The 288,358-nt window shown below is 44.5% G+C and overlaps 1 protein-coding gene across 1 annotated transcript; it reads right to left on the reverse strand.

Moving 5' to 3' along the window:
* Nucleotides 1-48,092: 48,092 nt before the first annotated feature.
* Nucleotides 48,093-232,866, reverse strand: slc8a1a (solute carrier family 8 member 1a; the record flags this gene model as incomplete). Its single annotated transcript, XM_084441361.1, has 9 exons — nucleotides 48,093-48,469; nucleotides 48,589-48,861; nucleotides 177,045-177,144; nucleotides 179,680-179,807; nucleotides 180,059-180,127; nucleotides 182,248-182,265; nucleotides 182,656-182,676; nucleotides 185,324-185,430; nucleotides 231,053-232,866. 9 exons carry the CDS (start codon nucleotides 232,864-232,866, stop codon nucleotides 48,093-48,095), a joined length of 2,907 nt encoding a protein of 968 aa, XP_084297487.1.
* Nucleotides 232,867-288,358: the final 55,492 nt, after the last annotated feature.

Here is a 288,358-nt window from a genome sequence, read left to right on the forward strand (position 1 = left end):
CTTTTTCCAAAATGCGCCTTTCAGCACTCTGAAACTGGGGAAATTGTGCAGAAGACAAAAAGTGTTCCTTTCATTCTGCAATCAAACAAATGAAGTAATAATGACACCATGGGGTGTTTTGAACTCAGCATGAGCCAGGGAATCCATTGTTACCATAATTTTGAAGATTGGACATACAGTTCAAAAGTTACTGGCATAAACGCAACTCCAACTTTGACACGCTGGTGGCGCTAGAGTGCACGAGATGTCAACATGAGGCTTGGTGACAGATGTCATGGGTATGTCCCGAATGAGTGTGCCAAATGTGGTTTTGATAGATTAAAACATTACTGAGATATGACCCCAGTTCCTGTTTTGCAACTTTTCTGCCAATTTTGATTGGCTGTCACATGCGAACACAATGGATAATCAAAAATCCCTGTACATCCTTTGTAGACATTGGTGTATAGATGACATCCACCGATGTTCATGCAAATTGGTGAAAGTTCCTAGGAGGAGATACATTTTAAGGGTTTTGCACATCATTCAAAATGGCGGAGAAGCCAAGATGGCCACAATGACGTCATAGAGTGCGTTGAATCCGGCTTGAGCCAAGGAATTGAAGGACACCTGAAGTTTGAAAATTGGACTTGCTGAAGAAAAGCTGCATGCATAAATGCACCTCCAACTTTGACACGTTGGTGGCGCTAGAGAGGGTGAGGTGTGGACATGAGACTTGGTGAGGAGGGTCAGGGCACTGTCCCGAATGAGTGTGCCATTTTTCATAACTTTCTACCATAAGCTTCTATGGGCTGCCATAGACTACAATGGCAGAGGAATAAAGAAGAAAGAGAAACGGTACAAACTTAATGGGTGCCTGCGCAGCTGCGCTGCTTGGCCCCCAATAATCCTTCGAGTTTCAATAGGGCCTCGCACCGCCAGTGCTCGGGCCCTAACTAGTGCTGCGAGCAGCAGTGAGCGGGCCCTCGCACCCCACGCGGGTCGGGGTGTGGTGCCGTTAAAGGGTGTGCTATTTCGGTGTCCAGTACTGACAGAAACTTCCTGTCACCAGTAGGTGGCGCTCTAAGCGTGACTCAATACCGACGCATAGATGTGTTCAGGACAGTACCTTGATGAAGCGTGAGAAATGTTGTGTAAATCGGACAAAGTATGTAGGAGTTATGAGGACTTCCTGTAAGCAGTAGGTGGCGCTGTAGGTATGACGCAATACTGACCTACAGATGTGTTCAAGATGCGACCTTCATCAAGCATGAGCAATTTGGAGTAAATCGGATAATGTATGTAGGAGTTATGAGTACTTCCTGTTTCACCAGTAGGTGGCGCTGTAAGTGTAACTCAATACCGACGCATAGATGTGTTCAGAAGGTGACCTTCATGAAGCGTCAGCAATTTGGTGCAAATCGGATGATGTATGCAGGAGTTATGAGGACTTCCTGTTTCACCACTAGGTGGCGCTATAAGTATGACGCAATACTGACACAAAGATGTGTTCAGGACAGAACCGTCATGAAGCGTGAGATATATCGGACAAATTGGATAATGTATGTAGGAGTTATGAGGACTTCCTGTTTCACCAATAGGTGGCGCTATAAGTATGATGCAATACTGACACAAAGATGTGTTCAGGACAGAACCGTCATGAAGCGTGAGATATATCGGACAAATTGGATAATGTATGTAGGAGTTATGAGGACTTCCTGTTTCACCAATAGGTGGCGCTATAAGTATGACGCAATACTGACACATAGATGTGTTCAGGACAGAACCGTCATGAAGCGTGAGATATATCGGACAAATTGGATAATGTATGTAGGAGTTATGAGGACTTCCTGTTTCACCAATAGGTGGCGCTATAAGTATGACGCAATACTGACACATAGATGTGTTCAGGACAGAACCTTCATGAAGCGTGAGATATATCGGACAAATCGGATAATGTATGGAGGAGTTATGAGGACTTCCTGTTTTACCAATAGGTGACGCTATAAGTATGACGCAATACTGACACATAGATGTGTTCAGAACAGAACCTTCATGAAGCGTGAGATATATCGGACGAATTGGATAATGTATGGAGGAGTTATGAGGACTTCCTGTTTCACAAATAGGTGGCGCTATAAGTATGACGCAATACTGACACATAGATGTGTTCAGGACAGAACCGTCATGAAGCGTGAGATATATCGGACAAATTGGATAATGTATGGAGGAGTTATGAGGACTTCCTATTTCACCAATAGGTGGCGCTATAAGTATGACGCAATACTGACACATAGATGTGTTCAGGACAGAACCGTCATGAAGCGTGAGATATATCGGACAAATCCGATGATGTATGCAGGAGTTATGAGGACTTTCTGTTTCACCAATAGGTGGCGCTATAAGTATGACGCAATACTGACACATAGATGTGTTCAGGACAGAACCGTCATGAAGCGTGAGATATATCGGACAAATCGGATAATGTATGGAGGAGTTATGAGGACTTCGTGTTTTATGGCGAAATGTCAAACTTTGGTGGGGCGCCACGGCAAGGGTGTTTGGTGAAAACTCAATTTTTTTGATAACTTTTGATCACAAAGGTCTAAAGATGAAGCTGACCGAATATCAAGTTGATCGGATGAAATCTGGAGGAGGAGTTCGTCGAAGTACGAGGCATGGAAATGGTCAAAACAAGGACAAAATGGCACATTAAAAGCAAAATGGCTGACTTCCTGTTCGATGTTGGGTATAGGTCCAAGAGACATTTTAGTGTGTCTTGATGAACTACTTATGCCCACCGATTTTCGTTCGCCTACATCAAACTGAAAGGTGGGGCTCGCCATTTTAATTTTTCCAGGGGGCGCTCTTGAGCCGTTTTGCCACGCCCATTTCGGTCACCCATGAATTATCAAATTTTTCACCGGGACTGACGTATCTGCAAAGTTTCATCCGTTTTCATCGATGTTTAGGCCGCCAAAAAGGCATTTGTTTTGGAAGAAGAATAATAATCCTTCGAAATACAATAGGGCCTCGCACCGCCAGTGCTCGGGCCCTAACTAGTGCTGCGAGCAGCAGTGAGCGGGCCCTCGCACCCCACGCGGGTCGGGGTGTGGCGCCGTTAAAGGGTGTGCTATTTCGGTGTCCAGTACTGACAGAAACTTCCTGTCACCAGTAGGTGGCGCTCTAAGCGTGACTCAATACCGACGCATAGATGTGTTCAGGACAGTACCTTGATGAAGTGTGAGAAATGTTGTGTAAATCGGACAAAGTATGTAGGAGTTATGAGGACTTCCTGTAAGCAGTAGGTGGCGCTGTAAGTATGACGCAATACTGACCTACAGATGTGTTCAAGATGCGACCTTCATCAAGCATGAGCAATTTGGAGTAAATCGGATAATGTATGTAGGAGTTATGAGTACTTCCTGTTTCACCAGTAGGTGGCGCTGTAAGTGTTACTCAATACCGACGCATAGATGTGTTCAGAAGGTGACCTTCATGAAGCATCAGCAATTTGGTGCAAATCGGATGATGTATGCAGGAGTTATGAGGACTTCCTGTTTCACCAATAGGTGGCGCTATAAGTATGACGCAATACTGACACATAGATGTGTTCAGGACAGAACCGTCATGAAGCGTGAGATAAATCGGACAAATCGGATAATGTATGGAGGAGTTATGAGGACTTCCTGTTTCACCAATAGGTGGCGCTATAAGTATGATGCAATACTGACACATAGATGTGTTCAGGACAGAACCGTCATGAAGCGTGAGATATATCGGACAAATCCGATAATGTATGGAGGAGTTATGGGGACTTCCTGTTTCACCAATAGGTGGCGCTATACGTATGACGCAATACTGACACATAGATGTGTTCAGGACAGAACCGTCATGAAGCGTGAGCTATATCGGACAAATTGGATAATGTATGGAGGAGTTATGAGGACTTCCTGTTTCACCAATAGGTGGCGCTATAAGTATGACGCAATACTGACACATAGATGTGTTCAGGACAGAACCGTCATGAAGCGTGAGATATATCGGACAAATCGGATAATGTATGGAGAAGTTATGAGGACATCGTGTTTTATGGCGAAATGTCAAACTTTGGCGGGGCGCCACGGCAAGGGTGTTTGGTGAAAACTCAATTTTCTTGATAACTTTTGATCACAAAGGGCTTAAGATGAAGCTGACCGAGTATGAAGTTGATCGGATGAAATCTGTAGGAGGAGTTCGTTGAAATACGAGGCATGGAAATGGTCAAAACAAGGACAAAATGGCACATTAAAAGCAAAATGGCGGCCTTCCTGTTGCATGTTGGGTACAGCTCTAAGAGACATTTTAGTGTGGCTCGATGAAATACATATGCCCTCCGAATTTCGTTCGCCTACATCAAACTGAAAGGTGGGGCTCGCCATTTTAAATTTTCCAGGGGGCGCTCTTGAGCCGTTTTGCCACGCCCATTTCCGTCACCCATGAATTATCAAATTTTTCACCGGGACTGACGTATCTGCAAAGTTTCATCCGTTTTCATCGATGTTTAGGCCGCCAAAAAGGCATTTGTTTTGGAAGAAGAAGGAGGAGAATAATCCTTCGAAATACAATAGGGCCTCGCACCGCCAGTGCTCGGGCCCTAACTAGTGCTGCGAGCAGCAGTGAGCGGGCCCTCGCACCCCACGCGTGTCGGGGTGCTGCGCCGTTAAAGGGTGTGCTATTTCGGTGTGCAGTACTGCGAGAAACTTCCTGTCACCAGTAGGTGGCGCTCTCGGCGTGACTCAATACCGAAGCATAGATGTGTTCAGGACGGTACCTTGATGAAGCGTGAGAAATGTTGAGTAAATCGGATAACGTATGTAGGAGTTATGAGGACTTCCTGTTTCACCAGTAGGTGGCACTTTAAGTTTGACTCAATACTGACACATAGATGCGTTCATAAGGTGACCTTCATGAAGCGTCAGCAATTTGGTGCAAATCGGATGATGTATGCAGGAGTTATGAGCACTTCCTGTTTCACCAATAGGTGGCGCTATAAGCATGACGCAATACTGACAGATAGATGTGTTCAGGACAGAACCGTCATGAAGCGTGAGATATATCGGACAAATCGGATAATGTATGGAGGAGTTTGAGGACTTCGTGTTTTATGGCGAAATGTCAAACTTTGGCGGGGCGCCACGGGAAGGGTGTATAGTGAAAACTCAATTTTTTGAGTTATCTTTTGATAACTTTTGATCACAAAGGTCTTAAGATGAAGCTGACCGAATATGAAGTTGATCGGATGAAATCTGTAGGAGGAGTTCGTTGAAGTACGAGACATGGAAATGGTAAAAACAAGGACAAAATGTCACATTAAAAGCAAAATGGCTGACTTCCTGTCGGATGTTGGGTATAGGTCAAAGAGACATTTTAGTGTGTCTCGATGAACTACATATGCCCACCGAATTTCGTTCGCCTACATCAAACTGAAAGGTGGGGCTCGCCATTTTAAATTTTCCAGGGGGCGCTCTTGAGCCGTTTTGCCACGCCCATTTCAGTCACCCATGAATTATCACATTTTTCACCGGTACTGACGTATCTTCAAAGTTTCATCCGTTTTCATCGATGTTTAGGCCGCCAAAAAGGCATTTGTTTTGGAAGAAGGAGAAGGAGAAGGAGAAGGGTGAATAATAACTAGGGCTGCGAGCAGCATTGAGCGGGCCCTCGCACCCCACGCGGGTCGGGGTGTGGCGCCGTTAAAGGGTGTGCTATTTCGGTGTCCAGTACTGACAGAAACTTCCTGTCACCAGTAGGTGGCGCTCTAAGCGTGACTCAATACCGAGGCATAGATGTGTTCAGGACAGTACCTTGATGAAGCGTAATAAATGTTGTGTAAATCGGACAAAGTATGTAGGAGTTATGAGGACTTCCTGTAAGCAGTAGGTGGCGCTGTAGGTATGACGCAATACTGACCTACAGATGTGTTCAAGATGCGACCTTCATCAAGCATGAGCAATTTGGAGTAAATCGGATAATGTATGTAGGAGTTATGAGTACTTCCTGTTTCACCAGTAGGTGGCGCTGTAAGTGTAACTCAATACCGACGCATAGATGTGTTCAGAAGGTGACCTTCATGAAGCGTCAGCAATTTGGTGCAAATCGGATGATGTATGCAGGAGTTATGAGGACTTCCTGTTTCACCAATAGGTGGCGCTATAAGTATGACGCAATACTGACACCTAGATGTGTTCAGGACAGAACCGTCATGAAGCGTGAGATAAATCGGACAAATCGGATAATGTATGGAGGAGTTATGAGGACTTCCTGTTTCACCAATAGGTGGCGCTATAAGTATGACGCAATACTGACACATAGATGTGTTCAGGTCAGAACCGTCATGAAGCGTGAGATATATCGGACAAATCGGATAATGTATGGAGGAGTTATGAGGACTTCCTGTTTTACCAATAGGTGGCGCTATAAGTATGACGCAATACTGACACATAGATGTGTTCAGGACAGAACCTTCATGAATCGTGAGATATATCGGACGAATTGGATAATGTATGGAGGAGTTATGAGGATTTCCTGTTTCACCAATAGGTGGCGCTATAAGTATGATGCAATACTGACACATAGATGTGTTCAGGACAGAACCGTCATGAAGCGTGAGATATATCGGACAAATTGGATAATGTATGGAGGAGTTATGAGGACTTCGTGTTTTATGGCGAAATGTCAAACTTTGGCGGGGCGCCACGGCAAGGGTGTTTGGTGAAAACTCAATTTTTTTGATAACTTTTGATCACAAAGGTCTTAAGATGAAGCTGACCCGATATGAAGTTGATCGGATGAAATCTGTAGGAGGAGTTCGTCGATGTACGAGGCATGGAAATGGTCAAAACAAGGACAAAATGGCACATTAAAAGCAAAATGGCGGACTTCCTGTTGCATGTTGGGTATAGCTCCAAGAGACATTTTAGTGCGTCTCGATGAACTACATATGCCCTCCGAATTTCGTTCGCCTACATCAAACTGAAAGGTGGGGCTCGCCATTTTAGATTTTCCAGGGGGCGCTCTTGAGCCGTTTTGCCACGCCCATTTCCGTCACCCATGAATTATCAAATTTTTCACCGGGACTGACGTATCTGCAAAGTTTAATCCGTTTTCATCGATGTTCAGGCCGCCTAAAAGGCATTTGTTTGGAGTAAAGGAGAAGGAGAAGGAGAAGGAGAAGGAGAAGGAGAAGAATAATAACTAGGGCTGCGAGCAGCAGTGAGCGGGCCCTCGCACCCCACGCGGGTCGGGGTGTGGCGCAGTTAAAGGGTGTGCTATTTCGGTGTCCAGTACTGACAGAAACTTCCTGTCACCAGTAGGTGGCGCTCTAAGCGTGACTCAATACCGACGCATAGATGTGTTCAGGACAGTACCTTGATGAAGCGTGAGAAATGTTGTGTAAATCGGACAAAGTATGTAGGAGTTATGAGGACTTCCTGTTTCACCAGTAGGTGGCGCTGTAAGTGTGACTCAATACCGACACATAGATGGGTTCAGAAGGCCACCTTCATGAAGCATCAGCAATTTGGTGCAAATCGGATGATGTATGCAGGAGTTATAAGGACTTCCTGTTTCACCAATAGGTGGCGCTATACGTATGACGCAATACTGACACATAGATGTGTTCAGGACAGAACCGTCATGAAGCGTGAGATATATCGGACAAATTGGATAATGTATGGAGGAGTTATGGGGACTTCCTGTTTCACCAATAGGTGGCGCTATTCGTATGACGCAATACTGACACATAGATGTGTTCAGGACAGAACCGTCATGAAGCGTGAGCTATATCGGACAAATTGGATAATGTATGGAGGAGTTATGAGGACTTCCTGTTTCACAGATAGGTGGCGCTATAAGTATGACGCAATACTGACACATAGATGTGTTCAGGACAGAACCGTCATGAAGCGTGAGATATATCGGACAAATCGGATAATGTATGGAGGAGTTATGAGGACTTCCTGTTTCACCAATAGGTGGCGCTATAAGTATGACGCAATCCTGACATATAGATGTGTTCAGGACAGAACCGTCATGAAGCGTGAGATAAATCGGACAAATCGGATAATGTATGGAGGAGTTATGAGGACTTTCTGTTTCACCAATAGGTGGCGCTATAAGTATGACGCAATACTGACACAGAGATGTGTTCAAGACAGAACCCTCATGAAGCGTGAGATATATCGGACGAATTGGATAATGTATGGAGGAGTTATGAGGACTTCCTGTTTCACCAATAGGTGGCGCTATAAGTATGACGCAATACTGACACATAGATGTGTTCAGGACAGAACCGTCATGAAGCGTGAGATATATCGGACAAATTGGATAATGTATGTAGGACTTATGAGGACTTCGTGTTTTATGGCGAAATGTCAAACTTTGGCGGGGCGCCACGGCAAGGGTGTTTGGTGAAAACTCAATTTTTTTGATAACTTTTGATCAAAAAGGTCTTAAGATGAAGCTGACCCGATATGAAGTTGATCGGATGAAATCTGTAGGAGGAGTTCGTCAAAGTACGAGGCATGGAAATGGTCAAAACAAGGACAAAATGGCACATTAAGAGCAAAATGGCGGACTTCCTGTTGCATGTTGGGTATAGCTCCAAGAGACATTTTAGTGTGGCTCGATGAAATACATATGCCCACCGAATTTCGTTCGCCTACATCAAACCGAAAGGTGGGGCTCACCATTTTAAATTTTCCAGGGGGCGCTCTTGAGCCGTTTTGCCACGCCCATTTCCCTCACCCATGAATTATCAAATTTTTCACCGGGACTGACGTATCTGCAAAGTTTTATCCGTTTTCATCGATGTTTAGGCCGCCAAAAAGGCATTTGTTTTGGAAGAAGGAGAAGGTAGAATAATAACTAGTGCTGCGAGCAGCAGTGAGCGGGCCCTCGCACCCCACGCGGGTCGGGGTGTGGCGCCGTTAAAGGGTGTGCTATTTCGGTGTCCAGTACTGACAGAAACTTCCTGTCACCAGTAGGTAGCGCTCTAAGCGTGACTCAATACCGACGCATAGATGTGTTCAGGACAGTACCTTGATGAAGCGTGAGAAATGTTGTGTAAATCGGACAAAGTATGTAGGAGTTATGAGGACTTCCTGTTTCACCAGTAGGTGGCGCTGTAAGTGTGACTCAATACCGACACATAGATGGGTTCAGAAGGCCACCTTCATGAAGCATCAGCAATTTGGTGCAAATCGGATGATGTATGCAGGAGTTATGAGGACTTCCTGTTTCACCAATAGGTGGCGCTATACGTATGACGCAATACTGACACATAGATGTGTTCAGGACAGAACCTTCATGAAGCGTGAGATATATCGGACAAATTGGATAATGTATGGAGGAGTTATGAGGACTTCCTGTTTCACCAATAGGTGGCGCTATAAGTATGACGCAATACTGACACATAGATGTGTTCAGGACAGAACCGTCATGAAGCGTGAGATATATCGGACAAATTGGATAATGTATGGAGGAGTTATGAGGACTTCCTGTTTCACCAATAGGTGGCGCTATAAGTATGACGCAATACTGACACATAGATGTGTTCAGGACAGAACCGTCATGAAGCGTGAGATATATCGGACAAATTGGATAATGTATGGAGGAGTTATGAGTACTTCCTGTTTCACCAATAGGTGGCGCTATAAGTATGACGCAATACTGACACATAGATGTGTTCAGGACAGAACCGTCATGAAGCGTGAGATATATCGGACAAATTGGATAATGTATGGAGGAGTTATGAGGACTTCCTGTTTCACCAATAGGTGGCGCTATAAGTATGACGCAATACTGACACATAGATGTGTTCAGGACAGAACCGTCATGAAGCGTGAGATATATCGGACAAATTGGATAATGTATGGAGGAGTTATGAGGACTTCCTGTTTCACCAATAGGTGGCGCTATAAGTATGACGCAATACTGACACATAGATGTGTTCAGGACAGAACCGTCATGAAGCGTGAGATATATCGGACAAATTGGATAATGTATGGAGGAGTTATGAGGACTTCGTGTTTTATGGCGAAATGTCAAACTTTGGCGGGGCGCCACGGCAAGGGTGTTTGGTGAAAACTCAATTTTTTTGATAACTTTTGATCACAAAGGTCTTAAGATGAAGCTGACCCGATATGAAGTTGATCGGATGAAATCTGTAGGAGGAGTTCGTCGAAGTACGAGGCATGGAAATGGTCAAAACAAGGACAAAATGGCACATTAAGAGCAAAATGGCGGACTTCCTGTTGCATGTTGGGTATAGCTCCAAGAGACATTTAAGTGTGGCTCGATGAAATACATATGCCCACCGAATTTCGTTAGCCTACATCAAACTGAAAGGTGGGGCTCGCCATTTTAAACTTTCCAGGGGGCGCTCTTGAGCCGTTTTGCCACGCCCATTTCCGTCACCCATGAATTATCAAATTTTTCACCGGGACTGACGTATCTGCAAAGTTTCATCCGTTTTCATCGATGTTCAGGCCGCCTAAAAGGCATTTGTTTGGAGTAAAGGAGAAGAAGAAGGAGAAGGAGAAGAATAATAATAATCCTTCGAGTTTCAATAGGGCCTCGCACCGCCAGTGCTCGGGCCCTAATAATAATAATAATAATAATCCTTCGAGTTTCAATAGGGCCTCGCACCGCCAGTGCTCGGGCCCTAATAAATCGGAAAAATCGGATAATGTATGGAGGACTTATGAGGACTTCCTGTTTCACCAATAGGTGGCGCTATAAGTATGACGCAATACTGACACATAGATGTGTTCAGGACAGAACCGTCATGAAGCGTGAGATATATCGGACAAATTGGATAATGTATGGAGGAGTTATGAGGACTTCCTGTTTCACCAATAGGTGGCGCTATAAGTATGACGCAATACTGACACATAGATGTGTTCAGGACAGAACCGTCATGAAGCGTGAGATATATCGGACAAATCGGATAATGTATGGAGAAGTTATGAGGACATCGTGTTTTATGGCGAAATGTCAAACTTTGGCGGGGCGCCACGGCAAGGGTGTTTGGTGAAAACTCAATTTTCTTGATAACTTTTGATCACAAAGGGCTTAAGATGAAGCTGACCGAGTATGAAGTTGATCGGATGAAATCTGTAGGAGGAGTTCGTTGAAATACGAGGCATGGAAATGGTCAAAACAAGGACAAAATGGCACATTAAAAGCAAAATGGCGGCCTTCCTGTTGCATGTTGGGTACAGCTCTAAGAGACATTTTAGTGTGGCTCGATGAAATACATATGCCCTCCGAATTTCGTTCGCCTACATCAAACTGAAAGGTGGGGCTCGCCATTAGAAACTTTCCAGGGGGCGCTCTTGAGCCGTTTTGCCACGCCCATTTCCGTCACCCATGAATTATCAAATTTTTCACCGGGACTGACGTATCTGCAAAGTTTCATCCGTTTTCATCGATGTTTAGGCCGCCAAAAAGGCATTTGTTTTGGAAGAAGGAGAAGGTAGAATAATAATAATAACTAGTGCTGCGAGCAGCAGTGAGCGGGCCCTCGCACCCCACGCGGGTCGGGGTGTGGCGCCGTTAAAGGGTGTGCTATTTCGGTGTCCTGTACTGACAGAAACTTCCTGTCACCAGTAGGTGGTGCTCTAAGCGTGACTCAATACCGATGCATAGATGTGTTCAGGACAGTACCTTGATGAAGCGTGAGAAATGTTGTGTAAATCGGACAAAGTATGTAGGAGTTATGAGGACTTCCTGTAAGCAGTAGGTGGCGCTGTAGGTATGACGCAATACTGACCTACAGATGTGTTCAAGATGCGACCTTCATCAAGCATGAGCAATTTGGAGTAAATCGGATAATGTATGTAGGAGTTATGAGTACTTCCTGTTTCACCAGTAGGTGGCGCTGTAAGTGTAACTCAATACCGACGCATAGATGTGTTCAGAAGGTGACCTTCATGAAGCGTCAGCAATTTGGTGCAAATCGGATGATGTATGCAGGAGTTATGAGGACTTCCTGTTTCACCAATAGGTGGCGCTATAAGTATGACGCAATACTGACACATAGATGTGTTCAGGACAGAACCGTCATGAAGCGTGAGCTATATCGGACAAATTGGATAATGTATGGAGGAGTTATGAGGACGTACTGTTTCACCAATAGGTGGCGCTATAAGTATGACGCAATACTGACACATAGATGTGTTCAGGAAAGAACCGTCATGAAGCGTGAGATATATCGGACGAATTGGATAATGTATGGAGGAGTTATGAGGACGTACTGTTTCACCAATAGGTGGCGCTATAAGTATGACGCAATACTGACATATAGATGTGTTCAGGACAGAACTGTCATGAAGCGTGAGACATATCGGACAAATCGGATAATGTATGGAGGAGTTATGAGGACGTACTGTTTCACCAATAGGTGGCGCTATAAGTATGACGCAATACTGACACATAGATGTGTTCAGGACAGAACCGTCATGAAGCGTGAGATATATCGGACAAATTGGATAATGTATGGAGGAGTTATGAGGACTTCGTGTTTTATGGCGAAATGTCAAACTTTAGCGGGGCGCCACGGCAAGGGTGTGTGGTGAAAACTCAATTTTTTTGATAACTTTTGATCACAAAGGTCTTAAGATGAAGCCGACCCGATATGAAGTTGATGGGATGAAATCTCTAGGAGGAGTTCGTCGAAGTACGAGGCATGGAAATGGTCAAAACAAGGACAAAATGGCACATTAAAAGCAAAATGGCGGACTTCCTGTTGCATGTTGGGTATAGCTCCAAGAGACATTTTAGTGTGGCTCGATGAAATACATATGCCCACCGAATTTCGTTCGCCTACATCAAACTGAAAGGTGGGGCTCGCCATTTTAAACTTTCCAGGGGGCGCTCTTGAGCCGTTTTGCCACGCCCATTTCCGTCACCCATGAAATATCCGATTTACACCGGGACTGATGTATCTGCAAAGTTTCATCCGTTTTCATCGATGTTTAGACCGCCAAAAAGGCATTTGTTTGGGGAGAAGAAGAAGGAGAAGGAGAAGGAGAATAATAATAATCCTTCGAAATACAATAGGGCCTCGCACCGCCAGTGCTCGGGCCCTAATAATAATCCTTCGAGTTTCAATAGGGCCTCGCACCGCCAGTGCTCGGGCCCTAATAACTAGGGCTGCGAGCAGCAGTGAGCGGGCCCTCGCACCCCATGCGTGTCGGGGTGCTGCGCCGTTAAAGGCTGTGCTATTTCGGTGTGCAGTACTGAGAGAAACTTCCTGTCACCAGTAGGTGGCGCTCTAGGCGTGACTCAATACCGAAGCATAGATGTGTTCAGGACGGTACCTTGATGAAGCGTGAGAAATGTTGAGTAAATCGGATAACGTATGTAGGAGTTATGAGGACTTCCTGTTTCACCAGTAGGTGGCGCTGTAAGTGTGACTCAATACCGACACATAGATGGGTTCAGAAGGCCACCTTCATGAAGCGTCAGCAATTTGGTGCAAATCGGATGATGTATGCAGGAGTTATGAGGACTTCCTGTTTCACAAATAGGTGGCGCTATTCGTATGACGCAATACTGACACATAGATGTGTTCAGGACAGAACCGTCATGAAGCGTGAGCTATATCGGACAAATTGGATAATGTATGGAGGAGTAATGAGGACTTCCTGTTTCACCAATAGGTGGCGCTATAAGTATGATGCAATACTGAAACATAGATGTGTTCAGGACAGAACCGTCATGAAGCGTGAGATATATCGGACAAATTGGATAATGTATGGAGGAGTTATGAGGACTTCCTGTTTCACCAATAGGTGGCGCTATAAGTATGACGCAATACTGACACATAGATGTGTTCAGGACAGAACCGTCATGAAGCGTGAGATATATCGGACAAATTGGATAATGTATGGAGGAGTTATGAGGACTTCCTGTTTCACCAATAGGTGGCGCTATAAGTATGACGCAATACTGACACATAGATGTGTTCAGGACAGAACCGTCATGAAGCGTGAGATATATCGGACAAATTGGATGATGTATGGACGAGTTATGAGGACTTCCTGTTTCACCAATAGGTGGCGCTATAAGTATGACGCAATACTGACACATAGATGTGTTCAGGACAGAACCGTCATGAAGCGTGAGATATATCGGACAAATTGGATAATGTATGGAGGAGTTATGAGGACTTCGTGTTTTATGGCGAAATGTCAAACTTTGGCAGGGCGCCACGGCAAGGGTGTTTGGTGAAAACTCAATTTTTTTGATAACTTTTGATCACAAAGGTCTTAAGATGAAGCTGACCCGATATGAAGTTGATCGGATGAAATCTGTAGGAGGAGTTCGTCGAGGTACGAGGCATGGAAATGGTCAAAACAAGGACAAAATGGCACATTAAGAGCAAAATGGCGGACTTCCTGTTGCATGTTGGGTATAGCTCCAAGAGACATTTAAGTGTGGCTCGATGAAATACATATGCCCACCGAATTTCGTTAGCCTACATCAAACTGAAAGGTGGGGCTCGCCATTTTAAACTTTCCAGGGGGCGCTCTTGAGCCGTTTTGCCACGCCCATTTCCGTCACCCATGAATTATCAAATTTTTCACCGGGACTGACGTATCTGCAAAGTTTCATCCGTTTTCATCGATGTTCAGGCCGCCTAAAAGGCATTTGTTTGGAGTAAAGGAGAAGAAGGAGAAGGAGAATAATAATCCTTCGAGTTTCAATAGGGCCTCGCACCGCCAGTGCTCGGGCCCTAATAATCCTTCGAGTTTCAATAGGGCCTCGCACAGCCAGTGCTCGGGCCCTAATAATAACTAGGGCTGCGAGCAGCAGTGAGCGGGCCCTCGCACCACACGCGTGTCGGGGTGTGGCACCGTTAAAGGGTGTGCTATTTCGGTGTGCAGTACTGAGAGAAACTTCCTGTCACTAGTAGGAGGCGCTCTAAGCGTGACTCAATACCGAAGCATAGATGTGTTCAGGACGGTACCTTGATGAAGCGTGAGACATGTTGATTAAATGGAATAACGTATGTAGGAGTTATGAGGACTTCCTGCTTGACCTGTAGGCGGCGCTGTAAGTGTGACTCAATACCGACGCAAAGATGTGTTCAGAAGGTGACCTTCACGAAGCGTCAGCAATTTGGTGCAAATCGGATGATGTATGCAGGAGTTATGAGGACTTCCTGTTTCACCAATAGGTGGCGCTATAAGTATGACACAATACGGACACATAGATCTGTTCAGGACCGAACCGTCATGAAGCGTGAGATATATCGGAAAAATTGGATAATGTATGGAGTAGTTATGAGGACTTCCTGTTTCACCAATAGGTGGCGCTATAAGTATGACGCAATACTGACACATAGATGTGTTCAGGACAGAACCATCATGAAGCGTGAGATAAATCGGACAAATCGGACAATGTATGGAGGAGTTATGAGGACTTCCTGTTTCACCAATAGGTGGCACTATAAGTATTACGCAATACTGAAACATAGATGTGTTCAGGACAGAACCGTCATGAAGCGTGAGAAATATCGGACAAATCGGATAATGTATGTAGGAGTTATGAGTACTTCCTGTTTCACCAGTAGGTGGCGCTGTAAGTGTGACTCAATACCGACACATAGATGGGTTCAGAAGGCGACCTTCATGAAGCGTCAGCAATTTGGTGCAAATCGGTTGATATAGACACAAAGATGTGTTCAGGACAGAACCGTCATGAAGCGTGAGATATATCGGACAAATTGGATAATGTATGTAGGAGTTATGAGGACTTCCTGTTTCACCAATAGGTGGCGCTATAAGAATGACGCAATACTGACACATAGATGTGTTCAGGACAGAACCTTCATGAAGCGTGAGATATATCGGACGAATTGGATGATGTATGTAGGAGTTATGAGGACTTCCTGTTTCACCAATAGGTGGCGCTATAAGTATGACGCAATACTGACACATAGATGTGTTCAGGACAGAACCTTCATGAAGCGTGAAATATATCGGACAATTTGGATAATGTATGGAGGAGTTATGAGGACTTCGTGTTTTATGGCGAAATGTCAAACTTTGGCGGGGCGCCACGGCAAGGGTGTTTGGTGAAAACTCAATTTTTTTGATAACTTTTGATCACAAAGGTCTTAAGATGAAGCTGACCCGATATGAAGTTGATCGGATGAAATCTGTAGGAGGAGTTTGTCGAAGTACGAGGCATGGAAATGGTCAAAACACGGACAAAATGGCACATTAAGAGCAAAATGGCGGACTTCCTGTTGCATGTTGGGTATAGCTCTAAGAGACATTTTAGTGTGTCTCGATGAACTACATTTGCCCACCGAATTTCGTTCGCCTACATCAAACTGGAAGGTGGGGCTCGCCATTTTAAATTTTCCAGGGGGCGCTCTTGAGCCGTTTTGCCACGCCCATTTCCGTCACCCATGAATTATCAAATTTTTCACCGGGACTGATGTATCTGCAAAGTTTCATCCGTTTTCATAGATGTTTAGGCCGCCAAAAAGGCATTTGTTTGGGGAGAAGAAGAAGGAGAAGGGAGAATAATAATAATCCTTCGAAATACAATAGGGCCTCGCACCGCCAGTGCTCGGGCCCTAATAATCCTTCGAAATACAATAGGGCCTCGCACCGCCAGTGCTCGGGCCCTAATAATCCTTCGAAATACAATAGGGCCTCGCACCGCCAGTGCTCGGGCCCTAAATATGAGAACGCAAATGTGTCAAGATGGAAACAGAGCAGGAAGGGAATAAGTGATAGATGAGTGCAGCCTGGCCTACTAACTCAGTAACACAGCAACCACAACACATCACACCAGCAGCGTTTTAGCGTGGACCTTACGGTTTGTGTGGCGCGCGGCTCGCTTCGACTGGCCAGCTCTCGGTGTAGTCTCGAAGACCACGTAACCAGTGTTGTTGGTTTGGTTGATGGGCGTCGTCCGCCGGCTCTTTGCATCGCAGTGTTGCTGTTGTTGGCGTTGTGAGTCGCAGCGACCCAGAGTTCAGGCTTAACACTCAGAGTTCACCGAGTAGTAGAGTCTATTCCTGTTTGGTGTACAGCCAACCGAAACGGTTAAGAATTAAAGTTGCAAAGTCTCACTGCTCCACTCTCGCTCTTGCCGAGAGGATGGATCCAAGAAACAGTTGTGGATTGGTTGCTTTTCAGTAGCTAAAGCGCGTCGATTCGCTCGTACCTACGGCTTGGTCTGTGACGTTTGGACAGATGAAACGAGATGGAAACAAGAGATCAAGAGTTGCCAACAAGAAACAAGAGGAAGAACAATGGCGGCTCACAGGTTAAATACCTGCAGCTTGCTGGGGGGTGGGTGCTTGTGCCTCAGTCCTGTGATTGGCCATTTGGGGACCAGGGGCCTCATTTATAAACGTTGAGTAAGTACAAAACCATGCGTAACCCATGCTGAGCAACTTTCTACGCAACTTTCGGTATTTATAAAAAACGAGCTTAACGATAAGTTGGCGGAAGGTGTGCGTAACTCTACGTACACTCCGACCCTATCGTAACTACAATAAGCACGTTTCTGGAGAAAGGGGAAAACGCGACTCCGATGGCAGAGGGATGAAACTTGGGAAAGTCTGCGAAACGCATGACATATTGAATAATAAATAGCCTACATCGATCGCTGCAAGAAACTCTCCAATTTGTCACACAGTTTAAACAGAATCAATCGCCACCGTAGCCTAATCACTAAATAATGTCTGCATTGCTTTGGATGTGTCTGTGAATTGACTCATTTGTGTCATAATATAATGTTATGTTGTAGGCAGGGCTGGACTGGCCATGTGGCGTACCGGGCAAATGCCCGGTGGGCCGGACCTACTTGTGGGCCGATCTAAAAAATATATTTATTTATTTTTCTTTGGGGGCTAACGAACGGCCCATAGAGCAGGGACAGCGGCCCATTGGTCCATTTTCTATACTGACACTGGGCTGGCCCAATCATATGTAGGCCCCACCCCTCCCTCTGTTAGTTTCAGGTGTCATTTGCGTGGGCCGTTAGAGAGCCAAAAGTCAGTGGATGGAGAAAGATGCATAAGGACAAGTATAGTAAACCAAAGCGCAAGGGGGGCGCAGAGAAATTACGAGCTAAAAAGATTAAAAGTATTGAGGCGGATGCTGCAACATGTGCAAAAATTACTGATATGTTTGCGCCAGGGGCTGCTTCAACGTCTACAGCCTCAGCCGACGTTGTGCAGCAACACCATGTTGAACACGAACTTGAAGGAGAGGTGGCTGGTGGCCATGGTGGCCGAGAGCAGGACAGGGAAGCCGAGGAGGGACAGAGACATGACAGGGCCGAGGAAGGACAGAGTGAGCAGGAGGAGTGTGCAGTTGAAACGGTAAGGAAATATAGCTGAAAGCTAAAAAAAGCTATAGCTAAATATGAATATGGGTGACGGCTATCTGCTGGCTAGCGCCAGCTAGCATTAGCTAGGTACAGCTAGCTAGCATTATCTAGCTACCCACCTCCTTGCCAGGCAAACCGGGTCGTAGCTAGCTTCGTTTGAGCTAGCTAGCGTTAACACTGTTTGTCTAGGCCAGCCAGATAACGTCAGTACTAGAAGTGCTAACATTAGCACGTTAGCTTGGCAATTAGCACTAGCGCTATTACTAACGTTATCTATTCTGGCCTAGCCTAGCAGTGTTGCTGCTGCTGGGCTACTTAACGTTATATCTTCGAAGAAAAAGAGGAGCAGGCTAACGTTAGCTGTGTGTGGCCATGGTCCAAAATTAACCCTAGCCATTTACTAGCCAATGGCTGGCTGCTAAATATCTATTGGTAATGGATAATTTACCAGCCAGTTGACTGGTAAGCCTAGCTCCTTTCAGGACTGTTACTAAGGGGCTAGGTTAAAAAAATATTTTTCATTCTCAACACTGAAATATATCAAAAGCAGACTGAGGAGCAGCCTGTCTGCCAGCAAATTGGAAGCCTTCATGTTGATGGCCACTGAAAAAGACGTCCTTGTTGCTTTGGACACAGACACTGTCATTGACAAAGTTTCAGAGAAGAGTGAGCTACTGTTAAGGGTCAGGAGGTGAACCCAAGAGCAGACACGACGGCAGGATAAGGGGGAGAAGCCAAGATGGCGCGTTTAATTGGTTCAAGGTACAGTCCAGGGTTGGGCAGAGAATAGTCAATAATCCAGGCAGGGTACGGTACACGGGCAGGGTAGTCAGGCAGGCTGGGTTTGTTACACAGGCAGGGTAGTCGGACAGGCTGGGTTTGGTAGACGGGCAGGGTAGTCAGGCAGGCTGGGTTCAGGCAATGGCGGGAGTCCTGGAAGGGTAAACCAAAAACAAGACAGGTAAATAAAAAGCTCAGGGGACAAAAACGGTGGTTACAGTAGCAAGGTCAAAAACAGGCAAGGTAAAGGGAGCTAGAGCCGTGAGGTTACCACATGGGAATTCAACGATCTGGCGCCGCATGCTGTGTGGAGTGGCTTCTTAACCTCCTGGGCTGATGGGCTGCAGGTGGTGGCTGGCCAGGATGGGGTGCAATCACCGGAATGACCGGCAGCTGCTCACGCCGACGAGCCCGCAGTTCCCTCTGCGCCCTCTGGGAGGTGCCAGGGGACTCGTTCTCGGAGATAGGGTTAGGGGCAGGCAGAGAGGCAGGGTTAGAGGCATGGGTTGTGACAGGACCCCCCCCCTCTACGGGCGACTCCCGGCGACCGACCAGGCAGGCCAGGGTGGGCCCGGTGGAAATCCCGGACAAGAGAGGGGTCCAGGATGTGCCTGCGGGGCACCCAGCTTTGCTCCTCAGGCCCATAACCCTCCCAATCGACAAGGTATTGCAGACCCCGGCCCCGGCGACGGACCCTCAGCAACCGCCGGACAGTCCAGGCCGGATGGTCGTCGATGAGGCGGACGGGGGGAGGAGCATCGCCTGGGGGGCAAAGGGGACTGACCTTCACAGGTTTGATCCTGGAGACGTGGAAGACCGGGTGGATCCTCATGGCGGGGGGCAACCTGAGCTTGACCGCCACAGGGTTGACCACGCTCTCAATAACGTAGGGGCCGAGGAAGCGGGGGACCAGCTTCCTGCAACCTGCCTGCAGCGGAACGTCCCTGGAGGAGAGCCAGACCTCCTGGCCAGGCACATAGTTGGGGTCCGGGGTCCGACGCTGGTCGGCATACCGCTGGCTTCTGCGGGTGGAGCGGAGCAGGGCCGAGCGGGCGGTCCTCCAGATCCTGCGGCAGCGGTCAATGTGGGCCTGGACTGACGGGACAGCCAGCTCCTCCTCCTGCTCAGGAAAAAGGGGCGGTTGGTAACCCAGGGAGCACTCAAACGGGGACTGACCTGAGGAGGCGTTGGGCAGGGTGTTGTGGGCGTACTCGACCCAGGAGATGCGCTCGCTCCAAGAGGCCGGGCTCCGGCCCGTGATGCACCGCAGGGCAGTGCCCAGGTACTGGTTGGCCCGTTCCGCCTGCCCGTTGGTCTGGGGGTGGAAGCCCGAGGACAGGCTGACAGTGGCCCCCATAGCCCGACAGAACTCCCTCCAGACCCGAGAGGTGAACTGCGGCCCCCTGTCTGACACAATGTCGAGGGGGATGCCATGGAGACGGACCACGTGAGTCACCAGCAGGTCCGCAGTCTCAGAGGCAGAGGGGAGCTTAGGCAGCGGCACGAAGTGGGCAGCCTTCGAGAAACGGTCAATGATGGTCAGGATCACCGTGTTTCCCTGGGATGGGGGGAGACCGGTGACGAAGTCCAACCCAATGTGGCTCCAGGGTCGGCCGGGAACAGGCAGGGGACGCAGAAGTCCTGAAGGGGGCTGGTGGGAGGACTTACTCCGGGCACACACCGTACAGGCCTGGACGTACTTGGTGGTGTCGACGGCCATGGTGGGCCACCAGAACCGGCGCCTAAGCAGGGTTAGCGTGCGGCTGGCTCCTGGGTGACAGGCGAACTGGGACGTGTGGGCCCACTGGAGGACCTGGGTACGGACCCGGTCAGGCACAAAGAGGCGGTTTGCCGGACCACCGCCTGGGTCTGGCTGAGTCCTCTGGGCCTCCCTCACGATCCCCTCTACCTCCCAAGTGAGAGCACCCACCACACAGGAGGAGGGCAGAATAGTGTCCAGCTCTGCACTCCGCTCCGGGGGCGAGAACTGGCGTGAGAGAGCATCTGGCTTCACATTGCGGGACCCTGGTCGGTAGGTCAGGGTGAAATTGAAGCGGCCGAAAAACAGAGCCCACCTGGCCTGCCCGGGATTCAGCCTCTTTGCGTCCCGGATGTAGATCAGGTTCTTGTGGTCAGTCCACACGATGATCGGCTGCTCCGTCCCCTCCAGCCAGTGCCTCCACTCCTGCAGTGCGAGTTGGACCGTGAGAAGCTCCCTGTTTCCTACGTCGTAGTTCCTCTCGGCCGGCTCCAAGCGGCGGGAGAAGAAGGCGCAGGGGTGGAGCTTGCCGTCCGTCACGGCCCTCTGGGACAGGACCGCCCCAACCCCCGTGTCGGAGGCGTCAACCTCCAGGATGAATTGGAGTGAGGGGTCCGGTTGGATGAGGACAGGTGCGGAGGTGAACAGGGCCTTGAGGGCCTTGAAGGCCACGTCCGCCGCAGGGGTCCAGGCGAAGGGGATGGCCGTGGATGTCAGTGCTGTCATGGGGCTCGCCACCCGGCTGTAGTTCCGGATAAACCTCCGGTAAAAGTTAGCGAACCCCAGGAACCGTTGGAGCTCCTTGCGGGTGGTGGGGACCGGCCACTCAACCACCGCCCTGATCTTCTCTGGGGAAGCCCTCACCCTCCCGGCCTCAATGACGAAACCCAGGAACTGGATCGTGGGCACGTGAAACTCGCATTTCTCCGCCTTGAGGTAGAGCCTGTTCTCCATGAGCCTCTGGAGGACCTGCCTGATGTGCCCGGTGTGCTCCTCCATGGTGCGCGAGAAGACGAGGATGTCATCCAGGTAGACGAAGACGGTGTGGTTGAGGAGGTCTCTGAGGACGTCGTTCACTAGGGCTTGGAACACGGCCGGGGCGTTGGTTAGGCCGAAGGGCATGACGCGGTACTCAAAGTGTCCGAGGGGGGTGTTAAAGGCCGTCTTCCACTCGTCTCCTTTCCTGATGCGCACTAGGTGGTAAGCGTTCCTGAGGTCGAGCTTGGAGAACACTGTGGCGCCCTGGAGCGGTTCGAAGGCGGAGGCGATGAGCGGCAGGGGGTAGCGGTTCTTGACTGTAATGTCGTTCAATCGCCGGTAGTCGATGCACGGGCGTAGGGTGCCGTCTTTCTTGCCCACGAAGAAGAAGCCCGCTCCTACGGGTGAGCTGGAGGGCTTGATGAGGCCGGCGTTCAGGGACTCGTGGATGTATTTCTCCATGGCCTCTCTCTCAGGACGAGACAAGTTGAACAGACGGCCGGAGGGCAGGGGCGCTCCTGAAAGCAGTTCAATGGCACAGTCGTAGGGGCGGTGAGGAGGCAGGGAGAGGGCCCTCTGTTTGCTGAACGCCTCTCCGAGGTCATGGTAGATGGAGGGAACCGTGGACAGGTCAGGTGGCTCCAGTGAGGCGCTGACGCCCTCTGTAGGCGGGGTGGCAGAGGTGAGACAGGTCCTGTGGCAGTGATGACTCCAGCCAATCACCCTGTTGGTCTCCCAGTCGATGTGGGGGTTGTGGCGCCGGAGCCAGGTCTGCCCCAGGACGAGGGGACTCTGGGGTGATGAGATCACCAGCAGGGAGAGGGTCTCGTGGTGGTTGCCAGACAGACGGATCTCCAAGGGCTTTGTGACCTGGGTGACCTCGGCCAGCAGTCTCCCGCTGAGGTCGTGAACGGCAAGGGGCGTGTCCCGGGGTTGTGTGGGGATGCCGGCCTGACGGACGAGCGTGGCATCGATGAAGCAGTCGTCCACGCCCGAGTCAATCAGAGCAGGTACGGGGAATGGCCGGTTGTTAGATGTGACCACGGCTTCCAAGTGCAGGCGCCCCTGGTGGCTGGGGGTGAGTACGCCGCCCATCAGTGACACCCCTCTCACCGACGGGCTGGAGCTTTTGGGCGGTTCGGGCAGGTGTTCCGGGTGTGTCCAGGGCCGCCACAATAGAAACAGAGCCCCTCTGTAACCCTCCGGAGGCGCTCCTCAGCGGTCAGATGAGCCCCGCCCAATACCATGGGCTCGTCCTCAGGGGATGGAGAGGCAGACAGAGCAGAGGAGCGCAGGGGGGGGGAGTCGGGGCGAGACGAGAAGGGGGCCGGCTGGCCTGGGGGACGGTGACTGGGGGGCCGGACAGAGCCAGAGGGACGGGTGGCTCTTTCTCTCCTGCGCTCCCGGAGCCTGTTGTCCATCTTCACGGCGAGCGAGATGAGGTTGTCCAGGGAGGTGGCATCTTCCCTGAGCGCCAGCTCATCCTTAATAGTCGCTGTGAGGCCTGAGCGGAAAGCGGTCTGGAGGGCGGCATCGTTCCACCCGCTCCCCGCAGCCAGGATGCGGAACTCCACAGAGAATTCTGCCACACTCCGGGTGCCCTGCTGGAGATGGAGCAGGCGTGAGGCGGAGTCGCGGCCGTGGGCTGGATGGTCGAAAACTTTTCTAAACTCCACACAGAAAGTCTCGAAGGACCCGAAACAGGCCGCCCCTGACTCCCAGACTGCTTCAAACCAGCGGAGGGGTTGGCCGGTCAACAGGTTGGAGACGAAGGCAATCCTCTCCGCGTCCCCAGAATACCGGCTAGGCTGGTGAGCGAAAATGAATTTGCACTGCATCAGGAAGGACCCGCACTCAGCCAGGTCGCCGTCGAATGGCCTGGGATTGGAGAGCTTGGGCTCTCTCCGGGGCAGAGCGGGGGAAGCGGCCTCGCCAGGAGCTGGAGCGGCGGGCTGGTCCTGGGGTGGTGCTGGGTCCTGGAGAGGGGTAAGGTGGGCGATCAGGTTCCGGAACTCCTGGGTGAGAGCCTGCAGGCCCTGGTCGGTTTGGGCTGCCTGGGTGGCGAGCGCGTTCACGCTGGTGGAGAGGCCCTGCATGGCACTGGCCGCATGTTGGAGGTCAGAGTCGTGTCTCCCAATCAGCGTACCTTGGCTGGCGATGGCAGTGCGTATGGCGTCGACGTCCGCTGGGTCCATGTCTTGGCCAGATCGTTCTGTTAAGGGTCAGGAGGTGAACCCAAGAGCAGACACGACGGCAGGATAAGGGGGAGAAGCCAAGATGGCGCGTTTAATTGGTTCAAGGTACAGTCCAGGGTTGGGCAGAGAATAGTCAATAATCCAGGCAGGGTACGGTACACGGGCAGGGTAGTCAGGCAGGCTGGGTTTGTTACACAGGCAGGGTAGTCGGACAGGCTGGGTTTGGTAGACGGGCAGGGTAGTCAGGCAGGCTGGGTTCAGGCAATGGCGGGAGTCCTGGAAGGGTAAACCAAAAACAAGACAGGTAAATAAAAAGCTCAGGGGACAAAAACGGTGGTTACAGTAGCAAGGTCAAAAACAGGCAAGGTAAAGGGAGCTAGAGCCGTGAGGTTACCACATGGGAATTCAACGATCTGGCGCCGCATGCTGTGTGGAGTGGCTTCTTAACCTCCTGGGCTGATGGGCTGCAGGTGGTGGCTGGCCAGGATGGGGTGCAATCACCGGAATGACCGGCAGCTGCTCACGCCGACGAGCCCGCAGTTCCCTCTGCGCCCTCTGGGAGGTGCCAGGGGACTCGTTCTCGGAGATAGGGTTAGGGGCAGGCAGAGAGGCAGGGTTAGAGGCATGGGTTGTGACAGCTACTGAGGAAACTTATAGTAAGTGGATATGAAATTGTTGTTATTATTATAAAATCATTCATAATAATGTAGCAGCTTTTTAGACTGAAGATAGTGTGATCATGTGACTCATTATTACCCCCCCTCCCCTGTCTCTCGAAGGATGCCCGGCCCTAACTTGTGTGGTTCATTGTCCATTGTTGATGAGGGTATTCAGAGGGCCATGCAGCCTTTTCCACTAAGTAAGTATACAATACATGCAACTATGTTTTTATATTTTCCAGAATCTGTCATTTAATCATTTATAATTTAAAAATGATCATTGATCATGTCTCATCTCTCTCTCACTCCCCCCCCCCCCCTCTCTCTCTGTCAGGATATTATTGTTGAGGGTATCCAGAGGGTCATGCAGCCTTTTCCAGTAAAGATAAAGGTATTATGATCATGTAATTACCAGTACTGTGATCAACTATCAACATAACTGATCATCAATTATAATGTCTCAGTCTCACCTTTCTCTCTGTCTCCCCTTTTCTCCCTCTCTCTCTATCAAAGGTTGCCCTCATTTGTTTGAAAAGAAGCACTTTGCTTTTAACTGGAGTGGACTTCACAGGCATCCTTTTTATGTAAGTAGTGAGTTTACAATCTATGCAACTGCTTACATTTTCTAGAAGATATTGTTACTATCTGAATCTATAGTTTATCTCACTTATCGTGTCTCATCTCTTTTCCTCCCTCTTTCTCACTCAGGATGCCATTGTTGATGAGGGTATTCAGAGGTCCATGCAGCCTTTTTCCAGTAAGTAAGTATACAATTCATGCAACTCTGATCATCTGAATCTGTCATTTAATCATGTATGACTTATCATTGATCATGTCTCATCTCTCCCTATCTCTCTCTATCTCTCTCTTTCTCTCTCTCTCTCTCTCAGGAGATGCCATTATTGTTGAGGGTATCCAGAGGGCCATGCAGCCTTTATTACTAAGTACGTATCAAATACATGCAACTATCTCTCTACATTGTTCTCAATTGAAGATACTGGACCAGTACTGTGATCATTTAACTCCATCAATTATCATTCTCACCTTTCTCTCTTTGTCTCTCCCTCTCACTCTTTTAAAGGTTGCCTTGTTTGAGGAGGAGATCTTTTCAGCCCAGTGGAGTTCACAGGCAACATTTTGAGTTACTTGTATACTTTGTACATATATTTCTATACTTACATTTGAATAATAATAATAATAATTTAATAAATAATTTGAAATTATACTTTGACTTCTATCAGAGCTTTTTCTTTGACAATTTCTTGTACTTCTACTGTAACTGTTACTTGAGTATGGAGATTGTGTACTCCACGGCCACGTCTGATCACCAGGGAGTCAAGAGTGAGTGAGTACACTCGTCCATTTGCACTGGTACACTTGTCCACTCATCTTTGTAGTGGTTTGGGGAAATAGTACGGTGGTATTGCATATTTAAAGGGAAATAGTACGGTGGTATTGCATATTTAAAGGGGCCGCAAGGATTTCGTACTGGTGGGTGGTGTCCGACCGATTGTGGTGGGCCGGTCTGGGCCAAAAATGCCAGGGCCGATTTTTTGTCCCAGTCCAGCCCTGGTTGTAGGCCTATTCATTCCATGAAGCATCACGGGCAGTAGCCTATGAATAAAAGCCACATTACGTTGATAACACAACACAAGCCTATAGGCTTATCATAGTAATGATTCCGTATGTCGATGGCCTACAACTATAATAAGGCCTATACCGCACCAAACAAATGTTGCATTCGGCATTGAAGTATATTTATTCAGTTAATCATTTATTTAGTTAATTATTCGTATGTTTAATTATCCACCTATTCATTCGTTAATGTATTTATAGCCTATATTTGATTAGGCTTTTATGTAAACCCGAATGACCACTGAGGCAAGCCGCAATTACAATGATGTTGAGCAACGGTGAATGGAAATGTCCTACTTGAGGCAACTGTAGGCTACATTAGGCTATATTGTACATCATCATATATCCTCATATTGCCATATGATTGTAATGTAGCAGGCATGCGAGGAATGTGGGCCTAAAAATGCATGTCATCCCAATGCTCACATGCCACTTTGGAAGAATTAGCTGTGCGCAAAACAGCGCATGGAGGTGATGCGTCTCCAAGTTGTGAGAACACAAGGGAGCAAGTTAGATTATTAATTGCCGAATCGTCATGTGTGCAGCTATAATTAAGCTTAATAGAATCACATGAAACCCATCCATGGACCCCATATATTTACAAGACCTCGATACAGGCACTGATAAAGCTGGATTATAGTAGGCCATAACGCACACGCAACATCCGTTCGAACACGCAACTTCTATAGGCCTACAGAATGTTTTGAGAAAGTATGTGAAATGCACGATATCACAGAAAATACACAAATTGGCTGCTGCAAAGAACCCTCAGATCTGTCGTACAGTTTAATTGGGGATAATTGCCTTAAGTAGTCACTATAGGCCTACATATTTGTGACCGCCGCTGGTAATTTGGTCCTCAACTAGGCATTTTCATTTTTCAGTTTTTTACAGATTATGAAAGTGCAGATTGTAAGCTTTCAAATGAGGTCTCATACATTGAAATCTGAACATATTTGAAGAAGATATGCTTATTTGAATGCTAGTACTGCCAAATCAACTTAGCTGAGAAATCTCCCTCCAAAGTTCTCCAACATTTTCACACCTCTGACTGCCAGGTAATGGGCGTGAACAATAGCCTGGTAACCGCACCCCCAGCCACTCCCCCACTGGACGATCTGTCATTATCTGTCAGAGTGGCTGTCAACTTGGGGTATTACCTGAGAGTGGCAGCCAAGTGGGGTGCTCTCTCACTGATGACCCCACACTCTTTGAGTCAGTATTAATCTTGTGTTGTGAATGCAGTTAAGAACAATATAAGATGAAGTTCAAATTTAACGTTCTTTATTGTCACATACATGATATAAAGTACAAGCATAAGTAGTTAAGTGTACAAAAAAAGGCAACAGTCTAAGTGTTAAAGTGTACAGTCAGTTGACGGTTTTATAGACAAGGTGCATAGTGTTCATTGTGATCAAGTGTACAACAAAGTAATAACAGTCCCCAGCTCAATACTCAAGGTAATCACAACAGTACTCAGCTCAGTATTCAATATTCTAACAATGCAGTCTGTGCAAGTGTGGGCAAGTCTGTGCAAGAGAACAAGCAACGCTTCAGTATACAAACAGGAAAACAGGAAAGGCTGTGGCCTTTCTCCTGCAGTGCTGTCCGTCCTGATGATCTTCAGTGAATCTACAAGCGGACAGTCTTGTTCTGAGCTGCTGTGGAGTGTAGTATATTTTTATACGGTATTACATCAATACATTTGTATTACTCTCATGTAGTAATCATTTTATTAAGAATAATGAATAAACTTCACTTCAGTAGGAACTTTGTAGACTTAAGTAGTTTAAAATGTAGATGACAACAGATGCCCTGTCCTGAGTAAGCATTCCTTTGTTCCTGAGTCAATAAAGATAACACCTCTGAAGTCTACAGTTGTAGCGTGATCTTAGGAGGACACAGGAAGAACCCAAGATTGCCCCCATGTCCGGAGGGGGGCAGAGCCCAGTGACCAATTACAAGACTAGTTGACCAGATCTGTGTTAAATGTACATCCCTTGTATGCAAATTTGTTTGTCATGTGATCTTGGCCTGAAGCCAAGTATATAAACTCGCTACCTCGTAAAGAATTTAGTACTGCCGATATTCTGACCTGTTTGGCGTGCTCAATAAATTTGGTTTAACTGCATTTTGCTCCTGAAGATTCTTTCACATTTTTCTGCCCAAAAGTCAAGACGAGAAGAAACGACATTTTGGCGACGGGGATGGGATGGCGTCTCTAGCTACGTTTGACAAGACCCTCGAAAGATAGCAAGATCAACTAACTCTCGTGTACCTAACGGCCAGAGGAGGACAAGAGTGAACGAGATTGCGAGTCTTGATCGAGGTAACCCGTCTTGCAAATTATTTTATGCTTACGCCATAAAGAACTTCCAATAAATAAGGAGAATAGAGTAAAATTGTGTACGCATAATTGCGCTGACTTGGTATGGGCCGGTCTTATAAAGACGCATACGAGAGCGCAGAGTTTAGATAAGACTTGAGCTTCAGAGTGGAGTTCGATGTCTATAAGAAAGCCGGTTAAATTAAATGCATGAAGATTGCATATTTGTGTAAAAGTGAGGTACCAGTATGTGAAGCAGGCTAAACCGGAGTCCTGTATGTCTCGTTTAAGTACGTTTAGCCGTCTGCTATTTGTCCGGTCTTTCGTTTCTTGTAATTGTTTATTGTCCATTGTATATTTGAGATTGGTTTAATGTAGATAATATTTGTTGATATTCTTATTTTTTGAATGAAAGTTGAGGGAAGGAAGGTCTTTTTTTGTTCTCTCTTCCACGTGGGTGTGTGTACTGTAGGCCTGTATGTGTGTGTGTGCCTGCATCCAGCAGCCTTTGATCTTTTGTGAGGAGACGGGCTGTGTGAGGTGTGAAAGGAGAGAGTGAAAGGAGAGAGTGAAAGGAGAGCGTGCGTTGTGGGTTTTGTGCTTTGAGGTTGTGTGTTTGTTGGTTGGATACATTGTAGGGTTGAAAGTTGAGTTAATGTAAATAATATTGGCTGATATTTTCTGTTTAATTGTCTTTTGTGGGTGAGGTTGCTCCCCGTACTCTGAGTTGTAAAAATTCCTAGCCCTCATAAAACCACAGCTGGCTGTGGGGGGAGGGGGGTCAGTGACACGCGGTCACTGGACAATAGGTTTTTTTTCAGCCTTAGGTGATGCGGGCAGTGACAATACTTTCTCTATCTTTTTCTTGTTCTTTCGATCTTTCTCTCTTATTTCTTTCTCTTTCCTGTTTTAGAAATTAGGGAACGATAATTCATCCAGTGGGTCGTGCGGTGTATGGGACGACTGGATTAGATTAGAATAGTTAATTTATAAATACATAAGTGGATGCTGAATCTGGGCCAGGTGGACACTGACCGAGACATCGGTTATTCAGCACTCAAACCCTAGCAGCAATCCACTAGTCAATCATACCCTTTTGTTACTTAAACCCTTCTCAATCCTTTAATAAATTGTGAATGGTATAGCGTAACTGAGGTGAGGGACAGTTCATATTTCATTCTCTCTTCTTTAATTCTGTTGTCCTATGCCTCCATCTAGTGGTCGTTTAATAGGTTGCAGTTCACGCTGGTCTATTGTATTGATTCAAGTGTATTAGGTGGTTTAATGCTGCCATCGTGTGGCCGTTGTTAGATATGACCGCTTTCTATATTTGTTTGATTATTCGTGTGTATTAGGAAAGTTTGATTTTTAGAATAATGGGTTGTTAATAGCAAATATATTTTTTAATTATCATTGCTTGGTGATTAATTGTTTTTTCCCCTTTGAGTAAATCTGTTTACAGTTATATCCGGAAAAGCTTTTGTCCATACCAGTCACCAATCCCAGACCATCCATCCATCCATCCATCCATCCATCCATCCATCCATCACCTGCTTGAAAAGTAAGCCTGAATTGCTGATTAATGCTCATTAATTGAACTAGACTGATCACCTGATTTAATTGTTTTGAGTGGTTGACCTGCATTTGAGGCTTGGTGTTTTATGATAAGGTGATTGATTGGTTTGGTTACTTGATTTGATATTAGGGATAAATGGTTAGTTTATTCATTGATTAATTCTTCAATATTTTATTGATTACTTGATTAATTATTTATAGTTATTCAACTTTTTATTATTATAAGTATTATATATATAATAATTCTACTTGATACTGGATATAAGTGGTTTTGAGGGTGTTTAGTTGTTAAATGGATGTAGATGGTTTGGTGTTGAGCTTTGGTTCTTGAGTGATTGGTGGTCTGTTGGATATCTGGTTTAGAGGTGTCTTGGTTTTTGATAGAATAAACATCAGTTTAAGCGTTGCTTTAGTAGAGCGATATAGACGTACATACATATATTACGCTTTGCATATTGTGTGTGTGGAGTGAAAGGACTGTGAGTGAACGGACAGTAGGACTCAACTTGCTGACAGGCAAAGTGGTGTGGACATTTCGATGTCTACGTCAAAATCTTTTTTATTTTGATTCATTATTTTTCTGGCATACAGCGGTTAATGAGGGGATTGTCCTCTGGTGCACAATACCCTAAGCTTGCGTCAAACCGGGCTTTGTGGTTTTTAATTTGAAAAAATTAAAAGTGCTTAAATGGGACCGATCGCTCCCTGTGCTGAAGACTAGGGTTGAGATTGAGCAGGATTATATCTGGATAGGAAGTTTAGGCAGAGCAAGAAGTGTCCTATGTCTGTGAGTGATTGAGTGTTCATTTCTTTATTAATTACATAATTGATAAAGCTTCATTTTTATAGTGTTAGATTCTTAATAGGTTTATTGATAGTTTGAATTGTTAACAGTTTATGAAGTTATGAGGATCTTAAATAGTCTTGACGCTGTTCAGTAAAGTGGGACGGATACAGAACACAGCATTGGAAGCAGTAATTATAGCTCCAACCGAAATAAAGGAAGTCAACAGCACAACGGACAAGCTGTTGAGTGAGTGATGCTCTGTTCTCCCACATGAATTAAGTTTTGACTTCGCATTCTTATGACATCAAGAGGGAATCTAATATGGCTTATACACAGTTACTTGTGCTAAATACTGAGGGAAGATATGTAATCAAAGATGATAATAATGACATTATGCAGAAGGGAAATGCCAGGACGACCGTTGTAACTCATCTTGATGTGAAGCGCAAAACCAAGAAAGTGGATAAGCATCCGTCACCAGCTGAAAAGAAGAAGAAGAAAAGCAAAAAGGGCAGACATGAAAGTGACAGTGACTCTTCTGTAGATGAAGGAGTGGATATTGGAGGATATGATGAAAGTATTAGAAAGATTATGACAGGTGCTGTATAGAAAGAAAGCGTTGCTAATGAAACAGACTAGTAGTAGTAGTGAAGAAGTGAATGAGGAGTCTGACTCGAAGGAAGATGATACAACATGGACCAAGGATGTACCAGTGGAAGAAGAATTGAAGGAAATTAGGAAGTAGTTGAAGGAGATTAGGAAGTAGTTGAAGGAAATTGCAAAGTAGTTGAAGGAACAAGATGCTGAGCTGAAGAGGAAACTCACTCAAAGTCAGTTATTGGATGGATAATGGAAAGTAATGGAGTAGAAACAAGCTGTGGTTTTGCAGAACAACAACGACAACAACAACCAATGATGTAATCTTCACTCCCGTTCCCTGTTTTCCAACAGCCTCAGACAGGGGGAGATTATTAATTCTGAAGAATTAAAAAAAAAAAAAAAAAAGGGGGGGGTGAAGAGGAAGTTGAACATGTCATTGGCTCGATGTCATCAGCGATTTACAATACAACAAGTATTTCTTACGTTTTTAGAATCAATTTTTTAGAAGGATGATAGCGGTGATAACCTACGTTGTCACCTCTGAGCCTGAGTTCATTATTGAAGTTGAAGTGATGAGGAATATTTTTATTACATCTGTGACATTTTGGAGAAACACTTGTCTCCAGAAGATTATTATAGAAGCAAACTAGTTGAATATGGACTCCAGAGTATGAACCATCTTTTTTGTTCAGAAAAACAAAAACAAAAAGTCATGTGTGTTGAATGGTTATTGATGATTTGATGCTAAATTCAGTTTATTACAGGATTTTATAATAGTAGGAGTATTCAGTTATGGTTTCATATAACATCAGTTTGGATAATTGGTTTACAAAGCTGTTTAGTCAATTCAAATAGGTTATGTTTCTCACTTTGATTTAGGAGTTTGTGTTTCAATAGTCAATGAATGGCCATAAGCTGTTCGTTTATGCATTCTACTGTATGAATTTCATTCACATAATGATGATGTGTTTGTGAGGAGTTGGCTTTAGGCCTTCCCCTCTGCTATTTGACCCCAGTCTGTGTTGAGTGTTATCTTTCAGGTGCTATGGACCCTGGGCGGCAGGTCTTTGAGGAGCCTGGATCGTGCCTTCCTGGGGACTGCCTGAAACCTGTTGTTTGTCTGTTGACTATTGTTTGTCTTGTCTATCTCTTTCTGATATGTGTTGGAACATGAGGTTACTTGATGTTTAGCATTATATGTCATTTCTGTTTAGGGTTTCTTGTTCAATCAAGCTTGAGGATGTCGCCTACATTTCACCTGTGTTTTTGATTCAGGTGTGTGTACACGTCTCCTTGGTTAGATTGTTCTGTTTTGTAAGTAGTAATTTAGGTTTAGTCTATGTCTATAGGATGTTCTGTGTTTTGTGTAGTTCTGTGTTGATGTTTTCAGACTATCCTGGAGTGCATTGTGTGGGCTATCAAGGAGTGGTTGCCCCTCACCAGCATGAAGCTATGAACTGTGTGGAGTCACGGATGACTTGAGGGTCATTCTTGGACATTCCTGGAGTGTTCTCCCTGTTTCGGACGGGGTGAGCTTACCATCTTGCTACGGACATTGTTCTCTGGGTGTCAGAGAGGATTGCGACACCTGGGGGTTTGATGTCTGAAGATTGCTCCAGCATGGGACGAGGAGATGAGACAGCGCTGAGGGCTGTTCTCTTTCGAAGGGGCTAAGTGCTAGTAACCTCTGGCCCCCGATTTGCTTTGTTGCTGTGTGATGATTTGGTTATTTGTATGTGTTTTGGGGATTGTTTGTTATGTTTAATGTTGTTTTGTGTCGAGGGGGGATATGTAGTATATTTTTATACGGTATTACATCAATACATTTGTATTACTCTCATGTAGTAATCATTTTATTAAGAATAATGAATAAACTTCACTTCAGTAGGAACTTTGTTAACTTAAGTAGTTTAACATGTAGATGACAACAGATGCCCTGTCCTGAGTAAGCATTCCTTTGTTCCTGAGTCAATAAAGATAACACCTCTGAAGTCTACAGTTGTAGCGTGATCTTAGGAGGACACAGGAAGAACCCAAGATTGCCCCCATGTCCGGAGGGGGGCAGAGCCCAGTGACCAATTACAAGACTAGTTGACCAGATCTGTGTTAAATGTACATCCCTTGTATGCAAATTTGTTTGTCATGTGATCTTGGCCTGAAGCCAAGTATATAAACTCGCTACCTCATAAAGAATTTAGTACTGCCGATATTCTGACCTGTTTGGCGTGCTCAATAAATTTGGTTTAACTGCATTTTGCTCCTGAAGATTCTTTCACATTTTTCTGCCCAAAAGTCAAGACGAGAAGAAACGACAGGAGTTTGGCGGGGGACATGTGACGTCTCGTCCCTCATCAGAACAGAACTCTCTGATCTTGTCAAAGAGATACGTCTGTCTGGCCATGTCCAGTCCGGGTGGGGCTTGCACAAGAAGACCTTCTCTGGGGGGCAGGACATCAGGCTTGCGCAGCAGCTGAAACTCGACTGCCGGTGCATCACGGTGTTCTCTGGCCACAACCATGCCAGGTCTCTCTGCATCAAAACTGCAATAGAATAGAAGGAAGAAAGTACATTAAACTATTGCCCACAGTACTGGCACTCCATATAGATAAAATAGTACCAGAATGTGTTGATTAAATAGACTAGCTAATGCATGATAGAATGAACGTATTCTCACCTGTTGAGCAAAATCAAAGCTGTAGTGCATAGTGATCTTCTTGCTGGCTGGTATGAAGGGAGAGCTGCAATTCCTTACAAGCTGGAGCTGGTTTTTGCTCATCCTGTAACCAAAACAAAGAAAAGGTGTCAGACTACCATAGCTCTCATGCTCTCTCATTCTGTTTCTCTCTATAATATAGCTACCTTGCTCGATATTAGCTGCCTCGCTGGCTAGTTTAGGAACAAAGGGCTAGCTCAGCTAACTAGCATGTTAGCTAACGTTAGCTAGCTAGCCTTTGTTAGTTAGTGCTAGTGCCTTTGTTATGCTAGCTAGACTGAGTCACTTGTTTAGAAAGGAGCTTCTGCTAAACGACTAACGTTGATGTAATGTAAACAGCACAGATAGTATAAAGATCAGCTTACCCCAAAGCAAAGCAGAATGCTTGGCGGTGGTGTGAATCTGGTACCTCGTTCGACGCAACTCTGCGCTTGGTAGCAACTTGCTTTGCTGATACAGTCATCTCTGTATCACAGGTCATCAAGAATAAAACTCCGTGTACGAACGAGTCCTGCTCTGCTGGAGTTTTAGCTGCTCTTAAAACTCCTTCCATGTTCTGGATGCCATCCCCGTCTTCTCTTTAGCAAAAGCTGTAGCATCCTGCAGGACTGAATGTAAACAAAGCCGGCGTGTTGGAGAAGGGTGGGGGCGGAGAACCCGGAAGCAATAGCCAATGAAACCAAATCATGCTAATCGATCTGCCCGCCCCCAAGCCCGGCTCGAAATCAGCTAAAAACGAGCTTAGTTTGCATGCTAATTATACGTATTTCGTGAACCTAAAACTGTTGTCTGTTATAGTAAGTGGGTTCTTCACAACTTCAACTTTGGTAATACACAAAAAAACAAATAACGAAAAAAAAACATTTTTTGATTTATTTTGCCCTCTAGCGCATTTCGGGGTTTGCCGAGTTGCGGACCAAATCACCAGCCGCTGTCACATTTGCATTGCTATGGATGTCATTGTAAATTGACCCATTTGTACGTTGATAAGTTAGGCCTTTTATTCATGGGCCACCCTGTGGAGCATTAGGCTACGTGCAATATAGATCCAAATCCCATTACCCATGCAACAACACTATAGGCATGATTATCAGTTTGGATATCAGCAGCCAACTAATAAGGCCTACTGCACTAAACGAATGCCAATATAGCCTGAATGATAGATAATTATTTATAATCTAATTGGGACCACTCAGTCGTGCACATGTGAAATCATCGTTCCGAAAAGAACCTTTTGGCGCGTCTCTGCCTCATTAACCAATACCTCCACCTCGCACTCAGTAAAATGTATCTTTCTCTTTCTGCCTTTTGCACTCGGCTCCATTCTCATTTCATATGTATTAGGGGCGTATCACTGACCATTTATAGGCAATTGCGGGCGTTAATTGAGGTGTGATCAGAACACGTGTTCACGTGCGCCAAGTTAAGTGTTGATTGTGATTTATAAAGGGCAGCTGGCGTTGGCGTAGCCTAAGTGAACATGGGTTGTGATACGCAGCGTTTTATAAACCGGAGATTTATTGTGCGTATATTTTCGTACTTACTTAGCTAAGCAAACTTAGTTACGTGGATTCTACGCAACGTTTATAAATGAGGCCCCAGTTGATTCGTGACCTCTCCTTTGGGGGTCGGAGAGACTGACAGTAATTTTCCAGGATATGTTTTAATTTGATCTCATTACCACCACATTGGAAGGACATTAATAAAAATGACATTATCATATTCAGGACATTGGCTGGAACATATAGAATCCAAACACTTGCATCTTAATCACACTCACACGTAGGATTCACAATTTTAATACTGCTCTGAGCCCGTTCGCTCCCCAAACCCCGTTTATTCACAGTTATGTCCCTCATTGAAGAATAAACACTGGCACTGGGCGGATGACTCGGTTTCATGGCTGGAAATGGCAGCTTTCTTATGAATGCAGGCTCTGGAATTCTCCAGACAATATCGTGTACTGCAGTTGATGAAAGAGAGAGAGTGAGAGGGTCGTAAAGTTAGGCCTGTCCTGGGCGAGTCCTTTGATGTGGTTCTTAGGACGGGGGTGTGAACGGCCCTGGCTCTCTCTGGTGTTTACACAGGCCCCCTTTAGTGTGAAAGGCCTTATCTGGGATCTGTGACCCCAGGAAGCAGGCCTGGATTACCTGCGCAATGGCTCCTCCACTACACGAGGATGTACAAATAGTCGACACATACAAATACCTGGGTACATTGTTCGACTCAAAACTCAAGTTTGACGCCAACACAGCAGACCTGCAAACTCCCGAGAGTGAAAAAGGTGACAGGTCCGAAACCAAGTTATGGTAACGCTTTTTGGAGCGTTTTGAAACTAGAATTTCTGTGTGCGAGTAGATGCATGGCTCTTGCGAGGCGCATAGTATATCCATCCCAATTACAACCCCAAATACAATTATGAAGATGTCCAGATTCACAGTTGAAACATTTTAATCAGAATTTCAATGTTTCTTTTTCCCTAAAAAGAGAGAACAGATATCTCATAAAAAGTTAGTTATTTACTTAAGCAACCAAACAATTATTTTTTTACACATTATTCTCCCTGTTGCGTCTCAAAAAAAGACAACCAATCTTCATTGCCTGAAATGCAGGAAAGAATGAGACAGGGAGACATGATAGCTTTTAGGGATGCTCCGATCTGATTTTTTTGGGCCGATACCGATCACCTATTATTTTCCTCAGGATCGGCCTATACCGATACCGATTTATAAAAAAACACACACAAAAAACGACTTCTCCTCTTAGAATGGTCTTACCCATATCATTGTATCGATATGATGACACTTCTTCATTGTATCGATATGATGACACTTCGTCTTTGTTTTCATATTTTTAGATTAAGGTTGCCCATTATTATCACTTATTAACTGATGAATAGGCCCTCCAAATATCATTCTGTATATATCAGATTCAGTAGACTTCATACTTCAGAGTACAGTACACCATTCGGACCAATGCCAAGTGAGTAAAAAAAAAAAAAAGTTGTGTTTTTTGTTGTGTAATAGTTTTCTGTGACTTTTATTTTGGAATTCCTTGAAAGAAAGCTACCGGACATAAGTTTCGTTTCTGCTTGAGGGGCAACTAGTAGTGTCCTCTATCCTAATTTTAAACCGCAAAAATATCCAAACTACAGCTGATCAGAGATTTTGTTAACAAGTGATTAGCAGCAGCAGCTTTGGAGATATTTGGGCTGTATGAAAAAACGCTGTATGAGGAGATCCTGGGAGAAAACTTGCGCAATTGGAATGGATGTTGGACGCTGTTGACGACGTTATTCAACTGGAGATCAAGCAACGTTACATCCAACAACAGGAACTGTATTTATACCCTCGTCTGCTGTGGTTAGTCACTATTTCACGTTCTGAATTGACCCACCACTCTTTAACATTTAGCTTGTAGCATCCAAGTTTGTACTTATATCTATGCCAAGCTAACCAGTTAGTATAATCCAATAAGGTTTATTCTAGCCTGAACATCAAACGCAGTCACTCTCCCCTCCCCTCACCCCCCCCCCCCTTTTGGAAAACCAATGAATGACCCAATTGACAAAAAAAAAACGGCGATTGTAGCCGAAAGGCGACTAGTTTGCAGGTATGCACAGACTCAATTGTTAAACGAGGGCAACAAAGAGTTCACTTGCTGAGAAAACTCAACTCCATCCATGTCTGTGGCACCATTCTATGTAGGTTCTATCAATCCTTTATTGAAAGCCTCTTGACATACTCCTTTATTTGCTGGTACAATGGTCTGTCCGTGAAAGACAAAAACAGTTTGAATCGGATAGTGAAGGTCTGCTCCAAGACCATCGGAGGCTGACCAGTGAGGCAGAGGGACTTGGGCTCTCTCTGGGAGAATCAGGTGGCCCAGAAGGCAAAAAGAATAATTGGCCAACCTGATCATGTGCTGGCTAATGCTTTTGCTTTAATGCCCTCAGGGCAGAGGTATGTGGCGCCTCCCAGGAGAACAAACCGCTATGCCAAGTCCTTCACTCCCTCGGCCATCAGCTTAGTAAACACTTACAGCAGCCGCTAGGGGTCCTGGAACTGTGTAGGCTACTGCTACTTATGTTGTTTGGACAATATGTCTTGCTGCTGCGCCCCCCCATACCCCCCCCCCCCCCCCTACGTGTACAATGCTGATCTGATTTTTTTAACATACATCTTAATTTCCTCTTATGTTTTTGATACAAATTATATTTTGTTTCTCGCTGTGTTCTATCTGTGGATGGTACAAGCCACAAATGAATTGCCCTCTGGGATCAATAAAGTTGTTTGAATTGAATTGAGTAAGTGCACTGTCGTACTGTCTAAAAGTTATCAGATTGTCTTTTTCTTTTTCTGGCTTCCTCCGTGATGTTTCGCTTCGGTTTTCTCACCTCTGCCATGATATCATTGCATGTTCTATTAATACATCCATGCATGATATCCATAGACGCCGGAATAGTTAGCTACTACTCTGTTGTTTAAGCATGACGTTGCGCATGCGCACTTTGACTGAATGCTTGCGTCCCAGGGGCGCGAGTTTTAAAAGGTAATAAATGTCAATGTATTATCTTTCTGAGTAGACTGTTTGGACGATTCAGCTTACTTTTAGTAAATCTAATTGGAGAATTAGCACCAGACATGTTTGTAAAGGTCCAAATATTGTGATATATTGCTTTAATTTATCAGACATTATATAATTATTATCATTTCAAATTCACAGCTATTTCAGTGGCATGACTAGCTTCCGTCCCACCAGTCCTGAACAGAAACAAGCCAGCCACGCACATAAGCCAGGCTGGACCTGGCCTGGTTAAATTATCTATTGCATGGAGCTCCAATTTGTAGTATGTACTACATGCAGCCCCTACCAGGAGAGGGTGCTAACCTTCCATTCATTGTCATAACCTAGTAGTGCTAGGCTTGTAGTACCCATACCACACCATTCACACTGAAAGAGCCTACTAGTGCTAGACTTATAGTAGCCATACCACACCATTCACACTGACCTGGTCCCACACTTTCTTGGAACAAGGTTTCAAAAACGTTTATTTTCAGTGACAGAAAACAAGCCATACCCAATCAGCACAGTTGTGTGTGTGTCCTTTCTACTTTTATGTGCTCCCCCCCAAAAAAAAAAAAATCAAGACATTAAAATATATTTTGACAGCAAATACATTGAAACCAAAAATCTGGATAAATAGAGTGACTTAAATAACATCTGTTGAATAGAATAGTCTTTCTGACTATTGACATGTTCATACAGTACAGTGCAGTACAAATACATAGAGGGTCTGTTTGGTGACAAACCGAAGGAGCCTAGATAATCTGATATAGCACTGTGTGTGACTTCACTCATGAGAACAAGACAACCGAGGGGTCCGTTGATGCTCTGACAAAAAAATTGCCACAAACTATGCTTCCGATCAGGTTTTATTTATCATTTAGCATATAACTATTTTCACGCACAATACATAAGTTTGTTAACTTCCACTTCAACTTTCGATCAGGTTTTATTTATCATTTAGCATAGAACTATTTTCACGCACAATACATAAGTTTGTTAACTTCCACTTCAACTTTGGGAGATCTTAGCTATGTACGAAATTGTTCACTCGTTCACTCACTCCCTATTCCCTATGTAGTGTGTTCCCTGTATAGTGAACTACATAGGGAACGATTAAACGGTTTTCGGACACTACATGAAATGTCATTTGGTATTCATCGACACGCAGACGTGCCCAGTATCACATAAACTTAGGGGAGAGCCGGGTCAAAAGTCGCGCGGGACAAAAGTCACGTTCCCATTTTCTCCAGAATGACTGGACCTGCAAATATGTGGTTATACATGCCTGCACATATTACCGTGTACGAGCTCCGTTCAAATTTTGGGCACGATCGCAGCATATTTGACAGAGATATCGATGGAAACCCACTTTTGCCCCATATATGTAAAATCATGGTCTCATAAGCATTTTTCGATTGTAAAATTGTGTTCGCTTGTTTTAGTTTGCAAACATATGCAATTTTCTTAGCATATCTACTGGCTACATGATAACATAGCTTTCAAGTTTCGTGCGAGCAAGTCGTGCCTGCAAGCCAGGGAGAAATGACAGGAGACCGTGGCGGGACAAAAGTCGCATCCCGTAGAGGGACAGAAGTCGCATTGTGATGGCTTAGAACCAGAGGGGTGCGCAAGTGACATTTGGGCAGAATGAACAGGTGAAATAAAAGCTCTCGAAGAGATCTTTCTAATGCTATTGGTCAGCTTTGTATGCAGTTTTAATGTGAAAGATACATCTTAAATGCAGTCAAGACAAATTATTTTGCCTCTTAACTTTTGTCAAACCCCCTGGTTCCAGTCAATTGGATTATATAGGCTACTTTAGTTTACAATGACGTTACCTTATGAACACAAAAAGCTTAACCTATAGGCCTACATAAACACAATAGCCTAAAACCATGTTTATTTACAATGTATTTTCTTTAATTGACAGCATGCCAAGAGTTAGGCTGAGGAAAACGATGCGCGGTCTCTTTAGCCCTGAGACCATCAGGCAGGCAGCTCAGGAGGTCATTGAAGGCTATATATTATTATGATATTATGTCTAATAATACATTCGTTGAAAGTAAAGAGAATTACATGCCAAAAAAACAAATAGGACACACTTTGCAGCAGTGCGACTTTTGCCCCTCTCCTATGAGACTTTTGTCCCGCTCGGCAGGGACAAAAGTCGCATTGCGCTCGGTCCGTTCTCGCCCTATTTATGTTAAGCTCTTATATCCTAGCACGAACATTACAGTTGATAATAGTGAAGGACATGTGCAAGTTGTGTGTCATAAAATGTGGAATCTCTATCTCTATTAATTTTGGAGTAAATGGAATCAAACCAAAAAGTGCGACTTTTGACCCGGTTCTCCCTGAGCACTGATGACAGCAGGTTGAAATGTACTCAGGTAGTATTCAGTTTCCATGTTCAGTTTTGAATGCTAAATCCCAAATAATTGTTGATATTCTAATGATGGGTTGATGATGCGCTGACATTCTGTGGTTTTGTCAAATATGGTGCTGTCTGCTAATAGCAAGCTGTAATGTTGCACAATAAGACCATGATGTCCAGTTAGCTCATGTAACGAAATGTATTATGATTCCCTTGCCATGAACAGGTTTTAGTAGTAGGGCCGCCCCTTCTTCTCACTTACATGCGCAAGCGTGCCCCTGTTCTGGTGCAGACAATATGTGATCTGACCAGGCTAGCCACGTTGCTGTGTGTGTGCTGGACCGTAGCCACGAGGGTCGCTAACAGCTAGACACTGCTGTTCTTCAGGTGTGAATAAATGGCCAGAGGTATGCCAACTGAGACGACCTGGCCAGCTTCTTTTTCAACAAGACACAACGCAACACTCACGAGTACTACTGTTACACTCACAAGCTCACAACAGCAGCTTCCATAACATTAACGGTAGCTGTCAGTTAGCTAACATTACGATGATTCCTGTAATTATTTTGATACTGTTGGTTCAACTTCTGTTTCTCAGGCATAAACGGAGGCAAACTCACACTCGCATTAGCAGCAAAACAGCTACAGGAATCATCGTAACTTTAGCTAACTGCTTTAACCACTGATAGCTGCCGTCTTCTTCTTCACGTCTTCTCCTTCGGTAAAACATGACAGCGTTGCATTGTGGTATACGGGAGAAATTGCAGGGTACATCTTCTGTTCACTAGAAATCAATGTGAATTGTGGGTATTTAGTACTGACTATATCGTGAATGAAATTAACATTTGAGATTTCAAACACTTCAAAAACATGGCGGACGCACTATATAGCGCACTATATAGGGAATAGGGAACAGTTTTGAACACAGCTCTTGACTGAGTTTGGAGGCTACCGTAGAAGAAGAAGAACCGCTTCCGTGTCACAGGTCCAGCGTGCGAATTGCTGTGGGGGGGGGGGGGGGGGGGGGGTTGATATCCCCTCCTCTGATCATTCATTTTTATTGCCGGTGGGGATACGTTTTTATCCCTGCTTCTGGTCAGACTGAATATAGCTACAATTCCTGTGCCCGAAAATAGATGGTGCAAATTAGAAAAACTACACTAGCTATTTCAAAAATATGATTTACAACAGCTAGTTCTAACCACGCGTTTGATTGTCATGGCAACTGTCAACCAAGGGCCTACTCTAACTACCAAGAATTAGCAATGAAACGGGGTCAACAAAGCATTTCGTCATTTTGTTGCGAGGATTTTGGAGGATGCCCAAAACGCCAGAGGTCCATCACCAAAGCACTCTTCTGCTAGTGCTAAACATCGGTAAGTGACAGGACGTATATTTTATTAGAATACAATTATTATTGTGGGTGATAAGTGGCCAATCGTCAGCATGTATTACTTTTGTTTTGCTATTCTCATCCTCGATATTAGGCGATAGCCAAGTCAGCGCAGCACATTGTCGTGGCCACCAATTTAGCCTCTTTTTCACGAAACCAATACCAATTTATATTTTATCTTGTGTTCCAGATTTTCTTTTCAGCCTTGCGGCCTGGCCTACCGGTGAAAGTGCGCGTGATTGTGGACCAAGATGGATCCATGCTGAATGTAATGGCGCGTTCCAGGCAACCCGTAACTCGTGTTTTTCCGACCTTCTACACGTGAAAATGCACTGGAATGGCAGTCAAACCTGTAACTTCCCACCCGTGAACTTGTACCAGATCGATGTACTCCCAGTTGCGCTCTCTGACGTCACACAGCCCTCTAAGCAAGATGGCAGCCCCCATGTGTATGGCGACAAAGATAACTTTAGGGCAACGTAAAGTAAATTTGTACGTTGTAATCAATCGATTATGCACTACAATCTGCTATGTGTATGTAATGATGTCCAAATATGTTGACAAGAGATAGCTAGTACTAGCTAGCTAACATTAAGGTAAACCTGAACGTGACCATGCAAACGGCGAAAAGTCGATGATGTCAATAAATACAATCTAACGTACGATTTCTTAGCATAGCGAAATTAGGCATACAATGTTTAGCTTGCCAGCTCTGACAATGTGCAAAATCTCAAGCTTTTACCATATCGGCTTGTTTACATTTATCCAGAATGCCACGCATTCAGACAGTTTGCCTGGAACGCTATGAAGTCGTGAGTCGTGACTTGAAGTCGTAACTTACGGGCTCAAAATCCTATCTGGAACACGGCATTAGCCTACAGATTTGTCGGGATAAATGGCTGGTGTTCAAATTTGCTTTCAAGGCACAGGCCTACTGTAACAGTGATTTGATGTAGCCTACAGTATAATGCACATAGTGCCTACCTTTAACTAGCCTACGCATATCACTTTTTTTTAATGAGGTCTAAAGGTCTATGATGAGGATGGGATAGCTCTACATTCATAGCAGTGTGATCAATAACCTAACATCGTATGGTTTGTCCTTTCGTTTAGCACTTTGTTGGGTGTATATATAAGAATACAATAAGAGCATACAGTCGTTTCCTTTGTTCTGATGTTTACATTTGTTCAATTTCTGGACATTACATTTTATTTGAAAATGTCCCCCTCTCTGTTTTTTTGTGTGTTTTTTTTACAAATCGCACCCTGTACAGGTCTACACAACAACAACAAGTTGAGAAGCCTAGGATTGCTTTGCAGCTGGTATTTCATTGATAGTGTTAGGTTGAAGTATTTGTTAATCAAAACAAATATGGGACGCGGATTAATCTAAACATCTCTGGCTTTGTTGTCAATACAAATCAGTGGATATAATATGATCAATAAAGCCTGATCGGAAGCATACTTTGTGGTGATTGTTTTGCCAGAACATCAACTCAGTGAGTTTCCTGACTTTTTTATGGTGTTTTTGAGGGATTTTGTCTATGTGCCTATGGATCCATTGAGTGTGTTAGCGGCGACGGGCTATATCTTTAGAGTGCACCGCTTGATGAAACTTTGATATCGGCTGTTGTATATGATCGTAAATAACCTTATAACATGGCTTTCATGTTAAATTCCGAACCTGTCCTTTAAAACAACAATATGTAACAATATGTATAAAATTTATTTTTGATCAAACGTTTTGCCCCATTGCCCAGAATAAGCTTTTTTTTCCCAAATGTGACTGACATTTCTGTAAGTACTTAGAGCACCCCAAAACCGTAGATGGCAGTGGCCTATCATAGGATTCAAGTAATGACTGCAGGTATCTGTATCAAACATCAGGGCAGCACTTCTAAAGTTACATTTTGTAGGTTTTATAGACAATTATGTTTTTTTCTGTCCAGATATAAGACAGACCCAGCATCCTAGATCTGTCCATATAAAAGACATACCCAGCATCCTATATCTGTCCAGATACTATATAAGACACACCCAGCATCCTAGATCTGTCCAGATACAGTATAAGACACACCCAGCATCCTAGATCTGTCCAGATATCAGACCGACCCAGCATCCTAGATCAGTTTGGTTGATGGATACCTTACAGGAATCTGCATTTAACCACCTCAAAAGTTCCCTTTCTGTGAAATTGGGAAAATAATGAAAAATATAAAGTACTTTTATGTATGGGGCATTTGGGAAGCTGTGACTGGAAAGCATGTTTTTTATAGCAGACATGCAGCTTGAGGTTGAAATGTGGTACAGTAGGGACAACTATATGAGTCTTTAGAATATATCATGGAATACAACATCATATTGTTAGTGAAATATACAATCATGGCAGTATGGTATATCATTTTGACCTTTAACAAAGTCATAATGGTGGTCATGACACCTCTGTGTATCTCTTGACTTTCTTGAATAATGTGGGTGTTATGTATGTAGAAGAAAAATGTTGACATACTAGTGAGGATTTCCTAATCAACTTACACAGTACACACTTACACAGTACAGACATAGAATCAGTCTATATCAGTCTGTCTCAAAAATCGAGGACATGGCCATCACAGCAGTGGAACCATAGTCATAAAATGAGTTATAGCCTGAAAATGTACATCAGTGACTAAGCATCCCTCATCCACATGCCTGCCATTTTTATTCAAACATCAACTCACATAATTTTGTAACCAGAAAATTGCGACATAAATCCGTCAATTTTCCTTAGAGCTGCACAGTAATCTTGGACACCAGCCAGAAGCACTTTTAGGGCCTGTTTTGAACTTCTGTACATCTAAAAAAGCACACTTTTTCCTCATACAAGATTACATTTTGGATACACAGCAGTGGAGGCTCGTCCATTGAGGCAGGGGAGGACAGTCCTTCTCAGTTTTTGGAGAGAAGAAAGGGATTAAAATATAAATATATGAATTTATTTATTCATAATTAATATTATCTCAGTTTTGTTCATAAAGCAGGTTTTCCCTATGGATAAAAACCCATTATTGAAATTCTAAAGCTCCAACAGTGACATCTATAACATGCAGCTGGAGGACCCATAGATATCTATGGAAGGCCTTAGGGCGGGTTCTTTTCTCTTAAATCAATGTAATGCCTTTTTTCTTGCTAATTTGTGATTGGCCAAAACGCTGAAAAATTACCGCAAGGGAGGACAGTACTCCGGCCCTGTCTGAACAGGATTCAGATATCGACACTGTGTTAGTCCAATCACATTCCAGATTCCATATTTACCACAGTGAAGGCCGATTGGGTCGGCGTTGATGTCTGTAGCCATGTTTCCATCCAATTGTCAATCGAATTGTGTGAGGATCGCTAAAAATATGAATGCGAATAAAGCCGGTGAACGTGCGTTTCCATCTAGAGCTTTAAATCGGATATAGCATTTATCACAAAAGCATTTATCGAACAAGAGAAAATCCGATGAGATCGACAGTACAAACTTTTTGTCGATTTTCATGATTTTTAATCGAATTTTACTGTTTCCATAAGGCATTTTTAATTCGATATAACTTAATTTGCATAAAACGTGTGGATGGAAACATGGCTTGTGTTTCTCTTCCCTGTGCCATTGGAGACTTTTTGTGTGTTCGTAGCTCCATAATATAATACATCCGAAAGTATTATTGGACATATTATACATCAAACTGTTCGTCTATTTGTCTTGATTCTAGCCATCTAAATATCTAAGCTGACATAAATACTTTTTGAGCTAGAGCCGTCTGAACACGACAGTTCCACTGGCTGGCTATAGCCGGTAACGTTAGCTATGAGGTGCACATCAGGCTACTGCATAGGCAGGCGCGCAGATTGGCTGGAGGCGCAAACTGTCGGCAACTCATCCAAAACATTTCTAGAGACTGGGTCGCAACACCAGATCAGAGAAATCCACAGCCTGGCTCCTGCTTGCGTGAGAATTGATCGCTTTGCGGTGCTTATTCCTCATCCAGTGATGGATGGGTGGATGGAAAACTTTCAACTGAATGTTCATATTGTTCTGATAATTGTAGGCTATAGCAACATAAAGGTGGCAGCTTTGATAGCAACCCAAATGAGCTAATGCTAATCCCATAGCTGTACCATTGCTAGCTAGCCATGAGCGAACTGTTGGATACTGCATTTGCTGTGCAACGTATTCCATTGTCCAGTTGTCAAATCTATTTGCCAACAAACTGTTTGAGAGCCAGCACACCTCAGTGTCCCCTAATCAAAAACATTTTTCATATATCACCTAACCTCTCCAGCACCTCACCAATATCAATTATTTGGGTTTGAGTACAATCCATTACAACAACTATTGCTTACAATGTTTTATTGTTGTTTTGTAATTTTATCATGAATATGATAAATAAATGCTGCATGTAGTTAAAGAAAGTGTTATTCAGTTTTTCATATGCTAAAATTGACTGTAAATCCACTTTAAAGCTGATATTTCAAATAATAACTGACTAAAGGAAAGTGCCCCCCAGCGCCCATGGGCGGTTCGCCTCTCTTCCTCCTGTCCTACTCAGTTTTTTGAATCACCAGCCGCCACTGATACACAGCCATAGGAGTCTAGTTCATAGCAGAGTCAACCCTAACCCTAACCTTAACCCGCCCCCTTAACCTTAACCCTACCCCTAACCTTAACCCTAATCAACCCGGGAGCCTCCATCTCAAATGAAAAGAGCTGCTGTTGGTGGGAGCAGAATGGAGGAGACAGAAACAGTAAACTACCATGAGGATGATCTTGTCTTCTTCTCTTCCTTCAACTTCTTTTTGCTTTGCTTTAATATTTTTTTTAGCCCTGGCCGTTTTGCATGTTAGGCTCAGTTGTCCACACCCATTTGCAGTCATGTAATACTTTAGATCAGGATAAGGCCGTAGAATTAAGTACCCATAAACTAGGATACTTTTCATGGAGATGTTGATGGCTTGGATCCAACCATGCAGATGTAAGCTATGAAGTTGGAAGTGTTTGTCTATGGCCTCCCCAAAAAAATGTTTAGGGTCAATACCTCAGAGGTCCTTGTATGTGACCACGATGATTTGTGATAAAAGGAATATGTTGATAGTACATGTCTCAATAGCCTTGAGTGAGAGCGAACACGATTCAAAGACCTTGGAGGTGTACACAATGAAGGGACAAATATCTTAGAGGTGGACCAGGTGGTCTTCATTGGTCTAGAGAACGTCAATGGCTCAGAGGCTTTTTTGGCTGGCATCCAAGATACCTTGGATGAGGTGATTTGTTCCTCCACTAGATGAGGCAGTGCCAGATCCCAAGCCTTTTGGATCTCTTTTCCTGAGGCTCTTCGACGCTGCTTCAGAAACCCTTGACATGGCAGTAGGCTTCCAGTGAGGAGAAGACAATATACATAAGCCACAGGCTGAAAAAGAGCATCGTGGTCAAGATCTTGGGGAGGCGGGGACCACCCAGCTCGCCGCCGATCTCTGGACGCCGCCGGTACATGAGCACGGCCACGCAGACGAAAGCGAAGATTGTGAAGAGGGTGACGGAGAAGGCCAAGCTGCCTGGGTCCACCCTGAACGGCTTGCCATGGTATGCGTGGTAGATGGCAGCGATGGACCAGGCCACGCCGATGCCCAGGAAGACATTGACGGCATTGCTGCCCGTCACGTTGCCGATGGAAGCATCAGCGTACTGGTCCTGGATGGCTGCCACCTTGCTGGCGAACGTGTCTAGAGGAGGAAGAAGGATGAGGGTAGAGAGTGACAGATACAGATACATGGCAACGAACTTCCCATCTATGCTATCCCGCGATCCTTTCATGAGCATAGCACAACAGGCAATGACTGACCTGGTACCGAGGTCCCCAACGCCACGAAGACCACAGCCGTCACCGAGTCCTTCAGTCCCACGGTGCAGCCAAAGTGGGACGCCAAGTCGCCGATGATGGCGGTGAGCATCCCAATCACGCCGATGGACACCACAAAGCAGGCCCAGCCGTTCCAGTAGTCGGTTGGTGGCACGAAGGCGAACAGGACCTTCCAGAAGATGGTGAGGAAGTGCATGACGTAGTCAAAGCCCGACGGGAGCTTCTCCTCACTGCATTCGTTGTCGTCATCATCACCTGGGAAAGAGAGGGAACACGTTCACTGGTGAGCATACAATACGTCAAACGCTACATTGTGTGTTATCGCAACTACAAGGAGTTTGACTTGTTATAAAACAGTCTCATTTTAATACTGATGCCTCTACATGACCTACATTAGCAAATGCGGCCATCAGCGAGAAGATTGGCTGTTTCTACTGTATGTAGATGATCTATAGATATCTGCTTGGCTATTTATTTACCTCATCACTAGTCATCCTGACAAATAAAAATCAACTAAAATCAGCTAAAATCAACACAAACGGAAAACTCCTTGCTGCTGCCCTGTAAGTAGGCTACAGTGCCAACATTCTGAATATTTATTGGATTTTCCCTATATTACTAGAAAGCGCAGTTTCTCAGTTTTCTGGAACTGTTGGAATGTTGGATTTTGTTCATGTTTTAATTAGATTTTTTTTTAAGGACTCTTTTTTAAAGATATTTTTACAATTTTGCCAGTAACCTGGTTGAATTCAAAGGGTTAAGGTCAAAATATAAACTGATATTTGGTGTGTATGAGTTGAAACCTTAAACCTAGAATGTGACATACAATCCATGATTTGTAAAGCTCTGATATGTGGCCCCCATTGCTAATCGTTATTACCTCTGCCCCAGCAACAGCACAGGGCGAGAGGTAATGTTTCCAGTGGTGTGTGTGTGTGTGCGTTTGTTTGTTTGTCTGTTAGCAGGATTACGCAAAAACTACTGGACCAATTTTCACAAAACGGGATGGATGGTCCAATTTAGAACCCATTAAAGGGTTGCGGTGCCGCCCAAACACAGTCGGACTGGCCATTCACCTCCATTCATTTTTATTACAATGATTAATCTCAGTAAAGTCTTGGTAAATTAAAGGTAAAATAAATTTAAAAAAGAAATATGATAATGCAAAAACTACCAAACCGATTTTTATGAAACTGGGTGTAGCATGGGTCATCTTAGAACCCATTAAATTTTGAAACAGATCTGAGTCACGAGCAGGATCCATAAATGAAAACAAAACCTCGGACGAAGCCAGATACCTGTGTGAGGGTGCTAGAGACACGGGGTTTGGACTAGGGTGTGCCCGGAGTGCACTGCACCACACTGGCTGTGACCCGAGGGGGGCACCACAGAGCCGACCAAATACAGCCACCCATTCACCAGTCATTTTTTGGACTAGGATTACAAAAAAAACGATCTTATTGCTTTTTATGAAACTTGTGGAGAAACATGGATTTGTTACTCTACTTGCACAAAGGTCATGTTTACTTGATAAAAGGGATCTGTTAACGCCATCTCTGAGGCAACAACGTCACGTTTTCCCTAAAAACTTAAATCTAATAAAAATAGACATTTGATAATAACAATGCAGCTTACGTTGTAGCTCAAAATGTCCTCTAAACAATTCTAAGCATTATGTCGGTTTTAAATTGGGTTGCTAGTTTTGACGATAGCACTGCAGTTTGGAATCCTCTGAGAGGGTATCTATTTACCAAGTGAAAATACCAACATGCACACTCTCACAATGTTGTGGTGCTGGGAGTAAATCTCCTTAAAAGTTTCAAATGAAAAATGACATACTCCCGCACACACTTTTTCTCTGCTTTTAATCTGACGTTTCGGTTAGACCTTCATCAGGACAGATTTTGTCAGGGTATTAACACCCCCGAATGTACAGTAACGGTTACAGTCATCGACATTAATGAATGGAATGCTCACGAATCGCCAAGCAAGATTTTCATGGTCAGATTTAACAGTGATGATTTTGAGGTCATTTTCATACAGCTATATATGCACATAAAAAGCTGAAAATATGAATTGAGACTCTATCCAAAAGCCAAGACCAGGAGACACGGAGAGGCAGCATTCAGTTTCTATGCCCCCAACCTCTGGAACACCTCGCCAGAGTACTTAAGAAGGGCTGAAACAATGGAAATTTTGAAGCGAGATCTTAAGACCTTTTCAGTCTAGCCTACAATCACTAGCCAGGGCCTAGACCAGTGGTGTCGTTAGGCCTGGGCTTTCGGGGCTAAAACCCCGGATGTTTTATGAATAGCCCCGGTTGAAAAATGTATATGTACACATTGTATATGTAGGCTACACAAATGTATATGTACAATATACATACAAAAAATAAATCCGGGGCTATATATATTCATCTGTGATTCCAATCATGCATTAAAGCCCTCAAAAATAATAATAATACGCCTACATTTTTAGGTCCTCTGTGTCATTCAAGAAAACTTGGCATGCGTGCATTGGCACGAGAGGAAGGGAGAGTGTAGACAACTCGACTTGGAGTTGGTAATGTTAGGTCAGCCTCTGAAAGATGGATTTTTTTTTTTTTTTAAGAGAATACCGGTACAAGCTCAAGTTGGTGAAGGCTCTTTTGCTAGCTAGCGTTAGCTAGTCTTTAGTCAGTGGTTCTTAAACATTTTTGTCACAACTCACAAGGGAACAGTAGGCTAAGATTTTGACTAGGTGCTTGCCATTTAATTAGGGCCTGAGCACTGGCGGCACGAGGCCCTATTGAAATTGTAAGGATTATTATTCTCCTCCTACATTCTACCTTCTACCTTCTTCTCCCCAAACAAATGCCTTTTTGGCAGCCTAAACATTGATGAAAACGAATTAAACTTTGCAGATACGTCAGTCCCGGTGAAAAATTTTATATTTCATGGGTGACGGAAATGGGCATGGCGAAACGGCTCAAGAGCGCCCCCTGGAAAATTTAAAATGGTGAGCCTCACCTCCACCTTGATGTAGGCGAACGAAATTCGGTGAGCATATGTAGTTAATCGAGACTAGTGTTGCATGGTGTATCCATACTAGGAAAGTACCGCGATACTCTCGTCAAAAATGGTACAATACCCACATTTAAAATATCCATACTTTAAGAAAGACAGTGTTTTAATAAGAGCCGTATATATTGAGTCACGTTCATGCGACAGTGAAGCCGTGTTTGTTTGTAGGCTATAGCGCTCTGCTTCTCTCTCCCAAGATCCCCGAGTCGCGGGGCAGTATGTGTGTGAGTGGGTGTGCGCGCGCTCTCTCTCTCTCCTTGCTCTCTCACTCTGCAGCGAGCAGCATAACAGTTTTCCCCCCTCATATGCACAAAGACCCCAGCATTCAAAATCTAAAGTGAAGCCCTAGTAATTTGGCTATTTCCGGTGACTTTTGTACTTGCGCAGTTGTCAAGGTCAAGGTCAAGGTCAACTTTATTTATAAAGCACGTTTAAAATCAACCGAAGTTGCACCAAAGTGCTGTACAATATATAAAATAAACTAAAACAAAAAACAGAATAAAGTGCACATAATCACAGAACAATAAAAGGACAGGACACAAAACAGGACAGGGGATGTAGGCTATCAGGCCTCAAAAGCCAGTGCAAACAAGTCTAGTCGAGTCTTAAGCTGAGACTTAAAGAGCCCTAGGTTCTGTGCGTGTCTAATGTGTGGAGGGAGGCTGTTCCAGAGCTTTGGGCCAGCCACCGCAAAAGCTCGGTCACCCTTGGTCTTAAGTCTCGATCTAGGGACTATTAAAAGAGTCTCGGAGGACCTCAGGGTTCTAGATGTCGCCGAATCAGTTCAGCCAGATAGTGGGGGGCCAAACCATGTAGAGCCTTAAAAATAAACATTAAGATTTTAAAATCAATCCTGAAGCGAACAGGAAGCCAGTGGAGGGAGGCCAGCACCGGTGTGATGTGGTCCCGCTTCTTGGTTCCAGTCATGAGGCGTGCAGCAGCATTCTGGACCAATTGCAGGCGCCTCAGTGACCGCTGGTCAAGGCCCACATACAAGGCATTACAGTAGTCCAATCTTGAAGAAATAAAAGCTTGGATGACTGTCTCCAGGTCCTTAGGAGAGAGGTACGGTTTCACTTTGGATAAGAGCCTCAGCTGGAAAAAAGAGCCTTTAACCACAGAGCCAATTTGTCGCTCAAAATTAAAACCAGTATCAAAAGTGACACCAAGACTTTTAATAAAAGAGCGATTCTTGGCAGCGAGGGGCCCTAGGTTGCTAACATGGCTGTCTTTATGACCAAACAAAATAACCTCGGTCTTCCCATCATTCAGACTAAGGAAGTTTAAGTCCATCCAGGTCTTGATGTCATTTAGCGCAGATGTTACAGGCTTAAAGGAATCCTTACAGTTCAATTTCAGGGGGAGGTACAGTTGGACATCGTCAGCATAACAGTGGAAAGACACATTGTGTTTCCGTAGAATGGAACCCAGGGGCAGCATATATAAAGAAAATAATAAAGGGCCTAAGATGGATCCTTGGGGGACACCGCAGGTGAGGGGGGCCACACTAGAGGAGAACTCACCCAGCTGGACAGAGAAGCTCCTATCAGTCAGGTAAGACTGTAGGAACATGAGAGCAGCACCTTTAATGCCAGCACACTGTTCAAGGCGGGTAAGAAGGGTCTTGTGGTCCACAGTGTCAAAGGCCGCGGTCAGATCTAGTGTAACCAGGATAGCAGCACACCCAGAGTCGACAGTAAGAATAATATCATTAAAGATCCTTAAGAGAGCCGTTTCAGTGCTATGAGCAATTCTAAAACCAGACTGGAACTTCTCATACACATCATTTATCGCTAAAAAAGAGTGCAACTGAATGGAAACAATCTTTTCCAGTACTTTGGACAAAAAAGGCAGTTTAGAGATGGGCCTAAAATTAGCGAGAACATTTGGGTCAAGACTAGGCTTTTTGATTAGTGGCTGCACTATAGCATGTTTAAAGGAGGCTGGAAAGACTCCAAAACTAAAACATGCATGGACCAGAGTAAGAATAAAAGAGCCCACTGAATCAAACGCATCTTTAAAAAGGCGAGAGGGAACACTGTCGGAGGGGCAGTTTGTAGGCCGCAGCTCGTGGACAACGTCAGACAGTGATGTCAGGGATATGAGTTTAAACTCATTGAGACTAGCTGGGCACGAGGATGAGGCAGAGGGATCAGGGGCAGCAATGGGTGGCGCGGACCGAAGAGACACGATTTTCTCAACAAAGTAATTAAGAAAATCATTACAGAGAGCAGATGACGGTACAACCGGGGCAGTATCCCGAGGGTTGACGAGAGAGTCCAGAGTGTCAAAGAGAACCTTGGGTCTCCCAATGTTATTGGAGACAAGGTTGGAAATGTACCCAGTTTTTGCTGCCTTCACAGCTCTCTGAAACTCCATTACACAGTCCTGCAGAATCCCGAACGAGACATGTAGCTTGTCCTTTTTCCACTTTCTCTCAGCACGCCTACAAGAGCGTCTGAGCGCACGGATAGAGTCAGTAATCCACGGTTCAGAGCGTGTCTTGGGACTTCTACTCCTCAAGGGGGCGACAGAGTCCAGTATAGAGGTGCAAGTGGAACTAAACAGCGCCACGAGCTCGTCCACACTGAGCCCACCAAGGCCATCCACATTCGCGAGGGTAGAGCCATCGACAGCTGCCGAGAAAAGCGCTGAGATGTCCGAGTTTATCACTCGAAAACGGCGCACAGGAGCACGTGAGGGGGCAACAGCGCATGGGACAACAGCAGTGAATAGAACAGGCATGTGATCAGAAATACAGGCGTTATCACAAATTTCATTTACACAGACAGTAAGGCCATGCGATAACACCAGGTCCAGCGTGTGGCCTTTATTATGCGTCGGTCCCGAGACCCACTGAGTGAGGCTGAAGGAATCAGTCAGAGCCAGGAAGTCTTTGGCCAGAGGACTGGATTCACAGCAGACATGGATGTTCATATCACCCGAAATCATAACATGATCATAATCCACCATGGTTCCAGACAGAAAACTCTCAAACTCCTGGATAAAATCCTTGTTGTATTTAGGTGGGCGATATACAATCGCACACAGCAGAGGGGGAGACGCGTTTAGTTCAAAGAGTTGCAGCTCAAAGCTCGTGTAAATGACAGATGGAATCTGCCGACAATGAAAGCTGGACTTGAAAACACACGCAAGCCCACCACCTTTCCCAGTGGTCCGAGGGGTGCTGAGATACGTACAGTCGGGAGGGAGGAGTTCGGAGAATGGTATAGACTCACCAACGTGTAACCAAGTCTCGGTCAGGAACATAAAATCAAGCCCACGGGAAGTGAAAAAGTCATTTAGTTGGAACGTCTTATTCGCCAATGACCTGGCATTAATCAAAGCCATGGACAAGATCAAGTTGGGAGTCAGCCTGGTCGCAGCCAATCTTACTGGGCGCAGGTTATTGGGGACAACCCCATCAGCACGGGCTCTCCCCTGCCCGGACAGCGGTCCTGTTGTTCGGCTACACCAGCCAGAGGCAGCCGGCCCAGCGCGGGGAGTGGGCGCTGTCATCAGCGGGCCAGGCCGCACCGTCAGTCCGAGGGCATTCAGGCTGTGCACGTCAATCCGCACCCATGGCCTCTTGATCTGCAGCGATCGCCTGACAGTAGAGGAATAACAATATCCCCCACGCATGAGTCGCGGATTATCCAGACAAGACGACGACGGGAGAGCCTTGACTTTCACCAGAACACCACTCCGCTTTCCCCGTCTCTTCCGGCGTTTGATCCGGGGAGAGGCACCAGGTGACCGGCGCAGGTAAGCAGGAATATCTGCTAAAAGGGGGGGGGCATTCTGATCTCGCATGTCAGCTCTAAAAAACATTTGCATCGAATCAGAAACTCGGATGCTTTGTAAAGTTTGACGATCGTAGGCAAATAGAGCCGAAACATCCCGACAGCAAACATTTAAAAACAGAGCAATGACAAACACAAAACTGAGTAGACGCGGCCGACGGCATGCCAAACATACTGGCGCCATCTTGGTACGTGTGTTGAGTTGTGCTTTTCTGTCCGACGCGCGTCCACGAACGTTTATGTGAAATGCAATGAAATGAAAACCGGCTTGCATATTAACCTGTTTTTGTCAAATATATCCATTGGAGACATTCTTTTTTTTATCCAGGCATCTTGGTTTTAACAAGTTAATTATAACTGAACATGTTTTGTTTGCTAGTAGATGGTATTCATTCCGTTCGCGATAACGTTATTGCAGACAAAAACAGGTTAATATGCAAGCCGGTTGTCATTGCTAAATCAAAGCGGGGAGAGCCGGGAACGTGCGTCTACATTTCGTGAACTTGTTCGTGGACGCGCGTAGGCCAGAAAAGCACAACTGCGCAAGTACAAAAGTCACCGGAAAGCCAGAAAAGCACAACTGTGCAAGTACAAAAGTCACCGGAAATAGTCAAATGACTACAAATTTGCCAAGATGGCGCGGTTCAATAGGGCTTCATTTGTGATAGCGCTCAGTGAATGGAGTGGCTGTATCCAGTTCTATTAATACATCCATGATATGCACACAGCATGCTCGAGAGGACGGTAGCTAACCTGAGATGGCTTCAAGTACAAATGTCGACCGTCCATAGCTTGTCGATAAAGCTGATGCTCGCAGTGAAATCTGGCATATTTTGCTTACAGAGCCGACAGTGAGGGCAAGCCCACGGACATTACAAAGCCCATCTGTAAACAATGCTACAAATCTATACAAACCAAGGGAGCCAATAAGCCTAGCTGCAAGCCTAGCTCTCTGCCTAGCGCACGTGACAAAAAAAAACAATACCTGCTCCGACCTCCTAGAGTGAGAGAACTGTTAACCGTGAGACCATTATCTCTTCTGATAATTAATACTAATAATAAGCTTTTCAAGTTCTTCTGATTATCTCACAGTTTGCAACAATTTATTGATTTCTCCCCACACAGACAAACAGATTCCAGCACAATCCCAAACCACCCAGTCGAGGCAGCCTTCCCTTCCAGCTGTGTTTGAAAGCTACAGGAAATATGATAAAGACTCAAAAGATGCAAAAAGACTGAACAGAGCACTAAAGGCAAACAATTTAAAGTTGTTATGATACCATGTTCTGTCATCTATTATTACATTACTTTTCCTTATGTTTTAGATGTTCACCATGGTATCGTTTCGGTATCGGTATCGAGATATTTTGGGCAGGTATCGTATCGAAGTCATAATTTTGGTATCGTGACAACACTAATCGAGACACACTAAAATGTATATTGGAGCTATACCCAACATCCAACAGGAAGTCAGCCATTTTGCTCTTAATGTGCCATTTTGTCCTTGTTTTTACCATTTCCATGCCTCGTACTTTAGCGAACTCCTCCTAAAGATTTCATCCGATCAACTTCATATTCGGTCAGCTTCATCTTAAGACCTTTGCGATCAAAAGTTATCAACTGAAATTAGTTTTCACCAAACACCCTTGCCGTTTGGTGTTTGACATTTCGCCATAAAACACAAAGTCCTCATAACTCCTCCATACATTGTCCAATTTGTCCGATATATCTCACGCTTCATGAAGGTTCTGTCCTGAACACATCTATGTGTCAGTTTTTGCGTCATACTTATAGCGCCACCTATTGGTGAAACAGGAAGTCCTCATAACTCCTACATACATTATCCGATTTGCACCAAATTGCTGACAATTCATGAAGGTCGCATTCTAAACACATCTATGCGTCGGTATTGAGTCACACTTACAGCGCCACCTACTGGTGAAACAGGAAGTACTCATAACTCCTACATACTTTATCCGATTTACTCCAAATTGCCCATGCTTGATGAAGGTCGCATCTTGAACAAATCCGTAAGTCAGTATTGCATCATACCTACAGCGCCACCTACTGGTGAAACAGGAAGTCCTCATAACTCCTACAAACATTATCCGATTTAAACCACATTGCTCAGGCTTGATGAAGGTCGCGTCCTGAACTCATCTGTAGGTCAGTATTGAGTCATACTTATAGCGCTGCCTAGAGGTCAAGCAGGAAGTCATCATAACTCCTACATACATTGGTCGATTTACACTACATTTCTCATGCTTCATCAAGTTACCGTCCTGAACACATCTATGCATCGGTATTGAGTCATGCTTAGAGGGCCACCTACTGGTGACAGAAAGTTTCTCTCAGTACTGGACACCGAAATAGCACAGCCTTCAATGGCGCCGCACCCCGACACGCGTGGTGTGCGAGGGCCCGCTCAATGCTGCTCGCAGCCCTAGTTAGGGCCCGAGCACTGGCAGTGCGAGGCCCTATTGAAACTCGAAGGATTATTGGGGGCCAAGCAGCGCAGCGCTGGCACCCATTGTTCTTGTACCTTTTCTTATTGGGGGCCAAGCAGCGAAGCTGCGAAGGCACCCATTGTTCTTGTACCTTTTCTTATTATTATTGGGGGCCAAGCAGCGAAGCGCTAAGCGCTGGCACCCATTGTTCTTGTACCTTTTCTTATTAGGGCCCGAGCACTGGCGGTGCGAGGCCCTATTGAATTTCGAAGGATTATTATTATTCTCCTTCTCCTTCTCCTTCTTCTTCTCCCCAAACAAATGCCTTTTTGGCGGCCTAAACATCGATGAAAACGGATGAAACTTTGCAGATACATCAGACCCGGTGAAAAACGGATATTTCATTGGTGACGGAAATGGGCGTGGCAAAACGGCTCAAGAGCGCCCCCTGGAAAGTTTAAAATGGCGAGCCCCACCTTTCAGTTTGATGTAGGCGAACGAAATTCGGTGGGCATATGTATTTGATCGAGCCACACTAAAATGTCTCTTGGAGCTATACCCAACATGCAACAGGAAGTCCGCCATTTTGCTCTTAATGTGCCATTTTGTCCTTGTTTTGACCATTTCCATGCCTCGTACTTCGACGAACTCCTCCTACAGATTTCATCCGATCAACTTCATATCGGGTCAGCTTCATCTTAAGACCTTTGTGATCAAAAGTTATCAAAAAAATTGAGTTTTCACCAAACACCCTTGCCGTGGCGCCCCGCCAAAATTTGACATTTCGCCATAAAACACGAAGTCCTCATAACTCCTCCATACATTATCCAATTTGTCCGATATATCTCACGCTTCATGACGGTTCTGTCCTGAACACATCTATGTGTCAGTATTGCGTCATACTTATAGCGCCACCTATTGGTGAAACAGGAAGTCCTCATAACTCCTCCATACATTATCCAATTTGTCCGATATATCTCACGCTTCATGACGGTTCTGTCCTGAACACATCTATGTGTCAGTATTGCGTCATACTTATAGCGCCACCTATTGGTGAAACAGGAAGTCCTCATAACTCCTACATACATTATCCAATTCGTCCGATATATCTCACGCTTCATGAAGGTTCTGTCCTGAACAGATCTATGTGTCAGTATTGCGTCATACTTATAGCGCCACCTATTGGTAAAACAGGAAGTCCTCATAACTCCTACATACATTATCCAATTTGTCCGATATATCTCACACTTCATGACGGTTCTGTCCTGAACACATCTATGTGTCAGTATTGCGTCATACTTATAGCGCCACCTATTGGTGAAACAGGAAGTCCTCATAACTCCTCCATACATTATCCAATTTGTCCGATATATCTCACGCTTCATGACGGTTCTGTCCTGAACACATCTATATGTCAGTATTGCGTCATACGTATAGCGCCACCTATTGGTGAAACAGGAAGTCCTCATAACTCCTGCATACATCATCCGATTTGCACCAAATTGCTGACGCTTCATGAAGGTGGCCTTCTGAACCCATCTATGTGTCGGTATTGAGTCACACTTACAGCGCCACCTACTGGTGAAACAGGAAGTCCTCATAACTCCTACATACGTTATCCGATTTACTCAACATTTCTCACGCTTCATCAAGGTACCGTCCTGAACACATCTATGCTTCGGTATTGAGTCACGCCTAGAGCGCCACCTACTGGTGACAGGAAGTTTCTCTCAGTACTGCACACCGGAATAGCACAGCCTTTAACGGCGCAGCACCCCGACACGCGTGGGGTGCGAGGGCCCGCTCACTGCTGCTCGCAGCACTAGTTATTATTATTCTTCTCCTTCTTTACTCCAAACAAATGCCTTTTAGGGGGCCTGAACATCGATGAAAACGGATGAAACTTTGCAGATACGTCAGTCCCGGTGAAAAATTTGATAATTCATGGGTGCCGGAAATAGGCGTGGCAAAACGGCTCAAGAGCGCCCCCTGGAAAATTTAAAATGGCGAGCCCCACCTTTCAGTTTGATGTAGGCGAACGAAATTCGGAGGGCATATGTATTTCATCGAGCCACACTTAAATGTCTCTTGGAGCTATACCCAACATGCAACAGGAAGTCCGCCATTTTGCTCTTAATGTGCCATTTTGTCCTTGTTTTGACCATTTCCATGCCTCGTACTTCGACGAACTCCTCCTACAGATTTCATCCGATCAACTTCATATCGGGTCAGCTTCATCTTAAGACCTTTGTGATCAAAAGTTATCAAAAAAATTGAGTTTTCACCAAACACCCTTGCCGTGGCGCCCCGCCAAAGTTTGACATTTCGCCATAAAACACGATGTCCTCATAACTCCGCCATACATTATCGGATTTGTCCGATATATCTCACGCTTCATGACGGTTCTGTCCTGAACACATCTATGTGTCAGTATTGCGTCATACTTATAGCGCCACCTATTGGTGAAACAGGAAGTCCTCATATCTCCTCCATACATAATCCAATTTGTCCGATATATCTCACGCTTCATGACGGTTCTGTCCTGAACACATCTATGTGTCAGTATTGCATCATACTTATAGCGCCACCTATTGCTGAAACAGGAAGTCCTCATAACTCCTCCATACATTATCGGATTTGTCCGATATATCTCACGCTTCATGACGGTTCTGTCCTGAACACATCTATGTGTCAGTATTGCATCATACTTATAGCGCCACCTATTGGTGAAACAGGAAGTCCTCATAACTCCTACATACATTATCCAATTTGTCCGATATATCTCACGCTTCATGACGGTTCTGTCCTGAACACATCTATGTGTCAGTATTGCGTCATACTTATAGCGCCACCTATTGGTGAAACAGGAAGTCCTCATAACTCCTCCATACATTATCCAATTTGTCCGATATAGCTCACGCTTCATGACGGTTCTGTCCTGAACACATCTATGTGTCAGTATTGCGTCATACTTATAGCGCCACCTATTGGTGAAACAGGAAGTCCCCATAACTCTTCCATACATTATCGGATTTGTCCGATATATCTCACGCTTCATGACGGTTCTGTCCTGAACACATCTGTGTCAGTATTGCGTCATACTTATAGCGCCACCTATTGGTGAAACAGGAAGTCCTCATAACTCCTGCATACATCATCCGATTTGCACCAAATTGCTGACGCTTCATGAAGGTCACCTTCTGAACACATCTATGCGTCGGTATTGAGTCACACTTACAGCGCCACCTACTGGTGAAACAGGAAGTCCTCATAACTCCTACATACGTTATCCAATTTACTCAACATTTCTCACGCTTCATCAAGGTACCGTCCTGAACACATCTATGCTTTGGTATTGAGTCACGCCTAGAGCGCCACCTACTGGTGACAGGAAGTTTCTCTCAGTACTGCACACCGAAATAGCACAGCCTTTAACGGCGCAGCACCCCGACACGCGTGGGGTGCGAGGGCCCGCTCACTGCTGCTCGCAGCACTAGTTAGGGCCCGAGCACTGGCGGTGCGAGGCCCTATTGTATTTCGAAGGATTATTATTATTATTCTTCTCCTTCTTCCAAAACAACTGCATTTTTGGCGACCTAAACATCGATGAAAACGGATGAAACTTTGCAGATACGTCAGTCCCGGTGAAAAATTTGATAATTCATGGGTGACGGAAATGGGCGTGGCAAAACGGCTCAAGAGCGCCCCCTGGAAAATTTAAAATGGCGAGCCCCACCTTTCAGTTTGATGTAGGGGAACGAAATTCGGAGGGCACATGTATTTCATCGAGACACACTAAAATGTCTCTTGGAGCTATACCCAACATGCAACAGGAAGTCCGCCATTTTGCTCTTAATGTGCCATTTTGTCCTTGTTTTGACCATTTCCATGCCTCGTACTTCGACGAACTCCTCCTACAGATTTCATCCGATCAACTTTATATCGGGTCAGCTTCATCTTAAGACCTTTGTGATCAAAAGTTATCAAAAAAATTGAGTTTTCACCAAACACCCTTGCCGTGGCGCCCCGCCAAAGTTTGACATTTCGCCATAAAACACGAAGTCCTCATAACTCCTCCATACATTATCCAATTTGTCCGATATATCTCACGCTTCATGACGGTTCTGTCCTGAACACATCTATGTGTCAGTATTGCATCATACTTATAGCGCCACCTATTGGTGAAACAGGAAGTCCTCATAACTCCTCCATACATTATCGGATTTGTCCGATATATCTCACGCTTCATGACGGTTCTGTCCTGAACACATCTATGTGTCAGTATTGCATCATACTTATAGCGCCACCTATTGGTGAAACAGGAAGTCCTCATAACTCCTCCATACATTATCGGATTTATCCGATATATCTCACGCTTCATGACGGTTCTGTTCTGAACACATCTATGTGTCAGTATTGCGTCATACTTATAGCGCCACCTATTGGTGAAACAGGAAGTCCTCATAACTCCTCCATACATTATCCAATTCGTCCGATATATCTCACGCTTCATGACGGTTCTGTCCTGAACACATCTATGTGTCAGTATTGCGTCATACATATAGCGCCACCTATTGGTGAAACAGGAAGTCCTCATAACTCCTCCATACATTATCCGATTTGTCCGATTTATCTCACGCTTCATGACGGTTCTGTCCTGAACACATCTATGTGTCAGTATTGCTTCATACTTATAGCGCCACCTATTGGTGAAACAGGAAGTCCTCATAACTCCTGCATACATCATCCGATTTGCACCAAATTGCTGACACTTCATGAAGGTCACCTTCTGAACACATCTATGCGTCGGTATTGAGTTACACTTACAGCGCCACCTACTGGTGAAACAGGAAGTACTCATAACTCCTACATACATTATCCAATTTACTCCAAATTGCTCATGCTTGATGAAGGTCGCATCTTGAACACATCTGTAGGTCAGTATTGCGTCATACCTACAGCGCCACCTACTGCTTACAGGAAGTCCTCATAACTCCTACATACTTTGTCCGATTTACACAACATTTCTCACGCTTCATCAAGGTACCGTCCTGAACACATCTATGCGTCGGTATTGAGTCACGCTTAGAGCGCCACCTACTGGTGACAGGAAGTTTCTGTCAGTACTGGACACCGAAATAGCACACCCTTTAACGGCGCCACACCCCGACCCGCGTGGGGTGCGAGGGCCCGCTCACTGCTGCTCGCAGCACTAGTTATTATTATTATTGGGGGCCAAGCAGCGAAGCGCTAAGCGCTGGCACCCATTGTTCTTGTACCTTTTCTTATTATTATTAGGGCCCGAGCACTGGCGGTGCGAGGCCCTATTGAAACTCGAAGGATTATTATTCTTCTCCTTCTCCTTCTCCTTCTCCTTCTCCTTCTTTACTCCAAACAAATGCCTTTTAGGCGGCCTGAACATCGATGAAAACGGATGAAACTTTGCAGATACGTCAGTCCCGGTGAAAAATTTGATAATTCATGGGTGACGGAAATGGGCGTGGCCAAACGGCTCAAGAGCGCCCCCTGGAAAATCTAAAATGGCGAGCCCCACCTTTCAGTTTGATGTAGGCGAACGAAATTCGGACGGCATATGTAGTTCATCGAGACGCACTAAAATGTCTCTTGGAGCTATACCCAACATGCAACAGGAAGGCCGCCATTTTGCTTTTAATGTGCCATTTTGTCCTTGTTTTGACCATTTCCATGCCTCGTACTTCGACGAACTCCTCCTACAGATTTCATCCGATCAACTTCATATCGGGTCAGCTTCATCTTAAGACCTTTGTGATCAAAAGTTAACAAAAAAATTGAGTTTTCACCAAACACCCTTGCCGTGGCGCCCCGCCAAAGTTTGACATTTCGCCATAAAACACGAAGTCCTCATAACTCCTACATACATTATCCAATTTGTCCGATATATCTCACGCTTCATGACGGTTCTGTCCTGAACACATCTATGTGTCAGTATTGCGTCATACTTATAGTGCCACCTATTGGTGAAACAGGAAGTCCTCATAACTCCTCCATACATTATCCAATTTGTCCGATATATCTCACGCTTCATGACGGTTCTGTCCTGAACACATCTATGTGTCAGTATTGCGTCATACTTATAGCGCCACCTATTGGTGAAACAGGAAGTCCTCATAACTCCTCAATACATTATCCAATTTGTCCGATATATCTCACGCTTCATGACGGTTCTGTCCTGAACACATCTATGTGTCAGTATTGCTTCATACTTATAGCGCCACCTATTGGTGAAACAGGAAGTCCTCATAACTCCTGCATACATCATCCGATTTGCACCAAATTGCTGACGCTTCATGAAGGTCACCTTCTGAACACATCTATGCGTCGGTATTGAGTCACACTTACAGTGCCACCTATTGGTGAAACAGGAAGTACTCATAACTCCTACATACGTCATCCCATTTACTCCAAATTGCTCATGCTTAATGAAGGTTGCATCTTGAACACTTCTGTAAGTCAGTATTGCGTCATTCCTACAGCGCCACCTACTGGTGAAACAGGAAGTCCTGATAACTCCTACATACGTTATCCGATTTACTCAACATTTCTCACACTTCATCAAGGTACCGTCCTGAACACATCTGTAGGACAGTATTGAGTCATACTTATAGCACCGCCAACAGGTCAAGCAGGAAGTCATCATAACTCCTACATACATTATCCCATTTACTCAACATTTCTCACGCTTCATCAAGGTACCGTCCTGAACACACCTATGCATCGATATTGAGTCACGCTTAGAGCGCCACCTACTGGTGACAGGAAGTTTCTCTCAGTACTGGACACCGAAATAGCACACCCTTTAACGGCGCCACACCCCGACCCGCGTGGGGTGCGAGGGCCCGCTCACTGCTGCTCGCAGCACTAGTTATTATTATTATTTATTCTTCTGCCATTGGAGTCTATGGCAGCCCATAGAACCGTATGGTAAAAAGTTGGGAAAATTGGCACACTCATTCATGACAGTCCCCAAAGTCTTCTCACCAAGACCCATGTCCACAGCTTGAACGCTCTAGCGCCACCAACGTGTCAAAGTTGGAGGTGCATTTGTGCATGCAACTTTTGACCTGTAAGCCTGATTTTCAAAAACGAGGCAGCGTTGGATTCCTTCGCTCAAGCCAAGTTCAACGCACCCTATGACATCATTTTCCACCATATTGGATTTCCCGCCATATTGGATTTAGTGTAAAACACTCAAAATGTATCTCCTCCTAGGTTTTTTCACCAATCTGCACCACACGCAGTATGCACAATCTATAGACCGATGTCCACAAAAGTCTTACAGGGATTTTTGATTGTCCATTGCATTCCCTCGTGACAGCCAATCAAAATTGGCCGAAAAGCTGCAAAACAGGAACTGGGGTCATATCTCAGTAATGTTTTAATCTATCAAAACCACATTTGGCACACTCATCCGGGACACACCCATGACATCTGTCACCAAGCCTTACGTTGACATCTCATGCACTCTAGCGCCACCAGCGTGTCAAAGTTGGAGTTGCGTTTATGCCAGTAACTTTTGAACTGTATGTCCAATCTTCAAAATGATGGTAGCAATGGATTCCCTGGCTCATGCCGAGTTCAAAACACCCCATGGTTTTATTATTACTTCATTTGTTTGATTGCAGAATGAAAGGAACACTTTTTGTCCTCTGCACAATTTCACCAGTTTCAGAGGTTTTTGGAAAAAGTCACACATTTTCTAAACTGCCATCCCTCTTCTAATTCTCACAGCTCATACACATTTTATATATCAAAACGTTCACACGACTCTTGGGATTCATAAAATCAAAAAAGCTAAGCTCTTCGATGTATATTTTTCACTCTGGGACAGTTAGAATAATGACTCCCCCCCCTCCATTGAAATCAATGGAGCCACGCTCTAGAAAATCTCTCTTCGCTCTAGATCAGGGGTGTCAAACATACGGCCCGCGGGCCGGAACCGGCCCCCAAGGAGGTTCGATCAGGCCCGCAGGATAATTTGAAAAATGCTGCTTGTTACGACGTTGTTAATACCTTGGTCTCTACCTCTCCGCTACACCCTCATTAGCCAAAATGTCGTTATCCAAACGGAGAAAAGTAGATAAGGAGTGTAGAATTTTCAAAGAAAAATGGACCACGTCCTATTTATTTACAGAGATGCACGGAAAACCTTCGTGCTTGGTGTGTTTGCAACAAGTTTCGGTATTGAAGGAATATAATATTCGACGCCACTACGAGACTCATCACAGCGAAAAATATGACGGCTTGCAAGGACAACTGAGAAGAGATAAGATTAACGAATTGCTGGCGGGTCTGAGGAAACAGCAGGCAACTTTCATCCAGAGCCGAGAAGTCAGTGAAGCAGCGGTAAAAGCCAGCTACCTAATTGCTAGCGAAATAGCATTAGCATCGAAGCCGTATTCCGACGGTGACTTTGTTAAACGATGCATGATGAAGGCGGCTGAACTTGTATGTCCCGAGAAGCGACAAGCTTTTGCCAATATTAGCCTGACGAGGAATACTATAGCAGAGAGGATTTCGGAACTATCGGCAGATTTAGACAGTCAATTGAAACAGAGAGTCAAGTCATTTATTGCATTTTCCGTGGCAATTGACGAGAGCACTGACATCACAGACGTGGCCCAACTGGCCATATTTATTCGAGGAGTTGATGAGACATTGACTGTTACTGAAGAGTTTCTTGAGTTGGTGCCAATGATGGACACCACAACAGCCGAGGACATTTTCGGCTCTGTCGTTGCTGCATTGGACAGAGTTGGAGTGGACTGGTCCCGCGCTGTCAGCCTGGCTACAGACGGCGCGCCATCCATGGTCGGAAGGAAAGCAGGTGTCGCGACAAAGTTCAAAGACAAAGTACAAGCCCTTAATGGAGGAGATCGTTTCTGGACATTTCACTGTATTTTGCACCAGGAGGCATTGTGTTGCAAGTCGCTGAAAATGGACCACGTCATGGAGGTGGTTGTTCGCACTGTAAATTTCATCCGGTCCAGAGGTCTGAACCATCGTCAGTTTGACAAACTTCTCAGCGACAGCAACATTACCCACAGCCTGCCATACCACACTGAAGTGAGATGGTTAAGCCGAGGCGCTGTGCTGAGGCATTTCTTTGATCTACGAGAGGAAATCGGACAGTTCATGGAGAAAAAAGGAAAACCGGTGTTGGAATTACAATCTCAGGAATGGCTACGGGACCTTGCATTCTTGGTTGATATTACTGAACACTTGAACAATCTGAACAAAATGTTGCAAGGCCGCAAAAAAGTTGTCACACAGTTTTCTGACAACATACATGCATTTAAGTTGAAGCTGACTTTGTGGGAGATGCAACTGGCAAATGGCAACCCTGCTCATTTCCCCTGTCTGAGAGATGTGTGTGTGACCAGACCTGATGCGGACATGAAACGGTACAAAGACAAAATTGCAGGACTACTGCGGGAGTTTGAGAAACGTTTTCAGGTATTTGGTGAACTTGAGACAGAATTTTCAGTTTTTCGCTCACCTTTCACAGTTAAAGCTTCTGATCTGCCGGTCGAAATTCAGCTAGAGATAATTGATTTGCAGTGTGATGCAGATTTGAAGGGCAAATTTGCCTCTGTAGGTCTGGACAGATTTTATCAGTATCTACTACCAGGGTACCCCAAATTAACAGCCCTGGCTGCTAAAATTTTGTGCATGTTTGGGACAACCTACCTTTGTGAACAAATTTTCTCAGTGATGAATATCAATAAAACAAAAATGCGTTCAAGGCTCACAAACAAGCACTTAAATGACATTCTGAAAGTGACAGCTAGTCAGGACATGACACCTGGTGTTGATGCACTTGTACAGGCCAAAAGATGCCAAGTTTCAGGAACAAATACAAGTCCAGACTAGACTAACACCTTTAAAATGCTGCCTTAGATACTGTTTGCATTGAAAGAATACAGCTCTGTGAAGATGAATCCTTACTGTGGTGATTTAAAAAATGTGCACTTTAATGTTAGTCAGCAGCTTCAAAACAAAAGTTGTGTGATGGAATTCTACTGTTCATACAACTCCATAAATTTTCAGTATGTATTGTATGTGTATGTATGTTTCATGTATGAAGTTTACAGATTTACAGGACAGGCGAACACTTTCTTCATTACACATTTAAAATCACTCTCCTTAGTTTGTAAGGTGTACGCAGGGATTACATTTAGATTTTATATGCGTATGTGTAAGTGGTTTAAAAATTCCTTTCTTTAAAAGTCTCATTTAATCTTAAAGTGCATTACTATATTTTTCAGTACCAATTAAAGTTTTGTGCCTTTGTACAATCAGTGGGATCAGTTGCAATGCATATTTGTGAATGATAAAAGTAAATTGCACATTTGTCTAAGGAAATATGAGGTGTTTCATGAAATGTTTTGTAAAAGGATAGTTCATTAAATTTCAATATTTTCCTAATGTTCTTGTGCTTCTTTACACCAAAACAAAGGAAAGACATGATATTTTGGTTATTTATAGCAGAGTATGGTATAATTTTAATGGTCCGGCCCACTTGACATCTCCCTAGGCCGTATGTGGCCCACGATGCGAAATGAGTTTGACACCCCTGCTCTAGATTCTCTAACTGTTTCTAACTCTTCACCTCTCCTACACTTCTGAAGACCGAAGGACATTTTATACATGGAAATGTTCGCGTGATTGTCTGGATTCTGAAGAAGTAAATAGTTGAGCTATGCTATGTATACTTTTCGCTGTGTGCCAATTTAAACAACGACACCCCCCCCTCTCACTCTACCGAGAGGAAGCAACCCTGCCAGGTGATATTAATTAAGTGCTCAGGACTCAGACTCACGGGGTTAGGGAAGGCTCACATGCCTTGTGGACTAGGGTGGTTCACTTTTGCAACATCCTGCGTGGCACAGTGGTTAGCGTGTCGGCCTTGCAAGCAGCAGGTACAGAGATCGAATCCTGTTCAACCATGTCTGACTTTTGACATTTTTTGCTTGTTGTCTTTGATGCGCTGGTCGTGCGTCCCGCTTGGCCCCCACAACGCTGCTTGCAGCTTTAATTGGGGGCCAAGCAGCGAAGCGCTAAGCGCTGGCACCCATTGTTCTTGTACCTTTTCTTATTATTATTTATTATTATTATTCTTCTGCCATTGGAGTCTATGGCAGCCCATAGAACCGTATGGTAAAAAGTTGGGAAAATTGGCACACTCATTCATGACAGTCCCCAAAGTCTTCTCACCAAGACCCATGTCCACAGCTTGAACGCTCTAGCGCCACCAACCTGTCAAAGTTGGAGGTGCATTTGTGCATGCAACTTTTGACCTGTAAGCCTGATTTTCAAAAACGAGGCAGCGTTGGATTCCTTCGCTCAAGCCAAGTTCAACGCACCCTATGACATCATTTTCCACCATATTTGATTTCCCGCCATATTGGATTTAGTGTAAAACACTCAAAATGTATCTCCTCCTAGGTTTTTTCACCAATCTGCACCACACGCAGTATACACAATCTATAGACCGATGTCCACAAAAGTCTTACAGATATCTTTGATTGTCCATTGCGTTCCCTCGTGACAGCCAATCAAAATTGGCCGAAAAGCTGCAAAACAGGAACTGGGGTCATATCTCAGTAATGTTTTAATCTATCAAAACCACATTTGGCACACTCATCCGGGACACACCCATGACATCTGTCACCAAGCCTTATGTTGACATCTCGTGCACTCTAGCGCCACCAGCGTGTCAAAGTTGGAGTTGCGTTTATGCCAGTAACTTTTGAACTGTATGTCCAATCTTCAAAATGATGGTAGCAATGGATTCCCTGGCTCATGCCGAGTTCAAAACACCCCATGGTTTCATTATTACTTCATTTGTTTGATTGCAGAATGAAAGAAACACTTTTTGTCCTCTGCACAATTTCACCAGTTTCAGAGGTTTTTGGAAAAAGTCACACATTTTCTAAACTGCCATCCCTCTTCTAATTCTCACAGCTCATACACATTTTATATATCAAAACGTTCACACGACTCTTGGGATTCATAAAATCAAAAAAGCTAAGCTCTTCGATGTATATTTTTCACTCTGGGACAGTTCGAATAATGACTCCCCCCCCTCCATTGAAATCAATGGAGCCACGCTCTAGAAAATCTCTCTTCGCTCTAGAATCTCTTACTGTTTCTAACTCTTCACCTCTCCTACACTTCTGAAGACCGAAGGACATTTTATACATGGAAATGTTCGCGTGATTGTCTGGATTCTGAAGAAGTAAATAGTTGAGCTATGCTATGTATACTTTTCGCTGTGTGCCAATTTAAACAACGACACCCCCCCCTCTCACTCTACCGAGAGGAAGCAACCCTGCCAGGTGATATTAATTAAGTGCTCAGGACTCAGACTCACGGGGTTAGGGAAGGCTCACATGCCTTGTGGACTAGGGTGGTTCACTTTCGCAACATCCTGCGTAGCACAGTGGTTAGCGTGTCGGCCTTGCAAGCAGCAGGTAAAGAGATCGAATCCTGTTCAACCATGTCTGGCTTTTGACATGTTTTGCTTGTTGTCTTTGATGCGCTGGTCGTGCGTCCCGCTTGGCCCCCACATCGCTGCTTGCAGCTATATTTATTATTATTATTCTTCTGCCATTGGAGTCTATGGCAGCCCATAGAACCGTATGGTAAAAAGTTGGGAAAATTGGCACACTCATTCATGACAGTCCCCAAAGTCTTCTCACCAAGACCCATGTCCACAGCTTGAACGCTCTAGCGCCACCAACCTGTCAAAGTTGGAGGTGCATTTGTGCATGCAACTTTTGACCTGTAAGCCTGATTTTCAAAAACGAGGCAGCGTTGGATTCCTTCGCTCAAGCCAAGTTCAACGCACCCTATGACATCATTTTCCACCATGTTGGATTTCCCACCATATTGGATTTAGTGTAAAACACTCAAAATGTATCTCCTCCTAGGTTTTTTCACCAATCTGCACCACACGCAGTATGCACAATCTATAGACCGATGTCCACAAAAGTCTTACAGGGATTTTTGATTGTCCATTGCGTTCTCTCGTGACAGCCAATCAAAATTGGCCGAAAAGCTGCAAAACAGGAACTGGGGTCATATCTCTGTAATGTTTTAATCTATCAAAACCACATTTGGCACACTCATCCGGGACACACCCATGACATCTGTCACCAAGCCTTACGTTGACATCTCGTGCACTCTAGCGCCACCAGCGTGTCAAAGTTGGAGTTGCGTTTATGCCAGTAACTTTTGAACTGTATGGCCAATCTTCAAAATGATGGTAGCAATGGATTCCCTGGCTCATGCCGAGTTCAAAACACCCCATGGTTTCATTATGACTTCATTTGTTTGATTGCAGAATGAAAGAAACACTTTTTGTCCTCTGCACAATTTCACCAGTTTCAGAGGTTTTTGGAAAAAGTCACACATTTTCTAAACTGCCATCCCTCTTCTAATTCTCACAGCTCATACACATTTTATATATCAAAACGTTCACACGACTCTTGGGATTCATAAAATCAAAAAAGCTAAGCTTTTCGATGTATATTTTTCACTCTGGGACAGTTCGAATAATGACTCCCCCCCCTCCATTGAAATCAATGGAGCCACGCTCTAGAAAATCTCTCTTCGCTCTAGAATCTCAAACTGTTTCTAACTCTTCACCTCTCCTACACTTCTGAAGACCGAAGGACATTTTATACATGGAAATGTTCGCGTGATTGTCTGGATTCTGAAGAAGTAAATAGTTGAGCTATGCTATGTATACTTTTCGCTGTGTGCCAATTTAAACAACGACACCCCCCCCTCTCACTCTACCAAGAGGAAGCAACCCTGCCAGGTGATATTAATTAAGTGCTCAGGACTCAGACTCACGGGGTTAGGGAAGGCTCACATGCCTTGTGGACTAGGGTGGTTCACTTTCGCAACATCCTGCGTAGCACAGTGGTTAGCGTGTCGGCCTTGCAAGCAGCAGGTACAGAGATCGAATCCTGTTCAACAATGTCTGGCTTTTGACATGTTTTGCTTGTTGTCTTTGATGCGCTGGTCGTGCGTCCCGCTTGGCCCCCACATCGCTGCTTGCAGCTATATTTTATTATTATTCTTCTGCCATTGGAGTCTATGGCAGCCCATAGAACCGTATGGTAAAAAGTTGGGAAAATTGGCACACTCATTCATGACAGTCCCCAAAGTCTTCTCACCAAGACCCATGTCCACAGCTTGAACGCTCTAGCGCCACCAACCTGTCAAAGTTGGAGGTGCATTTGTGCATGCAATTTTTGACCTGTAAGCCTGATTTTCAAAAACGAGGCAGCGTTGGATTCCTTCGCTCAAGCCAAGTTCAACGTACCCTATGACATCATTTTCCACCATATTGGATTTCCCGCCATATTGGATTTAGTGTAAAACACTCAAAATGTATCTCCTCCTAGGTTTTTTCACCAATCTGCACCAAACGCAGTATGCACAATCTATAGATGGATGTCCACAAAAGTCTTACAGGGATTTTTGATTGTCCATTGCGTTCCCTCGTGACAGCCAATCAAAATTGGCCGAAAAGCTGCAAAACAGGAACTGGGGTCATATCTCAGTAATGTTTTAATCTATCAAAACCACATTTGGCACACTCATCCGGGACACACCCATGACATCTGTCCCCAAGCCTTACGTTGACATCTCGTGTACTCTAGCGCCACCAGCGTGTCAAAGTTGGAGTTGCGTTTATGCCAGTAACTTTTGAACTGTATGTCCAATCTTCAAAATGATGGTAGCAATGGATTCCCTGGCTCATGCCGAGTTCAAAACACCCCATGGTTTCATTATTACTTCATTTGTTTGATTGCAGAATGAAAGAAACACTTTTTGTCCTCTTCACAATTTCACCAGTTTCAGAGGTTTTTGGAAAAAGTCACACATTTTCTAAACTGCCATCCCTCTTCTAATTCTCACAGCTCATACACATTTTATATATCAAAACGTTCACACGACTCTTGGGATTCATAAAATCAAAAAAGCTAAGCTTTTTGATGTATATTTTTCACTCTGGGACAGTTCGAATAATGACTCCCCCCCCTCCATTGAAATCAATGGAGCCACGCTCTAGAAAATCTCTCTTCGCTCTAGAATCTCTAACTGTTTCTAACTCTTCACCTCTCCTACACTTCTGAAGACCGAAGGACATTTTATACATGGAAATGTTCGCGTGATTGTCTGGATTCTGAAGAAGTAAATAGTTGAGCTATGCTATGTATACTTTTCGCTGTGTGACAATTTAAACAACGACACCCCCCCCCTCTCACTCTACCGAGAGGAAGCAACCCTGCCAGGTGATATTAATTAAAGTCCCAGTTAACCAAAATCAGAGATTTGCTTGAAAACACATTCTATGTGTTAGTGATGCATTGCTGATAACATGTAAAAATGGGATGAACCATGTGTAGTACTGAATTGTGAAGTTAGACCAGTTTTGTGTTTTTAACCAGTTTTGATTTCCGGATTTTCTGGGCGGGCTTAAAACGGGTACCGGATGACGTAGAGCGGTGTTCTTAGCATATCCCCGCCCTACACTATATAAAGCTAGAACGGATTTGAATCTCCGGTTTTCCTGCTCAATCTTGAGTCTAGAATTAGCTAGTTTTAACCAACAGTCTAGAATTAGCTAGTTTTTCTTAGTTAGCAATGCCTATGCATAAATCTAAACGAAAATGCATCCTTCCTGGATGCCAGCAGGAATGGGATGATAAGGTCTGCTTCTTTCACTCCCGAGTAAAGCTGAAATGAGAAGCAAATGGTTAGCATTTTTGAAGAGCCATGGTGTTACAGAGTCTGTCACCGCTAGCGCCCGCCTCTGCAGCAAACATTTCACTCCCGAAAGCTTCTGCAATTATAATATGAGGCTTTTGGGTTTCACGGACTCACGACTGGTCCTGGTGAATTCGGCGGAGCCAACCATCTCCCTCCCCAGCCTCCATTCTCCTGTCGCATCAACCTTTGGTGCCGACACCGCTGCCTTGTGTGCTTATAGCTTATTAACGTTATAACGTTAGCTAGGTAACGTAAGCAATAGGAAAATACACTGCTATTAATATACAAAATATGTCTTGACATGTATGTGGTAATGTCAGCTATGATGAATTATGTAATCTTAGGAGGAATTATAGCTAACATTAGCTATGTAGCTTGTTTCAGATGGGAGTGTGTATATAACCTTAGTCTAGCTAACAGCTAGCAGCACCGACCAGGCGACCACCCACCAAATAACGTTACGGATGATATATTATGACTATAAGCGTTAACTATACAGAAACTGCCTGCCATATTTGTGGCACCTGATGTGCGTATGGGTTCACCGGTAATGGTTACAGTATATTTCTCCAGCGGGAGACCGGGAGGTGGGAGCGAGGGGGATGTTTAGGAGACCGGGAGGTGGGAGCGAGGGGGATGGTTAGGAGACCGGGAGACCGGAGCGAGGGGGATGGTTAGGAGACCGGAGCGAGGGGGATGGTTAGGTAGACCAGCGGGAGACCGGGAGCGAGGGGGATGGTTAGGTAGACCAGCTGCAGCTGGAGAAAGACGCACCCTCTCCCAGCGAAGCGGTGCTCGGCGGCTACTGGCTGAACATTACAGTTCTGTTGGATATGTTGCGGGAAAGTTGAAGCCGAGTGCTCGTTATTCTCACACATAACATTGCCAACGAGAGTGGATGAGTCTGTCCCGATTATCAACTCCGGTAGTACGCTTCTTCGCGCTATCAGCGCTGTTCAAGCCAGTGACTAAAAGGTACATTTTAAACAACTTTTTCCATTGATCCCAAGGGACGACAGGATCGCCTGGGAGGGATAGGAATGGGTCCGGAGGTGGCAGGGAGAAAATAGGGACAGACTCATACATTCCTCGTTGCCTGTTTTTGTATTTTGCATCTAAGGGCAGTAACACTGGCGCGTTGGTATAGAGTAGCTACAGTTTTACCTGTGTTTGTCAGGAGGTAGGTTAGGAGGAAGCATCTGTGCGTTTGATTCATTAGACAAGTGTAATTTCAACTCCTCTCTCCTGTTTTCACAAAGCTGTGCCTTCCTACCACAAAAGAGACGGCGTGCCAGTGTGACTATGCAGACCAGAGAACGGTACTATTTGACAGGTTCTTCCCTCCTCACCCCCTCCCCACGCAATTGGGTGTGGCTTCGGTGCCTTCAGCAGACACGCCCCCACGGTCTCAGACCAGAGAATGCTGCTGATTTTTAACCGATTTTGAAGCCTTATTTTATATACTTAGCGACATTTTTAATCACTCAGATTTGGCTGGGTGGTTAATTACATGTTTTCCTGTGGTGTGTGAAGCTCATAACAAAAAATTGAACTGGGTTAACCTGGACTTTAAGTGCTCAGGACTCAGACTCACGGGGTTAGGGAAGGCTCACATGCCTTGTGGACTAGGGTGGTTTACTTTCGCAACATCCTGCGTAGCACAGTGGTTAGCGTGTCGGCCTTACAATCAGCAGGTACAGAGATCGAATCCTGTTCAACCATGTCTGGCTTTTGACATGTTTTGCTTGTTGTCTTTGATGCGCTGGTCGTGCGTCCCGCTTGGCCCCCACATCGCTGCTTGCAGCTATATTTGGGGGCCAAGCAGCGCAGCTGCGTAGGCCACCATTAAGTTTCTACCTTTTCATATTATTATTATTCTTCTGCCATTGGAGTCTATGGCAGCCCATAGAAGCATATGGTAGAAAGTTATGAAAATTGGCACACTCATTCAGGACAGTCCCCTGAGTCTCCTCACTAAGACTCATGTCCACAGCTCGAACCCTCTAGCGCCACCAACGTGTCAAAGTTGGCAATGCTTTTATGCATGCAACTTTTGACCTGTAAGTCTGATTTTGAAAAACGAGGTACATTTGGAATCCTTGGTTCAAGCCGAGTTCAACGCACCTCATGACGTCATTGTCTGCCATATTGGATTTCCCGCCATTTTGTACTTTGTGTAAAACACTTAAAATGTATCTCCTCCTAGGTTTTTTCACCAATCTGCACCAAACGCAGTATGCACAATCTATAGACCGATGTCCACAAAACTCTTACAGGGATTTTTGATTGTTTATTGCGTTCGCTCGTGACAGCCAATCAAAATTGGCAGAAAAGCTGCGAAACAGGAACTGGGGTCATATCTCAGTAATGTTTTAATCTATCAAAACCACATTTGGCACACTCATCCGGAACACACCCATGACATCTGTCACCAAGCCTTATGTTGACATCTCGTGCACTCTAGCGCCACCAGCATGTCAAAGTTGGAGTTGTGTTTATGCCTGTAACTTTTGAACTGTATGTCCAATCTTCAAAATTATGGTAGCATTGGATTCCCTGGCTCATGCTGAGTTCAAAACACCCCATGGTTTCATTATTACTTCATTGTTTTGATCGCAGAATGAAAGGAACACTTTTGGTCTTCTGCACAATTTCACCAGTTTCAGAGTGGATTCTAAACTGCCATCCCTCTTCTAATTCTCACAGCTCATACACATTTTATATATCTAAACGTTCACACGACTCTTGGGATTCATAAAATCAAAAAAGCTAAGCTCTTCGATGTATATTTTTCACTCTGTGACAGTTCGAATATTGACCCCCCCCCCTCCATTGAAATCAATGGAGCCACACTCTAGAAAATCTCTCTTCGCTCTAGAATCTCTAACTGTTTCTAACTCTTCACCTCTCCTACACTTCTGAAGACTAAGGACATTTTATACATGGAAATGTTCGCGTGATTGTCTGGATTCTGAAGAAGTAAATAGTTGAGCTATGCTATGTATACTTTTCGCTGTGTGCCAATTTAAACAACGACACCCCCCCCTCTCACTCTACCGAGAGGAAGCAACCCTACCAGGTGACATTAATTAAGTGCTCAGGACTCAGACTCACGGGGTTAGGGAAGGCTCACATGCCTTGTGGACTAGGGTGATTCACCCTCGCAACATCCTGCGTAGCACAGTGGTTAGCATGTCGGCCTTTGTTAAGCAGCAGGTACAGAGATCGAATCCTGTCCAACCATGTCTGACTTTTGACATGTTTTGCTTGTTGTCTTTAATGCGCTGGTCGTGCGTCCCGCTTGGCCCCCACATCGCTGCTTGCAGCTATATTTATTATTCTTCTCCTTCTCCTTCTCCTTCTCCTTTACTCCAAACAAATGCCTTTTAGGCGGCCTGAACATCGATGAAAACGGATGAAACTTTGCAGATACGTCAGTCCCGGTGAAAAATTTGATAATTCATGGGTGACGGAACTGGGCGTGGCAAAACGGCTCAAGAGCGCCCCCTGGAAAATCTAAAATGGCGAGCCCCACCTTTCAGTTTGATGTAGGCGAACGAAATTCGGAGGGCATATGTAGTTCATCGAGACGCACTAAAATGTCTCTTGGAGCTATACCCAACATGCAACAGGAAGGCCGCCATTTTGCTTTTAATGTGCCATTTTGTCCTTGTTTTGACCATTTCCATGCCTCGTACTTCGACGAACTCCTCCTACAGATTTCATCCGATCAACTTCATATCGGGTCAGCTTCATCTTAAGACCTTTGTGATCAAAAGTTATCAAAAAAATTGAGTTTTCACCAAACACCCTTGCCGTGGCGCCCCGCCAAAGTTTGACATTTCGCCATAAAACACGAGGTCCTCATAACTCCTCCATACATTATCCAATTTGTCCGATATGTCTCACGCTTCATGACGGTTCTGTCCTGAACACATCTATGTGTCAGTATTGCGTCATACTTATAGCGCCACCTATTGGTGAAACAGGAAGTCCTCATAACTCCTCCATACATTATCCAATTTGTCCGATATATCTCACGCTTCATGACGGTTCTGTCCTGAACACATCTATGTGTCAGTATTGCGTCATACTTATAGCGCCACCTATTGGTGAAACCGGAAGTCCTCATAACTCCTCCATACATTATCCAATTTGTCCGATATATCTCACGCTTCATGACGGTTCTGTCCTGAACACATCTATGTGTCAGTATTGCGTCATACTTATAGCGCCACCTATTGGTGAAACAGGAAGTCCTCATAACTCCTCCATACATTATCCAATTTTTCCGATATAGCTCACGCTTCATGACGGTTCGGTCCTGAACAGATCTATGTGTCCGTATTGTGTCATACTTAAAGCGCCACCTATTGGTGAAACAGGAAGTCCTCATAACTCCTGCATACATCATCCGATTTGCACCAAATTGCTGACGCTTCGTGAAGGTCACCTTCTGAACAGATCTTTGCGTCGGTATTGAGTCACACTTACAGCGCCGCCTACAGGTCAAGCAGGAAGTCCTCATAACTCCTACATACGTTATTCCATTTACTCAACATGTCTCACGCTTCATCAAGGTACCGTCCTGAACACATCTATGCTTCGGTATTGAGTCACGCTTAGAGCGCCACCTACTAGTGACAGGAAGTTTCTCTCAGTACTGCACACCGAAATAGCACACCCTTTAACGGCGCCACACCCCGACACGCGTGGGGTGCGAGGGCCCGCTCACTGCTGCTCGCAGCCCTAGTTAGGGCCCGAGCACTGGCGGTGCGAGGCCCTATTGAAACTCGAAGGATTATTAGGGCCCGAGCACTGGCGGTGCGAGGCCCTATTGTATTTCGAAGGATTATTATTATTCTCCCTTCTCCTTCTTCTTCTTCTCCCCAAACAAATGCCTTTTTGGCGGCCTAAACATCGATGAAAACGGATGAAACTTTGCAGGTACGTCAGACTCGGTGAAAAATTTGATAATTCATGGGTGATGGAAATAGGCGTGGCAAAACGGCTCAAGAGCGCCCCCTGGAAAGTTTAAAATGGCGAGCCCCACCTTTCAGTTTGATGGAGGCGAACGAAATTCGGTGGGCATATGTATTTCATCGAGCCACACTAAAATGTCTCTTGGAGCTATACCCAACATGCAACAGGAAGTCCGCCATTTTGCTTTTAATGTGCCATTTTGTCCTTGTTTTGACCATTTCCATGCCTCGTACTTCGACGAACTCCTCCTACAGATTTCATCCGATCAACTTCATATCGGGTCAACTTCATCTTAAGACCTTTGTGATCAAAAGTTATCAAAAAAATTGAGTTTTCACCAAACACCCTTGCCGTGGCGCCCCGCCAAAGTTTGACATTTCGCCATAAAACACGAAGTCCTCATAACTCCTCCATACATTATCCAATTTGTCCGATATATCTCACGCTTCATGACGGTTCTGTCCTGAACACATCTATGTGTCAGTATTGCGTCATACTTATAGCGCCACCTATTGGTGAAACCGGAAGTCCTCATAACTCCTCCATACATTATCCAATTTGTCCGATATATCTCACGCTTCATGACGGTTCTGTCCTGAACACATCTATGTGTCAGTATTGCGTCATACTTATAGCGCCACCTATTGGTGAAACAGGAAGTCCTCATAACTCCTCCATACATTATCCAATTTTTCCGATATAGCTCACGCTTCATGACGGTTCGGTCCTGAACAGATCTATGTGTCCGTATTGTGTCATACTTAAAGCGCCACCTATTGGTGAAACAGGAAGTCCTCATAACTCCTGCATACATCATCCGATTTGCACCAAATTGCTGACGCTTCGTGAAGGTCACCTTCTGAACAGATCTTTGCGTCGGTATTGAGTCACACTTACAGCGCCGCCTACAGGTCAAGCAGGAAGTCCTCATAACTCCTACATACGTTATTCCATTTACTCAACATGTCTCACGCTTCATCAAGGTACCGTCCTGAACACATCTATGCTTCGGTATTGAGTCACGCTTAGAGCGCCACCTACTAGTGACAGGAAGTTTCTCTCAGTACTGCACACCGAAATAGCACACCCTTTAACGGCGCCACACCCCGACACGCGTGGGGTGCGAGGGCCCGCTCACTGCTGCTCGCAGCCCTAGTTAGGGCCCGAGCACTGGCGGTGCGAGGCCCTATTGAAACTCGAAGGATTATTAGGGCCCGAGCACTGGCGGTGCGAGGCCCTATTGTATTTCGAAGGATTATTATTATTCTCCCTTCTCCTTCTTCTTCTTCTCCCCAAACAAATGCCTTTTTGGCGGCCTAAACATCGATGAAAACGGATGAAACTTTGCAGGTAAGTCAGACTCGGTGAAAAATTTGATAATTCATGGGTGATGGAAATAGGCGTGGCAAAACGGCTCAAGAGCGCCCCCTGGAAAGTTTAAAATGGCGAGCCCCACCTTTCAGTTTGATGGAGGCGAACGAAATTCGGTGGGCATATGTATTTCATCGAGCCACACTAAAATGTCTCTTGGAGCTATACCCAACATGCAACAGGAAGTCCGCCATTTTGCTTTTAATGTGCCATTTTGTCCTTGTTTTGACCATTTCCATGCCTCGTACTTCGACGAACTCCTCCTACAGATTTCATCCGATCAACTTCATATCGGGTCAACTTCATCTTAAGACCTTTGTGATCAAAAGTTATCAAAAAAATTGAGTTTTCACCAAACACCCTTGCCGTGGCGCCCCGCCAAAGTTTGACATTTCGCCATAAAACACGAAGTCCTCATAACTCCTCCATACATTATCCAATTTGTCCGATATATCTCACGCTTCATGACGGTTCTGTCCTGAACACATCTTTGTGTCAGTATTGCATTATACTTATAGCGCCACCTATTGGTGAAACAGGAAGTCCTCATAACTCCTCCATACATTATCCAATTTGTCCGATATATCTCACGCTTCATGACGGTTCTGTCCTGAACACATCTATGTGTCAGTATTGCGTCATACTTATAGCGCCACCTATTGGTGAAACAGGAAGTCCTCATAACTCCTACATACATTATCCAATTTGTCCGATATGTCTCACGCTTCATGACGGTTCTGTCATGAACACATCTATGTGTCAGTATTGCGTCATACTTATAGCGCCACCTATTGGTGAAAAAGGAAGTCCTCATAACTCCTCCATACATTATCCAATTTGTCCGATATAGCTCACGCTTCATGACGGTTCTGTCCTGAAAACATCTATGTGTCAGTATTGCGTCATACGTATAGCGCCACCTATTGGTGAAACAGGAAGTCCTCATAACTCCTCCATACATTATCCAATTTGTCCGATATATCTCACGCTTCATGACGGTTCTGTCCTGAACACATCTATGTGTCAGTATTACGTCATACTTATAGCGCCACCTATTGGTGAAACAGGAAGTACTCATAACTCCTCCATACATTATCCAATTTGTCCGATATATCTCACGCTTCATGACGGTTCTGTCCTGAACACATCTATGTGTCAGTATTGCGTCATACTTATAGCGCCACCTATTGGTAAAACAGGAAGTCCTCATAACTCCTCCATACATTATCCGATTTGTCCGATATATCTCACGCTTCATAACGGTTCTGTCCTGAACACATCTATGTGTCAGTATTGCGTCATACTTATAGCGCCACCTATTGGTGAAACAGGAAGTCCTCATAACTCCTCCATACATTATCCAATTTGTCCGATATATCTCACGCTTCATGACGGTTCTGTCCTGAACACATCTATGTTTCAGTATTGCGTCATACTTATAGCGCCACCTATTGGTGAAACAGGAAGTCCTCATAACTCCTCCATACATTATCCAATTTGTCCGATATAGCTCACGCTTCATGACGGTTCTGTCCTGAACACATCTATGTGTCAGTATTGCGTCATACGAATAGCGCCACCTATTGGTGAAACAGGAAGTCCTCATAACTCCTGCATACATCATCCGATTTGCACCAAATTGCTGACGGTTCATGAAGGTGGCCTTCTGAACCCATCTATGTGTCGGTATTGAGTCACACTTACAGCGCCACCTACTGGTGTAACAGGAAGTCCTCATAACTCCTACATACGTCATCCGATTTACTCAACATTTCTCACGCTTCATCAAGGTACCGTCCTGAACACATCTATGCTTCGGTATTGAGTCACGCCTAGAGCGCCACCTACTGGTGACAGGAAGTTTCTCTCAGTACTGCACACCGAAATAGCACAGCCTTTAACGGCGCAGCACCCCGACACGCATGGGGTGCGAGGGCCCGCTCACTGCTGCTCGCAGCCCTAGTTATTCTTGTTCTTCTTCTCCCCAAACAAATGCCTTTTTGGCGGCCTAAACATCGATGAAAACGGATGAAACTTTGCAGATACGTCAGTCCCGGTGAAAAATTTGATAATTCATGGGTGCCGGAAATAGGCGTGGCAAAACGGCTCAAGAGCGCCCCCTGGAAAATTTAAAATGGCGAGCCCCACCTTTCAGTTTGATGTAGGCGAACGAAATTCGGAGGGCATATGTATTTCATCGAGCCACACTTAAATGTCTCTTGGAGCTATACCCAACATGCAACAGGAAGTCCGCCATTTTGCTCTTAATGTGCCATTTTGTCCTTGTTTTGACCATTTCCATGCCTCGTACTTCGACGAACTCCTCCTACAGATTTCATCCGATCAACTTCATATCGGGTCAGCTTCATCTTAAGACCTTTGTGATCAAAAGTTATCAAAAAAATTGAGTTTTCACCAAACACCCTTGCCGTGGCGCCCCGCCAAAGTTTGACATTTCGCCATAAAACACGATGTCCTCATAACTCCTCCATACATTATCGGATTTGTCCGATATATCTCACGCTTCATGACAGTTCTGTCCTGAACACATCTATGTGTCAGTATTGCGTCATACGTATAGCGCCACCTATTGGTGAAACAGGAAGTCCTCATAACTCCTCCATACATTAACCAATTCGTCCGATATATCTCACGCTTCATGAAGGTTCTGTCCTGAACACATCTATGTGTCAGTATTGCGTCATACTTATAGCGCCACCTATTGGTAAAACAGGAAGTCCTCATAACTCCTCCATACATTAACCAATTCGTCCGATATATCTCACGCTTCATGAAGGTTCTGTCCTGAACACATCTATGTGTCAGTATTGCGTCATACTTATAGCGCCACCTATTGGTAAAACAGGAAGTCCTCATAACTCCTCCATACATTATCCGATTTGTCCGATATATCTCACGCTTCATGACGGTTCTGTCCTGAACACATCTATGTGTCAGTATTGCGTCATACTTATAGCGCCACCTATTGGTGAAACAGGAAGTCCTCATAACTCCTACATACATTATCCAATTCGTCCGATATATCTCACGCTTCATGACGGTTCTGTCCTGAACACATCTATGTGTCAGTATTGCATCATACTTATAGCGCCACCTATTGGTGAAACAGGAAGTCCCCATAACTCCTCCATACATTATCGGATTTGTCCGATATATCTCACGCTTCATGACGGTTCTGTCCTGAACACATCTATGTGTCAGTATTGCATCATACTTATAGCGCCACCTATTGGTGAAACAGGAAGTCCTCATAACTCCTCCATACATTAACCAATTCGTCCGATATATCTCACGCTTCATGAAGGTTCTGTCCTGAACACATCTATGTGTCAGTATTGCGTCATACTTATAGCGCCACCTATTGGTAAAACAGGAAGTCCTCATAACTCCTCCATACATTATCCGATTTGTCCGATATATCTCACGCTTCATGACGGTTCTGTCCTGAACACATCTATGTGTCAGTATTGCGTCATACTTATAGCGCCACCTATTGGTGAAACAGGAAGTCCTCATAACTCCTCCATACATTATCCGATTTGTCCGATTTATCTCACGCTTCATGACGGTTCTGTCCTGAACACATCTATGTGTCAGTATTGCGTCATACTTATAGCGCCACCTATTGGTGAAACAGGAAGTCCTCATACCTCCTGCATACATCATCCGATTTGCACCAAATTGCTGACGCTTCATGAAGGTCACCTTCTGAACACATCTATGCGTCGGTATTGAGTTACACTTACAGCGCCACCTACTGGTGAAACAGGAAGTACTCATAACTCCTACATACATTATCCGATTTACTCCAAATTGCTCATGCTTGATGAAGGTCGCATCTTGAACACATATGTAGGTCAGTATTGCGTCATACCTACAGCGCCACCTACTGCTTACAGGAAGTCCTCATAACTCCTACATACTTTGTCCGATTTACACAACATTTCTCACGCTTCATCAAGGTACTGTCCTGAACACATCTATGCGTCGGTATTGAGTCACGCTTAGAGCGCCACCTACTGGTGACAGGAAGTTTCTGTCAGTACTGGACACCGAAATAGCACAGCCTTTAACGGCGCCACACCCCGACCCGCGTGGGGTGCGAGGGCCCGCTCACTGCTGCTCGCAGCACTAGTTATTATTATTCTCCTTCTTTACTCCAAACAAATGCCTTTTAGGCGGCCTGAACATCGATGAAAACGGATGAAACTTTGCAGATACGTCAGTCCCAGTGAAAAATTTGATAATTCATGGGTGACGGAAATGGGCGTGGCAAAACGGCTCGAGAGCGCCCCCTGGAAAGTTTCAAATGGCGAGCCCCACCTTTCAGTTTGATGTAGGCAAACGAAATTCGGAGGGCATATGTATTTCTTCGAGCCACACTTAAATGTCTCTTGGAGCTATACCCAACATGCAACAGGAAGTCCGCCATTTTGCTCTTAATGTGCCATTTTGTCCTTGTTTTGACCATTTCCATGCCTCGTACTTCGACGAACTCCTCCTACAGATTTCATCCGATCAACTTCATATCGGGTCAGCTTCATCTTAAGACCTTTGTGATCAAAACATATCAAAAAAATTGAGTTTTCACCAAACACCCTTGCCGTGGCGCCCCGCCAAAGTTTGACATTTCGCCATAAAACACAAAGTCCTCATAACTCCTCCATACATTATCCAATTTGTCCGATATATCTCACGCTTCATGACGGTTCTGTCCTGAACACATCTATGTGTCAGTATTGCGTCATACTTATGGCGCCACCTATTGGTGAAACAGGAAGTCCTCATAACTCCTCCATACATTATCCAATTTGTCCGATATATCTCACGCTTCATGACGGTTCTGTCCTGAACACATCTATGTTTCAGTATTGCGTCATACTTATAGCGCCACCTATTGGTGAAACAGGAAGTCCTCATAACTCCTCCATACATTATCCAATTTGTCCGATATAGCTCACGCTTCATGACGGTTCTGTCCTGAACACATCTATGTGTCAGTATTGCGTCATACGAATAGCGCCACCTATTGGTGAAACAGGAAGTCCTCATAACTCCTGCATACATCATCCGATTTGCACCAAATTGCTGACGCTTCATGAAGGTGGCCTTCTGAACCCATCTATGTGTCGGTATTGAGTCACACTTACAGCGCCACCTACTGGTGAAACAGGAAGTCCTCATAACTCCTACATACGTTTTAAATCCTGAATAAAGTGCTGGAATCCGATTTCTTTGCTTCGACTGAAGATTTTATTTTCATACAAGAAGTATCACCATCTCTCTTGCCCAACAACAGGCAGCAGTATGAACTGAACTAAAATAGCACACCCCAACTCCAACCCACAATCAATTGACTCTCACAGGTGTGAAAACAATCATTCAATAATTCAATTAGCAATGGTGACACGCAGCCACAATGGCTCAAGAATGTAGGCTCACTGTGGGCTACTGCTTTCAAATTATAAACATAAATAATTCCATCAACATAAATCAAGACCATTTTCTGTAAGCCAAAAAACAAATTATACATAAATTTTCTATTTAACCAAAAATAGTCTCAACAAACTCCCCCCCGATGAACCATACTAAGGTTCATCATTTATTTCCAAAGGATATAGGAATTGCACTGGTCTTTTGAGTGTCAAGTCTTTGGGGAGTTTCAGTGCGCAAGAACGAATGTTCCCGTCTCGTCCCACGAACACTTGTTCAATGCGCCCCATACGCCACATGTGTCTGGGCTGTTTTTCTTCATACAACAGCGCCAGGTCACCCACTTTGAAGGTAGTGGGTTTGTTGGAGTTACCATGATGAGCTGATCTCAGTTCCATTAGGTAGTTCTTTCTCCAGCTATTCCAATAGCCAGTGATCAGCCTTTGTCGGTATAGCCACCTTTTTGTGATTCTGGCTGCGTCAGCGGTGACAGGTTTACCGTCCCGAGTAGGCTGTGTAGGCTGCGGAGGTAGAGTCGTGATTCGCTGTCCCACTAGAAAGTGGGCTGGGGTCAGTGGGGATGGCTCATTACAGTCTGTGTGAAGAAAGGTTAGAGGTCTGGAGTTTACGACAGCTTCTACTTCTGTAAGCAATGTCTGTAGCTCTTCAAAGGACAGGAACGCCTTCCCCATCACCTTCCGTAGACAGACCTTTACTGACCTTACTAGTCGTTCCCACATCCCGCCCTGCCAAGCGGCTCTCTCCACAATGTATCTCCATTTTATCCCTTTTCCGGAGAGGAAATCTTGTGTCTTTTTGTCCTTCATTAAAGTCCACATAGCTTGCAAATCTTTGTCGGCTCGTTTGAATGTCTTTGCGTTATCCGAGTATATAGTTGTGCAAATTCCCCGTCTGGCTATGAATCTCCTAAAAGCTAAGAGAAACGTATCTGTACTGAGGTCTGACACCAACTCTAAATGAACTGCCCGTGTCACTGCACATGTAAATAATGCAACATATGCTTTTCGATGGTGTGGTTTTACAAATAATGGGCCAGCGAAATCTACCCCTGTCACTTCAAACGGTTGGGCTTCCGTTATTCTCTCTCTGGGTAATGGTGCGGTGCATTGCTGGCCTGGCTTGACTCGGGTTTTACGACAAATTAGACAGCGTTGTATAGTCCCTTTGGTCACCTGCCTACCCTTCACTACCCAATATCTTTCTCGCACTTGCATAAGTGTGTCCTGTAATCCGGAGTGCAATACTTCATCGTGCGCTCTGGAGAGGACAAGTTGAGAGAATGCGTCTTTGCCACACAATATGACAGGGTGCTTTTGCGCATACGTCCAGTTGCTCTCTTGTAGTCTTCCTCCGACGCGTAAAACTCCTGATTCGTCAAGGAAAGGTTTCAAGCTCATCAATTTTGAATTTTTGTCTGCCTCCTTTTCGTTTCTCAAGGACTGGATTTCTTTTCCAAAGCTCTCATTTTGTGATGTCTGGATCCAGTACATTTCCGCGCAGTGGATTTCCTCTGAAATGAGCGGGCCCGTTCTCTTGTCACCAAGCTTTCTCACATTGTGTATAAACCGCATTATCCAGGCAGTGACGCGTAAGGCTCGTGTCAATTTGCTGAACCGGCTCAGTTCCATCAACGCAGGCTGGGTTGACAGTGTGTGTGTCTGCTGTGTGTGAACTGTTACCTCCTCACTTTCCTCCTCGTTCTCTTTTTCTAGCACACAGTGCGTTTGCTCCTCCGTGCCATCCTTATCGCGCAACCATGTAGGCCCTCTCCACCACAATGCATCATCTCCAAAGGCACGCATGCTGTTGCCACGGGTGCCACGGTCCGCTGGATTTTCGTTTCCTTTGCAATGCCTCCAGTTCTCAGGCAGAGTCAAATTCTGAATTTCTATAACTCTGTTCTGGACGAAAGGCTTCCACTGTTTTGCTCTGCTCTTTATCCAGTGGAGAGTGATCATGGAGTCAGTCCAGTAGAACGCATTGACATCAGTCATGTTCAGATTAGATAGCTTCCTAGTCTAGCTCCTATTAAAGCCCCCATTAATTCGAGTCTTGGTAAAGTCATTCTTTTCAGCGGTGCTACTTTAGTCTTTGCTGCGATCAGGCTTGTTGTGCTTTCTCCGCGCCCATCGGTCGTGCACATGTAGGCTACAGCACAGTACGCACGTTCACTTGAATCACAGAATATGTGCAATTGTTGCTTTGTGAGGGGTTCCTGTAATTCTGACGCATAAAACCTGTTAGTGGATATTGATTGCACATCAGGTAATTCCGCGCACCACTGTTGCCAATTTCTAGACAGTTCATCCGGGAGCTCTTCGTCCCATTCAAGGCCTTGTTCCCACATCAGCTGGAATAGGCATTTCACTCTGATACTGAATGGCGATAAGAAGCCAATTGGATCAAATATGCGTGCAGCTGACTGCAGTACTACTCTCTTAGTGCCCTTTTTATTTTTTACAAAATCCATCAACTCTGTCATATCAAAGACAAAATCATCTGGCTTGGTACGCCAGGTTAAACCTAAGACTTTCAGTGGCGTTTGGCTTTTGATGTTCACCGGTTCATTTGTCATTCCGTGTGTCCACTCCTTTCTCAATTCATCAGAGTTCGTTGTCCATTTACACAAGTCCATAGCTGCAGTGGACATGATTTCTTTAGCTGTCTGAGTCAAATCTAAAGCCTCTTTTACTGTTCGCGCGCCACTTATAAAATCATCTACATAAAGACACTCGTCTATTATTTTAGTCACTTCTGGATGTTGGCACTCAAATTTTTTAAGATGGTGTCTAATAGTCACGGCTAGTAGGAATGGACTAGAGGACACTCCAAAAGGAACTCTTGTCATCCTCAATATGCAAATGTCATTCATTGACACTGGGTTTTTCGTTGTCCAGAGAAATCTTAGCACATCTCTGTCATTTTCCTTTAGTGAGATTTGGAGAAATGCTTTACTGATGTCAGCCATTAGTGCTACTCTGTGCTGTCGGAATTTGACAAGAACACTCAACAGGTCGGGGTTCAGATTTGGGCCTGTAAGTAAGCACTCGTTTAACGAAAGGCTGTCCTTTACATGCGAAGACGCATCAAATACAACTCTAAGCTTAGTTGTGGTTCTTTGCTCTCTCACTATGGCATGATGAGGTAAATAGTAAATACGGTTGTCAGAAGATCTAGACTGCACTATTTCTACTATGCCCTCTGCCAAGTACTCTTGGATGACGTCATTATATCTGTGGTACAGTGTTGGATTGCTTTGCAATTTTCTTACCAACTGTGAGAATCTTTTTTCTGCTGTGCCATAGTTGTCTTCAATTGTCACTTGGTCGTTTTTCCATGGTAGGCGCACTTCATATCTGTCGTTGTCATATTTCACAGTCTCTTCAAACTTGCGCAGGGCCTCTGTGCTCTCTGCGCTCTGTTCCTTTTCCATTGTCACTCCAATAGATTCCGTTTCCCAGAACATGCGCAACTGGTGTGAGAGTTCTCCTATACTCACGTGCATTGTTCCAACTTCCAGAGGTTCAGTAACATTCATCAGTGTGGAAACAGTTCCTTGCACTAGCCAGCCAAACTTGCTCTCCAGCATTACCAGTGCGTCATTCAGTCTCTCCATGCGTCCTGTTACTATTTTCCAGTAATGATCACCTCCGATCAATATTCCAATGTCCTTCGTTTCCATTCCCATCACTGGGACATCAGCAAGTTGTAATCCCTTTTCATGCAGTGTTCTTCTCATGTTTTCATCCACTACTTTCAGGTTGGTTGCTGTGCTGACTTGTGGCGTCTCCAAGAACTCCAATTCCACAGTTTGGTTTGTTTTGAGATTACGCAGATCTGCTCTGACTCTTCTACAGGTTATTCTCTTAGGGGTTGCTGAACCGAATGTGTGCAGGTTTAGTTTCTCTTCACCCACTACTGGTAGGTTTAGAGCTTTGGAGATATCCTCTCTAATAAAACTTCGCTGGCTCCCTCCGTCTAACAAGCACCTCACAATCTGGCTTTGTTTGTGTGTCTCTATCCATACGGTAGCAGTCTGTAATAAAACGGTTGATCTGCTATTCTCAGAAGTATGCTGAGATATGGCTTGAACAGTATCGACTACAGGGGTTTTATTTTGGGTGGTTTTATATAACATCTGACTGCACACTGTTTTGTGGTGTTTGTTGCCACATTCATCGCAGGTTATTCCATGCGCTCTACAATTACGTGCGAGGTGTTTTGCCCCTAAACAAACATAACATCGGCCCATTCTCCTGAGTTTGTCTCGTCTTATCTCAACAGTGAACTGGACACAGTCTTTGGATTTGTGATCGTTTCTGTTGCAGAATATGCATGTCTTTTCTTCCGCGTTTGCGGTGTGGAACGCGGCTGTGGACGCGGTTGGGTTTGATGAGCGTCTGCTGCTACTGCGTCTTTCCCAGGCTTTGTCTCTGTGCTGAGTGGGCGTGGCCGGTGTTGTAGGCTCCTTTCTCTGGATCAGGTCCACTGTTCTTTCCCTACTCTCGACCTCCCGTTTCACATAGTCCATTAATTCCTTCACTTTCAGCACTGATCCTTCATCCATTTTACGCGTAAACTCAAGGGTTATTTCTTCGGGGATCATCTTCATGAGTATTGGGCAAAGTAAACTTCCATATGAGTCAGCAACTACCCCTATGGCATCTAAATTTCTCACATGTACCTCGCATTCATCGTATAGTTGTCTTAACGCGGAAACATCATTTGCTTTTCTAACGGGGTTCAGATTAAGCAGTTTATTCATGTGCGCATTAATTAACAAGTCCTCGCGACCAAATCTAGCCATCAACATGGTTATGGCATTGTCATAGTTCGCTGCCGACAGAGACAATCCCGCAACTGCATTTGCTGCTGTACCACTGAGCAATGATTTTAAATAATTAAATTTGTCCGGTATGCTCAGTTTTGGGTTATCATGTATAGCTGACTCATACTGGTTCCAAAAGCTTTGCCATGCACTTACATCTCCAGAGAAGCGTTCAATGACGAGTTTGGGAAGTTTAACGGAGTGGGCGTTTCCCCCTCCCCCCGTTCCACTCGCAGAGTGACTGGAATTGTTTGCTGCGTCAACTTTGTCCAGCATTCGTTTGGCCCGAGATTTCCTCTGTATGATTCCGTCCGTATATTCCATGGCAGCAGTCACCTCGTCCTCTAAATCCTCCTCCTCAGTCACAGCTTCAATGTCCCGGTCATGTTCCCTCAATGAGCTTTCCTTCAGGATCAGCTGTTCCATGCAGACCTCCAGGTCCTCCAGGGGTGGTGGGTCTGTCTGCATTAGTCCGTCCATCTTGGTCAGCAGCTTGGTTGTAGAGGTCCGGACTGCGCCTCTGATCCTCCTCAGTCTTGATGGATCCACTTTTTCCATCTTTCCAGCACTTGTTCTACTGCAATACAGTCCACAATATTCCAAACAATCCTATTCCCTTTTCCCTGGTTTCGGCACCACTTTTAAATCCTGAATAAAGTGCTGGAATCCGATTTCTTTGCTTCGACTGAAGATTTTATTTTCATACAAGAAGTATCACCATCTCTCTTGCCCAACAACAGGCAGCAGTATGAACTGAACTAAAATAGCACACCCCAACTCCAACCCACCATCAGTTGACTCTCACAGGTGTGAAAACAATCATTCAATAATTCAATTAGCAATGGTGACACGCAGCCACAATGGCTCAAGAATGTAGGCTCACTGTGGGCTACTGCTTTCAAATTATAAACATAAATAATTCCATCAACATAAATCAAGACCATTTTCTGTAAGCCAAAAAACAAATTATACATACATTTTCTATTTAACCAAAAATAGTCTCAACAATACGTTATCCGATTTACTCAACATTTCTCACGCTTCATCAAGGTACCGTCCTGAACACATCTATGCTTCGGTATTGAGTCACGCCTAGAGCGCCACCTACTGGTGACAGGAAGTTTCTCTCAGTACTGCACACCGAAATAGCACAGCCTTTAACGGCGCAGCACCCCGACACGCATGGGGTGCGAGGGCCCGCTCACTGCTGCTCGCAGCCCTAGTTATTAGGGCCCGAGCACTGGCGGTGCGAGGCCCTATTGAATTTCGAAGGATTATTAGTGTGAATGCTTTAGAGCATTCACACTATTGTTATCCAGTTCTTTATAGTTTATTCTTACTTCTTCTTCCGTACGTTTTTTGGCTCTCTGTAGCTCCTTCATACTTTGAGCTATTTAAACCATTCAAGTATCAAAATGTTCAGCTTGTTAAGGACATTATCGGAATCCTTTCAGATTTTTTATACCTTTTATACTTTTTAAAATATTCAACTTATTCAACAATTTTTTTGAATGGAAGTCAATGGGGGAGTTTTGAAATCTTCTTCAGCCTTCAACTCCTTCATACTTTGAGCTACAGAAACCATTCAACTATCAAAATGTTCAGCTTGTTAAGGTCTTTATGGGATATATTTCAGATTTTTAATAACTTTCATACTTTTTAAAATATTCAGCTTTTTTCAACATTTTTTTACAATGGAAGTCTATGGGCAGACCTTGAAACCCCTCATCAGCTTTGAAACCTATCTCCTCCTTCATTTTTTGTGCTAGAAACCTCCTTCAAAGTTTAAAATGTTCAGGACCTTTAGGTGAGTAAAGTAACCATTCAGATTTTTGAAATTCCTTTTAGTTTTTATGTAATTTAAGTTTGTTTGGGACCCTTTTTAACATTGAAGTTGATGTGTGGAATGTTCAGTTTTTACAGTGTAGCAGCTCGTATTTTGAAAACATCTACACGTTTTGTAAACTGCTGTCGCTCCTACAGTTTTAACAGCTCATACACATATTCTACATTAAAACGTTCACACAACTGTGCTGATTCGTACAATGTAAGTCTCTAAGCCATGTGACTTATAGTTTTGGCTGTATGACGATTTGTTCGGCAACTGCGCTCTCCATTGAAACGTATGGGCCCACCCTCTAACTTTTGAGCTGCTAATTTTGCATTTTTACACTTTTTCTAACTCGTCGCCATGCCTACAGTTTTTAAGCTACACGGACATATCATAGCCTGAAATGTTCAGCATTTTCTCAGGATTCCTAGGGTGTCAATATCTAGGCTGTGACCTTCATACTTTTTGAGGGAGAGCTGTCTGAAGCCGGCATGCCTTTCCATTGAAGTGAATGAGAGGATGCTCACAGTGTCAGTTGAGATTTGAATTTGGGGACACGCGCAGGCTCTCTGTACAGGCACCCTTTTATGACTATTGTGGCAGCATTCATATTCCTTTCTTCCATCCTTCCATCCTTCCTTCCATCCTTCCTTCCTTTCATCCATCCTTCTTTCCTTCCTTCCTTCCTTACTTATATTCAAAGAAATATTCAGAATGACACTTTTTCAGGCTGTAAACTCATATTAATATATTTTCTCCTCTTTCAGCTATTGAACTCAATAAAACTATGAGTTATGATGAGTGGTCTAATCCAATTTTGAGTGTAGTACTAGCAGTACTTATAACAAACACCTACTGCTTTTCACTACTACTGCTTCTAACCTCAACTTCCATACAACACCTCCACATCTACTGCTCGGCCCCGGAGTGGGCTATAGACACATGGTGGGATGAGGGATGAGGGGTGAGGGGTGCATGCACTATCCACGCCACCGTCCCAACATCTCAGACCCCGAGTTGGCTAAAGATGCAGTTTTCACGGTTGGGTGCATGTGGGTGGCCCGGGGAGCAGTACACTCTCCTCGACTAGCTCTGACCTGAGGGGGCGGAGTCTCGTCTCCACGCCACTATCCACGCCACTGTCCCCACATCTCAGCCCCTGAGTGAGCTACAGACACGGCTTCACTGTTGGGTGCATGGCAATTCCCCGGATGTCAGTGCATTGCCCCCGACCTGCTCTGACCAGAGGGGGCGGAGTCTCGCCATCACGCCACTATCCGCGCCACGGACCTCACAACACAGCCTCTGAGGTGGATAGAGACACACGGTCCTAACTGGTGAAGGCAGGTGGGTAGCCCGGCACGGCCTACACTGTCCACAACCAGCTCTGACCCAAGGGGGCGGAGTCTCGCCACCACGCCACTATCAACGCCACGCACCCCACAACTCAGACCCTGAGTGGGCTAAGGACACAGGGTCATTGCCGGTGGGGGCAGGTGGGAGGCCCAGAGCAGTGTACATTGTCCAAGACCGGCTCGGACCCAAGGGGGCGGAGTCTCGCCATCATGCCACTAATACGCCACGCACCTCACAACACAGCCTCTGAGGCAGCTAGAGACACACGGTCTTCATTGGTGAAGGCAGGTGGGTAACCCGGTGCGGTCTACACTGTCCACATCTGGCTCTGACCCGAGGGGGCGGAGTCTCGCCACCATGCCACTACCACGCCTCGGACCTCACAACACAGCCTCTGAGGTGGCTAGAGACACACGGTCTTCACTGGTGAAGGCAGGTGGGTAGTCCAGTGCGGCGTATACTGTCCACAACCGGCTCTGACCAGAGGGGGCGGAGTCTCACCACCACGCCACTACCATGCCTCGGACCTCACAACACAGCCTCTGAGGTGTCTAGAGACACACGGTCTTCACTGGTGAAGGCAGGTGAGTAGTCTTTCCACCACGCCACTATCCACGCCATGGACCACAGAACTCAGCCCATGTGGGCTATAGACACACGGTCTTCACCATCTGGTGCATAGAGATTGCCCAGAGATCACTGTACTGTCCCCGACAGGCTTCCAAGCTTTTAAGCTATACATTCCATCATTTATTCCATCTTTCAGCTTTGACAGTATTACTCTATTGCTCATATTTCAAGCTAAAGGCTCAGTTCAAAGCTTAAACTACTCAGGTTGAAAAGTTTAAAAGTATTTAAGTTCTTAGCTTCTTTAGGTAATGCAGTTCCAATTCTGCCAGTTTCACATGTCAGCTAAGCTTCCAGGTTTTCCAGCCTACTAGCTTTTTAGCAATACTTTCCGTAATTTATTCAGTTTCAGCTTTGACAGTATTACAGTTTATCTTCCAGCTTTTGTTGCAATGTATTTACGTTTTTAGCTTCTTTAGGCAATGCAGTTCAGATTCCAACTCTCCCAGTTTCATATTTCAGCTAAGCTTCCAGGTTTTCAGCTTCCAATCTTTTTATACATTCCATCATTATAGTATAAAAGTTTATCTTCAAGCTTTTGTAGCAATGTATTTATGTTTTTAGCTTCTTTAGGCAATGCAATTCAGCTTCCAATTCTGCCAGTTTCACAGTTCAGCTAAGCTTCAAGGTTTTTCAGCTTCCAATCTTTTCAGCAATACATTCCATCATTACAGTGTAACAGTTTATCTTCCAGCTTTTGTAGCAATGTATTTAAGTTCTTAGTTTCTTTATGTAATGCACTTCAGCTTCCAATGCTGCCAGTTTCACAGTTCAGCTAAGCTTCAAGGTTCTTCAGCTTCCAATCTTTTTAGCTATACATTCCATCATTACAGTGTAACAGTTTATCTTCCAGCTTTTGTAGCAATGCATTTAAGTTCTTAGCTTCTTTATTTAATGCACTTCAACTTCCAAATCTGCCAGTTTCACAGTTCAGCTAAGCTTCAAGGTTTTTCAGCTTCCAGGCATTTCAGCTTCCAGGATTTTCAACCATTCAGGTGTGATGCATTTGACATTTCAGATTTTTCACATTCATGCATTTTCAGCAATGCTTTTGCTATTCCGTTCAGCTGCTCAGCATTCACACGCATTTTCTGCAGGAAATGCAATTTTCTAGTTAGGGCCCGAGCACTGGCGGTGCGAGGCCCTATTGTATTTCGAAGGATTATTATTCTCCTACCTTCTTCTTCTCCCCAAACAAATGCCTTTTTGGCGGGCTAAACATCGATGAAAACGGATGAAACTTTGCAGATACATCAGTCCTGGTGAAAATCGGATATTTCATTGGTGACGGAAATGGGCGTTGCAAAACGGCTCAAGAGCGCCCCCTGGAAAGTTTAAAATGGCGAGCCCCACCTTTCAGTTGGATGTAGGCGAACGAAATTTGGTGGGCATATGTATTTCATCGAGCCACACTTAAATGTCTCTTGGAGCTATACCCAACATGCAACAGGAAGTCCGCCATTTTGCTCTTTATGTGCCATTTTGTCCTTGTTTTGACCATTTCCATGCCTCGTACTTCGACGAACTCCTCCTACAGATTTCATCCGATCAACTTCATATCGGGTCAGCTTCATCTTAAGACCTTTGTGATCAAAAGTTATCAAAAAAATTTAGTTTTCACCAAACACCCTTGCCGTGGCGCCCCGCCAAAGTTTGACATTTCGCCATAAAACACGAAGTCCTCATAACTCCTCCATACATTATCCAATTTGTCCGATATATCTCACGCTTCATGACGCTTCTGTCCTGAACACATCTATGTGTCAGTATTGCGTCATACTTATAGCGCCACCTATTGGTGAAACAGGAAGTCCTCATAACTCCTCCATACATTATCCAATTTGTCCGATATATCTCACGCTTCATGACGGTTCTGTCCTGAACACATCTTTGTGTCAGTATTGCATCATACTTATTGCGCCACCTATTGGTGAAACAGGAAGTCCTCATAACTCCTCCATACATTATCCAATTTGTCCGATATATCTCACGCTTCATGACGGTTCTGTCCTGAACACATCTATGTGTCAGTATTGCGTCATACTTATAGCGCCACCTATTGGTGAAACAGGAAGTCCTCATAACTCCTCCATACATTATCCAATTTGTCCGATATATCTCACGCTTCATGACGGTTCTGTCCTGAACACATCTTTGTGTCAGTATTGCGTCATACTTATTGCGCCACCTATTGGTGAAACAGGAAGTCCTCATAACTCCTCCATACATTATCCAATTTGTCCGATATATCTCACGCTTCATGACGGTTCTGTCCTGAACACATCTATGTGTCAGTATTGCGTCATACTTATAGCGCCACCTATTGGTGAAACAGGAAGTCCTCATAACTCCTCCATACATTATCCAATTTGTCCGATATATCTCACGCTTCATGACGGTTCTGTCCTGAACACATCTTTGTGTCAGTATTGCATCATACTTATTGCGCCACCTATTGGTGAAACAGGAAGTCCTCATAACTCCTACATACATTATCCAATTTGTCCGATATATCTCACGCTTCATGACGGTTCTGTCCTGAACACATTTATGTGTCAGTATTGCGTCATACTTATAGCGCCACCTATTGGTGAAACAGGAAGTCCTCATAACTCCTCCATACATTATCCAATTCGTCCGATATATCTCACGCTTCATGAAGGTTCTGTCCTGAACACATCTATGTGTCAGTATTGTGTCATACTTATAGCGCCACCTATTGGTGAAACAGTACGTCCTCATAACTCCTCCATACATTATCCAATTTGTCCGATATATCTCACGCTTCATGACGGTTCTGTCCTGAACACATCTATGTGTCAGTATTGCGTCATACTTATAGCGCCACCTATTGGTAAAACAGGAAGTCCTCATAACTCCTCCATACATTATCCGATTTGTCCGATATATCTCACGCTTCATGACGGTTGTGTCCTGAACACATCTATGGGTCAGTATTGCGTCATACTTATAGCGCCACCTATTGGTGAAACAGGAAGTCCTCATAACTCCTCCATACATTATCGGATTTGTCCGATATATCTCACGCTTCATGACGGTTGTGTCCTGAACACATCTATGGGTCAGTATTGCGTCATACTTATAGCGCCACCTATTGGTGAAACAGGAAGTCCTCATAACTCCTCCATACATTATCCGATTTGTCCGATATATCTCACGCTTCATGACGGTTCTGTCCTGAACACATCTATGTTTCAGTATTGCGTCATACTTATAGCGCCACCTATTGGTGAAACAGGAAGTCCTCATAACTCCTGGATACATCATCCGATTTGCACCAAATTGCTGACGCTTCATGAAGGTCACCTTCTGAACACATCTATGCGTCGGTATAGAGTTACACTTACAGCGCCACCTACTGGTGAAACAGGAAGTACTCATAACTCCTACATACATTATCCGATTTACTCCAAATTGCTCATGCTTGATGAAGGTCGCATCTTGAACACATCTGTAGGTCAGTATTGCGTCATACCTACAGCGCCACCTACTGCTTACAGGAAGTCCTCATAACTCCTACATACTTTGTCCGATTTACACAACATTTCTCACGCTTCATCAAGGTACTGTCCTGAACACATCTATGCATCGGTATTGAGTCACGCTTAGAGCGCCACCTACTGGTGACAGGAAGTTTCTGTCAGTACTGGACACCGAAATAGCACACCCTTTAACGGCGCCACAGCCCGACCCGCGTGGGGTGCGAGGGCCCGCTCACTGCTGCTCGCAGCACTAGTTAGGGCCCGAGCACTGGCGGTGCGAGGCCCTATTGTATTTCGAAGGATTATTATTATTAGGGCCCGAGCACTGGCGGTGCGAGGCCCTATTGTATTTCGAAGGATTATTAGGGCCCGAGCACTGGCGGTGCGAGGCCCTATTGAATTTCGAAGGATTATTAGGGCCCGAGCACTGGCGGTGCGAGGCCCTATTGTATTTCGAAGGATTATTATTATTAGGGCCCGAGCACTGGCGGTGCGAGGCCCTATTGTATTTCGAAGGATTATTATTATTCTCCCTTCTCCTTCTCCTTCTCCTTCTTCCAAAACAAATGCCTTTTTGGCGGCCTAAACATCGATGAAAACGGATGAAACTTTGAAGATACGTCAGTACCGGTGAAAAATTTGATAATTCATGGGTGACGGAAATGGGCGTGGCAAAACGGCTCAAGAGCGCCCCCTGGAAAATTTAAAATGGCGAGCCCCACCTTTCAGTTTGATGTAGGCGAACGAAATTCGGTGGGCATATGTAGTTCATCGAGACACACTAAAATGTCTCTTTGACCTATACCCAACATCCGACAGGAAGTCAGCCATTTTGCTTTTAATGTGACATTTTGTCCTTGTTTTTACCATTTCCATGTCTCGTACTTCAACGAACTCCTCCTACAGATTTCATCCGATCAACTTCATATTCGGTCAGCTTCATCTTAAGACCTTTGTGATCAAAAGTTATCAAAAAAATTGAGTTTTCACTATACACCCTTCCCGTGGCGCCCCGCCAAAGTTTGACATTTCGCCATAAAACACGAAGTCCTCATAACTCCTCCATACATTATCCGATTTGTCCGATATATCTCACGCTTCATGACGGTTCTGTCCTGAACACATCTATCTGTCAGTATTGCGTCATGCTTATAGCGCCACCTATTGGTGAAACAGGAAGTGCTCATAACTCCTGCATACATCATCCGATTTGCACCAAATTGCTGACGCTTCATGAAGGTCACCTTATGAACGCATCTATGTGTCAGTATTGAGTCAAACTTAAAGTGCCACCTACTGGTGAAACAGGAAGTCCTCATAACTCCTACATACGTTATCCGATTTACTCAACATTTCTCACGCTTCATCAAGGTACCGTCCTGAACACATCTATGCTTCGGTATTGAGTCACGCCGAGAGCGCCACCTACTGGTGACAGGAAGTTTCTCGCAGTACTGCACACCGAAATAGCACACCCTTTAACGGCGCAGCACCCCGACACGCGTGGGGTGCGAGGGCCCGCTCACTGCTGCTCGCAGCACTAGTTATTATTATTATTCTCCTTCTTTACTCCAAACAAATGCCTTTTAGGCGGCCTGAACATCGATGAAAACGGATGAAACTTTGCAGATACGTCAGTCCCGGTGAAAAATTTGATAATTCATGGGTGACGGAAATGGGCGTGGCAAAACGGCTCAAGAGCGCCCCCTGGAAAGTTTAAAATGGCGAGCCCCACCTTTCAGTTTGATGTAGGCGAACGAAATTCGGTGGGCATATGTATTTCATCGAGCCACACTAAAATGTCTCTTGGAGCTATACCCAACATGCAACAGAAAGTCCGCCATTTTGCTTTTAATGTGCCATTTTGTCCTTGTTTTGACCATTTCCATGCCTCGTACTTCAACGAACTCCTCCTACAGATTTCATCCGATCAACTTCATATCGGGTCAGCTTCATCTTAAGGCCTTTGTGATCAAAAGTTATCAAAAAAATTGAGTTTTCACCAAACACCCTTGCCGTGGCGCCCCACCAAAGTTTGACATTTCGCCATAAAACACGATGTCCTCATAACTCCTCCATACATTATCCGATTTGTCCGATATATCTCACGCTTCATGACGGTTCTGTCCTGAACACATCTATGTGTCAGTATTGCGTCATACTTATAGCGCCACCTATTGGTGAAACAGGAAGTCCTCATAACTCCTCCATACATTATCCAATTCGTCCGATATATCTCACGCTTCATGAAGGTTCTGTCCTGAACACATCTATGTGTCAGTATTGCGTCATACTTATAGCGCCACCTATTGGTGAAACAGGAAGTCCTCATAACTCCTCCATACATTATCCGATTTGTCCGATATATCTCACGCTTCATGACGGTTCTGTCCTGAACACATCTATGTGTCAGTATTGCGTCATACTTATAGCGCCACCTATTGGTGAAACAGGAAGTCCTCATAACTCCTCCATACATTATCCGATTTGTCCGATTTATCTCACGATTCATGACGGTTCTGTCCTGAACACATCTATGTGTCAGTATTGCTTCATACTTATAGTGCCACCTATTGGTGAAACAGGAAGTCCTCATAACTCCTGCATACATCATCCGATTTGCACCAAATTGCTGACGCTTCATGAAGGTCACCTTCTGAACACATCTATGCGTCGGTATTGAGTTACACTTACAGCGCCACCTACTGGTGAAACAGGAAGTACTCATAACTCCTACATACATTATCCGATTTACTCCAAATTGCTCATGCTTGATGAAGGTCACATCTTGAACACATCTGTAGGTCAGTATTGCGTCATACCTACAGCGCCACCTACTGCTTACAGGAAGTCCTCATAACTCCTACATACTTTGTCCGATTTACACAACATTTCTCACGCTTCATCAAGGTACTGTCCTGAACACATCTATGCGTCGGTATTGAGTCACGCTTAGAGCGCCACCTACTGGTGACAGGAAGTTTCTGTCAGTACTGGACACCGAAATAGCACACCCTTTAACGGCGCCACACCCCGACCCGCGTGGGGTGCGAGGGCCCGCTCACTGCTGCTCGCAGCACTAGTTATTATTCTTCTTCTCCTTCTCCTTCTTTACTCCAAACAAATGCCTTTTAGGCGGCCTGAACATCGATGAAAACGGATGAAACTTTGCAGATACGTCAGTCCCGGTGAAAAATTTGATAATTCATGGGTGACGGAAATGGGCGTGGCAAAACGGCTCAAGAGCGCCCCCTGGAAAGTTCAAAATGGCGAGCCCCACCTTTCAGTTTGATGTAGGCTAACGAAATTCGGTGGGCATATGTATTTCATCGAGCCACACTTAAATGTCTCTTGGAGCTATACCCAACATGCAACAGGAAGTCCGCCATTTTGCTCTTAATGTGCCATTTTGTCCTTGTTTTGACCATTTCCATGCCTCGTACTTCGACGAACTCCTCCTACAGATTTCATCCGATCAACTTCATATCGGGTCAGCTTCATCTTAAGACCTTTGTGATCAAAAGTTATCAAAAAAAATGAGTTTTCACCAAACACCCTTGCCGTGGCGCCCTGCCAAAGTTTGACATTTCGCCATAAAACACGAAGTCCTCATAACTCCTCCATACATTATCCAATTTGTCCGATATATCTCACGCTTCATGACGGTTCTGTCCTGAACACATCTATGTGTCAGTATTGCGTCATACTTATAGTGCCACCTATTGGTGAAACAGGAAGTCCTCATAACTCCTCCATACATTATCCAATTTGTCCGATATATCTCACGCTTCATGACGGTTCTGTCCTGAACACATCTATGTGTCAGTATTGCGTCATACTTATAGCGCCACCTATTGGTGAAACAGGAAGTCCTCATAACTCCTCCATACATTATCCAATTTGTCCGATATATCTCACGCTTCATGACGGTTCTGTCCTGAACACATCTATGTGTCAGTATTGCGTCATACTTATAGCGCCACCTATTGGTGAAACAGGAAGTCCTCATAACTCCTCCATACATTATCCAATTTGTCCGATATATCTCACGCTTCATGACGGTTCTGTCCTGAACACATCTATGTGTCAGTATTGCGTCATACTTATAGCGCCACCTATTGGTGAAACAGGAAGTCCTCATAACTCCTCCATACATTATCCAATTTGTCCGATATATCTCACGCTTCATGACGGTTCTGTCCTGAACACATCTATGTGTCAGTATTGCGTCATACTTATAGCGCCACCTATTGGTGAAACAGGAAGTCCTCATAACTCCTCCATACATTATCCGATTTACTCAACATGTCTCACGCTTCATCAAGGTACCGTCCTGAACACATCTATGCTTTGGTATTGAGTCACGCTTAGAGCGCCACCTACTGGTGACAGGAAGTTTCTCTCAGCACAGGACACCGAAATAGCACACCCTTTAACGGCGCCGCACCCCGACACGCGTGGGGTGCGAGGGCCCGCTCACTGCTGCTCGCAGCCCTAGTTATTATTATTCTCCTACCTTCTTGTTATTCTTCTTCTCCCCAAACAAATGCCTTTTTGGCGGCCTAAACATCGATGAAAACGAATGAAACTTTGCAGATACGTCAGTCCCGGTGAAAAATTTGATAATTCATGGGTGACGGAAATGGGTGTGGCAAAACGGCTCAAGAGCGCCCCCTGGAAAGTTTAAAATGGCGAGCCCCACCTTTCAGTTTGATGTAGGCGAACGAAATTCGGTGGGCATATGTATTTCATCGAGCCACACTTAAATGTCTCTTGGAGCTATACCCAACATGCAACAGGAAGTCCGCCATTTTGCTCTTAATGTGCCATTTTGTCCTTGTTTTGACCATTTCCATGCCTCGTACTTCGACGAACTCCTCCTACAGATTTCATCCGATCAACTTCATATCGGGTCAGCTTCATCTTAAGACCTTTGTGATCAAAAGTTATCAAAAAAATTGAGTTTTCACCAAACACCCTTGCCGTGGCGCCCCGCCAAAGTTTGACATTTCGCCATAAAACACGAAGTCCTCATAACTCCTCCATACATTATCCAATTTGTCCGATATATCTCACGCTTCATGACGGTTCTGTCCTGAACACATCTATGTGTCAGTATTGCATCATACTTATAGCGCCACCTATTGGTGAAACAGGAAGTCCTCATAACTCCTCCATACATTATCCGATTTGTCCGATATATCTCACGCTTCATGACGGTTCTGTCCTGAACACATCTATGTGTCAGTATTGCGTCATACTTATAGCGCCACCTATTGGTGAAACAGGAAGTCCTCATAACTCCTCCATACATTATCCAATTTGTCCGATATATCTCACGCTTCATGACGGTTCTGTCCTGAACACATCTATGTGTCAGTATTGCATCATACTTATAGCGCCACCTATTGGTGAAACAGGAAGTCCTCATAACTCCTCCATACATTATCCGATTTGTCCGATTTATCTCACGCTTCATGACGGTTCTGTCCTGAACACATCTATGTGTCAGTATTGCGTCATACTTATAGCGCCACCTATTGGTGAAACAGGAAGTCCTCATAACTCCTCCATACATTATCCAATTTGTCCGATATATCTCACGCTTCATGACGGTTCTGTCCTGAACACATCTATGTGTCAGTATTGCGTCATACTTATAGCGCCACCTATTGGTGAAACAGGAAGTCCTCATAACTCCTCCATACATTATCCAATTTGTCCGATATATCTCACGCTTCATGACGGTTCTGTCCTGAACACATCTATGTTTCAGTATTGCGTCATACTTATAGCGCCACCTATTGGTGAAACAGGAAGTCCTCATAACTCCTCCATACATTATCCAATTTGTCCGATATAGCTCACGCTTCATGAAGGTTCTGTCCTGAACACAACTATGTGTCAGTATTGCGTCATACTTATAGCGCCACCTATTGGTGAAACAGGAAGTCCTCATAACTCCTCCATACATTATCCGATTCATCCGATATATCTCACGCTTCATGACGGTTCTGTCCTGAACACATCTATGTGTCAGTATTGCATCATACTTATAGCGCCACCTATTGGTGAAACAGGAAGTCCTCATAACTCCTACATACATTATCCAATTCGTCCGATATATCTCAAGCTTCATGAAGGTTCTGTCCTGAACACATCTATGTGTCAGTATTGCGTCATACTTATAGCGCCACCTATTGGTGAAACAGGAAGTCCTCATAACTCCTACATACATTATCCAATTCGTCCGATATATCTCACGCTTCATGAAGGTTCTGTCCTGAACACATCTATGTGTCAGTATTGCGTCATACTTATAGCGCCACCTATTGGTGAAACAGGAAGTCCTCATAACTCCTACATACATTATCCAATTCGTCTGATATATCTCACGCTTCATGAAGGTTCTGTCCTGAACACATCTATGTGTCAGTATTGCGTCATACTTATAGCGCCACCTATTGGTGAAACAGGAAGTCCTCATAACTACTACATACATTATCCAATTTTTCCGATATATCTCACGCTTCATGACGGTTCGGTCCTGAACAGATCTATGTGTCCGTATTGTGTCATACTTATAGCGCCACCTATTGGTGAAACAGGAAGTCCTCATAACTCCTGCATACATCATCCGATTTGCACCAAATTGCTGACGATTCGTGAAGGTCACCTTCTGAACACATCTTTGCATCGGTATTGAGTCACACTTACAGCGCCGCCTACAGGTCAAGCAGGAAGTCCTCATAACTCCTACATACGTTATTCCATTTACTCAACATGTCTCACGCTTCATCAAGGTACCGTCCTGAACACATCTATGCTTTGGTATTGAGTCACGCTTAGAGCGCCACCTACTAGTGACAGGAAGTTTCTCTCAGTACTGCACACCGAAATAGCACACCCTTTAACGGCGCCACACCCCGACACGCGTGGGGTGCGAGGGCCCGCTCACTGCTGCTCGCAGCCCTAGTTATTCTTTTACCTTCTTCTTTTCCCCAAACAAATGCCTTTTTGACGGCCTAAACATCGATGAAAACGGATGAAACTTTGCAGATACGTCAGTCCCGGTGAAAAATTTGATAATTCATTGGTGACGGAAATGGGCGTGGCAAAACGGCTCAAGAGCGCCCCCTGGAAAGTTTAAAATGGCGAGCCCCACCTTTCAGTTTGATGTAGGCGAACGAAATTCGGTGGGCATATGTATTTCATCGAGCCACACTTAAATGTCTCTTGGAGCTATACCCAACATGCAACAGGAAGTCCGCCATTTTGCTCTTAATGTGCCATTTTTTCCTTGTTTTGACCATTTCCATGCCTCGTACTTCGACGAACTCCTCCTACAGATTTCATCCGATCAACTTCATATCGGGTCAGCTTCATCTTAAGACCTTTGTGATCAAAAGTTATCAAAAAAATTGAGTTTTCACCAAACACCCTTGCCGTGGCGCCCCGCCAAAGTTTGACATTTCGCCATAAAACACGAAGTCCTCATAACTCCTCCATACATTATCCAATTTGTCCGATATTTCTCACGCTTCATGACGGTTCTGTCCTGAACACATCTATGTGTCAGTATTGCATCATACTTATAGCGCCACCTATTGGTGAAACAGGAAGTCCTCATAACTCCTGCATACATTATCCAATTTGTCCGATATATCTCACGCTTCATGACGGTTCTGTCCTGAACACATCTATGGGTCAGTATTGCGTCATACTTATAGCGCCACCTATTGGTGAAACAGGAAGTCCTCATAACTCCTGCATACATTATCCAATTTGTCCGATATATCTCACGCTTCATGACGGTTCTGTCCTGAACACATCTATGTGTCAGTATTGCGTCATACTTATAGCGCCACCTATTGGTGAAACAGGAAGTCCTCATAACTCCTGCATACATCATCCCATTTGCACCAAATTGCTGACGCTTCATGAAGGTCACCTTCTGAACACATCTATGCATCCGTATTGAGTCACACTTACAGCGCCACCTACTGGTGAAACAGGAAGTTCTCATAACGCCTACATATGTTATCCGATTTACGCCAAATTGCTCTGGGTTGATGAAGGTCACGTCCTGAACACATCTCTAGGTCAGTATTGAGTCATACTTATAGCGCCGCCTACAGGTCAAGCAGGAAGTCATCATAACTCCAACATACATTATCGGATTTACTCAACATGTCTCATGCTTCATTAAGGTACTGTCCTGAACACATCTATGCATCGGTATTGAGTCACGCTTAGAGCGCCACCTACTGGTGACAGGAAGTTTCTCTCAGTACTGGACACCGAAATAGCACAGCCTTTAACGGCGCCGCACCCTGACACGCGTGGGGTGCGAGGGCCCGCTCAATGCTGCTCGCAGCCCTAGTTATTGGGGGCCAAGCAGCGAAGCTGCGAAGGCACCCATTGTTCTTGTACCTTTTCTTATTATTATTATTCATCTTCCTCTGGCATTGGAGTCTATGGCAGCCCATAGAACCATATGGTAAAAAGTTGTGACAATTGGCACACTCATTCATGACAGTCCCCTGAGTCTTTTCACCAAGACCCATGTACACAGCTCGAACCCTCTAGCGCCACCAACATGTCAAAGTTGGAGGTGCGTTTGTGCACACAACTTTTGACCTGTAAGCCCGATTTTCAAAAACAAGGTACCGTTGGATTCCTTGGCTTAAGCCGAGTTCAACGCACCATAGACATCATTTTCCGCCATATTGGATTTCCCGCCATTTTGGATTTTGTGAAAAACTCTCAAAATGTATCTCCTCCTAGGTTTTTTCTCCAATCTGCACGAAACTCGGTAGGCACAATCTGTAGACCGATGTCCACAAAAGTCTTACAGGGATTTCTGATTGTCCATTGCGGTCGCTCGCTGCAGCCAATCAAATTTGGCCTCTAAGCCGCCAAACAGGAAGTGTGGTCATATCTCAGCAAATTGTTAATGTATTAAAGCCACATTTGGCACACTCTTCGGGGACAGTCCCATGACCTCTGGCAGCAAGTGGCATTGCGACAGCTCAAACCCTCTAGCGCCACCACCATGTCAAAGTTGGAAGTGCGTTAATGCACATAACTTTTGACCTGTGTAACCGATTTTGAAAAATGAGGTACCGTTGGAATCCCTCGCTCATGCCGAGTTCATCGCATCCTATGATGTCATTTTCCACCAATTGGATTTCCCGCCATTTTGTATTTTGTGTAAAGCACTTAAAATGTATCTTCTCCTAAGGATTTTCACCAATCTACATGAAACTGGCTGTACACATTCTTTAGACCAATGTCCACAAAACTCCTAGAGGGATTTTCGATTGTCGAAGGTGTTTGCTCGCTACAGCCAATCGAATTTGGCATCCAAGCTGCCAAACAGGAAGTGTGGTCAAATCTCAGTAAGGTTTTGATGTATCATAACCACATTAGGCACACTCATCGTGGACGGTCCCGTGACCCCTGTCACCAAGTCTATGTCGACACCTCAAAGTCTCTAGCGCCACCAACCTGTCAAAGTTGGAAGTGCGTATATTCTGAACCGTACGCCTGATTTTCAAAACTGCGGTAGCGATTTGAATAGACTCCTATGACGTGTTTCGCTTGTTGTCTTTGATGCGCTGGTCGCATGTCCCGCTTGGCCCCCACATTGCTGCTTGCAGCTATATTTGGGGGCCAAGCAGCGCAGCGCTGGCACCCATTGTTCTTGTACCTTTTCTTATTATTATTATTTATTTATTATTATTCTTCTGCCATTGGAGTCTATGGCAGCCCATAGAACCGTATGGTAAAAAGTTGGGAAAATTGGCACACTCATTCATGACAGTCCCCAAAGTCTTCTCACCAAGACCCATGTCCACAGCTTGAACGCTCTAGCGCCACCAACGTGTCAAAGTTGGAGGTGCATTTGTGCATGCAACTTTTGACCTGTAAGCCTGATTTTCAAAAACGAGGCAGCGTTGGATTCCTTCGCTCAAGCCAAGTTCAACGCACCCTATGACATCATTTTCCACCATATTGGATTTCCCGCCATATTGGATTTAGTGTAAAACACTCAAAATGTATCTCCTCCTAGGTTTTTTCACCAATCTGCACCACACGCAGTATGCACAATCTATAGACCGATGTCCACAAAAGTCTTACAGGGATTTTTGATTGTCCATTGCGTTCTCTCGTGACAGCCAATCAAAATTGGCCGAAAAGCTGCAAAACAGGAACTGGGGTCATATCTCTGTAATGTTTTAATCTATCAAAACCACATTTGGCACACTCATCCGGGACACACCCATGACATCTGTCACCAAGCCTTACGTTGACATCTCGTGCACTCTAGCGCCACCAGCGTGTCAAAGTTGGAGTTGCGTTTATGCCAGTAACTTTTGAACTGTATGTCCAATCTTCAAAATGATGGTAGCAATGGATTCCCTGGCTCATGCCGAGTTCAGAACACCCAATGGTTTCATTATTACTTCATTTGTTTGATTGCAGAATGAAAGGAACACTTTTTGTCCTCTGCACAATTTCACCAGTTTCAGAGGATTTTGGAAAAAGTCACACATTTTCTAAACTGCCATCCCTCTTCTAATTCTCACAGCTCATACACATTTTATATATCAAAACGTTTACACGACTCTTGGGATTCATAAAATCAAAAAAGCTAAGCTCTTCGATGTATATTTTTCACTCTGGGACAGTTAGAATAATGACTCCCCCCCCTCCATTGAAATCAATGGAGCCACGCTCTAGAAAATCTCTCTTCGCTCTAGATTCTCTAACTGTTTCTAACTCTTCACCTCTCCTACACTTCTGAAGACCGAAGGACATTTTATACATGGAAATGTTCGCGTGATTGTCTGGATTCTGAAGAAGTAAATAGTTGAGCTATGCTATGTATACTTTTCGCTGTGTGCCAATTTAAACAACGACACCCCCCCCTCTCACTCTACCGAGAGGAAGCAACCCTGCCAGGTGATATTAATTAAGTGCTCAGGACTCAGACTCACGGGGTTAGGGAAGGCTCACATGCCTTGTGGACTAGGGTGGTTCACTTTCGCAACATCCTGCGTAGCACAGTGGTTAGCGTGTCGGCCTTGCAAGCAGCAGGTACAGAGATCGAATCCTGTTCAACCATGTCTGGCTTTTGACATGTTTTGCTTGTTGTCTTTGATGCGCTGGTCGTGCGTCCCGCTTGGCCCCCACATCGCTGCTTGCAGCTATATTTGGGGGCCAAGCAGCGAAGCGCTAAGCGCTGGCACCCATTGTTCTTGTACCTTTTCTTATTATTATTATTATTATTATTTATTCTTCTGCCATTGGAGTCTATGGCAGCCCATAGAACCGTATGGTAAAAAGTTGGGAAAATTGGCACACTCATTCATGACAGTCCCCAAAGTCTTCTCACCAAGACCCATGTCCACAGCTTGAACGCTCTAGCGCCACCAACCTGTCAAAGTTGGAGGTACATTTGTGCATGCAACTTTTGACCTGTAAGCATGATTTTCAAAAACGAGGCAGCGTTGGATTCCTTCGCTCAAGCTAAGTTCAACGCACCCTATGACATCATTTTCCACCATATTGGATTTCCCGCTATATTGGATTTAGTGTAAAACACTCAAAATGTATCTCCTCCTAGGTTTTTTCACCAATCTGCACCACACGCAGTATGCACAATCTATAGACCGATGTCCACAAAAGTCTTACAGGGATTTTTGATTGTCCATTGCGTTCCCTCGTGACAGCCAATCAAAATTGGCCGAAAAGCTGCAAAACAGGAACTGGGGTCATATCTCAGTAATGTTTTAATCTATCAAAGCCACATTTGGCACACTCATCCGGGACACACCCATGACATCTGTCACCAAGCCTTACGTTGACATCTCGTGCACTCTAGCGCCACCAGCGTGTCAAAGTTGGAGTTGTGTTTATGCCTGTAACTTTTGAACTGTATGTCCAATCTTCAAAATTATGGTAGCAATGGATTCCCTGGCTCATGCTGAGTTCAAAACACCCCATGGTTTCATTATTCCTTCATTGTTTTGATCGCAGAATGAAAGGAAGACTTTTTGTCTTCTGCACAATTTCACCAGTTTCAGAGTGGATTCTAAACTGCCATCCCTCTTCTAATTCTCACAGCTCATACACATTTTATATATCAAAACGTTCACACGACTCTTGGGATTCATAAAATCAAAAAAGCTAAGCTTTTCGATGTATATTTTTCACTCTGGGACAGTTCGAATAATGACTCCCCCCCCTCCATTGAAATCAATGGAGCCACGCTCTAGAAAATCTCTCTTCGCTCTAGAATCTCTAACTGTTTCTAACTCTTCACCTCTCCTACACTTCTGAAGACCGAAGGACATTTTATACATGGAAATGTTCGCGTGATTGTCTGGATTCTGAAGAAGTCAATAGTTGAGCTATGCTATGTATACTTTTCGCTGTGTGCCAATTTAAACAACGACACCCCCCCCTCTCACTCTACCAAGAGGAAGCAACCCTGCCAGGTGATATTAATTAAGTGCTCAGGACTCAGACTCACGGGGTTAGGGAAGGCTCACATGCCTTGTGGACTAGGGTGGTTCACTTTCGCAACATCCTGCGTAGCACAGTGGTTAGCGTGTCGGCCTTGCAAGCAGCAGGTACAGAGATCGAATCCTGTTCAACCATGTCTGGCTTTTGACATGTTTTGCTTGTTGTCTTTGATGCGCTGGTCGTGCGTCCCGCTTGGCCCCCACATCGCTGCTTGCAGCTATATTTGGGGGCCAAGCAGCGAAGCGCTAAGCGCTGGCACCCATTGTTCTTGTACCTTTTCTTATTATTATTATTATTATTTATTATTCTGCCATTGGAGTCTATGGCAGCCCATAGAACCGTATGGTAAAAAGTTGGGAAAATTGGCACACTCATTCATGACAGTCCCCAAAGTCTTCTCACCAAGACCCATGTCCACAGCTTGAACGCTCTAGCGCCACCAACCTGTCAAAGTTGGAGGTGCATTTGTGCATGCAACTTTTGACCTGTAAGCCTGATTTTCAAAAACGAGGCAGCGTTGGATTCCTTCGCTCAAGCCAAGTTCAACGCACCCTATGACATCATTTTCCACCATATTGGATTTCCCGCCATATTGGATTTAGTGTAAAACACTCAAAATGTATCTCCTCCTAGGTTTTTTCACCATTCTGCACCACACGCAGTATGCACAATCTATAGACCGATGTCCACAAAAGTCTTACAGGGATTTTTGATTGTCCATTGCGTTCCCTCGTGACAGCCAATCAAAATTGGCCGAAAAGCTGCAAAACAGGAACTGGGGTCATATCTCAGTAATGTTTTAATCTATCAAAACCACATTTGGCACACTCATCCGGGACACACCCATGACATCTGTCACCAAGCCTTACATTGACATCTCGTGCACTCTAGCGCCACCAGCGTGTCAAAGTTGGAGTTGCGTTTATGCCAGTAACTTTTGAACTGTATGTCCAATCTTCAAAATGATGGTAGCAATGGATTCCCTGGCTCATGCCGAGTTCAAAACACCCCATGGTTTCATTATTACTTCATTTGTTTGATTGCAGAATGAAAGAAACACTTTTTGTCCTCTGCACAATTTCACCAGTTTCAGAGGTTTTTGGAAAAAGTCACACATTTTCTAAACTGCCATCCCTCTTCTAATTCTCACAGCTCATACACATTTTATATATCAAAACGTTCACACGACTCTTGGGATTCATAAAATCAAAAAAGCTAAGCTCTTCGATGTATATTTTTCACTCTGGGACAGCTCGAATAATGACTCCCCCCCCTCCATTGAAATCAATGGAGCCACGCTCTAGAAAATCTCTCTTCGCTCTAGAATCTCTAACTGTTTCTAACTCTTCACCTCTCCTACACTTCTGAAGACCGAAGGACATTTTATACATGGAAATGTTCGCGTGATTGTCTGGATTCTGAAGAAGTAAATAGTTGAGCTATGCTATGTATACTTTTCGCTGTGTGCCAATTTAAACAACGACACCCCCCCCTCTCACTCTACCGAGAGGAAGCAACCCTGCCAGGTGATATTAATTAAGTGCTCAGGACTCAGACTCACGGGGTTAGGGAAGGCTCACATGCCTTTTGGACTAGGGTGGTTCACTTTCGCAACATCCTGCGTGGCACAGTGGTTAGCATGTCGGCCTTGCAAGCAGCAGGTACAGAGATCGAATCCTGTTCAACCATGTCTGACTTTTGACATTTTTTGCTTGTTGTCTTTGATGCGCTGGTCGTGCGTCCCGCTTGGCCCCCACAACGCTGCTTGCAGCTTTAATTATTATTATTCTCCTTCTTCTCCATCTCCTTCTTCTTCTCCCCAAACAAATGCCTTTTTGGCGGCCTAAACATCGATGAAAACGGATGAAACTTTGCAGATACATCAGTCCCGGTGAAAATCGGATATTTCATTGGTGACGGAAATGGGCGTGGCAAAACGGCTCAAGAGCGCCCCCTGGAAAGTTTAAAATGGCGAGCCCCACCTTTCAGTTTGATGTAGGCGAACGAAATTCGGTGGGCATATGTATTTCATCAAGCCACACTTAAATGTCTCTTGGAGCTATACCCAACATGCAACAGGAAGTCCGCCATTTTGCTCTTAATGTGCCATTTTGTCCTTGTTTTGACCATTTCCATGCATTGTACTTCTACGAACTCCTCCTACAGATTTAATCCGATCAACTTCATATCGGGTCAGCATCATCGTAAGACCTTTGGAATCAAAAGTTATCAAAAAAATTGAGTTTTCACCAAACACCCTTGCCGTGGCGCCCCGCCAAAGTTTGACATTTCGCCATAAAACACGAAGTCCTCATAACTCCTCCATACATTATCCAATTTGTCCGATATATCTCACGCTTCATGACGGTTCTGTCCTGAACACATCTATGTGTCAGTATTGCATCATACTTATAGCGCCACCTATTGGTGAAACAGGAAGTCCTCATAACTCCTCCATACATTATCCAATTTGTCCGATATATCTCACGCTTCATGACGGTTCTGTCCTGAACACATCTATGTGTCAGTATTGCGTCATACTTATAGCGCCACCTATTGGTGAAACAGGAAGTCCTCATAACTCCTCCATACATTATCCAATTTGTCCGATATATCTCACGCTTCATGACGGTTCTGTCCTGAACACATCTATGTGTCAGTATTACATCATACTTATAGCGCCACCTATTGGTAAAACAGGAAGTCCCCATAACTCCTCCATACATTATCGGATTTGTCCGATATATCTCACGCTTCATGACGGTTCTGTCCTGAACACATCTATGTGTCAGTATTGCGTCATACTTATAGCGCCACCTATTGGTGAAACAGGAAGTCCTCATAACTCCTACATACATTATCCAATTCGTCCGATATATCTCACGCTTCATGACGGTTCTGTCCTGAACACATCTATGTGTCAGTATTGCATCATACTTATAGCGCCACCTATTGGTGAAACAGGAAGTCCTCATAACTACTACATACATTATCCAATTTGTCCGATATATCTCACGCTTCATGACGGTTCTGTCCTGAACACATCTATGTGTCAGTATTGCGTCATACTTATAGCGCCACCTATTGGTGAAACAGGAAGTCCTCACAACTCCTCCATACATTATCCAATTTGTCCGATATAGCTCACGCTTCATGACGGTTCTGTCCTGAACACATCTATGTTTCAGTATTGCATCATACGTATAGCGCTACCTATTGGTGAAACAGGAAGTCCTCATAACTCCTGCATACATTATCCGATTTGCACCAAATTGCTGACGCTTCATGAAGGTGGCCTTCTGAACCCATCTATGTGTCGGTATTGAGTCACACTCACAGCGCCACCTACTGGTGAAACAGGAAGTCCTCATAACTCCTTCATACGTTATCCGATTTACTCAACATTTCTCACGCTTCATCAAGGTACCGTCCTGAACACATCTATGCTTCGGTATTGAGTCACGCCTAGAGCGCCACCTACTGGTGACAGGAAGTTTCTCTCAGTACTGCACACCGCCAAAGTTTGATATTTCGCCATAAAACACGAAGTCCTCATAACTCCTCCATACATTATCAAATTTGTCCTATATATCTCACCCTTCATGACGGTTCTGTCCTGAACACATCTATGTGTCAGTATTGCGTCATACTTATAGCGCCACCTATTGGTGAAACAGGAAGTCCTCATAACTCCTCCATACATTATCCAATTTGTCCGATATATCTCACGCTTCATGACGGTTCTGTCCTGAACACATCTATGTGTCAGTATTGCGTCATACTTATAGCGCCACCTATTGGTGAAACAGGAAGTCCTCATAACTTCTACATACATTATCCAATTTGTCCGATATATCTCACGCTTCATGACGGTTCTGTCCTGAACACATCTATGTGTCAGTATTGCGTCATACGTATAGCGCCACCTATTGGTGAAACAGGAAGTCCTCATAAGTCCTGCATACATCATCCGATTTGCACCAAATTGCTGATGCTTCATAAAGGTGGCCTTCTGAACCCATCTATGTGTCGGTATTGAGTCACACTTACAGCGCCACCTACTGGTGAAACAGGAAGTCCTCATAACTCCTACATACGTTATCCGATTTACTCAACATTTCTCACGCTTCATCAAGGTACCGTCCTGAACACATCTATGCTTCGGTATTGAGTCACGCCTAGAGCGCCACCTACTGGTGACAGGAAGTTTCTCTCAGTACTGCACACCGAAATAGCACACCCTTTAACGGCGCCACACCCCGACACGCGTGGGGTGCGAGGGCCCGCTCAATGCTGCTCGCAGCCCTAGTTAGGGCCCGAGCACTGGCGGTGCGAGGCCCTATTGAAACTCGAAGGATTATTATTCTCCTTATTCTTCTCCCCAAACAAATGCCTTTTTGGCGGCCTAAACATCGATGAAAACGGATGAACCTTTGCAGATACGTCAGTCCCGGTGAAAAATTTGATAATTCATGGGTGACGGAAATGGGCGTGGCAAAACGGCTCAAGAGCGCCCCCTGGAAAATTTAAAATGGCGAGCCCCACCTTTCAGTTTGATGTAGGCGAACGAAATTCGGTGGGCTCATGTAGTTCATCGAGACACACTAAAATGTCTCTTGGAACTATACCCAACATGCAACAGGAAGTCCGTCATTTTGCTTTTAATGTGCCATTTTATCCTTGTTTTGACCATTTTTCCTCCTACAGATTTCATCCGATCAACTTCATAGTCGGTCAGCTTCATCTTAAGACCTTTGTGATCAAAAGTTATCAAAAAAAATGAGTTTTCACCATACACCCTTGCCGTGGCGCCCCGCCAAAGTTTGACATTTCGCCATAAAACACAAAGTCCTCATAACTCCTCCATACATTATCCAATTTGTCCGATATATCTCACGCTTCATGACGGTTCTGTCCTGAACACATCTATGTGTCAGTATTGCATCATACTTATAGCGCCACCTATTGGTGAAACAGGAAGTCCTCATAACTCCTCCATACATTATCCAATTCGTCCGATATATCTCAAGCTTCATGAAGGTTCTGTCCTGAACACATCTATGTGTCAGTATTGCGTCATACTTATAGCGCCACCTATTGGTAAAACAGGAAGTCCTCATAACTCCTCCATACATTATCCAATTCGTCCGATATATCTCACGCTTCATGACGGTTCTGTCCTGAACACATCTATGTGTCAGTATTGCGTCATACTTATAGCGCCACCTATTGTTGAAACAGGAAGTCCTCATAACTCCTCCATACATTATCCGATTTGTCCGATTTATCTCACGCTTCATGATGGTTCTGTCCTGAACACATCTATGTGTCAGTATTGCGTCATACTTATAGCGCCACCTATTGGTGAAACAGGAAGTCCTCATAACTCCTGCATACATCATACGATTTGCACCAAATTGCTGACGCTTCGTGAAGGTCACCTTCTGAACACATCTATGCGTCGGTATTGAGTTACACTTACAGCGCCACCTACTGGTGAAACAGGAAGTACTCATAACTCCTACATACATTATCCGATTTACTCCAAATTGCTCATGCTTGATGAAGGTCGCATCTTGAACACATCTGTAGGTCAGTATTGCGTCATATCTACAGCGCCACCTACTGCTTACAGGAAGTCCTCATAACTCCTACATACTTTGTCCGATTTACACAACATTTCTCACGCTTCATCAAGGTACTGTCCTGAACACATCTATGCGTCGGTATTGAGTCACGCTTAGAGCGCCACCTACTGGTGACAGGAAGTTTCTGTCAGTACTGGACACCGAAATAGCACACCCTTTAACGGCGCCACACCCCGACCCGCGTGGGGTGCGAGGGCCCGCTCACTGCTGCTCGCAGCACTAGTTAGGGCCCGAGCACTGGCGGTGCGAGGCCCTATTGTATTTCGAAGGATTATTATTCTCCTACCTTCTCCTTCTTCTTCTTCTTCTCCCCAAACAAATGCCTTTTTGGCGGCCTAAACATCGATGAAAACGGATGAAACTTTGCAGATACATCAGTCCCGGTGAAAAATTTGATAATTCATTGGTGACGGAAATGGGCGTGGCAAAACGGCTCAAAAGCGCCCCCTGGAAAGTTTAAAATGGCGAGCCCCACCTTTCAGTTTGATGTAGGCGAACGAAATTCGGTGGGCATATGTATTTCATCGAGCCACACTAAAATGTCTCTTGGACCTATACCCAACATGCAACAGGAAGTCCGCCATTTTGCTCTTAATGTGCCATTTTCCCCTTGTTTTGATCATTTCCAACTCCTCATACATATTTCATCCGATCAACTTCATACTCGGTCAGCTTCATCTTAAGCCCTTTGTGATCAAAAGTTATCAAGAAAATTGAGTTTTCACCAAACACCCTTGCCGTGGCGCCCCGCCAAAGTTTGACATTTCGCCATAAAACACGATGTCCTCATAACTCCTCCATACATTATCCGATTTGTCCGATATATCTCACGCTTCATGACGGTTCTGTCCTGAACACATCTATGTGTCAGTATTGCGTCATACTTATAGCGCCACCTATTGGTGAAACAGGAAGTCCTCATAACTCCTCCATACATTATCCAATTTGTCCGATATATCTCACGCTTCATGACGGTTCTGTCCTGAACACATCTATGTTTCAGTATTGCGTCATACTTATAGCGCCACCTATTGGTGAAACAGGAAGTCCTCATAACTCCTCCATACATTATCCAATTTGTCCGATATATCTCACGCTTCATGACGGTTCTGTCCTGAACACATCTATGTTTCAGTATTGCGTCATACTTATAGCGCCACCTATTGGTGAAACAGGAAGTCCTCATAACTCCTCCATACATTATCCAATTTGTCCGATATATCTCACGCTTCATGACGGTTCTGTCCTGAACACATCTATGTTTCAGTATTGCGTCATACTTATAGCGCCACCTATTGGTGAAACAGGAAGTCCTCATAACTCCTCCATACATTATCCAATTTGTCCGATATGTCTCACGCTTCATGACGGTTCTGTCCTGCACACATCTATGTTTCAGTATTGCGTCATACTTATAGCGCCACCTATTGGTGAAACAGGAAGTCCTCATAACTCCTCCATACATTATCCAATTTGTCCGATATAGCTCACGCTTCATGACGGTTCTGTCCTGAACACATCTATGTGTCAGTATTGCGTCATACGTATAGCGCCACCTATTGGTGAAATAGGAAGTCCTCATAACTCCTGCATACATCATCCGATTTGCACCAAATTGCTGACGCTTCATGAAGGTGGCCTTCTGAACCCATCTATGTGTCGGTATTGAGTCACACTTACAGCGCCACCTACTGGTGAAACAGGAAGTCCTCATAACTCCTACATACGTTATCCGATTTACTCAACATTTCTCACGCTTCATCAAGGTACCGTCCTGAACACATCTATGCTTCGGTATTGAGTCACGCCTAGAGCGCCACCTACTGGTGACAGGAAGTTTCTCTCAGTACTGCACACCGAAATAGCACAGCCTTTAACGGCGCAGCACCCCGACACGCGTGGGGTGCGAGGGCCCGCTCACTGCTGCTCGCAGCCCTAGTTATTATTATTATTAGGGCCCGAGCACTGGCGGTGCGAGGCCCTATTGAAACTCGAAGGATTATTATTCTTCTCCTTCTTCTCCTTCTTCTTCTCCTTTACTCCAAACAAATGCCTTTTAGGCGGCCTGAACATCGATGAAAACGGATGAAACTTTGCAGATACGTCAGTCCCGGTGAAAAATTTGATAATTCATGGGTGACGGAAATGGGCGTGGCAAAACGGCTCAAGAGCGCCCCCTGGAAAGTTTAAAATGGCGAGCCCCACCTTTCAGTTTGATGTAGGCTAACGAAATTCGGTGGGCATATGTATTTCATCGAGCCACACTTAAATGTCTCTTGGAGCTATACCCAACATGCAACAGGAAGTCCGCCATTTTGCTCTTAATGTGCCATTTTGTCCTTGTTTTGACCATTTCCATGCCTCGTACTTCGACGAACTCCTCCTACAGATTTCATCCGATCAACTTCATATCGGGTCAGCTTCATCTTAAGACCTTTGTGATCAAAAGTTATCAAAAAAATTGAGTTTTCACCAAACACCCTTGCCGTGGCGCCCTGCCAAAGTTTGACATTTCGCCATAAAACACGAAGTCCTCATAACTCCTCCATACATTATCCAATTTGTCCGATATATCTCACGCTTCATGACGGTTCTGTCCTGAACACATCTATGTGTCAGTATTGCGTCATACTTATAGCGCCACCTATTGGTGAAACAGGAAGTCCTCATAACTCCTCCATACATTATCCAATTTGTCCGATATATCTCACGCTTCATGACGGTTCTGTCCTGAACACATCTATGTGTCAGTATTGCGTCATACTTATAGCGCCACCTATTGGTGAAACAGGAAGTCCTCATAACTCCTCCATACATTATCCAATTTGTCCGATATATCTCACGCTTCATGACGGTTCTGTCCTGAACACATCTATGTGTCAGTATTGCGTCATACTTATAGCGCCACCTATTGGTGAAACAGGAAGTACTCATAACTCCTCCATACATTATCCAATTTGTCCGATATATCTCACGCTTCATGACGGTTCTGTCCTGAACACATCTATGTGTCAGTATTGCGTCATACTTATAGCGCCACCTATTGGTGAAACAGGAAGTCCTCATAACTCCTCCATACATTATCCAATTTGTCCGATATATCTCACGCTTCATGACGGTTCTGTCCTGAACACATCTATGTGTCAGTATTGCGTCATACTTATAGCGCCACCTATTGGTGAAACAGGAAGTACTCATAACTCCTCCATACATTATCCAATTTGTCCGATATATCTCACGCTTCATGACAGTTCTGTCCTGAACACATCTATGTGTCAGTATTGCGTCATACTTATAGCGCCACCTATTGGTGAAACAGGAAGTCCTCATAACTCCTCCATACATTATCCAATTTGTCCGATATATCTCACGCTTCATGACGGTTCTGTCCTGAACACATCTATGTGTCAGTATTGCGTCATACTTATAGCGCCACCTATTGGTGAAACAGGAAGTCCTCATAACTCCTCCATACATTATCCAATTTGTCCGATATATCTCACGCTTCATGACGGTTCTGTCCTGAACACATCTATGTGTCAGTATTGCGTCATACTTATAGCGCCACCTATTGGTGAAACAGGAAGTCCTCATAACTCCTCCATACATTATCCAATTTGTCCGATATATTTCACGCTTCATGACGGTTCTGTCCTGAACACATCTATGTGTCAGTATTGCGTCATACTTATAGCGCCACCTATTGGTGAAACAGGAAGTCCTCATAACTCCTCCATACATTATCCAATTTGTCCGATATATCTCACGCTTCATGACGGTTCTGTCCTGAACACATCTATGTGTCAGTATTGCGTCATACTTATAGCGCCACCTATTGGTGAAACAGGAAGTCCTCATAACTCCTCCATACATTATCCAATTTGTCCGATATATCTCACGCTTCATGACGGTTCTGTCCTGAACACATCTATGTGTCAGTATTGCGTCATACTTATAGCGCCACCTATTGGTGAAACAGGAAGTACTCATAACTCCTCCATACATTATCCAATTTGTCCGATATATCTCACGCTTCATGACAGTTCTGTCCTGAACACATCTATGTGTCAGTATTGCGTCATACTTATAGCGCCACCTATTGGTGAAACAGGAAGTCCTCATAACTCCTCCATACATTATCCAATTTGTCCGATATATCTCACGCTTCATGACGGTTCTGTCCTGAACACATCTATGTGTCAGTATTGCGTCATACTTATAGCGCCACCTATTGGTGAAACAGGAAGTCCTCATAACTCCTCCATACATTATCCAATTTGTCCGATATATCTCACGCTTCATGACGGTTCTGTCCTGAACACATCTATGTGTCAGTATTGCGTCATACTTATAGCGCCACCTATTGGTGAAACAGGAAGTCCTCATAACTCCTCCATACATTATCCAATTTGTCCGATATATCTCACGCTTCATGACGGTTCTGTCCTGAACACATCTATGTGTCAGTATTGCGTCATACTTATAGCGCCACCTATTGGTGAAACAGGAAGTCCTCATAACTCCTCCATACATTATCCAATTTGTCCGATATATCTCACGCTTCATGACGGTTCTGTCCTGAACACATCTATGTGTCAGTATTGCGTCATACTTATAGCGCCACCTATTGGTGAAACAGGAAGTCCTCATAACTCCTCCATACATTATCCAATTTGTCCGATATATCTCACGCTTCATGACGGTTCTGTCCTGAACACATCTATGTGTCAGTATTGCGTCATACTTATAGCGCCACCTATTGGTGAAACAGTACGTCCTCATAACTCCTCCATACATTATCCGATTTGTCCGATATGTCTCACGCTTCATGACGGTTCTGTCCTGAACACATCTATGTGTCAGTATTGCGTCATACTTATAGCGCCACCTATTGGTGAAACAGTACGTCCTCATAACTCCTTTATACATTATCCGATTTGTCCGATATGTCTCACGCTTCATGACGGTTCTGTCCTGAACACATCTATGTGTCAGTATTTTGTCATACTTATAGCGCCACCTATTGGTGAAACAGGAAGTGCTCATAACTCCTACATACATTATCCGATTTTCACCAAATTGCCGACGATTCATGAAGGTCGCATTCTGAACACATCTATGCGTCGGTATTGAGTCACACTTACAGCGCCACCTACTGGTGAAACAGGAAGTACTCATAACTCCTACATAAGTCATCCGATTTACTCCAAATTGCTCACGCTTGATGAAGGTCGCATCCTGAACACATCTGTAGGTCAGTATTGAGTCATACTTATAGCACCACCTACAGGTCAAGCAGGAAGTCATCATAACTCCTGCATACATCATCCGATTTGCACCAAATTGATGACGCTTCATGAAGGTCACCTTCTGAACACATCTATGCGTCGGTATTGAGTCACACTTACAGCGCCACCTACTGGTGAAACAGGAAGTACTCATAACTCCTACATACGTTATCCGATTTACTCAACATTTCTCACGCTTCATCAAGGTACCGTCCCGAACACAACTATGCTTCGGTATTGAGTCACACCTAGAGCGCCACCTACTGGTGACAGGAAGTACTCATTACTCCTACATATGTTATCCGATTTACTCCAAATTGCTCATGCTTGATGAAGGTCGCATCTTGAACACATCTGTAGGTCAGTATTGCGTCATACCTACAGCGCCACCTACTGCTTACAGGAAGTCCTCATAAGTCCTACATACTTTGTCCGATTTACACAACATTTCTCACGCTTCATCAAGGTACTGTCCTGAACACATCTATGCGTCGGTATTGAGTCACGCTTAGAGCGCCACCTACTGGTGACAGGAAGTTTCTGTCGGTACTGGACACCGAAATAGCACACCCTTTAACGGCGCCACACCCCGACCCGCGTGGGGTGCGAGGGCCCGCTCACTGCTGCTCGTTCTCCTACCTTCTTCTTCTCCCCAAACAAATGCCTTTTTGGCGGCCTAAACATCGATGAAAACGGATGAAACTTTGCAGATACATCAGTCCCGGTGAAAATCGGATATTTCATTGGTGACGGAAATGGGCGTGGCAAAACGGCTCAAGAGCGCCCCCTGGAAAGTTTAAAATGGCGAGCCCCACCTTTCAGTTTGATGTAGGCAAACGAAATTCGGTGGGCATATGTATTTCATCGAGCAACACTAAAATGTCTCTTGGAGCTATACCCAACATGCAACAGGAAGTCCGCCATTTTGCTCTTAATGTGCCATTTTGTCCTTGTTTTGACCATTTCCATGCCTCGTACTTCGACGAACTCCTCCTACAGATTTCATCTGATCAACTTCATATCGGGTCAGCTTCATCTTAAGACCTTTGTGATCAAAAGTTATCAAAAAAATTGAGTTTTCACCAAACACCCTTGCCGTGGCGCCCCGCCAAAGTTTGACATTTCGCCATAAAACACGAAGTCCTCATAACTCCTCCATACATTATCTAATTTGTCCGATATATCTCACCCTTCATGACGGTTCTGTCCTGAACACATCTATGTGTCAGTATTGCATCATACTTATAGCGCCACCTATTGGTGAAACAGGAAGTCCTCATAACTCCTCCATACATTATCTAACTTGTCCGATATATCTCACGCTTCATGACGGTTCTGTCCTGAACACATCTATGTGTCAGTATTGCATCATACTTATAGCGCCACCTATTGGTGAAACAGGAAGTCCCCATAACTCCTACATACATTATCCAATTCGTCCGATATATCTCACGCTTCATGAAGGTTCTGTCCTGAACACATCTATGTGTCAGTATTGCATCATACTTATAGCGCCACCTATTGGTGAAACAGGAAGTCCTCATAACTCCTCCATACATTATCCAATTTGTCCGATATATCTCACGCTTCATGACGGTTCTGTCCTGAACACATCTTTGTGTCAGTATTGCATCATACTTATTGCGCCACCTATTGGTGAAACAGGAAGTCTTCATAACTCCTACATACATTATCCGATTTGTCCGATATATCTCACGCTTCATGAAGGTTCTGTCCTGAACACATCTATGTGTCAGTATTGCATCATACTTATAGCGCCACCTATTGGTGAAACAGGAAGTCCTCATAACTCCTGCATACATCATCCGATTTGCACCAAATTGCTGACGCTTCATGAAGGTGACATTCTGAACACATCTATGCGTCGGTATTGAGTCACACTTACAGCGCCACCTACTGGTGAAACAGGAAGTACTCATAACTCCTACATATGTTATCCGATTTACTCCAAATTGCTCATGCTTGATGATGGTCGCATCTTGAACACTTCTGTAAGTCAGTATTGCGTCATACCTACAGCGCCACCTACTGGTGAAACAGGAAGTCCTCATAACTCCTACATACGTTATCCGATTTACTCAACATTTCTCACGCTTCATCAAGGTACCGTCCTGAACACATCTATGCTTCAGTATTGAGTCACGCCTAGAGCGCCACCTACTGGTGACAGGAAGTTTCTCTCAGTACTGCACACCGAAATAGCACACCCTTTAACGGCGCCACACCCCGACACGCGTGGGGTGCGAGGGCCCGCTCAATGCTGCTCGCAGCCCTAGTTAGGGCCCGAGCACTGGCGGTGCGAGGCCCTATTGTATTTCGAAGGATTATTATTCTACCTTCTTGTTAGGGCCCGAGCACAGGCGGTGCGAGGCCCTATTGAAACTCGAAGGATTATTATTATTATTCTACCTTCTTGTTCTTCTTGTTCTTCTCCCCAAACAAATGCCTTTTTGGCGGCCTAAACATCGATGAAAACGGATGAAACTTTGCAGATACGTCAGTCCCGGTGAAAAATTTGATAATTCATGGGTGACGGAAATGGGCGTGGCAAAACGGCTCAAGAGCGCCCCCTGGAAAGTTTCAAATGGCGAGCCCCACCTTTCAGTTTGATGTAGGCGAACGAAATTCGGAGGGCATATGTATTTCATCGAGCCACACTAAAATGTCTCTTAGAGCTGTACCCAACATGCAACAGGAAGGCCGCCATTTTGCTTTTAATGTGCCATTTTGTCCTTGTTTTGACCATTTCCATGCCTCGTATTTCAACGAACTCCTCCTACAGATTTCATCCGATCAACTTCATACTCGGTCAGCTTCATCTTAAGCCCTTTGTGATCAAAAGTTATCAAGAAAATTGAGTTTTCACCAAACACCCTTGCCGTGGCGCCCCGCCAAAGTTTGACATTTCGCCATAAAACACGATGTCCTCATAACTTCTCCATACATTATCCGATTTGTCCGATATATCTCACGCTTCATGACGGTTCTGTCCTGAATACATCTATGTGTCAGTATTGCGTCATACTTATAGCGCCACCTATTGGTGAAACAGGAAGTCCTCATAACTCCTCCACACATTATCCGATTTGTCCGATATATCTCACGCTTCATGACGGTTCTGTCCTGAACACATCTATGTGTCAGTATTGCGTCATACTTATAGCGCCACCTATTGGTGAAACAGGAAGTCCTCATAACTCCTCCATACATTATCCAATTTGTCCGATATATCTCACGCTTCATGACGGTTCTGTCCTGAACACATCTATGTGTCAGTATTGCGTCATACTTATAGCGCCACCTATTGGTGAAACAGGAAGTCCTCATAACTCCTCCATACATTATCCAATTTGTCCGATATATCTCACGCTTCATGACGGTTCTGTCCTGAACACATCTATGTGTCAGTATTGCGTCATACTTATAGCGCCACCTATTGGTGAAACAGGAAGTCCTCATAACTCCTCCATACATTATCCAATTTGTCCGATATATCTCACGCTTCATGACGGTTCTGTCCTGAACACATCTATGTGTCAGTATTGCGTCATACTTATAGCGCCACCTATTGGTGAAACAGGAAGTCCTCATAACTCCTCCATACATTATCCAATTTGTCCGATATATCTCACGCTTCATGACGGTTCTGTCCTGAACACATCTATGTGTCAGTATTGCATCATACTTATAGCGCCACCTATTGGTGAAACAGGAAGTCCCCATAACTCCTCCATACATTATCGGATTTGTCCGATATATCTCACGCTTCATGACGGTTCTGTCCTGAACACATCTATGTGTCAGTATTGCGTCATACTTATAGCGCCACCTATTGGTGAAACAGGAAGTCCTCATAACTCCTCCATACATTATCCAATTTGTCCGATTTATCTCACGCTTCATGACGGTTCTGTCCTGAACACATCTATGTGTCAGTATTGCGTCATACTTATAGCGCCACCTATTGGTGAAACAGGAAGTCCTCATAACTACTACATACATTATCCAATTTGTCTGATATATCTCACGCTTCATGACGGTTCTGTCCTGAACACATCTATGTGTCAGTATTGCGTCATACTTATAGCGCCACCTATTGGTGAAACAGGAAGTCCTCATAACTCCTACATACATTATCCAATTTGTCCGATATATCTCACGCTTCATGACGGTTCTGTTCTGAACACATCTATGTGTCAGTATTGCGTCATACTTATAGCGCCACCTATTGGTGAAACAGGAAGTCCTCATAACTCCTGCATACATCATCCGATTTGCACCAAATTGCTGACGCTTCATGAAGGTGACATTCTGAACACATCTATGCGTCGGTATTGAGTCACACTTACAGCGCCACCTACTGGTGAAACAGGAAGTTCTCATAACGCCTACATATGTTATCCGATTTACGCCAAATTGCTCTGGGTTGATGAAGGTCACGTCCTGAACACATCTCTAGGTCAGTATTGAGTCATACTTATAGCGCCGCCTACAGGTCAAGCAGGAAGTCATCATAACTCCAACATACATTATCGGATTTACTCAACATGTCTCATGCTTCATTAAGGTACTGTCCTGAACACATCTATGCATCGGTATTGAGTCACGCTTAGAGCGCCACCTACTGGTGACAGGAAGTTTCTCTCAGTACTGGACACCGAAATAGCACAGCCTTTAACGGCGCCGCACCCTGACACGCGTGGGGTGCGAGGGCCCGCTCAATGCTGCTCGCAGCCCTAGTTATTGGGGGCCAAGCAGCGAAGCTGCGAAGGCACCCATTGTTCTTGTACCTTTTCTTATTATTGGGGGCCAAGCAGCGAAGCTGCGAAGGCACCCATTGTTCTTGTACCTTTTCTTATTGGGGGCCAAGCAGCGAAGCTGCGAAGGCACCCATTGTTCTTGTACCTTTTCTTATTATTATTATTATTATTATTATTATTCATCTTCCTCTGGCATTGGAGTCTATGGCAGCCCATAGAACCATATGGTAAAAAGTTGTGAAAATTGGCACACTCATTCATGACAGTCCCCTGAGTCTTTTCACCAAGACCCATGTACACAGCTCGAACCCTCTAGCGCCACCAACATGTCAAAGTTGGAGGTGCGTTTGTGCACACAACTTTTGACCTGTAAGCCCGATTTTCAAAAACAAGGTACCGTTGGATTCCTTGGCTTAAGCCGAGTTCAACGCACCCCATGACATCATTTTCCGCCATATTGGATTTCCCGCCATTTTGGATTTTGTGAAAAACTCTCAAAATGTATCTCCTCCTAGGTTTTTTCTCCAATCTGCACGACACTCGGTAGGCACAATCTGTAGACCGATGTCCACAAAAGTCTTACAGGGATTTCTGATTGTCCATTGCGTTCGCTCGCTGCAGCCAATCAAATTTGGCCTCTAAGCCGCCAAACAGGAAGTGTGGTCATATCTCAGCAAATTGTTAATGTATTAAAGCCACATTTGGCACACTCTTCGGGGACATTCCCATGACCTCTGGCAGCAAGTGGCATTGCGACAGCTCAAACCCTCTAGCGCCACCACCATGTCAAAGTTGGAAGTGCGTTAATGCACACAACTTTTGACCTGTGTAACCGATTTTGAAAAATGAGGTACCGTTGGAATCCCTCGCTCATGCCGAGTTCATCGCATCCTATGATGTCATTTTCCACCAATTGGATTTCCCGCCATTTTGTATTTTGTGTAAAACACTTAAAATGTATCTTCTCCTAGGGATTTTCACCAATCTACATGAAACTGGCTGTACACATTCTTTAGACCAATGTCCACAAAACTCCTAGAGGGATTTTCGATTGTCGAAGGTGTTCGCTCGCTACAGCCAATCGAATTTGGCGTCCAAGCCGCCAAACAGGAAGTGTGGTCAAATCTCAGTAAGGTTTTGATGTATCATAACCACATTAGGCACACTCATCGTGGACGGTCCCGTGACCCCTGTCACCAAGTCTATGTCGACAACTCAAAGTCTCTAGCACCACCAACCTGTCAAAGTTGGAAGTACGTATATTCTGAACCGTATGCCCGATTTTCAACACTGCGGTAGAGCTTTGAATGCGGCTATGACGTGTTTCGCTTGTTGTCTTTGATGCGCTGGTCGCATGTCCTGCTTGGCCCCCACATTGCTGCTTGCAGCTATATTTATTATTATTATTATTATTATTCATCTTCCTCTGGCATTGGAGTCTATGGCAGCCCATAGAACCATATGGTAAAAAGTTGTGAAAATTGGCACACTCATTCATGACAGTCCCCTGAGTCTTTTCACTAAGACCCATGTACACAGCTCGAACCCTCTAGCGCCACCAACATGTCAAAGTTGGAGGTGCGTTTGTGCACACAACTTTTGACCTGTAAGCCCGATTTTCAAAAACAAGGTACCGTTGGATTCCTTGGCTTAAGCCGAGTTCAACGCACCCCATGACATCATTTTCCGCCATATTGGATTTCCCGCCATTTTGGATTTTGTGAAAAACTCTCAAAATGTATCTCCTCCTAGGTTTTTTCTCCAATCTGCACGACACTCGGTAGGCACAATCTGTAGACCGATGTCCACAAAAGTCTTACAGAGATTTCTGATTGTCCATTGCGTTCGCTCGCTGCAGCCAATCAAATTTGGCCTCTAAGCCGCCAAACAGGAAGTGTGGTCATATCTCAGCAAATTGTTAATGTATTAAAGCCACATTTGGCACACTCTTCGGGGACAGTCCCATGACCTCTGGCAGCAAGTGGCATTGCGACAGCTCAAACCCTCTAGCGCCACCACCATGTCAAAGTTGGAAGTGCGTTAATGCACACAACTTTTGACCTGTGTAACCGATTTTGAAAAATGAGGTACCGTTGGAATCCCTCGCTCATGCCGAGTTAATCGCATCCTATGATGTCATTTTCCACCAATTGGATTTCCCGCCATTTTGTATTTTGTGTAAAACACTTAAAATGTATCTTCTCCTAGGGATTTTCACCAATCTACATGAAACTGGCTGTACACATTCTTTAGACCAATGTCCACAAAACTCCTAGAGGGATTTTCGATTGTCGAAGGTGTTCGCTCGCTACAGCCAATCGAATTTGGCGTCCAAGCCGCCAAACAGGAAGTGTGGTCAAATCTCAGTAAGGTTTTGATGTATCATAACCACATTAGGCACACTCATCGTGGACGGTCCCGTGACCCCTGTCACCAAGTCTATGTCGACACCTCAAAGTCTCTAGCACCACCAACCTGTCAAAGTTGGAAGTACGTATATTCTGAACCGTATGCCCGATTTTCAACACTGCGGTAGAGCTTTGAATGCGGCTATGACGTGTTTCGCTTGTTGTCTTTGATGCGCTGGTCGCATGTCCTGCTTGGCCCCCACATTGCTGCTTGCAGCTATATTTATTATTCATCTTCCTCTGGCATTGGAGTCTATGGCAGCCCATAGAACCATATGGTAAAAAGTTGTGACAATTGGCACACTCATTCATGACAGTCCCCTGAGTCTTTTCACCAAGACCCATGTACACAGCTCGAACCCTCTAGCGCCACCAACATGTCAAAGTTGGAGGTGCGTTTGTGCACACAACTTTTGACCTGTAAGCCCGATTTTCAAAAACAAGGTACCGTTGGATTCCTTGGCTTAAGCCGAGTTCAACGCACCCCATGACATCATTTTCCGCCATATTGGATTTCCCGTTATTTTGGATTTTGTGAAAAACTCTCAAAATGTATCTCCTCCTAGGTTTTTTCTCCAATCTGCACGAAACTCGGTAGGCACAATCTGTAGACCGATGTCCACAAAAGTCTTACAGGGATTTCTGATTGTCCATTGCGGTCGCTCGCTGCAGCCAATCAAATTTGGCCTCTAAGCCGCCAAACAGGAAGTGTGGTCATATCTCAGCAAATTGTTAATGTATTAAAGCCACATTTGGCACACTCTTCGGGGACAGTCCCATGACCTCTGGCAGCAAGTGGCATTGCGACAGCTCAAACCCTCTAGCGCCACCACCATGTCAAAGTTGGAAGTGCGTTAATGCACATAACTTTTGACCTGTGTAACCGATTTTGAAAAATGAGGTACCGTTGGAATCCCTCGCTCATGCCGAGTTCATCGCATCCTATGATGTCATTTTCCACCAATTGGATTTCCCGCCATTTTGTATTTTGTGTAAAGCACTTAAAATGTATCTTCTCCTAAGGATTTTCACCAATCTACATGAAACTGGCTGTACACATTCTTTAGACCAATGTCCACAAAACTCCTAGAGGGATTTTCGATTGTCGAAGGTGTTTGCTCGCTACAGCCAATCGAATTTGGCATCCAAGCTGCCAAACAGGAAGTGTGGTCAAATCTCAGTAAGGTTTTGATGTATCATAACCACATTAGGCACACTCATCGTGGACGGTCCCGTGACCCCTGTCACCAAGTCTATGTCGACACCTCAAAGTCTCTAGCGCCACCAACCTGTCAAAGTTGGAAGTGCGTATATTCTGAACCGTACGCCTGATTTTCAAAACTGCGGTAGCGATTTGAATAGACTCCTATGACGTGTTTCGCTTGTTGTCTTTGATGCGCTGGTCGCATGTCCCGCTTGGCCCCCACATTGCTGCTTGCAGCTATATTTATTATTATTCTCCTTCTTCTCCATCTCCTTCTTCTTCTCCCCAAACAAATGCCTTTTTGGCGGCCTAAACATCGATGAAAACGGATGAAACTTTGCAGATACATCAGTCCCGGTGAAAATCGGATATTTCATTGGTGACGGAAATGGGCGTGGCAAAACGGCTCAAGAGCGCCCCCTGGAAAGTTTAAAATGGCGAGCCCCACCTTTCAGTTTGATGTAGGCGAACGAAATTCGGTGGGCATATGTATTTCATCAAGCCACACTTAAATGTCTCTTGGAGCTATACCCAACATGCAACAGGAAGTCCGCCATTTTGCTCTTAATGTGCCATTTTGTCCTTGTTTTGACCATTTCCATGCATTGTACTTCTACGAACTCCTCCTACAGATTTAATCCGATCAACTTCATATCGGGTCAGCATCATCGTAAGACCTTTGGAATCAAAAGTTATCAAAAAAATTGAGTTTTCACCAAACACCCTTGCCGTGGCGCCCCGCCAAAGTTTGACATTTCGCCATAAAACACGAAGTCCTCATAACTCCTCCATACATTATCCAATTTGTCCGATATATCTCACGCTTCATGACGGTTCTGTCCTGAACACATCTATGTGTCAGTATTGCATCATACTTATAGCGCCACCTATTGGTGAAACAGGAAGTCCTCATAACTCCTCCATACATTATCCAATTTGTCCGATATATCTCACGCTTCATGACGGTTCTGTCCTGAACACATCTATGTGTCAGTATTGCGTCATACTTATAGCGCCACCTATTGGTGAAACAGGAAGTCCTCATAACTCCTCCATACATTATCCAATTTGTCCGATATATCTCACGCTTCATGACGGTTCTGTCCTGAACACATCTATGTGTCAGTATTGCGTCATACTTATAGCGCCACCTATTGGTGAAACAGGAAGTCCTCATATCTCCTCCATACATAATCCAATTTGTCCCATATATCTCACGCTTCATGACGGTTCTGTCCTGAACACATCTATGTGTCAGTATTGCATCATACTTATAGTGCCACCTATTGGTGAAACAGGAAGTCCTCATAACTCCTACATACATTATCCAATTTGTCCGATATATCTCACGCTTCATGACGGTTCTGTCCTGAACACATCTATGTGTCAGTATTGCGTCATACTTATAGCGCCACCTATTGGTGAAACAGGAAGTCCTCATAACTCCTACATACATTAGCCAATTCGTCCGATATATCTCACGCTTCATGACGGTTCTGTCCTGAACACATCTATGTGTCAGTATTACATCATACTTATAGCGCCACCTATTGGTGAAACAGGAAGTCCCCATAACTCCTCCATACATTATCGGATTTGTCCGATATATCTCACGCTTCATGACGGTTCTGTCCTGAACACATCTATGTGTCAGTATTGCGTCATACTTATAGCGCCACCTATTGGTGAAACAGGAAGTCCTCATAACTCCTACATACATTATCCAATTCGTCCGATATATCTCACGCTTCATGACGGTTCTGTCCTGAACACATCTATGTGTCAGTATTGCATCATACTTATAGCGCCACCTATTGGTGAAACAGGAAGTCCTCATAACTACTACATACATTATCCAATTTGTCCGATATATCTCACGCTTCATGACGGTTCTGTCCTGAACACATCTATGTGTCAGTATTGCGTCATACTTATAGCGCCACCTATTGGTGAAACAGGAAGTCCTCACAACTCCTCCATACATTATCCAATTTGTCCGATATAGCTCACGCTTCATGACGGTTCTGTCCTGAACACATCTATGTTTCAGTATTGCATCATACGTATAGCGCTACCTATTGGTGAAACAGGAAGTCCTCATAACTCCTGCATACATTATCCGATTTGCACCAAATTGCTGACGCTTCATGAAGGTGGCCTTCTGAACCCATCTATGTGTCGGTATTGAGTCACACTCACAGCGCCACCTACTGGTGAAACAGGAAGTCCTCATAACTCCTTCATACGTTATCCGATTTACTCAACATTTCTCACGCTTCATCAAGGTACCGTCCTGAACACATCTATGCTTCGGTATTGAGTCACGCCTAGAGCGCCACCTACTGGTGACAGGAAGTTTCTCTCAGTACTGCACACCGCCAAAGTTTGATATTTCGCCATAAAACACGAAGTCCTCATAACTCCTCCATACATTATCCAATTTGTCCTATATATCTCACCCTTCATGACGGTTCTGTCCTGAACACATCTATGTGTCAGTATTGCGTCATACTTATAGCGCCACCTATTGGTGAAACAGGAAGTCCTCATAACTCCTCCATACATTATCCAATTTGTCCGATATATCTCACGCTTCATGACGGTTCTGTCCTGAACACATCTATGTGTCAGTATTGCGTCATACTTATAGCGCCACCTATTGGTGAAACAGGAAGTCCTCATAACTTCTACATACATTATCCAATTTGTCCGATATATCTCACGCTTCATGACGGTTCTGTCCTGAACACATCTATGTGTCAGTATTGCGTCATACGTATAGCGCCACCTATTGGTGAAACAGGAAGTCCTCATAAGTCCTGCATACATCATCCGATTTGCACCAAATTGCTGATGCTTCATAAAGGTGGCCTTCTGAACCCATCTATGTGTCGGTATTGAGTCACACTTACAGCGCCACCTACTGGTGAAACAGGAAGTCCTCATAACTCCTACATACGTTATCCGATTTACTCAACATTTCTCACGCTTCATCAAGGTACCGTCCTGAACACATCTATGCTTCGGTATTGAGTCACGCCTAGAGCGCCACCTACTGGTGACAGGAAGTTTCTCTCAGTACTGCACACCGAAATAGCACACCCTTTAACGGCGCCACACCCCGACACGCGTGGGGTGCGAGGGCCCGCTCAATGCTGCTCGCAGCCCTAGTTAGGGCCCGAGCACTGGCGGTGCGAGGCCCTATTGAAACTCGAAGGATTATTATTCTCCTTATTCTTCTCCCCAAACAAATGCCTTTTTGGCGGCCTAAACATCGATGAAAACGGATGAACCTTTGCAGATACGTCAGTCCCGGTGAAAAATTTGATAATTCATGGGTGACGGAAATGGGCGTGGCAAAACGGCTCAAGAGCGCCCCCTGGAAAATTTAAAATGGCGAGCCCCACCTTTCAGTTTGATGTAGGCGAACGAAATTCGGTGGGCTCATGTAGTTCATCGAGACACACTAAAATGTCTCTTGGAACTATACCCAACATGCAACAGGAAGTCCGCCATTTTGCTTTTAATGTGCCATTTTATCCTTGTTTTGACCATTTTTCCTCCTACAGATTTCATCCGATCAACTTCATAGTCGGTCAGCTTCATCTTAAGACCTTTGTGATCAAAAGTTATCAAAAAAAATGAGTTTTCACCATACACCCTTGCCGTGGCGCCCCACCAAAGTTTGACATTTCGCCATAAAACACAAAGTCCTCATAACTCCTCCATACATTATCCAATTTGTCCGATATATCTCACGCTTCATGACGGTTCTGTCCTGAACACATCTATGTGTCAGTATTGCATCATACTTATAGCGCCACCTATTGGTGAAACAGGAAGTCCTCATAACTCCTCCATACATTATCCAATTCGTCCGATATATCTCAAGCTTCATGAAGGTTCTGTCCTGAACACATCTATGTGTCAGTATTGCGTCATACTTATAGCGCCACCTATTGGTAAAACAGGAAGTCCTCATAACTCCTCCATACATTATCCAATTTGTCCGATTTATCTCACGCTTCATGACGGTTCTGTCCTGAACACATCTATGTGTCAGTATTGCGTCATACTTATAGCGCCACCTATTGGTGAAACAGGAAGTCCTCATAACTCCTCCATACATTATCCAATTTGTCCGATATATCTCACGCTTCATGACGGTTCTGTCCTGAACACATCTATGTGTCAGTATTGCGTCATACTTATAGCGCCACCTATTGGTGAAACAGGAAGTCCTCATAACTCCTCCATACATTATCCAATTTGTCCGATATATCTCACGCTTCATGACGGTTCGGTCCTGAACAGATTTATGTGTCCGTATTGTGTCATACTTATAGCGCCACCTATTGGTGAAACAGGAAGTCCTCATAACTCCTGCATACATCATCCGATTTGCACCAAATTGCTGACGCTTCATGAAGGTCACCTTCTGAACACATCTATGCGTCGGTATTGAGTCACACTTACAGTGCCACCTATTGGTGAAACAGGAAGTACTCATAACTCCTACATACGTCATCCCATTTACTCCAAATTGCTCATGCTTGATGAAGGTCGCATCTTGAACACTTCTGTAAGTCAGTATTGCGTCATTCCTACAGCGCCACCTACTGGTGAAACAGGAAGTCCTGATAACTCCTACATACGTTATCCGATTTACTCAACATTTCTCACGCTTCATCAAGGTACCGTCCTGAACACATCTGTAGGACAGTATTGAGTCATACTTATAGCACCGCCAACAGGTCAAGCAGGAAGTCATCATAACTCCTACATACATTATCCCATTTACTCAACATTTCTCACGCTTCATCAAGGTACCGTCCTGAACACACCTATGCATCGATATTGAGTCACGCTTAGAGCGCCACCTACTGGTGACAGGAAGTTTCTCTCAGTACTGGACACCGAAATAGCACACCCTTTAACGGCGCGGCACCCCGACACGCGTGGGGTGCGAGGGCCCGCTCACTGCTGCTCGCAGCCCTAGTTAGGGCCCGAGCACTGGCGGTGCGAGGCCCTATTGTATTTCGAAGGATTATTATTATTCTTCTTCCGAAACAAATGCCTTTTTGGCGGCCTAAACATCGATGAAAACGGATGAAACTTTGCAGATACGTCAGTCCCGGTGAAAAATTTGATAATTCATGGGTGACGGAAATGGGCGTGGCAAAACGGCTCAAGAGCGCCCCCTGGAAAATTTAAAATGGCGAGCCCCACCTTTCAGTTTGATGTAGGCGAACGAAATTCGGAGGGCATATGTATTTCATCGAGACACACTGAAATGTCTCTTGGAGCTATACTCAACATGCAACAGGAAGTCTGCCATTTTGCTCTTAATGTGCCATTTTGTCCTTGTTTTGACCATTTCCATGCCTCGTACTTCGACGAACTCCTCCTACAGATTTCATCCGATCAACTTCATATCGGGTCAGTTTCATCTTAAGACCTTTGTGATCAAAAGTTATCAAAAAAATTGAGTTTTCACCAAACACCCTTGCCGTGGCGCCCCGCCAAAGTTTGACATTTCGCCATAAACCACGAAGTCCTCATAACTCCTCCATACATTATCCAATTTGTCCGATATATCTCACGCTTCATGAGGGTTCTGTCCTGAACACATCTATGTGTCAGTATTGCATCATACTTATTGCGCCACCTATTGGTGAAACAGGAAGTCCTCATAACTCCTCCATACATTATCCAATTCGTCTGATATATCTCACGCTTCATGAAGGTTTTGTCCTGAACACATCTATGTGTCAGTATTGCGTCATACTTATAGCGCCACCTATTGGTAAAACAGGAAGTCCTCATAACTCCTCCATACATTATCCGATTTGTCCGATATATCTCACGCTTCATGACGGTTCTGTCCTGAACACATCTATGTGTCAGTATTGCGTCATACTTATAGCGCCACCTATTGGTGAAACAGGAAGTCCTCATAACTCCTCCATACATTATCCGATTTGTCCGATTTATCTCACGCTTCATGACGGTTCTGTCCTGAACACATCTATGTGTCAGTATTGCGTCATACTTATAGCGCCACCTATTGGTGAAAGAGGAAGTCCTCATAACTCCTGCATACATCATCCGATTTGCACCAAATTGCTGACGCTTCGTGAAGGTCACCTTCTGAACACATCTATGCGTCGGTATTGAGTTACACTTACAGCGCCACCTACTGGTGAAACAGGAAGTACTCATAACTCCTACATACATTATCCGATTTACTCCAAATTGCTCATGCTTGATGAAGGTCGCATCTTGAACACATCTGTAGGTCAGTATTGCGTCATACCTACAGCGCCACCTACTGCTTACAGGAAGTCCTCATAACTCCTACATACTTTGTCCGATTTACACAACATTTCTCACGCTTCATCAAGGTACTGTCCTGAACACATCTATGCATCGGTATTGCATCATACTTATAGCGCCACCTATTGGTGAAACAGGAAGTCCTCATAACTCCTACATACATTATCCAATTCGTCCGATATATCTCACGCTTCATGACGGTTCTGTCCTGAACACATCTATGTGTCAGTATTGCGTCATACTTATAGCGCCACCTATTGTTGAAACAGGAAGTCCTCATAACTCCTCCATACATTATCCGATTTGTCCGATTTATCTCACGCTTCATGATGGTTCTGTCCTGAACACATCTATGTGTCAGTATTGCGTCATACTTATAGCGCCACCTATTGGTGAAACAGGAAGTCCTCATAACTCCTGCATACATCATACGATTTGCACCAAATTGCTGACGCTTCGTGAAGGTCACCTTCTGAACACATCTATGCGTCGGTATTGAGTTACACTTACAGCGCCACCTACTGGTGAAACAGGAAGTACTCATAACTCCTACATACATTATCCGATTTACTCCAAATTGCTCATGCTTGATGAAGGTCGCATCTTGAACACATCTGTAGGTCAGTATTGCGTCATACCTACAGCGCCACCTACTGCTTACAGGAAGTCCTCATAACTCCTACATACTTTGTCCGATTTACACAACATTTCTCACGCTTCATCAAGGTACTGTCCTGAACACATCTATGCGTCGGTATTGAGTCACGCTTAGAGCGCCACCTACTGGTGACAGGAAGTTTCTGTCAGTACTGGACACCGAAATAGCACACCCTTTAACGGCGCCACACCCCGACCCGCGTGGGGTGCGAGGGCCCGCTCACTGCTGCTCGCAGCACTAGTTATTAGGGCCCGAGCACTGGCGGTGCGAGGCCCTATTGAAACTCGAAGGATTATTATTCTCCTTCTCCTTCTTCTCCTCCTTCTTCTCCCCAAACAAATGCCTTTTTGGCGGCCTAAACATCGATGAAAACGGATGAAACTTTGCAGATACATCAGTCCCGGTGAAAATCGGATATTTCATTGGTGACGGAAATGGGCGTGGCAAAACGGCTCAAGAGCGCCCCCTGGAAAGTTTAAAATGGCGAGCCCCACCTTTCAGTTTGATGTAGGCAAACGAAATTCGGTGGGCATATGTATTTCATCGAGCCACACTAAAATGTCTCTTGGAGCTATACCCAACATGCAACAGGAAGTCCGCCATTTTGCTCTTAATGTGCCATTTTGTCCTTGTTTTGACCATTTCCATGCCTCGTACTTCGACGAACTCCTCCTACAGATTTCATCTGATCAACTTCATATCGGGTCAGCTTCATCTTAAGACCTTTGTGATCAAAAGTTATCAAAAAAATTGAGTTTTCACCAAACACCCTTGCCGTGGCGCCCCGCCAAAGTTTGACATTTCGCCATAAAACACGAAGTCCTCATAACTCCTCCATACATTATCTAATTTGTCCGATATATCTCACCCTTCATGACGGTTCTGTCCTGAACACATCTATGTGTCAGTATTGCATCATACTTATAGCGCCACCTATTGGTGAAACAGGAAGTCCTCATAACTCCTCCATACATTATCTAACTTGTCCGATATATCTCACGCTTCATGACGGTTCTGTCCTGAACACATCTATGTGTCAGTATTGCATCATACTTATAGCGCCACCTATTGGTGAAACAGGAAGTCCCCATAACTCCTACATACATTATCCAATTCGTCCGATATATCTCACGCTTCATGACGGTTCTGTCCTGAACACATCTTTGTGTCAGTATTGCATCATACTTATTGCGCCACCTATTGGTGAAACAGGAAGTCTTCATAACTCCTACATACATTATCCGATTTGTCCGATATATCTCACGCTTCATGACGGTTCTGTCCTGAACACATCTTTGTGTCAGTATTGCATCATACTTATTGCGCCACCTATTGGTGAAACAGGAAGTCTTCATAACTCCTACATACATTATCCGATTTGTCCGATATATCTCACGCTTCATGAAGGTTCTGTCCTGAACACATCTATGTGTCAGTATTGCATCATACTTATAGCGCCACCTATTGGTGAAACAGGAAGTCCTCATAACTCCTGCATACATCATCCGATTTGCACCAAATTGCTGACGCTTCATGAAGGTGACATTCTGAACACATCTATGCGTCGGTATTGAGTCACACTTACAGCGCCACCTACTGGTGAAACAGGAAGTCCTCATAACTCCTACATACATTATCCAATTCGTCCGATATATCTCACGCTTCATGACGGTTCTGTCCTGAACACATCTATGTGTCAGTATTGCGTCATACTTATAGCGCCACCTATTGTTGAAACAGGAAGTCCTCATAACTCCTCCATACATTATCCGATTTGTCCGATTTATCTCACGCTTCATGATGGTTCTGTCCTGAACACATCTATGTGTCAGTATTGCGTCATACTTATAGCGCCACCTATTGGTGAAACAGGAAGTCCTCATAACTCCTGCATACATCATACGATTTGCACCAAATTGCTGACGCTTCGTGAAGGTCACCTTCTGAACACATCTATGCGTCGGTATTGAGTTACACTTACAGCGCCACCTACTGGTGAAACAGGAAGTACTCATAACTCCTACATACATTATCCGATTTACTCCAAATTGCTCATGCTTGATGAAGGTCGCATCTTGAACACATCTGTAGGTCAGTATTGCGTCATATCTACAGCGCCACCTACTGCTTACAGGAAGTCCTCATAACTCCTACATACTTTGTCCGATTTACACAACATTTCTCACGCTTCATCAAGGTACTGTCCTGAACACATCTATGCGTCGGTATTGAGTCACGCTTAGAGCGCCACCTACTGGTGACAGGAAGTTTCTGTCAGTACTGGACACCGAAATAGCACACCCTTTAACGGCGCCACACCCCGACCCGCGTGGGGTGCGAGGGCCCGCTCACTGCTGCTCGCAGCACTAGTTGGGGGCCAAGCAGCGAAGCGCTAAGCGCTGGCACCCATTGTTCTTGTACCTTTTCTTATTATTATTATTATTATTCTTCTGCCATTGGAGTCTATGGCAGCCCATAGAACCGTATGGTAAAAAGTTGGGAAAATTGGCACACTCATTCATGACAGTCCCCAAAGTCTTCTCACCAAGACCCATGTCCACAGCTTGAACGCTCTAGCGCCACCAACCTGTCAAAGTTGGAGGTGCATTTGTGCATGCAACTTTTGACCTGTAAGCCTGATTTTCAAAAACGAGGCAGCGTTGGATTCCTTCGCTCAAGCCAAGTTCAACGCACCCTATGACATCATTTTCCACCATATTTGATTTCCCGCCATATTGGATTTAGTGTAAAACACTCAAAATGTATCTCCTCCTAGGTTTTTTCACCAATCTGCACCACACGCAGTATACACAATCTATAGACCGATGTCCACAAAAGTCTTACAGATATTTTTGATTGTCCATTGCGTTCCCTCGTGACAGCCAATCAAAATTGGCCGAAAAGCTGCAAAACAGGAACTGGGGTCATATCTCAGTAATGTTTTAATCTATCAAAACCACATTTGGCACACTCATCCGGGACACACCCATAACATCTGTCACCAAGCCTTATGTTGACATCTCGTGCACTCTAGCGCCACCAGCGTGTCAAAGTTGGAGTTGCGTTTATGCCAGTAACTTTTGAACTGTATGTCCAATCTTCAAAATGATGGTAGCAATGGATTCCCTGGCTCATGCCGAGTTCAAAACACCCCATGGTTTCATTATTACTTTATTTGTTTGATTGCAGAATGAAAGAAACACTTTTTGTCCTCTGCACAATTTCACCAGTTTCAGAGGTTTTTGGAAAAAGTCACACATTTTCTAAACTGCCATCCCTCTTCTAATTCTCACAGCTCATACACATTTTATATATCAAAACGTTCACACGACTCTTGGGATTCATAAAATCAAAAAAGCTAAGCTCTTCGATGTATATTTTTCACTCTGGGACAGTTCGAATAATGACTCCCCCCCCTCCATTGAAATCAATGGAGCCACGCTCTAGAAAATCTCTCTTCGCTCTAGAATCTCTTACTGTTTCTAACTCTTCACCTCTCCTACACTTCTGAAGACCGAAGGACATTTTATACATGGAAATGTTCGCGTGATTGTCTGGATTCTGAAGAAGTAAATAGTTGAGCTATGCTATGTATACTTTTCGCTGTGTGCCAATTTAAACAACGACACCCCCCCCTCTCACTCTACCGAGAGGAAGCAACCCTGCCAGGTGATATTAATTAAGTGCTCAGGACTCAGACTCACGGGGTTAGGGAAGGCTCACATGCCTTGTGGACTAGGGTGGTTCACTTTCGCAACATCCTGCGTAGCACAGTGGTTAGCGTGTCGGCCTTGCAAGCAGCAGGTAAAGAGATCGAATCCTGTTCAACCATGTCTGGCTTTTGACATGTTTTGCTTGTTGTCTTTGATGCGCTGGTCGTGCGTCCCGCTTGGCCCCCACATCGCTGCTTGCAGCTATATTTATTATTATTATTCTCCTACCTTCTTCTTCTCCCCAAACAAATGCCTTTTTGGCGGCCTAAACATCGATGAAAACGGATGAAACTTTGCAGATACATCAGTCCCGGTGAAAATCGGATATTTCATTGGTGACGGAAATGGGCGTGGCAAAACGGCTCAAGAGCGCCCCCTGGAAAGTTTAAAATGGCGAGCCCCACCTTTCAGTTTGATGTAGGCAAACGAAATTCGGTGGGCATATGTATTTCATCGAGCAACACTAAAATGTCTCTTGGAGCTATACCCAACATGCAACAGGAAGTCCGCCATTTTGCTCTTAATGTGCCATTTTGTCCTTGTTTTGACCATTTCCATGCCTCGTACTTCGACGAACTCCTCCTACAGATTTCATCTGATCAACTTCATATCGGGTCAGCTTCATCTTAAGACCTTTGTGATCAAAAGTTATCAAAAAAATTGAGTTTTCACCAAACACCCTTGCCGTGGCGCCCCGCCAAAGTTTGACATTTCGCCATAAAACACGAAGTCCTCATAACTCCTCCATACATTATCTAATTTGTCCGATATATCTCACCCTTCATGACGGTTCTGTCCTGAACACATCTATGTGTCAGTATTGCATCATACTTATAGCGCCACCTATTGGTGAAACAGGAAGTCCTCATAACTCCTCCATACATTATCTAACTTGTCCGATATATCTCACGCTTCATGACGGTTCTGTCCTGAACACATCTATGTGTCAGTATTGCATCATACTTATAGCGCCACCTATTGGTGAAACAGGAAGTCCCCATAACTCCTACATACATTATCCAATTCGTCCGATATATCTCACGCTTCATGAAGGTTCTGTCCTGAACACATCTATGTGTCAGTATTGCATCATACTTATAGCGCCACCTATTGGTGAAACAGGAAGTCCTCATAACTCCTCCATACATTATCCAATTTGTCCGATATATCTCACGCTTCATGACGGTTCTGTCCTGAACACATCTTTGTGTCAGTATTGCATCATACTTATTGCGCCACCTATTGGTGAAACAGGAAGTCTTCATAACTCCTACATACATTATCCGATTTGTCCGATATATCTCACGCTTCATGAAGGTTCTGTCCTGAACACATCTATGTGTCAGTATTGCATCATACTTATAGCGCCACCTATTGGTGAAACAGGAAGTCCTCATAACTCCTGCATACATCATCCGATTTGCACCAAATTGCTGACGCTTCATGAAGGTGACATTCTGAACACATCTATGCGTCGGTATTGAGTCACACTTACAGCGCCACCTACTGGTGAAACAGGAAGTACTCATAACTCCTACATATGTTATCCGATTTACTCCAAATTGCTCATGCTTGATGATGGTCGCATCTTGAACACTTCTGTAAGTCAGTATTGCGTCATACCTACAGCGCCACCTACTGGTGAAACAGGAAGTCCTCATAACTCCTACATACGTTATCCGATTTACTCAACATTTCTCACGCTTCATCAAGGTACCGTCCTGAACACATCTATTCTTCAGTATTGAGTCACGCCTAGAGCGCCACCTACTGGTGACAGGAAGTTTCTCTCAGTACTGCACACCGAAATAGCACACCCTTTAACGGCGCCACACCCCGACACGCGTGGGGTGCGAGGGCCCGCTCAATGCTGCTCGCAGCCCTAGTTAGGGCCCGAGCACTGGCGGTGCGAGGCCCTATTGTATTTCGAAGGATTATTATTCTACCTTCTTGTTCTTCTTCTTCTCCCCAAACAAATGCCTTTTTGGCGGCCTAAACATCGATGAAAACAAATGAAACTTTGCAGATACGTCAGTCCCGGTGAAGAATTTGATAATTCATGGGTGACGGAAATAGGCGTGGCAAAACGGCTCAAGAGCGCCCCCTGGAAAATTTAAAATGGAGAGCCCCACCTTTCAGTTTGATGTAGGCGAACGAAATTCGGTGGGCTTATGTATTTCATCGAGCCACACTAAAATGTCTCTTGGAGCTATACCCAACATGCAACAGGAAGTCCGCCATTTTGCTTTTTATGTGCCATTTTGTCCTTGTTTTGACCATTTCCATGCCTCGTACTTCGACGAACTCCTCCTACACATTTCATCCGATCAACTTCATATCGGGTCAGCTTCATCTTAAGACCTTTGTGATCAAAAGTTATTTAAAAAATTGAGTTTTCACCAAACACCCTTGCCGTGGCGCCCCGCCAAAGTTTGACATTTCGCCATAAAACACGAAGTCCTCATAACTCCTCCATACATTATCCAATTTGTCCGATATATCTCACGCTTCATGACGGTTCTGTCCTGAACACATCTATGTGTCAGTATTGCATCATACTTATAGCGCCACCTATTGGTGAAACAGGAAGTCCTCATAACTCCTCCATACATTATCCAATTCGTCCGATATATCTCACGCTTCATGAAGGTTCTGTCCTGAACACATCTATGTGTCAGTATTGCGTCATACTTATAGCGCCACCTATTGGTAAAACAGGAAGTCCTCATAACTCCTCCATACATTATCTGATTTGTCCGATATATCTCACGCTTCATGACGGTTCTGTCCTGAACACATCTATGTGTCAGTATTGCGTCATACTTATAGCGCCACCTATTGATGAAACAGGAAGTCCTCATAACTCCTCCATACATTATCCGATTTGTCCGATTTATCTCACGCTTCATGACGGTTCTGTCCTGAACACATCTATGTGTCAGTATTGCGTCATACTTATAGCGCCACCTATTGGTAAAACAGGAAGTCCTCATAACTCCTCCATACATTATCCGATTTGTCCGATATATCTCACGCTTCATGACGGTTCTGTCCTGAACACATCTATGTGTCAGTATTGCGTCATACTTATAGCGCCACCTATTGGTGAAACAGGAAGTCCTCATAACTCCTGCATACATCATCTGATTTGCACCAAATTGCTGACGCTTCATGAAGGTCACCTTCTGAACACATCTATGCGTCGGTATTGAGTTACACTTACAGCGCCACCTACTGGTGAAACAGGAAGTACTCATAACTCCTACATACATTATCCGATTTACTCCAAATTGCTCATGCTTGATGAAGGTCGCATCTTGAACACATCTGTAGGTCAGTATTGCGTCATACCTACAGCGCCACCTACTGCTTACAGGAAGTCCTCATAACTCCTACATACTTTGTCCGATTTACACAACATTTCTCACGCTTCATCAAGGTACTGTCCTGAACACATCTATGCATCGGTATTGAGTCACGCTTAGAGCGCCACCTACTGGTGACAGGAAGTTTCTGTCAGTACTGGACACCGAAATAGCACACGCTTTAACGGCGCCACACCCCGACCCGCGTGGGGTGCGAGGGCCCGCTCACTGCTGCTCGCAGCACTAGTTAGGGCCCGAGCACTGGCGGTGCGAGGCCCTATTGAAATTCGAAGGATTATTATTAGGGCCCGAGCACTGGCGGTGCGAGGCCCTATTGAAACTCGAAGGATTATTATTAGGGCCCGAGCACTGGCTGTGCGAGGCCCTATTGAAACTCGAAGGATTATTATTATTAGGGCCCGAGCACTGGCGGTGCGAGGCCCTATTGTATTTCGAAGGATTATTAGGGCCCGAGCACTGGCGGTGCGAGGCCCTATTGTATTTCGAAGGATTATTATTAGGGCCCGAGCACTGGCGGTGCGAGGCCCTATTGTATTTCGAAGGATTATTATTATTCTCCTTGTTCTTCTTGTTCTTCTCCCCAAACAAATGCCTTTTTGGCGGCCTAAACATCGATGAAAACGGATGAAACTTTGCAGATACGTCCGTCCCGGTGAAAAATTTGATAATTCATGGGTGACGGAAATGGGCGTGGCAAAACGGCTCAAGAGCGCCCCCTGGAAAGTTTAAAATGGCGAGCCCCACCTTTCAGTTTGATGTAGGCGAACGAAATTCGGAGGGCATATGTATTTCATCGAGACACACTAAAATGTCTCTTGAAACTATACCCAACATGCAACAGGAAGTCCGCCATTTTGCTCTTAATGTGCCATTTTGTCCTTGTTTTGACCATTTCCATGCCTCGTACTTCGACGAACTCCTCCTACAGATTTCATCCGATCAACTTCATATCGGGTCAGCTTCATCTTAAGACCTTTGTGATCAAAAGTTATCAAAAAAATTGAGTTTTCACCAAACACCCTTGCCGTGGCGCCCCGCCAAAGTTTGACATTTCGCCATAAAACACGAAGTCCTCATAACTCCTCCATACATTATCCAATTTGTCCGATATATCTCACGCTTCATGACGGTTCTGTCCTGAACACATCTATGTGTCAGTATTGCGTCATACTTATAGCGCCACCTATTGGTGAAACAGGAAGTCCTCATAACTCCTCCATACATTATCCGATTTGTCCGATATATCTCACGCTTCATGACGGTTCTGTCCTGAACACATCTATGTGTCAGTATTGCGTCATACTTATAGCGCCCCCTATTGGTGAAACAGGAAGTCCTCATAACTCCTCCATACATTATCCGATTTGTCCGATATATCTCACGCTTCATGACGGTTCTGTCCTGAACACATCTATGTGTCAGTATTGCGTCATACTTATAGCGCCACCTATTGGTGAAACAGGAAGTCCTCATAACTCCTCCATACATTATCCAATTTGTCCGATATATCTCACGCTTCATGACGGTTCTGTCCTGAACACATCTATGTTTCAGTATTGCGTCATACTTATAGCGCCACCTATTGGTGAAACAGGAAGTCCTCATAACTCCTCCATACATTATCCAATTTGTCCGATATAGCTCACGCTTCATGACGGTTCGGTCCTGAACACATCTATGTGTCAGTATTGCGTCATACGTATAGCGCCACCTATTGGTGAAACAGGAAGTCCTCATAACTCCTGCATACATCATCCGATTTGCACCAAATTGCTGACGCTTCATGAAGGTCACCTTCTGAACACATCTATGCGTCGGTATTGAGTCACACTTACAGCGCCACCTACTGGTGAAACAGGAAGAACTCATAACTCTTACATACGTTATCCGATCTACTCCAAATTGCTCATGCTTGATGAAGGTCGCATCTTGAACACATCTGTAAGTCAGTATTGCATCATACCTACAGCGCCACCTACTGGTGAAACAGGAAGTCCTCATAACTCCTACATACCTTATCCGATTTACTCCAAATTGCTCAGGGTTGATGAAGGTTGCATCCTGAACACATCTGTCCGTCAGCATTGAGTCATACTTATAGCGCCACCTACTGCTTACAGGAAGTCCTCATAACTCCTACATACTTTGTCCCATTTACGCAACATTTCTCACGCTTCATCAAGGTACTGTCCTGAACACATCTATGCGTCGGTATTGAGTCACGCTTAGAGCGCCACCTACTGGTGACAGGAAGTTTCTGTCAGTACTGGACACCGAAATAGCACACCCTTTAACGGCGCCACACCCCGACCCGCGTGGGGTGCGAGGGCCCGCTCACTGCTGCTCGCAGCACTAGTTATTATTATTATTCTCCTTCTACCTTCTTCTTCCAAAACAAATGCCTTTTTGGCGGCCTAAACATCAATGAAAACGGATGAAACTTTGCAGATACGTCAGTCCCGGTGAAAAATTTGATAATTCATGGGTGACCGAAATGGGCGTGGCAAAACGGCTCAAGAGCGCCCCCTGGAAAATTTAAAATGGCGAGCCCCACCTTTCAGTTTGATGTAGGCGAACGAAATTCGGTGGGCTTATGTAGTTCATCGAGACACACTAAAATGTCTCTTGGAGCTATACCCAACATGCAACAGGAAGTCCGCCATTTTGCTTTTAATGTGCCATTTTGTCCTTGTTTTGACCATTTCCATGCCTCGTACTTCAACGAACTCCTCCTAGAGATTTCATCCGATCAACTTCATATCCGGTCAGCTTCATCTTAAGACCTTTCTGATCAAAAGTTATCAAAAAAATTGAGTTTTCACCACACACCCTTGCCGTGGCGCCCCGCTAAATTTTGACATTTCGCCATAAAACACGAAGTCCTCATAACTCCTCCATACATTATCTGATTTGTCCGATATATCTCACGCTTCATGACGGTTCTGTCCTGAACACATCTATGTGTCAGTATTGCGTCATACTTATAGCGCCACCTATTGGTGAAACAGGAAGTCCTCATAACTCCTCCATACATTATCCAATTTGTCCGATATATCTCACGCTTCATGACGGTTCTGTCCTGAACACATCTATGTGTCAGTATTGCGTCATACTTATAGCGCCACCTATTGGTGAAACAGGAAGTACTCATAACTCCTCCATACATTATCCAATTTGTCCGATATATCTCACGCTTCATGACGGTTCTGTCCTGAACACATCTATGTGTCAGTATTGCATCATACTTATAGCGCCACCTATTGGTGAAACAGGAAGTCCTCATAACTCCTCCATACATTATCCGATTCGTCCGATATATCTCACGCTTCATGACGGTTCTGTCCTGAACACATCTATGTGTCAGTATTGCGTCATACTTATAGCGCCACCCATTGGTGAAACAGGAAGTCCTCAGAACTACTGCATACATCATCCGATTTGCACCAAATTGCTGACGCTTCATGAAGGTCACCTTCTGAACGCATCTATGCGTCGGTATTGAGTCACACTTACAGCGCCACCTACTGGTGAAACAGGAAGTACTCATAACTCCTACATACGTTATCCGATTTACTCCAAATTGCTCATGCTTGATGAAGGTCGCATCTTGATCACTTCTGTAAGTCAGTATTGCGTCATACCTACAGCGCCACCTACTGGTGAAACAGGAAGTCCTCATAACTCCTCCATACATTATCCGATTTACTCAAGATGTCTCACGCTTCATCAAGGTACCGTCCTGAACACATCTATGCTTCGGTATTGTCACGCTTAGAGCGCCACCTACTGGTGACAGGAAGTTTCTCTCAGCACAGGACACCGAAATAGCACACCCTTTAACGGCGCCGCACCCCGACACGCGTGGGGTGCGAGGGCCCGCTCACTGCTGCTCGCAGCCCTAGTTGGGGGCCAAGCAGCGCAGCGCTGGCACCCATTGTTCTTGTACCTTTTCTTATTATTATTATTTATTTATTATTATTCTTCTGCCATTGGAGTCTATGGCAGCCCATAGAACCGTATGGTAAAAAGTTGGGAAAATTGGCACACTCATTCATGACAGTCCCCAAAGTCTTCTCACCAAGACCCATGTCCACAGCTTGAACGCTCTAGCGCCACCAACGTGTCAAAGTTGGAGGTGCATTTGTGCATGCAACTTTTGACCTGTAAGCCTGATTTTCAAAAACGAGGCAGCGTTGGATTCCTTCGCTCAAGCCAAGTTCAACGCACCCTATGACATCATTTTCCACCATATTGGATTTCCCGCCATATTGGATTTAGTGTAAAACACTCAAAATGTATCTCCTCCTAGGTTTTTTCACCAATCTGCACCACACGCAGTATGCACAATCTATAGACCGATGTCCACAAAAGTCTTACAGGGATTTTTGATTGTCCATTGCGTTCTCTCGTGACAGCCAATCAAAATTGGCCGAAAAGCTGCAAAACAGGAACTGGGGTCATATCTCTGTAATGTTTTAATCTATCAAAACCACATTTGGCACACTCATCCGGGACACACCCATGACATCTGTCACCAAGCCTTACGTTGACATCTCGTGCACTCTAGCGCCACCAGCGTGTCAAAGTTGGAGTTGCGTTTATGCCAGTAACTTTTGAACTGTATGTCCAATCTTCAAAATGATGGTAGCAATGGATTCCCTGGCTCATGCCGAGTTCAGAACACCCAATGGTTTCATTATTACTTCATTTGTTTGATTGCAGAATGAAAGGAACACTTTTTGTCCTCTGCACAATTTCACCAGTTTCAGAGGATTTTGGAAAAAGTCACACATTTTCTAAACTGCCATCCCTCTTCTAATTCTCACAGCTCATACACATTTTATATATCAAAACGTTCACACGACTCTTGGGATTCATAAAATCAAAAAAGCTAAGCTCTTCGATGTATATTTTTCACTCTGGGACAGTTAGAATAATGACTCCCCCCCCTCCATTGAAATCAATGGAGCCACGCTCTAGAAAATCTCTCTTCGCTCTAGATTCTCTAACTGTTTCTAACTCTTCACCTCTCCTACACTTCTGAAGACCGAAGGACATTTTATACATGGAAATGTTCGCGTGATTGTCTGGATTCTGAAGAAGTAAATAGTTGAGCTATGCTATGTATACTTTTCGCTGTGTGCCAATTTAAACAACGACACCCCCCCCTCTCACTCTACCGAGAGGAAGCAACCCTGCCAGGTGATATTAATTAAGTGCTCAGGACTCAGACTCACGGGGTTAGGGAAGGCTCACATGCCTTGTGGACTAGGGTGGTTCACTTTCGCAACATCCTGCGTAGCACAGTGGTAAGCGTGTCGGCCTTGCAAGCAGCAGGTACAGAGATCGAATCCTGTTCAACCATGTCTGGCTTTTGACATGTTTTGCTTGTTGTCTTTGATGCGCTGGTCGTGCGTCCCGCTTGGCCCCCACATCGCTGCTTGCAGCTATATTTATTATTATTCTTCTCCTTCTCCTTCTTCTTCTCCCCAAACAAATGCCTTTTTGGCGGCCTTAACATCGATGAAAACGGATGAAACTTTGCACATACGTCAGTCCCGGTAAAAAATTTGATAATTCATGGGTGACGGAAATGGGCGTGGCAAAACGGCTCAAGTGCGCCCCCTGGAAAATTTAAAATGGCGAGCCCCACCTTTCAGTTTGATGTAGTCGAACGAAATTCGGTGGGCATATGTAGTTCATCGAGACACACTAAAATGTCTCTTGGAGCTATACCCAACATGCAACAGGAAGTCCGCCATCTTGCTTTTAATGTGCCATTTTGTCCTTGTTTTGACCATTTCCATGCCTCGTACTTCAACGAACTCCTCCTACAGATTTCATCCGATCAACTTCATATCGGGTCGGCTTCATCTTAAGACCTTTGTGATCAAAAGTTATCAAAAAAATTGAGTTTTCACCACACACCCTTGCCGTGGCGCCCCGCCAAAGTTTGACATTTCGCCATAAAACACGAAGTCCTCATAACTCCTACATACATTATCCAATTTGTCCGATATATCTCATGCTTCATGACGGTTCTGTCCTGTACACATCTATGTTTCAGTATTGCATCATACTTATAGCGCCACCTATTGGTGAAACAGGAAGTCCTCATAACTCCTACATACATTATCCAATTCGTCCGATATATCTCACGCTTCATGAAGGTTCTGTCCTGAACACATCTATGTGTCAGTATTGCGTCATACTTATAGCGCCACCTATTGGTGAAACAGGAAGTTTTCATAACTCCTACATACATTATCCAATTCGTCCGATATATCTCACGCTTCATGAAGGTTCTGTCCTGAACACATCTATGTTTCAGTATTGCATCATACTTATAGCGCCACCTATTGGTGAAACAGGAAGTCCTCATAACTCCTACATACATAATCCAATTCGTCCGATATATCTCACGCTTCATGAAGGTTCTGTCCTGAACACAACTATGTGTCAGTATTGCGTCATACTTATAGCGCCACCTATTGGTGAAACAGGAAGTCCTCATAACTCCTCCATACATTATCCGATTCGTCCGATATATCTCACGCTTCATGACGGTTCTGTCCTGAACACATCTATGTGTCAGTATTGCATCATACTTATAGCGCCACCTATTGGTGAAACAGGAAGTCCTCATAACTCCTACATACATTATCCAATTCGTCCGATATATCTCACGCTTCATGAGGGTTCTGTCCTGTACACATCTATGTTTCAGTATTGCATCATACTTATAGCGCCACCTATTGGTGAAACAGGAAGTCCTCATAACTCCTACATACATTATCCAATTCGTCCGATATATCTCACGCTTCATGAAGGTTCTGTCCTGAACACATCTATGTGTCAGTATTGCGTCATACTTATAGCGCCACCTATTGGTGAAACAGGAAGTCCTCATAACTCCTCCATACATTATCCAATTCGTCCGATATATCTCACGCTTCATGAAGGTTCTGTCCTGAACACATCTATGTGTCAGTATTGCGTAATACTTATAGCGCCACCTATTGGTGAAACAGGAAGTCCTCATAACTCCTACATACATTATCCAATTCGTCCGATATATCTCACGCTTCATGACGGTTCTGTCCTGAACACATCTATGTGTCAGTATTGCGTCATACGTATAGCGCCACCTATTGGTGAAACAGGAAGTCCCCATAACTCCTCCATACATTATCGGATTTGTCCGATATATCTCACGCTTCATGACGGTTCTGTCCTGAACACATCTATGTGTCAGTATTGCATCATACTTATAGCGCCACCTATTGGTGAAACAGGAAGTCCTCATAACTCCTCCATACATTATCCGATTTGTCCGATATATCTCACGCTTCATGACCGTTCTGTCCTGAACACATCTATGCATCGGTATTGAGTAACACTTACAGCGCCACCTACTGGTGAAACAGGAAGTACTCATAACCCCTACATACGTTATCCGATTTACTCCAAATTGCTCATGCTTATTGAAGGTTGCATCTTGAACACATCTGTAAGTCAGTATTGCATCATACCTACAGCGCCACCTACTGGTGAAAGAGGAAGTACTCATTACTCCTACATACGTTATCCGATTTACTCCAAATTGCTCACGCTTCATGAAGGTTGCATCCTGAACACATCCATGCATCGGTATTGAGTCACACTTACAGCGCCACCTACTGGTGAAACAGGAAGTACTCATAACTCCTACATACATTATCCGATTTACTCCAAATTGCTCATGCTTGATGAAGGTCGCATCTTGAACACATCTGTAGGTCAGTATTGCGTCATACCTACAGCGCCACCTACTGCTTACAGGAAGTCCTCATAACTCCTACATACTTTGTCCGATTTACACAACATTTCTCACGCTTCATCAAGGTACTGTCCTGAACACATCTATGCGTCGGTATTGAGTCACGCTTAGAGCGCCACCTACTGGTGACAGGAAGTTTCTGTCAGTACTGGACACCGAAATAGCACACCCTTTAAGGGCGCCACACCCCGACCCGCGTGGGGTGCGAGGGCCCGCTCACTGCTGCTCGCAGCACTAGTTCTTCTTCTTGTTCTTCTCCCCAAACAAATGCCTTTTTGGCGGCCTAAACATCGATGAAAACGGATGAAACTTTGCAGGTATGTCAGGCCCGGTGAAAAATTTGATAATTCATGGGTGACGGAAATGGGCGTGGCAAAACGGCTCAAGAGCGCCCCCTGGAAAATTTAAAATGGCGAGCCCCACCTTTCAGTTTGATGTAGGCGAACGAAATTCGGTGGGCATATGTACTTCATCGAGACACACTAAAATGTCTCTTGGAGCTATACCCAACATGCAACAGGAAGGCCGCCATTTTGCTTTTAATGTGCCATTTTGTCCTTGTTTTGACCATTTCCATGCCTCGTACTTTGACGAACTCCTCCTACAGATTTCATCCGATCAACTTAATATCGGGTCAGCTTCATCTTAAGACCTTTGTGATCAAAAGTTATCAAAAAAATTGAGTTTTCACCAAACACCCTTGCCGTGGCGCCCCGCCAAAGTTTGACATTTCGCCATAAAACACGAAGTCCTCATAACTCCTCCATACATTATCCAATTTGTCCGATAAATCTCACGCTTCATGACGGTTCTGTCCTGAACACATCTATGTGTCAGTATTGCGTCATACTTATAGCGCCACCTATTGGTGAAACAGGAAGTCCTCATAACTCCTCCATACATTATCCAATTTGTCCGATATATCTCACGCTTCATGACGGTTCTGTCCTGAACACATCTATGTGTCAGTATTGCGTCATACTTATAGCGCCACCTATTGGTGAAACAGGAAGTCCTCATAACTCCTACATACATCATCCGATTTGCACCAAATTGCTGACGCTTCATGAAGGTGGCCTTCTGAACCCATCTATGTGTCGGTATTGAGTCACACTTACAGCGCCACCTACTGGTGAAACAGGAAGTCCTCATAACTCCTACATACGTTATCCGATTTACTCAACATTTCTCACGCCTCATCAAGGTACCGTCCTGAACACATCTATGCTTCGGTATTGAGTCACACCTAGAGCGCCACCTACTGGTGACAGGAAGTTTCTCTCAATACTGCACACTGAAATAGCACAGCCTTTAACGGCGCAGCACCCCGACACGCGTGGGGTGCGAGGGCCCGCTCACTGCTGCTCGCAGCACTAGTTAGGGCCCGAGCACACTGGCGGTGCGAGGCCCTATTGTATTTCGAAGGATTATTCTCCTTCTCCTTCTCCTTCTTCTTCCAAAACAAATGCCTTTTTGGCGGCCTAAACATCGATGAAAACGGATGAAACTTTGCAGATACGTCAGTCCCGGTGAAAAATTTGATAATTCATGGGTGACGGAAATGGGCGTGGCAAAACGGCTCAAGAGCGTCCCCTGGAAAGTTTCAAATGGCGAGCCCCACCTTTCAGTTTGATGTAGGCGAACGAAATTCGGAGGGCATATGTATTTCATCGAGCCACACTAAAATGTCTCTTAGAGCTCTACCCAACATGCAACAGGAAGGCCGCCATTTTGCTTTTAATGTGCCATTTTGTCCTTGTTTTGACCATTTCCATGCCTCGTATTTCAACGAACTCCTCCTACAGATTTCATCCGATCAACTTCATACTCGGTCAGCTTCATCTTAAGCCCTTTGTGATCAAAAGTTATCAAGAAAATTGAGTTTTCACCAAACACCCTTGCCGTGGCGCCCCGCCAAAGTTTGACATTTCGCCATAAAACACGATGTCCTCATAACTTCTCCATACATTATCCGATTTGTCCGATATATCTCACGCTTCATGACGGTTCTGTCCTGAACACATCTATCTGTCAGTATTGCGTCATACTTATAGCGCCACCTATTGGTGAAACAGGAAGTCCTCATAACTCCTCCATACATTATCCAATTTGTCCGATATAGCTCACGCTTCATGACGGTTCTGTCCTGAACACATCTATGTGTCAGTATTGCGTCATACGTATAGCGCCACCTATTGGTGAAACAGGAAGTCCCCATAACTCCTACATACATTATCGGATTTGTCCGATATATCTCACGCTTCATGACGGTTCTGTCCTGAACACATCTATGTGTCAGTATTGCATCATACTTATAGCGCCACCTATTGGTGAAACAGGAAGTCCTCATAACTCCTCCATACATTATCCGATTTGTCCGATTTATCTCACGCTTCATGACGGTTCTGTCCTGAACACATCTATGTGTCAGTATTGCGTCATACTTATAGCGCCACCTATTGGTGAAACAGGAAGTCCTCATAACTCCTGCATACATCATCCGATTTGCACCAAATTGCTGACGCTTCATGAAGGTCACCTTCTGAACACATCTATGCGTCGGTATTGAGTAACACTTACAGCGCCACCTACTGGTGAAACAGGAAGTACTCATAACTCCTACATACATTATCCGATTTACTCCAAATTGCTCATGCTTGATGAAGGTCGCATCTTGAACACATCTGTAGGTCAGTATTGCGTCATACTTACAGCGCCACCTACTGCTTACAGGAAGTCCTCATAACTCCTACATACTTTGTCCGATTTACACAACATTTCTCACACTTCATCAAGGTACTGTCCTGAACACATCTATGCGTCGGTATTGAGTCACGCTTAGAGCGCCACCTACTGGTGACAGGAAGTTTCTGTCAGTACTGGACACCGAAATAGCACACCCTTTAACGGCGCCACACCCCGACCCGCGTGGGGTGCGAGGGCCCGCTCACTGCTGCTCGCAGCCCTAGTTAGGGCCCGAGCACTGGCGGTGCGAGGCCCTATTGTATTTCGAAGGATTATTATTCTCCTACCTTCTTCTTCTCCCCAAACAAATGCCTTTTTGGCGGGCTAAACATCGATGAAAACGGATGAAACTTTGCAGATACATCAGTCCTGGTGAAAATCGGATATTTCATTGGTGACGGAAATGGGCGTGGCAAAACGGCTCAAGAGCGCCCCCTGGAAAGTTTAAAATGGCGAGCCCCACCTTTCAGTTGGATGTAGGCGAACGAAATTTGGTGGGCATATGTATTTCATCGAGCCACACTTAAATGTCTCTTGGAGCTATACCCAACATGCAACAGGAAGTCCGCCATTTTGCTCTTTATGTGCCATTTTGTCCTTGTTTTTACCATTTCCATGCCTCGTACTTCGACGAACTCCTCCTACAGATTTCATCCGATCAACTTCATATCGGGTCAGCTTCATCTTAAGACCTTTGTGATCAAAAGTTATCAAAAAAATTTAGTTTTTACCAAACACCCTTGCCGTGGCGCCCCGCCAAAGTTTGACATTTCGCCATAAAACACGAAGTCCTCATAACTCCTCCATACATTATCCAATTTGTCCGATATATCTCACGCTTCATGACGGTTCTGTCCTGAACACATCTATGTGTCAGTATTGCGTCATACTTATAGCGCCACCTATTGGTGAAACAGGAAGTCCTCATAACTCCTCCATACATTATCCAATTCGTCCGATATATCTCACGCTTCATGACGGTTCTGTCCTGAACACATCTATGTGTCAGTATTGTGTCATACTTATAGCGCCACCTATTGGTGAAACAGGAAGTCCTCATAACTCCTCCATACATTATCCAATTTGTCCGATATATCTCACGCTTCATGACGGTTCTGTCCTGTTCACATCTATGTTTCAGTATTGCATTATACTTATAGCGCCACCTATTGGTGAAACAGGAAGTCCTCATAACTCCTACATACATTATCCAATTCGTCCGATATATCTCACGCTTCATGAAGGTTCTGTCCTGAACACATCTATGTGTCAGTATTGCGTCATACTTATAGCGCCACCTATTGGTGAAACAGGAAGTCCTCATAACTCCTCCATACATTATCCAATTCGTCCGATATATCTCACGCTTCATGAAGGTTCTGTCCTGAACACATCTATGTGTCAGTATTGCGTCATACTTATAGCGCCACCTATTGGTGAAACAGGAAGTCCTCATAACTCCTACATACATTATCCAATTCGTCCGATATATCTCACGCTTCATGACGGTTCTGTCCTGAACACATCTATGGGTCAGTATTGCGTCATACTTATAGCGCCACCTATTGGTGAAACAGGAAGTCCTCATAACTCCTCCATACATTATCCGATTTGTCCCATATGTCTCACGCTTCATGACGGTTCTGTCCTGAACACATCTATGTGTCAGTATTGCGTCATACTTATAGCGCCACCTATTGGTGAAACAGTACGTCCTCATAACTCCTCCATACATTATCCGATTTGTCCGATATGTCTCACGCTTCATGACGGTTCTGTCCTGAACACATCTATGTGTCAGTATTGCGTCATACTTATAGCGCCACCTATTGGTGAAACAGTACATCCTCATAACTCCTCCATACATTATCAGATTTGTCCGATATGTCTCACGCTTCATGACGGTTCTGTCCTGAACACATCTATGTGTCAGTATTGCGTCATACTTATAGCGCCACCTATTGGTGAAACAGTACGTCCTCATAACTCCTCCATACATTATCCGATTTGTCCGATATGTCTCACGCTTCATGACGGTTCTGTCCTGAAGACATCTATGTGTCAGTATTGCGTCATACTTATAGCGCCACCTATTGGTCAAACAGGAAGTCCTCATAACTCCTGCATACATCATCCGATTTGCACCAAATTGCAGACGCTTCATGAAGGTCACCTTCTGAACACATCAATGCGTCGGTATTGAGTCACACTTTCAGCGCCACCTACTGGTGAAACAGGAAGTACTCATAATTCATCATACGTTATCCGATTTACTCCAAATTTCTCATGCTTGATGAAGGTCGCATCTTGAACACTTCTGTAAGTTAGTATTACGTCATACTTATAGCGCCGCCTAGAGGTCAAGCAGAAAGTCATCATAACTCCTACATACATTATCCGATTTACTCAACATTTCTCACGCTTCATCAAGGTACCGTCCTGAACACACCTATGCATTGGTATTGAGTCACGCTTAGAGCGCCACCTACTGGTGACAGGAAGTTTCTCTCAGTACTGGACACCGAAATAGCACACCCTTTAACGGCGCCGCACCCCGACACGCGTGGGGTGCGAGGGCCCGCTCAATGCTGCTCGCAGCCCTAGTTAGGGCCCGAGCACTGGCTGTGCGAGGCCCTATTGAAACTCGAAGGATTATTAGGGCCCGAGCACTGGCGGTGCGAGGCCCTATTGTATTTCGAAGGATTATTATTCTTCTTCCAAAACAAATGCCTTTTTGGCGGCCTAAACATCGATGAAAACGGATGAAACTTTGCAGATACGTCAGTCCCGGTGAAAAATTTGATAATTCATGGGTGACCGAAATGGGCGTGGCAAAACGGCTCAAGAGCGCCCCCTGGAAAAATTAAAATGGCGAGCCCCACCTTTCAGTTTGATGTAGGCGAACGAAAATCGGTGGGCATAAGTAGTTCATCAAGACACACTAAAATGTCTCTTGGACCTATACCCAACATCGAACAGGAAGTCAGCCATTTTGCTTTTAATGTGCCATTTTGTCCTTGTTTTGACCATTTCCATGCCTCGTACTTCGACGAACTCCTCCTCCAGATTTCATCCGATCAACTTGATATTCGGTCAGCTTCATCTTTAGACCTTTGTGATCAAAAGTTATCAAAAAAATTGAGTTTTCACCAAACACCCTTGCCGTGGCGCCCCACCAAAGTTTGACATTTCGCCATAAAACACGAAGTCCTCATAACTCCTCCATACATTATCCGATTTGTCCGATATATCTCACGCTTCATGACGGTTCTGTCCTGAACACATCTATGTGTCAGTATTGCGTCATACTTATAGCGCCACCTATTGGTGAAACAGAAAGTCCTCATAACTCCTCCATACATTATCCAATTTGTCCGATATATCTCACGCTTCATGACGGTTCTGTCCTGAACACATCTATGTGTCAGTATTGCGTCATACTTATAGCGCCACCTATTGGTGAAATAGGAAGTCCTCATAACTCCTCCATACATTATCCAATTTGTCCGATATATCTCACGCTTCATGACTGTTCTGTCCTGAACACATCTATGTGTCAGTATTGCGTCATACTTATAGCGCCACCTATTGGTGAAACAGGAAGTCCTTATAACTCCTCCATACATTATCCAATTCGTCCGATATATCTCACGCTTCATGACGGTTCTGTCCTGAACACATCTATGTTTCAGTATTGCGTCATACTTATAGCGCCACCTATTGGTGAAACAGGAAGTCTTCATAACTCCTACATACATTATCCAATGCGTCTGATATATCTCACGCTTCATGACGGTTCTGTCCTGAACACATCTATGTGTCAGTATTGCGTCATACTTATAGCGCCACCTATTGGTGAAACAGGAAGTCCTCATAACTCCTCCATACATTATCCAATTTGTCCGATATATCTCACGCTTCATGACGGTTCTGTCCTGAACACATCTTTGTGTCAGTATTGCATCATACTTATTGCGCCACCTATTGGTGAAACAGGAAGTCCCCATAACTCCTCCATACATTATCGGATTTGTCCGATATATCTCACGCTTCATGACGGTTCTGTCCTGAACACATCTATGTGTCAGTATTGCGTCATACGTATAGCGCCACCTATTGGTGAAACAGTAAGTCCTCATAACTCCTGCATACATCATCCGATTTGCACCAAATTGCTGACGCTTCATGAAGGTGGCCTTCTGAACCCATCTATGTGTCGGTATTGAGTCACACTTACAGCGCCACCTACTGGTGAAACAGGAAGTCCTCATAACTCCTACATACATTATCCCATTTACTCAACACTTCTCACGCTTCATCAAGGTACGGCCCTGAACACATCTATGCATCGGTATTGAGTCACGCTTAGAGCGCCACCTACTGGTGACAGAAAGTTTCTCTCAGTACTGCACACCGAAATAGCACACCCTTTAACGGCGCCACACCCCGACACGCATGGGGTGCGAGGGCCCGCTCACTGCTGCTCGCAGCCCTAGTTGGGGGCCAAGCAGCGCAGCGCTGGCACCCATTGTTCTTGTACCTTTTCTTATTATTTATTATTATTTATTCTTCTGCCATTGGAGTCTATGGCAGCCCATAGAACCGTATGGTAAAAAGTTGGGAAAATTGGCACACTCATTTATGACAGTCCCCAAAGTCTTCTCACCAAGACCCATGTCCACAGCTTGAACGCTCTAGCGCCACCAACCTGTCAAAGTTGGAGGTGCATTTGTGCATGCAACTTTTGACCTGTAAGCCTGATTTTCAAAATCGAGGCAGCGTTGGATTCCTTCGCTCAAGCCAAGTTCAACGCACCCTATGACATCATTTTCCACCATATTTGATTTCCCGCCATATTGGATTTAGTGTAAAACACTCAAAATGTATCTCCTCCTAGGTTTTTTCACCAATCTGCACCACACGCAGTATACACAATCTATAGACCGATGTCCACAAAAGTCTTACAGATATTTTTGATTGTCCATTGCGTTCCCTCGTGACAGCCAATCAAAATTGGCCGAAAAGCTGCAAAACAGCAACTGGGGTCATATCTCAGTAATGTTTTAATCTATCAAAACCACATTTGGCACACTCATCCGGGACACACCCATGACATCTGTCACCAAGCCTTATGTTGACATCTCGTGCACTCTAGCGCCACCAGCGTGTCAAAGTTGGAGTTGCGTTTATGCCAGTAACTTTTGAACTGTATGTCCAATCTTCAAAATGATGGTAGCAATGGATTCCCTGGCTCATGCCGAGTTCAAAACACCCCATGGTTTCATTATTACTTCATTTGTTTGATTGCAGAATGAAAGAAACACTTTTTGTCCTCTGCACAATTTCACCAGTTTCAGAGGTTTTTGGAAAAAGTCACACATTTTCTAAACTGCCATCCCTCTTCTAATTCTCACAGCTCATACACATTTTATATATCAAAACGTTCACACGACTCTTGGGATTCATAAAATCAAAAAAGCTAAGCTCTTCGATGTATATTTTTCACTCTGGGACAGTTCGAATAATGACTCCCCCCCCTCCATTGAAATCAATGGAGCCACGCTCTAGAAAATCTCTCTTCGCTCTAGAATCTCTAACTGTTTCTAACTCTTCACCTCTCCTACACTTCTGAAGACCGAAGGACATTTTATACATGGAAATGTTCGCGTGATTGTCTGGATTCTGAAGAAGTAAATAGTTGAGCTATGCTATGTATACTTTTCGCTGTGTGCCAATTTAAACAACGACACCCCCCCCTCTCACTCTACCGAGAGGAAGCAACCCTGCCAGGTGATATTAATTAAGTGCTCAGGACTCAGACTCACGGGGTTAGGGAAGGCTCACATGCCTTGTGGACTAGGGTGGTTCACTTTCGCAACATCCTGCGTAGCACAGTGGTTAGCGTGTCGGCCTTGCAAGCAGCAGGTACAGAGATCGAATCCTGTTCAACCATGTCTGGCTTTTGACATGTTTTGCTTGTTGTCTTTGATGCGCTGGTCGTGCGTCCCGCTTGGCCCCCACATCGCTGCTTGCAGCTATATTTAGGGCCCGAGCACTGGCGGTGCGAGGCCCTATTGTATTTCGAAGGATTATTATTATTCTTGTTCTTCTCCCCAAACAAATGCCTTTTTGGCGGCCTAAACATCGATGAAAACGGATGAAACTTTGCAGATACGTCAGTCCCGGTGAAAAATTTGATAATTCATGGGTGACGGAAATGGGCGTGGCAAAACAGCTCAAGAGCGCCCCCTGGAAAGTTTCAAATGGCGAGCCCCACCTTTCAGTTTGATGTAGGCGAACGAAATTCGGAGGGCATATGTATTTCATCGAGCCACACTTAAATGTCTCTTGGAGCTATACCCAACATGCAACAGGAAGTCCGCCATTTTGCTCTTAATGTGCCATTTTGTCCTTGTTTTGACCATTTCCATGCCTCGTACTTCGACGAACTCCTCCTACAGATTTCATCCGATCAACTTCATATCGGGTCAGCTTCATCTTAAGACCTTTGTGATCAAAAGTTATCAAAAAAATTGAGTTTTCACCAAACACCCTTGCCGTGGCGCCCCGCCAAAGTTTGACATTTCGCCATAAAACACGATGTCCTCATAACTCCTCCATACATTATCGGATTTGTCCGATATATCTCACGCTTCATGACGGTTCTGTCCTGAACACATCTATGTGTCAGTATTGCGTCATACTTATAGCGCCACCTATTGGTGAAACAGTACGTCCTCATAACTCCTCCATACATTATCCGATTTGTCCGATATGTCTCACGCTTCATGACAGTTCTGTCCTGAACACATCTATATGTCAGTATTGCGTCATACTTATAGCGTCACCTATTGGTGAAACAGTACGTCCTCATAACTCCTCCATACATTATCCAATTTGTCCGATATATCTAACGCTTCATGACAGTTCTGTCCTGAACACATCTATGTGTCAGTATTGCGTCATACTTATAGCGCCACCTATTGGTGAAACAGTACGTCCTCATAACTCCTCCATACATTATCCGATTTGTCCGATATGTCTCACGCTTCATGACAGTTCTGTCCTGAACACATCTATGTGTCAGTATTGCGTCATACTTATAGCGCCACCTATTGGTGAAACAGTACGTCCTCATAACTCCTACATACATTATCCGATTTGCACCAAATTGCTGATGCTTCATGAAGGTCGCATTCTGAACACATCTATGCTTCGGTATTGAGTCACACTTACAGCGCCACCTACTGGTGAAACAGGAAGTACTCATAACTCCTACATACGTTATCCGATTTACTCCAAATTGCTCAAGCTTGATGAAGGTCGCATCCTGAACACATCTGTGCGTCAGCAGTGAGTCATACTTATAGCGCCGCCTACAGGTCAAGCAGGAAGTCCTCATAACTCCTACATACATTATCCGATTTGCACCAAATTGCTGACGCTTCATGAAGGTCACCTTCTGAACACATCTATGCGTCGGTATTGAGTCACACTTACAGCGCCACCTACTGGTGAAACAGGAAGTACTCATAACCCCTCCATACATTATCCAATTTGTCTGATATATCTCACGCTTCATGACGGTTCTGTCCTGAACACATCTATGTGTCAGTATTGCGTCATACTTATAGCGCCACCTATTGGTGAAACAGGAAGTCCTCATAACTCCTACATACATTATCCAATTTGTCCGATATATCTCACGCTTCATGACGGTTCTGTCCTGAACACATCTTTGTGTCAGTATTGCATCATACTTATAGCGCCACCTATTGGTGAAACAGGAAGTCCTCATAACTCCTACATACATTATCCAATTTGTCCGATATAGCTCACGCTTCATGACGGTTCTGTCCTGAACACATCTATGTGTCAGTATTGCGTCATATGTATAGCGCCACCTATTGGTGAAACAGGAAGTCCTCATAACTCCTGCATACAACATCCGATTTGCACCATATTGCTGACGCTTCATGAAGGTGGCCTTCTGAACCCATCTATGTGTCGGTATTGAGTCACACTTACAGCGCCACCTACTGGTGAAACAGGAAGTCCTCATAACTCCTACATACGTTATCCGATTTACTCAACATTTCTCACGCTTCATCAAGGTATCGTCCTGAACACATCTATGCTTCGATATTGAGTCACGCCTAGAGCGCCACCTACTGGTGACAGGAAGTTTCTCTCAGTACTGCACACCGAAATAGCACAGCCTTTAACGGCGCAGCACCCCGAAACGCGTGGGGTGCGAGGGCCCGCTCACTGCTGCTCGCAGCACTAGTTATTATTCTTCTCCTCCTTCTTCCAAAACAAATGCATTTTTGGCGGCCTAAACATCGATGAAAACGGATGAAACTTTGCAGATACGTCAGTCCCGGTGAAAAATTTGATAATTCATGGGTGACGGAAATGGGCGTGGCAAAACGGCTCAAGAGCGCCCCCTGGAAAATTTAAAATGGCGAGCCCCACCTTTCAGTTTGATGTAGGGGAACGAAATTCGGAGGGCACATGTATTTCATCGAGACACACTAAAATGTCTCTTGGAGCTATACCCAACATGCAACAGGAAGTCCGCCATTTTGCTCTTAATGTGCCATTTTGTCCTTGTTTTGACCATTTCCATGCCTCGTACTTCGACGAACTCCTCCTACAGATTTCATCCGATCAACTTCATATCGGGTCAGCTTCATCTTAAGACCTTTGTGATCAAAAGTTATCAAAAAAATTGAGTTTTCACCAAACACCCTTGCCGTGGCGCCCCGCCAAAGTTTGACATTTCGCCATAAAACACGAAGTCCTCATAACTCCTCCATACATTATCCAATTTGTCCGATATATCTCACGCTTCATGACGGTTCTGTCCTGAACACATCTATGTGTCAGTATTGCGTCATACTTATAGCGCCACCTATTGGTGAAACAGGAAGTCCTCATAACTCCTCCATACATTATCCAATTTGTCCGATATATCTCACGCTTCATGACGGTTCTGTCCTGAACACGTCTTTGTGTCAGTATTGCATCATACTTATAGCGCCACCTATTGGTGAAACAGGAAGTCCTCATAACTCCTCCATACATTATCCAATTTGTCCGATATATCTCACGCTTCATGACGGTTCTGTCCTGAACACATCTATGTGTCAGTATTGCGTCATACTTATAGCGCCACCTATTGGTGAAACAGGAAGTCCTCATAACTCCTCCATACATTATCCAATTTGTCCGATATATCTCACGCTTCATGACGGTTCTGTCCTGAACACTTCTATGTGTCAGTATTGCGTCATACTTATAGCGCCACCTATTGGTGAAACAGTACGTCCTCATAACTCCTCCATACATTATCCAATTTGTCCGATATATCTCACGCTTCATGACGGTTCTGTCCTGAACACATCTATGTGTCAGTATTGCGTCATACTTATAGCGCCACCTATTGGTGAAACAGGAAGTCCTCATAACTCCTCCATACATTATCCAATTTGTCCGATATATCTCACGCTTCATGACGGTTCTGTCCTGAACACATCTATGTGTCAGTATTGCGTCATACTTATAGCGCCACCTATTGGTGAAACAGGAAGTCCTCATAACTCCTCCATACATTATCCAATTTGTCCGATATATCTCACGCTTCATGACGGTTCTGTCCTGAATACATCTATGTGTCAGTATTGCGTCATACTTATAGCGCCACCTATTGGTGAAACAGGAAGTACTCATAACTCCTGCATACATCATCCGATTTGCACCAAATTGCTGACGCTTCGTGAAGGTAACCTTCTGAACACATCTATGCGTCGGTATTGAGTCACACTTACAGCGCCACCTACTGGTGAAACAGGAAGTACTCATAACTCCTACATACGTTATCCGATTTACTCCAAATTGCTCATGCTTGATGAAGGTCGCATCTTGAACACTTCTGTAAGTCAGTATTGCGTCATACCTACAGCGCCACCTGCTGGTGAAACAGGAAGTCCTCATAACTCCTACATACGTTATCCGATTTACTCAACATTTCTCACGCTTCATCAAGGTACCGTCCTGAACACATCTATGCTTCGGTATTGAGTCACGCTTAGAGCGCCACCTACTGGTGACAGAAAGTTTCTCTCAGTACTGCACACTGAAATAGCACACCCTTTAACGGCGCCACACCCCGACACGCATGGGGTGCGAGGGCCCGCTCACTGCTGCTCGCAGCCCTAGTTATTATTATTCTTCTCCTTCTCCTTTACTCCAAACAAATGCCTTTTAGGCGGCCTGAACATCGATGAAAACGGATGAAACTTTGCAGATACGTCAGTCCCGGTGAAAAATTTGATAATTCATGGGTGACGGAAATAAGCGTGGCAAAACGGCTCAAGAGCGCCCCCTGGAAAGTTTAAAATGGCGAGCCCCACCTTTCAGTTTGATGTAGGCTAACGAAATTCGGTGGGCATATGTATTTCATCGAGCCACACTTAAATGTCTCTTGGAGCTATACCCAACATGCAACAGGAAGTCCGCCATTTTGCTCTTAATGTGCCATTTTGTCCTTGTTTTGACCATTTCCATGCCTCGTACTTCGACGAACTCCTCCTACAGATTTCATCCGATCAACTTCATATCGGGTCAGCTTCATCTTAAGACCTTTGTGATCAAAAGTTATCAAAAAAATTGAGTTTTCACCAAACACCCTTGCCGTGGCGCCCTGCCAAAGTTTGACATTTCGCCATAAAACACGAAGTCCTCATAACTCCTCCATACATTATCCAATTTGTCCGATATATCTCACGCTTCATGACGGTTCTGTCCTGAACACATCTATGTGTCAGTATTGCGTCATACTTATAGCGCCACCTTTTGGTGAAACAGGAAGTCCTCATAGCTCCTCCATACATTATCCAATTTGTCCGATATATCTCACGCTTCATGACGGTTCTGTCCTGAACACATCTATGTGTCAGTATTGCGTCATACGTATAGCCCCACCTATTGGTGAAACAGGAAGTCCTCATAACTCCTCCATACATTATCCAATTTGTCCGATATATCTCACGCTTCATGACGGTTCTGTCCTGAACACATCTATGTTTCAGTATTGCGTCATACTTATAGCGCCACCTATTGGTGAAACAGGAAGTCCTCATAACTCCTCCATACATTATCCAATTTGTCCGATATAGCTCACGCTTCATGACGGTTCTGTCCTGAACACATCTATGTGTCAGTATTGCGTCATACGAATAGCGCCACCTATTGGTGAAACAGGAAGTCCTCATAACTCCTGCATACATCATCCAATTTGTACCAAATTGCTGACGCCTCATGAAGGTGGCCTTCTGAACCCATCTATGTGTCGGTATTGAGTCACACTTACAGCGCCACCTACTGGTGAAACAGGAAGTCCTCATAACTCCTACATACGTTATCTGATTTACTCAACATTTCTCACGCTTCATCAAGGTACCGTCCTGAACATATCTATGCTTCGGTATTGAGTCACGCCTAGAGCGCCACCTACTGGTGACAGGAAGTTTCTCTCAATACTGCACACCGAAATAGCACAGCCTTTAACGGCGCAGCACCCCGACACGCGTGGGGTGCGAGGGCCCGCTCACTGCTGCTCGCAGCCCTAGTTAGGGCCCGAGCACAGGCGGTGCGAGGCCCTATTGAAACTCGAAGGATTATTATTAGGGCCCGAGCACTGGCGGTGCGAGGCCCTATTGAATTTCGAAGGATTATTATTATTCTCCCTTCTCCTTCTTCTTCTCCCCAAACAAATGCCTTTTAGGCGGCCTGAACATCGATGAAAACGGATGAAACTTTGCAGATACGTCAGTCCCGGTGAAAAATTTGATAATTCATGGGTGACGGAAATGGGCGTGGCAAAACGGCTCAAGAGCGCCCCCTGGAAAATCTAAAATGGCGAGCCCCACCTTTCAGTTTGATGTAGGCGAACGAAATTCGGTGGGCATATGTATTTCATCGAGCCACACTTAAATGTCTCTTGGAGCTATACCCAACATGCAACAGGAAGTCCGCCATTTTGCTTTTAATGTGCCATTTTGTCCTTGTTTTGACCATTTCCATGCCTCGTACTTCGACGAACTCCTCCTACAGATTTCATCCGATCAACTTCATATCGGGTCAGCTTCATCTTAAGACCTTTGTGATCAAAAGTTATCAAAAAAATTGAGTTTTCACCAAACACCCTTGCCGTGGCGCCCCGCCAAAGTTTGACATTTCGCCATAAAACACGAAGTCCTCATAACTCCTCCATACATTATCCAATTTGTCCGATATATCTCACGCTTCATGACGGTTCTGTCCTGAACACATCTATGTGTCAGTATTGCGTCATACTTATAGCGCCACCTATTGGTGAAACAGGAAGTCCTCATAACTCCTCCATACATTATCCAATTTGTCTGATATATCTCACGCTTCATGACGGTTCTGTCCTGAACACATCTATGTGTCAGTATTGCGTCATACTTATAGCGCCACCTATTGGTGAAACAGGAAGTCCTCATAACTCCTCCATACATTATCCAATTTGTCCGATATATCTCACGCTTCATGACGGTTCTGTCCTGAACACATCTATGTGTCAGTATTGCGTCATACTTATAGCGCCACCTATTGGTGAAACAGGAAGTCCTCATAACTCCTGCATACATCATACGATTTGCACCAAATTGCTGACGCTTCATGAAGGTCACCTTCTGAACACATCTATGCGTCGGTATTGAGTTACACTTACAGCGCCACCTACTGGTGAAACAGGAAGTACTCATAACTCCTACATACATTATCCGATTTACTCCAAATTGCTCATGCTTGATGAAGGTCGCATCTTGAACACATCTGTAGGTCAGTATTGCGTTATACCTACAGCGCCACCTACTGCTTACAGGAAGTCCTCATAACTCCTACATACTTTGTCCGATTTACACAACATTTCTCACGCTTCATCAAGGTACTGTCCTGAACACATCTATGCGTCGGTATTGAGTCACGCTTAGAGCGCCACCTACTGGTGACAGGAAGTTTCTGTCAGTACTGGACACCGAAATAGCACACCCTTTAACGGCGCCACAACCCGACCCGCGTGGGGTGCGAGGGCCCGCTCACTGCTGCTCGCAGCACTAGTTATTATTCTACCTTCTTGTTAGGGCCCGAGCACTGGCGGTGCGAGGCCCTATTGAATTTCGAAGGATTATTAGGGCCCGAGCACTGGCGGTGCGAGGCCCTATTGAATTTCGAAGGATTATTATTATTAGGGCCCGAGCACTGGCGGTGCGAGGCCCTATTGTATTTCGAAGGATTATTATTATTCTACCTTCTTGTTCTTCTTCTCCCCAAACAAATGCCTTTTTGGCGGCCTAAACATCGATGAAAACGGATGAAACTTTGCAGATACGTCAGTCCCGGTGAAAAATTTGATAATTGATGGGTGACGGAAATAGGCGTGGCAAAACGGCTCAAGAGCGCCCCCTGGAAAATTTAAAATGGCGAGCCCCACCTTTCAGTTTGATGTAGGCAAACGAAATTCGGTGGGCTTATGTAGTTCATCGAGACACACTAAAATGTCTCTTGGAGCTATACCCAACATGCAACAGGAAGTCCGCCATTTTGCTTTTAATGTGCCATTTTGTCCTTGTTTTGACCATTTCCATGCCTCGTACTTCAACGAACTCCTCCTAGAGATTTCATCCGATCAACTTCATACTCGGTCAGCTTCATCTTAAGACCTTTGTGATCAAAAGTTATCAATAAAATTGAGTTTTCACCAAACACCCTTGCCGTGGCGCCCCGCCAAAGTTTGACATTTCGCCATAAAACACGAAGTCCTCATAACTCCTCCATACATGATCCAATTTGTCCGATATATCTCACGCTTCATGACGGTTCTGTCCTGAACACAGCTATGTGTCAGTATTGCGTCATACTTATAGCGCCACCTATTGGTGAAACAGGAAGTCCTTATAACTCCTCCATACATTATCCAATTTGTCCGATATATCTCACGCTTCATGACGGTTCTGTCCTGAACACGTCTTTGTGTCAGTATTGCATCATACTTATAGCGCCACCTATTGGTGAAACAGGAAGTCCTCATAACTCCTCCATACATTATCCAATTCGTCCGATATATCTCACGCTTCATGAAGGTTCTGTCCTGAACACATCTATGTGTCAGTATTGCGTCATACTTATAGCGCCACCTATTGGTAAAACAGGAAGTCCTCATAACTCCTACATGCATTATCGGATTTGTCCGATATATCTCAGGCTTCATGACGGTTCTGTCCTGAACACATCTATGTGTCAGTATTGCATCATACTTATAGCGCCACCTATTGGTGAAACAGGAAGTCCTCATAACTCCTCCATACATTATCCAATTTGTCCGATATATCTCACGCTTCATGACGGTTCTGTCCTGAACACATCTATGTGTCAGTATTGCGTCATACTTATAGCGCCACCTATTGGTGAAACAGGAAGTCCTTATAACTCCTCCATACATTATCCAATTTGTCCGATATATCTCACGCTTCATGACGGTTCTGTCCTGAACACGTCTTTGTGTCAGTATTGCATCATACTTATAGCGCCACCTATTGGTGAAACAGGAAGTCCTCATAACTCCTCCATACATTATCCAATTCGTCCGATATATCTCACGCTTCATGAAGGTTCTGTCCTGAACACATCTATGTGTCAGTATTGCGTCATACTTATAGCGCCACCTATTGGTAAAACAGGAAGTCCTCATAACTCCTACATACATTATCGGATTTGTCCGATATATCTCACGCTTCATGACGGTTCTGTCCTGAACACATCTATGTGTCAGTATTGCATCATACTTATAGCGCCACCTATTGGTGAAACAGGAAGTCCTCATAACTCCTCCATACATTATCCAATTCGTCCGATATATCTCACGCTTCATGAAGGTTCTGTCCTGAACACATCTATGTGTCAGTATTGTGTCATACTTATAGCGCCACCTATTGGTAAAACAGGAAGTCCTCATAACTCCTACATACATTATCGGATTTGTCCGATATATCTCACGCTTCATGACGGTTCTGTCCTGAACACATCTATGTGTCAGTATTGCATCATACTTATAGCGCCACCTATTGGTGAAACAGGAAGTCCTCATAACTCCTCCATACATTATCCAATTCGTCCGATATATCTCACGCTTCATGAAGGTTCTGTCCTGAACACATCTATGTGTCAGTATTGTGTCATACTTATAGCGCCACCTATTGGTAAAACAGGAAGTCCTCATAACTCCTACATACATTATCGGATTTGTCCGATATATCTCACGCTTCATGACGGTTCTGTCCTGAACACATCTATGTGTCAGTATTGCATCATACTTATAGCGCCACCTATTGGTGAAACAGGAAGTCCTCATAACTCCTCCATACATTATCCAATTTGTCCGATATATCTCACGCTTCATGACGGTTCTGTCCTGAACACATCTATGTGTCAGTATTGCGTCATACTTATAGCGCCACCTATTGGTGAAACAGGAAGTCCTTATAACTCCTCCATACATTATCCAATTTGTCCGATATATCTCACGCTTCATGACGGTTCTGTCCTGAACACGTCTTTGTGTCAGTATTGCATCATACTTATAGCGCCACCTATTGGTGAAACAGGAAGTCGTCATAACTCCTCCATACATTATCCAATTCGTCCGATATATCTCACGCTTCATGAAGGTTCTGTCCTGAACACATCTATGTGTCAGTATTGCGTCATACTTATAGCGCCACCTATTGGTAAAACAGGAAGTCCTCATAACTCCTACATACATTATAGGATTTGTCCGATATATCTCACGCTTCATGACGGTTCTGTCCTGAACACATCTATGTGTCAGTATTGCATCATACTTATAGCGCCACCTATTGGTGAAACAGGAAGTCCTCATAACTCCTCCATACATTATCCGATTTGTCCGATATATCTCACGCTTCATGACGGTTCTGTCCTGAACACATCTATGTGTCAGTATTGCATCATACTTATAGCGCCACCTATTGGTGAAACAGGAAGTCCTCATAACTCCTCCATACATTATCCAATTTGTCCGATATATCTCACGCTTCATGACGGTTCTGTCCTGAACACATCTATGTGTCAGTATTGCGTCATACTTATAGCGCCACCTATTGGTGAAACAGGAAGTCCTCATAACTCCTACATACATTATCCAATTTGTCCGATATATCTCACGCTTCATGACGGTTCTGTCCTGAACACATCTTTGTGTCAGTATTGCATCATACTTATAGCGCCACCTATTGGTGAAACAGGAAGTCCTCATAACTCCTACATACATTATCCAATTTGTCCGATATATCTCACGCTTCATGACGGTTCTGTCCTGAACACATCTTTGTGTCAGTATTGCATCATACTTATAGCGCCACCTATTGGTGAAACAGGAAGTCCTCATTACTCCTGCATACATCATCCGATTTGCACCAAATTGCTGACGCTTCATGAAGGTCACCTTCTGAACACATCTATGCGTCGGTATTGAGTTACACTTACAGCGCCACCTACTGGTGAAACAGGAAATACTCATAACTCCTACATACATTATCCGATTTACTCCAAATTGCTCATGCTTGATGAAGGTCGCATCTTGAACACATCTGTAGGTCAGTATTGCGTCATACCTACAGCGCCACCTACTGCTTACAGGAAGTCCTCATAACTCCTACATACTTTGTCCGATTTACACAACATTTCTCACGCTTCATCAAGGTACTGTCCTGAACACATCTATGCGTCGGTATTGAGTCACGCTTAGAGCGCCACCTACTGGTGACAGGAAGTTTCTGTCAGTACTGGACACCGAAATAGCACACCCTTTAACGGCGCCACACCCCGACCCGCATGGGGTGCGAGGGCCCGCTCACTGCTGCTCGCAGCACTAGTTATTATTATTATTCTTCTTTACTCCAAACAAATGCCTTTTAGGCGGCCTGAACATCGATGAAAACGGATGAAACTTTGCAGATACGTCAGTCCCGGTGAAAAATTTGATAATTCATGGGTGACGGAAATGGGCGTGGCAAAACGGCTCAAGAGCGCCCCCTGGAAAGTTTAAAATGGCGAGCCCCACCTTTCAGTTTGATGTAGGCGAACGAAATTCGGTGGGCATATGTATTTCATCGAGCCACACTAAAATGTCTCTTGGAGCTATACCCAACATGCAACAGAAAGGTCGCCATTTTGCTTTTAATGTGCCATTTTCCCTTGTTTTTACCATTTCCATGCCTCGTACTTCAACGAACTCCTCCTACAGATTTCATCCGATCAACTTCATATCGGGTCAGCTACATCTTAAGGCCTTTGTGATCAAAAGTTATCAAAAAAATTGAGTTTTCACCAAACACCCTTGCCGTGGCGCCCCGCCAAAGTTTGACATTTCGCCATAAAACACGATGTCCTCATAACTCCTCCATACATTATCCGATTTGTCCGATTTATCTCACGCTTCATGACGGTTCTCTCCTGAACACATCTATGTGTCAGTATTGCGTCATACTTATAGCGCCACCTATTGGTGAAACAGGAAGTCCTCATAACTCCTCCATTTATTATCCAATTTGTCCGATATAGCTCACGCTTCATGACGGTTCTGTCCTGAACACATCTATGTGTCAGTATTGCGTCATACGTATAGCGCCACCTATTGGTGAAACAGGAAGTCCTCATAACTCCTGCATACATCATCCGATTTGCACCAAATTGCTGACGCTTCATGAAGGTGGCCTTCTGAACCCATCTATGTGTCGGTATTGAGTCACACTGACAGCGCCACCTACTGGTGAAACAGGAAGTCCTCATAACTCCTACATACGTTATCCGATTTACTCAACATTTCTCACGCTTCATCAAGGTACCGTCCTGAACACATCTATGCTTCGGTATTGAGTCACGCCTAGAGCGCCACCTACTGGTGACAGGAAGTTTCTCTCAGTACTGCACACCGCAATAGCACAGCCTTTAACGGAGCAGCACCCCGACACGCGTGGGGTGCGAGGGCCCGCTCACTGCTGCTCGCAGCACTAGTTATTATTCTCCTTCTTCTTCTCCCCAAACAAATGCCTTTTTGGCGGCCTAAACATCGATGAAAACGGATGAAACTTTGCAGATACATCAGTCCCGGTGAAAAATGGATATTTCATTGGTGACGGAAATGGGCGTGGCAAAACGGCTCAAGAGCGCCCCCTGGAAAGTTTAAAATGGCGAGCCCCACCTTTCAGTTTGATGGAGGCGAACGAAATTCGGAGGGCATATGTATTTCATCGAGACACACTAAAATGTCTCTTGGATCTATACCCAACATGCAACAGGAAGTCCGCCATTTTGCTTTTAATGTGCCATTTTGTCCTTGTTTTGACCATTTCCATGCCTCGTACTTCGACGAACTCCTCCTACAGATTTCATCCGATCAACTTCATATCGGGTCAGCTTCATCTTAAGACCTTTGTGATCCAAAGTTATCAAAAAAATTGAGTTTTCACCACACACCCTTGCCGTGGCGCCCCGCCAAAGTTTGACATTTCGCCAAAAAACACGAAGTCCTCATAACTCCTCCATACATTATCCAATTTGTCCGATATATCTCACGCTTCATGACGGTTCTGTCCTGAACACATCTATGTGTCAGTATTGCGTCATACTTATAGCGCCACCTATTGGTGAAACAGGAAGTCCTCATAACTCCTCCATACATCATCCAATTTGTCCGATATATCTCACGCTTCATGACGGTTCTGTCCTGAACACATCTATGTGTCAGTATTGCATCATACTTATTGCGCCACCTATTGGTGAAACAGGAAGTCCTCATAACTCCTGCATACATCATCCGATTTGCACCAAATTGCTGATGCTTCATGAAGGTGGCCTTCTGAACCCATCTATGTGTCGGTATTGAGTCACACTTACAGCGCCACCTACTGGTGAAACAGGAAGTCCTCATAACTCCTACATACTTTGTCCGATTTACACAACATTTCTCACGCTTCATCAAGGTACTGTCCTGAACACATCTATGCGTCGGTATTGAGTCACGCTTAGAGCGCCACCTACTGGTGACAGGAAGTTTCTGTCAGTACTGGACACCGAAATAGCACACCCTTTAACGGCGCCACACCCCGACCCGCGTGGGGTGCGAGGGCCCGCTCACTGCTGCTCGCAGCACTAGTTCTTCTTGTTCTTCTCCCCAAACAAATGCCTTTTTGGCGGCCTAAACATCGATGAAAACGGATGAAACTTTGCAGATACGTCAGTCCCGGTGAAAAATTTGATAATTCATGGGTGACGGAAATGGGCGTGGCAAAACGGCTCAAGAGCGCCCCCTGGAAAATTTAAAATGGCGAGCCCCACCTTCCAGTTTGATGTAGGCGAACGAAATTCGGTGGGCATATGTAGTTCATCGAGACACACTAAAATGTCTCTTAGAGCTATACCCAACATGCAACAGGAAGTCCGCAATTTTGGTCTTAATGTGCCATTTTCCCCTTGTTTTGACCATTTCCATGCCTCGTACTTTAACGAACTCCTCCTACAGATTTCATCCGATCAACTTCCTATTCGGTCAGCTTCATCTTAAGACCTTTGTGATCAAAAGTTATCAAAAAAATTGAGTTTTCACCAAACACCCTTGCCGTGGCGCCCCGCCAAAGTTTGACATTTCGCCATAAAACACGAAGTCCTCATAACTCCTCCATACATTATCCAATTTGTCCGATATATCTCACGCTTCATGACGGTTCTGTCCTGAACACATCTATGTGTCAGTATTGCATCATACTTATAGCGCCACCTATTGGTGAAACAGGAAGTCCTCATAACTCCTCCATACATTATCCAATTTGTCCGATATATCTCACGCTTCATGACGGTTCTGTCCTGAACACATCTATGTGTCAGTATTGCGTCATACTTATAGCGCCACCTATTGGTGAAACAGGAAGTCCTCATAACTCCTCCATACATTATCCAATTTGTCCGATATATCTCACGCTTCATGACGGTTCTGTCCTGAACACATCTATGTGTCAGTATTGCGTCATACTTATAGCGCCACCTATTGGTGAAACAGGAAGTACTCATAACTCCTACATACATTAGCCAATTCGTCCGATATATCTCACGCTTCATGACGGTTCTGTCCTGAACACATCTATGTGTCAGTATTACATCATACTTATAGCGCCACCTATTGGTGAAACAGGAAGTCCCCATAACTCCTCCATACATTATCGGATTTGTCCGATATATCTCACGCTTCATGACGGTTCTGTCCTGAACACATCTATGTGTCAGTATTGCGTCATACTTATAGCGCCACCTATTGGTGAAACAGGAAGTCCTCATAACTCCTACATACATTATCCAATTCGTCCGATATATCTCACGCTTCATGACGGTTCTGTCCTGAACACATCTATGTGTCAGTATTGCATCATACTTATAGCGCCACCTATTGGTGAAACAGGAAGTCCTCATAACTCCTCCATACATTATCCAATTTGTCCGATATATCTCCCGCTTCATGACGGTTCTGTCCTGAATACAGCTATGTGTCAGTATTGCGTCATACTTATAGCGCCACCTATTGGTCAAACAGGAAGTACTCATAACTCCTGCATACATCATCCGATTTGCACCAAATTGCTGACGCTTCGTGAAGGTAACCTTCTGAACACATCTATGCATCGGTATTGAGTCACACTTACAGCGCCACCTACTGGTGAAACAGGAAGTACTCATAACTCCTACATATGTTATCCGATTTACTCCAAATTGCTCATGCTTGATGAAGGTCGCATCTTGAACACTTCTGTAAGTCAGTATTGCGTCATACCTACAGCGCCACCTGCTGGTGAAACAGGAAGTCATCATAACTCCTACATACGTTATCCGATTTACTCAACATGTCTCACGCTTTATCAAGGTACCGTCCTGAACACATCTATGCTTCGGTATTGAATCACGCCTAGAGCGCCACCTACTGGTGACAGGAAGTTTGTCTCAGTACTGCACACCGAAATAGCACACCCTTCAACGGCGCCACACCCCGACACGCGTGGGGTGCGAGGGCCCGCTCACTGCTGCTCGCAGCACTAGTTATTATTATTCTCCTACCTTCTCCTTCTTCTCCCCAAACAAATGCCTTTTTGGTGGCCTAAACATCAATGAAAACGGATGAAACTTTGCAGATACGTCAGTCCCGGTGAAAATTTTTATAATTAATTGGTGACAGAAATGGGCGTGGCAAAACGGCTCAAGAGCACCCCCTGGAAAATTTATGGCGAGCCCCACCTTTCAGTTTGATGTAGGCGAACGAAATTCGGTGGGCATATGTAGTTCATCGAGACACACTAAAATGTCTCTTGGACCTATACCCAACATCCAACAGGAAGTCAGCCATTTTGCTTTTAATGTGCCATTTTGTCCTTGTTTTTACCATTTCCATGCCTCGTACTTCAACGAACTCCTCCTCCAGATTTCATCCGATCAACTTCATATTCGGCCAGCTTCATCTTAAGACCTTTGCGATCAAAAGTTATCAAAAGAAATGAGTTTTCACCAAACACCCTTGCCGTGGCGCCCCGCCAAAGTTTGACATTTCGCCATAAAACACGAAGTCCTCATAACTCCTCCATACATTATCCAATTTGTCCGATATATCTCACACTTCATGACGGTTCTGTCCTGAACACATTTATGTGTCAGTATTGCGTCATACTTATAGCGCCACCTATTGGTGAAATAGGAAGTCCTCATAACTCCTACTTACAGTATCCGATTTGCACCAAATTGCTGATGATTCATGAAGGTCACATTCTGAACACATCTTTGTGTCGGTATTGAGTCACACTTACAGCGCCACCTACTGGTGAAACAGGAAGTACTCATAACTCCTACATACGTTATCCGATTTACTCCAAATTGCCCATGCTTGATGAAGGTCGCATCTTGAACACATCTGTAAGTCAGTATTGCGTCATACCTACAGCGCCACCTCCTGGTGAAACAGGAAGTCCTCATAACTCCTACATACGTTATCCGATTTACTCCAAATTGCTCAGGGTTGATGAAGGTCGCACCCTGAACACAACTGTGCGTCAGCATTGAGTCATACTTATAGCGTCACCTACTGTTTACATTGAAGTCCTCATAACTCCTACATACATTATCCGATTTATCCCAAATTGATCATGCTTGATGAAGATCGCGTCCTGAACACATCTGTAGGTAACTATTGAGTCATACTTATAGTGCCGCCTACAGGTCAAGCAGGAAGTCATCATAACTTCTACATACATTGTCCGACTTACACAACATTTCTCACGCTTCATCAAGGTAGCGTCCTGAACACATCTATGCATCGGTATTGAGTCACGCTTAGAGTGCCACCTACTGGTGACAGGAAGTTCCTCTCAGTACTGGACACCGAAATAGCACACCCTTTAACGGCACCGCACCCCGACATGCGTGGGGTGCGAGGGCCCGCTCACTGCTGCTCGCAGCCCTAGTTTAGATTGATTTATCCCCATTTGACGCTCCAAAATGTAAACAAGTTCGGAATAGAACGGAGTAGAGGCAGTTTGACTCGCCTCAAAACGCTTTTGGTGTGTGATCGGCCATTTAAAACAATTGGTGTACTTCAAAACACTAGCATCAGACTTCCAGTGCGTCTGGGGCTTAAGGAGGGGAGAGAACGTTGACCTACCAGAGTTGACTGTGATCGCTTCCACAAACTGCTGTCTCCAGCTGTTGGTTCCAATCAGCAGGGCCAGATTGGTCTTCTTGATCAGTTTATCCACCGTGCTCTGCAGGGACATGCAGGGATATGAACTTGAGTCATAGTGACTTGGACTCGGGTTAACTCAAGTCACTTTTTGGATGACTCATGACTTGACGTGACAGAAAATAAATTACTTGAGACTCGACTTGGACTTGGAAGTTTAAAAACTTGAGACTTAACTTGACTTGAGACATGATGACTCAATAACTCGGACGACTTGTCTGTTTTGTTTTCAGTTTAATTTAGGCATATTAAAATGATCAACGTGGTCTGTTACTCGGTAGCCTAGATGTGTGCGGGGCGCGCGCTGGAAATAGCATCATCATGATTGGATGATTCTATCAATCTCCGTTTTTTCCAACAAGAAGAAGCGATAGCACACACTGAAATGTAGCCCCGATATGCTCCCTAAGATACGCAGTCGCTCCTCTAATCTGGGGTCACATATATAAGGATATAGAAAAGGGTGACCGGACTATTCCAAACGGCGCATTTCAAATCTGATGCTCACCATGCAGTCCTGCAGATGTCTTTTGTTATGTCGGAGCCTTGTGGGTTCATTTATAGGTGAAATAACCACTGTTATAGCCTTTTTTTCATTCACTGTTTTCAGGGTTTCAGGGGTTTCTGCAGGGCGTTCTTCTACGCTCTAGCGGAAATAGTGTGTGCTCTGTTCGATACGTCACAGTGCTGCCACCAATCGGTGAATGCTGCAGCAGCACATGTCCTTGGAATAGTAATAATGGACAGGGATCTCCGGTGGTACCCATGTTTTGATTTAACGAACGGGGTCCCGCAATTAACACAGCAGGAATCAGCTGAACATGTTGGCTGGGCCATCTTCCACCTGTACCTGTACCTTTCCTCACTGATGAAACGGCGCAGGATGACCCTGGTCATCTCCCGCCTGGACTACTGCAACTCCCTCCTCGCTAGGGCGCCGGCGTCAGCCATTAAACCTCTGGAACTTGTCCAGAAAGCTGCTGCTCGCCTGGTGTTCAACCACCCCAAATTCTCCCACACAACTTCCCTCCTCCGTTCCCTACACTGGCTCCCTGTAGCGGCTCGCATCCAGTTTAAAACTCTGGCGCTAACCTACAGGGCAATGAAAGGAACAGTTCCCTCCTACCTCCAGGCCATGGTCAAACCCTACACCCCCTCCCGACCGCTACGCTCTGCTACCTCAGGGCGACTGGTTGCCCCGTCACTCCGAGGCTCCTGCGGTCGATCGACACGGTCACGGCTCTTCTCTGTCCTGGCCCCGCAGTGGTGGAATGAACTGCCCACTGATGTCAGGACAGCAGAGTCGCTGCCCATCTTTCGTCGCAGGCTCAAAACTCATCTCTTCAAGAAGTACTACAACAATCCTCCCGCCTAAGCACTTATTGTATTATATTATATTGCACTGTACTTTAAATTGCTATTCTTGCACTTTGCCTTCAGCACTAGATTATGCTCTTAGTCACTTGTTTTAGAGAGAAGATGCACTTGTGAGTTCTGGCAAGTAGTAGTACATTGGCTCTTCCTACGTTAAATGCAATTATTGTTAGTCGCTTTGGATAAAAGAGTCTGCTAAATGACTGTAATGTAATGTAATGTACCTGCTTTGTGTGACGAGCTTTAAACATGTGCTGCTGCAGCATTCACCTGACTTGCCGTAACCAAAGAATCGACTTGACTTGGCGTGACATAACCTGTGACTTGACTTTACTTGTCCACACAAAAAATACTTGGGACTTGCTTGAGACTTGGACCAAATGACTTAAGACTTACTTGGGACTTGGCTAAAAGTGACTTTGTCAGATCTCTGGGGACATGTTTCATTCACACAAACATTCAACATAAACAACAGTACTTTTAATCACACTAACATCATTACAATAACATGAAAATACATGCATAAATTATGACAAGTAAAACAAATTCTTAATCCCTATCAGTACTATCAACCACTATTTCATAGATAGTGATAACCAATATCCCTATCAATACGATGAACTAATGTTTATGTTGACCCTGAAACCAATCCACTAACTCTGTGCTTAAAACATCCCAGATTTTTTAGGATTTTGTTAAAAATCCAAATAGCTCTGAAATGTAAGACCTATTCATCATCAATGTCATATGTCCATGTAATTCCACACAGCCGAATGGCTTCGGGACCGACATTAATTTCAGCAGTGCTAGGAGGTAACTGAACAAGGGCCTCCAGTGGTGCCTCACTCAGAGAGGAGGAGGTTCTCCTGAGTGCTACTAGTTATGTCCCTGGTTTTATGGATTCTCAGAACTTATCTTAGTTCAGAGATCCTCTCTGAGACAGACCGCCCAGAAGACAGTGGTTTAGTGAGCAGTGGGAAGTCTTTACTCTTTGGTTTTACTGAGTGATTGTGGTGTCATGCTGCACTTTCTTTCTTTCTGTCTTTCTTTCTTTCCATTCCCAAGATATTCAAATGTGTTGATCAGGTAATGTATATATTTACCATGACACCATTGTGTTGCATTGGGATTGTGTTCTGGAATGGAAAAGATAACTGAACCACAGCAAAAGCAAAGCTTGTACCTTGAACTCGTACGACTCTTCAATGACCAACTCCATCTTGACATGCTCGCCCAGGGTGGGTCTGCCCATCTCCGCTATGCGTCTGTCCTCTTCCTCCTTCTTGGTGAGGGCCTCTTCATCCCCCTCATCTGAACACAAAGAAAAGAGAGAACATGACAGAATGGATGGATGGAAGGATGAATGTTGAAATGAGATGAGGATAGATAGATAGATACTGTATGGATGGATGGACGGACAGATACAGTAGATGGATAGATGTATGTATGTATGGATGGATGGATGATAGATAGATACTGTAGATAGAAGAAGAGAAGGGGACAGATGTGAAAGAGAAAGGGAGAGTAAGGAGGAGAGTAGGGTGAAAAGAGAGGATGTATACCTGCGATGCTGACAACAGCGGAGGGGACGGGGTTATCTCTACCCTGTACTTTCCGATAGACGTCTCTGCCTGAAGGACAAGTTCAAAGAACTTCATTTCATGATGGCCCCCTTTTTTACCAAACCCATGTATCAGATTTCCTGGATCACTCAAAAAATGAGTTAGAAATGTTTATATGTACTTAATGAGTCTGTCCATGATTAACGTGAGGTGTGAAAACAAGGACAAAACGAGCCAGCACTTCCTTTGTGCCAAGAAGCATTAAATTATTGAACAGCTGTTGATGCCTGTTGCAGTGATGATGATTTTGATGCGATGATGTTGGTGAGTATGGTGATGACGATGATGGTGGTTGGTGACATTGCGGTGTTGGTGATGGGCGTACATTTTAATGTTTTATGTATGTTTGACGTGTGCTAAACAAATTCCCCTCTGGGGCAATAAAGGTTTCAATTCAAGTGTCACAAAGCATGCAATAAGGCTGAATCCCAATTCACCCCTTGGCCCTACCCCTTACCCCTAACACTTCATTTTTAGGGGTAGGGTTGTCCCAATCCTCGAGGGTGTCAAGTGTAGGGGTAAGGGCGAGGGCTACATAGCCCTCGAAACTGAGATTTTTCAGACTTACACTCCAAACCAAGGGCTATGAGCAAGCAACAAAAGAACGGCACACATTTCTGAAATACTACTGTTGTTGTGTCACGGAATATAATTTTAAGATTTTTTAGGCAATAATGTAGCCTACTTGTTTCACTTCAAATCGGTGGTCAATGTATCAAGATAGAGACAATTAGAAAATTTGCTCGGACGTTTTCGGAGTTAGCTAGCTATCAAGATGACTGGGCGGTCAGTGCTCATGGTACACCGCCGACAACAGCCTTATCTCTATAGGCTAATAGTTTAGAAATCTGCCGCTGGTTTTAATGTCTGTGTTGTGGTCCGTTTTGGGTAGGCTAACATTAGGCGGAAAATCGGTCTTAAGCCTTCTGTACACTGTACGACTAAAAAAATCTTAGATCGGGGATCCCTTCCCACTGTACGACCGGGACTCCGTCTCAAGACCATACGACCATACAACGTGTGTATTCACACTATGCGATTTGTATTCACACTATACGATTTCTGTCAGCCCCGTCCACAATTCATCTTGGCTGCAGCGTGAACTTATATTGACACCTGCGATCTGCGACAAAAATATTTGACATGTCAGATATTTTATCGGGAGGTCCTAGCCTCGTCGTAGAACGTCATAGCAATTAATTGCAGATCGTACACCTTCTCACACTGTGCGACTTGCGAGTCCCGATTTTGCATACGATGAGCTACGATTGTCTGTGACAACCCACGACCAACTTACGACCTCAGAATCGTGGGTTTTATCGCACAGTGTACATTCGGCTTCAGAGCAAAAGAAAAGCACAAATGTAGCCTAATGTTTTCTTCATTATGAATGATTCTAAAACTATGATAACCAACATATTATTGTTGTTTAATAGCCTATCGTTTCAATTATATACCTTTTCTTTATAACAAGCATAGCCTAAAGAAAAATCGCTATGGCATGCTGTTATGTCTTAGCTAACATTTGTTTTAAGGCTGATATGTCCATGACAGCCCCGCATTTTGATACATTTCCATGTCACATTTCCCCCCTTTGATAGAGTGACACTATAAATACTTGTTACCACTCCATGCAGACTAGAGGACCTACTGATGACGTGTCGGTCTTGAAGGGGTGTCCCATTTCATAGGGGAAGATTTCAACCCACTAGCCCTTGACATTCTGTTCATAGGGGCAAGGGGTAGGGGTAAAAATGAGAAATGGCATTCAGCCTAAGCCTCTTGGCTGTAATACATATAATGTAATCCAGTGTCCACACCGTGAAGAACGATTCATTTGAAACCACCGCATGCTCAAATCTGTGTAGGTCTGTCAGAGTGCTCTCAATATATCCATCTAGTGCTGGTTAGTCATACAGAGTTAGTTATGGGCCTCTTAACATCTCTGTCACTTGAACAGGAGTTGCTTTATATTTGGATTATTTAAAGCAAAGAGTTCAACATCTTACCAAATAGTCTTTTGTCTATCAAAAAAATAATGAGAATGATATCCATAAGTCATTTAACTATATGCCAAGTAAAATCACTGTATACACAGTAAACATGGTTGCAGTGGCAATATATCATACCTGTCTTAACGAATCCACCTGAAACCACAGTACAGTAAAAAACAAAAACATATATATCAAAACACACCCTTTACTAAAAATAATTTATTTCAAATTATTTTTGTAATGTGTTGCTACACTAAAGAATGATAGCCTTGCGTTCATATAAAACTGCAATGCCAGCTTGGAAAAATAAAGGCACCAAATGAAAGATTTCATTATATGATATAAAGCACATCAGATATTCTTCTTGACTACAGCAGCACAGACAATGACTGACTAAGACGACGGGGAACAGAGACAGTCAATTTGAAATCATAGAATAGAATAGAACAGAGGGTTGAATTGCCATATACAGTATAACCAGTACAGGAACAGGTACATTAGCCACTCATAGCAGATGACCAACGAGGGAAGTAGACTGCTTACCGACTTCTTTAAGCAGAACAGCTGATGGAGGGAAACGGGTCAGACAAAAGAAGTGAGAAAAGACAAGCGAGACATGAGAGAGAGAAGCAACACAGAAAAAAACAGGACATGAACACACAAGCTGACAGAAAGAAAAGTCCAGTCAGTCAGTTCAGATATCTGAAGGCTGGTTTTGTGGTTGTAGTTTTCTGTACTGTACTCTGGTGCGTCATGTACACAAATCAAAATACATGATGTGAAGTGAATTTGAATTCCTCTCAGGAACTGAATTTTGATTTTGTGTGTACGGTCTGTAACAAACCAATTAGATGTAACAAACCAATCATTAACTGCCTGTGTCTAAGGACAGAGGAAACACGTGGTGAGCTTTGCAGAGTGTACTGTCTAGCATCACAGTATTTGTTATGTGCAAAAGGTTTCTCCTTCATGAAAGCTTGAACAGTTACAGTGGGATGCCCTGAACAGAGGCAAAGTGTGTCATATAAAATTATCATGACAATTACGTTTACAGCTTTATTTTAAATTACATAGCTGAGTGTTCTAATGGAGGCGACACAAACTAGACTCAGTCATCTGTTAATAGCTTTGTCTTCACTGATGAGATACAGACTGCATTTCTGCCATACTTTGGATAGTAGCGACGTATTAACATGAATTATATGGCACAATCAATGTAAAACGTTAATATTCTTACTAAAAAACAACAACAACAATGTCAATGTTTCCCCAAATCCCAAAACATCAATAAAGATGTTATCATATTCTATATTAATATTACCCTTGGAAACTGTGAGTTTGTGTTTAAAGCAATACTCCAAATCTGTTTAAAAGTGTTAGTGCCAAGGACAACGGTTAGAGATTAGATGTTTGTTTCAAGATACCATGCAGAACACAGTTCAGTTCTATCGTCAGTTCTGTCTCTCAGGGTGGGGGAAGGGAGGCGGGGTCAAGGCTGGCTTCTGTAGGAAGAGCATCGAGGGGGCTAGACACTGGATGTAGCTTCCTCTTTCGGAGCCACTCGCTGTGAGCATAATCAATTTCATATGAGAACGCAACATTATTTTAAGCTCCTCCTACCCCAACTCATGATTGGTTGGAAGAGCTGCCTGTCTTTCTGATCTTCCCAGATACACATCCAGTCAGTTGCTGTGAGAACTTGAAATTTGTGGGGAGCAACTGTGTGAGAGACCAGAGGAGATGCAGAGGAGGAGAGACAAGAGGAGATGCGGAGGAGGAGAGACCAGAGGAGACCTGGAGGAGGAGAGACCAGAGGAGAAGTGGAGGAGGAGAGACCAGAGGAGAAGTGGAGGAGAGACCAGAGGAGACGTGGAGGAGAGACCAGAGGAGACGTGGAGGAGGAGAGACCAGAGGAGATGTGGAGGAGGAGAGACCAGAGGAGACGTGGAGGCGGAGAGACCAGAGGAGAAGTGGAGGAGAGATCAGAGGAGAAGTGGAGGAGCGACCAGAGGAGACATGGAGGAGAGACCAGAGGAGACATCAAAGAGGTGAGACCAGAGGAGACATGGAGGAGGAGAGACCAGAGGAGAGACCAGAGGAGACATGGAGGAGAGACCAGAGGTGACGTGGAGGAGAGACCAGAGGAGATGAGGAGGAGGCAGCCCGGCAACAGCGGAGGAAATGAGAGGGAAGGAGCAGTAAGGAGGAAGAGGAGAGAAAAGACAGTGAGGAGGAGGCACAGTAAGGAGGAGGAGGAGAAGGAAGAGGAGAAGGAGGAGACTGTCGAGCCCGCTGGTCTACTCTGTAAAAGACCGTCACACCTGTCCAGCTCCTCCTGTTCCAGTGCGGCTCCTGCAGCTCTATGTAGAAGCTGCACTGCTTATCGTACTCCTCGTGGTCAAATATGCTAACCGCTATGGTCTTCCTGTGGACACAAGACATGATAGAACAGCACAAGGGGTAGAGGTGAGGGTTAGGGTTAGGGTGAGGAGGGGGGATCGTGCAAGGTCACTAGACACCACACACATACATACACAAACACACACACTGATTTGGACTGCTCCATTTTTACAGCCCCTAGAGGATCCTCGTTACAGGGCAGTGTGTCCTGGGGGAAGCAGAACTTTGTTGCACACACAAACACCACCACCTCATGTAGTGTACCAGGGGTAGCACTCGGGCCTCGTCTTGATGGAATCTTTATTCAGTCTCAGTGAACAAGACATTTCAAATCAAAACCTTTTGATGTTGACCTACAACTATAACCCTGATGTTGTCTCTGGATAAACAGCCAACCATCGCTAATTGAAGGCTGCCAGATTATCAGTAGCCAGTCCATAAAACAGGTTGTTCCCTTGGTCAGTCTACTGGTCCTATTTACGGTCCTACAAGAGTATAATTTGATGGTTTGTAATTGAAATCATATTTGATTTACGGATTCACAAATCTTACAATATGCTGTATACACATCAACATTGCAAAGTTTATATTTGGAAACATCCCAAATTCTACTTTGTTTAGTCGGAGGGAAGACCAGTGTAAACGGCGCTATTTGACGAGGCTCTGTGGACGGCCTCCCCTTGTACGGCCTGCGTAGTGGTTGGAAGTGGGCAAGCAAAGTCTGACGGTACTGGAGGGGGGGGGCACATGCCATGGGGGTTGTGGAGGGGGTCGGTACGGGGGGGAGGGGGGGGGGGGGGTGACACCCCACCTTTCCTCTCACTCATCTCCAGCAGCCCCGGTTCTCCAATCTCAATGAAGAAGTTCTTGTTTTTCTCATATTCCTCATCATCGATTATATTGATCTGTATAACTTGGCTGAAAGAGAGAGAGTGAGAGAGAGAGAGAGAGAGTGTTTGCTGAGGGAGAAGCATGTGGAACGAGCAGTCTCGACAAAGGCTGAGAACATGAGGCATGTGTTTATCAAAGGAGGTGGTGGGCTGGCATCCAGGCCATTCTAGTAACATCATGACTGCAAAACAACAGACAGTGAACACAGCCATTCCTTTCACGAGTATGAAGGTGGAAACGATATTCTGCCTGGTTTAAAAAAAAAAAAGAAGCTATATGTGAAAAATGGTGTGTACAGTGGATTTCATGCATCCATTTATCCATCCAGGAAAAACACAAGAGAAACACAACATCTCACAGCAGGAGAAGCAGGCTGTTGTCTGAGAGTTCATTCTATTCACAGGAAACATGTTCTTGGTAAAGGCAGGTTGTTGAGATGTCAGTCTTGGCTACTCAAGGCTCCCCTGGCTTGCCAAGGGGACCAAGGTTGAGCAACGTACCATAGTACACCTTTTTCTGAGAAAGATCAATGCCATTCCTGTGGAGACCAAGCCTTTTACTCAGTAGCATGAATGTACAGTACTGGTTGACGGTTTTCACCACTTTGTAGGCTCAAAATAACAGCTCTATCAGCAGTCTCTGGCTCTACAATGGTCACTCAGAGCTGTACTGTACTTAAATCCTCTGGCTTAAGCACAAACAATGATGATTCAGAGCTGTGTACTTAAATCCTCTGACTTTAACACTAACAATGGTCACTCAGAGCTGTACTTAAATCCTCTGATTTAAACAGTTTAGTCCACAATGCCTGATAGCGACATGATAAGCCTGGGGTGTCAAGATGTTTTATATAGGTTGGCCAACTATTTTAATGTTTCCCGTACACATACACCCTGAACACGGAAACAACATCCTGTTAAGTCTTCTTTCTGCTTCCTGCTGTTAACAAGACACTGAAGTTTTAATGACATGGTTTTAGCGTACAGTACAGTTTGTCAGACAAGCTTGCTTGTTGGCCTGTTTAAGATTCAACAAAGTCACAAGATGTTCAGTAGTTGGAAAGAAGCCACCTACCTCCCCTACACCAGGACCCAAAGACCAAGCCATGTATGGCCTATTAATCAGTTGTATAGCTTTATCCTGTGACTCCCACCTCCTGTTCCGCAAGGATCAGGGTCCTCTCAACAGCAATCACAACCAAATATGGGAATTGAAACATTGCAGGAGCCTGAAGCAGAGCATGGTGAAACCCTTGCTGCTGAATTTTGTTTATCAGCTGAGCCAGGGACTGGGAGGCCAGAGGCATTCTGCACCAACACCAAGCCAACATGTCTGTTGCACCCACCTAATAATAACATAAGCTTGAATAGACACAGAAACCATGGTGGAACAGGACGGAGACTTGGGAAGAAACACAGATGCTTCTGTAATGTCATTGATTCAGAGCACGAGGACAAACTGGCGGTTTATCAAGGGAAATGTCCAGTAACTTGGGTTTTGAACGCATGCAGCTCTAGCAGACATCCATTCGCGGTTGGATTCAAGCACAATAAGTAGTGCAACCCGATTTCACCTATCTGCGTATAAATAACACACTTTTACACCGTGTATATCATACGCCAAATCGCAATTCTGCGACTCTGCGTGTAATACATATGCCAAAACCGCGTGGAGGCGCTCAGGCAGAGAGCATTGAGCAATTGCCCTGCATGCGCGAGCACAGGGGTATTGCGTTATGCGGAGCACACCCACTAAGTGCCACCTGAGTAGCTCCACATCTGGGTCCAGTTTCGTAAATTAGCCTGATCCCTGTGTCCACGTCTAACCTGTGTTGACGTGGATTGTGCTTGTGTACAGTGTACTGTGAATAGCTAGCTCTGTTCGCATTATCTAGCTAGCTTCCTAGCTACTGTTCGCATTAGCTAGCTAGCGTCCTAGCATTATATAGCATTTGCTAGCTAGCTCATATTATAATGCTAGCTCACGCTAGAACGCTAGCTTGCTAATATGAACAGTAGCTATAAGAACTGTCAGTACCCGGTTCCGGCTGCCCAATCAGTTCCAATAGCATCTGCACATGCGTGATTAACTTGGTATTAGATCTATGCATAAATTTATCACCCAAAATGTTTTAGTGATCATGCAAAACAGTCTGGGGAAGTGCAACGCAATCCCACTGTCACAACATCAGCTACTACCCTACCGGCACTACAAGACGAATTTGCAAGGAATAGGCAATCTATTCTGTAGGCCTAAGAAACCCCAGATTCCTAAAATTCTGAACAGATATCTGTCATTCAGCTTTCTTGTAATCTGCAGTGTGACTTTTAATTCCTTGTGTCAACTAATTTATATATACAGTATATATACTTGTGTCAATTGTGTTTTGTTTTTTTATCACCAGTCACTCAATGGTTACAACCCAGCTAACACATGACGTCTTGAAGACGTCGCCAGAAGATCGTGTCACCCAGCGCCACTTTGTGCCACAAAGTCGCATTTAATTGAATAACATGTTCAAGACGTCATAGCAACGTCTTCCCTACATGTCGCCAGGTGGTCGCACACACGACGTAAACACGTAAACTCTATTGCTATTACTATTATAACTACAAATATAACCGTTAGCACTACCAATAATCAATCAATCAATCAATCAATCAAAGCTTTATTTGTAGTATTGTATAATAATTCATATAACTAAATATTACTATTATTATAACTATTATAAACTACTCTAAATAGCCTACCACAGTTAGTGAAATGTGAAAAGCATCCATTGAATGCATTCTGGAGTCAAAGCCTCTTTAATGGGAGTGTGGACATCCAATCCACTGTCTTGAGAGTGGTCTACACCACTGTCTGGGGCGATCTACAGAATATTGAACTGAATTGTTATTTAAAATGGACATGCTTTTTAGATTTAGATTCCACTTTAAAATACAAATGCATAGGCTACCCTATTGTAACCGTGCCAGCGTTTATGCATGCTATTCATGTAATGTTAGCATTTTAAACTGTTTCTAATGTGTATTATTGTGCCTGTTAAAAGCTCAATTATGAAAGACGTACAACTTAAAAGCACAGTTTGGGTTGACAAATTCTGATTTCTTAACTTACAACCGAATTTACACTATCATTAAGACATTATTGTCCAGAGATACAGAGTTGGGAACAAATAGACTATTGGAGGAAAAACTAACAGCAGCCACCAAAAGTAAAGGCACAGTTTCTACAATGTATAAGTTGCTTTCTGTAACAAACCCTTGCACAAATTTGCAAACTAAGTGTCAATGGGAACTTGACATGGGTCTGCCTATCTCTGAAGCACAATGGAATGCAGCCCTTCGAAATAGCACAAACATTTCAAAATGTGTCAGAAATAAAATTATCCAATTAAAAATAATTCACATAAAGTAAGATTCTAGTTCATCTGGAAAGGCTTTTTAATTTTTTTCTTTTTTTAGCATAGAACTATTTAGTCGCAGCACATACATGTGTAAACTTCCGCAAACTAGGTAGCCTAGCAATATAAACAATAACAATAGCTACCGTAAGTAGTTCCACTTCCTGAATCCCCTCTGCGGATTGATCTACAGTAAACCTTAAAACTGTAGGCATGGTGACAAGTTAGAAAAAGGGTATTAATTCAAAATTAGATGCTCACAAGTTAGAGTGGAGTGCCATTCATTAGAATGGAGAGCATGGTTGTCAAAGAAATGGTTATACGCCGAAAACTATAAGTCACACAGCTTAGATACTTGCATACTTACACTTACAGAGAGACCCCCCCCCCCCCAAGCGAGCCTCTTCTATTCCTGTGTGTGTGGGGGTGCAGTAAGGACTCATCTTTCAAACATGATAGTTTTCAACCAAGAATGCAACTATTGTGTGTGACGACTGTAATTTATTTATTTTTTAAGCTAGATTTTGAGCTGATTATATGTTGCAGCTTTGGCAAAGGCAAACATGGGATAAAGACAGACACGCAGAGAGAGAGGGAGAAGTTAATCCAAGGGACCAGAAGGAGACAAGGAAAGACTGGTAGACAGTTTAGAAGGAGAGAGGGAAGATTGGCAGACAGTTTAGAAGGACATAGGGAAGATTGGCACAGTTTAGAAGGAGAAAGGAAAGATTGACAGATAGTTTAGTAGGAGAGAGGGAAACATTGACAGATACTGTAGTTTAGTCGGAAGAGATGGAAGATTGACATATAGTTTAGGAGGGAGGGGAGATTGACAGATAGTTTAGAAGGAGAGAGGGAAGATTGGCAGATGTGAATGACAGCTGGAGTGAGTGAAGGAAAGGGTGATTGACAGAGAGAGAGGGAAGATTAGAGCGAGTCGAGAGCAATTTACTCAGGCTTCATAGACCCATGTCAGTTGTATATATTAATTATATTATTATTAATTATATACAGTTTCTGTACCTACTGTAAATCGTACCTGTCTTATTTATTGTGCCCTTGCTACTGCTGCCCTCTGCTGCACTTTTTTTGTGCCTACTGAGCCTTTTGTGGATTGTTGTGTGTATGCTATAACAAAGGAATTTCCCTTCGGGGATCAATAACATTGATACACTATGTGGACAAAAGTATTGGGACACCTACACATTACACCTACAGGAGCTTTTATGACATTCCATTCTAAATTCATAGACCCAACTCAAACCCAGCTGATATGATTGGAGGTGAAGCCTTGAGAAGGGAGGCCTATGGCCAGAGTGTATAGTCAAATTCTCAGTCAGTCAGTCAGGGATCAGGCTGGGGAGTTTTTGACATCACTAGAGGACATGTGCCCCCCACTTTCTGTTTCTTTGTCCTGGCCCCGCAGTGGTGGAATGAACTGCCCACTGATGTCAGGACAGCAGAGTCGCTGCACATCTTTTGCCACAGGCTCAAAACTAATTTCTTCAAGAAGTAATACCACAATCCTCCCTCTTGTGATTGTTTATTGCCAGTCACTTGTTTTAGAAAAGAGATGCACTTCTGAGTTCTGGCAAGTAGTAGGCTTTTCCTACAATAAATGCAATTATTGTGAGTCGATTTAGATAAAAGCGTCAGCTAAATAACTGTAATGTAATGTACTACAGCTTATTGATATATAAGAACACCTGGGCCCTGTACTACGAAACAGGATTACGGGGTTAGCGCGATATAACATCATTGTCAGGCATTGGTGCTATCACAATTCAATTAAATGTAGCCTACTTCTCTTTGTTCCTAGGAGGGAGGCTAGTCTAATAAATCAACATTAAAGACTTGAAAATTGAATTAAAAATGAGTGTTTTTACTTCTTCTCCGCATCACCCACAGCCTACACGAAACTGCAGGTAGGCTAATAAAACGCATAGCCTACAGTCTACGACTGTAAATGCACAAGGCAAAAAATGTCTCAAGCAGCTGTCATTCTGTAATTCCTCATATGATATCGGGGAAAGCCAAAGAAGGTTTTATCGGTTTGTAAAAACCTCTCACTGTTCGCGTAGCCTACTGCAGATTATTTTTGTGTTGGCCGACACACCAAGAAGAGGGAATCCTATTTGTCGCTCCCTTCCTCTTTCTTGTTGTTGTTGACCTGCAGTTCTATGTTGCTACCACAAGAGGCAGTTGTCCCAAAACATCAAAACCAAAAGACTCCACAGAATTCCCAGGTCAGTGGTGGCCGAGTGGATAGTGCGCTGCCTATCACCTCGAAGGTTGTGAGTTCAATCCTTGGTGTGGACATACCAAGGTACTAGGGATGTCAATTTTAGGATTTTTTCTTTATCAATAATTGGTAATGTTAACGATCAGTTAATCGATTAATTCAATAAAAATGCTATAATAATAATAATAATAATAATAATCGTTTTTGTTCCTCAATCCGTTTCATCATTTTCTCATCAACATTCCTCAATCAGTTTTATTCCTTTCTCAACATTAGAAATTAGGTTATTAAAATGAAAATAAAACATTAACTTAACATTCCTCCAAAATGAACTTGGTTAATAAGGAAAAAATGTAACAGAACAAATTATTCTGTTATTCTAATGAAATCTGCACATCTGACATTTAGCGGCCTACTTGTTCTTGTTAGGGAAGATTAGACGTGTTCGGGTGTGAGTTCTATTAATACATCCATGGTCGGGAGTGGAGCCTGGTAACAAGCAGTCCAGCATTAGAAAATGCCCTCTCCGATGGCACTGAAGTCGCGAATGCAGAGGTACTGGCGTGCTAACTGTGTCAATCTGGGGAATCTCGTGGCGTTAACGTTCCACCAGTCTTCCGGATTTGTATCCAGTTGTGGGGGCATGTCGCGTACAAAGTTCTTAACCTCCATGTCCATGTTGCCAATAGCAGGAGCAGCTGCGTACTGCTCGCCCAAAAGAAGAGCCATGGCTGAGACATTACGCACGGCTGCAGCTTCAGCTCCCGGTGCTGGCTGAACGTCTGCATCGAGAAAGCAGACGGATGAACTGCGCTTAGCTGACAAGAAAAGAGCATGGCTAGCTGGTGGTGGGCGGAAGAAAGTTAGCTTGGAGCTAGAAGTATAAGGTGGTCTTAACGGCCGCACTCGGGAGAGGTGTTCGTAACGCCCAAACGCTGTGACAAGAGTGATTTCTGGGCTTGTGCTAGCGCCATTTTCAACTGCAACGGAAAAGTAACCGACTCTCCTACAATTACATATCATAGAGAGTCTACCTTCATATTTTCTGCTTGTTATGTGCATATTTAGTTATATAAAAACGACCACAAATCACCACTATGAATTCTGTGAAGTGTCTCCCTGAAAATATTGCTTGGCGATGCCTCGTCATTGTATTAGAATTCCATATTACTGTACCAATGTTAGCCTACTGTCCCTAGGAGTTGGTGGAATGGGAGTTAACGTAGCCCCCCTCTAGGATTCCAAATTGCAGCGCTATCGTCCAAATTAGCAACCCATTTTAAAACCGACCCATTGCCGCTAGATTTGAAAACAGGAATTGTTTACAGGACACTTTGAGCTACAAAGAAAGCTAAATTGTTATCACCAAACGTCTGGTTATATACATTTACATTGACATAGCCACTTCCACTAAACTTTCACTTTCTGTTTACATATGGTAGGCCACTTTGATTTGTTTTGTTGGATGACACAGGGCATATTTTTTAATTTGTGCAACGTTTTTGCAATAAAAGTTCTGAAATTAAGGGATTATGTCCATGAGAGTTTAATTTTAAGAAATAAAGGCCTGCCTCTAATATAGGCCTACCTCCAATAAAGGCCTGGGGCTCTCTGCAGCTCAGTAAATAAAGACTATTAGAGGATTTACGGTACACAATCCTATATCGAGTAAAATCCCATTATCGAGTAAATCCTTAACGATCAATTAATCGATTTTCGATAAATTGATTGCATCCGTACAAGGTACCATGACATATTTTGTCACTGGATGTTGTAGAAGTTATGTTACGAGCGTGGGTCATATTTGTTAATTATAGACCCTTTTACAGCCTAGTCAGCGCAAGTATGCGCGCATTCTTGAAACAGTAGCAGAGGAAGACAGACGAAATCACCATTATTAAGCGTACGGACTGGACTGAGGAAATGATCAGAAATGCCTGCGTTTGCGGTGCCCATTTTATATCAGGTAAGTTATTTTGACTACCTGGTTTCACTGGAATGTCTGGTTGAAATATAGCCCTTCTCAGTCCCGTTGTCGCATTCCGCTCACTCATGCCAGACAACAGTGCTGGTCCATTCACTTTTCCGTCAAAATAAATCGGTGTCGGCCTAGTTAGGAGAGGCGCTCATATTTAGCCTATAAGTATCAGATAAACATGAAACTTCACTTACCTAAGCAAAAGGGTCTATTTTAACAAATGCTGGGTTGAAGCTTCAAAGCACCGCCACCACCACAGAAGAAGACTACCTTGGAAAAATAATTTCACTCGGACAGAACGCATCTAAATAAGTTATTTATTGGTAGCGCTGAGGCTTCAAAACCCAGCATTTGTTAAAATAGAGCGTGTGTCATATTTGTTCATTATAGACCCAGCTATGTATGCACGCGCATTCTTGAAACAGAAGCAGAGGGAGACAGACGAGTTCAGAGCGAGCCGTATTTTAGTGCAAAGACTAGTATTTTATATACCATCAATATGTCTGGATGTTGCGTCTACGGGTGTAGGCTACAAATCGGTGCTCTAGTGACAAACTGTATTCGTTTCAAGAGGAAACCGGCCTTTTCAGAACTGGAGTCGCCTGTGGCTAAGCATAGCCTACGGACTGGACTGAGGACATAATCAGAAATGCCCGCGTTTGCGGTGCCCATTTTATATCAGGTAAGTTATTTTCTCATCCCTATAGCGCCCTAAAATACAGCTTGTCGGTGGACACGCAACCTGCATTTCAGATTGATCATGTTGGCAATGTGTGTGAATTTGCTGCTATGTGAGAGATAAGGACCTGTTGTCCCATGTTGTTGACAAGCTTCCCCTTATGGTGTCAGAACGATGGCTTATGAATGCGATGTTATTATGTTAAATACAGTAGCCCAGAGATGGTTAGCACTGGCAGGGCTATTTCAGTTTGATAAAAGGCGTTGTGGTGTTTGAGCACGAGTTGTCGTAGCCTAATGGACTTCGTTTTGGTGCGGAATTATAGTTGTTTACGTTTTGATAGGAACAATTAAATTGTCACAAGTGTTGCAAATTATTGGTACCCCAGGCTCCCTGTAGCGGCTCGCATTTAAAACTTACAATTGAAAACTCTGGCGCTAACCTACAGGGCAATGAAAGGAACAGTCCCCTCCTATCTCCAGGCCATGGTCAAACCCTACACCCCCTCCCGACCGCTACGCTCTGCTACCTCAGGGCGACTGGTTGCCCCGTCACTCCGAGGCTCCTGCAGTCGATCGACACGGTCACGGCTCTTCTCTGTCCTGGCCCCGCAGTGGTGGAATGAACTGCCCACTGATGTCAGGACAGCAGAGTCGCTGCCCATCTTTCGTCGCAGGCTCAAAACTCATCTCTTCAAGAAGTACTACAACAATCCTCCCGCCTAAGCACTTATTGTATTTTATTGTATTATATTATATTGCACTGTACTTTAGATTGCTATTCTTGCACTTTGCCTTCAGCACTAGATTATGCTCTTAGTCACTTGTTTTAGAGAGAAGATGCACTTGTGAGTTTTGGCAAGTAGTAGTACATTGGCTCTTCCTACGTTAAATGCAATTATTGTTGGTCGCTTTGGATATAAGCGTCTGCTAAATGACTGTAATGTAATGTAATGTACCCCTACCAGTGGCGGTTGCTCCTTTAAGACAGGGTAATCCTGGCTTACCCATACAAAGCCAAATAAAACTTGATTTGAAAACTTGATCATAAGCCATCGTTCTGACTGGGAGTAATAACAATGTCGGAGAAGACCCTGTGCAAGACCCCACGGCACACTACTGCATTATAGACAGACAGTCCTCATTACAATAGGAGTAGGACACTTCAAATCCTATAGTAATACATTTTTGTATAGGATGTGATGCACCAGTCGCTCTACGCCTATGTGGTTTATTTTCAGTGATTAGACTGACTGTTGACTGGCACAGCTTTAGGTGGTGATGGAGAAATTAGCTTAATGTATTGATGCTTTTTTGTGCATGGCTGTAAGCCAGCGCACTTAGTATAGCGTTCGTCTGGTTATCCCTCCCTCCCTCCCTCCCTCCCTCCCTCCCTCCCTCCCTCCCTCCCTCCCTCCCTCCCTCCCTCCCTCCCTCCCTCCTTCCGTTACTGCGGACAATGTTGGCCTGCATTTCTCTGTTGGCACCACAAGAGGCAGTAGTCCCAGCACACCAAAATCAAGAAGGACAAAAAGGACTCCACTGCCTGGCTGGCTGTACGATCGCAAACTTGTGAACAAAATAAATACCACATACGAGCAAATATGACCTGCTCCGCTATAATGAAACTGTTAAAACTAAGATGCCTGGATAAAGAAATAATTTTTCGAAACGATATATTTGACAGAATATAACCAGAATATAAACTAACCACAGGTTTGAGGTTTGGGTAACTGAGCGCCTACTAGAGAGGAAGAGTGGTAAATAGATGTGTTTCCGACACTCACGGTTGTCTGAGAGGCTTGCCGATGACGCGGATGGAAAGCTGGCCCATGAATTAGTAGGAGAAGATCTGGGCGCAACATTCTGTGGGTCCGTAGGCCATTGCACGTGTGCAACAAATCCTAGCGAAAATGCACCCCCGGGCGTTCAAGACCAAAGTCCACGCCACAATTGTTCTTGCTTGGAGAACTTTTTCTCTTCTATCTATGTTAATTATTTAATCAGATTTAACAGGTCTCAGCTTTTACCAGATACCAGATTTACCAAATTTGACCTTATGGTTTAAAAGATAAAGCAGTTAAAACAGACCGGCTAAATTTGGCTGGCCTAAAACCGCGAACAACTTGGAAAGGGGGGCAAACAGGAACACAATAGGAGGGTTAAGTGACGAAATGGAGTGTTGTGCTTGAGCAAAATGTAAGGCCACTGGATTCTTGAAGTCTTGTGTTCTGATATCGCTCCTTTGCTCTGAAATTCTCATTTTGATTTGTCTAGAGGTCTTACCTACAAGCCCACAGGTGCACATGATCATATAAATGACATTAGATGTAGTGCAAGTAATAATACCTTTAATCTTGAACTTTTTGCCGGTAACAGGATAGTTGAATGTGTTACATTTATATGTAAAGTTACATTGAGCACATCTGCCGCATTTATAATTGTCATCTGAGATCTGTGTCAAAAAATGGGAGGGTGTGGGCTGACGTAGGTGTGATCTGACTAGTTGATTCCTCAGATTGGGTGGTCGTCTGTATACAATATGAGAAGGAGCTGTAAAGGAATCACCAAGGAAGGAGTCAGACTGTAGAATATGCCAGTGTTTTTTAACTATCCGTTCAAAATGGCAGCCCAATGGAGAATATTGAACAAAACAGTAGGTACACTGTTCCTCAGTTCTCCTCTCCTTAGAGGTCAAGCATTCCGACTGGGAGCTATCCTTGAAACTATCAGCGGCTGGTTTAATCCAACTATCAGGATAGCCTCGCTGCCTGAAACGGGACTCCAGATCTTTAGCATGTTCAGAGTTCATGTTCATTGGTTCAAAGACCACATTTCCTTTCTTCCAATATGACCATTGATAAAACTGTCACATCAATATTTCACTTGAGCAAAGAGTGTCACCCTTGTCCTCCTCTTCCTTATTTGTGGAGTACAACCTGCTGCCTCTTGGCTCCAAAACACTTATATGTAGTATATATCCATACAATGATGTTAAAAGCTTGTCACAAAGATAATCTGTCATCATGTTTTTTTCTCTATGGCCAAGCAACAGTGAATCATCAAGTCTTCCTTTCTGTGGGCAACCAAGGTTTTTTTCATTGGTGTACTCGAATACTCACTACTCACTACTTAAATACTCACTACAGATACATCATTGTGGTGGTGGGCCTGACTATTGGAGAAATTAAAAACGTTGCAATTACAGATGTGGGAAGTTAGAAATGTCACATGCTGCAACATTTCACCTTCGCGGTATTTGGCAGGGAAATCCCGTTGGAAATCTCGTGGGATTTCAGACGGGTGTTATTTCGTTTTAGTGATGCACCACCGCCAGGTGGCGTCTTTGAGTAGATTTAGCAGGCTGGGCTCAGTGTTTTTCTCCTATAGTCTACGAATGAAGCATCATTAAATTTCACATTCTTTAATTTAAATGCTCTGTTGTAAAGCACTTTGAGCTGAATTTATCTGTATAAAAGGTGCTTTACAAATAACGTTAAATTGTTATTATTGCCTTGTTCTCAAACACATGTTTTCTCCATCTCGATGTAATTTAATTATTACGAACACCTATAATATATCTAGGCCTACAGTAGCCTATCTATCTCGGCAACTGACGTCGGTTCAAGACGTGGTGTCTGTTAAGTCAAATGCGCAAAATAACAGTATTGTAAATATATTTGTTAGTAAAGATGTGGTGAACGTGAGGGTTTTGCGTTTTGTTTCTGGAACGCATTCAACTGGTAGGCTACTCGTAAACCCCGCCCTTACAAAAAAGTCCTGCACAATTCCTGCAGGAATTTCCTTGCAGGACTCCTGCAGGAATTTCCCTGCAGGAATTCTGCAGGAAAAAAACCTACAGGAAACCTACAGGATTTTGGGGGCCATAATCCTGTAGGATTCCTACAGGATTAGTGGGTTCCTGCAGGAATCCATCACATGTCTCCTCCAGGATTCCAGGTCAATCCCTCACACCTTTCTTGCAGGAAATGTCCTGCAGGATTCCAGGTAAAGGAAATGTCCTGCAGGAACTAGGAGGTCACACTTCAAAACTCTTTGCAGAATCAGCATTATTTATTTTAGGATGATGGTATAGTACCAGTACATAGTACAGTATGTAGCCTAAGGAAACATAAATGTATGCTATGAACTTAAAACTTCCTGATCGATGAAGTAGCCTACAAATAAAGAAAGCAGTCAACACGACAAATCATATTTATGTTATTTATTTTCCCCAAAAAATAAACAGCTAAATGTTAAGTGGGTTGGGTGGTGGACTGGGCTGTAGTCATCTCGGTTGGGTTGTAGTGGACTGGGTTGGGTTGTAGTGGACTGGGTTGGGTTGTAGTGGACTGGCTGGGTAGTAGTGGGTTGGGTTGTAGTGGACTGGTCTGGGTTGTAGTGGACTGGTCAGGGTTGTAGTGGACTGGTCTGGGTTGTAGTGGGTTGGGTTGTAGTGGACTGGGCTGGGTAGTAGTGGGTTGGGTTGTAGTGGACTGGTCTGGGTTGTAGTGGACTGGGCTGGGTAGTAGTGGGTTGGGTAGTAGTGGACTGGGCTGGGTTGTAGTGGACTGGGCTGGGTAATAGTGGACTGGGCTGGGTTGTAGTGGACTGGTCTAGGTAGTAGTGGGTTGGGTAGTAGTGGACTGGGCTGGATAGTAGTGGGTTGGGTAGTAGTGGACTGGGCTGGGTTGTAGTGGACTGGGCTGGGTTGTCGTGGACTGGTCTAGGTAGTAGTGGGTTGGGTTGTAGTGGACTAGGCTGGGTAGTAGTGGGTTGGGTAGTAGTGGACTGGGCTGGGTTGTAGTGGACTGGGCTGGGTAGTAGTGGACTGGTCTGGGTAGTAGTGGACTGGGCTGGGTAGTAGTGGACTGGGCTGGGTTCCCTCCCCCTCACCCTAACCCGGGTCCGTATCCTTTTCCTACCCCCCACCCTACCCCAACCCCTGCCTCTATCGGGGCCCAGGCACGCACACACACACACACACATTAGTGTTTGCCACACCTCTCCCATGATGCTCTTAGCCTTTTGTTGCTCTGAAAATGTAGTTTGACGTAATGTATTGCTCTATATATGGCTCCGTGTGCTACTAACCCTGTTCTGCCTCCCCTCTCCCTAGTGCCTCTCTCTCTCCCTCCTATCTTCTAACCAGGTCCAGTGGATGCCCCACTGTCACCAGTAGACCACCCTGAGTCCGATAGATACCCCTGTGTCTGCTGCAGATGTCGTAGCAAATTAGTTAACATACACACACGCACACACAGACATACAACAGTCCACTTCCGGCCTTAGGCCTGGGTCCAGTACCCCCTTCCCCTCACCCTACCCCGGGTCCGTATCCTCTTCCTACCCCCACCCTACCCCTGACCCCTGCCTCTACCTGGACCCAGGCACACTCACACACACACTGACAGACACCAGTCCTGGGCTCAGATCCCCTTCCCCTCACCCTAACCCGGGTCCGTATCCTTTTCCTACCCCCCACCCTACCCCAACCCCTGCCTCTATCTGGGCCCAGGCACATTTATGCACACACAGACATACACCAATGTTTGCCATGTCTCTCCTATGATGTTATTAGCCTCTCTTACTCTGAAAATGTAATTTAATGTTATTTATTGCTCTATAAATGTTCTTAGCCGGTAGACAAACATACTCCAGGAGCTTGCTCGATCGCCTCGTTGAGAGGGGTCAGGGAAGAATTTTTACAGCTCACTTATCTGGCCCCCGGGTGATTACTGTTTTTTTGCTTCCCTCTGGAATATGTAGGGGTGGGATGTCTGCCCACCTCCCTTGTTCTCTGTAAAGCGCATTGTGTTGCCTCTGGGTATGAAATGCGCTATATAAATAAAGCTTTGATTGATTGATTGATAGTGGACTGGGCTGGGTAGTAGTGGACTGGGCTGGGTTGAAGTGGACTGGGCTGGGTAGTAGTGGACTGGGCTGGGTTGTAGTGGACTGGGCTGGGTAGTAGTGGACTGGGCTGGGTTGTAGTGGACTGGTCTGGGTAGTAGTGGACTGGGCTGGGTTGTACTGGACTGGTCTGGGTAGTAGTGGACTGGTCTAGGTAGTAGTGGGTTGGGTTGTAGTGGACTAGGCTGGGTAGTAGTGGGTTGGGTAGTAGTGGACTGGGCTGGGTTGTAGTGGACTGGGCTGGGTAGTAGTGGACTGGGCTGGGTTGTAGTGGACTGGGCTGGGTAGTAGTGGACTGGGCTGGGTTGTAGTGGACTGGGCTGGGTAGTAGTGGACTGGGCTGGGTTGTAGTGGACTGGTCTGGGTAGTAGTGGACTGGGCTGGGTTGTAGTGGACTGGTCTGTGTAGTAGTGGACTGGGCTGGGTAGTAGTGGACTGGTTTGGGTTGTAGTGGACTGGGCTGGGTTGTAGTGGACTGCTCTGGGTAGTAGTGGACTGGTCTGGGTTGTAGAGGACTGGTCTGGGTAGTAGTGGACTGGTATGGGTTGTAGTGGACTGGTCTGGGTAGTAGTGGACTGGTCTGGGTAGTAGTGGACTGGTCTGGGTAGTAGTGGACTGGGCTGGGTAGTAGTGGGTTGGGTTGTAGTGGACTGGGCTGGGTAGTAGTGGACTGAGCTGGGGTGTAGTGGACTGGTCTAGGTAGTAGTGGGTTGGGTTGTAGTGGACTGGGTTGGGTAGTAGTGGGTTGGGTAGTAGTGGACTGGGCTGGGTTGTAGTGGACTGGGCTGGGTAGTAGTGGACTGGTCTGGGTAGTAGTGGACTGGGCTGGGTAGTAGTGGACTGGGCTGGGTTGTAGTGGACTGGGCTGGGTAGTAGTGGACTGGGCTGGGTTGTAGTGGACTGGTCTGGGTAGTAGTGGACTGGGCTGGGTAGTAGTGGACTGGTTTGGGTTGTAGTGGACTGGGCTGGGTTGTAGTGGACTGCTCTGGGTAGTAGTGGACTGGTCTGGGTTGTAGTGGACTGGTCTGGGTAGTAGTGGACTGATCTGGGTTGTAGTGGACTGGTCTGGGTAGTAGTGGACTGGTCTGGGTAGTAGTGGACTGGGCTGGGTAGTAGTGGGTTGGGTTGTAGTGGACTGGGCTGGGTAGTAGTGGACTGAGATGGGTTGTAGTGGACTGGTCTAGGTAGTAGTGGGTTGGGTTGTAGTGGACTGGGTTGGGTAGTAGTGGGTTGGGTAGTAGTGGACTGGGCTGGGTTGTAGTGGACTGGGCTGGGTAGTAGTGGACTGGTCTGGGTAGTAGTGGACTGGGCTGGGTAGTAGTGGACTGGGCTGGGTTGTAGTGGACTGGGCTGGGTTGTAGTGGACTGGGCTGGGTAGTAGTGGACTGGGCTGGGTTGTAGTGGACTGGTCTGGGTAGTAGTGGACTGGTCTGGGTAGTAGTGGACTGGGCTGGGCTGGTCTGGTAGTAGTGGGTTGGGTTGTAGTGGACTGGGCTGGGTTGTAGTGGACTGGGCTGGGTAGTAGTGGACTGGGCTGGGTTGTAGTGGACTGGTTTGGGTTGTAGTGGGCTGGGTTGGGCTGTAGTGGACTGGGCTGGATTGAAGTGGGTTGGGCTGGGTTGTAGTGGGCTGGGTTGGGCTGTAGTAAACTGGGCTGGATTCAAGTGGGTTGGGCTGGGTTGTAGTGGGCTGGGTTGGGCTGTAGTGGACTGGGCTGGATTGAAGTGGCCCAGCTCAGTCCGCTGGGTTGTAGTGAGCTGGGTTGGGCTGTAGTGGACTGGGCTGTAGTGAATACACAGTGTAGTGTAGGCCGTTCATTGTTCAGTTGATGTATTATGTTGCCTGAAAAAAAAGATGTAGAATATTACATTCTTGACTTTCTTATTGCAGTCTTGATCACCCAAGGGTTGTAATGCAGACAAGAATAAATAACAAGGGTTAAAGTGTTTTCTGAAAGAGTTATCAAGAACAAGTAAACTTGCAAAAAAAATTAACAAATGATATATATATGATACATCTAAGTAATTTTGGATATTACTATATCATGATTTGTTAAAATCTGTGATGTAGAAATTTTTGATTTCACCCCAAACTTGTTTTGCAATAATCATATTAGCATACTTGTTCTTGATAGGATTTTAATATACGGTTGGTAATTTAATAATCTTTTTTACATAGTGTTATATTTACCTCAGGTACACTTTATGTTCATCGTTCATTTTTTCCCGGAGCGATGATCTGAATGATTTGCGGGGTACTCCAGGGAATTTTTCCTGTACAATGTCTATAAACACAAAAGGAAACGGATGTGATGCCGGTGATATCAAAATAGAAATTCATACTTGATGTACAATCATTGGAATAAATAGCCTACTTCATAGTACCTAATATAAGATTGACTTTAGTCGAGTCCAGCGATGGCTTGGCTGTGGACCCTTTGTTGGCATTCCCTGCTTTCCCCGACAGGCCATGAGTGGCGAGCAGCTGACACCCGAAGACCGCTACTGCCAGGTCCTTGGTCATAGCTGACCATGATTTCCCCCCTCTGCCACAGGCTTCTAAGGTTTCAAGGGTGATCCCAAGGCTTTGGGCTGATGTCTTGAGCTAAAGAGGATAAAGACAGTTCGTGAGAAAGGAGGAGAAAAAGTGACACATGTAGAGATCAGATCACAAATCAAATCAAACATGTGTCTTCTGTGCAAATGTGTTTTGGATAATCAAACTTCTAACAACAACAACTGTTCTCAAGTATCTTGGATAATCAAGAAACTTCTGCATCTTCTTTTATCCTCTTATACCTTAATTGGTTGGGGTGGGTTGTTAAGGGGCAGTGATTGTAGTTGGGGTGTAGAGGAGGGACTGTTCTGGTGGGGGCTGGTACTGCGGCTGGGAGTCTAGCTTTTTGAGCAGTTCTGAAGAAGAAATTATTGTATTTTTTTAGAGAGATTGTAACATGTCTACGGGAAGGTTCAGAAAGTTGTAGCTCAGTTGGTAGAGCGGGTCGTTCAATGATCGAAGGGTCAGTGGTTCGAATCCCGGCTCCAACTGTCCACATGTCGAAGTGTCCTTGAGCAAGACACCTAACCCCAAATTGCTCCCAATGAGCAGCTTAGCACCTTGCATGGCAGCTACCGCCATTGGTGTGTGAGTGTGTGTGTGAATGGGTGAATGGGAGGCCATTGTAAAGCACTTTGAGTGCAGTCCATTTACTATTCATCATGACTCCAAAAAATAAAAGATGGATAAAGTAATACATGATTTGAGTGAGCCCAAGCTTGTGATTAGTAATTTGCAAAGGTAAAAATGTGTGATTTCATTTAATGCATGGTTAATTATGCAGCCCGAAAACATGCATTGCCATCATTAGAGAAAAAAAAAGGATACCAGTACCTCTCTGTAGCTTCATGTTGAGAGTCCTCAGGCCTTCGTTCTCTCTTCTGAGGATTTCATTTTGTGATTTAATCTTCATCAATTCATTTTCCAATTCACTTTTCTCTCTTTTTTTCCGTTCAATTTTATGGTGTCCATCAGGATTTGTGAATTTTTTGTCGTGGTCGATTTTGCAGTAGTCATCAACTAAAAAGGAAAGGAAGACCTCAATACATTCTCTGCACAACTGTAAGCAAGCACTGTGTGTTATACACACACTACAAAGAATGAAATAACCCTATAAAAAATATACTACAAGTGTATAACATGTTGATACATGGTAACTTAAATGTAAACCTACTACAAACATGACAATGATAGTTTGCACTCTTGTACTCAGACCAACAAAATATTTACCCAGGTGCATAGAGCCAGGTAGAGGAACAGTGCAAACAGGGAGAGAAGAGGGCTTGCCTCGCACACTGATATTTTTGCATCCGTCTGCCTCAACATTTTTTTTTTTTTTACTAGTGTACGAACCCTCTTCTCTCCCTGTTTTAACCCATTACAAACAAAATCCTGATATAACCAACCATACTATCACTTCCCCCTCTACCATAGCACGTTGAGCATCTTTTTGTTGGAAAAGTGCTTTATAAATCATTTATTATATATTATTATTATTATTATTTCCACCTTTACAGAGACTGCCAATGCAGCAAGGTTGAAGATGTGACTGTGCACGATTATCTATTATGTTTATTCAGATTTACCTTTTTTTTCATAGGACATGTCTGGTCAGGGGAGGATCTGCTTGGGGAGAAAGCTTTTTTTCGTATGACCGGCCTCTTCTTTGGGAGATCAGCTGTGAGCTTTGGCCTGGTTCCCTCCATCTTCTGTAAACCCCTTTTGATTTTGTCTTTGTTGTCTAAAAAGGTATGGTTACATGCATTTAGCATATGGGTTGTAGTGTGCTGGGCTGTAGCAGTAATGTTAATTTGTTTGGAGTACATTTGCCTTCTGAGACCAATCACCTGGTGCATCAGGTTAAGACATGAGTGTACAGTAGGACCCCACTTATCCGAACCCAACGGGACCGAAGGTCGTTCTTATCTCTGAAATGTCCGGATGACTGAAACTTATGTTAAAATGCACCAAATTCAATAAGTGTTATACTTGTTTCATATAGACTCATAATAGACCGATAAATACCCTTAATTGCTTGTGAAAATGCATCAAAATTGCAATCAAATAGCCAACTAAACTCATATAGCCTAGCCTATAATAGACCTACAGTAGCCTATAATAAAATAACCGAATTTCCACTTGAGTGCATGCTTTGATCAAATACAATACTTTAGTCTCAAATGAGGCGTATGCTGCATTGATAAGCTACTGTATTCGCAAAACAAAATGGTATAGCCTAAAAACAACCCAACATTAGAACAATTAGAGCAAATGATAAACAATAAATAAATAAATGAAATGATAGACAAGTTGTCGTGTCTGGCTATTGTAGCCTAAAAGAAAGTCTCTAAAACAACCGATGTAGTCTAACGTGGCCTAGGCTGTAGGCTATTATTTAACAAATAGCCTACAGTAGGTCTAGGCTAATCTACATGCTTACAACACGTCTGTGTTCCTGAAGTCCATTAACTGGGAACGAAAAATGACTCGATGCTCCTCTGCTTCAGGTTGCTGACGCGCTTTCTGGCTACCAAGGAATGCAGCTCTCGCGCAGCAGACTCGTTTGGGTTTTGCGCTCGACATTAACATCAAGTAACAAATAAATTAAACGTGACAGTAGACTACAGCCTACAGGCAACATGTAGGTCTACATACAGTTCTGTTTTTATTCACAGTAGGATACAGTACTGTAATGAAAATCCCACCAGTAACCAGATAGCAGGCTAAAAATAAAAAATAAACGTTTTTTAAGCCTGTCCGGTAGACCGGGAGGTTCGGATCTCTGAAGTTCGGATGAGTGGGGTCCTACTGTATATGTAACCAAGTGAAATGTGGAGTAGGCCTAGCTGATGAAACGCACTGAAGTAAAGATGGCATCAGGATAGGCTAAATAGTTACCATCCAGCTTGATGATTACAGCGGGAGAAATCTTATCCTCCCACTCCACATCCACCTAGACTGCAGTCAAGTGAGCCGCACTTTTTTCTTCCACGGTCAAGTGAGCCGCACTTTTTTTTTTCTAAATTCAAAACAAGAACTGGGTGCGTACCTATTAGTAGTATTACGGTAAAACGGTGAAACGGTTTCTGCACTAGATATTTATATCGTCGCTGCTTCTTTTTCTTACACTGATATTGCTAATCGCACATTGGGACATTAATTTATATAATTAAGATATAATGTAGAATAAATAAATGTAGGCCTATGTATTTCGGAAAATAGGTAGGCTAGACGCAGAACTAGCCTATTTCTCACCCCCTCATGCACTTGACGTCAATTCTGACTCTCTCTCTCTCTCTTCTCTTGCTCTCAGTCTCTCTTCTCTTGCTCTCAGTCTCTCTCTGGCTAAGAATATGTAATGCTCATGTAGTCAATATAATGTGAATTATCCAAACCTCTTCACAGGATGGATTTTGAATAATTTCCTCACAAAGTATTACTGTACAAACATTGTGTACAGTGTATTTTTCTCGTTCTTGACAAGCAATAAAAGTATAATTATACGGTGTTCATTAGAGTCTCTCATACATGCTTTCAGGACCTCTCCCTCTACCAAACTATAATTTTGACGGTCAATAATCCCATCACAAAATCCTACTGTAAGCACATTTTGACGTTTTTTCTGAATTTTGACAGGTGATTATAGGAGAAAAATAATTTTGTTCATGGGAGTGTCTCATTTCCCTGAGTTCAGGACCTCTCCCTCTATCATGTCATGCAGGGATATTAGACTTTTACAGTGTAGATTTTGAATAATCCCATCACAAAATCCTACTGTAAGCACATTTTCACTGTTTTTCTGAACATTGACAGGTGATTATATGAGAAATATAATTTTATTCATGGGAGTGTCTCATATCCATGAGTTCAGGACCTCTCCCTCTATAACTTCATGCAAGAATATTAGACTTTTACAGTGTAGATTTTGAATAATCCCATCACAAAATCCTACTGTAAGCACATTTTGACGGTTTTTCTGAAGGATGACAGGTGATTATAGGAGAAAAATAATTTTGTTCATGGGAGTGTCTCATAGCCCTGCGTTCAGGACCTCTCCCTCTATAACTTCATGCAAGAATATTTGAATTCTACAGTGTAGATTTTGAATAATCCCATCACAAAGTCGTACTGTAAGCACATTTTGACTGTTTTTCTGAACATTGACAGGTGATTATATGAGAAATATAATTTTATTCATGGGAGTGTCTCATATCCATGAGTTCAGGACCTCTCCCTCTATAACTTCCTGCAAGAATATTTGACTTTTACAGTGTAGATTTTGAATAATCCCATCACAAAATCCTACTGTAAGCACATTTTGACGGTTTTTCTGAAGGATGACAGGTGATTATAGGAGAAAAATAATTTTGTTCATGGGAGTGTCTCATATCCCTGCGTTCAGGACCTCTCCCTCTATAACTTCATGCAAGAATATTTGAATTCTACAGTGTAGATTTTGAATAATCCATCACAAAGTCGTACTGTAAGCACATTTTGACTGTTTTTCTGAAAGTTGACAGGTGATTATAGGAGAAATATAATTTTATTCATGGGAGTGTCTCATATCCATAAATTCAGGACCTCTCCCTCTATCATGTCATGCAAGAATATTAGACTTTTACAGTGTAGATTTTGAATAATCCCATCACAAAGTCGTACTGTAAGCACATTTTGACTGTTTTTCTGAATTTTGACAGGTTATTATAGGATAAATATAATTTTGTTCATGGGAGTGTCTCATATCCCTGAATTCAGGACCTCTCCCTCTATAAATTCATGCAAGAATATTAGACTTTTACAGTGTAGATTTTGAATAATCCCATCACAAAGTCGTACTGTAAGCACATTTTGACTGTTTTTCTGAACTTTGACAGGTGATTATAGGAGAAATATAATTTTGTTCATGGGAGTGTCTCATATCCATGAGTTCAGGACCTCTCCCTCTATCATGTCATGCAAGAATATTAGACTTTTACAGTGTAGATTTTGAATAATCCCATCACAAAATCCTACTGTAAGCACATTTTGACGGTTTTTCTGAAGGATGACAGGTGATTATAGGAGAAAAATAATTTTGTTCATGGGAGTGTCTCATATCCCTGCGTTCAGGACCTCTCCCTCTATAACTTCATGCAAGAATATTTGAATTCTACAGTGTAGATTTTGAATAATCCCATCACAAAGTCGTACTGTAAACACATTTTGACTGTTTTTCTGAACATTGACAGGTGATTATATGAGAAATATAATTTTATTCATGGGAGTGTCTCATATCCATGAGTTCAGGACCTCTCCCTCTATAACTTCCTGCAAGAATATTAGACTTTTACAGTGTAGATTTTGAATAATCCCATCACAAAATCCTACTGTAAGCACATTTTGACGGTTTTTCTGAAGGATGACAGGTGATTATAGGAGAAAAATAATTTTGTTCATGGGAGTGTCTCATATCCCTGCGTTCAGGACCTCTCCCTCTATAACTTCATGCAAGAATATTTGAATTCTACAGTGTAGATTTTGAATAATCCATCACAAAGTCGTACTGTAAGCACATTTTGACTGTTTTTCTGAAAGTTGACAGGTGATTATAGGAGAAATATAATTTTATTCATGGGAGTGTCTCATATCCATAAATTCAGGACCTCTCCCTCTATCATGTCATGCAAGAATATTAGACTTTTACAGTGTAGATTTTGAATAATCCCATCACAAAGTCGTACTGTAAGCACATTTTGACTGTTTTTCTGAATTTTGACAGGTTATTATAGGATAAATATAATTTTGTTCATGGGAGTGTCTCATATCCCTGAATTCAGGACCTCTCCCTCTATAAATTCATGCAAGAATATTAGACTTTTACAGTGTAGATTTTGAATAATCCCATCACAAAGTCGTACTGTAAGCACATTTTGACTGTTTTTCTGAACTTTGACAGGTGATTATAGGAGAAATATAATTTTGTTCATGGGAGTGTCTCATATCCATGAGTTCAGGACCTCTCCCTCTATCATGTCATGCAAGAATATTAGACTTTTACAGTGTAGATTTTGAATAATCCCATCACAAAGTCGTACTGTAAGCACATTTTGACTTTTTCTGAATTTTGACAGGTTATTATAGGATAAATATAATTTTGTTCATGGGAGTGTCTCATATCCCTGAGTTCAGGACCTCTCCCTCTATCATGTCATGCAGGAATATTTGACTTTTACAGTGTAGATTTTGAATAACCCCATCACAAAGTCCTACTGTAAGCACATTTTGACTGTTTTTCTGAAATTTGACAGGTGATTATAGGAGAAAAATAATTTTGTTCATGGGAATGTCTCATATCCCTGAGTTCAGGACCTCTCCCTCTATAAAGTCATGCAAGAATATTTGACTTTTACAGTGTAGATTTTGAATAATCCCATCACAAACTCATACTGTAAGCACATTTTGACTGTTTTTCTGAACTTTGACAGGTGATTATAGGAGAAATATAATTTTGTTCATGGGAGTGTCTCATATCCATGAGTTCAGGACCTCTCCCTCTATAAAGTCATGCAAGAATATTTGACTTTTACAGTGTAGATTTTAAATAATCCCATCACAAAGTCGTACTGTAAGCACATTTTGACTTTTTCTGAAATTTGACAGGTTATTATAGGACAATTTTAATTTTGTTCATGGAAGTGTCTCATATCCCTGAGTTCAGGACTTCTCCCTCTATCATGTCATGCAAGAATATTTGACTTTTACAGTGTAGATTTTGAATAATCCCATCACAAACTCATACTGTAAACACATTTTGACTGTTTTTCTGAACTTTGACAGGTGATTATAGGAGAAATATAATTTTGTTCATGGGAGTGTCTCATATCCATGAGTTCAGGACCTCTCCCTCTATAAAGTCATGCAAGAATATTTGACTTTTACAGTGTAGATTTTAAATAATCCCATCACAAAGTCGTACTGTAAGCACATTTTGACTTTTTCTGAAATTTGACAGGTTATTATAGGACAATTTTAATTTTGTTCATGGAAGTGTCTCATATCCCTGAGTTCAGGACTTCTCCCTCTATCATGTCATGCAAGAATATTAGACTTTTACAGTGTAGATTTTGAATAATCCCATCACAAAGTCCTACTGTAAGCACATTTTGACTGTTTTTCTGAACTTTGACAGGTGATTATAGGAGAAAAATTATTTTCTTCATGGGAGTCTCATATCCCTGAGTTCAGGACCTCTCCCTCTATCATGTCATGCAGGGATATTAGACTTTTACAGTAAGATTTTGTGATGGGATTATTCAAAATCTACACTGTAAAATTCTAATATTCTTGCATGACATGATAGAGGGAGAGGTGCTGAACTCTGGGATATGAGACACTCCCATGAACAAAATTATTTTTCTCCTATAATCACCTGTCAAAGTTCAGAAAAACAGTCAAAATGTGCTTACAGTAGGATTTTGTGATGGGATTATTCAAAATCTACACTGTAAAAGTCAAATATTCTTGCATGACCTTATAGAGGGAGAGGTCCTGAACTCATGGATATGAGACACTCCCATGAACAAAATTATTTTTCTCCTATAATCACCTGTCAAAGTTCAGAAAAACAGTCAAAATGTGCTTACAGTAGGATTTTGTGATGGGATTATTCAAAATCTACACTGTAAAAGTAAAATATTTTTGCATGACCTTATAGAGGGAGAGGTCCTGAACTCATGGATGAGACACTCCCATGAACAAAATTATTGTTCTCCTATAATCACCTGTCAAAGTTCAGAAAAACAGTCAAAATGTGTTTACAGTAGGACTTTGTGATGGGATTATTCAAAATCTACACTGTAAAAGTCAAATATTCTTGCATGAATTTATAGAGGGAGAGGTCCTGAACTCAGGGATATGAGACACTTCCATGAACAAAATTATATTTATCCTATAATAACCTGTCAAAATTCAGAAAAACAGTCAAAATGTGCTTACAGTAGGACTTTGTGATGGGATTATTGAAAATCCACACCGTCAAAATGAAATCTTTTCATAGTTTGGTAGAGGGAGAGGTCCTGAAAGCATGTATGATAGACTCTAATGAACACCGTACAATTATCCTTTTATTACTTGTCAAGAACGAGAAAAACACACTTCAAATGTTTGTACATTAATACTTTATGAGGATTGATTCAAAATGCATCATGTGAAGAGTTTTGTATAATTCACATTATATTGACTACATGAGTATTAAATATTCTTAGCCAGAGAGACTGAGAGCAAGAGAAAGGCGAGCAATGGGAGAGAGAGAGAGAGAGAGAGAGAGAGAGAGAGAGGGAGGGAGGGGGGGGCTCAGCTCGGAGGAATCAGATTGACGTCAGTGCATGAGTGCATGAGAAGTAGCCTAGTTCTGTGTCTAGCCTACATAATTTCCGAAATACAGACATTTGTTTATTCTACATTATATCTAAATAATATACATAGATGTCCCAATGTGTGAGTCAGTTCTAAGGAAAAGCTGCAATGACGATATAAAATTGCATTCCAGCAACCGGTTCACTGTGTACCGTAATAGGTGCGCACCCCATTTTCTTTTCTGAAATTAGAAAAAAAAGTGCGGCTCACTTGACCGTGGAAGAAAAAAGTCCGGCTCACTTGACTGCAGTCCACCTAGGGTGCTCTGAATTATTTTTTTGGTGTGTACAACATCCAATGGCGAGCCCTCCTCACACCACTCAATAAGTGCCCACATTGTCTGGCAGGGATAGAGACAGACACTAAATTATATATAGCCTATATCAGCTAACGTTATCCCACAATTTATCTTCACAAGCTGCACTGTCACAATCAAAACAAGAATGGATAGACCTAATTTGCTGTCAACCCATGCCCTACATTTCCTTTCAATGTCCAGTAGGAGAGTGCCTGCCCACAATACCTGTTGCAGAGGATGAGACCGGATGAGACAGATGTTGGACTGCTGAAGAGAGGAAGAAAAAACATTAGTGAGCTAATTTGGTAAATCATAGTCTAACGTTACACAGTAGGCTAGCATAACGTTAGCTACCATTGAAACCACCCAAAACATAAATAACGTTATGCTCACTTTATACCGAGATAGGCTATACCAGCTACGTTGATGTTAACAAAGTAACCGCTAGCTAGCTGAACGGGCAACATGAAGGTTCAGGTTTGCGCAGAAATTCCGGCTGTATCTTCAGGCTAGTAACGTTACTTTATAAAATATCATATAATTAGCTAACAATATAACTTCTTTTTGTGACAAGTGACAACTATAGCTAGCTAACTAGGTATCTTACCTGATCTTTGCCAACGAACTTGTCTTCGAAAAAGACGGTTGGAAATGCGTCTCGCTCTCTCGAGAGCAAGCTTGAAGCCTCTGAAGTTGCCGTTGGTCTCTGTCCTCGCGGAAGGTAGCTCTAGCTCGTGCATCTTCATGTTCAGTGTTTCAATGGATTGCGGTCCAGTGTTGCTGTCAACGACCGACGACGAAGCAAGGTACTGTAGTATTCCGTAATGTTGAAGAATTAAGACGAAAAAGTGGCAAAATAGTGGGTAACGTTAACTAAGGCACTTGAACAATTGTGTAATGTGTTGCTGTGTTGAATTGGCACTGCAGAGTAACGTTAGCTAAAGTTAGCTAATCTTTGCAAAAGGAAATAGCCGACATGTAGCTAACAACGCTAGCTAACCGTTTTATCAGCCTGTTGCTTGATAGACTGTGTCTTTTTCCCGTAGAAGCTATGTTGAAATGTGGGCAAACCAACTACCTAGAGATTTCTCCTACCAGAGGTAAGGTATCAAACTAGCTGGCTGGCTAGCTAGCTAACGTTAGCTAGCTATGTCAGCAGTGCAAAGTGCCCGTCTATCATTGTAGCTATGATGTGCAATATTGCAGATGTTTAACGTTACACAGTGTGTTAATAAAGTAGCAAACGGTTTTATGGTTTATTAACGTTATATATTAAATTAGAAAACATATCTGTCCTCTACTCAAGCTGATCATCTTGACCCAGCTACAGTGTCAAGCCAAGGACAGAGAAAGGTATACCTACAGGGATATGAATCAATTCCCAGAAGAACTGAGAGGAGATGGGTTGGTATTCATAAAGGTAAGACAGTGTTGACACATTGGTCAATTATGGTGTTTAATTCACATTGGATTTCTTCAGAGAGGAGCGTAGTGTATCTCTGAAGTCTCAATGGTGCAATGAGTGAATTAAAATCGTGATTTAACTTTGGCTGAGGTGTGTATTATAAGATGTGCAAAATTTAACCAACACCTCTCGATCTGAATTGAGTATTCACCGCGACCATGGTACAAATGTAAGTAATTGACAATGAGGTTTGATTTTCTTTAGGTATGAAAAGGAAGAGGAAATATAAACCATGGTTAAGAGTAAGTATTTGTATACAATGGGTAGATGAAATCAAGCAGTCTGATTGGGTAAGAGCTGTGGTACATTTATGATATATCACAGATCCGCCTTTTACCAGTTCCATTTGAAGTATCACTGCGTTTATCCAAACGTTGCCTACACAACATACTGGCGTCATTCATTTGGTTGTTATTGAAACTCTAGCAAAGTGATAGTTTTTGCAACTATTTCTCTGGGCGCAGTTCAGAGTTGTATAAAAGCAATAACACACTCGAGGGTTGTGGTATATCGCCAATATACCACGGGTGGTATAATAGACTTGCAAGCCAGTTCAGAGTTTTTGAGAGTGTGTCTAAATGTTTGTTTTCTTCTCACTGTAGCAAGCCGATTCTGACGGTGACGTTGAGCAGAGTGGGTCCCATGGACACCATCCTCCGTTGCCTCAGGTAAGAGGGTGCAATGCTGATGTCACGTCACTCATCAGTCAGTTCAGACTAGTTTGAGAGTGTGTCTAAATGTTTGTTTTCTTTCACTCTAGCATACCGATTCTGACAGTGACATTGAGCAGAGTGGGTCCCATGGACACCATCCTCCGTTGTCTCAGGTAAGAGGGTGCAATGCTGACTTCACTCGTCAGAGTCAGTTCAGACTAGTTTGAGAGTGTGTCTAAATGCTTGTTTTCTTCTCACTCTAGCAAGCCGATTCTGACAGTGACGTCGAGCAGAGTGGATCCTTTAGAGGCGAGCCTCCGTTGTCTCAGGTAAGAGGGTGCAATGCTGACGTCACGTCACTCATCAGAGTCAGTTCAGACTGTTTGAGTGTGTCTACATGCTTGTTTTCTTTCTCTCTAGTAAACCGATTCTGACAGTGACATCGAGCAGATTGGATCCTTTGGATGCCATCCTCCATTGTCTCAGGTAAGAGGGTGCAATGCTGACGTCACGTCACTCAGTCCAGACTGTTTCAGTGTGTCTAAATGCTTGTTTTCTTCATCTTATAGCAAGCCGATTCTGACAGTGACGACGAGCACAGTAGATCACTTGGACGCCATCCTCCGTTGTCTCAGGTAAGAGGGTGCAATGCTGATGTCACGTCACTCATCAGAGTCAGTTCAGACTAGTTTGAGAGTGTGTCTAAATGTTTGTTTTCTTCTCACTCTAGCATACCGATTCTGACAGTGACGTTGAGCAGAGTGGGTCCCATGGACACCATCCTCCATTGTCTCAGGTAAGAGGGTGCAATGCTGACGTCACATCACTCATCAGAGTCAGTTCAGACTGTTTGAGAGTGTGTCTAAATGTTTGTTTTCTTTCACTCTAGCATACCGATTCTGACAGTGACATTGAGCAGAGTGGGTCCCATGGACACCATCCTCCGTTGTCTCAGGTAAGAGGGTGCAATGCTGACTTCACTCGTCAGAGTCAGTTCAGACTAGTTTGAGAGTGTGTCTAAATGCTTGTTTTCTTCTCACTCTAGCAAGCCGATTCTGACAGTGACATCGAGCAGAGTGGATCCTTTAGAGGCGAGCCTCCGTTGTCTCAGGTAAGAGGGTGCAATGCTGACGTTGCGTCACTCATCAGAGTCAGTTCAGACTGTTTGAGTGTGTCTACATGCTTGTTTTCTTTCTCTCTATTAAACCGATTCTGACAGTGACATCGAGCAGATTGGATCCTTTGGATGCCATCCTCCATTGTCTCAGGTAAGAGGGTGCAATGCTGACGTCACGTCACTCATCAGAGTCAGTTCAGACTAGTTTGAGAGTGTGTCTAAATGTTTGTTTTCTTCTCACTCTAGCATACCGATTCTGACAGTGACGTTGAGCAGAGTGGGTCCCATGGACACCATCCTCCATTGTCTCAGGTAAGAGGGTGCAATGCTGACGACACATCACTCATCAGAGTCAGTTCAGACTGTTTCAGTGTGTCTAAATGTTTGATTTCTTCTCACTCTAGCAAGCCGACAGTGCTGACGTCACATCACTCATCAGAGTCAGTTCAGACCGTTTCAGTGTGTCTAAATGTTTGATTTCTTCGCACTCTAGCAAGCCGACAGTGACGTCGAGCAGAGTGGATCCCTTGGACGCGAGCCTCTGCCTCCTGTTAAAATATACCCTGAGGCCAAAATAAATGAGTATGAGTCTCTGCTATCCATACTATGTTTTGGTCTAAGAAACACAACCACAAAGTTGGCTTTAAATGACTTGTTAGAACCTATAAACCTTCATTGCCCAGAGGGAACAAATGGTGTCCCCAGTAGTCTGTATATCATCATCATCATCATCAACATCATCTTCATCCGCTTATCCAGGGTCGGGTCGCGGAGGCAGCAGCTCCAGCAGGGTGCCCCAGACATCCCTTTCCCTAGCAGCATCAACCAGCTCTGCCTGGGGAATCTTTAGCCGCTCACAGGCCAGTGCGGAGATGTAGTCCCGCCACCTGGTCCTGGGTCTACCCCGCGGCCTCCTCCCAGCCGGACACGCCTGGAACACCTCCATAGGGAGGCGCCCAGGAGGCATCCTCACTAGATGCCCGAACCACCTCAACTGGCTCCTTTCGACGCAAAGGAGCAGCGGCTCTACTCCGAGTCTCTCCCGGATGACTGAACTTCTCACCCGATCTCTCAGGGAGACCCCAGCCACCCTCCGGAGAAAACTCATTTCGGCCGCTTGTATCCGTGATCTCGTTCTTTCGGTCATGACCCATCCTTCATGACCATAGGTGAGGGTGGGGACGAAGATAGACCGGTAGATCGAGAGCTTTGCCTTTTGGCTCAGCTCTCTTTTCGTCACAACAGTGCAGTAAAGCGACTGCAGAACCGCACCAGCTGCTCCGATTCTCCGGCCAAACTCCCTCTCCATGGTTCCCTCACTCGTGAACAAGACCCCCAGATACTTGAACTCCTTCACTTGGGGTAAGGACTCATTTCCTACTCGGAGCGGACAGGCCACCGGTTTCCTGCTGAGAACCATGGCCTCAGATTTAGAAGTGCTTATTCTCATCCCAGCCGCTTCACACTCAGTTGCGAACCTATCCAGAGAGTGCTGGAGGTCGCAGGCAGCTGATGCCATCAGGACCACATCATCTGCAAAAAGCAGTGACGTGATCCCCAGCTCACCGAACTGCAAACCCACCTCCCCCCGGCTACGCCTCGATATCCTGTCCATGAAAATCACAAACAGGATTGGTGACAAAGCGCAGCCCTGGCGGAGGCCAACACCCACTGGAAAGGAAGACGACTTACTGCCGAGGACCCGGACACAGCTCCTGCTCTGGGTGTACAGGGATTGGATGGCCCTAAGTAGGGACCCCCTCACCCCATACTCCCGCATAACCCTCCACAAGACCTCTCGGGGGACCCGGTCGTAAGCCTTCTCCAAGTCCACAAAACACATGTAGACAGGTTGGGCAAACTCCCACGCCCCCTCCAAGATCCTTGCGAGAGTGAAGAGCTGGTCGGTAGTTCCACGACCAGGACGAAATCCGCATTGTTCCTCTTCAATCTGAGGTTCGACTATCGGCCGGACCCTCCTTTCCAGCACCTTGGAGTAAACTTTCCCTGGGAGGCTGAGTAATGTGATGCCTCTATAATTCGCACACACCCTCTGGTCCCCTTTTTTGAATATTGGGACCACCACCCCAGTCTGCCACTCCTTCGGCACTGACCCAGACTTCCACGCAATGTTACAGAGGCGTGTCAACCAAGACAGCCCCTCTACACCCAGTGCCTTCAGCATTTCTGGACGGATCTCATCAGTCCCTGGGGCTCTGCCACTGTGGAGTTGTTTGACTACCTCAGTGACCTCCTCCAAGGACATTGACGACCCCCCATCATCTTCCGGCTCTGCCTCGATCGTAGAGGGTGGATTAGTCGGGTTCAGGAGTTCCTCAAAGTGCTCCTTCCAACGCTCAACAACCTCCTCAGTTGAGGTCAGCAGTGTCCCCTCCTTGCTGTATACAGCTTGGATGGTCCCCCGCTTTCCCTTCCTGAGGTGTCTGATGGTCTTCCAGAAACACTTTGGTGCCGACCGAAAGTCCTTCTCCATGGTTTCTCCGAACTCCTCCCACACCCGCTGCTTTGCCCACACTCCTCCCACACCCGAAGCCGCAGCCCTCCGGGCCAGTCGATACCCTGCAACTGTTTCTGGGGTCTCCCGGGCTAACATAACCCGGAAGGCCTCCTTCTTCAGTCGGACGGCTTCCCTCACCACCGCTGTCCACCACGGTGTCCGAGGGTTACCACCCCTTGAGGTACCTATGGCCCTCAGGCCACAGCTCCCAGCCGCAGCTTCAGCAATGGAGGCTTTGAACACCGACCACTCATGCTCGATGTCCCCAACCTCCACAGGGATGCCTGAGAAGCTCCGCCGGAGGTGGCAATTGAAATCTCTCCGGACAGGCTCTTCCTCCAGACGTTCCCAGTTCACCCTCACTACACGCTTGGGTTTTCCAGGTCTGTCCAGAAGTTTCCCCCACCATCGAAACCAGCTCACCACCAGATGGTGATCAGTGGACAGCTCTGCCCCTCTCTTTACCCGAGTGTCCAAAACGCATGGCCTCAGATCAGATGATACGATAACGAAATCGATCATCGACCTTCGGCCTAAGGTGTTCTGATGCCAGGTGTACTTGTGGGCATCCTTGTGTTCGAACATGGTGTTTGTTATGGACAAACCGTGACTAGCACAGAAGTCCAACAACAAAACACCACTCGGGTTCAGATCGTGGTGGCCATGCCTTCCAATCACGCCCCTCCATGTTTCTCCATCATTGCCTACGTGTGCATTGAAGTCCCCCAGTAGGACACTGGAGTCCCCTGCAGGAGCCCCCAAAAGGACTCCACTCAGGGTCTGCAGGAAGGCTGAGTACTCTGAACTGCTGTTCGGTGCATAAGCACAAACCACAGTGAGAGTCCCCCCCCCCACAGTCCTAAGGCGCAGGGAGGCGACCCTCTCGTCCACTGGGGTGAACTCCAGCACAGAGGCGCTCAGCTGGGGGCTAGCTAGTATAGCCACACCTGCCTTACGCCTCATACCGTGAGCAACTCCGGAGAAGAACAGGGTCCAACCCCTATCCAGGAGTTTGGTTCCGGCGCCGGTGCTGTGCGTGGAGGTTAGCCCCACCAGGTGTAATTGGTATCGCTCCACCTCCCTCACAAGCTCCGGCTCCTTCCCCCCCAGCGAGGTCACGTTCCATGTCCCCAGAGCCAGCCTTTGCCGCCCGGGTCCGGTCCGTCGGTGTCCCCTGCCTTCACCGCCACCTAGTTGGCAGCGCACCCGACCCCGACAATTCCTCCCGCGGGTGGTGGGTCCACGGGACGATGGAGGAGGAGATGGTGCTTCCACGTTGCTTATTCGGGCTGGGCCCGGCCGGGCTCCGTGGTAAGCCCGGCCACCAGGCGCTCGCATGCGGGCCCTCCGTCTGGGCCTGGCTCCAGACGAGGGCCCCGGGCTTCCTCCGGGCCAGGTCTCTCTTCCTTTAGGTTGTTTTGTCATCAGGGTTTTTGCCTGTAACCCCAGGTAGGGGGGCTAGGGGGTACTACCACTTGCCCAAGGTGGACCCCCAGACTAGTGGAGGGAAGGAGGCGTCTTACTTCTCCATTCTAGTTTTGCAACTAGCCACTGCCGCACAGTAGTCTATGTATGTGTATAGATTCATGAAATGTTTCAACATGTCTGACACTTTTGAAGTGCAGTACATATGTCCTACATGCAAGTACTTATTTGGTGGTGAAGTCCCAGATTGCTGCTTGTCATGTGGAAATAACCCAGGCAATGCAAGATCCTTAGTAAAGAGTGGATCAGTGTTTATGAAAATGTCACTTACCAAACAACTAGAGGAAAAGTTATCAGACCCCAAGTTCTGCGAAGCATTAGGCTATAAATATACCAGGTCCAAGATCGATCCAAACAGTATAGATGACATTTACGATGGTGCATTCTACAAGTCAGTAGATTCACTAAATGACCCAGATTTAGTTAACCTGTCACTTTCATGGAATGTGGACGGTGTTCCCATATTCAAGTCATCTCCCTTTCACATCTGGCCTTTACAAGTAACGATAAACGAGCTTCCCCCAAAATTAAGAGCAAAACACATCATTCTTGGAGGACTGTGGTTCGGACCTACAAGCCCAGAAATGAATTCCTTCCTACAACCCTTTGTAGATGAATGTTTATTGCTTGAAAATTATGGCTTGACATGCGAAATGAATGGAACGACAAAGAAAGTACATGTTTACAATTTACTTTGTATAACTGACTCTGTTGCTCACTGCAAAGTACAAAATACTAAGCAGTTCAATGGAGAACATGGGTGCAACTGGTGCTACCATAATGGCGAGGTTGTAGAAAATGGTAACGGGTTCACAAGAGTGTATCCCCTTCAGATTGAGCCAGAGCTACGTACAGACAACAGACACTGTGCCGAGGTTGAAGAGGCAGTACAATCTAGAACCACTGTACATGGTGTGAAGGGTCCATCTCCCTTAATGATGATTACTTTTTTTTAACATGATTGTCGGATTTGCCTATGATTACATGCATGGCATTTTACTTGGTGTGTGTCAGCAAATGACAACACTGTGGTTTGAGTCCAAATACCACCTTGAGCCCTGGTACCTTGGAAGGGACATGGATTTCATAAACAAAAGATTACTTGCAATGAAACCCCCAGTGAATGTAACAAGACCTCCACGGTCAATTAGTTTACTCAAATACTGGAAAGCCTCAGAGTTTCGACACTTCCTGTTATTTTACAGTCTTCCTTGTATGAATGGTATCCTACCTGGACAGTACCTGAAACATTTCTTACTGATTGTACAGGGCACTTACTGTCTGCTGAAAGATTCAGTTACCCCTGATGATATTGCCTTGTCTGAGCTTTACTTTCGTGAATTTGTGTTGAGGTTCGAACAGCTGTATGGGAAATGTCACGTTAGCTATAATGTCCACATACTACTCCATGCTCCTTCATCAGTTCAAAATTGGGGACCTTTGTGGGCCCAAAGTGCATTCCTTTTTGAGTCACATAATGGGAGACTTCAAAAACTCTTCCATGGTACCCAGGGTGTACCAGGACAAATAGTAGACATGTTTACCATTTACCAACACGTTCCACGATTACTAGTTCGCACAGCACACAGTACAGATGCAAACCAAAGAGGCAAAACGTTTGTAGAGGACATGTTAAGGGGCTACAGACTCACTAACAAATGTGAAAAAAAAGGTGTGTTGTTCTTCAAGGTCGTCCAATCGTACGAAAGCCAACACCAAGAGAAGCTTCCCTCCTAGTGGAGTCTGGCATTATTTATCAGGAAACATGTAACTTTCACCACAGAGCAATGGTAATTGCAATTGTTAATGGGAATCACATTCACTTCAAAAACAGAACCACCTTATGTAAACGAATAAACCATGTTGGGTGTGTTGGGATAGTCAGGTCTTTTGTTGATACTGGTAGTGAAGTGGGCTATGCCTTTATAGACCCAGTACTGTTGGCCAAATGGGCAGTAAGAGACCGAGAAACTGATTGCAGTCCCTCAGGGATTCTTCGGGTGTCAAGAATCTCAAATGAAGTTCAACTAATAGGGTGTACAAACATACATTCTATTTGTGTCTATCTCAAAGACATCCCAGACTTACAAGTTGACTATATTTGTTTGCAGCCAAACAAATGGGAAGTAGACTAATGACTTGTCAGTGATAATCTTGATCAATACAAGCTCAACCAATGTTTGGATGCATGACCATGTAGGCTGAAATGACCTCCCCTGACCTGAGTGTCTCTCATTGACTATTTTATTTATTTATGTCTTAGACCAATGTTAATACTTTGAAATCAATGTGTATTTTACTGTATTTTGTCTTTGTATGCATCTTCATATTGTTTTATTGCGAGGTGCTATTTTTGTCAATGGAATTAGACAAATTCAAAATAGATGTTAACACTTTCAACTATGGCAAGGGTATTATCTTAGTCTAGCAGGAGGGGCCCTCCGATTTCGAGGTATCCCTACCCGAGTTAGAACAAAACACAACCATGCTTTTTCATATCCCCTATGTGTCCCATTAATGAAATGGATTGTTGTGGAACTTTAGTTTTGTGGGAAATACGTTTTTGTCTGCTGTCTGTTTTCGAATGTGCTAGCTATGGGCACACTCGAAAAACTCTAAAAAGTATGATATACGTGGATTTTCAAGAATTACATTACAGGAACCCCATAGGTCCTTTCACCTCTGCAAACAACAGTAACTTGTAAACAGTACTAATTTCACTGAACATACAACAGCCATCCCTTCACGCTGTCGTGGAGGTTTACAGCATGAAGAGATGGTTGTTGTATGTTTGGTGAAAGTAGTACTGTTTACAAGTTAGCTGTTATTTCGAAATGCAGAGGCGAAAGGACCTATGGTGTTTACAGGACGACTTCACAGCTTGGTAAGCATAAACCATGTAATTCCTGAACTTGAAATTCACGTATATCATACTTTTTCGAGTTTTTCGAGTGTGCCCATAGCTAGCAACGAGCCAGGGTGCGCGCGCCGACGTTATTGACACTCACTCTGTAATGCACAAAACAGAAATAATTTAACCTGTACTAGTCTGATACATGCCAGGGAAGCCAGGAATAGGGCTAAACATGAAATTCAGTGTACATATCCTTTAAGGAGCTCGTCTGCCATACTGAACTTGTGAGTTCAAATCCCACAAAACTTGTGGGTTCAAAACTTGTGGTGTGGATAGTTTTTTGTCACTGGATGTTATACAAGCTATGTAAAAATGCGGTTACCTGTTGGTTCTATGTCAGTTATTGAATTTATGTGCAGTAATTGAACATATGAAATACTCCTGTTTTGAAATTATACCTACAATATGTCTCAGTAATTACCCATTATATATATATACCCTTTTTCTGTTGATAAACAATTAAGTGTGCGGGCGCATTTTAGCAACTGGTGGGGGCAGGTGGGTAGCCCAGAGAGGGGTCCACTGCCCCGATCCAATATGACGCGAGGGGGCGGAGTCTCGCCACCACACCACGGACCCCACAACTCAGCCCTCGGGTGGGCTAGAGACACAGGGTCTTCACTGGTGGGGGCAGGTGGGTGGCCTGGAGAGAGGTACACTGTCCATGACCAGCTCTGATCCGAGGAGGGGGGGGTCTCGCCATCACGCCACTATCCACGCCAAGGATCCCACAACTCAGCCCCTGAGTGGGCTAGAGACCCATGGTCTTCACCAGTGGGTGCAAGGAGATTGCCCAGAGGTCACTGTACTGCGCTCAATCAGCTCTGACCCAAGCAGGCGGAGTCTCAGCACCACGCCACTATCCATGCCATGAACTCCACAACTCAGCCCCTGAGCGGGCTAGAGACACACGGTTTTCACCAGTGGGTGTATGGAGATTGCCCGGAAGTAACTACACTACATCCGAACTGCTCTGATGCAAGGGGGCGGAGTCTCGCCACATAACATGACAATCCTCTGGATGTGGCAGTTTAAAAATGGCTGTTCAAATAAAAAAAAAGGAAAAGGAAAAAAACAAGGAGACACACTCCTGGATGGAATGTAATGCCTGAATGGAATGTGGTGCTATATTGACTTCAGAGGGTGATATGGATTGCATATCCCAAATTAAAACTAAACAATTAATATACCTTTTTCAGGAAGGGCTAGCTTATGGTAGGCTAAATGAAAAGGATATTGACTTCCAAAACATTTTGATTTTGTTCAAATAAAAAAGTTTTGTGTTATTTCACCATGAAAAATAGTTTACTGTATATGCTTTCTGCCTATTCATCACTGTGTTTAGAGGTCAACAGTACATAATTAAAACAAATTATCAACATAAATTCAGGTAATCCATGTGCACAAGGTACCTGACTACTCTCACACAAAACTTTAAGTGGATCAGAGCTTCCTTTGGAAAACTAGACTGCGCAATGTAACCCTTGTACCCCCCAGAAAGATCTTTATTGGCTCTGTGGGGTGCATCAGTTCATCAGTTGGTTTCACTAATATCCCACAAAAATAAAGTTCCACAACAATGCATTTCTTGAATGGGAAACCCTGAAGATAAAAAAAAACGTTGTTGTGTTTTATTCTAACTTGGGTAGGGGTACAGTACCTCAAAATCTGAGGGCCCCTCCTGCTAGACTAACAATTTCCACCTGCACTAAAGTCATGTTTGCAGAACTATATTCTAGTATTTCTTTGGTAAAATTACATTTTAACTATTTGGTGTTGTTGGACAGGTACTTGGGTCAAACCACAGGAAAGTTAATGCAAATTTGAGTGAGCATTATGAAATTATGGGCTTTTTTGTCACCTCACGCCTAATCGGACAGGCTTAATTTGGCTCTTTTTCAGATATTAGGGTAGGTCTAAAGAAAAGGCCAAAAAACTTATTTCCCACAAAACTAAAGTTCCACAACCATCCATTTAATTAATGGGACACATAGGGGATATGAAAAAACATGGTTGTGTTTTGTTCTAACTGGGGTAGGGGTATCTCGAAAACTAAAGCCTTTTTTGAGGACTTGCTGCTAGCCTATCTCTTCTATGATTGTAGATCGTTGTTGATCATAGCCTAGAGTAGGTCAGTCCTACAGTGTTAATTTTGACAGCAAATTATGATTTTGTTTTAGTCATAGTCTTTTGACTAAAATGCCATTTAGTTTTAGTCATATTTTAGTCATCTGACTTGTTTTAGTCTAGTTTTAGTTGACTAAATATCATTACGATTTTAGTCGACAAAATCTACCATAGATTTAGACAACTCAAATTTAACAGCCTTAGTTCAATCAATCAAGTTGGATTTATATAGCGCCCTTCATGAAACCCAGAGCGCTTTACAGAGTCCAGTATTCATTCAGACGGTCATACCGGTGGTGGTAAGATACATCTGTAGCCACAGCTGCCCTGGGGCAGACTGACAGAAGCGTGGCTGCTTCTGTCAGACAGTTTCATAATGAAGCATTCCTCTCCCCCAGTCTGATGCTAACTGTGTTTGTGCCTGATATAGCAAGCTATAACATTATCATGTCAGCACTAGTTGGCTAGTCAGGCTAGCTAACATCAGGCACAGGCTAGCTAACGTCACCGGAGGAGAGGGGCTATGGCGGCGCCAGGTAGCTAACTGTTCGTGTCTTATCCATCTAGCTACAGTATAACATTAGACAGCAGCAGTAGTTGCTTAGCTAGCTTACCCAGACTAGCTAACGCTAGATACCCCCGCCAGCCGCCACAAGCATAGCCCCACTTGCTGCTACACAGTGTAACGTTAGCTAACCTGTTCCTAACAGCTAGCCACTAACGTTAGCGTTGCAATGATCAGACACTTCAGTTCTCCCCCGCCACAAACCTATGTGAAACACTGGTTTATTTTAGCTTGTATTGTATTTTAAGTATTTCAGGAACACACCAGCTTGGGTTTAGCTAATACAGTAACGTTAGCGGGGGGTGGGGGGTGCTTACCTTCTCGTGAATTTCGGGATGACTGTTCTCCAAATGTCGCTTTAAGTTTGTTGTATTGTATCATTGTATCATTTTCACCCCACACGGTTTACAAATGGTTTTGTTTTCCTTTGCATCAAATATGAAGTTTATCCAGATGTCTGCTCTCCTCTTTCTCCCGGTGTGTGCGAACGTTGACAAAGACATTTCTGAACTGTGGTAATTTACTGAACAGTTCAGGCGCAGCAGTCATATGCTGTTAGTTGACTTCCCGCCGGCCGGTGTAGCAACGGTACTATTCAAATGTAGGCTAAATACACACAGGCTACCTGTAGGTTGCATCCAACTCGTTCTATTAATACATACATGATCCAACTGCGCACATCCCGAACCTCGACATTCTGATTTGAACTTTTCCCATACGTCCCTCCATAACCATTTTATTCAAGTTTTTATTTGTTGACGAAAATGTGAATAGATAAAGTAATAGTTTTTGTCATCATACATTCATTTTTATTTATTTATCGTCTCGTGACGATAACCCAAAAAATGTCGTTGACGAATAGTTTTCGTCATAGTTCTCGTCAACGAAATTAACACTGCAGTCCTACAGGCTATTTTTTTTTTTTTTTTACAAAGTTGATTGTAACCTAGAGTAGGTCAGTCGTACAGGCCTTTTTTTACTAAGTTGAAGTTGATCGTAGCCTAGAGTAGGTCAGTCCTACAGGCCTTTTTTAGAGCATGGTGGATGTAGACCATTCTTATAGTGTATTGTATATACTTATTTAAGGGTTGAAAAAGTGTATCTAGTATGTCCTAAATTGTATTGTCTGCGTTGGTATGTGATTCTGATTCATGTTTTCTTTTTTTTTGGGGGGGGGGGGGGTGACTCGGAGGTGCGGGTATCTTACGTGTGTCCACCGAGGCCCACTCCGCAGAGGAGGGTCTGGGTAATGGGGCTGAACAAGCAGCAGCACGGACCCTCCGCTGTCAGGGTAGCTGTAGACGGGCACGTGTGAGTGGTTGAGTGCCTGCATCCTCGACTCGCTCTCTCCACGCACTTTGTTTTATTTGAAAAAAAAACTTGAAAACCGTGTTGTCAGCCAATGCCATTAAGAACTGGTTTGTATTTTGTTATTTACATTGATGACCATGTGTTGGTGTTGTTATGATTGTATACAAGTCTGTACTGTCGTTAGAAAAACATTTTCAACTAACTGTATCATATTCAAAACCTATGTTAACACTTTCAACTGAATGTGTACTATATTGATCTGTCAATTGTCAATATTTTCTTAATTTTGATTAGCTACTTTTGTCTTAGTAGTTAATTCCAATGAAATACGACAAATTCAAAACATGTTAATACTTTCAACTAAATGTGTATATATATTGTGTTTGTACATTCAGATTTTTATACACATATGTGTATATATATGATATATCCTAACTTTTGTTCATGTAATCAGACATTCAAAATAGATGCTTCAACTTTCAACTGAATGTGTATATTGTAACTGAATGTGTATATTGTAATTGTGTATAATACTGTATTTTCTTATTGCATTTCAACTGATAACTTAATTATAATTTTCAAAACAGATGTTTATACTTTTAACTGAATGTATTAATAAATAATAAAAACATATTTGTGTTGAGAAAACATTTATTCATCAGTGGATGTCTAAACCCATGCAATTCATGCCACCAAGGAATGTATTCAACACACACACACATAATACTTCAGACTATTCTTAAGACTGCAGGGTTTGAAGGATTCCTGCAGGATTTCATTCTCCTACAGGGATATTCTTTATCCTTCAGGTTTTTAAGGATTCCTGTAGTAATGTAAATTCCTGCAGGAATATTATAATCCTGCAGGATTTGTTGGAACTGTTAGATTCCTGTGGGAATATTACAATCCTGCAGGATTTCGCCCTGCAGGACTCCTATAGGAATATTCTAATCCTGCAGGATTTGAAGAATTTCTGTAGGAACTGTTAGATTCCTGTAGGAATATTATAATTCTGCAGGATTTCATCCTGCAGGATTCCTGTAGGAATATTATAATCCTTACATTCCTGCAGGACTTTTTTGTAAGGGCAGAAGTAAATTTGAAGACGGGGCACCAGCTAATGTAGCCAAGTCTGAGCGCAGTAGGCTATATGGCTTCAACACGATACAAAGAAAAAATAAGCTTGATCGGAGGTGTGGATCCATACAAAATTGAAATAGTCGCCATGAGTTAAAATCACTCATTGCCAATCATATCCGGACATTAACTATCTTGTGCATAGCGGCAGGTTTGACAGCGAGTGCGTTCACATGCACACTATACGCCGATCAACCGATAATTGTAATAATGCGATTATTGAAATGGTCTTGTGAACGCCTTTATCTGATTTCCAAAATCGGGGTAAGGTCCATTGGACGATTGTGGGTTTTCATTTGCACATAACTATATTTTAATAAAACATTGAAGTCCGCCTGTCCATGACTTTCCCTAAAATTGTGTTCTGTTGCACCCCCTATTGTTAAATTATAAATTAAAAAAACATACACAATATTTTGTTATTTGAATGATCTTGAATATATATATATTCAATCTCATTCAAATAACAAAATATCGTGTATGTTTTTATTTATTTATACCGGCCGCCAGCCGTTCAATGAACGGCTATAGGGAATGCGCAGTTTCGCGCTGGCTACAGCCTATTATATACACAGTTTTGCGCTATGTAGGCTATTATAAATAAGTATTATTCATTGGGGGAGCTTGGACTCGCTGGGGACTGGTGGAGAGACGCAGAGCTTCCCCAGACGCGACATCCTCCAGTTGGCTGAAGAGCTGCGCGCTCTGGCGTCCAAACAGCCACCGGCGGCGCCCCTCGCAGTATCCACAGAAGAATATCCCCCCAAAAATACCTGCATGGTGAAGACAAGCTGCAGCAAGAACAGAACTGTCTACCAATGCATGAAGTGCACCATAGCTGTCTGTGGCAGTTTCACTGCCAAGGTGCAGAGGATATGCGCGAAGTGTATTTGAGCTGCCGCCTCAACCGTGCGTAAAAGCAGAGCGCATCAACTCGTCACGAGTTACTTGTGTATCTACAACTAGTAGCCCATAGCCATTAAAACGGCTTATTGTTTTATTCATATATCAACTAGATAATTCGATAATAATGAGTAGGCTAGTAGGCTATAAAAGGAATTCAATAGGGCCTAATAAGCCTTAAGTTGTAGCCTAGACTACAGTACAATCACAAGACGCATAGGCCTAGGCTACCGTAAAAAGCGTTGCGTTCTCATAGTCCTATTAACTTAGATAATTATTAATTAGATAAGTATTATGTATCTACGTTCTATGCTGCATCTGTACAGTAGACTACTGTTTTATTTGGATCCTTGGCCAAAATGCTGTTCTTGTAGCCGTTTCATCGATTCTTCTCCTTTTGTGAAGTGTAGGCTATATTCTTGTTAAAGTGCGGCCTAGGCTTTATTCTAAAAAAAATATGAGAAAGGCGTCATAGGCCTACAGACACATACAAATCATATGTTGCTTTTAGTAACATTAAAAACAATGCAAATGCAAATCATGCAAAGTTGAAGGCCACGACTTCATCAGTTAGGCTAGTGTTGGCATAGATGCTCAGGTCATAATGTCCGTTGAAAATAATTCCCTCTAAGCACAATTTGAATTCTATTAAAATAGGCTAAAATCAAATTTCCACATATTCTGATTCCTTCTATATAATTTTAATTTTTTTATGTGTAGCCTAGGCTATAGGCTTCTGCGATGAACAAAACAGCCACAATGTAGCCTGCTTATAGCAAGCGAGAGGGCAGTCTACCATAAAGTGTATAACCATAATGTAATATATCTAGACTACATGCATTGTGGTATTTCTTTATATAGCCCAGCCTTCCTATCAATTGTTTCTCAATAAACAGTTATGTCATCCTCTGAGTCCGAATAAGTAGGTTAATAGACCGGCAGCTCTAAATGCCTTCCCAATCAATGAGACATGGTTGTAAAAATGATGTTTTATTGATGAAAAGGGTAAAACTTAAAAACATGTTAAGAGTCATTGCATTGATCGATGCAGTCCGTTCAAATAGGCATCAAAAGATAAAGTAGGCCCATTTAAAATGACCAATTACATCTTCAAATCCCTTCTAATCTTGGCCTTTGATAGGGTTTTTTCCCGCCCTACTGCCAATTATAGCCGGACATTAACTATCTTGTGCATACAGAGCACAAACAATGAAACAATGAAACGAATAGATTTCCTCCCAGTCTGTCTGTGGCATTCGCTACCAGCAAACACTGAAAATACAGGTCCTCAATTTATTTAGATTAGACTAGCCTATCCAACTGAACCACTCCAATGAATGTTGAACGTAGCCTACTTTTATTCTTTTGGTTTTACAGAATCGGCCTACAATGTCCACACATGCATGCGCCATATCTGACTAGCTCGCCACTCGCCAGCGAACCTGGACTAGACTATTGTTACCCCCCTCCCCTCCTACAAATTCTTTTATATTCAAATAAACTGGATGGACCGGTTTCCTAGCCCTGGATCGTGGGGAGGGGGGTAGCCTACGTTAGCGGGTGCTTTGCCATTACCAGTGTTGCCAGATTGGGCGGGTTCACGCCCAATTGGGCTTCTTTTGATCACATTTGGCCGGAATAAATAGCATTGGGCGGTTGGGCTGTAAAAAATAGCATTGGGCGGGCGTTTAAAAATATATATATATATTTTAAAACTGGCGGGACAGACGTTTCAATTTTATCCAATGATGTTAGTAATAGGGTGGGAGATGTGCACCTGTCCCGTAGGGGCGAGGGAGCTCTGCCTGTTCAATGCATTTGATTCACACGGTCAAGGAGAAGGCACGAGGTTGAGGTCGGAGTCAAATCTAGCTAGCTACCCCCGAAGAAACCTAAAGATGCCAACATGGGGATGTGGGATCAGCAGGTTTCTGTCATGATCACCGCATCGATGCCTTTTGGCTGGAGGTAGAGGCCTTTAAAGATGCCGGAGGAAATCTGTGCTTTCAGGATGTTGCACTTATTGACGCAATCAGATTGCTCACTCTGCCCATATCAAATGCTCATGTGGAGAGAGCATTTTCCCAAGTGACGCTAAAGATGATGCCAGAAATCGCATGGGATTTATCATAGAATTTACATCTGGCCTCAAGACTTTTCTATTCCAAACACCTTAAACCTTTGTTCTCTCTCTCCTTTTGTAATTCACCACCTCCCTCAACCGTTCACATAGACAGGGTGGCCTCCAGGAGGTCCACACACCTAGAAATGTCTACTCCAGAATAACCATCCTTTGTCCCTTTGTCTCCAAGAAATTGCCGCCTTTTCTCATGTCACATGTCTGTATTCTCGGCCACGCCTGCCATTTCATATGACGTACAATGGATTAGCCAATCACTGAATTAGTCAGATCGTGAATTAGTGAATTAGATCGTGTGTGGCCATGGCCATGAACACAAGTAGAGGAGGGAACCAAGTGTCTCATTCTCTCTCCACAGTTGTGTGGTTGTTACTCCCCACTAGCTACATATTCATTCAATCTTTATTTAACCTCGTGAATCAATTGAGAGTTAGCTCTCATTTACAATGAAGTATAATCACTCTATATTTGAACTTGTACTACAGGTGAGAGAATCCTTTTTAATGGTCTCTCATTCGCTCTCCTAGCTATGATGTTAGAGTTGTGCAAGACTTGGGTGTTCTCCTGCTCTGAGTGCCCATTCTCCTACACCTCCCTGATCTACCTCCACAAGCACATCAAGAGGAGCCATGACAACCTCTGTCTCTGCTGAGGAACACACAGAGCATTATGAAGTAGCCAGTGCCTTGGCGAAGGTGTTTGAGCAGCAGTCGTCAATGGATTAACTCCCAAGACACAAGGTAGAGACAGCGCAACACGCGCTATGACTCCAGTGATGAAGGTAATATAATAAAGTGCATTCAACAGTCTCAAAAGAGTACTACTTGAGTTGACTAATCTGAGCTAATTTACCTCTACTAGATGTTCCAGTGCCCAGGCAGCCGGTCCGCCAGAACTCAGACTATGCCAGGTGCCAGAGCCGGAAGGCCTGCTCTGCCAGTTATCAATGCAGGTATCCATGCATGTTTGTGTTGGTGAAATGTCTATGCACTATGTAGAATGTTTGCGCAACCTGCGTGTGTTAGTAGGGATAGAAACTTAAGATAGATAGATAGATAGGCTTTGTTCGTAATAATTAAATTACAACCAGACAGAACAAGGAGTTTGAGAACAAGGTAGGCTCATCTAATGTGCGAGATGAGCTACAGCAATGGGTCAATGAGTAGTATTACTGCGCCCCTATGGGCGTGCGAGCGGTGGTGCGGAATGCCGTAAAGCGCCTGTTAGAATACCGCGGGTCAAGTTACATTCTTATGTTCTCACATCTGTACATCACTAATACTGTTACTGAATATACATGTGTTCAATTAAAAAGATACAATTCAGTAGGCTACGTTTGCTGTGTGGTGCTCTGGGCAGGCAGGGAGTTGAAGGAGCTCTGGCCAGGCAGGGAGTAGAAGAGTCACAAGGCAGAAAACGAGACAGGCGGCCGAGGCAAAGCTGAGATAAAATCACCCGGAACAGGAAGCCGACAGGACAGAACACAACAGAGGAGTCGGCATAGTCAACCCTAACCTTGACCCAGGAACAGAGGGGTTGGCAGGAACTAAAATATATGTTTTTGGTTGTCCCTCTTGGGATCCATTATGAATGTGTTAATATATCAAAACAAATTGATTCAACAAGAGAGATGGATAGCATACTGACTACAACTAAGTATGTTTATAAGGTCCATAGAACAAATTAATTTGTAATTAATCAGAATGTGTTTAGTTACAGTACAATTAAAAACATTGAAAGAGAGACAGAGCACTTTCCCGGTGTAATCCACTGTGCTGTCATCCTGCCTTGTTTAAATGTTACCGTCACAAACCACAGCATGATGAACAAGTGTAATATTTTAACTCACCAGATCTCGTCGTTCTGGAACTCCAGTGCTCCGTGAGTGTCCTCGAAGTCCACTCCACCTCCCTTAGCCGTGCCCTCCACGGTTCTGTAAGGTACGACCACGAGACCCCGTGCTCCCGAGGTCCGGATCACCTTCACTTCCATCATGCCAACGCTCTCGCTGACGGTCATCATCGGCTCGTCGAACATAAAGATCCCAGCATGGTCGTCGTCAAAGATGGTCACCGTGGCTGTGCATGGTAGGCCGAGGCCCGCCAGAGTGTCCGCGCGATTGGCCTCTGGATGTTTTGCTCCTCCCGTGCTCTTGGAAACAACTTGCACGTTGCTGAGGTGGACCAGGAAATGTTCGTCTTCCTCAAAAATGTCATCGTCGATGATGTCTATCCGGATCTCCTTCTCCATCTCGCCAGGCCTGAAGACCACAACGCCCTGAGTGAACTGGTAGTCTGAGCCGGCGTTGGCCGTACCGTCTTCAGTGCGGTATTCTACCGACACTGTGCTGGTCAAGTCTCCACCGCGACGAACCACATTGAGCGCTACTGAACCACAGTTCTCTAAGCACTGGTATGCACCGGGATCGAAGAAGATCTTCGATGAGAAGTCGTTGTCGGAAACCTCAGACCGGACCTCATGAGCGGCGATGGCTTTCCTGGCTTGATCTGCGGCATGTTTCTTCAAAACGGTCCCGGCACCTGTCATGATCCTGGTTGCCTGGCAGCGATAGAACGCGCGACTCTTCTGCTGCTGGGACAACACCTGGTAATTGGCCAGTTCTATCAACTGCTCAGTCTCTTTGTCTGGATGTCTCTGTTTCAGCTCCTTCAAGATCCCAGCCATTTCCCTTCTGGTCTCCTCCTCGTCCACATCCTTCTCGTCTATCCCCATCGCTCCGTCCAGGAAGTCTTCCCTGTGAGCGTTCAGCATTTCCACGTCAGCCTTTGAAGGGAGCTGAGCCTCCCCTTCCGTTTCAATGATCATCCCTTTCTGCCTCCCTGCTCTGTAGCGCTTGTACATGTACTTGTAGAAGAGCAGTCTGCGATCGGCGACATACGCAAACCCCACACATAATGGGAAGAAGAACAGTGTGACCAGGCCTTCCCACACTTCCACAATCCCTGGAGAGAAAACAGCCAAGATCAGGTAAAGCCAGGTATAAGCAAATATACTCCAAGTGGCCGTGACAAAAAACACCCTCAAATGTTTCACCTTCCTGTGCTCTCCATCGGGGATGACAGAAACACAGAGGCCAATGATGACAAACATGTTGAAGGCGGCGCTCCCGACGATGGTATTAGGTCCCAGCTCGCCCGCCTTGAAATCATGTCCACACACCTCGACGACCGACAGCAGGATCTCCGGGGCGGAGGATCCCAGGGCCATCAGAGTCAGGTTTGACACAGTCTCGTTCCATATGCGCACGGTCGTTGTATATGTTTCACCGTTCGGTTTCTTGATGGTGATCTCCCTCTCTTGTGAGGTGATGACCTCGATGGATGCCATGAACCGGTCGGCGATGATGGACACGCCCAGGAACATGTAAAACAGAGCCACAAAATAAATGATGGCCCTGGCCATCTTGTTGGCGAAGGCTGGGTTCTCTGGGCGCCATATGGACAGGATGACACCCGGTTTGCACTCGTAGCCCCCGGGGCCACACTTTGTTTTGTTGCCTACAGAGTTGTTATGAGTAGCGTTAGATCTGACGCTGGATTTGGGGATCCCTGCTCTAGCATACTGGATCTCAGATGAAAGTGCCGACAGAAAAACAGCCAGCTGAAGGATGAAGAGGAGAGGTGACACCACAGTTCGTCCCATGATTAAACCACCACTCTTCCTTGTCCCTGTGAACAAATTAGAATGAGGTATTTAACAGAAAGACACTTTGATTTGTCTACATTTTGGAACTTAGAAACATTTATCAATATATTAAGCTTCCCTGACGGGAACAATACACATTAATCAATATATATGTATTTTATATGTGTAGTAAAGTCAAGTCAAGTTTATTTGATATACTGAAGCACATTTCATGCGACAAGCACAGACTTAAAGTGCAATGAGAAACCTTCACTAGAGCTCTGGCCACCATCTTAGTCCTGTAACTGACGCTTCGATGATCTTCATACTGAAATCTGCTTTTAGTTATTGTAACCCTAGAGGGCAAAACTAATTCCAAGAGTTTTAAGAAACCTTCAAATTGGATGCCTTAGACCCATTGGCCAGTTTAAAAAAAAGAAAAGATAAATGAAACTGAGGTTGAGATTTGCTCATGTTTTTAAATGTTTTAAACATTGTTATTATACTTGTTTATCAGTTATCAGCTTTATCAATGTATCAGTTTACTTGTAATAGTTTTGATGATTAAATGGTATGGTGTTTATGTGTTTATTTTGTATTGGTGTTTGTTATTTTATATACTGTGTATACTTTGTTCTGTAACCAGGGCGACATTGAAAACAAGGCCTTGGTTTCAATGGTAAACTCTGGTAAAATAAATATTCAATTAAGAACCAGGCCAGGTACAGCCTGTCTTATGTGCGTGGCTGGCTTGTTTCTGTTCAGGTCTGGTAGGACGGAAGCTAGTCATGCCACTGAAATAGCTGTGAATTGAAATGAAATTACATTGACTTGAAATAATGTCTGATAAATTAAGGTCTTGTTGCTTGGACACATCAGTTCCAATGCTTCCAATGCTAATCCAGCACAATAAGAGCACTGGCATTAGACCTACCTACACAGACTATGTTGGAATTTTTTGTTTCAAATACTGTGATGGACAGTCTCACTTGAATGTTGGAGGTAACAGAAAGTTGAGGGACCGCCTCCATTTTATAGCACAGAACGATACGGCGAGGGAATGATCTTCTCTGTTCAACTGTATGCTGCCAGTGGGATGGCGTAGCACCCGGATGCACCCGACATTAGTCTGCGTTAGTGGAATAATAATAATAATAATAATAACTAGGGCTGCGAGCAGCAGTGAGCGGGCTCTCGCACCCCACCCGTGCCGTTAAAGGGGCCGTGTCCGAAATGCATACTACCTGCTATATAATAGGCGAGATGTAGAATGCTACATCAAAACTGTGCATACTGTATCTCGCCTACTATATAGTAGGTACTATATAGCAGGCGAACTTGGTGGAAAAAATTGCAGAAAATGTAGCATAGTCCAGAGCATACTGTTCCGGAAGTCGAGACGTGATACGTCACTGGGCAGTGATAAAAATAAAAAAAGATGGTGGATCTAGAAGTCACCGGGACCGCAGCGGGAGCTTTCAAATGTAAGTATCGACTTAATTTGTCGATGATTTTTTTTTTTCTTTCGGTCAGATATCTTAGTTATAATGACACAGAGCTACAAATGCAGTTTTGTGTATAAAGGTGGGGTAGAAATTACATTTCGATAAAGAACGTCATGATAGCTAGCTGCTAGCATTGACCTCTGTGGTGGACGTTACGTTAGCTAGCTAGCCCAGCTAACGTTACTAGGCTACTAACGTTACAGGTGTTCAGACGGCTCTTGCTCAAAACCTATTAATGTCATAGCATAAATGTTAATATAGCTAGAATCAAGACAAACAGACTAACATTTTCATGTAATATGACCATGATTGCTTAAGAAATGTGTAAGAAATGTCAAAATTGTGAAGAGTTGTTAAATGGCTAACCTAAGCCACCGAGCCTAACGTTACTTGACGTTGTTTAAACAATTGTCTGTTCATTCCGTGATTCCATGTTACTTGTTAAACAAGTTCAACTGTTCATATATCATATATTAATATATTAGTATTCATTGTCCCATAATACTTCTGGATGTATTACAGGGACCAACAGAGATGAAGGCTGAGTGGGGGAGAGAGAAGGCAGAGATGAAGGCTGAATGAAGGGAGGAAAGGGGGGTGTTTAAGGACGGCTGCTGTTGCTTCTAGAAGCCTCAGTCAAAAAATAAACTCTTATCTTGTTCCATTATTGTTTTTGTTATATTTTTATTAAATGTATTTTCTTGAATTAAATTGGTCTTTGTGTCTCATTCCTTGTAATGTATTCCCAGTCAAAGGAGAACAAATGTCACTATACCTAAAACCAGTCATTAGAGTAAAAGAACATTCCTAATGGACATTGTAGTTTGCAATTATGCATAAACGGAACACACATGCTGGTTCACAATGCTTCATTGGAATTATTCAGAGACAGTTATGAAAGCATCACTGTTTTTCAAATGTGTCTGACTAACGACTACTTGATAAGGGAGTTACATGTCCAAAGCTCTTTGCATGTTGAGTGTTAACACCTTCCAAGTTACTGTACATGACATGTAGACAAACAATGTGTCTGATGTGTAGATATTACACTTTATTGAAATGTTAATACATCAAGAAGTAACCGTTACATGTATAATGGAAGAAGCACAACCATAAACATTTATTGGATATTTTTATTACACAATGGTCTTCAAATATACTTTTGACTTGTTTATATTTGGTCAGATCATTAGCTTTCCTTGCAAAAGGTACTGACAGGAGACGCGACGAGAACGCTGGTCTAACTTTTCTCCCCAAAAACTTAATAAAGAACATTTAAGTACAAATACATTTAAACAAATGCCTCAAGGCTGTCTATAACCAACTGATTGATGTTTAAAGCCTCAAGGCTGCCTATAACCAACTGATTGATGTTTAAAGCCTCAAGGCTGTCTATAAGGAACAAGGCAAAGCACACTCATGAACTGATAGACTGGCTGACTGGCAGGATGGGGTAGTCGTGCTTGCCAAGAGCTTGGACCCAGGCAGCTTGTGCTGGTGCCGATGCTGCCGCTGCGAGACGCTCTCTGAGGCCATCTCCAGGGTTGAGATGATCTGCAGCAGCAGGACCATGGCCACCATCAAGGTCTTCAACCTTTAAATGGTTAAATGCAATTAGGCCTACTGTAAGTCGCTTAGCAGACAAGCAAAAATGTCTGATAAATAAATTACTAATGTAATGTTGGACAAAAGTGTCTGCTAAATGACTGATGTAATGTTACCTCCTCTGGCTCCATGATGTCTCCGTTCTCCAGGCAGAGGTTGTGCAGGACAGTACACGCAGCGATCACCTCGGCAGCCAAGGGCAACTTCACCTAAAAGCGCAGTTTTGCACTTTGAGATTTGTTTCAAATGTAAAGTGTGTTACAAAGAAAATGTATTATTATAATGTATTATTACCTCCAGAGCCTTCAGAAAGATCCCCCTCCACCTGGTCTTCATCATCCCGAACGCCCTCTCTATGATGCACAGGGCTCTGGCATGCAGGGCGTTGAAGCGCAGACGCACCGGTCCCTGCACTGGCTCTCTATAAAAACAAGAACCAGAGTTACTGTATCTAAAAAAATAAATAAAGAAGCAAGCCTTCCTGAAAAGATACCTGTATGGCATGATGAGGGCGATGGGTTCAGCCAGGCAGGGGTAGCCTCCGTCCCCGAGGAGACATACATGTCCAAGTTCTTCAGGACACGTGAGTCATGGGCTGATCCCGGATAGCCAACTAAGATGTTGACAAACCGCCCCTTGTGGTCACAGACAGCCTGCATCTGGATGGAGTGGTAGAGCTTTCGGTTGAAGTAGATCTGTTGCTCTGCCGCTGGGGGGATGAAGCTCCGGCCGCACGACTGAAGGCATGTGATCTGGCTCTGCCTCTGTGGGGTACCCTATCACGTGGCTTATGATACACTGAATGCTCCTGCTGACTCTGTGGACCACATCACAGATGGTCAACCTTGTCAAAGGTCTCTGACACAATCCGGTAGGAGTTTGCACTGGCCACCCAGTAGACAAAGACTAGCACCTGTGTGTGAATGACAAGACCATTGTAAAGGGTGAGTACAGAGAAAAGCTCTAAATGCAATTAATTATTATTATTGTTATTGCTATTATTAGCACCTCCATGGTCTTGCTCCATCCTCCCTGACCATCACCAAGGGTATCAATGAGGTTCCTCAGTGTCGGTCTTGACAATCTGAAGTCCCTCCTTGTGTCCGCGCCATCAAAATAGGTCCTCGACAGGGGGACGTGGAGGTTGACTTGGGTGTAAGGACCTCGGTCTTCCATGCGAGCCTACAGGGTGAATATTATTAGAGCAAACTTTATTAATTTGTGCTTATGGCATATGCTTGTCTTTACAATATGATAATAGATAGAAGTCATTATCTGTAGAGCTAAAATGTAACATTACAAAGCAGGCATGTAGTGATGAGTAAACTCAGTTTACCCACCTCTTTAAAATAAGTTGAGTTTTATTGTTTTGCTTACCTGCCTCCTCTCAGAATCTATTTAATATAATATCCCTGGTACAAATGTAACAGTATAGCTAGCCCCAAGCCAGCACATGCGGGGCTATCAACTAACCTAGCTAACTAACGTAGCTAGCAAGCTAACATTCAATATTTACCTCAACTACAAGCATGTCGAGAAGATCTCATGACGGCTCTTCTCCTTGGTGCCTGAACACGTCTTCTCTTGGCGGCAGCAGCAGCCGCACATCCCATGCCAGGAAAAGGCAACATTTTTGTGGATAATACACAAAATGATCATAGAAAACTCCAGAGGATTGTACCACAGCTTCGCGGTCTGAGTAAACAGTATCGCACCCCGTCGTAGCCCTGTCACTTCTGCTGGATGACTCGAGTAGCATGCTGTATTTTCTTGCATACTACACGTGTTTTGTGGAACAGTAGGTACTATATAGCATGTAGTATGCCTACTATATAGTACCTACTATATAGCATGTAGCAGGTAGTATGCATTTCGGACACGGCCAGAGTGTGCTATTTCGGTGTCCAGTACCGAGAGAAACTTCCTGTCACCAGTAGGTGGCGCTCTAAGTGTGACTCAACCCAACGCATAGATGTGTTCAGGATCGTACCTTGATGAAGCCTGAGAAATGTTGTGTAAATCGGACAATGTATGTAGGAGTTATGATGACTTCCTGCTTGACCTCCCTTCCCTCTCCCTAGTGCCTCTCTCTCTCCCACCTATCTTCTAACCAGGTCCAGTGGATGCCCCACTGTCACCAGCAGACCTCCCGGAGTCCGATAGATACCCCCGTGTCTGCTGTGGATGTCGTAGCATGTCCGTAGAATGTCCTCACTCCTATGATGCTTTTTTAGCCTCTCTTACTCTGAAATGTAATTTAATGTAATGTATTGCTTTATAAATGTTCTTAGCCGGTAGACAAACATACTCCTGGAGCTTGCTCGATCGCCTTGTTGAGAGGGGTTAGGGAAGAATATTTACAGCTCACTTATCTGGCCCCCGGGTGATTACTGTTTTTTTGCTTCCCTCTGGAATATGTAGAGAGTGGGTCGTATGCCCACCTCCCTTGTTCTCTATAAAGCGCATTGTGTTGCCTCTGGGTATGAAATGCGCTATACAAATAAAGCTTTGATTGATTGATTGATTGATTGACCTGTAGGCAGCACTATAAGTACGACTCAATACTGACCTACAGATGTGTTCAGGACGCGACGTTCATCAAGCTTGAGCAATTTGGGGTAAATTGGATAATGTATTTAGGAGTTATAAGGACTTCCTGTGAGCAGTAGGTGGCACTATAAGAATGACTCAATACTGACTTACAGATGTGTTCAGGACATGACCTTCATCAAGTGTGAGCAATTTGGGGTAAATTGGATAGTGTTTGTAGGAGTAATGAGGACTTCCTGTAAGCAGTAGGTGGCGCTATACATGTGAGTCAATGCTGATGCAAAGATCGGTTCAGGAAGTGACCTTCATCAAGCATGAGCAATTTGGAGTAAATCGGATAACGTATGTAGGAGTTATGAGTACTTCCTGTTTCACCAGTAGGTGGCGCTGTCAGTGTGACTCAATACCGACGCATAGATGTGTTCAGAATCCGACCTTCATGAATCGTCAGCAATTTGGTGCAAATCGGATAATGTATGTAGGAGTTATGAGGACTTCCTGTTTCACCAATAGGTGGCGCTAAAAGTATGATGCAATACTGACACATAGATGTGTTCAGGATAGAACCGTCATGAAGCGTGAGAAATATCGGACAAAACGGATCATGTATGTAGGAGTTATGAGGACTTCCTGTTTCACCAATAGGTGGCGCTATAAGTATGATGCAATACTGACACAAAGATGTGTTCAGGACAGAACCGTCATGAAGCGTGAGATATATCGGACAAATCGGATAATGTATGTAGGAGTTATGAGTACTTCCTGTTTCACCAGTAGGTGGCGCTGTAAGTGTGACTCGAAACCGACGCATAGATGTGTTCAGAAGGTGACCTTCATGAAGCGTCAGCAATTTGGTGCAAATCGGATGATGTATGCAGGAGTTATGAGGACTCCCTGTTTCACCAATAGGTGGCGCTATAAGTATGATGCAATACTGACACATAGATGTGTTCAGGACAGAACCTTCATGAAGCGTGAGATATATCGGACAAATGGGATAATGTATGGAGGAGTTATGAGGACTTCCTGTTTCACCAATAGGTGGCGCTATAAGTATGATGCAATACTGACACAAAGATGTGTTCAGGACAGAACCGTCATGAAGCGTGAGATATATCGGACAAATTGGATAATGTATGTAGGAGTTATGAGGACTTCCTGTTTCACCAATAGGTGGCGCAATAAGTATGATGCAATACTGACACAAAGATGTGTTCAGGACAGAACCGTCATGAAGCGTGAGATATATCGGACAAATTGGATAATGTATGGAGGAGTTATGAGGACTTCCTGTTTCACCAATAGGTGGCGCTATAAGTATGACGCAATACTGACACATAGATGTGTTCAGGACAGAACCGTCATGAAGCGTGAGACATATCGGACAAATCGGATAATGTATGGAGGAGTTATGAGGACTTCCTGTTTCACCAATAGGTGGCGCTATAAGCATGACGCAATACTGACACATAGATGTGTTCAGGACAGAACCGTCATGAAGCGTGAGATAAATCGGACAATTTGGATAATGTATGGAGAAGTTATGAGGACTTCGTGTTTTATGGCGAAATGTCAAACTTTGGCGGGGCGCCGCGGCAAGGCTGTTTGGTGAAAACTAAATTTTTTTGATAACTTTTGATCACAAAGGTCTTAAGTTGAAGCTGACCGGATATGAAGTTGATCGGATGAAATCTGTAGGAGGAGTTCGTTGAAGTACGAGGCATGGAAATGGTCAAAACACGGACAAAATGGCACATTAAGAGCAAAATGGCGGACTTCCTGTTGCATGTTGGGTATTGCTCTAAGAGACATTTTAGTGTGTCTCGATGAACTACATATGCCCACCGAATTTCGTTCGCCTACATCAAACTGGAAGGTGGGGCTCGCCATTTTAAATTTTCCAGGGGGCGCTCTTGAGCCGTTTTGCCACGCCCATTTCCGTCACCCATGAATTATCAAATTTTTCACCGGGACTGATGTATCTGCAAAGTTTCATCCGTTTTCATCGATGTTTAGGCCGCCAAAAAGGCATTTGTTTTGGAAGAAGAAGGTAGAAGGAGAAGGTAGGAGAATAATAATAATCCTTCGAATTTCAATAGGGCCTCGCACCGCCAGTGCTCGGGCCCTAATAATCCTTCGAGTTTCAATAGGGCCTCGCACAGCCAGTGCTCGGGCCCTAACTAGTGCTGCGAGCAGCAGTGAGCGGGCCCTCGCACCCCACGCGGGTCGGGGTGTGGCGCCGTTAAAGGGTGTGCTATTTCGGTGTCCAGTACTGACAGAAACTTCCTGTCACCAGTAGGTGGCGCTCTAAGCGTGACTCAATACCAAAGCATAGATGTGTTCAGGACAGTACCTTGATGAAGCGTGAGAAATGTTGTGTAAATCGGACAAAGTATGTAGGAGTTATGAGGACTTCCTGTAAGCAGTAGGTGGCGCTGTAGGTATGACGCAATACTGACCTACAGATGTGTTCAAGATGCGACCTTCATCAAGCATGAGCAATTTGGAGTAAATCGGATAATGTATGTAGGAGTTATGAGTACTTCCTGTTTCACCAGTAGGTGGCGCTGTAAGTGTAACTCAATACCGACGCATAGATGTGTTCAGAAGGTGACCTTCATGAAGCGTCAGCGATTTGGTGCAAATCGGATGATGTATGCAGGAGTTATGAGGACTTCCTGTTTCACCAATAGGTGGCGCTATAAGTATGACGCAATACTGACACATAGATGTGTTCAGGACAGAACCATCATGAAGTGTGAGATAAATCGGACAAATCGGATAATGTATGGAGGAGTTATGAGGACTTCCTGTTTCACCAATAGGTGGCGCTATAAGTATGACGCAATACTGACACATAGATGTGTTCAGGACAGAACTGTCATGAAGCGTGAGACATATCGGACAAATCGGATAATGTATGGAGGAGTTATGAGGACGTACTGTTTCACCAATAGGTGGCGCTATAAGTATGACGCAATACTGACACATAGATGTGTTCAGGACAGAACCGTCATGAAGCGTGAGACATATCGGACGAATCAGATAATGTATGGAGGAGTTATGAGGACGTACTGTTTCACCAATAGGTGGCGCTATAAATATGACGCAATACTGACACATAGATGTGTTCAGGACAGAACCGTCATGAAGCGTGAGATATATCGGACAAATCGGATAATGTATGGAGGAGTTATGAGGACATCGTGTTTTATGGCGAAATGTCAAACTTTGGCGGGGCGCCACGGCAAGGGTGTTTGGTGAAAACTCAATTTCTTTGATAACTTTTGATCACAACGGTCTTAAGATGAAGCTGACCCGATATGAAGTTGATCGGATGAAATCTGTAGGAGGAGTTCGTCGAAGTACGAGGCATGGAAATGGTCAAAACAAGGACAAAATGGCACATTAAGAGCAAAATGGCGGACTTCCTGTTGCATGTTGGGTATAGCTCCAAGAGACATTTTAGTGTGTCTCGATGAAATACATGTGCCCTCCGAATTTCGTTCCCCTACATCAAACTGAAAGGTGGGGCTCGCCATTTTAAATTTTCCAGGGGGCGCTCTTGAGCCGTTTTGCCACGCCCATTTCCGTCACCCATGAATTATCAAATTTTTCACCGGGACTGACGTATCTGCAAAGTTTCATCCGTTTTCATCGATGTTTAGGCCGCCAAAAATGCATTTGTTTTGGAAGAAGGAGAAGGAGAAGAATAATAATAACTAGGGCTGCGAGCAGCAGTGAGCGGGCCCTCGCACCCCATGCGGGTCGGGGTGTGGCGCCGTTAAAGGGTGTGCTATTTCGGTGTCCAGTACTGAGAGAAACTTCCTGTCACCAGTAGGTGGCGCTCTAAGCGTGATTCAATACCAACACATAGATGTGTTCAGGACAGTACCTTGATGAAGCGTGAGAAATGTTGTGTAAATCGGACAATGTATGTAGGACTTATGATGACTTCCTGCTTGACCTGTAGGCGGCGCTATAAGCATGACTCAATACTGACCTACAGATGAGTTCAGGACGCGACCTTCATCAAGCGTGTGCAATGTGGTGTAAATCGGATAATGTTTGTAGGAGTTATGAGGACTTCCTGTTTCACCAGTAGGTGGCGCTGTAGGTATGACGCAATACTGACTTACAGATGTGTTCAAGATGCGACCTTCATCAAGCATGAGCAATTTGGAGTAAATCGGATGACGTATGTAGGAGTTATGAGTACTTCCTGTTTCACCAGTAGGTGGCGCTGTAAGTGTGACTCAATACCGACGCATAGATGTGTTCAGAAGGTGACCTTCATGAAGCGTCAGCAATTTGGTGCAAATCGGATGATGTATGCAGGAGTTATGAGGACTTCCTGTTTCACCAATAGGTGGCGCTATAAGTATGACGCAATACTGACACATAGATGTGTTCAGGACAGAACCGTCATGAAGCGTGAGATAAATCGGACAAATCGGATAATGTATGGAGGAGTTATGAGGACGTACTGTTTCACCAATAGGTGGCGCTATTAGTATGACGCAGGCTGACACATAGATGTGTTCAGGACAGAACTGACATGAAGCGTGAGACATATCGGACAAATCGGATAATGTATGGAGGAGTTATGAGGACGTACTGTTTCACCAATAGGTGGCGCTATAAGTATGACGCAATACTGACACATAGATGTGTTCAGGACAGAACCGTCATGAAGCGTGAGACATATCGGACGAATCAGATAATGTATGGAGGAGTTATGAGGACGTACTGTTTCACCAATAGGTGGCGCTATAAATATGACGCAATACTGACACATAGATGTGTTCAGGACAGAACCGTCATGAAGCGTGAGATATATCGGACAAATCGGATAATGTATGGAGGAGTTATGAGGACATCGTGTTTTATGGCGAAATGTCAAACTTTGGCGGGGTGCCACGGCAAGGGTGTTTGGTGAAAACTCAATTTTTTTGATAAGTTTTGATCACAAAGGTCTTAAGATGAAGCTGACCCGATATGAAGTTGATCGGATGAAATCTGTAGGAGGAGTTCGTCGAAGTACGAGGCATGGAAATGGTCAAAACAAGGACAAAATGGCACATTAAGAGCAAAATGGCGGACTTCCTGTTGCATGTTGGGTATAGCTCCAAGAGACATTTTAGTGTGTCTCGATGAAATACATGTGCCCTCCGAATTTCGTTCCCCTACATCAAACTGAAAGGTGGGGCTCGCCATTTTAAATTTTCCAGGGGGCGCTCTTGAGCCGTTTTGCCACGCCCATTTCCGTCACCCATGAATTATCAAATTTTTCACCGGGACTGACGTATCTGCAAAGTTTCATCCGTTTTCATCGATGTTTAGGCCGCCAAAAATGCATTTGTTTTGGAAGAAGGAGAAGGAGAATAATAATAACTAGGGCTGCGAGCAGCAGTGAGCGGGCCCTCGCACCCCATGCGTGTCGGGGTGCTGCGCCGTTAAAGGCTGTGCTATATCGGTGTGCAGTACTGAGAGAAACTTCCTGTCACCAGTAGGTGGCGCTCTAGGCGTGACTCAATACCGAAGCATAGATGTGTTCAGGACGGTACCTTGATGAAGCGTGAGAAATGTTGAGTAAATCGGATAACGTATGTAGGAGTTATGAGGACTTCCTGTTTCACCAGTAGGTGGCGCTGTAAGTGTGACTCAATACCGACACATAGATGGGTTCAGAAGGCCACCTTCATGAAGCGTCAGCAATTTGGTGCAAATCGGATGATGTATGCAGGAGTTATGAGGACTTCCTGTTTCACCAATAGGTGGCGCTATAAGTATAACGCAATACTGACACATAGATGTGTTCAGGACAGAACCGTCATGAAGCGTGAGATATATCGGACAAATTGGATAATGTATGGAGGAGTTATGAGGACTTCCTGTTTAACCAATAGGTGGCGCTATAAGTATGACGCAATACTGACACATAGATGTGTTCAGGACAGAACCGTCATGAAGCGTGAGATATATCGGACGAATCGGATAATGTATGGAGGAGTTATGAGGACTTCCTGTTTCACCAATAGGTGGCGCTATAAGTATGACGCAATACTGACACATAGATGTGTTCAGGACAGAACCGTCATGAAGCGTGAGATATATCGGACAAATTGGATAATGTATGTAGTAGTTATGAGGACTTCCTGTTTCACCAATAGGTGGCGCTATAAGTATGACGCAATACTGACACATAGATGTGTTCAGGACAGAACCGTCATGAAGCGTGAGATATATCGGACAAATTGGATAATGTATGGAGGAGTTATGAGTACTTCCTGTTTCACCAATAGGTGGCGCTATAAGTATGACGCAATACTGACACATAGATATGTTCAGGACAGAACCGTCATGAAGCGTGAGATATATCGGACAAATTGGATAATGTATGGAGGAGTTATGAGGACTTCCTGTTTCACCAATAGGTGGCGCTATAAGTATGACGCAATACTGACACATAGATGTGTTCAGGACAGAACCGTCATGAAGCGTGAGATATATCGGACAAATTGGATAATGTATGGAGGAGTTATGAGGACTTCCTGTTTCACCAATAGGTGGCGCTATAAGTATGACGCAATACTGACACATAGATGTGTTCAGGACAGAACCGTCATGAAGCGTGAGATATATCGGACAAATTGGATAATGTATGGAGGAGTTATGAGGACTTCCTGTTTAACCAATAGGTGGCGCTATAAGTATGACGCAATACTGACACATAGATGTGTTCAGGACAGAACCGTCATGAAGCGTGAGATATATCGGACGAATCGGATAATGTATGGAGGAGTTATGAGGACTTCCTGTTTCACCAATAGGTGGCGCTATAAGTATGACGCAATACTGACACATAGATGTGTTCAGGACAGAACCGTCATGAAGCGTGAGATATATCGGACAAATTGGATAATGTATGTAGTAGTTATGAGGACTTCCTGTTTCACCAATAGGTGGCGCTATAAGTATGACGCAATACTGACACATAGATGTGTTCAGGACAGAACCGTCATGAAGCGTGAGATATATCGGACAAATTGGATAATGTATGGAGGAGTTATGAGTACTTCCTGTTTCACCAATAGGTGGCGCTATAAGTATGACGCAATACTGACACATAGATATGTTCAGGACAGAACCGTCATGAAGCGTGAGATATATCGGACAAATTGGATAATGTATGGAGGAGTTATGAGGACTTCCTGTTTCACCAATAGGTGGCGCTATAAGTATGACGCAATACTGACACATAGATGTGTTCAGGACAGAACCGTCATGAAGCGTGAGATATATCGGACAAATTGGATAATGTATGGAGGAGTTATGAGGACTTCCTGTTTCACCAATAGGTGGCGCTATAAGTATGACGCAATACTGACACATAGATGTGTTCAGGACAGAACCGTCATGAAGCGTGAGATATATCGGACAAATTGGATAATGTATGGAGGAGTTATGAGGACTTCCTGTTTCACCAATAGGTGGCGCTATAAGTATGACGCAATACTGACACATAGATGTGTTCAGGACAGAACCGTCATGAAGCGTGAGATATATCGGACAAATTGGATAATGTATGGAGGAGTTATGAGGACTTCCTGTTTCACCAATAGGTGGCGCTATAAGTATGACGCAATACTGACACATAGATGTGTTCAGGACAGAACCGTCATGAAGCGTGAGATATATCGGACAAATTGGATAATGTATGGAGGAGTTATGAGGACTTCCTGTTTCACCAATAGGTGGCGCTATAAGTATGACGCAATACTGACACATAGATGTGTTCAGGACAGAACCGTCATGAAGCGTGAGATATATCGGACAAATTGGATAATGTATGGAGGAGTTATGAGGACTTCCTGTTTCACCAATAGGTGGCGCTATAAGTATGACGCAATACTGACACATAGATGTGTTCAGGACAGAACCGTCATGAAGCGTGAGATATATCGGACAAATTGGATAATGTATGGAGGAGTTATGAGGACTTCCTGTTTCACCAATAGGTGGCGCTATAAGTATGACGCAATACTGACACATAGATGTGTTCAGGACAGAACCGTCATGAAGCGTGAGATATATCGGACAAATTGGATAATGTATGGAGGAGTTATGAGGACTTCCTGTTTCACCAATAGGTGGCGCTATAAGTATGACGCAATACTGACACATAGATGTGTTCAGGACAGAACCGTCATGAAGCGTGAGATATATCGGACAAATTGGATAATGTATGGAGGAGTTATGAGGACTTCCTGTTTCACCAATAGGTGGCGCTATAAGTATGACGCAATACTGACACATAGATGTGTTCAGGACAGAACCGTCATGAAGCGTGAGATATATCGGACAAATTGGATAATGTATGGAGGAGTTATGAGGACTTCCTGTTTCACCAATAGGTGGCGCTATAAGTATGACGCAATACTGACACATAGATGTGTTCAGGACAGAACCGTCATGAAGCGTGAGATATATCGGACAAATTGGATAATGTATGGAGGAGTTATGAGGACTTCCTGTTTCACCAATAGGTGGCGCTATAAGTATGACGCAATACTGACACATAGATGTGTTCAGGACAGAACCGTCATGAAGCGTGAGATATATCGGACAAATTGGATAATGTATGGAGGAGTTATGAGGACTTCCTGTTTCACCAATAGGTGGCGCTATAAGTATGACGCAATACTGACACATAGATGTGTTCAGGACAGAACCGTCATGAAGCGTGAGATATATCGGACAAATTGGATAATGTATGGAGGAGTTATGAGGACTTCCTGTTTCACCAATAGGTGGCGCTATAAGTATGACGCAATACTGACACATAGATGTGTTCAGGACAGAACCGTCATGAAGCGTGAGATATATCGGACAAATTGGATAATGTATGGAGGAGTTATGAGGACTTCCTGTTTCACCAATAGGTGGCGCTATAAGTATGACGCAATACTGACACATAGATGTGTTCAGGACAGAACCGTCATGAAGCGTGAGATATATCGGACAAATTGGATAATGTATGGAGGAGTTATGAGGACTTCCTGTTTCACCAATAGGTGGCGCTATAAGTATGACGCAATACTGACACATAGATGTGTTCAGGACAGAACCGTCATGAAGCGTGAGATATATCGGACAAATTGGATAATGTATGGAGGAGTTATGAGGACTTCGTGTTTTATGGCGAAATGTCAAACTTTGGCAGGGCGCCACGGCAAGGGTGTTTGGTGAAAACTCAATTTTTTTGATAACTTTTGATCACAAAGGTCTTAAGATGAAGCTGACCCGATATGAAGTTGATCGGATGAAATCTGTAGGAGGAGTTCGTCGAAGTACGAGGCATGGAAATGGTCAAAACAAGGACAAAATGGCACATTAAGAGCAAAATGGCGGACTTCCTGTTGCATGTTGGGTATAGCTCCAAGAGACATTTAAGTGTGGCTCGATGAAATACATATGCCCACCGAATTTCGTTAGCCTACATCAAACTGAAAGGTGGGGCTCGCCATTTTAAACTTTCCAGGGGGCGCTCTTGAGCCGTTTTGCCACGCCCATTTCCGTCACCCATGAATTATCAAATTTTTCACCGGGACTGACGTATCTGCAAAGTTTCATCCGTTTTCATCGATGTTCAGGCCGCCTAAAAGGCATTTGTTTGGAGTAAAGGAGAAGAAGAAGGAGAAGAAGGAGAAGAATAATAATCCTTCGAGTTTCAATAGGGCCTCGCACCGCCAGTGCTCGGGCCCTAATAATAACTAGGGCTGCGAGCAGCATTGAGCGGGCCCTCGCACCCCACGCGTGTCGGGGTGTGGCGCCGTTAGAGGCTGTGCTATTTCGGTGTCCAGTACTGAGAGAAACTTCCTGTAACCAGTAGGTGGCGCTCTAAGCGTGACTCAATACCGATGCATAGATGTGTTCAGGACGGTACCTTGATGAAGCGTGAGAAATGTTGAGTAAATTGGACCATGTATGTAGGAGTTATGATGACTTCCTGCTTGACCTGTAGGCGGCGCTATAAGTAGGACTCAATACTAACCACAGATGTGTTCAGGACGCGACCTTCATCAAGCGTGAGCAATGTGGTGTAAATCGGATAACATATGTAGGAGTTATGAGGACTTCCTGTTTCACCAGCAGGCGGCGCTGTAGGAATGACGCAATACTGACTTACAGAAGTGTTGAAGATGAGACCTTCATCAAGCATGAGCAATTTTGAGTAAATCGGATAACATATGTAGGAGTTATGAGTACTTCCTGTTTCACCAGTAGGTGGCGCTGTAAGTGTGACAATACCGATGCATAGATGTGTTCAGAAGGTGACCTTCATGAAGCGTCAGTAATTTGGTGCAAATCGGATGATGTATGCAGGAGTTATGAGGAATTCCTGTTTCACCAATAGGTGGCGCTATAAGTATGACGCAATACTGACACATAGATGTGTTCAGGACAGAACCGTCATGAAGCGTGAGATATATCGGACAAATTGGATAATGTATGGAGGAGTTATGAGGACTTCCTGTTTCACCAATAGGTGGCGCTATAAGTATGACGCAATACTGACACATAGATGTGTTCAGGACAGAACCGTCATGAAGCGTGAGATATATCGGACAAATTGGATAATGTATGGAGGAGTTATGAGGACTTCCTGTTTCACCAATAGGTGGCGCTATAAGTATGACGCAATACTGACACATAGATGTGTTCAGGACAGAACCGTCATGAAGCGTGAGATATATCGGACAAATTGGATAATGTATGGAGGAGTTATGAGGACTTCCTGTTTCACCAATAGGTGGCGCTATAAGTATGACGCAATACTGACACATAGATGTGTTCAGGACAGAACTGTCATGAAGCGTGAGATATATCGGACAAATTGGATAATGTATGGAGGAGTTATGAGGACTTCGTGTTTTATGGCGAAATGTCAAACTTTGGCGGGGCGCCACGGCAAGGGTGTTTGGTGAAAACTCAATTTTTTTGATAACTTTTGATCACAAAGGTCTTAAGATGAAGCTGACCCGATATGAAGTTGATCGGATGAAATCTGTAGGAGGAGTTCGTCGAAGTACGAGGCATGGAAATGGTCAAAACAAGGACAAAATGGCACATTAAAAGCAAAATGGCGGCCTTCCTGTTGCATGTTGGGTATAGCTCCAAGAGACATTTTAGTGCGTCTCGATGAACTACATATGCCCTCCGAATTTCGTTTGCCTACATCAAACTGAAAGGTGGGGCTCGCCATTTTAGATTTTCCAGGGGGCGCTCTTGAGCCGTTTTGCCACGCCCAGTTCCGTCACCCATGAATTATCAAATTTTTCACCGGGACTGACGTATCTGCAAAGTTTCATCCGTTTTCATCGATGTTCAGGCCGCCTAAAAGGCATTTGTTTGGAGTAAAGGAGAAGAAGGAGAAGAAGGAGAAGAATAATAATCCTTCGAGTTTCAATAGGGCCTCGCACCGCCAGTGCTCGGGCCCTAATAATCCTTCGAAATTCAATAGGGCCTCGCACCGCCAGTGCTCGGGCCCTAACTAGGGCTGCGAGCAGCATTGAGCGGGCCCTCGCACCCCACGCGTGTCGGGGTGTGGCGCCGTTAAAGGGTGTGCTATTTCGGTGTGCAGTACTGAGAGAAACTTCCTGTCACCAGTAGGTGGCGCTCTAGGCGTGACTCAATACCGAAGCATAGATGTGTTCAGGACGGTACCTTGATGAAGCGTGAGAAATGTTGAGTAAATCGGATAACGTATGTAGGAGTTATGAGGACTTCCTGTTTCACCAGTAGGTGGCGCTGTAGGTATGACGCAATACTGACTTACAGAAGTGTTCAAGATGCGACCATCATCAAGCATGAGCAATTTGGAGTAAATCGGATAACATATGTAGGAGTTATGAGTACTTCCTGTTTCACCAGTAGGTGGCGCTGTAAGTGTGACTCAATACCGACGCATAGATGTGTTCAGAATGTCACCTTCATGAAGCGTCAGCAATTTGGTGCAAATCGGATGATGTATGCAGGAGTTATGAGGACTTCCTGTTTCACCAATAGGTGGCGCTATAAGTATGATGCAATACTGACACATAGATGTGTTCAGGACAGAACCTTCATGAAGCGTGAGATATATCGGACGAATTGGATAATGTATGGAGGAGTTATGAGGACTTCCTGTTTCACCAATAGGTGGCGCTATAAGTATGATGCAATACTGACACATAGATGTGTTCAGGACCGAACCGTCATGAAGCGTGAGATATATCGGACAAATTGGATAATGTATGTAGGAGTTATGAGGACTTCCTGTTTCACCAATAGGTGGCGCTATAAGTATGATGCAATACTGACACAGATGTGTTCAGGACAGAACCGTCATGAAGCGTGAGATATATCGGACGAATTGGATAATGTATGTAGGAGTTATGAGGACTTCCTGTTTCACCAATAGGTGGCGCTATAGGTATGACGCAATACTGACACATAGATGTGTTCAGGACAGAACCGTCATGAAGCGTGAGATATATCGGACAAATCGGATAATATATGGAGGAGTTATGGGGACTTCCTGTTTCACCAATAGGTGGCGCTATAAGTATGACGCAATACTGACACATAGATGTGTTCAGGACAGAACCGTCATGAAGCGTGAGATATATCGGACAAATTGGATAATGTATGGAGGAGTTATGAGGACTTCCTGTTTCACCAATAGGTGGCGCTATAAGTATGACGCAATACTGACACATAGATGTGTTCAGGACAGAACCGTCATGAAGCGTGAGATATATCGGACAAATTGGATAATGTATGGAGGAGTTATGAGGACTTCCTGTTTCACCAATAGGTGGCGCTATAAGTATGACGCAATACTGACACATAGATGTGTTCGGGACAGAACCGTCATGAAGCGTGAGATATATCGGACAAATTGGATAATGTATGGAGGAGTTATGAGGACTTCCTGTTTCACCAATAGGTGGCGCTATAAGTATGACGCAATACTGACACATAGATGTGTTCAGGACAGAACCGTCATGAAGCGTGAGATATATCGGACAAATTGGATAATGTATGGAGGAGTTATGAGGACTTCGTGTTTTATGGCGAAATGTCAAACTTTGGCAGGGCGCCACGGCAAGGGTGTTTGGTGAAAACTCAATTTTTTTGATAACTTTTGATCACAAAGGTCTTAAGATGAAGCTGACCCGATATGAAGTTGATCGGATGAAATCTGTAGGAGGAGTTCGTCGAAGTACGAGGCATGGAAATGGTCAAAACAAGGACAAAATGGCACATTAAGAGCAAAATGGCAGACTTCCTGTTGCATGTTGGGTATAGCTCCAAGAGACATTTAAGTGTGGCTCGATGAAATACATATGCCCACCGAATTTCGTTAGCCTACATCAAACTGAAAGGTGGGGCTCGCCATTTTAAACTTTCCAGGGGGCGCTCTTGAGCCGTTTTGCCACGCCCATTTCCGTCACCCATGAATTATCAAATTTTTCACCGGGACTGACGTATCTGCAAAGTTTCATCCGTTTTCATCGATGTTCAGGCCGCCTAAAAGGCATTTGTTTGGAGTAAAGGAGAAGAAGGAGAAGAAGGAGAAGAATAATAATAATCCTTCGAGTTTCAATAGGGCCTCGCACCGCCAGTGCTCGGGCCCTAACTAGTGCTGCGAGCAGCAGTGAGCGGGCCCTCGCACCCCACGCGTGTCGGGGTGCTGCGCCGTTAAAGGCTGTGCTATTTCGGTGTGCAGTACTGAGAGAAACTTCCTGTCACCAGTAGGTGGCGCTCTAGGCGTGACTCAATACCGAAGCATAGATGTGTTCAGGACGGTACCTTGATGAAGCGTGAGAAATGTTGAGTAAATCGGATAACGTATGTAGGAGTTATGAGGACTTCCTGTTTCACCAGTAGGTGGCGCTGTAAGTGTGACTCAATACCGACACATAGATGGGTTCAGAAGGCCACCTTCATGAAGCGTCAGCAATTTGGTGCAAATCGGATGATGTATGCAGGAGTTATGAGGACTTCCTGTTTCACCAATAGGTGGCGCTATTCGTATGACGCAATACTGACACATAGATGTGTTCAGGACAGAACCGTCATGAAGCGTGAGATATATCGGACAAATTGGATAATGTATGGAGGAGTTATGAGGACTTCCTGTTTCACCAATAGGTGGCGCTATAAGTATGACGCAATACTGACACATAGATGTGTTCAGGACAGAACCGTCATGAAGCGTGAGATATATCGGACAAATTGGATAATGTATGGAGGAGTTATGAGGACTTCCTGTTTCACCAATAGGTGGCGCTGTAAGTATGACGCAATACTGACACATAGATGTGTTCAGGACAGAACCGTCATGAAGCGTGAGATATATCGGACAAATTGGATAATGTATGGAGGAGTTATGAGGACTTCGTGTTTTATGGCGAAATGTCAAACTTTGGCGGGGCGCCACGGCAAGGGTGTTTGGTGAAAACTCAATTTTTTTGATAACTTTTGATCACAAAGGTCTTAAGATGAAGCTGACCCGATATGAAGTTGATCGGATGAAATCTCTAGGAGGAGTTCGTCGAAGTACGAGGCATGGAAATGGTCAAAACAAGGACAAAATGGCACATTAAGATCAAAATGGCGGACTTCCTGTTGCATGTTGGGTATAGCTCTAAGAGACATTTAAGTGTGGCTCGATGAAATACATATGCCCACCGAATTTCGTTCGCCTACATCAAACTGAAAGGTGGGGCTCGCCATTTTAAACTTTCCAGGGGGCGCTCTTGAGCCGTTTTGCCACACCCATTTCCGTCACCCATGAATTATCAAATTTTTTACCGGGACTGACGTATCTGCAAAGTTTCATCCGTTTTCATCGATGTTCAGGCCGCCTAAAAGGCATTTGTTTGGAGTAAAGAAGGAGAAGGTAGAAGGTAGAAGGTAGAAGGTAGAAGGTAGAAGGTAGAAGAATAACTAGTGCTGCGAGCAGCAGTGAGCGGGCCCTCGCACCCCACGCGTGTCGGGGTGCTGCGCCGTTAAAGGCTGTGCTATTTCGGTGTGCAGTACTGAGAGAAACTTCCTGTCACCAGTAGGTGGCGCTCTAGGCGTCACTCAATACCGAAGCATAGATGTGTTCAGGACAGAACCGTCATGAAGCGTGAGATATATCGGACAAATTGGATAATGTATGGAGGAGTTATGAGGACTTCCTGTTTCACCAATAGGTGGCGCTATAAGTATGACGCAATACTGACACATAGATGTGTTCAGGACAGAACCGTCATGAAGCGTGAGATATATCGGACAAATTGGATAATGTATGGAGGAGTTATGAGGACTTCCTGTTTCACCAATAGGTGGCGCTATAAGTATGATGCAATACTGACACATAGATGTGTTCAGGACAGAACCGTCATGAAGCGTGAGATATATCGGACAAATTGGATAATGTATGGAGGAGTTATGAGGACTTCCTGTTTCACCAATAGGTGGCGCTATAAGTATGACGCAATACTGACACATAGATGTGTTCAGGACAGAACCGTCATGAAGCGTGAGATATATCGGACAAATTGGATAATGTATGGAGGAGTTATGAGGACCTCCTGTTTCACCAATAGGTGGCGCTATAAGTATGACGCAATACTGACACATAGATGTGTTCAGGACAGAACCGTCATGAAGCGTGAGATATATCGGACAAATTGGATAATGTATGGAGGAGTTATGAGGACTTCCTGTTTCACCAATAGGTGGCGCTATAAGTATGATGCAATACTGACACATAGATGTGTTCAGGACAGAACCGTCATGAAGCGTGAGATATATCGGACAAATTGGATAATGTATGGAGGAGTTATGAGGACTTCGTGTTTTATGGCGAAATGTCAAACTTTGGCGGGGCGCCACGGCAAGGGTGTTTGGTGAAAACTCAATTTTTTTGATAACTTTTGATCACAAAGGTCTTAAGATGATGCTGACCCGATATGAAGTTGATCGGATTAAATCTGTAGGAGGAGTTCGTCGAAGTACAAGGCATGGAAATGGTCAAAACAAGGACAAAATGGCACATTAAGAGCAAAATGGCGGACTTCCTGTTGCATGTTGGGTATAGCTCCCAGAGACATTTAAGTGTGGCTCGATGAAATACATATGCCCACCGAATTTCGTTCGCCTACATCAAACTGAAAGGTGGGGCTCGCCATTTTAAACTTTCCAGGGGGCGCTCTTGAGCCGTTTTGCCACGCCCATTTCCGTCACCAATGAAATATCCGATTTTCACCGGGACTGATGTATCTGCAAAGTTTCATCCGTTTTCATCGATGTTTAGGCCGCCAAAAAGGCATTTGTTTGGGGAGAAGAAGAATAAGGAGAACTAGTGCTGCGAGCAGCAGTGAGCGGGCCCTCGCACCCCACGCGTGTCGGGGTGCTGCGCCGTTAAAGGCTGTGCTATTTCGGTGTGCAGTACTGAGAGAAACTTCCTGTCACCAATAGGTGGCGCTCTAGGCGTGACTCAATACCGAAGCATAGATGTGTTCAGGACGGTACCTTGATGAAGCGTGAGAAATGTTGAGTAAATCGGATAACGTATGTAGGAGTTATGAGGACTTCCTGTTTCACCAGTAGGTGGCGCTGTAAGTGTGACTCAATACCGACACATAGATGGGTTCAGAAGGCCACCTTCATGAAGCGTCAGCAATTTGGTGCAAATCGGATGATGTATGCAGGAGTTATGAGGACTTCCTGTTTCACCAATAGGTGGCGCTATTCGTATGACGCAATACTGACACATAGATGTGTTCAGGACAGAACCGTCATGAAGCGTGAGCTATATCGGACAAATTGGATAATGTATGGAGGAGTTATGAGGACTTCCTGTTTCACCAATAGGTGGCGCTATAAGTATGACGCAATACTGAAACATAGATGTGTTCAGGACAGAACCGTCATGAAGCGTGAGATATATCGGACAAATTGGATAATGTATGGAGGAGTTATGAGGACTTCCTGTTTCACCAATAGGTGGCGCTGTAAGTATGACGCAATACTGACACATAGATGTGTTCAGGACAGAACCGTCATGAAGCGTGAGATATATCGGACAAATTGGATAATGTATGTAGGAGTTATGAGGACTTCGTGTTTTATGGCGAAATGTCAAACTTTGGCGGGGCGCCACGGCAAGGGTGTTTGGTGAAAACTCAATTTTTTTGATAACTTTTGATCACAAAGGTCTTAAGATGAAGCTGACCCGATATGAAGTTGATCGGATGAAATCTCTAGGAGGAGTTCGTCGAAGTACGAGGCATGGAAATGGTCAAAACAAGGACAAAATGGCACATTAAGATCAAAATGGCGGACTTCCTGTTGCATGTTGGGTATAGCTCTAAGAGACATTTAAGTGTGGCTCGATGAAATACATATGCCCACCGAATTTCGTTCGCCTACATCAAACTGAAAGGTGGGGCTCGCCATTTTAAACTTTCCAGGGGGCGCTCTTGAGCCGTTTTGCCACACCCATTTCCGTCACCCATGAATTATCAAATTTTTTACCGGGACTGACGTATCTGCAAAGTTTCATCCGTTTTCATCGATGTTCAGGCCGCCTAAAAGGCATTTGTTTGGAGTAAAGAAGGAGAAGGTAGAAGGTAGAAGGTAGAAGGTAGAAGGTAGAAGGTAGAAGGTAGAAGGTAGAAGAATAACTAGTGCTGCGAGCAGCAGTGAGCGGGCCCTCGCACCCCACGCGTGTCGGGGTGCTGCGCCGTTAAAGGCTGTGCTATTTCGGTGTGCAGTACTGAGAGAAACTTCCTGTCACCAGTAGGTGGCGCTCTAGGCGTCACTCAATACCGAAGCATAGATGTGTTCAGGACAGAACCGTCATGAAGCGTGAGATATATCGGACAAATTGGATAATGTATGGAGGAGTTATGAGGACTTCCTGTTTCACCAATAGGTGGCGCTATAAGTATGACGCAATACTGACACATAGATGTGTTCAGGACAGAACCGTCATGAAGCGTGAGATATATCGGACAAATTGGATAATGTATGGAGGAGTTATGAGGACTTCCTGTTTCACCAATAGGTGGCGCTATAAGTATGATGCAATACTGACACATAGATGTGTTCAGGACAGAACCGTCATGAAGCGTGAGATATATCGGACAAATTGGATAATGTATGGAGGAGTTATGAGGACTTCCTGTTTCACCAATAGGTGGCGCTATAAGTATGACGCAATACTGACACATAGATGTGTTCAGGACAGAACCGTCATGAAGCGTGAGATATATCGGACAAATTGGATAATGTATGGAGGAGTTATGAGGACCTCCTGTTTCACCAATAGGTGGCGCTATAAGTATGACGCAATACTGACACATAGATGTGTTCAGGACAGAACCGTCATGAAGCGTGAGATATATCGGACAAATTGGATAATGTATGGAGGAGTTATGAGGACTTCCTGTTTCACCAATAGGTGGCGCTATAAGTATGATGCAATACTGACACATAGATGTGTTCAGGACAGAACCGTCATGAAGCGTGAGATATATCGGACAAATTGGATAATGTATGGAGGAGTTATGAGGACTTCGTGTTTTATGGCGAAATGTCAAACTTTGGCGGGGCGCCACGGCAAGGGTGTTTGGTGAAAACTCAATTTTTTTGATAACTTTTGATCACAAAGGTCTTAAGATGATGCTGACCCGATATGAAGTTGATCGGATTAAATCTGTAGGAGGAGTTCGTCGAAGTACAAGGCATGGAAATGGTCAAAACAAGGACAAAATGGCACATTAAGAGCAAAATGGCGGACTTCCTGTTGCATGTTGGGTATAGCTCCAAGAGACATTTAAGTGTGGCTCGATGAAATACATATGCCCACCGAATTTCGTTCGCCTACATCAAACTGAAAGGTGGGGCTCGCCATTTTAAACTTTCCAGGGGGCGCTCTTGAGCCGTTTTGCCACGCCCATTTCCGTCACCAATGAAATATCCGATTTTCACCGGGACTGATGTATCTGCAAAGTTTCATCCGTTTTCATCGATGTTTAGGCCGCCAAAAAGGCATTTGTTTGGGGAGAAGAAGAATAAGGAGAACTAGGGCTGCGAGCAGCAGTGAGGGGGCCCTCGCACCCCATGCGTGTCGGGGTGCTGCGCCGTTAAAGGCTGTGCTATTTCGGTGTGCAGTACTGAGAGAAACTTCCTGTCACCAGTAGGTGGCGCTCTAGACGTGACTCAATACCGAAGCATAGATGTGTTCAGGACGGTACCTTGATGAAGCGTGAGAAATGTTGAGTAAATCGGATAACGTATGTAGGAGTTATGAGGACTTCCTGTTTCACCAGTAGGTGGCGCTGTAAGTGTAACTCAATACCGACGCATAGATGTGTTCAGAAGGTGACCTTCATGAAGCGTCAGCAATTTGGTGCAAATCGTATGATGTATGCAGGAGTTATGAGGACTTCCTGTTTCACCAATAGGTGGCGCTATAAGTATGACGCAATACTGACACATAGATGTGTTCAGGACAGAACCGTCATGAAGCGTGAGATATATCGGACAAATCGGATAATGTATGGAGGAGTTATGAGGACTTCCTGTTTCACCAATAGGTGGCGCTATAAGTATGACGCAATACTAAAACATAGATGTGTTCAGGACAGAACCTTCATGAAGCGTGAGATATATCGGACGAATTGGATAATGTATGGAGGAGTTATGAGGACTTCCTGTTTCACCAATAGGTGGCGCTATAAGTATGATGCAATACTGACACATAGATGTGTTCAGGACAGAACCTTCATGAAGCGTGAGATATATCGGACGAATTGGATAATGTATGGAGGAGTTATGAGGACTTCGTGTTTTATGGCGAAATGTCAAACTTTGGCGGGGCGCCACGGCAAGGGTGTTTGGTGAAAACTCAATTTTTTTGATAACTTTTGATCACAAAGGTCTTAAGATGATGCTGACCCGATATGAAGTTGATCGGATTAAATCTGTAGGAGGAGTTCGTCGAAGTACAAGGCATGGAAATGGTCAAAACAAGGACAAAATGGCACATTAAGAGCAAAATGGCGGACTTCCTGTTGCATGTTGGGTATAGCTCCCAGAGACATTTAAGTGTGGCTCGATGAAATACATATGCCCACCGAATTTCGTTCGCCTACATCAAACTGAAAGGTGGGGCTCGCCATTTTAAACTTTCCAGGGGGCGCTCTTGAGCCGTTTTGCCACGCCCATTTCCGTCACCAATGAAATATCCGATTTTCACCGGGACTGATGTATCTGCAAAGTTTCATCCGTTTTCATCGATGTTTAGGCCGCCAAAAAGGCATTTGTTTGGGGAGAAGAAGAATAAGGAGAACTAGTGCTGCGAGCAGCAGTGAGCGGGCCCTCGCACCCCACGCGTGTCGGGGTGCTGCGCCGTTAAAGGCTGTGCTATTTCGGTGTGCAGTACTGAGAGAAACTTCCTGTCACCAATAGGTGGCGCTCTAGGCGTGACTCAATACCGAAGCATAGATGTGTTCAGGACGGTACCTTGATGAAGCGTGAGAAATGTTGAGTAAATCGGATAACGTATGTAGGAGTTATGAGGACTTCCTGTTTCACCAGTAGGTGGCGCTGTAAGTGTGACTCAATACCGACACATAGATGGGTTCAGAAGGCCACCTTCATGAAGCGTCAGCAATTTGGTGCAAATCGGATGATGTATGCAGGAGTTATGAGGACTTCCTGTTTCACCAATAGGTGGCGCTATTCGTATGACGCAATACTGACACATAGATGTGTTCAGGACAGAACCGTCATGAAGCGTGAGCTATATCGGACAAATTGGATAATGTATGGAGGAGTTATGAGGACTTCCTGTTTCACCAATAGGTGGCGCTATAAGTATGACGCAATACTGAAACATAGATGTGTTCAGGACAGAACCGTCATGAAGCGTGAGATATATCGGACAAATTGGATAATGTATGGAGGAGTTATGAGGACTTCCTGTTTCACCAATAGGTGGCGCTGTAAGTATGACGCAATACTGACACATAGATGTGTTCAGGACAGAACCGTCATGAAGCGTGAGATATATCGGACAAATTGGATAATGTATGTAGGAGTTATGAGGACTTCGTGTTTTATGGCGAAATGTCAAACTTTGGCGGGGCGCCACGGCAAGGGTGTTTGGTGAAAACTCAATTTTTTTGATAACTTTTGATCACAAAGGTCTTAAGATGAAGCTGACCCGATATGAAGTTGATCGGATGAAATCTCTAGGAGGAGTTCGTCGAAGTACGAGGCATGGAAATGGTCAAAACAAGGACAAAATGGCACATTAAGATCAAAATGGCGGACTTCCTGTTGCATGTTGGGTATAGCTCTAAGAGACATTTAAGTGTGGCTCGATGAAATACATATGCCCACCGAATTTCGTTCGCCTACATCAAACTGAAAGGTGGGGCTCGCCATTTTAAACTTTCCAGGGGGCGCTCTTGAGCCGTTTTGCCACACCCATTTCCGTCACCCATGAATTATCAAATTTTTTACCGGGACTGACGTATCTGCAAAGTTTCATCCGTTTTCATCGATGTTCAGGCCGCCTAAAAGGCATTTGTTTGGAGTAAAGAAGGAGAAGGTAGAAGGTAGAAGGTAGAAGGTAGAAGGTAGAAGGTAGAAGGTAGAAGAATAACTAGTGCTGCGAGCAGCAGTGAGCGGGCCCTCGCACCCCACGCGTGTCGGGGTGCTGCGCCGTTAAAGGCTGTGCTATTTCGGTGTGCAGTACTGAGAGAAACTTCCTGTCACCAGTAGGTGGCGCTCTAGGCGTCACTCAATACCGAAGCATAGATGTGTTCAGGACAGAACCGTCATGAAGCGTGAGATATATCGGACAAATTGGATAATGTATGGAGGAGTTATGAGGACTTCCTGTTTCACCAATAGGTGGCGCTATAAGTATGACGCAATACTGACACATAGATGTGTTCAGGACAGAACCGTCATGAAGCGTGAGATATATCGGACAAATTGGATAATGTATGGAGGAGTTATGAGGACTTCCTGTTTCACCAATAGGTGGCGCTATAAGTATGATGCAATACTGACACATAGATGTGTTCAGGACAGAACCGTCATGAAGCGTGAGATATATCGGACAAATTGGATAATGTATGGAGGAGTTATGAGGACTTCCTGTTTCACCAATAGGTGGCGCTATAAGTATGACGCAATACTGACACATAGATGTGTTCAGGACAGAACCGTCATGAAGCGTGAGATATATCGGACAAATTGGATAATGTATGGAGGAGTTATGAGGACCTCCTGTTTCACCAATAGGTGGCGCTATAAGTATGACGCAATACTGACACATAGATGTGTTCAGGACAGAACCGTCATGAAGCGTGAGATATATCGGACAAATTGGATAATGTATGGAGGAGTTATGAGGACTTCCTGTTTCACCAATAGGTGGCGCTATAAGTATGATGCAATACTGACACATAGATGTGTTCAGGACAGAACCGTCATGAAGCGTGAGATATATCGGACAAATTGGATAATGTATGGAGGAGTTATGAGGACTTCGTGTTTTATGGCGAAATGTCAAACTTTGGCGGGGCGCCACGGCAAGGGTGTTTGGTGAAAACTCAATTTTTTTGATAACTTTTGATCACAAAGGTCTTAAGATGATGCTGACCCGATATGAAGTTGATCGGATTAAATCTGTAGGAGGAGTTCGTCGAAGTACAAGGCATGGAAATGGTCAAAACAAGGACAAAATGGCACATTAAGAGCAAAATGGCGGACTTCCTGTTGCATGTTGGGTATAGCTCCAAGAGACATTTAAGTGTGGCTCGATGAAATACATATGCCCACCGAATTTCGTTCGCCTACATCAAACTGAAAGGTGGGGCTCGCCATTTTAAACTTTCCAGGGGGCGCTCTTGAGCCGTTTTGCCACGCCCATTTCCGTCACCAATGAAATATCCGATTTTCACCGGGACTGATGTATCTGCAAAGTTTCATCCGTTTTCATCGATGTTTAGGCCGCCAAAAAGGCATTTGTTTGGGGAGAAGAAGAATAAGGAGAACTAGGGCTGCGAGCAGCAGTGAGGGGGCCCTCGCACCCCATGCGTGTCGGGGTGCTGCGCCGTTAAAGGCTGTGCTATTTCGGTGTGCAGTACTGAGAGAAACTTCCTGTCACCAGTAGGTGGCGCTCTAGACGTGACTCAATACCGAAGCATAGATGTGTTCAGGACGGTACCTTGATGAAGCGTGAGAAATGTTGAGTAAATCGGATAACGTATGTAGGAGTTATGAGGACTTCCTGTTTCACCAGTAGGTGGCGCTGTAAGTGTAACTCAATACCGACGCATAGATGTGTTCAGAAGGTGACCTTCATGAAGCGTCAGCAATTTGGTGCAAATCGTATGATGTATGCAGGAGTTATGAGGACTTCCTGTTTCACCAATAGGTGGCGCTATAAGTATGACGCAATACTGACACATAGATGTGTTCAGGACAGAACCGTCATGAAGCGTGAGATATATCGGACAAATCGGATAATGTATGGAGGAGTTATGAGGACTTCCTGTTTCACCAATAGGTGGCGCTATAAGTATGACGCAATACTAAAACATAGATGTGTTCAGGACAGAACCTTCATGAAGCGTGAGATATATCGGACGAATTGGATAATGTATGGAGGAGTTATGAGGACTTCCTGTTTCACCAATAGGTGGCGCTATAAGTATGATGCAATACTGACACATAGATGTGTTCAGGACAGAACCTTCATGAAGCGTGAGATATATCGGACGAATTGGATAATGTATGGAGGAGTTATGAGGACTTCGTGTTTTATGGCGAAATGTCAAACTTTGGCGGGGCGCCACGGCAAGGGTGTTTGGTGAAAACTCAATTTTTTTGATAAGTTTTGATCACAAAGGTCTTAAGATGAAGCTGACCCGATATGAAGTTGATCGGATGAAATCTGTAGGAGGAGTTCGTCGAAGTACGAGGCATGTAAATGGTCAAAACAAGGACAAAATGGCACATTAAAAGCAAAATGGCGGCCTTCCTGTTGCATGTTGGGTATAGCTCCAAGAGACATTTTAGTGCGTCTCGATGCACTACATATGCCCTCCGAATTTCGTTCGCCTACATCAAACTGAAAGGTGGGGCTCGCCATTTTAGATTTTCCAGGGGGCGCTCTTGAGCCGTTTTGCCACGCCCAGTTCCATCACCCATGAATTATCAAATTTTTCACCGGGACTGACGTATCTGCAAAGTTTCATCCATTTTCATCGATGTTCAGGCCGCCTAAAAGGCATTTGTTTGGAGTAAAGAAGGAGAAGGAGAAGGAGAAGGAGAAGGAGAAGGAGAAGAATAATAATCCTTCGAGTTTCAATAGGGCCTCGCACCGCCAGTGCTCGGGCCCTAACTAGTGCTGCGAGCAGCAGTGAGCGGGCCCTCGCACCCCACGCGTGTCGGGGTGCTGCGCCGTTAAAGGCTGTGCTATTTCGGTGTGCAGTACTGAGAGAAACTTCCTGTCACCAATAGGTGGCGCTCTAGGCGTGACTCAATACCGAAGCATAGATGTGTTCAGGACGGTACCTTGATGAAGCGTGAGAAATGTTGAGTAAATCGGATAACGTATGTAGGAGTTATGAGGACTTCCTGTTTCACCAGTAGGTGGCGCTGTAAGTGTGACTCAATACCGACACATAGATGGGTTCAGAAGGCCACCTTCATGAAGCGTCAGCAATTTGGTGCAAATCGGATGATGTATGCAGGAGTAATGAGGACTTCCTGTTTCACCAATAGGTGGCGCTATTCGTATGACGCAATACTGACACATAGATGTGTTCAGGACAGAACCGTCATGAAGCGTGAGCTATATCGGACAAATTGGATAATGTATGGAGGAGTTATGAGGACTTCCTGTTTCACCAATAGGTGGCGCTATAAGTATGACGCAATACTGAAACATAGATGTGTTCAGGACAGAACCGTCATGAAGCGTGAGATATATCGGACAAATTGGATAATGTATGGAGGAGTTATGAGGACTTCCTGTTTCACCAATAGGTGGCGCTATAAGTATGACGCAATACTGACACATAGATGTGTTCAGGACAGAACCGTCATGAAGCGTGAGATATATCGGACAAATTGGATAATGTATGGAGGAGTTATGAGGACTTCGTGTTTTATGGCGAAATGTCAAACTTTGGCGGGGCGCCACGGCAAGGGTGTTTGGTGAAAACTCAATTTTTTTGATAACTTTTGATCACAAAGGTCTTAAGATGAAGCTGACCCGATATGAAGTTGATCGGATGAAATCTGTAGGAGGAGTTCGTCGAAGTACGAGGCATGGAAATGGTCAAAACAAGGACAAAATGGCACATTAAGAGCAAAATGGCGGACTTCCTGTTGCATGTTGGGTATAGCTCCAAGAGACATTTAAGTGTGGCTCGATGAAATACATATGCCCACCGAATTTCGTTCGCCTACATCAAACTGAAAGGTGGGGCTCGCCATTTTAAACTTTCCAGGGGGCGCTCTTGAGCCGTTTTGCCACGCCCATTTCCGTCACCAATGAAATATCCGATTTTCACCAGGACTGATGTATCTGCAAAGTTTCATCCGTTTTCATTGATGTTTAGGCCGCCAAAAAGGCATTTGTTTGGGGAGAAGAAGAAGGTAGGAGAATAATAATCCTTCGAAATACAATAGGGCCTCGCACCGCCAGTGCTCGGGCCCTAATAAGGAGAATAAGGAGAATAATCCTTCGAAATACAATAGGGCCTCGCACCGCCAGTGCTCGGGCCCTAATAATCCTTCGAAATACAATAGGGCCTCGCACCGCCAGTGCTCGGGCCCTAATAATAATCCTTCGAAATTCAATAGGGCCTCGCACCGCCAGTGCTCGGGCCCTAACTAGGGCTGCGAGCAGCATTGAGCGGGCCCTCGCACCCCACGCATGTCGGGGTGTGGCGCCGTTAAAGGCTGTGCTATTTCTGTGTCCAGTACTGAGAGACACTTCCTGTCACCAGAAGTTGGCGCTCTAAGCGTGACTCAATACAAACGCATAGATGTGTTCAGGACAGTACCTTGATGAAGCGTGAGAAATGTTGTGTAAATCGGACAATGTATGTAGGAGTTATGATGACTTCCTGTAAGCAGTAGGTGGCGCTATTAGTATGACTCAATGCTCACGCACAGATGTGTTCAGGATGCGACCTTCATCAACCCTGAGCAATTTGGAGTAAATCGGATAACGTATGTAGGAGTTATGAGGACTTCCTGTTTCACCAGTAGGAGGCGCTGTAAGTGTGACTCAATACCGAAGCATAGATGTGTTCAGAATGCGACCTTCATGAAGCATCAGCAATTTGGTGCAAATCGGATAATATATGTAGGAGTTATGAGGACTTCCTGCTTGACCTGTAGGCGGCGCTATAGGTATGACTCACTGCTGACGCACAGATGTGTTCAGGATGCGACCTTCATCAAGCTTGAGCAATTTGGAGTAAATCGGATAACGTATGTAGGAGTTATGAGTACTTCCTGTTTCACCAGTAGGTGGCGCTGTAAGTGTGACTCAATACCGAAGCATAGATGTGTTCAGAATGCGACCTTCATGAAGCATCAGCAATTTGGTGCAAATCGGATAATATATGTAGGAGTTATGAGGACTTCCTGCTTGACCTGTAGGCGGCGCTATAGGTATGACTCACTGCTGACGCACAGATGTGTTCAGGATGCGACCTTCATCAAGCTTGAGCAATTTGGAGTAAATCGGATAACGTATGTAGGAGTTATGAGTACTTCCTGTTTCACCAGTAGGTGGCGCTGTAAGTGTGACTCAATACCGAAGCATAGATGTGTTCAGAATGCGACCTTCATGAAGCATCAGCAATTTGGTGCAAATCGGATAATGTATGTAGGAGTTATGAGGACGTACTGTTTCACCAATAGGTGGCGCTATAAGTATGACGCAATACTGACACATAGATGTGTTCAGGACAGAACTGTCATGAAGCGTGAGACATATCGGACAAATCGGATAATGTATGGAGGAGTTATGAGGACGTACTGTTTCACCAATAGGTGGCGCTATAAGTATGACGCAATACTGACACATAGATGTGTTCAGGACAGAACTGTCATGAAGCGTGAGACATATTGGACAAATCGGATAATGTATGGAGGAGTTATGAGGACGTACTGTTTCACCAATAGGTGGCGCTATAAGTATGACGCAATACTGACACATAGATGTGTTCAGGACAGAACCGTCATGAAGCGTGAGATATATCAGACAAATTGGATAATGTATGGAGGGGTTATGAGTACTTCCTGTTTCACCAGTAGGTGGCGCTGTAAGTGTGACTCAATACCGACGCATAGATGTGTTCAGAAGGTGACCTTCATGAAGCGTCAGCAATTTGGTGCAAATCGGATGATGTATGCAGGAGTTATGAGGACTTCCTGTTTCACCAATAGGTGGCGCTATAAGTATGACGCAATACTGACACATAGATGTGTTCAGGACAGAACCATCATGAAGTGTGAGATAAATCGGACAAATCGGATAATGTATGGAGGAGTTATGAGGACTTCCTGTTTCACCAATAGGTGGCGCTATAAGTATGACGCAATACTGACACATAGATGTGTTCAGGACAGAACTGTCATGAAGCGTGAGACATATCGGACAAATCGGATAATGTATGGAGGAGTTATGAGGACGTACTGTTTCACCAATAGGTGGCGCTATAAGTATGACGCAATACTGACACATAGATGTGTTCAGGACAGAACCGTCATGAAGCGTGAGACATATCGGACGAATCAGATAATGTATGGAGGAGTTATGAGGACGTACTGTTTCACCAATAGGTGGCGCTATAAATATGACGCAATACTGACACATAGATGTGTTCAGGACAGAACCGTCATGAAGCGTGAGATATATCGGACAAATCGGATAATGTATGGAGGAGTTATGAGGACATCGTGTTTTATGGCGAAATGTCAAACTTTGGCGGGGCGCCACGGCAAGGGTGTTTGGTGAAAACTCAATTTCTTTGATAACTTTTGATCACAACGGTCTTAAGATGAAGCTGACCCGATATGAAGTTGATCGGATGAAATCTGTAGGAGGAGTTCGTCGAAGTACGAGGCATGGAAATGGTCAAAACAAGGACAAAATGGCACATTAAGAGCAAAATGGCGGACTTCCTGTTGCATGTTGGGTATAGCTCCAAGAGACATTTTAGTGTGTCTCGATGAAATACATGTGCCCTCCGAATTTCGTTCCCCTACATCAAACTGAAAGGTGGGGCTCGCCATTTTAAATTTTCCAGGGGGCGCTCTTGAGCCGTTTTGCCACGCCCATTTCCGTCACCCATGAATTATCAAATTTTTCACCGGGACTGACGTATCTGCAAAGTTTCATCCGTTTTCATCGATGTTTAGGCCGCCAAAAATGCATTTGTTTTGGAAGAAGGAGAAGGAGAAGAATAACTAGTGCTGCGAGCAGCAGTGAGCGGGCCCTCGCACCCCACGCGGGTCGGGGTGTGGCGCCATTAAAGGGTGTGCTATTTCGGTGTCCAGTACTGACAGAAACTTCCTGTCACCAGTAGGTGGCGCTCTAAGTGTGACTCAATACCGACGCATAGATGTGTTCAGGACAGTACCTTGATGAAGCGTGAGAAATGTTGTGTAAATCGGACAAAGTATGTAGGAGTTATGAGGACTTCCTGTAAGCAGTAGGTGGCGCTGTAGGTATGACGCAATACTGACCTACAGATGTGTTCAAGATGCGACCTTCATCAAGCATGAGCAATTTGGAGTAAATCGGATAATGTATGTAGGAGTTATGAGTACTTCCTGTTTCACCAGTAGGTGGCGCTGTAAGTGTAACTCAATACCGACGCATAGATGTGTTCAGAAGGTGACCTTCATGAAGCGTCAGCAATTTGGTGCAAATCGTATGATGTATGCAGGAGTTATGAGGACTTCCTGTTTCACCAATAGGTGGCGCTATAAGAATGACGCAATACTGACACATAGATGTGTTCAGGACAGAACCATCATGAAGCGTGAGATAAATCGGACAAATCGGATAATGTATGGAGGAGTTATGAGGACTTCCTGTTTCACCAATAGGTGGCGCTATAAGTATGACGCAATACTGACACATAGATGTGTTCAGGACAGAACCTTCATGAAGCGTGAGATATATCGGACGAATTGGATAATGTATGGAGGAGTTGTGAGGACTTCCTGTTTCACCAATAGGTGGCGCTATAAGTATGATGCAATACTGACACATAGATGTGTTCAGGACAGAACCGTCATGAAGCGTGAGATATATCGGACAAATCGGATAATGTATGGAGGAGTTATGAGGACGTACTGTTTCACCAATAGGTGGCGCTATAAGTATGAAACAATACTGACACATAGATGTGTTCAGGACAGAACCGTCATGAAGCGTGAGATATATCGGACAAATTGGATAATGTATGGAGGAGTTATGAGGACTTCGTGTTTTATGGCGAAATATCAAACTTTGGCGGTGTGCAGTACTGAGAGAAACTTCCTGTCACCAGTAGGTGGCGCTCTAGGCGTGACTCAATACCGAAGCATAGATGTGTTCAGGACGGTACCTTGATGAAGCGTGAGAAATGTTGAGTAAATCGGATAACGTATGTAGGAGTTATGAGGACTTCCTGTTTCACCAGTAGGTGGCGCTGTGAGTGTGACTCAATACCGACACATAGATGGGTTCAGAAGGCCACCTTCATGAAGCGTCAGCAATTTGGTGCAAATCGGATGATGTATGCAGGAGTTATGAGGACTTCCTGTTTCACCAATAGGTGGCGCTATACGTATGACGCAATACTGACACATAGATGTGTTCAGGACAGAACCGTCATGAAGCGTGAGAAATATCGGACAAATTGGATAATGTATGGAGGAGTTATGAGGACTTCGTGTTTTATGGCGAAATGTCAAACTTTGGCGGGGCGCCACGGCAAGGGTGTTTGGTGAAAACTCAATTTTTTTGATAACTTTTGATCACAAAGGTCTTAAGATGAAGCTGACCCGATATGAAGTTGATCGGATTAAATCTGTAGGAGGAGTTCGTCGAAGTACGAGGCATGGAAATGGTCAAAACAAGGACAAAATGGCACATTAAGAGCAAAATGGCGGACTTCCTGTTGCATGTTGGGTATAGCTCCAAGAGACATTTACGTGTGGCTCGATGAAATACATATGCCCACCGAAATTCGTTCGCCTACATCAAACTGAAAGGTGGGGCTCGCCATTTTAAACTTTCCAGGGGGCGCTCTTGAGCCGTTTTGCCACACCCATTTCCGTCACCCATGAATTATCAAATTTTTCACCGGGACTGACATATCTGCAAAGTTTCATCCGTTTTCATCGATGTTCAGGCCGCCTAAAAGGCATTTGTTTGGAGTAAAGAAGGAGAATAATAATAACTAGGGCTGCGAGCAGCATTGAGCGGGCCCTCGCACCCCACGCATGTCGGGCTGCGGCGCCGTTAAAGGCTGTGCTATTTCGGTGTCCTGTACTGAGAGAACCTTCCATTCACCAGTAGGTGGCGCTCTAACCGTGACTCAATACCGATGCATAAATGTGTTCAGGACGGTACCTTGATGAAGTGTGAGAAATGTTGAGTAAGTCGGATAATGTATGTAGGAGTTATGATGACTTCCTGCTTGACCTGTAGGCGGCGCTATAAGTATGACTCAATACTGTCCTACAGATGTGTTCAGGACGGTACCTTGATGAAGCGTGAGAAATGTTGAGTAAATCGGATAACGTATGTAGGAGTTATGAGGACTTCCTGTTTCACCAGTAGGTAGCGCTGAAGGTATGACGCAATACTGACTTACAGAAGTGTTCAAGATGCGACCTTCATCAAGCATGAGCAATTTGGAGTAAATCGGATGACGTATGTAGGAGTTATGAGTACTTCCTGTTTCACCAGTAGGTGGCGCTGTAAGTGTGACTCAATACCGACGCATAGATGTGTTCAGAGGGTGACCTTCATGAAGCGTCAGCAATTTGGTGCAAATCGGATGATGTATGCAGCAGTTATGAGGACTTCCTGTTTCACCAATAGGTGGCGCAATAAGTATGATGCAATACTGACACAAAGATGTGTTCAGGACAGAACCGTCATGAAGCGTGAGAAATATCGGACAAATCGGATAATGTATGGAGGAGTTATGAGGACTTCCTGTTTCACCAATAGGTGGCGCTATAAGTATGACGCAATACTGACACATAGATGTGTTCAGGACAGAACCGTCATGAAGCGTGAGATATATCGGACAAATCGGATAATGTATGGAGGAGATATGAGGACTTCCTGTTTCACCAATAGGTGGCGCTATAAGTATGACGCAATACTGACACATAGATGTGTTCAGGACAGAACCGTCATGAAGCGTGAGAAATATCGGACAAATCGGATAATGTATGGAGGAGTTATGAGGACTTCCTGTTTCACCAATAGGTGGCGCAATAAGTATGACGCAATACTGACCCATAGATGTGTTCAGGACAGAACCGTCATGAAGCGTGAGATATATCGGACAAATCGGATAATGTATGGAGGAGTTATGAGGACTTCCTGTTTCACCAATAGGTGGCGCTATAAGTATGATGCAATACTGACACATAGATGTGTTCAGGACAGAACCGTCATGAAGCGTGAGATATATCGGACGAATTGGATAATGTATGTAGGAGTTATGAGGACTTCCTGTTTCACCAATAGGTGGCGCTATAAGTATGACGCAATACTGACACATAGATGTGTTCAGGACAGAACCGTCATGAAGCGTGAGATATATCGGACAAATCCGATAATGTATGTAGGAGATATGAGGACTTCCTGTTTCACCAATAGGTGGCGCTATAAGTATGACGCAATACTGACACATAGATGTGTTCAGGACAGAACCGTCATGAAGCGTGAGAAATATCGGACAAATCGGATAATGTATGTAGGAGATATGAGGACTTCCTGTTTCACCAATAGGTGGCGCTATAAGTATGACGCAATACTGACACATAGATGTGTTCAGGACAGAACCGTCATGAAGCGTGAGAAATATCGGACAAATCGGATAATGTATGTAGGAGATATGAGGACTTCCTGTTTCACCAATAGGTGGCGCTATAAGTATGACGCAATACTGACACATAGATGTGTTCAGGACAGAACCGTCATGAAGCGTGAGAAATATCGGACAAATCGGATAATGTATGTAGGAGATATGAGGACTTCCTGTTTCACCAATAGGTGGCGCTATAAGTATGACGCAATACTGACACATAGATGTGTTCAGGACAGAACCGTCATGAAGCGTGAGAAATATCGGACAAATCGGATAATGTATGGAGGAGTTATGAGGACTTCCTGTTTCACCAATAGGTGGCGCTATAAGTATGACGCAATACTGACACATAGATGTGTTCAGGACAGAACCGTCATGAAGCGTGAGATATATCGGACAAATCGGATAATGTATGGAGGAGATATGAGGACTTCCTGTTTCACCAATAGGTGGCGCTATAAGTATGACGCAATACTGACACATAGATGTGTTCAGGACAGAACCGTCATGAAGCGTGAGAAATATCGGACAAATCGTATAATGTATGGAGGAGTTATGAGGACTTCCTGTTTCACCAATAGGTGGCGCAATAAGTATGACGCAATACTGACCCATAGATGTGTTCAGGACAGAACCGTCATGAAGCGTGAGATATATCGGACAAATCGGATAATGTATGGAGGAGTTATGAGGACTTCCTGTTTCACCAATAGGTGGCGCTATAAGTATGATGCAATACTGACACATAGATGTGTTCAGGACAGAACCGTCATGAAGCGTGAGATATATCGGACGAATTGGATAATGTATGTAGGAGTTATGAGGACTTCCTGTTTCACCAATAGGTGGCGCTATAAGTATGACGCAATACTGACACATAGATGTGTTCAGGACAGAACCGTCATGAAGCGTGAGATATATCGGACAAATCCGATAATGTATGGAGGAGTTATGGGGACCTCGTGTTTTATTGCGAAATGTCAAACTTTGGCGGGGCGCCACGGGAAGGGTGTTCGGTGAAAACTCAATTTTTTTGATAACTTTTGATCACAAAGGTCTTAAGATGAAGCTGACCGAATATGAAGTTGATCGGATGAAATCTGTAGGAGGAGTTCGTTGAAATACGAGGCATGGAAATGGTCAAAACAAGGACAAAATGGCACATTAAAAGCAAAATGGCGGCCTTCCTGTTGCATGTTGGGTACAGCTCCAAGAGACATTTTAGTGTGGCTCGATGAAATACATATGCCCACCGAATTTCGTTCGCCTACATCAAACCGAAAGGTGGGGCTCACCATTTTAAATTTTCCAGGGGGCGCTCTTGAGCCGTTTTGCCACGCCCATTTCCCTCACCCATGAATTATCAAATTTTTCACCGGGACTGACGTATCTGCAAAGTTTTATCCGTTTTCATCGATGTTTCGGCCGCCAAAAAGGCATTTGTTTTGGAAGAAGGAGAAGGTAGAATAATAACTAGTGCTGCGAGCAGCAGTGAGCGGGCCCTCGCACCCCACGCGGGTCGGGGTGTGGCGCCGTTAAAGGGTGTGCTATTTCGGTGTCCAGTACTGACAGAAACTTCCTGTCACCAGTAGGTAGCGCTCTAAGCGTGACTCAATACCGACGCATAGATGTGTTCAGGACAGTACCTTGAAGAAGCGTGAGAAATGTTGTGTAAATCGGACAAAGTATGTAGGAGTTATGAGGACTTCCTGTTTCACCAGTAGGTGGCGCTGTAAGTGTGACTCAATACCGACACATTGATGGGTTCAGAAGGCCACCTTCATGAAGCATCAGCAATTTGGTGCAAATCGGATGATGTATGCAGGAGTTATGAGGACTTCCTGTTTCACCAATAGGTGGCGCTATACGTATGACGCAATACTGACACATAGATGTGTTCAGGACAGAACCGTCATGAAGCGTGAGATATATCGGACAAATTGGATAATGTATGGAGGAGTTATGAGGACTTCCTGTTTCACCAATAGGTGGCGCTATAAGTATGACGCAATACTGACACATAGATGTGTTCAGGACAGAACCGTCATGAAGCGTGAGATATATCGGACAAATTGGATAATGTATGGAGGAGTTATGAGGACTTCCTGTTTCACCAATAGGTGGCGCTATAAGTATGACGCAATACTGACACATAGATGTGTTCAGGACAGAACCGTCATGAAGCGTGAGATATATCGGACAAATTGGATAATGTATGGAGGAGTTATGAGGACTTCCTGTTTCACCAATAGGTGGCGCTATAAGTATGATGCAATACTGACACATAGATGTGTTCAGGACAGAACCGTCATGAAGCGTGAGATATATCGGACAAATTGGATAATGTATGGAGGAGTTATGAGGACTTCGTGTTTTATGGCGAAATGTCAAACTTTGGCGGGGCGCCGCGGCAAGGGTGTTTGGTGAAAACTCAATTTTTTTGATAAATTTTGATCACAAAGGTCTTAAGATGAAGCTGACCCGATATGAAGTTGATCGGATGAAATCTGTAGGAGGAGTTCGTCGAAGTACGAGGCATGGAAATGGTCAAAACAAGGACAAAATGGCACATTAAGAGCAAAATGGCGGACTTCCTGTTGCATGTTGGGTATAGCTCCAAGAGACATTTAAGTGTGGCTCGACGATATACATATGCCCTCCGAATTTCGTTCGCCTACATCAAACTGAAAGGTGGGGCTCGCCATTTTAAACTTTCCAGGGGGCGCTCTTGAGCCGTTTTGTCACGCCCATTTCCGTCACCCATAATTTATCAAATTTTTCACCGGGACTGACGTATCTGCAAAGTTTCATCCGTTTTCATCGATGTTCAGGCCCCCTAAAAGGCATTTGTTTGGAGTAAAGAAGGAGAATAATAATAATAATAATAATAACTAGGGCTGCGAGCAGCAGTGAGCGGGCCCTCGCACCCCACGCGTGTCGGGGTGTGGCGCCGTTAAAGGGTGTGCTATTTCGGTGTGCAATACTGAGAGAAACTTCCTGTCACCAGTAGGTGGCGCTCTAAGCGTGACTCAATACCGAAGCATAGATGTGTTCAGGACGGTACCTTGATGAAGCGTGAGAAATGTTGTGTAAATCGGAAAATGTATGTAGGACTTATGATTACTTCCTGCTTGACCTGTAGGCGGCGCTATAAGTATGACTCAATGCTGACGCACAGATGTGTTCAGGATGCGACCTTCATCAAGCATGAGCAATTTGGAGTAAATCGGATAACGTATGTAGGAGTTATGAGTACTTCCTCTTTCACCAGTAGGTGGCGCTGTAAGTGTGACTCAATACTGATGCATAGATGTGTTCAGAATGCGACCTTCATGAATCGTTAGCAATTTGGTGCAAATCGGACAATATATGTAGGAGTTATGAGGACTTCCTGTTTCACCAATAGGTGGCGCTATAAGTATGACGTAATACTGACACATAGATGTGTTGAGGACAGAACCGTCATGAAGCGTGAGATATATGGGACAAATCGGATAATGTATGGAGGAGTTATGAGGACTTCCTGTTTCACCAATAGGTGGCGCTATAAGTATGACGCAATACTGACACATAGATGTGTTCAGGACAGAACCGTCATGAAGCGTGAGATATATCGGACAAATCGGATAATGTGTGGAGGAGTTATGAGGACTTCCTGTTTCACCAATAGGTGGCGCTATAAGTATGACGCAATACTGACACATAGATGTGTTCAGGACAGAACCGTCATGAAGCGTGAGATATATCGGACAAATTGGATAATGTATGGAGGAGTTATGAGGACTTCCTGTTTCACCAATAGGTGGCGCTATAAGTATGACGCAATACTGACACATAGATGTGTTCAGGACAGAACCGTCATGAAGCGTGAGATATATCGGACAAATTGGATAATGTATGGAGGAGTTATGAGGACTTCGTGTTTTATGGCGAAATGTCAAACTTTGGCGGGGCGCCACGGCAAGGGTGTTTGGTGAAAACTCAATTTTTTTGATAACTTTTGATCACAAAGGTCTTAAGATGAAGCTGACCCGATATGAAGTTGATCGGATGAAATCTGTAGGAGGAGTTCGTCGAAGTACGAGGCATGGAAATGGTCAAAACAAGGACAAAATGGCACATTAAAAGCAAAATGGCGGACTTCCTGTTGCATGTTGGGTATAGCTCCAAGAGACATTTAAGTGTGGCTCGATGAAATACATATGCCCACCGAATTTCGTTCGCCTACATCAAACTGAAAGGTGGGGCTCGCCATTTTAAATTTTCCAGGGGGCGCTCTTGAGCCGTTTTGCCACGCCCGTTTCCGTCACCCATGAATTATCAAATTTTTCACCGGGACTGACGTATCTTCAAAGTTTCATCCGTTTTCATCGATGTTTAGGCCGCCAAAAAGGCATTTGTTTTGGAAGAAGGAGAAGGAGAAGGAGAAGGAGAAGGGAGAATAATAATAATCCTTCGAAATACAATAGGGCCTCGCACCGCCAGTGCTCGGGCCCTAATAATCCTTCGAAATTCAATAGGGCCTCGCACCGCCAGTGCTCGGGCCCTAACTAGTGCTGCGAGCAGCAGTGAGCGGGCCCTCGCACCCCACGCGGGTCGGGGTGTGGCGCCGTTAAAGGGTGTGCTATTTCGGTGTCCAGTACTGACAGAAACTTCCTGTCACCAGTAGGTGGCGCTCTAAGCGTGACTCAATACCGACGCATAGATGTGTTCAGGACAGTACCTTCATGAAGCGTGAGAAATGTTGTGTAAATCGGACAAAGTATGTAGGAGTTATGAGGACTTCCTGTAAGCAGTAGGTGGCGCTGTAGGTATGACGCAATACTGACCTACAGATGTGTTCAAGATGCGACCTTCATCAAGCATGAGCAATTTGGAGTAAATCGGATAATGTATGTAGGAGTTATGAGTACTTCCTGTTTCACCAGTAGGTGGCGCTGTAAGTGTAACTCAATACCGACGCATAGATGTGTTCAGAAGGTGACCTTCATGAAGCGTCAGCAATTCGGTGCAAATCGGATGATGTATGCAGGAGTTATGAGGACTTCCTGTTTCACCAATAGGTGGCGCTATAAGTATGACGCAATACTGACACATAGATGTGTTCAGGACAGAACCGTCATGAAGCGTGAGATAAATCGGACAAATCGGATAATGTATGGAGGAGTTATGAGGACTTCCTGTTTCACCAGTAGGTGGCGCTGTAAGTGTGACTCAATACCGACACATAGATGGGTTCAGAAGGCCACCTTCATGGAGCGTCAGCAATTTGGTGCAAATCGGATGATGTATGCAGGAGTTATGAGGACTTCCTGTTTCACCAATAGGTGGCGCTATACGTATGACGCAATACTGACACATAGATGTGTTCAGGACAGAACCGTCATGAAGCGTGAGCTATATCGGACAAATTGGATAATGTATGGAGGAGTTATGAGGACTTCCTGTTTCACCAATAGGTGGCGCTATAAGTATGACGCAATACTGAAACATAGATGTGTTCAGGACAGAACCGTCATGAAGCGTGAGATATATCGGACAAATTGGATAATGTATGGAGGAGTTATGAGGACTTCCTGTTTCACCAATAGGTGGCGCTATAAGTATGATGCAATACTGACACAAAGATGTGTTCAGGACAGAACCGTCATGAAGCGTGAGATATATCGGACAAATTGGATAATGTATGTAGGAGTTATGAGGACTTCCTGTTTCACCAATAGGTGGCGCTATAAGTATGATGCAATACTGAGAAATAGATGTGTTCAGGACAGAACCGTCATGAAGCGTGAGATATATCGGACAAATTGGATAATGTATGGAGGAGTTATGAGGACTTCCTGTTTCACCAATAGGTGGCGCTATAAGTATGATGCAATACTGACACAAAGATGTGTTCAGGACAGAGCCGTCATGAAGCGTGAGATATATCGGACAAATTGGATAATGTATGTAGGAGTTATGAGGACTTCCTTTTTCACCAATAGGTGGCGCTATAAGTATGATGCAATACTGACACAAAGATGTGTTCAGGACAGAACCGTCATGAAGCGTGAGATATATCGGACAAATTGGATAATGTATGTAGGAGTTATGAGGACTTCCTGTTTCACCAATAGGTGGCGCTATAAGTATGACGCAATACTGACACATAGATGTGTTCAGGACAGAACCGTCATGAAGCGTGAGATATATCGGACAAATTGGATAATGTATGTAGGAGTTATGAGGACTTCCTGTTTCACCAACAGGTGGCGCTATAAGTATGATGCAATACTGACACAAAGATGTGTTCAGGACAGAACCGTCATGAAGCGTGAGATATATCGGACAAATTGGATAATGTATGTAGGAGTTATGAGGACTTCCTGTTTCACCAATAGGTGGCGCTATAAGTATGACGCAATACTGACACATAGATGTGTTCAGGACAGAACCGTCATGAAGCGTGAGATATATCGGACAAATTGGATAATGTATGGAGGAGTTATGAGGACTTCCTGTTTCACCAATAGGTGGCGCTATAAGTATGACGCAATACTGACACATAGATGTGTTCAGGACAGAACCGTCATGAAGCGTGAGATATATCGGACAAATTGGATAATGTATGGAGGAGTTATGAGTACTTCCTGTTTCACCAGTAGGTGGCGCTGTAAGTGTGACTCAATATCGACGCATAGATGTGTTCAGAAGGTGACCTTCACGAAGCGTCAGTAATTTGGTGCAAATCGGATGATGTATGCAGGAGTTATGAGGACTTCCTGTTTCACCAATAGGTGGCGCTATAAGTATGACGCAATACTGACACATAGATGTGTTCAGGACAGAACCGTCATGAAGCGTGAGATATATCGGACAAATTGGATAATGTATGGAGGAGTTATGAGGACTTCCTGTTTCACCAGTAGGTGGCGCTGTAAGTGTGACTCAATACCGACACATAGATGGGTTCAGAAGGCCACCTTCATGAAGCATCAGCAATTTGGTGCAAATCGGATGATGTATGCAGGAGTTATGAGGACTTCCTGTTTCACCAATAGGTGGCGCTATACGTATGACGCAATACTGACACATAGATGTGTTCAGGACAGAAACGTCATGAAGCGTGAGCTATATCGGACAAATGGGATAATGTATGGAGGAGTTATGAGGACTTCATGTTTCACCAATAGGTGGCGCTATAAGTATGACGCAATACTGACACATAGATGTGTTCAGGACAGAACCGTCATGAAGCGTGAGATATATCGGACAAATTGGATAATGTATGGAGGAGTTATGAGGACTTCCTGTTTCACCAATAGGTGGCGCTATAAGTATGACACAATACTGACACATAGATGTGTTCAGGACAGAACCGTCATGAAGCGTGAGATATATCGGACAAATTGGATAATGTATGGAGGAGTTATGAGGACTTCCTGTTTCACCAATAGGTGGCGCTATAAGTATGACGCAATACTGACACATAGATGTGTTCAGGACAGAACCGTCATGAAGCGTGAGATATATCGGACAAATCGGATAATGTATGGAGGAGTTATGAGGACTTCCTGTTTCACCAATAGGTGGCGCTATAAGTATGACGCAATACTGACACATAGATGTGTTCAGGACAGAACCGTCATGAAGCGTGAGATATATCGGACAAATTGGATAATGTATGGAGGAGTTATGAGTACTTCCTGTTTCACCAGTAGGTGGCGCTGTAAGTGTGACTCAATATCGACGCATAGATGTGTTCAGAAGGTGACCTTCACGAAGCGTCAGTAATTTGGTGCAAATCGGATGATGTATGCAGGAGTTATGAGGACTTCCTGTTTCACCAATAGGTGGCGCTATAAGTATGACGCAATACTGACACATAGATGTGTTCAGGACAGAACCGTCATGAAGCGTGAGATATATCGGACAAATTGGATAATGTATGGAGGAGTTATGAGGACTTCCTGTTTCACCAGTAGGTGGCGCTGTAAGTGTGACTCAATACCGACACATAGATGGGTTCAGAAGGCCACCTTCATGAAGCATCAGCAATTTGGTGCAAATCGGATGATGTATGCAGGAGTTATGAGGACTTCCTGTTTCACCAATAGGTGGCGCTATACGTATGACGCAATACTGACACATAGATGTGTTCAGGACAGAAACGTCATGAAGCGTGAGCTATATCGGACAAATGGGATAATGTATGGAGGAGTTATGAGGACTTCATGTTTCACCAATAGGTGGCGCTATAAGTATGACGCAATACTGACACATAGATGTGTTCAGGACAGAACCGTCATGAAGCGTGAGATATATCGGACAAATTGGATAATGTATGGAGGAGTTATGAGGACTTCCTGTTTCACCAATAGGTGGCGCTATAAGTATGACACAATACTGACACATAGATGTGTTCAGGACAGAACCGTCATGAAGCGTGAGATATATCGGACAAATTGGATAATGTATGGAGGAGTTATGAGGACTTCCTGTTTCACCAATAGGTGGCGCTATAAGTATGACGCAATACTGACACATAGATGTGTTCAGGACAGAACCGTCATGAAGCGTGAGATATATCGGACAAATCGGATAATGTATGGAGGAGTTATGAGGACTTCCTGTTTCACCAATAGGTGGCGCTATAAGTATGACGCAATACTGACACATAGATGTGTTCAGGACAGAACCGTCATGAAGCGTGAGATATATCGGACAAATTGGATAATGTATGGAGGAGTTATGAGTACTTCCTGTTTCACCAGTAGGTGGCGCTGTAAGTGTGACTCAATATCGACGCATAGATGTGTTCAGAAGGTGACCTTCACGAAGCGTCAGTAATTTGGTGCAAATCGGATGATGTATGCAGGAGTTATGAGGACTTCCTGTTTCACCAATAGGTGGCGCTATAAGTATGACGCAATACTGACACATAGATGTGTTCAGGACAGAACCGTCATGAAGCGTGAGATATATCGGACAAATTGGATAATGTATGGAGGAGTTATGAGGACTTCCTGTTTCACCAGTAGGTGGCGCTGTAAGTGTGACTCAATACCGACACATAGATGGGTTCAGAAGGCCACCTTCATGAAGCATCAGCAATTTGGTGCAAATCGGATGATGTATGCAGGAGTTATGAGGACTTCCTGTTTCACCAATAGGTGGCGCTATACGTATGACGCAATACTGACACAGATGTGTTCAGGACAGAACCGTCATGAAGCGTGAGCTATATCGGACAAATGGGATAATGTATGGAGGAGTTATGAGGACTTCCTGTTTCACCAATAGGTGGCGCTATAAGTATGACGCAATACTGACACATAGATGTGTTCAGGACAGAACCGTCATGAAGCGTGAGATATATCGGACAAATTGGATAATGTATGGAGGAGTTATGAGGACTTCGTGTTTTATGGCGAAATGTCAAACTTTGGCGGGGCGCCACGGCAAGGGTGTTTGGTGAAAACTAAATTTTTTTGATAACTTTTGATCACAAAGGTCTTAAGATGAAGCTGACCCGATATGAAGTTGATCGGATGAAATCTGTAGGAGGAGTTCGTCGAAGTACGAGGCATGGAAATGGTCAAAACAAGGACAAAATGGCACATTAAGAGCAAAATGGCGGACTTCCTGTTGCATGTTGGGTATAGCTCCAAGAGACATTTAAGTGTGGCTCGATGAAATACATATGCCCACCGAATTTCGTTCGCCTACATCAAACTGAAAGGTGGGGCTCGCCATTTTAAACTTTCCAGGGGGCGCTCTTGAGCCGTTTTGCCACACCCATTTCCGTCACCCATGAATTATCAAATTTTTCACCGGGACTGACGTATCTGCAAAGTTTCATCCGTTTTCATCGATGTTTAGGCCGCCAAAAAGGCATTTGTTTTGGAAGAAGAAGGAGAAGGAGAAGAAGGAGAAGGAGAATAATCCTTCGAAATACAATAGGGCCTCGCACCGCCAGTGTGCTCGGGCCCTAATAATCCTTCGAGTTTCAATAGGGCCTCGCACCACCAGTGCTCGGGCCCTAATAAGGAGGAGAAAAATAATAATCCTTCGAAATTCAATAGGGCCTCGCACCGCCAGTGCTCGGGCCCTAATAATCCTTACAATTTCAATAGGGCCTCGCACCGCCAGTGCTCGGGCCCTAATAATCCTTCGAAATACAATAGGGCCTCGCACCGCCAGTGCTCGGGCCCTTATAAAAAACTACTGCTTGTAATACACTCAAAAATAGATTTGACATCTCATGACTCATCGTTTTAATAAGCTCAATAGCTCAAAAAAGGTATAAATATTAGTTTACAGTCTGAATGTCATTCTGAATATGTATTTGAATATAAGGAAGGTACAGTAGGATGGTAGGACGGATGTTAGTAGCCTAAGGAAGGAAGGTAGGAATACAAATGCTACCACAGTAGTTGTTGGAGGTGTTGGTATGGAAGTTGAGGTGAATGCTACTACTGTTGTTATAAAAAGGATTACCCTACATTAACAGATCATCAGAACAGTAGTATTATCAGCACAGTTGTGTGAACATTTTGATATATAATATGTGTATGAACTTTCAAAACTGTAGGAGTGTCAGCAGTTTACAAAATGTGTGAATATTTTCAAAGCAACTGCTGCCCCCACTGTAAAAACAAAGTTTCTGAACATTCCAAAAGCAGTTTCAAGCAGTTTCAATAGGACAAAAAATAGTTTTAAAAGTTACATTTCTAAAAAACGAAAAAAAATGAATCTGAATGGATCCCTGAAATAGCTAAACACCATGAACATTTTAAAGTTTGAATGAAGTTTCTAGCACAAAGTATGAAGAAGTACTTGGGGAGAAAACTGAAACTGGGGATAACTATAATAAAGAAAGAAATAGTGGGAATATCATAAGTTAATATCACACCTAATAATAGGGGGGCGACACAGCACATACAACACACGCATCTTCAGTGGTTGCCGATGTTGATGCAAATGTCTCTCAACACACTCTACTGTCAGCCAGTCATCTTGCAAGTTTTTTTCTCAACTCTACCATAATCCTTTGAATGATTGTCACACACACACACACACACACGCACACAACAAAACCACCAACCTGCTATACCGCCAACAAACATCTGGATTAAAAGCTCTGCTGGTAAACCAACATTTTTGTTGAAAGTGAGCAGGTTCCACCTACCTCTGAATTCCCCAGGGGAGCAGTGAGAGAGGACGAGGCAACTCGCTCAGCGGGGAGACCGGCGCGTGATAACTTCTCTAAATTTAACAGAAACCAACATCGTCCGGGACGGACGCTAGCTGTTCCCGCCGAGTGTCTCTAAACATGGCCTGCATAGCTGGCTGTCGCTGCTTATCGTGCTCCTCCGCCTGCGCTATGGCCATACAAGGTTGCACGGAGGAGGTGTCATGTCTGCGCGGTGGTGGAGAGAGAGGCTGGCTATCGGCAGCTCCTTGCCTCCTCCGACACGAGCCAGATAAAGACTGGCCGGTACCTTTGTGACAGCATGGCAATCAAGTGTTAGGGCCCTTAAGGGGGGAATGTGGGGAGTTAGTGCCCCCCCCCCCCCCCCACACACACATACACACAGTAATTTTCCAGGCCCTGTTCCCAGGCCCTCTGACAGTGGAGGTGACATCTGGAGATCTTCAGGAGATCCTCCTGAGGTCCCATATGAAGACCAGGGAGACATTTTAGAGGTGGATCTTGAGGTGAGGCATGAGAAAGAGGCTATCTGCTCTACGTTATGTAGGCGACTCTGTGAGTGCTCTTGGTGTGTTACAGTGATAGAGGTTTCCAACTGTTTGTCTTAGACACATTTTTTAAGTTTTGGCAATGAGAGTACCATTGTGTCTCATCAGACAGTGAAAGCAATTTTGGCATGCGCGTGTCTTGTTCTCTTCTTGTCCAAACTGCCCTGACTCTGTGTTACTGGAGACACATCCCAAGTTACGGCCTTCGTTATAAAACACATCATGCTACTGTATGCACTCTCCAGACTGTTTATGAACATTTATAAACACATGCCACCAGGGCCTCCTGGTTAATGACACATTCATACAGCTCTCACACATACTCCTGTCCTTCCAGCGTGAACTGAGGTAAAGGAAGGTAAAACAGTGGCATGTAAAGAGTATCAAAGCAGACACTTTTCAAATGGTGTGTTCACTAGTTCTTCCAACAGTTCAACATATCAACCATGACATGAAAACTGGGAACAGTAGAAGCTTCCAAAGATTTAGACTGACCGAATCTGAAAAACTGTATGAATCCATTCTGTTAAAGACAATACCACGGATGTATCTGGAAGCACAATGTTGCAGTTATAACTACAACGTGCTATTCTAGGCACCACGCAATATAAAGGAAAGCAACCATGACAGCACATACTCCACTGCCTGTGCCAATGTTACATTTTCAAACAAAACTTTGTAAAGCGGAACACCACTTGGCTGTTCGCTCCATTTGAATTAAGATGATTTATCCATAGAGACACCCCCCCCCCTCTCCTCTGCACGTCCCTTGGAAGAGAAACATCTCTCTTCTGTCTCTTCCACATAGAATCCTGCTTTAAGCTCCGTTTCACTCTGCCTGAGGCAACATGCCGCATCCTTTTGTGCTCCTTCAACAAACAGGACCCTGTGTCCAGCCTCACTCTTTATTGTGCTCAAATGGGAGAAAAAGCGTTTTTACAAGGTAAACGGGCATTCCCTCAGGACAAGCTCAGTCTCCATTGCTTCAGATTTCACACGTTTGGAACTGACTGAAAGAGATCTACTGTAAGGTGTGTTTCACCGGCTCAATTCATCGAGTTAGCATGTGTTGATTTCTAGTATTTAGTATTTATCTATCTACAGTATATATCTAGCTATCCATCCATCTATCCATTGATTTCTAGAGTGAAGAAATGGGGATGATATGGATTCAACTTCATTTAAAGTGATTCACTATGTCTCAAAGAATCAGAAACACAAATTGATTAAATGTAATGGATTAGATTACTATACTGTCAATTTATTGCAGAACTTTTCCATAGTTTATGGGAAGACTGATGGAGATAATAACCGTCAATAATAACCGTAAAGCCCCCCGCAAAATGCTGCCGAAATGATGGCGCAAGACTCGTACAGCGCTGTCTACCCTCCCTAACCCCCATATCACCGTGTCCTAACTACACGCGACGTGAGCGAGCGTCAGTGACAAAATGCGTTCCATTGCTTTGTTTTCTATTGTTATGTCCTAACTGGACACGAGCGACGCAGCACGAAGCGGCGCGACGTTTTAACTGCCCTTTTGACGCTCGCCCTGTTCCTATTTCCCTCCTGTCGCTCGCGCAGGCGTTAGTTCTTTAACTGTCTTCAGTTGGGAATATAGACAAATGACGTAACAGAACAGGACATTTAACGGTTTCAGTTAGGACAGCAGGCATGCGATGTGGCGTTCTGTTGCTCGCGTCGCAAGCAGTTAGGACACGGTGTATGGCTCTGCTATAGTTTTCTTATGAAAATGCTAAGACATTTACAGTATGCCCACATACGCTTTCCATGGTAGAGTGTGATGGTAAAGCAAACACAAGACTGGTAGCAAGCCAGAACTGTTAACAAATATAGACTTCAAAATGTCTCAACTCCTGAGTGAAATTAAATCAAAACTATTTTGACCCGTAGTCCTATCTATAGACAATCTATAAAAAAATTAATTGTTGAGACAGAATTATTGACAACACCGTAGTGTGGTCTGCTATCAAACAAGCCTCACATTGAAATTTACAATGAGCTCAATTTAAAATGTGTCCACAACAGTTTCATGCAATGTACAAATGCCAAACAAGTGAGAGGTGTGTCAACTCATGAGTGGTGGGCAAAGACACAGAGGCTGCTGATAGGCTAGTGGTTAGAGCAGAGATCGCTGATAGGTCAGTGGCTAGAGCAGACGGGCTGATGATAGGCCAGTGGTTAGAGTAGACAGGCTGCTGATAGGCCGGTGGTTAGAGAAGACAGGCTGCTGTTAGGCCAGTGATTAGAGCAAAGGGACAGAGCAGAGGCTGCTGATAGGCCAGTGGTTAGAGCAGAGGCTGCTGATACGCCAGGGGTTAGAGCATCAGGTATTTTTATGTTGTCACAGTTCGAAGTTAATTAAATCTACTGTCGAATGAAATGTTAAACAGCCCTGGCATGACAGCATTGAAGTGGATAATATTCCTGTCATTGCCCAAAGGACGGTTCGTTATCCTCTGTGACATTCCACTGGATCCCTCTGCTGTTATCTGTCCGTCTGACGTGTGGAGCTTGGAGGGCAGGACTGTGGAGCGATCGAGAGAGAGGTGTTGATGCGACCATGTAAACCTCAGCACACACCTCACCTTGCAAGCAGGAGTTAACATGTCTGACTTGGGTGTCTACAGACAAGCCTCTTTGGGGCTGTCCATAGCCCTGACCTGGATGTCTACAGACGGGTCTGTCCGTAGCCCTGAGTTGGGTGTCTACAGATGGGGGTCTGTCCTTGTCAATGTTAATGTCAATGTCATTTTATTTATATAGCAACATTCATACCAATTAATGTAGCACATAGTGCTTTCCATGAAAGAGATGGATAAAAACATAAATCATAAAAACACAGTCCATAGCCCTGACGTGATGTGGGTGTCTACAGATGAGGGTCTGTCTGTAGCCCTGATGTGATATGAGTGTAGATGGGGGCCTGTCCATAGCCCTGACATGATGTAGCCATGTAGGTGTCTACAGACGAGCCTCTCTGGCCTTGACATGGGTGTCTACAGACACGCCTCTTTGGGCCCTGCATGACACAGCATTGGGCGGACCAGCACTATGAACTGAACCAGTTTTGAAAGATGCACTATACTGAAAATCTGCTTTCCTTTAATCCACTTTACATATGACGCAAAAGTATAATTATTAGCTGGGTGAGACTAATAGATATGTTGTGATCCCCCAAAAAGTGTGATGATGATGTAACAGCTCAATAGCATTAATTTGCATACACAACACATGTTTTACAGCTTACCCATGATATAATGATACTTTACATGATATGCATGGTGAATTGGTGTAATATATTTGGTGAATTTTGAGTAATGTGCCCCTTTACCAGAAGTAAGTTTGTATAGATCGTCAGATTCTCCCCCTTGGTATTCAGAAGGAAATGGAGGGGCTGAACAGACTGTTGGGCCCCACCTCAATTTCACAAATCTCACAGATACTATGGACATGGTGATGGGGTGGACATGGTTATGGGGTGGACGTAGTGATGGGATGAACATGGTGATGAGGTGGACATGGTGATGAGGTGGACATGGTGATGGGGTGGACATGGTGACAGGTTGGACATTGTGATGGGGTGGATATGGTGACGGGTTGGACATGGTGATGGGTGGACATGGTGACAAGATGGACATGGTGATGGGGTGGACATGGTGATAGGCTGGACATGGTGATGTGGCAGACATGGTGATGGGGTGGACTTGGTGATGGAATGGATGTAGTGATGGGGTGGACATGGTGATGAGGTGGATATGTTGATGGGGTGGACATGGTGGATATGGTGATGGGATGAAAATGGTGGACATGGTGTTGTGGTGGACATTGTGAAAGGGTGGACATGGTGATTGGGGGATGTAGTGATGGGGTGGACATGGTGGACATGGTGATAGGCTGGACATGGTGATGGGGTGGACATGGTGATGGGGTGGACATGGTGATGAGGTGGACATGGTGATGGGGTGGACATGGTGATTGGATGGACATTGGGATGGGGTGGACATAATGATGGGTGGACATGGTGATGAGGTGGATATGTTGATGGGGTGAACATGGTGGACATGGTGATGGGGTGGATATTGTGAAAGGGTGGACATGGTGACGGGGTGGACATGGTGATGTGGTGAACATGGTGGACATGATGATGAGGTGGACATGGTGATGGGGTGGACATGGTGATGGGATGGACATTGTGATGGGGTGGACATGGTGATGGGTGGACATGGTGACAGGGTGGACATGGTGATGGGTTGGACATTGTGATGGGGTGGACATGGTGATGGGTGGACATGGTGACAGAGTGGACATGGTGACGGGGTGGACATGGTGATGGGGTGGACATGGTGACAGAGTGGACATGGTGACGGGGTGGACATGGTAATGAGGTGGACATGGTGATGGGGTGGACATGGTGATGGGTTGGACATTGTGATGGGTGGACATGGTGACAGGGTGGACATGTTGACGGGGTGGACATGGTGATGGGGTGGACATGGTGATGAGGTGGACATGGTGATGGGTGAACATGGTGGACATGGTGATGTGGCGGACATGGGGATGCGGACATGGTGATGGGATGGATGTCGTGATGGGGTGGACATGGTGATGAGGTGGATATGTTGATGGGGTGAACATGGTGGACATGGTGATGGGGTGGACATTGTGAAAGGGTGGACATGGTGATTGGGGGATGTATTGATGGGGTGGACATGGTGATGGGGTGGACATGGTGATGGGGTGAACATGGTGATGGGGTGGACATTGTGAAAGGGTGGACATGGTGATGGGGTGGACATGTTTATGAGGTGGACTTGATGATATGATGGACATGGTGATGGGGTGAGCATGGTGATGGGGTGAACATGGTGGCCATGGTGATGTGGTGGACATGGTGATGGGTTGGACATAGTGATGGGGTGAACATGGTTATGAGGTGGAAATGGTGATGGGGTGGACATGGTGATGAGGTGGACATGGTGATGGGGAGGACATGGTGATGGGGTGAACATGGTGATGTGGTGGATATGGTGATGGGATGAAAATGGTGGACATGGTGATGTGGTGGACATGGTGATGTGGTGAACATGGTGGACATGTTGATGGGGTGGACATTGTGAAAAAGTGGACATGGTGATTCGGGGATGTAGTGATGGGGTGGACATGGTGACGGGGTGTTGTTGATGGGGTGGACATGGTGGATATGGTGATGGGATGAAAATGTTGGACATGGTGATGTGGTGAACATGGTGGACATGGTGATGGGGTGGACATTGTGAAAGGGTGGACATGGTGATTGGGGGATGTAGTGATGGGGGGGACATGGTGATAGGCTGGACATGGTGATGGGGTGGACATGGTGATGGGGTGGACATGGTGATGAGGTGGACATGGTGATGGGGTGCACATGGTGATGGGTTGGACATGGTGATGGGGTGGACATGGTGATGGGTGGACATGGTGACAGGGTGGACATGGTGATGGGGTGGACATGGTGATGAGGTGGACATGGTGATGGGTGACCATGGTGGACATGGTGATGTGGCGGACATGGGGATGGGTGGACATGGTGACAGGGTGGACATGGTGACGGGGTGGACATGGTGATGGGGTGGACATGGTGATGAGGTGGACATGGTGATGGGTGAACATGGTGGACATGGCGATGTGGCGGACATGGGGATGGTGGACATGGTGATGGGATGGATGTCGTGATGGGGTGGACATGGTGATGAGGTGGATATGTTGATGGGGTGAACATGGTGGACATGGTGATGGGGTGGATATTGTGAAAGGGTGGACATGGTGATTGGGGGATGTAGTGATGGGGTGGCTATGGTGGACATGGTGATAGGCTGGACATGGTGATGGGGTGGACATGGT

Source organism: Borostomias antarcticus (genome assembly GCF_949987555.1).
Source record: "Borostomias antarcticus genome assembly, chromosome: 7".
In the NCBI taxonomy this organism is placed as follows: domain Eukaryota; kingdom Metazoa; phylum Chordata; class Actinopteri; order Stomiiformes; family Stomiidae; genus Borostomias; species Borostomias antarcticus.